The 261,809-nt window shown below is 48.3% G+C and overlaps 5 protein-coding genes across 9 annotated transcripts; 2 read left to right on the forward strand and 3 right to left on the reverse strand.

Moving 5' to 3' along the window:
• The first annotated feature begins 34,189 nt into the window (after nucleotides 1-34,189).
• On the forward strand, nucleotides 34,190-50,245 carry PLEKHG3 (pleckstrin homology and RhoGEF domain containing G3). 2 transcript variants are annotated; one of them, XM_052646512.1, is made up of 18 exons: nucleotides 34,190-34,278; nucleotides 35,060-35,449; nucleotides 36,584-36,681; nucleotides 37,854-37,923; nucleotides 38,190-38,236; nucleotides 38,344-38,494; nucleotides 38,577-38,708; nucleotides 38,944-39,126; nucleotides 39,348-39,440; nucleotides 39,713-39,799; nucleotides 40,028-40,061; nucleotides 40,404-40,496; nucleotides 43,352-43,390; nucleotides 43,805-43,824; nucleotides 44,256-44,597; nucleotides 45,060-45,173; nucleotides 47,092-48,475; nucleotides 48,891-50,245. In XM_052646512.1, exons 2-18 carry the CDS (start codon nucleotides 35,099-35,101, stop codon nucleotides 49,619-49,621), a joined length of 3,969 nt encoding a protein of 1,322 aa, XP_052502472.1. In that variant the 5' UTR covers nucleotides 34,190-34,278; nucleotides 35,060-35,098; the 3' UTR covers nucleotides 49,622-50,245. The 2 variants fall into 2 exon arrangements, with proteins under 2 accessions (XP_052502472.1, XP_052502473.1); XM_052646513.1 differs by lacking the exon at nucleotides 44,256-44,597.
• Nucleotides 50,246-51,724: 1,479 nt separating this feature from the next.
• Nucleotides 51,725-179,821, reverse strand: SPTB (spectrin beta, erythrocytic). 3 transcript variants are annotated; one of them, XM_052646288.1, is made up of 36 exons: nucleotides 179,707-179,821; nucleotides 123,834-124,032; nucleotides 104,882-105,033; nucleotides 103,246-103,419; nucleotides 102,280-102,371; nucleotides 101,846-101,926; nucleotides 101,412-101,527; nucleotides 100,920-101,032; nucleotides 99,740-99,927; nucleotides 97,944-98,061; nucleotides 96,727-96,885; nucleotides 95,415-95,717; nucleotides 94,248-94,398; nucleotides 92,849-93,719; nucleotides 91,714-91,851; nucleotides 85,630-86,386; nucleotides 84,807-85,009; nucleotides 84,620-84,710; nucleotides 83,243-83,389; nucleotides 82,180-82,443; nucleotides 81,594-81,800; nucleotides 81,089-81,178; nucleotides 77,596-77,874; nucleotides 76,499-76,629; nucleotides 75,371-75,575; nucleotides 74,726-75,100; nucleotides 72,935-73,179; nucleotides 71,606-71,744; nucleotides 71,053-71,137; nucleotides 70,241-70,437; nucleotides 69,891-69,940; nucleotides 69,334-69,412; nucleotides 58,145-58,410; nucleotides 55,405-55,578; nucleotides 55,101-55,143; nucleotides 51,725-54,955 (listed from the first exon to the last, which is right to left on the reverse strand). In XM_052646288.1, the coding sequence occupies exons 2-36, from the start codon at nucleotides 123,979-123,981 to the stop codon at nucleotides 54,788-54,790; spliced, it is 6,999 nt and encodes a 2,332-aa protein (XP_052502248.1). In that variant the 5' UTR covers nucleotides 123,982-124,032; nucleotides 179,707-179,821; the 3' UTR covers nucleotides 51,725-54,787. The 3 variants fall into 3 exon arrangements, with proteins under 3 accessions (XP_052502248.1, XP_052502250.1, XP_052502247.1); XM_052646290.1 differs by lacking the exon at nucleotides 179,707-179,821 and adding an exon at nucleotides 126,137-126,158 and having other exon boundaries at nucleotides 58,145-58,407; XM_052646287.1 differs by lacking the exon at nucleotides 179,707-179,821 and adding an exon at nucleotides 126,137-126,158.
• A 29,452-nt stretch (nucleotides 179,822-209,273) lies between these two features.
• CHURC1 (churchill domain containing 1) lies at nucleotides 209,274-226,985 on the forward strand. Of its 2 annotated transcripts, none has more exons than XM_052647020.1 (4): nucleotides 209,274-209,393; nucleotides 216,905-217,040; nucleotides 219,025-219,098; nucleotides 224,539-226,985. In XM_052647020.1, exons 1-4 carry the CDS (start codon nucleotides 209,274-209,276, stop codon nucleotides 224,629-224,631), a joined length of 423 nt encoding a protein of 140 aa, XP_052502980.1. In that variant the 3' UTR covers nucleotides 224,632-226,985. The 2 variants fall into 2 exon arrangements, with proteins under 2 accessions (XP_052502980.1, XP_052502981.1); XM_052647021.1 differs by having other exon boundaries at nucleotides 219,028-219,098.
• A 3,366-nt stretch (nucleotides 226,986-230,351) lies between these two features.
• On the reverse strand, nucleotides 230,352-233,373 carry GPX2 (glutathione peroxidase 2). The gene is made up of 2 exons (XM_052647019.1): nucleotides 233,152-233,373; nucleotides 230,352-230,702 (listed from the first exon to the last, which is right to left on the reverse strand). Exons 1-2 carry the CDS (start codon nucleotides 233,371-233,373, stop codon nucleotides 230,352-230,354), a joined length of 573 nt encoding a protein of 190 aa, XP_052502979.1.
• Nucleotides 233,374-238,851: 5,478 nt separating this feature from the next.
• On the reverse strand, nucleotides 238,852-260,028 carry RAB15 (RAB15, member RAS oncogene family). The gene is made up of 7 exons (XM_052647018.1): nucleotides 259,905-260,028; nucleotides 243,760-243,820; nucleotides 242,793-242,853; nucleotides 242,178-242,255; nucleotides 241,386-241,475; nucleotides 239,255-239,320; nucleotides 238,852-239,097 (listed from the first exon to the last, which is right to left on the reverse strand). Exons 1-7 carry the CDS (start codon nucleotides 260,026-260,028, stop codon nucleotides 238,939-238,941), a joined length of 639 nt encoding a protein of 212 aa, XP_052502978.1. The 3' UTR covers nucleotides 238,852-238,938.
• Nucleotides 260,029-261,809: the final 1,781 nt, after the last annotated feature.

The raw sequence follows: 261,809 nt of genomic DNA on the forward strand, positions 1-261,809 counted from the left end.
AAGTTCATCGAGTCAGTGATGCCATCCAGCCATCTCATCCTCTGTCTTCCCCTTCTCCTCCTGCCCCCAATCCCTCCCAGCATCAGAATCTTTTCCAATGAGTCAACTCTTTGCATGATGTGGCCAAAGTATTGGAGTTTCAGCTTCAGCATCAGTCCTTCCAATGATCACCCAGGACTGATCTCCTTTAGAATGGACTGGTTGGATCTCCTTGCAGTCCAAGGGACTCTCAAGAGTCTTCTCCAACACCACAGTTCAAAAGCATCAATTCTTCGGCATTCAGCTTTCTTCACAGTCCAATTCTCACATTCATACATGACCACTGGAAAAACCATAGCCTTGACTAGATGGACCTTTGTTGGCAAAGTAATGTCTCTGCTTTTGAATATGCTGTCTAGGCTGATCATAACTTTCCTTCCAAGGAGTGTCTTAATTTCATGGCTGCAATCACCATCTGCAATGATTTTGGAGCCCAGAAAAGTAAAGTCTGACACTATTTCCTCATCTATTTCTCATGAAGTGATGGGACCAGATGCCATGATCTTAGTTCTCTGAATGTTGAGCTTTAAGCCAATTTTTTCACTCTCCTCTTTTACTTTCATCAAGAGGCTTTTTAGTTCCTCTTCACTTTCTGCCATAAGGGTGGTGTCATCTGCATATCTGAGGTTATTGATATTTCTCCCGGCAATCTTGATTCCAGCTTGTGCTTCATCCAGTCCAACGTTTCTCATGATGTACTCTGCATAGAAGTTAAATAAGCAGGGTGGCAATATACAGCCTTGACGTACTCCTTTTCCTATTTGGAACCAGTCTGTTGTTCCATGTCCAGTTCGTGTTGCTTCCTGATCTGCATACAGGTTTCTCAAGAGGCAAGTCAGGTGGTCTGGTATTCCAATCTCTTTCAGAATTTTCCATAGCTTATTGTGATCCACACAGTCAATGGCTTTGGCGTAGTCAATAAAGCAGAAATAGATACTTTTCTGGAACTCTCTTGCTTTTTCCATGATCCAGCGGATCTTGGCAATTTGATCTCTGGTTCCTCTACCTTTTCTAAAACCAACTTGAACATCTGGAAGTTCATGGTTCACATATTGCTGAAGCCTGGCTTGGAGAATTTTGAGCATTACTTTACTAGCATGTGAGATGAGTGCAATTGTGTGGTAGTTTGAGCATTCGTTGGCATTGCCTTTCTTTGGGATTGTAATGAAAACTGACCTTTTCCAGCCCTGTGGTCACTGCTGAGTTTTCCAAATTTGCTGGCATATTGAGTGCAGCACTGTCACAGCATCATCTTTCAGGATTTGAAACAGCTCAACTGGAATTCCATCACCTCCACTAGCTTTGCTCGTAGTGATGCTTTCTAAGGCCCACTTGACTTCACATTCCAGGATATCTGGCTCTAGGTGAGTGATCACACCATCGTGATTATCTGGGTCGTGAAGATCTTTTTTGTACGGTTCTTCTGTGTATTCTTGCCACCTCTTCTTAATATCTTCTGCTTCTGTTAGGTCCATACCATTTCTGTCCTTTATCGAGCCCGTCTTTGCATGAAATGTTCCCTTGTTATGTCTAATTTTCTTGAAGAGATCTCTAGTCTTTCCCATTCTGTTGTTTTCCTCTATTTCTTTGCATTGATCGCTGAGGAAGGCTTTCTTATCTCTCCTTGCTATTCTTTGGAACTCTGCATTCAGATGCTTATATTTTTTCTTTTCTCCTTTGCTTTTCACTACACTTCTTTTCATAGCTATTTGTAAGGCCTCCTCAGAGAGCCATTTTGCTTTTTTGCATTTCTTTTTCATGGGGATGGTCTTGATCCCTGTCTCCTGTACAATGTCACGAACCTCCATCCATAGTTCATCAGGCATTCTATCAGATCTAGTCCCTTAAATCTATTTCTCACTTCCACTTTATAATCATAAGGGACAGAATGTGGTCCACTGGAGAAGGGAATGGCAAACCATTTCAGTATTCTTGCCTTGAGAACCCCATGAACAGTATGAAAAGGCAAAAAGATAGGACACTGAAAGAGGAATTCCCCAGGTTGGTAGGTGCCCAATATGCTACTGGAGATCAGTGGAGAAATAACTCCAGAAAGAATGACGGGATGGAGCCAAAGCAAAAACAATACCCAGTTGTGGATGTGACTGGTGATAGAAGCAAGGTCTGATGCTGTAAAGGGCAATATTGCATAGGAACCTGGAATGTTAGGTCCATAAATCAAGGCAAATTGGAAGTGGTCAAACAGGAGATGGCAAGAGTGAACGTCAACTAGGAATCAGTTTCTAGGAATCAGTGAACTAAAATGGACTGGAACTGGTGAATTTAACTCAGATGACCATTATATCTACTACTGTGGGCAGGAATCCCTTAGAAGAAATTGAGTAGCCATCATGGTCAACAAAAGAGTCCGAAATGCAGTACTTGGATGCAATCTCAAAAATGACCGAATGATCTCTGTTCGTTTCCAAGGCAAACCATTCAATATAACAGAATTCCAAGTCTATGCTCCAACCAGTAACGCTGAAGAAGCTGAAGTTAAATGGTTCTATGAAGACCTACAAGATCTTTTAGAACTAATACCCCAAAAAGATGTCCTTTTCATTATAGGGGACTGGAATGCAAAAGTAGGAAGTCAAGAAACACCTGGGGTAACAGGCAAATTTGGCCTTGGAATATGGAATGAAGCAAGGCAAAGACTAATAGAGTTTTGCCAAGAGAACACACTGGTCATAGCAAACATCCTCTTCCAACAACACAAGAGAAGACTCTACACATGGACATCACCAGATGGTCAACACCGAAATCAGATTGATTATATTCTTTGCAGCCAAAGATGGAAAAGCTCTATATAGTCAGCAAAAACAAGACCGGGAGCTGACCCTGGCTCAGATCATGAACTCCTTATTGCAAATTCAGACTTATATTGAAGAAAGTAGGGAAAACCACTAGACCAGTCAGGTATGACCTGTTACCTTACCACCAACCAATCAGGAGAATGTCTGCACACAGTGGAATGTAAGAAAGACTCTGACATGTTCCCCAAATGATTCTCCTTTTAAAAATTTTCCACGGGGAGTAGACTCCAGAGTTGGCTTTTGGCTAGGAGTAGGCTATCTCCCCAGGTGGCTGACCTCCCGAATAAAGCAAGGTTTCCTTCCCAATCAACACTTGTCGATGAACCTGATTTCCACACTAGCTCACAAGGTGGCTGTGAGGATGGAGGGAGACAGCGTTTGTGAACACTGCAGCATATCAGGAACCCTACAAATGGTAAACATTCACTAAATGAGTTACTATTACTATCAGTAACTGCCAGCTGCAGTCCATGGGGTGGCAAAGAGTCAGACTCAACGAACAACCACCACTACAACCTCGATTACCTGTCCTGGCTGGGGGTGAGGGGTACTGCTCACCAATGAGGTATCAGTAACTCAGTTAAGGGGGACTCTTTGCTACCCAGTGGACTCTAGCCCAACAGCCTCCTTTGTTCTTGGAATTCTCCAGGCACGAATACTGGAGTGGGTTTTCCTTCCTCCCCCAGGGGAACTTCCCTACCCAGGGATGGAACCCTCTTGTCTCTTGCACCTCCTGCAATGGCAGGCGGATTCTTTGCCACTGCACCACTTGTGGCTTTAAGCCAGAAGCCTTCTTTGGAAGCTGGAATCTGAGATGGGCAGGACTGATAGGATTTGGGTGATCAGAGAAGAAAGCAGGATCAAAGAAAAAGCAGAAGCCTGAGGCTGAACTACACTCTGGAACGCAGGAGAGGACTGGGGCTTCTCTTTTCCCGGAGCTCGGAGCCTGGAGACCGTTTCTGGCTGAGCCGCGGTGGCTGTTTACCTCCGATCCTGCCCCCGCCCCCACCTTCCGCAATCTCTTTCACCTTCCCCTTCGGGGCGGGCAGGGTTCTGCTAGGCTGGAGCAGGCTCTCCCTCCCGCAGGAATGTGCGACCCTCCCTCTCAGAGGAATGTGCGCCCGGCTTCCCGCGCGGATTAGGCCCAGCGCCTACCCTTTCTGCCCGCCGTGGGTAGCCGGGAGCGCCGCTGTCTTCGCCGTACCCTCGGCCTAGATCCAGTTTCAAAGTCACCTGAAAGCCATTTCCTTCCGCGCCCGCCCCTCCCCTCCCTGTAAATCACCTGGGGCTTGCATTTCCCAGAGTAGCTTACTTTTCTTTTTGGGGGGGCTTGTTTTTTTAAACAGGAATATTCGTCCTTTACTAGACACACTTAATGTTTACACACCAATGTCAAATATACCCAGAGGTTCTGATGCCCGTGTCCCATCCATTCCTCCCATCCCTCCTCCCATCCCGGGCTTCTCTTCCTGTCTTGTGCTGGGACAGCATCTTTTTTTTTTTTTTCTTTTTTAGCACCTTTATTGACGAATTATTTCCGGCTTATTTAAAGTTTATGCTCTTGCTCAAAAGCCAGCGGGTCCTTATTGAATGTCTCCGTCCCGCCCTCAGCCCCTCACTTCCAGGTGTGCACCTTCCCATGCCGAAATGATTACATACAGACATCAGAACAGGGGACAGTTTCTCTTCGTTGTACCAAAATGGGTCTTTTATTACACGGGGTTCTGCCTCTTGCTTTTCTCATCTAACAGTATCTTGGGGGACTCTCCAAGTTATCGGCTTCTTCATCTCTTTCTTGCTCGTTTCTCAGAGGTTTGGACTTACATCTGTAAAGGGTCACGGGAACCGAATTTCGGTGAGGAATTCAAGACGTGACTTTCTGACTCAGAAAAGCCGAGGTGCCCGGCTTTGGAAGGGTCAGGGCTCCCAAATTCGATCCCCACTAAAGGACCTTTCCTGTTCGTAAAATCGGGGCCGTTTAGGCCGTCCGGTGCCCTCTTGGGAGGCGGTGACACCAGGGTGACCCCCTCGGCCCCCACCCCACGTGCGTCTTTGTGTCTTAGCCCGTCTAGGTGACTCCGGGACGGGTAGCCTTCCTCCCGGCGCACACCGCCGGGGCCGCGCGCGAACCCCACCTGCGGCGTTAATCATTAGCAGCGCGCGAGCCCCGCCGCCGCCGTCGCAGCTTTTACCCCGGGTTCCAGCTCGCAGTGCCGCGAGGTTTCCCCCGGCCCCCGCCAAGCCGCCAATCGCGGGATTCCAGACGCCGGCCCGAGTCTCCACCCACTGGAAAAATTCCTGGTCCGCCCTCCCAGTCTCCCTGCCCCCTCCCGAGGCTGCTCCAGCTCGGCTCGGCCCCGACTTCCTGCTGGGCACTGGGAAGGCGCGCGCGGGCTGGGGTCCCCGGGGGCCGCGCTCGCAGCTGGCCGCGCCCCGGCAGCCAAGGGGTTGGCGGTGGGCGGGAGCGGCCGGCAGTCTCGGCCCCTTCCCGGAGCGACTTTCAAACTTGCGCCTGCGTTGCGGCGGCACCTGGGTGGCTTCGCGCGCTTTGCGTTCCGGACCCGGTGGGGCAGCCGGTGCTCGGTGAGTGTCCCTCGGTTCTCTCCGCGCCCTCCGCCAGCGCCGCCGGCCCAGCGGCAGTGCCCGGGGTGGTTTTGAAACCCGCACCCTCCCAGGCACCCGCCCCAGCGCCCTGCGGGGTGAGGACTCGGGGGAGGCAGAAGGGGGCCCGGGGCCGCGTGGGCTGCTTCCAGGGCGACCGTCCTAGCCAAGGGCTGGAGCGCGGGAGGATCGTGCCAGGAGACATTGTCTGTGCTTTAGCCCCCACCCCGGAAACGAGAGGAGCGAATGGGCCGGGTGGCTCCAAAAGGCTCAATTTGAAACTCGGGAAGCCCGCGAGGCTGCGCCCACCCGCGCCCACTGCGCGCTAGGTTGCAGGAGGGCTGGTCCTTGCCTCGGATTGCGGTCCGGGCGGGGTGGACCCTTTTGGGGAAGGATCCGCGCCTCTGACCCCGGGAGCCCGAAGGCGCCAGCAGCCTGTTCCGGGTTGGTGTCACACGGTACTCTCTCTGGGAATCTCAGCTCACGTCCTGGAGGGATTAGAATGGGTGCCAGAAGTGGGGTGTCGGGGAGCCGAAAGCACAGAAGCCACTGCCTGCCACTGTCTACCCTCGACCTCGCCCACTCCCGAAATCGGTTTGGTTTATTTTCTCCCTATTCTCAGTCGTTTGGTTTGGAAAGCTACGAGAAGGCGTGCCAATTTCAAGACGTTTCGGGTAGCTACTTTTACTCTTTGGAGCTACTTTTGAAAAACAAAAGGAAGAACGGAGTGGGAAGTGTAATAGTGAGAGGAGGGAGGGGTGTGGCCTGGGGTGGGCGGGTGGTGTTATTGTGGCCATTGTCAGAGTTCATCCTAGAAGTCGCTTGCCTGTCTACCGTCGTGGGCCCCCCAGGAGGCGATCCGGACCGCATCACCCTCCAGGGAGCCCTAACTGGGGTTCCCAGAGTCTCCTTAGCCCCACCTCTGCGCAGCTCAGTCACACCGACCTTGCTCAAGAAATAATAAGCAGGCGAATTTTGCAAGTTTGGGACTCTTCACTGAAGATTTAGCTTAGAAAAGGTACTCTAATTCTTGACCGAGAGATTTACTTGGAAAATGAGAAATTCCTGGACTACACTACTTGCCTAAAGCTTCTTCTGGTTGGAGTCAGTCCTTAAGGCTCTAAGGCCACACACACACACAAAAAAGAAATTAAAAAAAAAGAAATAATAAGCAGGGAGAGTAATGACAGCCCCCCGGGCTCCGCGCTGAGCACGCTGCTTGCCTCCCTTCAGGCAAGTGCCATTCCATCCTCTCCTTTGCTCGACTAGGGATGGAGTGCTGAGTGGCTTAACTGGGAGTGACTTCACCCTAACCATTTCCAGCAGAAAACCTAGGGAGTAAGAACCCAGAAAAGTTGTACCCCTTCTTTCTGTTATCCTCTTCCCTGTGGTCCTGGGAAGCCTCATCTTCCCACTGTTAATAGGCTTCTGTCTCTGCTGCCCCCACTCCCAGCCCCTTGGATATCTAAACCTGGGATACCTTGCTCTGGGGCTGGGTCAGGGAGTAGGCTTGGGGTAAGCCAAGTCCTAGAAGCAGAGAGTGATGTGCTGAAGAGCTGCCTTGAGCTTTGTTTTTGTTTTGTTTTTACTGATTTTAATTGGAAGTGGGACAGGGAGAGAGTGGGAAGAGCCCGGGCCTGGAAGCCCAGCACTGGCTCTACCGTGTAGCATCAAAGACTGAGTCATTTGGGCTGGAAGGCACCCTGGATGTGCCATTTACACATGGAGGCAGCAGAGCCCAGAGATGTGAGGTGATTGGAGCCGAGCTCCTACTGGGCAGACAGGGACTCATGGTCTAACCTGTGCTTTTCCCAACATGACCTAAGTCACAAAGTGTTTTTCTGACTCAGTTTCCTCTTGAGTAGAGTTGGAGACTTGCCTACTTTTCCTCCTAGAGGGGCCTGGTAAGGATCAGAGGAAGCCAGGTATGTGGAAAGTGCTGCATAAACTCCTATACAAAATGAAGGCTCAGTGTGGCTAGGAGCCCCTGAGAGTTTTACAGTTTAATGGAAATGTCCCATGTGTGCCACAAGGAGATGGTAGATACCAGGAGCCAATGGTGGACACTCCCCCGGCCTGTAATAGCTCAGCTCTAGGGTAAATATTTGCCCTACCAAATCGACAGCCATCCCAGTGTCACTGTGTTTACGCTGGAAGTGGCCAAAGGCCATGGCCTGAGGGCTGTCCAGGGCAGGAGGGGAAAAGGAACTGTGTTCCAGATGTACGGCTTGCCCCTTCACCTCTGCTGTCTTCTTGGAACCTTATGAAGGCTCTGGTTCCAAGCTTGGGGGTTGCCTCAAGCCCAGGCTGAGCACTGACTTTGAAGGGTTAATCAGGAAGCCATCTCGCTCTTCCTGGTTGTATTGAGAGGTTGAGGGGACTCTGGGCACTGGGAGGTGCTGCCTTTGCAGCTGCCCTGAGGGCTGTCTTCAGCTCATTTGTCCCCCCCTGCCTTCCCCAGGCTGCCCCTCTGGACCCAGCGGGTGCTCAGTCCTGGCCAGCTGCGTGTCCATAGGCCTTTGTTTCAAAGTTGCAAGCCGGCCCTCCCCAGCAGAAGCCCTCAGGCTGGGGCCCTGGCAGCTGGAAGTCACTTCTGCCAGCAGGAAGGCCTTACTGGAGTCCACCGGGGACCTGGCAGACCTTCATTTCCTCTTGTAGGTTCCATCTGAAGCCCCCAGCTCACTCTGGCCAGATTTCTCTCACCAGATCCACCCTGAATGGATGGATCATCCTCTTTTTCTTCTACACTCACACCCCTTCGTTCTATTTTAAAGGGTTCTTTCATTCATTCAAGAGTTTTTTGGCATCTGCTATATACAATGCTGGACGCAGGCGACACGGCAGTGAACAAAATATATTAGAGTCATTGACCTCATGGAGCTGTCTTCTAGTGGGGGAAGCCGACAACAAGCAAGATAAATAATGAAAAGCAAGTTAATGATGAGCAGAGTAATGTGATAGGAAAGGTGGATGTGAGCTGTCATGGAGTGGGTAGGGTCATGGAGTGGGAGGGATGGTGTTTGAGATGGGGTGTCCTGGGAGACATCCTGAGGAAGGGCTCTTCAATAATGCCTGAAGGAGGAATTTTCCTGGTCTCTGGTTTCCTTTTCTTGAAACCCAGTTCAAGGAACTCACTGTGGGGCTTGACAGCTTCCTAGCCCTGCGGTGCTAACCTCCTTTGAGCCTGTGTTTCTCACCTGTAAAGTGGAGTTAGTCATCATACCTACTGCGTACGGTTTTGTGAGACTGAACAATGAGCTAACGTCTGTTTGATGCTTAGCAGAGTCTATAGAGGTCTTCAGTAAGTGAGAGTCTTCTATTTTGTTATTTCTCCAACCAAATTCTGCAGGGGTAGCCCAAGCTCTTTATTGCCATTGCTAAATGAAAAGCTTGAAGCAAGTGGGGAATTGGAGGCAGGTGAAAATGGAAACCCTACTTAGTGCAGACTTTTGTAGTTGGTGAGACTCTTCAACCCTCTCCTAGAATCAAGGCTGGGGGATTGTTGAGGATGTGGGCTTCCCAGGTGTGTGTGCTGCTTCTAGGGTAAACTGGGGGCAGCCCTGATCCTCCCTTGCTCTGGAATTTCCCTTGCTTCCAACCAGCCCTGATGAATCACAACTTCATCCCTGGCCTCTCTACCCTGCCTCACAGCTGGAAAGGCTAGCTGTCTCTCCCCCAACGTCTGTAAGATGAATTCTGCTGGGAGAGGGAGAGAAAAGGCTGGTGAAAACGAGGGAGGGGCAGGGAAGGCTGGGCAGATGGTGGGTGGAGCTGTTTGAGGAGAGCCTGCAGAGGTGCAAATGGGTGCTCATGGAGGCTCAGGCAGCCCCAGAAAAAGTTTCAAGTAGGCTCCACCATGGACCAGAATTTCAAGTAACAGGAACAGACAGACACTGAGTGCTGAGTCTGGCTGGACTCCGCTCAGCTCTGCTTCCACTCAGCCAATCTGAAGAGTCTTTTCCCTTCTCAGCCGAATCAGGACCTCAAAGGGAGGTGCCTGAGCTCAAAGATAGCTGCTGTCAAAAGCGGCGGGGAGCGGTTTCCTGGGGGCCGAGCCGGGCTCAGGAAGCAGCGATGGGCGGTGGAGGGCGGGGGCTGGGGAAGTGGTCATCAGCCAGACCGCGCCCTCTGAGAGCCCAGTTTCAGCTACCAGACAGCCAGGGAGGCCCTTGAGGTGAAGGGGCTTTCTGAGCCTACCAGTGGGTGCCTGAAGACCGGGTAAAACTAGGTGTAATCGGGCTTCAGAGGAAGTTCCAGGGGGGGCCCTAACCAGCCTCAAGCAATTTTGTGATGTTGGGTGACCTCAAGTCAGAGGAGAATGAAAATGGGCAGGGTTAACTAGTTTGTGATCCGAAGGAGGTACATCCAGAGTCGATGGCCACCCCTCTGGGTGTTGGCTGTCTGGGATAAAGACTGGCCTTGTGAACAGGGTCTCTGCTCTGTTGTTATTTTGATTAGCAGTTCTCTGAAGGCAGGAGCTCTGCTGGAACCATCTTTGTTCCCATATAGCATGGAGAACAGTGTAATCTACAGGGTGTGATGAGCTTGTGCTGGGGTCCCATCATGAGAACAGTCTGGGCTCTGTGATCTCATCTGCTCCAGTTTTTATTCCATGCAGTTAGAGGAAGAAGGCAGTGGTGGGGGTCAAGCCTAGCCCTGGATGGACTGTTGCCATCTGGGAATGCCACCCAAGAGAGAATGGGACTTTTTACAGTTCTCTTGCTAGCCTCTGGCGGGGGGAAGCCTCCTGGCTTAAGCTCAAGGAATGGATTTTTAAGGACTCTTAGACTCTGTTTCATGCTGAGCAGACTCTGGGGCCGGCCGTAGGACTTGAATGAGGTTCCAGTGGGCACAGTGGCGACTGTGCATGTTGCCTTTTGGGAAACAGAATTTGAGGGTACTAAGCGTTGCTCTAGTTGTTGCTGGAATTTGGCTGAGAATGGAGGGAGGGATGCTAGAGGAGTGAAGTCTATTTCACTCTGGTAACGGGATCTCAGGAGGAAAGATGGGTTCTACAGGTACTGGAAGCTCTAAAAAACTTTGCTCCCCAGGCCACAAGACCATGTGTATGTATGTTTGTCTATAAGTGTGTGTGCATATGTGTATAAGTCAGAGATTCTTGAGCAATAGATGGCAAGTATTGATTGACAGGAAAAGGGAACCAGTATTCTTGCAGGCTCTGTCTGTCCTGTGCATCGCTGCGTCTCCAGTGCTTGCTGCGTAGTAGGATTCCAGTAAATATTTGGTGAATAAATAAAACCCTACTGTGTGAATGAAACTTTAGGAATTAGATACATTTTCACACTCTTCACAAATGTTCTACTCTGTCCTAGTAGAGTAGAAGATTCTAAGAAGTTGAAGCTGTGGTCAACACCTACGGCACAGGGGCAGGCAGCTCTGTATTCCTCCAGCCTGGACAAGTGAAAGGGTGCCTCGGGTCACTGGGACCAGTCCTCCCAGGCCTGCTGAGAGTTTGCCCCTTGCATGTTGTGTCCCAAGTGGAGTATGCTTTTAGTCTTGAAAATAGTTCATCCCATAATATGTCCTATAACCCCTCTTCTACCATATTTACAACATGGCCACCCAGTGGCCTTGCTTATTTGCAAGTAGCCAGGAAGGTCTCCAGGTCGACCAAGACTCAAGTTCCTGCATTTTCTTTCACACCAGCTCCCTCAGACCCTGTTTAACTTTTATGTAGGAGTTGTGTCATCCAGTTTCCAAGCCTACAACTGAAAGGCAGCAGCAAAGGAGAGTATAAAGAGACCAGTGTAGAGAAGAAAAATGACCACAGTGCAATGACAGTTGATGGAGTGGATGGAGAACGAGACACCGTGGAAAACAGGCATGAGTGTGAGAGCCAGGGGTCATTATTTATGTAGGGGGAGTGGCTTGGCACACCTTGGCCTTGGGGGGCATCATCATTTTGATAATTGATGCTTTGCTGGTAATTGTGACCCTGAGTCATCAAGCAGAGGTTAAATGATGTTTCCTTGACTGTTTGGGAAGGGAGGGAAGGAAGTGTGTAACGTGTTTTTGAAAGATGTCCCAGTCAGATTGACTACAGTTTTTTAAGTGTTGACTCTTAGGTAATATCACTAATCTTCTCAACAAGGCATAGGAGGTGGTGGTACCCTCAACTACAGATGAGGAAATTGAATCCACTCACACTAGGTAGGTCACTTTTCTGGGATCTCAGCTAAGACTTAGCAGAGATGAGGTCTGAACTTCTAGATGACTCTAGAGCACATGTGAGCTCTACCCCAGACTCTTTGGAAACTGGGCACACTCTTAAAAAAAGGTGCCTTTTGGATAGCTCTCTCTGCAGGGGTTCCAGCTGGTCAAGGTTTTACTGGGTTACTGTGGAGCCAGGATGGGCCCAAACTTAATTCAGCTCCACCCGTAGCAGACTGCCAGTTATCCCAGAGAGCGCTTTCCATTTTTTAAGCTTCTACCTGAGTGCCGCACAACATTTCCGAGGCCAGAAAATGTTAGGGAGGAGCTGCAATTTCAAAAATCCCAGGCCTCTTTCCATCAGGAGCTTTTGTTCCTTTGTTTGGGTTCTGGATGCTGCTGAAGGGTGCTGTGCTGTGCTGTTCAGCTTCCATGCTGGTCGTTCCAGTCATGTCCAGGGTGGTGGGGCCCGCCCCTGCGTAGGAGCTCCTGTCTTCTCACCATCCAGATCTGGCAAATGGTAATTTTCTCCAATTTATTTCTGTCATTTGAATGTTAAACAGATGCAGTCAGTGCTTTCTTTTTCCTCCTAATTGCTTTCTCTTTCCTCCCTCCCCAGAAGTAACATTCTCTTGAATATGGTGTTTATCACATCTATGCATGTCTTCATAGTTTTTACTGTTTGTAAGTAATTTATAGTTTCCTGTTGTTTTGATTTTGAGATGTATAGCATCATGTTGAATAAACATTGTTGTCTAGATTTATCCATGTTGAAATATTTAAATCTAGTTTATTCACTGAACTGTTACATGGTGTCTGTTGTGTAATTATAGCTTCCTTATGGACAGACTTTTAGATTGTTTCCATTTTTCTCACCAGTATCCTGTGTTTATCATCCATGTGTCAATCTTTTCTACCATGTATGTCAGTGGTAGGATTATGGGGTTATAAATTGTGCTTTTGAAGATACTGCCAAATAATGTCCCTGCATGATTTGTGAATCAGTATACGTTCTTACCAGAAACACAAGAGGCCCTATTTCACTAACATTTGGATTGTGTCTTGTAATCTAGTAGATGTAATTTTAAAATTATTTTATAAACTGCCCCTTAAAATTAGCACTTTTGATTGAAGATAGGGATGAGCATTTTTCACGTTTATTGCCTGTCCATGTTTATAATTCTGTGAGGTTTTGCCTTTTGCATTAAAAAAAAATTAAACCAAGTAATACATCCATGTGATTCAAGCCCCAGAATGTAAAGTCTACCCTTTGTTTCCTTGCTCCTAGTTCCCCATGCTTTGACAAGTTACAGGTTCTTGGTACTTTTTCAGAGTTCTAGTTGCCATTTTCTTGATGATTTTTAGGAATTAAAAAAAAATCTATGTATATGTGTTAAATGAAACAAAGTGAGTGTTAGTTGCTCAGTCTTGTCCTACTCTTCGTGACCCTATGAACCATAGCCCATCAGTCTCCTCTGTCCATGGGATCCTTCAGTCAAGAATACTGGAGTGGGTTTCCATTTCCTCCTCTAGGGGATCTTTCTGACCCAGGTATTGAACCTGGATTTCCTGCATTGCAGGCAGATTCATAGTCTTTTGTGGGTTTTATTCATTACATATAGTTCTGGATTGTTTTAAGTTGATTAAAGTCATTTTTCATAGGGAAATTTAAATTTTAATGTTGTCACATTTGCCAGTCTTTTGTTCATATCAAGAAATCTTTTCCTACCCTGATTTTTATTAAATGGGTTCTTAAAAATTTTTTTTTAATTTAAATTTTTTTTTTACTGCTCTGAGTCTCTGTTGTAGTATGTGTGCTCTTTGTTGTAACTCGAGGTCTTCTCGGTCTTTCAATATATAATTTTATTTATATATTTTTGGCCATGCTGTGTCTTCATGCTGCGCGGGCTTTTCTCTAGTTGTGGTGAGTAGGGGCTGCTCTGTAGCTGCGGTGTGCAGGCTTCTCACTGTGGTGTCTCTTGAGCACACAGCCTTCAGTAGTTGCAAGCATGTGGGCTTAGCAGTTGTGGCTCCTGGGCTCTAGAGCATAGGCTCAATAAAGTTGTCGCCCACGGGCTTTGTTGCTCCTCGGAATGTGGGATCTTCCTGGATCAGAGATTGAACCCTTGTCTCCTGCACTGGCAGGAGGATTCTTAACCACTTAGCTACCAGGAAAGCCCTTGAAGCCCTGCATTGGAAGGTGGGTTCTTAACCACTGGACCACCAGGGATATAAAATTTTTTTTTAAGTTTTGCTTCTACTCTTAACATTTTAAATTCATCTGGAGTGTATTTTCTGTATGTGACAATGGTTCTCTCTGGCTACATATTAGAGCCTTATGAGGAGCTTTTTAAAATAGTACTATTGTCTGAGCTTCATTTCAGATCAGCCCAATAAAATGAAAATATCTTGGGGTAGGGCCCGGGCATGGTTATGAAATGGCCCAGGTAACTTATGTTCAGCCAAGGTTGAGAACCACTCAGCCTTGTAAGATGGAACTGATTTTATTTTTTCCAGAGAAATAGCCAATTTTCCCAGTGCTAGTTATTAAGCAGTCTTTACTTTTCCTGCTGACTCTTTACTTTTTAAGAGTTGATTCGATAGCTTTATTGAGATATATTTCCCATATCTTAAAATTTACCCATTTTTTAGTATATATGCACAGAATTGTATAACTATCCCTGCTATCTAATCTTTTTTTTTTTTTCTCTTTCGGCCCTGCTGCTCAGCTTGTGGGATCCTAGTTCTCTGCTGCTGCTGCTGCTGCTGCTGCTGCTGCTGCTGCTGCTGCTGCTAAGTCGCTTCAGTCGTGTCCGACTCTGTGCGATCCCATAGACGGCAGCCCACCAGGCTCCCCCGTCCCTGGGATTCTCCAGGCAAGAATACTGGAGTGGGCTGCCATTTCCTTCTCCAATGAATGAAAGTGAAAAGTGAAAGTAAAATCTCTCAGTATCAAATACAGGCTCTCGGCAGTGAGAGTGCAGAGTCCTAACCACTGGACCACCAGGGAATTCCCTCTGCTGTCTAATCGTGTGTGCTTAGTGGCCTCAGTGATGTCCACCTCTTTTGAGACACTATGGACTATAGCCCACCAGGATCTTCTGTCCATGGGATTTTCCAGGCAAGAATTCTGCAGTGGGTTGCCATGCTCTTCTCCAGGGGATCTTCCTGACCCAAGGATCAAACTCAAGTCTCTTAAGTCTCTTGCATTGGCAGGCAGTTTCTTTAACTGGTGCCGACTGGAAAGCCTGCTATCTAAGCCATTTTTATTAGCACAGTTTATTAAGAGAAACTGTACTTTTTGCAGTCATTTCCCCTATCCACTAGCCCCAGGCAATCACTAGTCTACTTTTATCTTTCTAGATTTACCTATTCTGGACCTTTTACATAAATGAGTTCATACAATGTATCGTTCTGTTGACTAGCCTTTTCATTGAACATAGAGTTTTCATCCATGTTGTGGCAGGTTATCAGTTCTCCATTTTTCATTCCATTATATGGGTTTACTACATTTTGTTTATCCATTCTTCAGTTGACAGACATTTGAGCTGTTTCCACTTTTTTTTGTATTATAAATAATATTGCTATAAACAATTGTGTACAACTTTTTGTACGCAGCATATAGATCTCCTAGCTTCTATATGACCTACTGGGAGATGATTATTTATAAATTAACTTTTTGAGGAATTGTTAAATTGTTTTCTAAATAGGCTACACTATTTCTTACCAGCAATATATGAGTTCTAATTTCTCTTTATCCTCTCCAACACTTGTTATTGAACATGGTTTTAATTTTAGCCATCTTAGAGTGAGTATGAAATGGATTTAATTGTGATTTTGATTTGCATTTTCCTAATGACTAATGATGTTGAACATTTTTTCTTGTGCTTATTGGCCATTTGTATATATTTTTGGAGAAATATCTATTCAAATTGTTGTTATGTTAAAATTGGGTTATTTTATTGTTGTAAGGGTTCTTTATATAGTCTGGATACAAGTCTATTATCAGGTTTACAAATATTTTCTCCCATTCTGTGATTTATCTTTTCACTGTCTCTCTTTTAAAAATTTTTCAAAAATGATGTGTAATTGATATATTATTATTAGTTTCAGATATACAACTTAATGATTCAATATTTGTATACATTGTAACATGATCTAGTCTACTTTCTTTTCATTTTCTTTATAGTGCCTTCGAAACATAAGTTTTAAATCTTGATGAAGTCGAATTTATCTGTTTTTTTTGTTTTGTTGCTTGTGCTTTTCCTATTGTATCTAAGAAACCACTGCTTGCCCAAGTTCACAAAAACTTACCTCTATATTTCCTTTTAGGAGTTTTACATTTAGGTCTGTGATCCATTTTGACTTAATTTTTGTGCATGATATGAACTAGATATGCAGATTCATTCTTATGCATGTGAATATAGCTGTGAATATAACATTGTTGAAAAGACTATTCTTCCCCTATTGAATGGTTTTGATACCCTTATGAAAATCAGGTGACTATAAATGTGGAGTTTTATTTCTGTACTCTCAGTTCTGTTGCATTAATCTATATGTCTATCCTATATGTCAATATAGTCTTGATAACTATAGCTTTGTAATCAGTTTTGAAGTTGGGAACTGTGAGTCTTCCAACTTTGTTCTTTTTCAAGATTGTTTTAGCTATTCTGGCTCCCTTGCTTTTCCATACGAATTTTATGATCGTCTTGTCAATTTCTACAGAAATGCCAGCTAGAATTTTGAAATAGATCACATTGAGTCTGTAAATTAATTTACTGAGTATCGCTAACTTTAAGAGTGTTAAGTGTTATGGGATATCCTTCCATTTATTCAGGTCTTTAGTTTCTTTCAAGTGTTTTGTAGCTTCCCGTATACAATTCTTACATTCCTTTTGTTAAATATATTCCACAATTTTCAATGCTTTGTTATAAATGGGATTGTTTTGTTTCTTGAGGGGAGAAGGTAAGCCACTCAATTTGCAGGATCCTAGTTCTCCCATCAGGGGTTAAACCCATTCTCTTGGCAGTGAAAGTGTAGAGTACCAGTCACTGGACCACCAGGGCATTTCACTTTATTGCATTTTGGATTGTGTGCTACTAGTATATAGGAATACAATTGATTTTTGTGTATTGCTCTTGTATCCTTCCATCTTACTAGATTCTTTTCATTAGTGGAGTCCACTAATTGTTTCATTAGTGAATTTCTTAAGATTTCTATATACATAAGATATTGTCATCTATGGATTTAGTTCAGTTCAGTTGCTCAGTCGTCTCTGACTCTTTGTGACCCCATGGACTGCAGCACACCAGGCCTCCCTGTCCATCACCAACTCCTGGAGCTTACTCAAACTCATGTCCATAGAGTCGGTGATGCCATCCAACCATCTCATCCTCTGTCGTCCCCTTCTCCTCCTGCCCTCAATCTTTCCCAGCATCACGGTCTTTTCAAATGAGTCAGTTCTTCACATCAGGTGGCCAAAGTATTGGAGCTTTAGCTTCAGCATCAGTCCTTCCAAGGAACATTCAGTGTTGATTTCCTTTGGGATTGACTGGTTTGATCTCCTTGCAGTCCAAGGGACTCTCAAGAGTTTTCTCCAACACCACAGTTCAAAAGCATCAATTCTTCAGCACTCAGCTTTCTTTATAGTCCAACTCTCACCTCCATACATGATTACTGGAAAAACCATAGCTTTGACTAGACGGGTCTTTGTTGGCAAAGTAATGTCTCTGCTTTTTAACATGCTATCTAGGTAGGTCATAACTTTTCTTCCAAGGAGCTAGTGTCTTTTAATTTCATGGCTGCAGTCACCATCTGCAGTGATTTGGGAGCCCCCCAAAATAAAGTCTCTCACTGTGGCCATTGTTTCCCCATCTATTTGCCATAAAGTGATGGGCCCGGATGCCATGATCTTAATTTTCTGAATGTTGAGTTTTAAGCCAACTAGAAATACTTTTACTTCTTCCTTTTCAATCTGAATGTCTTTTATATCTTTTTCTTGCCTAATTTTCCTGGCTAGAACTCCAGTACAATGTTGAATAGAAGTGTCATGAGGGGAAATTCTTGTCTTATTCCTAATCTTAGGGGGGAAACATTTCTTCTTTCCCCATTGAGATGAAGTATCTGTGGGGTTTTTTGTATGTTCTTTATAAAACTGGGGATGTTCCCTTCTATTCCTAGCTTGTGTGGTGTTTTTATCATGGAAGGGTGTCAGATTTTGTCAAATGTTTTTTTCTGGGTCTATTTAAGGTGACCAGATGGTTTTTGTATTTTATTCTATTAATATCTAAAATTATATTAATTTATTTTTAGTTTTGGATGTTAACCCAATCCTGTATTTCTGGGATAAATTCACATGGTCATAGTGGATATTCCTTTTTATATCTTGCTGCATTCAGTTTGTTAGTGTTTTGTTGAGGATTTTTATAGCCACATTTATAAGGGATGCTGGCCTGTAGCTTTTTTTTTCCCTTGTGATATTTTGTTTGGTCTTTTATCAGGCCTCATAGAATGTGTAGGAAGTGTTCCTTCCTCTTCTGCTTTTTGGAAGAGTTTGTGAAGAATTGCTGTTAATTCTTTAAATGTTTGGTAAATTCACCAGTGAAGCCATTGCGTCCTGGGCTTTTCATTATTGGAAGTTTAAAAATTCTTAATTCAGGCTCTTTGCTTGTTAACAGATCTCTTCAGATCTTTTGTTCCTTCCCAAATCCTCATTGGTTTATGTCATTCTAGGAATTTGTCTAGGAATGGCATCAGTTCAGTTCAGTCGCTCAGTAGTGTCTGACTCTTTGCGACCCCACGAATCGCAGCACGCCAGGCCTCCCTGTCCATCACCATCTCCTGGAATTCACTCAGACTCGGGTCCATCGAGTCAGTGATGCCATCCAGCCATCTCCTCCTCTGTCGTCCCCTTCTCCTCCTGCCCCCAAATCCTCCCAGCATCAGAGTCTTTTCCAATGAGTCAGCTCTTTGCATGAGGTGGCCAAAGTACTGGAGTTTCAGCTTTAGCATCATTCCTTCCAAAGAACACCCAGGGCTGATCTCCTTCAGAATGGACTGGTTGGATCTCCTTGCAGTCCAAGGGACTCTCAAGAGTCTTCTCGAACACCACAGTTTAAAAGCATCAATTCTTCGGTGCTCAGCTTTCTTCACAGTCCAACTCTCACATCCATATGTGACTACTGGAAAAACCATAGCCTTGACTAGACGGACCTTTTGAATATGGTGTCTAGGTTGGTCATAACTTTCCTTCCAAGGAGTAAGTGTCTTTTACTTTCATGGCTGCAGTCACCATCTGCAGTGAAAATCCAAAATGGAGCCCAAAAAAATAGTCTGACACTGTTTCCACTGTTTCCTCATCTATTTCCCATGAAGTGATGGGACCAGATGCCGTGATCTTCATTTTCTGAATGTTGAGCTTTAAGCCAACTTTTTCATTCTCCATGGCATCAAAGTTATCTAATTCATTAGCATATGTTTGTTCATAGTATTTCCTTATAATCCTTTTAAGATGTTCTTTTTTGTCTTTGATAATCTGCATTTATACTATGTATGATAGGTCTAAATGTGGACTTTAAAAAAAAATTTAACTTAGTTGTGCTTTCAATATGAGGACAGATGTCGAGATGTTCAGTTCTGGAAAATTCATATATATTCTGTCTTTGAAAATTGCCTCTCCTTTAATTCTTTTCCTTTTCTTCCTCCGGAACTCTCTGGATCTTGTCTCTCTCTCTCTTTTAAAAGATTTATTTGTTTGCTTTTTTTAAATTTCTGGTTGTCCTGAGTCTTCATTGCTGCACACAGGCCTTCTCTAGTTGCGGAGAGCAGGGGCTTCTCTTGTTTCGAAGCACGGCCTCTAGGTGTGTGGGCTTCAGTAGCTGGGGCTCTTGGGCTCTACAGTGTGGGCTCAGTAGGCACATGGGCTTAGTTGCTCATGGCATGTGGGGTCCTCCCAGACCAGGGATCGAACCCATGTTCCCTGCATTGGCAGGCAGATTCTTAACCACTAGACCACTGGGGAAGCCCTGGATCTTGTCTCTTAATGTTCATATTTTCTATCTTTCTTTTTATATCTATTTCAGGATAATTTCCTCAGTTTTTTTTCCCCCCCATTTTACTAATTCTTTCTTTAGCTGTATTTAATTTTCTATTTAATTTACCTTTTGGGTTTAACATGTCAATATTATATACAATTAACCCTTGAAAAATCTGGATATGAAATGTGTGGGTTCTGTTATATGTGGATTTTTTTCAATAAATATGTACTATAGTATTACACAGGGCTCAGTAGTAAAGAATCTGCTTGCCAGTGCAGAAGATGCGTATTTGATTCCTGGTTTGGGAATATCCCCTGGACAAGAAAATGGCAATCTATACTAGTATTCTTGTCTGGGAAATCCCATGGACAGAGAAACCTGGCGGGCTCAGTTCAGTTCAGTTCAGTTGCTCAGTCGTGTCCGACTCTTTGCGACCCCATGAATCGCAGCACGCCAGGCCTCCCTGTCCATCACCAACTCCCGGAGTTCACTCAGACTCACGTCCATGGAGTCAGTGATGCCATCCAACCATTTCATCCTCTGTCGTCCCCTTCTCCTCCTGCCCCCAATCCCTCCCAGCATCAGAGTCTTTTCCAATGAGTCAGCTCTTTGCATGAGGTGGCCAAAGTACTGGAGTTTCAGCTTTAGCATCATTCCTTCCAAAGAACACCCAGGGCTGATCTCCTTCAGAATGGACTGGTTGGATCTCCTTGCAGTCCAAGGGACTCTCAAGAGTCTTCTCCAACACCACAGTTCAAAGGCATCAATTCTCTGGCGCTCAGCTTTCTTCACAGTCCAACTCTCACATCCATATGTGACTACTGGAAAAACCATAGCCTTGACTAGACGGACCTTTGTTGGCAAAGTAATTCTCTGCTTTTTAATATGCTGTCTAGGTTGGTCATAACTTTCCTTCCAAGGAGTAAGCGTCTTTTAATTTCATGGCTGCAGTCACCATCTGCAGTGATTTTGGAGCCCCCCAAAATAGTCTGACACTGTTTCCACTGTTTCCCCATGTATTTCCCATGAAGTAATGGGACCAGATGCCATGATCTTCGTTTTCTGAATGTTAAGCTTTAGGCCAACTTTTTCACTCTCTTTTACTTTCATCAAGAGGCTCCTTAGTTCTTCTTCACTTTCTGCCATAAGGGTGGTGTCATCTGCATATCTGAGGTGATTGATATTTCTCCCGGCAATCTTGATTCCAGCTTGTGCTTCTTCTAGCCCAGCGTTTCTCAGGATGTACTCTGCATAGAAGTTAAATAAGCAGGGTGACAATATACAGCCTTGATGTACTCCTTTTCCTATTTGGCACCAGTCTTTTCCATGTCCAGTTCTAACTGTTGCTTCCTGACCTGCATATAGGTATCTCAAGAGGCAGGTCAGGTGGTCTGGTATTCCCATCTCTTTCAGGAGGGCTCAAGGAGTCTCAAAAGAGTTGGATATAGAGACTAAACAGTAACAGCAGTACCACGCAATCTGCAGCTTGTTGAATCTGCAGATGAGAAATCATGGATACAGAGGGCTGGGTGTAAAGTCATACATGGATTTCTACTGCCCCAAAGCCCCATATTGTTCAAAGGTCAACTATTTTATTTCCATTTAGTACTTTTTCAAAGTCTTTTTCAGATTTTTCTTTTATTCCTAGTTTTTGGAGTATCAATTTCTTTCATCTTCTGACTTGCTTGTCATGGTTTGTTTTATTGTGTGCTTAGTAATTTTTATGCTGAGAAATAGTGGAATGCTTAAAAGCATCATAAGTCTGCACTTACTATGATGATGGGGTTCCCTTATGGCTTAGCTGGTAAAGAATCCGCCTGCAATCAGGGTGACCTGGGCTTGATCTCTGGGTTGGGAAGATCCCCTGGAAAAGGGAAAGGCTGCCCACTCCAGTATTCTGGCCTGGAGAATTCCATGGACTGTATAGTCCATGGGCTTGCAAAGAGTCGGACACAACTGAGCGACTTTCACTTTTACTTTACTATGATGATGAGGTCTAGGACATACCAAATGTGTGGGTGGTGGGCTGAGGTGGGGCAGAGGAAAAGATTGGCGGAGGAACTTTGTATGTCTGGCTGCTTCCTGTCATACAGGTCTTTGCCACGAGTCACCTTTACAGAGCCTTCCTAGGCCTCTCTAACTAACACTGTCCACCCCCATATTGCCTTTTCTCTTTTTCATCTTTTTCATAACACTTAACACTGTCCAGGAATATATTAGATATTTGTCTACCTTTTGTGATTGTCTTCCATATTGGAGTGTAAGCTCCATGATAATAAGGATTTATCTTATTCACTGCCGTGTCCCCAGCACCTGGCGTGTGGTTTATACTGTCAACAAATATTTGTGAGTAGTCCTGTATTTAAATGGAAGTTATCTGAGCCCTGATGATGCAATTTTCAGCTGGGCTGAGCCTGACCAGGCAGCAGAGAAGAGGTGAACAGTTTGCCTCTCCATCCCCAAACCTTTTTCTGTGTCTCCAATGGAGATATCTCTTCCTCTCATTATAAAAGCCCAGAAAATATCATCCTTCCTGTGTGCTTCAGCTTTCTTCTGGCATGAGTCCTACAGCTGCCAAATCAGTAGTAGGGACTGGAGCATCAGAAGCCCTGGGGGAAGAAAATGCACAAAACCCTGGGAAGATCTGGTCCTTAACCTTGAGGAGGCTGTGACTGAGAAGGCACATACAAAGAAAACAAGTTAGGACGCGTGCCCATTGCCTGAGTCAGCTGTGTGGATCAGAACTCCTGCTGTGAGCTTGCGGTAGAGAAGGCAACCTGTGTGCTGGCCCCTGGGTCACATGTTGACACAGAAGTGGTTTCTGGAGGGATCAATGGGCAGGTTATGAATTCCCAGCCAATTCCATGTTGGCCTCCTGAGGTTTGCTCCATGCTGTAGGAACTTGTTCTGAGCATAGTGTTACTTCTAAAAGGGCAGAAAGTGCCAGAAGGCGTCCCCACGAGGTGGGCAGGGTTGACACGTTTCCATCCGTCTTTGGCTGTATCTCTTGGACCCACTGATATTGGGGTTGAGGAATAGTGAGGAGCCCCGGAATTCCGGCCAAACCCTGGCTTTCCTGCTGCACGGCTTTTGGTGAGTGAGTAAATAGCTCCGCTTCACTGGCTTCCCCGGTGGCTTAGCGGTAAAGAAACCACCTGCAATGCAGGAGACTTAGGTTCGAGTCCCTGGATAAGGGAATGGCAACCCACTCCAATATTCTTGCCTGAAGAATCCCATGGACAGAGGAACCTGGCAGGCTACAATCCATAGGGTCGCAAAGAGTCAGACACAACTGAAGCAACTTAGCACACCAACGGTTGTGGTAGGCAGAGTTCATAGAGAATGTGTTTATTACCACATTGCCTGCTATTGAGGTTATTCCAGCTCAGCATCTTGGGAGCCATTTGTGCCTCAGTTTCCTGATCCGTAAAAGAGGGAAATAATTCCCAACCGCTGCAGCCATCCCTCCCCTCTGTCTCTGGCTGTTGTGAGGGTTAATATCCTCAGGCTTTGAGGGCCTGAGGTGGGGGAGGAGCTTTATAAATGGGTTATTGTTGTGCTGGTGAATGCTCCCGCTTTGTTCAAGTGTCTTCACTATTTGACTTCCTGCAGTTAGCGTCCCCAGACTTGAATTGCTGGAGACACTTGCGCATCCTCAGCGGTTGGTGGCGCTCACCTGGCCTGGCTGTGACCTGGGTCTTCACCAAGCGGGGACCTGCTGAGTTGGGGTGGGAAGCTCCATTTCCTCTGTTAGGGGCCCCCCGGGCATCAGGAATGAAAGAAATGCAGAAAGTATGACCCGCACGCGCAACTGATTCTGAATAGAACGTTTATTGAAGAGGTTTTGCAGGAGGCGGCGGGCGCTTTAATTCCTGAGGCTGTTGGTGGCAGCTCTCTGCTCGCCCCAAGCCTGTTAACTGCTCAGCTGCCAGGGCCAAATGCGGCTCCCGGGCCCCACGCGGCCCTCTTGGTGCTCAGATGGGAGCCCTTTTGAGGAAAGCGGTAGGTACCCGGCTGGCCAGGCCAGGGGGTGCGAATGGGGCAGGAGCAGCACTATCAAAGGCCTCCGAGTCTTGCCAGACTCTGCTGTGAAACCCGGCTGGCCACAGGCTTTGGGGTGAAAGGTAAATTTCTCCCCTGGGCCTTCAGAAACTGAGGACAGGTTGAGTTGGTCCCTTTTTAAAATCCTGCCCAGGCTTCTTCCGGGGGATGTGTCCATTGAGGCCGGGCAGGAGTGAGAATCCTGTGTTCCTTTTTGAGTTACTGCACGTGGTTCTGTGAGGGGCTTCGGAGGGTCTTCTGATCTCTGAACACTCGGAATTGGGCGATTAGGGAAGGGGCTGTTTGTAGCGGGACCCAGCACACCCTGGGAAAAGCAGAGTTAATCTCCCACGTTTTCCGGAAGTTTCCTTTTCCCAGAATCCACAGAGGGTGGTTATGTTAGATAAAATCTAGGGGTGCTGGCAGGATGGGCAGGTGGAAGGATGTTGTCCCTGACCCGGACTCTTCCCCTGGTGGACACCGCCAGACCAGGGCCTTGTCCACCCCTCCCAGAGCTCTGGGCTGCAGAAGCCGGGAGGTCAGGGGCAGGTTGCTGCCCTGCCCTGCCTTGAGTTTCAGCCCTGAATCAAGGACTGGCTTTTCCAGGAACAGGACTGCTACCTGGGCCATGCCCATGTGGACCCGCCTGCCCCAGAATCTAGGCTTTGGTGACAGCTGCCCCTTCTGCGTGTGTGTAACTGCTCAGCTGAGGGAGAAAGCTGCTCTCCTCCCACCTGGAAACTGGTTGGATGAGTTTCTCAGGCCTCCCTGGTGGAGGCCCCTTAGAAGGGAAGGCAGGGATCTGGGGTGGGGTGGGGGCGGGTACTGTGGGGTGCAGAGGGGCCCCCCTGGGGTCTGGGTTAGGGATCCCTGAGGGACAGGGTCACGCAGGAGGCCCTGCTCTCCGAAAGGCCATCTGCCTTTGAGAATTGACCTTGTTGTGTGAGTCTGTAAGTTATGCCTTGGAAAACCTACTTTCCTAAGTTGTCTGGGTCAGGTGCCAGGCTCAGGGTTGGCGTCCAGGGCAATGAGGGGGTGTTGGTTGGAGCTCTTGCTCTTGTTCCTGAGGGCCAGGAGAATCAGGGTGGCAGCAGTTCATGAAGGGGGGCTGCTGCTGTTGCTTGGAATTGAAGACCAGCTTGTGTTTGGGGGAGCCTCCTTAATTCTGGTTTGCTTGGGGAGGGAGTTTGGGGGAGGGTAAAACCCTCAGGTGGCAACACTGACTCCCCCGCCCCCACACAGTGCCCCCAGCTGGGAGCTGCTGTTCTGGAATCCCAGGGGAAGATTCCCTGCTAGTTAAGCCCTGGCATCTCAGTTTCTAGACTTGGCATTCACCCCCCTGCGTTTAGAAACATTTCGTATCTGAGTAGTTTCACGTCTCCACATTTACTGGGGGCCTTGTTTCTTCCCACTTCGTAGGGGTTGGGATAGGTGTCACCCTTCTTCCTAGCATGTTCTCCCCATCTCTTTCTCTCCCTGAAGCTCTGTAAACAGCCAGTATCTTCTTCAGCTTCTGGATGCTCCATGAACATTCTGGCTGTGTAGACCCCTGCGGCCATAGCACCACCTAGCAGTTTGTATATTTTAAGGGTAGTTTCTCACTTTGTCTCCCCGAGTCTCTGTGGTGGGTCTTCCAGGCCTGGCCCAGGTGTGCCCATCCCCTTGCTGCCAGACGCCCCAGGTCCTTGCGTGGTCCAGGGCCTTTGGGGACTCCACTGTCGCGTGCTGCCACCCTTGTACCAGGTGCCCTTAGGGCTCTTCCTCACCTGGCAGAAGCTTTGTCATCATTCAAGACGCAGCAAAAATGTCACTCCTTTAAAGCTGCCTGGGTCCCCCAGGTAGCACTTTCTACTTCTTCCGTCAGCAGAGTTTATGTGCATTTCTGTGCCAGCACTTGAGGCACTGGTTTGTGGATAATCTGTTTATATGTCTATTTTTTAAAAACTATTATTAGTATTATTATTATTTTTTGGCTGCACAGCGTGACTTGTGGGATTTTAGTTCCCCAACTAGGGATCGAACCTGTGCCTCCTGCAGTGGAAGCACCGAATTTTAACCACGGGACTGCCGGGGAAGTCCTTGCTTCCTTTGGTCATTGATGTGCTTGTCCAGTTTCTTCTGATACAGTATTTGTTCTCCAGAGCAGGTTCTGTGTGTGATTCATCTTTGTGTCAACCCACAAGGCTGCCACAGTGTCTTTGTGCAAAGTGGGTGCTTGAATATACTTGAGCAGTGAATTCTGAAGCTCATGACTTGGGAAGGGCTGTTAGTCTTATCTCTGAATGAGGGGGTAGACCTTGCGGTACAGATGGCTCACTGCCCCGCTCCCTGTCGTCCAGCAGGTTAGGAGTAGAACTAACGTTGGTTTTGAGCCGTGCTGGCTGGAGTACCAGGGCTCTTCAGGTCCATTCTGCTGCCTTCCCCTCTTGGATATTCCCTGTGATTTAGGAAATGGGCAAACACTGGGGCTTTCCCCTCTAAGTCCTGGCTCTCTCATTTGTCTACCCTGGAGTTGGATTACATTTTTTCTTTAAAATCCAAGGACGGGTGTCAAGGATGGTTTCCACCGATCGCTTCCCTACCTCATGGTACCTGAGTAAGTTCTGTTCCTGCTCAGGCCTGTTGTTCCGCATGGCCCTGTTCTCCCTGCGGAACCCAGAGGAATGCGCCCTGCCTGCTACAGCAGAGGACTGACTCATTCAAACTTCATCTCTGGTTTTACCTTCTGTGGGGCCTGGATATCAGACTTGTTTCCGTTTCCAGCTGAATTGCTTTGTATTTGCCCTTAAGAGATCATTGTCCAAATCTGTGTTGGGATCATAGATGATGGATGATCGGCAGGATTAGGGTGAAGTGGGGAGGGGAGGGTTAGGTCAGGGTGGTGCATGATTAAACTTGTATCTCTATTATTGACTTGAGATATGGGTCTACTTTTTTAGACATGCATCAGAAAAATCTCTTATCCTGATGCTTATGGACAAATAGTAACTCATCCATCCTTCTCATTGCTACCATTTATGGAAGGTATACTTCGCGACAGTTGTTCAAATTGCTCTACTTGTATCCTCTCGCTCTTGGAGACCAGTGAAGTTGGTAGTATTGCTGTGCTCATTTTATGGGTAAAGGATCTTGAAGTTTGGTTAGATTCAGTGACTTACCCAAGGCCACCCATAGCTAGTAAAACAGAGTAACTGGGTTACAAACCATGTCTGCCTGACTCCAGAGCCTGTGGATCCGTTTACTGCACTTAATCTCTGCTCTCTGGACCTCTCATGTACTGAGGTACTTGCTCATTCTCTCCTTCTCATCTGAGAACTCAGATCCAGTGGGCCCCTCTTTTCCCACTTGCTTCCCGCTGAAATTCTCCAATGCCTTTGAATCTGATGCAATAGTAAATGCTGCAACTCTTAAAGGTGTGGTTCAAGGTTGGCGGCCTCAAAATAAGCACCCTCTATAGTGGGTGTACGGGGAGCAACTAGATGGTTAATTTGTGGGGCTGGGTCTCTGAATTTTGCTGATAAGGAGGGGTGGTCCTGTCAGCCTCTAGAGATGGGAGAGGAAAGGCCTCTGAGAACACTGGAGGTGTCTGTGATTTCTAGCATGGTCTTTATCCCCTCCATCTTCTGGGGACATTGTGTCTGTGTCATTTTCCTGCTTAGTGACAAGCTGTGACCTACCCTGGCTATTAGCAATAGCAATTTCTCATCCACAGTAATTGCTCTCCTTTGCCTTCAGTTTCGATGAAACCTCCGGGTGGACTTTTCCTGGGATATCTGTAGGGCCCTTTTGCTATAGTCCCTTCTTCAAACTCCAAAGTGGTCTTTTCTTCCAGTTTTTGTGGCTGGTCACTTAATATTGGCATGGCTGGGCAGCTACGCCCCCGCTCCCGTCCCTCTTCTGAGGCCTAGAGTGTGGGGCTGCTGGGGTGAAGGGGCAGTCACTGCTCCTGCGTGCCTCCTGGTGAATTGGAAACTTGCTGGCAGTGACTAATTGGAAACTCATTAGACAAGGAGGAACTGTCTCAGGTCTTGACTGTGGCTACTGTTTGTCTTTCGTCTGACTACTGTGGGAGTGGAGAAGTGCAGAAATTTATTGAACACCTAGTGCGTGCATTGCCTTCTGGGGGTGAAAGAAGGCCCAGCCCCCTAGGTTTTTACTGTCTAGTCTGGGAGGAGAGCTTGCACATGAGAACCCCAAGGGCCTGTGCTGTATGCGACACTCAGGCTCAGCTGAGTTCAGAGAAGGGCCTGTGTGTTAGTGTCCCACGGCTCCTGTTAGCAAATGCTGCCATCTGAGTGCCTTAGAACAGCACCCATGCAGACTTCCCTGGTGGCTCAGTGGGAAGGAATCCACCTGCCAGTGCAGGAGACACGACATGACCCACATTCCACGGAGCAACTAAGACCCTGCGCCACCGCTACTGAGCCTGCGTGCTCTAGAGCCTGGAAGCCGTAGCTACTGAAGCCTGTGCGTGCTACGGCCCCTGCCCTGCAACAAGCGAGGCCTCTGTGATGAGAAGCCCGCTCCACAACTAGAAAGTAGCCCCTGCTTGCCGCAGCTAGAGAAAAGCTCACACAGCAACAGAGACCCAGCACAGTGAAAAAGAAATGAAATAGCAGACATTTATTATCTTACAATTCTGGAGGTCAGATGTCAGTCTGGGCCTATGGGGCTATTTTCCTTCTGGAGTCTCCAGGGAAGATTTTGTTTTCTTGTCCTTTCCAGCTTCCCGAAGCTGCTTAGATCCTTTGACTTGTGGTCTCTTTCCTCCGTCGACACAGCCAGCAGCCTGGCATTGACCGGTTTCTCGCTCTGCCCCTCTGCCTTTGCTGTCACGTCAGCTTCTGACTCCTTGTGAGGACCCTCGTGATTACTGTGAGCCTACCCACATAATCTAGAACAATCTTCCCCATCTCAAGATCCTTAACTTGATCATACCCGCAGAATTTCTTTTGCCATATAAGGTTACCCACATAGATAGGCTCCTTGTATCCAGGGATTAAGATGTAGACATTCCTGGGGGAGAAGCATTTTTGGCCTGCATCATTGTGTATGTTGGATGGGTTGGTGATGGTTAGGGAGGCCTTTCTGAGGATGATGACTGGACCACATATGTGGAGGGAGAGAATGTCTGGGACACCTTGCAGGTTTGAGAAGTAACATGAGCAGATGTTGGGCTTGTGCGTGGTGGAGACGGGGAGGTGTGGGTGAGCGGTATTCCCACTGATATGAGATGCCAGGGGCTTTCCTTCCCTTCCAAGGTCAGGCCGAGGGAGTTTTCTGGACTTCAGTCTATAGGCCCAGACTCTATCCCAGAATTCAGGTGGGAGGGCTCCGTGGGCAACCAGAGTCCTTTCTAGCAGCTGACTCAGGCACACTTGGTGGCCCCCTGCTATTCTTGGTTGGTGGGAAAAGGAATTCATGAGGGAAAATGAATTCATGAGGGAACAGGAATTTGAGCCAGCTGGCCTGGGTTTGGGTGGCCCAGAAACCCTGGTCACACAGTTCGCACAGCCTCTGTGATAGTCACGTTGCTCATGAGGAACACAGTCCCTGGAGAGCTTCCCTTGTCCTTAGGTGCTTGGGGCCCCTGAGTCCCCGGGGAGGGACAGGAGGGTCAGAGGGAGAGAGGAAAGAGCCAGCCCCTCTCAGGGATCCTCCTTGTCCTCAGGAAAGCCTCGAGGGTGTGGTGAGAGGTCACCCACCTCTGCCCACCCTCTGCTGGCCCAGAGAACCGTAGGAATAGACCCTCAGGAGCTGGGCCTCTGTGGGGACAGTGCTGGGCAGCAGCATGGCTGGGTGGTACTGAGCTGGGGGGTGTGTGTGTGTGTTTAGCATAGCTGGCTCCTCTGGAAGTTAAATTGTGTGTGTGTGTGTGTAGACCCTCGTGATACCGAGCTCTGTGTATGTGTGTGTAGCACATCTGGGCTCAGGATCTCGTTTGTGTGTGTGTGTGTCTTCTGTGGGAACAGTGCTAGGCAGCAGCATGGCTGGGTGATACTGAGCTGGGGTGTGTGTGTGTGTGTAGACCCTCGTGATACTGAGCTGTGTGTGTGTGTGTGTGTGTGTGTGTGTGTGTGTGTGTGTGTGTAGCACACCTGGGCTTAGGATCTCAAGGTGAGATCTCTGGAAGTTCACACTGTGTGTGTGTGTGTGTGTGTGTGTATAGACCCTTGTGATACTGAGCTGTATGTGTATGCGTGCGCACATGTAGCACACCTGGGCTCAGGATCTCAAGGTGAGATCTCTGGAGGTTCACCTTGCTCCCGCCCTGTCTGTCTGGCAGAGCTGTAGCACTTCTCTGTATCTCCCTTCTGGCACCTTATGGGTGAGCAGATCCTCACAGTGCAATGAGGGGAAGATCAAAGGTTGTGGCCCGGGTTGAAGAACCTTTGGAATACTTAGCAGGTGTTGGGAGATGAGAGAAGGTGGAGAAGGAGGGCTGTGCCGCCTGCGGTCCCCAGGGAGGGAGGGACTTGGCCCACATGCAGGTACCAGATGACCATTCCCCTTCCCTCCCGGGGCCACTGGACTTTGGAGCAGTTGCCTTTGGGCGAGCTCCTCTGTCGCTCCATCTGCCTCCAGAGCAGGAGTGGCATGTCGGCCTTCCGTCTCCCGGGTGTGGGGAGAAGGGTAGTAGGTGAAAGGATGACGTCAGCCGCCTCCACACCTGGACCCAGCCTCTCTGAAGCAAAATGTTTTCTGGAGTGTCTCCAAGTGCTGGCCTGCACAGCTCCTCTTGTACAGCCTCCTGCCTTCTCGGCCTGCCGGCCCCTGAAGGAGGGCTGGAAGGGAGTGTTAGCGAGTCCTGGGGACTCCCAGGACTAGAGAAGCAGAGGTTCTCCAGAAGGTTCAATCCAGGTGAGCGCCCCCATGGGACCTTCTTCCTGAAGCTGGGGTGGAGCTGGGGAGCAGGGTCCTACTGCCTTATTGACAAGAGGCCTGAGGACAGAACATGGGGGCTCTGGTGGGTTTGGCTGGTCTTTTTTTTCTGTTGGAGGCAGGAGCCTGGGTCAGATCGGGGGCACGGTGCTGAGGCCTCGCAGGGAGGAGAAGGATGTGGAACCTGGCTCCAGTCAGCCGTCCTGGGAAACTCAGAGGCCTGCTGCAGCCTGCCTGCCTCCCTGCCTGGGAGTGTTCAGGGAAGGTCCCCAGGAGGTGTGAGTGGAGGAAGGGTGTGGAATAGGTTTAAATTTAGAGAAAGTTAAAAAGAAAAGAAACTGATCTTCCTTTCTCTCCTGCACCCGAACTTTCAAAGGTGCATGTCTGAGCAGCTTATGGGGCCGATCAGAAAGGTCTCAGGGACCCTATCACAGAGGGCTTCTCAGCTGTGGGAGAAGTTTTCTAGAAGACTGACTCACTGGCTGATGATTGATTGGATTGATTCCTGTTAAAAGATGGAAGGGGTCAGTGAGGAGGGATATTTAGGGAGTTGGAGACCAGGGTGATACAGTGGGCTGTGGCTTGGGGTTTGGCTGCTGTCTGTCACCTCCTCTAGGCGCCCACTGTCCCAGCAGACAGTGTCTTCCAAGATGAGTTTAAAGACCCCTCAGTTCCAGTCGTGGCCTTGGGGTGAATCTTACCGTATGGGGTAATGTGCCAGTCCACGGAGAGGAAGGAAAGGTTGGCTGTACCCGGGAGCCCTTCCGTAGGCAGGTGCTTCCACTGTCTCTGTGGGGGCCTGAACGCCACTACAGAAAGGTGTGTGTGTGCTCACTTGCTCAGTCGTGCCCAACTCTGCGATCTCATGGACTATAGCCTGCCAGGCTCCTCTGTCCGTGGAATTTTCCAGGCAGGAACACTACAGAAGGGTGGAGATTGGGTTTTTAGAACCAGAGGGCACTCACACTGGGTATGATGTCTCTTTTCCCTCACTATCTGATGGTGTCTGCTAACAGTCCCACCTGGACTCTGCCTGACTGCTCCATTTGCTCTTTACCCTTCCTTTCTGGGTCTCTGTATTCTTTTCAAGCAAGTACTCTTGCCCAGGGGAGAGAACGAGAGCCTTGTGAACCTAGGTCTCCTGGTGACTGCAGGGCTTCTCTTATCATCCGAGGAGTTATAATCCGATCCTGGTGCCCTCCTGCTTCTTGCCTTCTCTAACACCTGCAGTCCTTTGACCAGGAGTATGTGTTTTTCTGTGTTGTTCCAAGGAAAAGGTAAATGGGCAAAGGTCACATAGTAGGAGGTCTAGAAATAGCCTTAAGGAATCTTAATTCTCAATTTTTTTTTTAACCTCTATTGGCCTTTGTGAGGGAAGTAAAATATTAAAAGCCATGACCTTTATGTCTTAATATGTTCCTCATGGTTTATGCTGAGGCAAAGCCATGGCATCTAGGGCTGTGACTAATCCTTTGCTGTGGTTCTAGCTGGTGTGAAATCCATTAGGGAGGCAGCCATCAGTGGGCAGGGGCAGAAGAGCACTCACACTGAAGCCTGAGTGCCTGAGTCCAGATCCAGGCTCTACCGCATGCTCTTTCTGTGGCCTCAGTTTCTGCATCTGTAAAATGGGGATAATAATAGTACTGACCTCATAAGAGTTGTTATGAGATAAAAACCTCGTTATGTTTACAGCACTTGGACCATTTTTAGCTGTTAGCCATTATGCTTTCTTTTAACCCCAGGAGGATTTGGGCATGGGTGCTATGAAAATATGAGCTTGGTTTGCAGGCAGGTGGCTGTGTGCAGTCAGAGAAAATTTCTCCAAGTAGGAAAGATGCGTTAGTTCCTGGGCTTTTGAAGTGTGCATGGGGACCCTATGGTGATGGAGTCCCTAATGAGGGACCTCGAAGATACCCTTTAGAGAGAAATCTCTTGAGAGACTGTGTGTGGGGTGGAGGTGGGGGGCTGTGACTAATCCTTCACTTTGAGGCCATGACCTGGCCAGCTGTGAAGTCCATTAGAGACTTGTGCCTTTTCCGCTTAGCATCCCCATAGGGGCTGACTGACCCCAGGTTTCATCTGAGAAAGGTCTTAGGCCACAAGTCCCTACCCCTTTGTTCCAGCTGGGATTGACAGGCCTTGGGGGCTGGAGGGGAGACGGGGTGGGGGGGTGGGGTGTGCCTGATGGTTCACTTGCTTTGAAGGACACATTTTCTGACACACAGAGTATATTCAGTACAGGTTTGCTGAATTAAATCAAACACAAAATGTGTTATATAAAATGGTACATGCACAGATGAATAATCACTGCTGAGATACACAGATTTTTAAGTCACAAGAAGGTCAATCACTTCACAGAGGCTATTCAGCAAGTCCCACCGGGCCTGGGGTTAAGGGCTGGGGCGGAGTTCGGGTCTCTTTCTTTGTCTGAAACGACAGGCCACCGGTGGGTAGAAATGACTAGCTGGCTCATCTTAAAGGCTCTTCTGAGGAGGCAGGAGAAAGCAGCAGTGCTGTGTTTCCCAGAGGCTCTCCTGAGATGCTCCGTTTCACCAAGGTGATCCTGTTAATTACTCCTTTGACTGCATCTGGAAGGAGGGAGCAGTCAGGACTGGCCCCAGCGCTGCCACGGTGTTCTCATCTGCAAGATGAGAGGCTTGCGTGGAGGGAATCCCCTCCCCTAGCTGAGACATGCAGTGGGAAACTGCTGTGCTTCGGAGGGTCCTCGCTGAGCTAGCGTGCATGGCCAACAAGTCTCCATGCTCCTGACTTTAGCTTGGTGGTCATACTGGTTCGTCTACCATCACTATCCGTGTGCCATTTGCAGATCACGTTTTAAGGCCCCTGCCCTTAGGTCACTGCCTACGGCTGGGAGTCTTACACAATGAGTGCTACAAAAGGGATAACCCTGGGATGCTACAAGAGTACACAGAAGGGGCCCCCAGTTTTGGTTTCTGGGTGTATGTGGCTTCTCACTGAGACCCAAGGTTTGGTATAAGTGACACAGGCTAGGGGTATGGCATGGGTGTTGGGGAGGAAGTAATGGCCAGGTAGTGAGAACACTTGCAAAAGCCAGAGCCCAGGCGGGGACACTGGTTCCAAGTTGGGGTAGAGGCACAGAAAACCAGGGGGGCAAATTCAAGATTGCCAGAGTGATAGCACCGTCTCGACCCTTCTCATAGCTCTAACTTGTGGTCTAGTCACTTCTGAGTCCTAGCGCTAGGGGTGGAAGGCATTGGGACAGTAGGGGTGGAAGAGATGCTTTAGAACATTTTTCCTCTGGAAACAGCAGTCAAATGAACATTCTGGAAAGTGATGTTGATGGGCTTTGGTGCTCTGGGGTGGGGGGTGGAGTGTCCTTGACTTTCCCAAAGGCCACAGCTACCACCCTGCCTTCCCAACTTGCTGCTTCAGGCTGGCCTACCTGTGAGCCTGTTTAGGGAGTAAAGTCCACCTGAGGCTATGTTTGCCTCACCTGGGAGCAGTTTCCTGCTTGCTGTGCTGCCCTGACCTGGCTGTGCTAAAGGGAGCTTCGGGAGACTTACCTGTGCCTCAGCCCTGGGGAATTTCCGGTGCCCCTGGAGCCTGGCTGAGTCAGAAGCAAGCACCAGGGACTGGGGCAAGGAGGTGACGTGGGCTCAGCCTTTGCATCATCTTCTCTGTCTTCCCCATCAGTATCCAGAAGGTTTCAGGTTCGTGGTTAAGCCACTGGTGCCCCAAAGATTTTGCAGTTCCACATACTCTCTGGCATATAGGTTGCTAAGAGCCAGATCCTTGACCAGTGGACACCTGGGGAGTGCTTTTTGACGACTGCCAGTACTATCACTGTTCTGATGGTTTATGGAGCCGTCGCTCTGTGCTGGGCACCAAGCTGTACACCCAGCAGCTCACTGCATACTGCAGGGGACAGCCTCAGGACAGCCTCACCTCCTCGCAGGTGGTGAGAAGCAGAGGCTCTGGGAGGCTGGGTGATTTGTAGGAGCAGAGGGGCTGGGCTGCAGATTCCATCAGAAGGCACCCCTGACCGCTGCCAGCTGTTCTGGGGCCTCAGCTTTCTGAGCCCTTGGTTGATCCAGGATGTGGTCCACCTTTCTTCCACTCTGGGAAGGATGGAGGTGGCGCTGTTAAGACAGGCAGGAATGTCACTTGGGCATCCTCGTAGATGCTCGTACAGTCGCAAGGAAGGGACCTCCTTGAGATTCAGAATTGTTGCTTTAAAAATTGCAGTAAAGTACATGTAACATAAAATCCACATTTTAAAATGCTCAGTGGCATTGAGTGAGTACATTCATATTGTTGTGTATCCATCACTATCTTCCATCCATAGAACCTCCCATTATCTTGCACAACTGAAACTGTATCCATTAAACAGTAACTCCCCATCCCCTCCTCCCCCAGCCCCTGGCAGCCACCCTTTTACTTTCTGTTCCTGAGAGGATTCCAGAGGTTTGACCCTTTGTCTGTCCTGCCCAGAACCTCCCCGGAACGCCCCCGCCAGGCAGCGATGCCAGGATGCCCGTCTCTGCCTCCCTCCACCAGAACGGCAGCCAGGAGCGGCCGGCGAGCCTGACCTCCACGACCTCCTCGTCCGGCTCCTCGCGCGACAGCCGCGGGGCCATGGAGGAGCCCAGTGGCTCCGAGGCTTTGGCCAAGAATGGGGAGGGCACCCCGTGTGGCCAGCATCTCCCCAACAGCAACAACAACTCCAGCGGCTGGCGGAACATGCGGGGGTCCCTGTCGCCCTTCAGCAAACGCACGCGGCCAGTGGCGCCTGCGGACAAGTTCGGCTATCTGGGCCGGGTGGTGCGGGAAATCGTGGAAACGGAGCGCACGTACGTCCGGGACCTGCGTAGCATCGTGGAGGTGAGGCTTCCGGGGGCTTAGGTCTGGAGGAACGGCGCTCTCCTCCGGGGCTGGGGCTGGCCTCTGGCTTCCGGTGGCCCAGCTCTTGAGCAAAGCCCTACTTCCATCCGTGGGAGGAGGAAAGTTCTCCCTCACATGTTGCTTCCGGGATCTGCCTCTCTCACGGCGCCCGCCCGGATGCTGCTGGCCGCTCATGCCGCCCTGTGACTTGGGGGTCCCGTCAGTAGTTGGGCCAGCAGAACTTCTGCGGATGGTTGGGGCGTAGGCACCCTTCGTGGAGAGTGGGGACTCCTGTGCTTAGCCAAGAGAGAGCCGCGATGAAGAAACTGGCTCTGGGCCCCTCCCTGCACAGCGCCCAGCTTCCTCTTGTTTCCTGCCTGTGGGGTGTTAGGCGCCTGTGTAACCCCTGCCTCAGACTCCTTCTCTGTAAACTGAAGAGGCAGGGCCTTGAAGGGCCAGTGCGAGTGTTTCACACTGGGAGGGGCAAGGGAGAAGGTGACTGTGTGGCCGCCACAGAGGAAGCTCTCTGCCCTTTGGAGGGACATGTGCTTGTTTCCTAGGCCTGCCTAACAGGCAGCCACACGCGGGGGAAGCTGAAGATGCATACGTTTATCTTGTCCTGGTTGAGGAGGCCAGAGGTCAAAACTCAAGACTGCTGGCCGGGTTGGTTTCTTCTGGAAACTCTGAGGGAGAGTGTGTTCCAGGGCTCTCCCCTAGCTCCTGGATGCTGCTGGCAACCCTCGCTGTTCCTTGCCCTGTAGCTGTCCGCCCCCCATTATCTGCCTCTGTCTTCACATGGCCTTGTCTGAGTCTGTCTGTGTCCCCTCTTCTTACAAGGACACCAGTCACTTGATTCAGAGCCCACCCTACATCCAGTGTGGTAGCATCTGATGATCCTTAATCGTTATATTTGCAAAGACCCTATTTCAAATAAGGTCACATTCTGCGATTCCAAGTGGGTATTATTATTTGTGAGGAGGAACCAGCCGTCCCAGGGCCGTAGGGGACGTCTGTGAAATGGGCACAGCAGGAAAATGCAGCCCAGGAATGAGGCGTGGCTGGTGAGCGGGGCGATGGGGCAGGACCGCATTGTGCCGGGGCTGCGGCTGAGCTCTGACGACTCTCTCCACGCAGGACTACCTCTTGAAGCTCATTGACACGCCAGGGCTGCTGAACCCAGAGCAAGTCAGCGCCCTCTTTGGGAACATAGAAAGCATCTATGCACTGAACAGGTATGGAGTGAGCTTGACACACCCCATGTTCTTACTGTGAGCCCCATCTCAGGGCCTGGAGAGGGGCCCCGACGTCCCTGGTCTTACTCGGCGCTGTGATGCGTGGCCCGGGGTCTGATCGCCCAAGTGGGGAAGGGTGGTCCCTCCCTGTACAGTTAGCTCCCTTCAGGAGAGAGGGCCTTTGGGCCTGTGTGCCCTGGGCCCAGTGTGCTACCTGATGGGCAGAGGGGCTCGTGTGAGGCGGTGTTCATGTTGGGTCCAGGCTGGGCCAGCGCCCCTTCAGGGACTGCTGCACCCTTGCACGTGAAGCTCTTTCCCCGTCCCTCTCATCTTGGTCCCCCATGTGCAGATCTCTTCATTCTTCTCCACCTTCCCCCTGATTCTGTGGGAAGCTGGGGCTCCCTGGAGGTGATCTGACCCATTAGGTAGGGGAACATACAAGCCTGGCAAGGAACAAAGAGGGAGGCTGAGCAAGGCCTGGCGAAGGGCTGCTTCAGGGACTAAAGGGCTCCACGAAGATCACACATGAGCGGCTGCCAGGGCCCCCAGACTCCCCAGGGAGTGAGCACTGGCCGGGAGGAGCAGAGCTTGTGGGGACAGCATTGACAGGATAGGAGGAACCTTGCCCCAGGCCCCTTAAGATGGGCAGAGGGACTTACTGCTGGGCAAGCTGGGAGGCCTGATGCAGGGGAGACTTGGACCGGAGGGTGTGGGCTTGGGCAAGAAGGAGCACAGGAAGGGAGGCCAGGTATTCCTCTCGTGCCCCCGTCTCAGAACAAGCAGTGGTGGGACTCACCCTGTCTCTCCCGTTTTCTGCATCCTTCTGAACTGGGGGCCTCGGTCCCTTTGCTGGTTCTCCCTATCTCCTTCCCCTTTTAATGTCTGCTTCTGTGTGTTTGACTCCTTCTGCCTGCAGAGGCGCTGTGTCCCCTTCTGAGGTGGGTACTGGTGTGCCTTCTCCCTCTCCTGCTGGTGGAGCGCATGGCTCTGTTTTGCCCCCATCTTTGCTGCGGTGCTGGTTCCCTCCCGTAGTTGCTGCCCCGGGTGGAGCTCACTGACACTAGGGCTGATGTGTGTCTGGGCACCAGGAGGTTGGAGCGGGGGGGTGTGTGTTGGTGACCATGGAGGCTGTGAGTGGTCCACGGTCTGAAGACCACCCTCCCTTCACCTAGCCAGCTACTCAGAGACCTGGACAGCTGTAACAGTGATCCCGTGGCTGTGGCCAGCTGCTTTGTAGAAAGGGTAAGAACGGCTGGGTCCATCCTGGCACCATCCTGCCTTGCTAGGGACCTCTCTCCGGGGGAAGTGCTGGGTGAATATCAAGGGCATTTGGGGTGGTGCTGGGGGGTGCTGGGTGGATGGCATGTCCGAGACGGATGGGTACAGAGATGAATCTGCAGATGCTTGGGGAGAGTGTGCTCCGGGGCCTAGGGTCATGCCTTTGATACACCCAGGCTTACAGGCAAATGCGAGTCTCCCTGAAATGACTGTTTTTGGTCTTTCTTTAGAGCCAAGAATTTGATATCTACACTCAATATTGCAACAACTACCCCAAGTGAGTAATTAGGATGGAGAGGGGAGGCAGAGCCATCTGGCGAGTCCAGAGTACCCCACCTCCCCCTCCAGACTCCCCTCTGGTGACTGCCCCTTTCCCACTGGCAGCTCGGTGGCCGCCCTGACCGAGTGCATGCAGGACAAGCAGCAGGCCAAGTTCTTCCGGGACCAGCAGGACTTGCTGCAGCATTCACTGCCCTTGGGCTCCTATCTCCTCAAGCCGGTCCAGCGCATCCTCAAGTACCACCTGCTGCTCCAGGTAACCTGGGGCTCCTCCCGAGGACATGGGGGCCTGAGGGAGGGGCAGGGCCCTTGAGCCTAAGCTCCTGTCCCCCGCACAGGAGATCGCCAAGCATTTTGATGAGGAAGAGGAAGGCTTTGAGGTGGTGGAGGACGCCATTGACACCATGACGTGCGTGGCCTGGTACATCAACGACATGAAGAGGAGGCACGAGCACGCGGTCCGGCTCCAGGTGCTCTGGAGCTGAGAGCTGGAGGGGCGGGCAGGCAGGGGTGCTCGGGCAGGAAGAAGCGTGGAAGAGGGAATGTGAGCTGAAGGGTGGTGTCCTTGAAGACGGGCTTCTCTGGGGGGAGCCCTTGGTGCAGCGTGTCTCTGTGAAACCTAGGCGGTGACTCCAGGGGGCCCTGCATGGTCCCAGCAGGGTCTCCAGCGGCCTGACCCTGGGGCTTGGGGCTTCTCTGCTGCAGGAGATTCAGTCTCTGCTCCTCAACTGGACGGGGCCAGACCTGACCACCTACGGGGAGCTCGTCCTGGAGGGTACGTTCCGCGTGCACCGTGTGCGCAGCGAGAAGACCTTCTTCCTCTTTGACAAAGCGCTGCTCGTCACCAAGAAGCGGGGCGGCCACTTTGTCTACAAGGGCCACATCCCGGTAACCAGGCCACACCTCCTCCTCCCCTGCTTCCCACCTTCCCAACGGGCCGGTTCCACTTCCCAGCTCTGCGCCAGACTTGACTGGGCCTCAGGTTGGGCTGGACGCAGCTCCGCCTTTAGAAGAATACTCTCCCTGCCTCCCCTGACGGCCTTGAGGGGTGGGGTCCCCAGTTGGCTCCCTGCCAGGGGCTTGACTGCCATCTCCCCCTGCCCTCCCAGTGTTCCTCCCTGATGCTGATTGAAAGTACCCGAGAGTCCCTGTGCTTCACCGTCACGCATTATAAGCACGGCAAGCAGCAGTACAACATCCAGGTGAGGGGCGGGCCAGGACAAGACCCCGACGGGCCTGCGGGGTGCAGGCTGGGAAAAGACCCGCCCCTTCCTCGGCGGCGGGCGCCTTGGAGTCTCCCCGTGGAAGGCAGAGGTCCTTGGGGACATCTCTCGGGCTTGTGCTGAGGATTTGAGCCTCATAGCACCCCCAGCCTTCTTTCTGCCTCTGGCCCCCGTCGGCGGAAGCCTAGCCCACGCCAGATGGCTTCAGGCCTGTCATGGTAACCTCCTCGTCCTTTCTTGGGCCTGCCCAGGCCAAAACGGTGGAGGAGAAACGGAGGTGGACTCACCACATCAAGAGGCTCATTCTGGACAACCACCACACCACCATCCCCCAGAAGGTGAGTTCCCGGGGTGCCTGATGGGGAGCCGGGAGTGACTGTCCCTCAGGGCCAGCTCCGGGGAACCCTGGGGCCTCATTTTCTGGACACTGGCCCCACTGGACAATGGGATCAGTTCAGCGGATGCTGCGGTCCTCTGTACCTCTGTGGGGGGCCCTGGTACCGCAAGGCCAAGGGAGAAATGGCTTATAGCAAGGTAGCCACGAGGTGGGTTTCCTTCCCTTCCAGGCCAAAGAAGCCATCTTGGAAATGGATTCCTATTGTAAGTTCACACTTCCTGCCTGCTTTGTCCCTAATGGTGCTTGTCTCTTGGTCGGACTGTATCCTGGGGGAGCTTTGCTGGATACTTAGAGTCTAGAGAGTAGGGAGGATGGGGGAGGCTCCTTCTGTAAGGCTGGGGGTCTACTGCGAGGCCAGGGCTTGGTGCTGATGACAGGCGGGATGCTATCTGCCTCGTGCTCCTGGTACGTGGGAGGTTGAAAGAGCTCTGCAGGCTTGTGGCCCTAGAGCTGGGCTGGGCAGCAGAGTTGTGCTCAGGGGTGGGCAGAGTTCAGCTGATGGGCTGATGGTATCCCAAAGGCCTGGTTGTCTCTCTCGGGTGCAGATCCCAATCGGTACCGCCACAGCCCAGAGCGCCTGAAGAAGGGCTCCCAGGACGACGTGTCCACCCACGTGCACCAGGGGCGCCGGCAGTCTGGTAAGGCAGGGACTTTGTGAGGCTTCTTTTCAGGACCTTTAACCAAGTGGGGAACAAACCTTCTACAGCAGCATTTGGGGCTGGCTCTCACCTCTCTGGAAATCCCAGGAAGGGCTGGTGGGGGGCGGGGGGTGGGGGTAAGTGCGGTGTGGATGGGTACGTCTGGAGCCTCCTGCCTTCCACCAGGCACCTCTGGCACCTTCCTGCTTACCCAGGGCTGGACAGCTCTCCTTTTACAAGGCCTGGGGAAGGTTTGTTCCAGGCACCCCTTCTTAGCGCCCCCACAGTTGACTCCTTCCTCCTTTGCCATTTGGAACACTGGGAGTCAGCCAGAGTAATGCTGGGACGTCATGGATGGTCCACAGCCCAGTTTTGGAACAGAGCAGAGGCAGGACGTGGGGAAAATGAGTTGGATTTCAAGTGCCACCAGATCCAGACAGGAAATATTTACTTTGGGTCTCAGGGAAGAGTTCTGTTCTCCTTTCTTGGGTTTTCTTCCATGACTGGGCTTGCTGCTGTGTACTTGGAAGTATTGAAATGAACCGTTTATTGAAGAGGAAACCTTGCTTTTATTCTCTGCCCTTGTAGTGATGAGTGTGTGTGTTTTCTGTGTCAATTTTCACCCTCTTCATTCAGTCTGAGGCCCAGGGATAGATCTAGTTTTGGCCAGGCACTTGTCAAACTACCACCTGGGGTGGGAATTGGGGTGAAAACCATCTCAGAGACCCCTAAAGAGAAAGACTAAGTAGTGATGGGAGCTGGGTCCTGGCTGGGATCCCCACAGTGTGTGGGGTTTGATTGGCAAGACCCACAGGTCCCCTGAACAACTGTGTGGATTGACGTAGAGCCTTCGGTTTTCTGGAGGATGAAGCCGAGCAGTGTCTGGAAAGCTCTTGTGTGTTTTGTTTGGTGGTGTTCCTGATGGATCTCAAACCTTAGGCAAACTTGCCATGGTTGCAAAAGGTCTTTGGTGCCATGTGTTAAAAGCCTCAAATTGGGAGTGTTACTTCCCAAGTCTCTGGCCCCTCTTGCTTCTCTGTCCTTTCTTCTGTAATTCTCTCATCCCTGTAACATTACCTCTTAACTTGCCATAGCTTTGACTTGGAAGCTTCTAATATGTGGAGGTGTTTAGTAAGTGGCGGCAGTGGTAATAATAGTACTGCCTGTCATAACATCAGCTGCAACAAGCGAGGCACTTGGGAAAGGAGCCGTTTCAGAGCTGAAGTTTCCCCAGGCTGAGGTTTTAGCCTGTAAACACTAAAACAGTTGGGTTTTGTTTTTGTGTTTTAGTTTTGTTGTTGTCGTTGAGTTGCAAAGTTATGTCTGACTCGTTTGTGAACCCCATAGGCTATCCATGGGATTTCCCAAGGAAGAATATTGCAGTGGGTTGCCATTTCTTCCTCCAGGGGATCTTCCCAACCTAGGGTTTGAGCCTGAGTCTCCTGAATTGCAGACAGATTCCTTTCCACTAAGCCATCAGGGAAAGAATTCGCTTGCCAATGCAGGAGACGCAGCAGGAGACACAAGTTCAATCCCTTGGTTGGGAAGATCCCTTGGAGGAAGAAATGGCAACCTGCTCCAGTATTCTTGCCTGAAAAAACTCATGGACAGAGGAGCCTGGTGGACTACAGCCCATGAGGCCACAAAGAGTCAGACACAACAGAGCAGTTAAGCACGTCCGTCTTCACACTGAATAGTGTTCCTGCTTATTAGTCTGCGTGCTTTTCTGTAGTAGCCCTTCCTTCTTCCCTCTTCTGTTACAAATTAATCGATTGAATGTGTGAGAAAGCAGTCAGGACATCAATGAGAGGGAGGATTCGGGCCCGTGGGAGAGCTTGTTCTCAGTCGTCTATTGTGATTGCCTCCAGGCCTATTTCTGCTTCATACTTGGCAGAGAGTTGGGATGGGCAGATAAGTGCACTCTCTGGATAAATCAGGTGTTGTTGTCATCTTAAATATTCTTGTTAAATATTCTTGATTACATGGTTTAAACTGAAAGAGTAGAGCCTTTTGTATTTCTCACTTTAAAAATGACTAGGTATCTGGTTACCTCGATGCAGGTGGAGGGTAGGTGTGTGTGCCTGTGTGCATTTAGAAAAAACCGTTCTTCAATATGCTCTCCTGTCCAGGAACAGCTGAGGCACCTCAGGAGAGCTCCCTTCTGACTCCCAGTTTATAGTGGGGCTGCCATTTGATGCCAGGTGGTCAAGGGCAGTAGGGCTAAGGGCACGGCTCTGTAGAGAGGTTCTAGACCTGTCCTCTCATCCTGGCCTCTCTATCTCAGGTCTGTCCCCAGAAAGGCTGGGTATAAGGTGCTGACACCATCGGCCTAATGGGTATATTCTGTCCTCAGGGCCTGGGCAGCCCTTGTCCAGCTGGGCAACACTCCCCAGTAGGCAGCAGGGCTTCGTGGTGCCAGGCCTTAAAGGCCATAGCAAGTTGGATGCAACCTCTGCTTTCCAGCGGGGGCTCTGTGAAGGGGCTTGGGTGTCATTAAGACCCTGATGTGCTCTGTGCAGGGAGGCGGGGCTTGAGGTGGAGGCCAGGGCCCCCAAGAGAGGCTTGTCATTCTCAAGAGGACAGTGTAGGGTTGTGGCCTCAGAACCAAGGGCCCCAGCAGGGCTAGTGGGCAGGCCTCGTTCTGGGGGCTGTCAGCCACAGCAGAGCCCCCCAAGCCGGGGTGGGCAGTGGCTCCCTGTGGACTGGGCATGAGGGCAGCCTTTGTCAGGCCACGGGGGCCCGGCTGGAGTGGACTTTGAGCTGGTGATGGGCCGGTGGCGCTGTGAGTGTGGGGCCAGGGCCAGGCCAGGCAGTTTGTGGGCTGCACTGACTCTGCCCGTTGCTCTCCTCCTCAGAGCCAACCAGACATCTCTTCAGGCAACTCAGTGAGAAAGGTGAGAGAGGGAGCGATGGTCGGCTATCCCCTTGAGCCCTAGGGCGAGGGTGAGCAGGAGGAGCGGGCGACCGGCAGGGTGGGGGCGACACGGGCGGTGCAGAGGGGCCTCTGTTTCTCCCTGGAAGGGGGCCTCTCACCCTTGCTGTCCGGGCTCTCCCCCTACACACCTCGCACCCTGTCTCCCTGTCCTTGGTTGATAGCAGGAGCTAGTGACTCCCACCCCGAGCTCCTGTGCTGTCAGTCATTCCTTTGAAAGTCCTGTGAAGATTCTGGGAGCAGGAGCCCCTGATGAGGCCTTTCCCGGGGGGTCCTGGGCCTCAGGCCTGTGTAAGGGGGTTCTTTCTCCTGCTCACTGATCTCCCCTCTCCCTCCCCCCTCGCCCATGTGCCGGGATCTGGCGGTGGTGGAGCAGCCAGAGCCGCAACAGTGAAGGTAAGGCCAGGGGCGAGGGGACTGTGGACAGGTTGGGGGGAACTACCCGGATCAGCCCTCATCATCGTCACTTACTCAGCAAACACCTGTCAAACACTTACTGGGTGCCAGGCTCTGTCTTGAGGGTCCTGGAGATGAATAAGCCCAGGGTACCCTTCTGCACCCTTTTCCTGGGGTGGCAGCCTGCCGGTGGCCGGCCCAAGCCTGGATCCTCTCATATTGCTCTCTCTCCCTGGGGCAGGCGGGCCAGTCTGGGTCCTGAGTTCCTGCCCAGGCCTCAGGCCCAGCTTCCCACTTCTAGAGTCCCCCGTGCCACTCGGGAGCCCAGAGGTTGGGTGTCTGTAGATGCAAAGTCTCCCCAGCCCCAGCAGCTGCAGGAGGAGGGGGGTTGCCCAGAGGCTGATCACGAGGGGGCCTTGTGCTCTGCACAGCACGCAGGCAGTGTTGGCACGCTCCTGGACTTTGGACAGCCCCACTGTGCTCGGGGCCTGCAGTCGGAGGCCGAAGGGGCTGCCCAGGAGGAGCAGGAGGAGGTGATGGAGGAGGAGGAGGAGGAGGAGGAGGAGCAGGCCTTTCAGGTCTCTCTGAAGGACCTGGCAGGGCACAAAGGCAGCGAGAAGGGGGCCAGGCCAGAGCCCTCAGGCTCGGAGGAGGAGGAGGAGGAGAGCCTGGCAGTGGCGGAGCAGGTAGCCGACTTTGCCAGCTCCCTGCTGGCCGCCCTCCACTGCTGGCACTATCGAGCCAACGCTTTACTTTTCTCCCGGGGCGCTATGGTGAGGTGTCTCTTTGATCTCCCCTCCTCCTTGCATGCTTCCTGGCACGTGCTTGCCCATCCATGAGTCCCCTTCCCTGCTCTCCTCACCCCTCCATCCTTGTTCCTTCATTCCTGCCAGTGGTGTTTCTTAACCCCCGGCTCGCTGTCATGCCCTGGTGAGCCCCTGGCATTCATTGTTCCAGTACTGGAGCTAACCAGCATGCTACTCAGCGGGCATGACTAATGGGGCAGGCTGGGGGGTGGCGGGGAGGTCAGCACACCGGGGGCGCATGCCTGGTGGGGATTTCTCAGTCTCCCAGACTTGGCAGTCCAGGCCGACTCTGGATGGCACAGGTCCAACGCTGGATCTCAGTGTAGCCCAACCCCCTTGGGGCTCAAGAGGTGCTGTCACGGTTGGGATGCAGAAGGGACCAGCTCTCTATTGTTCTGGAAGCTGATGACTGCCCTCTGCTTGCTGCAGGGGAAGGAACGCAGGGAGTCTGAAGAACCCAAGAGCTGCGGGAGGACCAGGAGCCGGTCTCCAACTCCTGAGGAAAAGTGCCTGAACTTTGAGTCTGTGACTTCCCTGCCAGAGGTGAGTGGCCAGCAGGTGGAATGGGGATTGTGCATACCCTCCAGCTTTTTAGGCGGGGCTTTCAGACATGGCTCTTGGCGGGGCTTTCAGACATGGCTCTCCTGTTAGGTCCATGGGGACAGGGAATCTTGCTCTCCAGGACTCTCATGCCTTCAGGAAACCTGTCTGGCCTATGGGCATGTGGGTTGGTGACAGACAGCTTCTTACTCTGAATTAGAAAACAGTACCCCTCCCTCTGGGGCTTCCCTAGTGGCTCCGTGGTAAAGAACCTGCCTGCAATTCAGGAGATTCAGGTTCAATTCTTGGATCAGGATCTTCCTGAGGAAAGGGCATGGCAACCTACTCTAGTATTCTTGCCTGGAGAATCCCATGGACAGAGGAGCCTGGGAGGCTGCGACCCTGCAGAGTCGGAAACAACTGAAGCTACTAAGTGGCAGATGCAGTCTCTTGCCAAGGGACACAGTTACTGGAAGTGACCAGAGTTTAGGTCCTCTTGGCCAGGCCTCCTTGCATAGAGCATAAGGCCCTGCCCTGCCAGCATACCAGACATTTAAATCATGCCTGTCCCACCTGGCAAAGGAATAAGGTGTTGATATCTACTGGACACCTTCTATATGCCTGGTGTTCTGTTTCTTTCTTCTGTTTTCTGAACCAGCTCTACCAGGGAGAACGAGACTCAGAGAGGTTAGGTGACGTGCCTGACATTGCACAGCTTCTAAGGGGCAGAGCTCAGGTTAGACTTGGGTCTGTGACCCAGAAGCCTGCACTCTTTCCTCCCCACCCCCACCATCAGCCCAACGCTATCTGTGGGTTATATGTAACAGAGTCCTTTGCTTTCCCAGAGATACAAGGAAAATTTCAAGAAATCTAGACCCCCAAGGTGATCCTCACAGCTAGGACAAGACTTATAGCCTGGGTGACACTGGAAAAGGGTTTAGAGTGGTGCTGGTCAATGATAATAGAATGTGAGCCTCATGTGTAATTTTGAATATTCTAGTAGTCTCAGTAAAAGATTATTTAACCCAGTATATCCAGACTATTATCATTTCAACACATAGTATCAAAGCTACTCATGAGGTATTTTGTACTTTTCGGTGTGAACTTTTTGCAGCATGGACTAGCTGCATTTCAGATGCTTGAGAGGCACGAGTGGCTGGCAGTCATTGTGTTGGACAGTGTCCAACCCAGGGCCTAGCTCCTGGGTCCCTCTGTGCAGATGCTAGACTAGAACGGTTGGAATCAGGTCTGGTTCCTCAGATTTTAGAGTACTGTCTTGTCTTCTCCCTAACGAGCCTTCTGGACAGCCGCCTATACTGGCTGATTTTACAATTCAAATGACCTTTGATGTGGTCAGAAGGGAGTTGTCGACTTCGCTTCCTCCTTTGTCATCCGCTGGGCAAAGGCAGAGTCGGGCAAAAAGGAACTGCATCTCCACCTTCGCCCTCTGAATGGACTTCAGCACATGGTCCTATTGTCCTCTGGATCTTGACCCACACAGGAGACCCTGGCCCTTCAGAGGGGTCATTTAGGCCCAAGTTTCAACCAAGAACGGCCTCCCCGTCGGGAGCTACTAGGGCTTGAGGAAGGGGAGTCCTGGGGCCGTGGATCTGACCCCGTATTGCATGTTCTCACCCTGTCCCTGTACCACTCAGGTAGGCTGCCACTGAGAGGTGCTACCACTCTGCATTCCTAGAATTTTCCTTGGCTTTGAGGACATGGGCCCAGCACCCCAGCTGCAGGGTGACTGAGGGCCAGCCTCTCCTTGCTGCCCCGCTTTCGAGTGCTGTTCCGTCTGATTGCCTGCCTCTTAAACTGCAGCCCCTTCTCACTAGGCAGTGAGCAAACCACGCTGTCCGTACATTCCACGGGTCCCCTGAGGGAGGTTTTTGTCTCATGCGAGCCCTTTGTGCTGCCCCAGGTTGAGCCAGACACCGAGTCTGTGACTGAGCAGGAGGTGTTTGCTTCCGTGGAAGGTCCCAGCGCTGAAGAGATGCCCTCAGACACAGAGGCCCCCGAGGTCCTCGAAATGCAACTTGATCCCCACCAGCTGCTGCTGGGGCTGGAACCCCCTGATGACATGGCAGAGTTCATGGTGGCCGAGAGCACCGAGGACCCTAAGGCCCTGAGCAGTGAGGACGACGAGGAGGAGGTGGGGGCCCTTCACGAGCCTGAGAGCCTCCTGCCTCCCTCCGTGCTGGACCAGGCCAGTGTCATTGCTGAGCTGTTCGTCAGCAGCGTCTCTCGGCGGAGCAGCCTGGCCCTGGAGGAGGGCAAGTCCAGTGGCTTCGGGACCCCAAGGCTGGCCAGCCGGAGCAGCAGTATGGTCAGCCTAGATGATGGTGAGAAGGGCCCAGGCCCGCATGGCGGCACCACAGACTCCCTGGGCTCTCAGCTCCTTCCAGAAGCAGACCTTAGTGTTGGGGTGGCCGCAGAGAGCGAACCTTCTGTCAATGGGACGGAGGCCCCGGGCCCAGGCTGCCCAGCGGAGCCAGACAGGTCTTCCTGCCCAAAGGAATCGAAGCTTTCCTCCCAAGACCGGCAGTTGCTGGACAGAATCAAGAGGTACTACGAAAATGCAGAGCACCAAGATGCAGGCTTTAGCGTCCGGCGCCGGGAGAGCCTCTCCTTCATCCCCAAAGGGCTCGTGAGAAACTCGGTCTCCAGAATCAACAGCCTTCGCAAGCCAGACCTGGAGCCGCAGGCTCCACTGGGGCACAAGAGACAGGTGGGCTTGCGGGCGGCCCTCTTTGACTGCCCAGGACCAGGCCAGGCTGGCGCTGGGGACACAGCTCCTATCACAGATGCTGAGTTCCGCCCATCCTCGGAAATGGTAAAGATCTGGGAGGGAATGGAGTCTCTCAAGGGGAGCTCTCCGAAGGGGCCGGGCCAAGGCCAGGCCAACGGCTTTGACCTGCACGAGCCCCTGTTTATCCTGGAGGAGCACGAGCTGGCGGCCATCACTGAGGAGTCGGCAGCTGCCTCCCCAGAGAGCGCCTCCCCCACCGAGCCCCGCAGCCCCACCCACCTGGCTCGGGAGCTGAAGGAGCTGGTGAGGGAACTGAGCAGTGACGCCCAGGGGAAGCTGGTGACCCCACTGCACCCCCACATTCTGCAGCTCTCCCACGTGATGGATAGCCACGTGAGCGAGCGAGTCAAGAACAAGGTCTACCAGCTGGCTCGTCAGTACAGCCTCCGGATCAAGAGCAGATCAGTGACAGCCAGGCCTCCGCTGCACTGGGAGAAGGTGGCTTCCACCACCCCCCTGGTGCAGGAGGAGGTTGGTGCACCATCCGGTGGCACAGGTACGACGGGGTGGAGCGAGGGCCCTTCCCACAAGCCTGAGCTGGGAGCACCTTTTAGGAGCCAGATGGCTTCTGGGGAAGTGACCCCCAAAGAACCTATACCAGAAAAAGGGCTGAGGTGAGCCCTGGAACTGCTCTAAACCCCAAGGGCACAGGGCCATGGGGCTCTCTTTTTGAGGAGAGCAGAAGCTCTTGTCTCCTCCTCTTGATTCCTGACTCCTCTTCCCTGCCTTTTCTTCTTTCTTCTCATTTTCCCTTTGATACGGGGGATGCAGATGGTAAAGGGGATTTCTCTCCCATCACACCCCAAACCCCAGCAACCACCCTTGCCCAGAAGGGGAGCTGCCATAGCCAGTTCAGAGAGCCCTCACGTCCTCTTGCTCTGGGATTCAGGTGGCTTGTGCTCTCCCCACAGGTGAGAGCAAGCTGGGGCCACCTCTCTCCAACCACGAGCAGTCTGCTGTCCAGAAGCACAGCTCGCCCAGGCCTGGCTCTTCCAGGGAGATGTCGCCACAGCGTATCTCCTTCAGCTCCTCGGCCACCAGCCCAAGGACCACCCCACCGGGGGCCTGGCACGGCCCTCGAAGCCCCTTTGACACTGAGACCTTCAACTGGCCCGACGTCCGAGAGCTCTGCTCCAAGTATGCCTCCCTGGACGAGGCGCTCCAGACCAAGGGTGGCTGGCCCAGCAAGGTTCCAGTCAACCGGAGCCGCTCGCTGCCGGAGAACATGAGGGAGCCACAGCTGGCTCCCTCCAGCAGATTGGGCCGCTGTGGCAGCCTCAAGGCCAGGTGGGCCCCTGTGAGCCCAGAGGCGGCCCAGCCCCAGCCTCTGGGGGAGTCACCCCCAAGCGAGCCCGACAGAGGGGAGGCCCTGCATGTCACCGCAGACCTCACATTGGAGGACAACCGGCGGATGATCGTCATGGAGAAGGGGCCCCTGCCTGGCCCTGCTGCAGGGCTGGAGGCGGCCAGCGGGCAGGGACTGAGCTCTGCAGCCGGCCAGACGGGGAAGGACCAGGAGTTGCAGGAGTCTGCAGAGTATCGGCCTAAGGAAGAGGGTCCCAGGGACCCAGGGGACCAAAGCCAACAGGGCAGAGTGCGGAACTTGAGGGAGAAATTCCAGGCCTTGAACTCCATAGGTTGACTCTGAGTCCTGGGGGAGGGTGCAGTCGGGCTGAGGGGTAGAGGGAGGAACCACGGCATCCTCGTGCTCGCAGCTGGGCTCACCTTGCTCACGTGACTCCCTTCCCCTGCCTTCAGAAAGGCTGCCCCTGGGAGAGCACCTGCCGTGGACCGGGACTTGCTGGCGACTTGGCACAGGCCCATGTGAGCCCCTTTCCCCTGTGAGGCCAGTGTGGCCACTTCCCTTGTATATAGTTCTGGTAAGAAGCCAGATATTTAAGCTCATCTCTTCCCAGAGAGAGCAAGCCCTGCTCAGGCCTCAGCGTTGCCTGGCCACTGCCAGACCAGGGCCCACCCAGGGGACACATAGGAAGCTGGCCTGGGGAGGCTTTGCTCTTTAACCGTGCCTTTTCTTAGGACCCAGGCAGGCATGAGGCCCATAATTTATTGCTTTCCATCCTGTGGTATGTTAGTGTTCTTGTGCGCACCTGCGTGTGTGCATATGTGTGTGTGTTGCTTCTCCCCTCCCAGGAAAAGTCTCGTCAACTCTATTCAGGTACTTTTGTGGGTTGTCTTGCTGGCCCTGTGGTTGTCGCTAATGTACACACATTTCATTATTTGCCAATGGTGTAATAACCACTGCTGACCAACCAACCTGTGTGTGGTCTCCTTCCTGGGATCTGGTTGGGTTGGGAAGGGTCAATTGTGCCCAGGGCTGTCTTAGGGGAAGGTGGGACTTGGGCTTTTTGCTTCCACATGTACTTAGTATGCAGCCATGCTCTCAAACCACAAGGCCCAGGTCCTGGTGGAGGAGGCTGGGGCAGCAGGATGTGCAGGAGGGGGGTTGTTCTCTGTTATTTCTACTCCCGTGGGCTTCTGTCTACCCATAGCCTGGCGTCCTGTCTAGGGTGAGGTCAGGGGGTACTGTGCCGGCCTTTAGCTCTTTTCCCCAAGAGCCAAAGTTGTATTGAAAGGGGTGAGGTGGAGGGTGGGATGTTTTTCTAACAGACAGATATTTCCATGACTGGTGCCTTTTATTCTCTCCCTCTCTGGTTCCCAAGAGGCATCCTAGGGGGTGAGGATTCTAAACTTAGAGCCTAGGAATATCTTAGGTGGCTTGCAGTGTCAGGTGAGGGGTACCAGTGCATGTTTTCTGAGGTGGCCTCATTCTTCATCTCATTCGCTAAAGTGTCTTTGATTCCCGAGGGGTAAGAATGCCTCCCTATTTCTAACTGGGTGTTTTGCCCCTTTCCTTTGGTGGACCAGTCTTGTTTCGCCTTGTCTGCCTGGGAGGACTGGGGCTGCAGGGCCAGGTGGGAGAGCTGTCTTGCAGGTCTTCTGACCTAGGAGGATAGACTCAGCCTAAAGATGAGTCTGCAGAGTCTAATGAGGTCAAGTATCAGAGGCAAGAGGAGGCCTTCCCTGGGCAGAAGCTGAGCTGGTCCGGCCCATGTTCTACCAGCTGCCTGGAATGGTCTGTGGCCACTTGAGCAGCTGCTGAGGAGCCTGCTGGTTCCTACCAGGCAAGTCAGATTATAATGAGAAATCACACACTGGAGTGAGAGTCAGGAGACCCAGCCCTGCACTTAACTGGCTGGGTCACCAGGTGGTGTAAGAGGTAAAGAACCTGCCTGCTAATACGGGAGACAGAAGAGATGCAAGTTTGATCCCTGGGTTGGGAACATTCCCTGGAGGAGGACATGGCAACAAACTTCAGTATTCTTGCCTGGAGAATCCCATGGACAGAGGAGCCTGGCAGGCTACAGTCCACAGGGTGGCAAAAAGTCAGACATGACTGAAGGGACTTAAAGCACACTTGCCCCGGAAATGAACCCCAGGCGTGTGGATTCTGATATTCAGATCTCTGCCCCGCGCTCCATGCAGAAAGGCCTGTAGCAGGCCCACAAGATGGCTGAATGCATGAATAAGTGAGTTTTCTCAGGGTCACAAGTGAAGCACAGGACCTGGGTCCTGGCATAGTTGTTTCTATGAGACTCCAGGGACAAGTCAACAGCCTGGCTGTACCTCTCTCTGTCTCCATGGTGGTCCTGGGTTCACAGATCCGGCCTTGCTTACTCAACCAGCCCTCTTTGGTCCAATTCAAAGGGAAACAGGCCAAATAGAATTATGGAGCATTATTGATTTATTAGAAAAACTAGTAAATGGGTTTCTTCTGGTTCGTGGAAGCACATTTGAGCAGGTGGAGGACAAGACCCGGCCGGCCCCAGGGCCAGCCCCAGATTGCAAGGTCTGTGCCCAACAGGGTTGCAGTCGTCTGCCGCCGCCTCCTCCGTTGCATCCTCCCTGAGCTTGCTTGTCCAAGGGACCGAGCCATGGGGTCTTCTGGATCTCTGCCCCCTCCCACTGGAGGGAGGAAGGAGATCCAGAGCCACCCTTGGGGACTTTACATTCCCTCCGATAGGCAGGAAGGAGGGGTGGGGTGGCATGGAAGCCAAGCCTCCCGAGGACCCTCCTGACCTCCCTCAGCCACAGTCCACTGAGGCCAGGGGGACAAAGGGGAAGAAGAGAGGGCGGGAGGAGGACCACCTGACCATGCCCAGAAGGAGCTTCCTCTAAACTGCTCTGGGGAGGAAGCCTGATATGCTGGTGTGGACTGGAGCTATTTGGGGATACTGTTAAAAGACTGCAAAATAGAAAATGTAAGGAGGGGGGAAAAAAAAAAAACTTGGCAGGGTGCCAGGAGCTTAACCTCCCCCTCTGGCCCCCATGTGGCTCAGAGTCCCAAAGCTGGGTGCCTGCAGTTTCATTCCAGTTGGTCAAGGGTCTTGGGGCCTGTGTGATGTAGGAGAGGGGTGCATGGGAAGTTGGTGGTAGGTGGTGGGTCAAATGCAGCTGGTTGCTGCCCTTGCCCAGTCTAGGGGCCCAGGGGTGGCAAAATCCTAGCTTATCCTCGAGGCCCTTTCATTCTTGGGACTGTGGAGTTGCTTGCTGAAATCCGTCACTTCAGAAGCACACGTGGAAGGCAAAAGGTGGCCCCGAGTGTCCTGGCTCCCACAAATTGGCCCATGGGGACAGCTGAGAGAGACTTGCCACCACCTGCTCTTCAGCAAGGAACATGCCATCTATCCTGGAGCAGGACATGCCTTCAGGTGTGCCTGAGGCCTTAGTTATTGCCAGGTGAGCGTCACTACCTAATTGCCTCCTGCCTTGGTTTCCCCTAGGTGTAGAGAGGTTGGTGAGTGGTACAGATTAGGTTCCCTGTGGATGCACAGAGGGCCACAGGGATAGGTAGATAGAGGACACATGAAGACCCTGGCTCCCAAGGTGGGACCACGTGTCAGGCCCCGTCAGAGAACTTCCCTCCTGTGGTTCTTGTCTGCTGAAGTTGCCTTCCCTTGACATAGTAGTAATTGATCTCGAGCACTAAGGGCTCCTGGGAAGGCCTAGTAACTCCAGATGCTTAGGCCTGTGGTTTCTGCCTTAGCCTCACCCAGTTATGGGGGATCGTCTCAGTGTGTCTAAGGCTCCTTCCCATGGGGAAGGTGATGGAAACAGCAACTGCAGGTCCCAGGGTCCTTTCTGCTCTGCCCAGGGGAGTGTCTGCTGCCTGTAACTCAAGCCCTCTTTTGGACGTAACCCAAGTTAAGATGTTGGGCTGGAGCTGTATTGCTTTCAGAGGGTGGTGGAAAGAATACTGTGGAACCAGATGTCTGACTTTGGCAGCATGGGGACGGTCATCCCTGGGGAGAGAGGTTGCAGGGCCCCTTTTGGCTGTACCTAGGATTGGGGGATAGATTCCCATGTAGCCCCCTGACTCAGGTCAGGCCCTTCAGGAGGACCTGTGCAAGGGTACTTGCCACATCTTAATGGCTCCAGCCCCAACATTTGTCCCAGTTCTCCTGGGATTGTTACCAGGGTTGTAATACCCAGGTGTGGCCGCATCTGCCACCTCAGGGTGACAGGTCGTGAACTTTGCTGTGAGTTCAGCCAGCACCCTCAGGTGGTGCCAGCTGCAGACAGGACGCATGGAGTATTTGGCTTTGGGATGCTCTAATGCAGGCGCTGCGGTGTCCATCTCGTATGGGGACCTGCACTGTCTCTCTGGGACCTGGGGTCTGAGTCGGGTACTGCTGGTCTAGCAGCTACTGGGAGTGCCGCAGACCCCAGAGTGGAGAGGTGGCGCCTCGGGCAGTGTGGAAGTCTTATCTGCTTCCTTCTGGCCTGAGCCCTAAACTAGCTGTAGTTTTTTAAAAAAGAGGGCTGCTTGAGAGCTTAGGGTCCAACCACCACCTGGCCCAGTGGCAGCAAGGGGGTGCTGAGGCGGAGGAAGGCCCCTCGCACTTAGGACCTATCAATTTTGGACAGTGCCCCCTCTTTTTGTGGGACGAGGGGCTGCGGTTGACCTCTGAGGTGGGGCTGCAGTGGCCCCTGGCCCAGAGCTACCTGAAGACTCCCTCCTCACGCCCCTAGGGGGCAGGCCGGGCCTTCCCAAGGACCTTTTCTCTTCCCCTGGCTGTGACCGAGTTGGACAGGACCCCAAGCAACACTTGCTTTGGGAGTGGGCAGCATCTCAGGAATCTTCCCTGCTGACTCAGAGGGTAAAGCGCCTGCCCGCAATGCGGGAGACCCAGGTTCGATCCCTGGACAGGAATCCACAGGAGAAGGAAATGGCAACCCGCTCCGTACCCTTGCCTGGAAAATCCCATGGACGGAGAAGGCTTCGGTCCATGGGGTCTCAGAGTCGGATACGACTGAGCGACTTCACTTTCACTTTTCAGCATCTGAGGAACCCCCATCAAGCCTTCTCCTCCAGCTTGTGTGGGAATAGGGTTGTGGGGACTGGCTCCCCTCGGCCTCGTAAGGAGGGTCGGGAGAAGAGCGTGTGGGCCTCAAAAATCGTTTCCTGCCCCCAGACTCGGAGGCCCCGAGGGCCCGCGGAGCTGGGAGCCGCGTCCCTGGAGCCCGCGCTCGCTGTGTGCGGGGCCCCGGGGCGGAGGGCGCGGAGGCAGGCGTGGGCCGGGCCGGGCTGGGCTGGGCGGGCGAAGGCAGCGATCGCAGTGCAGCGGAGCCCGCGCCCGGCCGGCCGGCCGGCAGCTCAGAGCAGGCAGGCGGCAGGCAGCGGCGGCGGCCGGGCAGTGGGCAGGAGGAAGGTCCGGCCGAGGAGGGAGGCGCTAGTCCCCGCATGTCCTAACGACGCACCGGCTTCACCCGCCGGGCGCCCGAGAGGCTACTTCTTTTTGGGGAAGAAGCTGAACCTCTTCTCCTTGTCCTTCTTGCCGAGGCTGGCATCGGGGCCGGTGATGGGGGGAAGGGGCAGGCTCTGTGCCTTGACGCGGATGCTCTGGGACTCGTTGATGGCCGTGCTCACGCCCTGCAGCCAGGATAGCATCTCCTCCTGTAGGGCGGGAGGGTCAGGATCCTCAAAGGACGGGCTGCCTCTAGGACAACCCCTTCTGATGGAGCCTTGAGGCCAAGGGCCACGAGTCCCTCCCAACTGCTCCTTGTTGGCAGAGATCAGGGCCAGGCGGCCCTGCACTTACCTCATCCTTGCCGTGGAAGAGCCACTCGCTGCCGTTGCTCAGCCTAGGAGGACAAAGGGTTTCCCCCGTGGCCACCTCTGGCTCTGACCCCCCAGCTCCCCGAGCTTTCCCATGACCAGGACCCTGTCAGGCAGCACAGAGCTTTCTGAGAGAGGCAGAAATCAGGATCACCAGCCTCTCTTATTTGAAAAATCTCTGAGGGGCACCTCAGGCCTGCAGCTGGTCACATACAGTGGGACCTTGACTGGCCACTTAGGCCAGATCGAGCCACCAGGGAAGGAGTGGTGAACAGGCAGGGCCTCACCTCAGCTTGAAGACATGCTTCTTCTTCTTGTAGTTGGCAGCAATCTCACAGATGGCATGTCTCAGGGTCAGGGGCTCCTCTCCATGGTAGGGCACCCCCAGGGCCAGATTCTTGGCATCCTTATAGAAGGCCAGCTCACTATTCCTGAGCACACAGTACAGGTTGTTCCAGGACCTGTGAAGGTACACACAGGCAGGTCACCTACAGTCCTCACTTGCATGCTCAGTTGCTCAGTCGTGTCTGATTCTTTGTGATCACATGAATGTTAGCCTGCCAGGCTCCTCTGCCCACAGGATTGTCCAGGCAAGAATACCAGAGGCTTTACCATTTTTCTTAACTACACCAATTTTACCGTGATCAAGAGTAATACATTTTACGGCTAAAAAAATTTCAATTAAGAATAATCTACATGTGGGATTTCCCTAGCAGCCCAGTGGTTAAAACTTAGCACTTTCAATGCAAGGGGTGCAGGTTCGATCCCTGGTGGGGGAACTAAGATCCCACATGCCACGTGGCATGGCCAAATAAAAAACAATCATCTGCATGTAATTCCACTACCAAAGTCTACTATTGTTAACATTTTATGTATTTCCTTCTGGTTTATTTTCTATTCACATATATAACTAAAATTGGATTATACTGTATATTCAATTTAATTTTGTACTTTTAAGTTTAACACTACGTCATGAGTATTTCCCCATCCTCAAATATTTGAATCCTCAAATATTTCTTGAAAATAATTTTAATAGCTATATTGTATCCTATCAAAAATAAAAATAATCCCTTTATTGGTAGACCTTTTAATACTGGAAAATGTATCCACAATTGAAATAGCAATATGATAAACATCCTTCTGGGGCTTCCCTGATGGCTCAGCAGTGAAGAATCTGCTTGCCAAAGAAGGAGATGCAGGTTCGATCCCTGGGTTGGGAAGATACTCTAGGGAAGGAAACGGCGACCCGCTCCAGTATTCTTGCCTGGGAAATACCAGTCTATTGGGGTCGCAAAAAGAGTCAGACACAACTCTAAGGAACAGCAGCAACAACACATCCTGATGCTTTAATCTTTGCCTATAACTCTGATCTTACCTTGAGATATATTTCTAGAATTGTTGAGTCTAAGACCAACTGTGTAAAGAACTTTTCAAAGCACTTTCATAGCCACCAGCATATCTGAGTCTCACTCGTGCTTGTGCTCATTCAGTCGTGTCACTCCTTGTGACCCCATGAACTATATAGCCCACCAGGCTCCTCTGTCCATGGGATTCTCCAGGCAAGAATACTGGAGTGGGTTTGAGTCTCACTACATCCCATGAGTCTCACTACAGAACTGTAACATGAACAGAGCAGAGTGTTGTTTTGGTGGTAGGAGTATTTTGTTTTATTGATGATAAATGCCTGGTATACTGTGCTAGCACTTTTTTAAAGGAACGTATTTGTGCAAATCAATGCTCAACTCAAATGGGAGGCTTGGTGAGGACAGCCAACACATGAGCTCATAAAGGAGTTCACCTGAGCTCCTTCTTTAACAAATACAGAGCACATTGCCCTTGGACAGTAAGGAGTGCTGAGAAACATGAAGCGTGTCTTCCTCCTCTTCCTCACCACCCCTCCCCCACTCCTGTTTGAGGGCAGAAAGGTGGGGAACTAGCAGGACACATAGGGAGGAAGGACTGGAAGGTCAAAGAGAGAACTTGACCTGTTCAAAGCTGGCTGCAGAGCCACTCCACAAAGCCCAGATTTCTGATAACAGCTCAGGGATCCTCTGCTCAGACTTGGCCCTCACCAACTTCTCTGAGCTGGTAGCCCAAGTAAGGCAGTTGCTAAGGAGGAGTAAAATCCTGCCTTGGACAAAGGACAACTTCTTTGAGATGGTTTCCCCCATCTGGAAAATGGAAACCTCAATATCACAGGGTGGTTGTGAAAACTTTGTCAGTCCTGACATAATGCCTGCCGCATAGTAGGTACTTTATAAATGCTAGTTTCCCCTCTCCAGCAGCCCCTCCATATAAAGCAATAAGCCTCTTCAGGGTGGTCGGGCCCCAAATTCATTTTTGGAATTTGAAATAGCTTTGGTGTGTCCTCCAGGCCAGGCTCTCTGTATGTTGCCAGCTGGCCCTGAGAATAGAGCTGGCTTCCACCTCTTGACGCTGCCCTGTTTCTCTGAGACCCTGGACTGCTGCCTGAAGGCAGCGGCTCCTAGAGACTCTGGGTCGTGGCATCCCCTGGGTAGACCACACTCAAGGGCACGACTGCCTCTGAATGAGTTCCTCAGGGTCATATCATTCCTAGGAGGGCCCTCCAGATGGCATTTAGGTCAGCTCTTTCTCCTTCCCTATTTTATGGCTGGGGAAACTGAGGCCCAGACTGGGTAAAAAGTGGGACTGGGTCAAGGACAGGCAGGTCTTGTTAGTGCCAAGACCTACCTGTTACCCTGCCCTGGCATAGTACCAGCTAGTGTTCTCCTGCTCTGCACCAGGCATGGCACCACATTTGAGAAGCAGGCTATCCCCACCATCCCCATGTTACAAGTGAGAGGCTGAGTAACTAGAATGAGGTCATAGGACTTGAACTCAGGCCCACAGCTGAAGACAGGCTTTCCCACCATGCCAAGTAGCCCCCCGGAGTTGGCCCAGAAGGCGCCCGGGAACTCTCAGACTAGAGGTGGAGGGCCGCCTCACCCACAGACTGCCCAGGTAGCTCTGCGCATCCTGTGGCCCCGCGGCCCCTCCCCGACACACCTGTTGGAGGCCTTCTTGTTGGGCCCCTCCAAGTCGTGCTTCCGGCCCAGGAAGCCCTCCATCTGCACGCTGTGCCCGCGGTCTCGCTGGGCCGGCAGCGTCGTAGGCTCGTCGCCCTCGCTCAGCGGTGTGTCCAGGACCTTGAAGAGGGGCTCTGTGGCGGGCCTCTCGTCTGTGCTGGATTTCTCCTCCTGCCCGTCCTCGTGGGGCCCTGGCGGGGGTGGCGGCTGCAGGTCCTGGGGCCACGGCCTCTCTTCTTCCCCCTGCTTCAGGGAATATGGGAGGAGCGCACCTTGCTGAGGGCCCAGACCCGGGCGGCCACTCACGGCAGAACAGGGGAGGTCAGCAGGCCTCACCCGAGTCTGGTTCCTCTCTCTTGTGCCCTCCCTGACCCACCCTGGCCCTTCCCCAACCCGCTGTGGGTGTCCACCTGGCCTGCTTCCCCAAACTCTTGCCCTCTCCAGCCTCAGTAGGAGCAGGTCATTAGAGTGAGCTGAAGGGGCTGGGCCAGGGGATTTCTGACCCTGCTTGTTGCCCGACTCCAGGTGCCCACCCTGGCTTCCTGTCAGAGGCTCCAACTCTGACTGAGTTAGACCTGGGCTCTGACAAGATTTCAAAGTCAGATTTCAAATGAAGAAAGGGCTCTGCTGCTGAGATAGAAGGAAAAAAAAACATTTGTACTAGGATGTTGAACGACTCCCAAGTATTTGTTGCTCAGTCGGGTCTGACTCTTTGCGACTGTAGCCTGCCAGGCTCCTCTGTCCGTGGAATTCTCTCAGGCAAGAATACTGAAGGAAAAGCCATTTCCTTCTCCAGGAGATCTTCCTAACCCATGGATCAAACCCGGGTCTCCCACATTGCAGGTAGATTCTTGCCATCTGAGCCACCAGGGAAATTGATGAGAACTTGTTACCTTCAACTTGTGTCTGGGCACCAGGCCCTAAGTCTCCAGGTTGCTGTTTTGTCACTAAGTCATGGCTGACTCTTGCGACCCCGTGGACTGCAGCCTGGACTGCAGCCCACCAGGCTCCTCTGTCCATGGGGTTTCCCAGGCAAGAATACTGGAGTGGGTTGCCATTTCTGTCTCCAGGGGATCTTCCCAACCCAGGGTTTGAACCCATGTCTCCTGCATTGGCAGGTGGGTTATTTTACACTGAGCCACCAGGGAAACCCAGAGCCTCTTAACTCATGGGGGGAATAACTGGTCCCACCCTCTTCTTTTGGTGGGGATTTGCTGGAGGAGGGCAGTGGTTCCTAACCCCGGCTGCCTTTTACAATCATCTCGAGAGCTTTAACAAAATATGCGCAGGACCCATCCTCAGGATGCTGGGTTAACTAGCTTGGAGTGGGGTCTCCGCATTGGTGTTTCTTAATAAGCTTTCCATGCACTCAAGTGTGCTGATGGAGAATCACCACCTAAGGAGTCAATGCCCCAGGGAAAGGCTGTGGCTTTTGCCTCGTTACACCTCCCCATGGAAGGCGTAAAACTAAGATTATGGCATCTGGCCCCATCACTTCATGGCAAACAGATGGGGAAACAGTGACAGACTTTATTTTTTTAGGCTCCAAAATCACTGCAGATGGTGACTGCAGCTATGAAATTAAAAGACGCTTGCTCCTTGGAAGAAAAGCTATGACCAACCTAGATAGCATATTAAAAAGCAGAGACATTACTTTGCCAACAAATTTCTGTCTAGTCAAAGCTGTGGTTTTTCCAGTAGTCATGTATGGATGTGAGAGTTGGACCATAAAGAAAGCTGAGCACTGAAGAATTGATGCTTTTGAACCGCGGTGTTGGAGAAGACTCTTGAGAGTCCCTTGGACAGCAAGGAGATTCAACCAGTCCATCCTAAAGGAAATCAGTCCTGAATATTCATTGGAAGGACTGATGCTGAAGCTGAAACTCCAATACTTTGGCCACCTGATGCAAAGAACTAACTCATTTGAAAAGACCCTGATGCTGGGAAAGATTGAAGGTAGGAGGAGAAGGGGACGACAGAGGATGAGATGGCTGGATGGCATCACCGACTCAACGGACATGAGTTTGAGTAAACTCTGGGAGTTGGTGATGGACAGGGAGACCTGGTGTACTGCAGTCCATGGTGTTGCAGAGTCAGACATGAGTGAGGAACTGAACTGAACTGAACTGAATGGAAAGCAGGATGCTCCCAGCCCCCACCCAAGCCAAGTGAGAGGCCTCTAGTGGAGCCATGGGCCCTGTGTCAGGTGCCTACGAGAAGGGGACGCAGACTCTTGTCCCCTGGCTGGGTGCCTCCTTATGCAGAACCTTGCTGACCCACTTTTGTGCCACTGCAGCAGGAGCGAGAGAAGGACAGACTGAGAGAACAAGGGGCAGCCTGCTTTCGAGTGCAGCGCAAGAATGTCAGCTGGGACAGGAATGGGTGGGTCTCCTATGTGCCAAATAAGCACCCAGGAAGGCAGCCTAGCTGGAGACATCTGGCCAGAACTCTGCCTCAAAGGTCTGATTGCTGAGGACCTTAGAGCACCAGGTGGGAAGGGTCTTATAGTCCCCAAGCAGGTGGGGACCAAGGCCACTGAAAGCCCAGGAGGACCAGAGCCGCCTCAGGTGGTAAGGAGACACTGCCCTCTTTTCTACTTTCTGTCCCAGCTGAAAAATGGAGGCCCGGAGAGCGCTGGGGAGGAGCCAGGAAAGAGCAGACCCGGTGTTTCCCACTGTGGGTCCTTCAGACCTTGGATCAAATCCAAAAGAGAGAAATGGAGAACGAGAGGAGCTGGGTACCATTCTGGGCATCAGATCAAAGCTTCAAACTGAAAGAGACTCATTGGACTTTTTAACAGTAAAAAAATGATCAATGTCTGCCAGAGCTGGCACTAAGGAATGGGAAGTGGAGGTTCGGTGGAGATGTTTGACGGCAGTGGTTGGAAGAAAGGTAAAGTTGGTCATGTTTGTATCCCCTAAATGAGGACTAAACGACTTCCCTGGTGGCTCAGATGGTAAAGCGTCTGCCTACACTGTGGGAGACCCGGGTTCGATCCCTGTGTCGGGGAAGATCCTCTGGCGAAGGAAATGGCAACCCACTCCAGTACTCTTGCCTGGAAAATCCCATGGACAGAGGAGCCTGGTAGGCTACAGTCCATGGGGTTGCAAAGAGTCGGACATGATTGAGCGACTAAACTTTTTCTTTTTCTAAATTAGGACTAGTCAGCAAACTGATCTGGGGTTCCCTAAGATCCCATTTGAAGAAAGGAATAATATGGCTGGAAAAGGTTGAAAATCACTAGTCTAACACCTTCAATCTATGAGACAATCTGAGCTCAGAGGTTAAGTGACTTACCCAGGGTCATATAGCTTTCATTTCCAGTTAAGAAATGCACTGAAGAATTGGGCAGGCCTGACTTTTTATCACGCCCTTAAGGTTCTCATCTTTTCCTTGTCTTAGAACCTCTGGAGAGTTGTGGCTGGGCCACACCCATCGTTATGCATCTTGCATGTATGTTTTATATGTTTGAGTGTTGGCAATGAGCCAGAATTGACCACAAGGATCTGGAGGCCCTAAGGCCTTGCCTGGATCATCCTCTAGCAGGGAGGAAGGGCGGGAGTGGCAGGTTGAGTCTGGGAGCCTGGGTTCTGTGCACCCAGTCAAGCCAACCCTGTGACTCAGGCATAGAGGTTGGGGAGGTAGTGAAGCCTTTCAGCCTCTCTCTCCAGCTGGCCCCTCTGCTCCTCCTGGCAATGGGCCAGGCTGTCCGGGACTCACTGGAGGCTCATGGAAGATGCCCTGGCAGATGCTGGGAGGGAAACCCAGCAGAACCTCTCGGCCTTGTTCACCCCCTCACTCAGCCTCTGCCCTCCTGGGACTGGTTTTACTACAGGCCCGTGTGTCTACAGTCTCTTCGCATACTTTCATTTCCATGCTCCTTTCCTTTTGGGAACTCTCCTTCGAAAACACACATTTTTCCAGGACTGCCTCCTGACTTAATTTCACCTTCCATTTCCTCCTGATGGGTGCCTGATCCACATTCCCTGGCAGGGACAGTCAGAGACCATGGCCAGTGTGATCAAAAGTTAAGCAGCCAGGTCATGGGTGGGCTTTGGAAAATAGGGGTTTTCCGATGTATGCAAAGATTTCTTCTGTTCCCTTGACTGTTCACATGGAGACAATTTAAAACACATCCTCATCCCTTTATCCTGAAGGCTAAGGCCTGAGGAGGAGAGAGCCAAGAATGAGGGCGGGAGGCAGAGGGGTCTGGTGGCAGCTGCTCCTTTCAGACCCAGGGCTTCTCTCCCTCCTGGGCTGGGGGAAGGGACACAGGAGAAAGACAGAGGCATGGCTTGGGCAAAAGGGTCCTCCTTTTATAGTCTCCAGGGGTAAATATGTTCTGTGCCAGCTTCTAAAAGAGCAGGGCAGGCACTTCTGTTGTTCCAGGAACCATGTTGCGCTCTGATACAGATTCTGCAGGCAGAGGGATCAGTGGACAGCAGACACCAGGAGGGGGTTGGCTATCTGTGTGCTGTAGGGACAGGCAGGCTCTATTCAAAGGCCCTGGATAGCTGAGATGATCTGACTCCCTTCTGTCCTCCGTGATACGTGGCAGAAGGCAGGTGTGCAGCTCTGGCCCTTCGGTCAGCAGGAGGATGCATAGATTCCACCTGAGGGGTAGCCCAGCCTAGAGCCCTTGCCCAGAGGAGCTGGGGGACATTCTGAAAAAAGGAGGATCCAGCCATTTGGGAGAAACTCTGGGTATCGGGTCGGGATGGATTGAGAGTTCAGACCATGAGTTGGAGTAAGAGCAGGAGAGAGAAGGGCCCGAGATGGTGCCTGGAATAAGCCTGGAGCTTCTGTTCTCTGGTTTGGGTGGGTGCGTGGGGCACATCTGAGTTGGGTGGGTAGGGCTCATCTGAGCTAGGTGTGTGTGCTGGCTGCTGGGATCAATGCATCAGAGGAGGGTAGGGGACAGGCAGCATTGGCTGCTGGGGGATCATCAGGGGAGGAAAGAGCACAACAGGAGAGCCTTTTAGGACCTCACAGGACTGTAATCAGACAAGGAGAGGCCTGAGCTCCTGACAGGCAGGGCGTGGCCACCTCAGAGTCTTTGCAGAGTCTTGTACGCTTGACTTTGTAGGGTCCTGCCTTGTTAGGAAGCTGACTTGGGCGGGGGAAAGCAGGCAGATGTCTCCTCCCGAGGACTTTCAAGAAGGTGAAAGGAAGGGGGACAGGATGGGTCCATTTCTTACCCAGAATAAAGGGGTTGCAGGTGTAGTTCCAGACCCAGCCAGCAGGTGGCATAAGGGGCCCGCACACAGACAACCAAGTCTCCAGCCAGGGAGAAAAACCACCTGGGGTGTGACCACAGGGTCTCTGAGACGTTCTAGAAGATGCTCAGTGATCCCAGATATATGGACAAGCAAGGAAACGCATGTGAACTTCTCTCTGAAGGAAACGGTGGTAAATGAGAAACGGGGTACAGGGATGCACCCCAAAGACTATTCAACCTTGGCTGTGAGAGGTCTTGCCCACCTACTTCACAGCAAGAACTGAGCCTCGAGCGTGTGTAGGGGGTCTCCAGGGAGGGGCGCTGCAGGAAGGCTGGTTTGGGAGGGTTTTGGCAACGAATGTTAGAACACTTATGGGGGACGTTTAGAAGCTGAAGGACTGTGGTGAGAGATGGAGGAAAGAATGGAGGGAGAATGAAGACCGTCGCCTGCTAGGCATTCTACCTGCATTCTCTATTCCTGTCCTCACACCCTTTCTGAGAGGTGGGCGCCACTATGCCTGTTTCATAGACGAGGGAAACTGAGGGTCAGGGAGAATGAGTAACGAGCCCAGAGTCACACAGCTACTGAGTGAAAGTTGAGGATGCAGTGGTCTGGTCCCAAACCCTGAGCTCTTCCCACTAAATCCTGCTGCAAGAGACGGGGTGGCACTACTGCTCAGGTAAAAGGGGCTATCCAGTGGGGCTCATGGTCTGAGCTTACAGAAGGAGGGGAGTCTGGCTTACAGAAGATGCGTGGCTGACAGGCTGAGGCAGCGGGACTGTGTCACAGCCATCAAAAAGGGCCAGAAGAGGGGCTGGGGGCCACACAAGACCTAGGGTTGAGTGCCTTAGGCAACCAAATAGCCCCGCGAGACGATAGAGAGGGGAAGTTGGCCACTTCTGCAGCCGAGAACTTCTTCCTTCCCTAAATGTCTGTGGTCTGGGCTTTCATTGTCTGGGTGAGAAGGCTCTCAGCAGGCGGGCTGGGAAGGCTGTTCAAAAGACACTTGTTTGCAAGAGAAGAGTTGAGAGATGGGAACAGAGGGTGAGCAGAGACAAATGCCGGAAGAGAGGACAGAGGGAAATGCGTGGGAAGAGCTGAGGCCGGCCAGGTGGGGAGTCCTCCAGGTTGGGGGCTGAGGGGAGAAGCTCTCATGAGGATTGGGAAAGGCAGCAGGGTGGCTCAGCCCTGTGCCCCGGGGGCCAACTGTTAGAATTCTTCTGGAGGATGTTTAAGAGATGAATGAGATGGTTGTATGGCATCACCGCCTCGATGGACATGGGTTTGAGTGAACTCCGGGAGTTGGTGATGGACAGGGAGGCCTGGTGTGCTGCAGTCCATGGGGTCACAAAGAGTCGGACACGACTGAGCGACTGAACTGAACTGAGAGATGAAGGACTGTGGTGAGAGTCCAGTCACTGGAAACCAGGGAAGACAAGGGAGGGATGCAGAGCAGAGGGCCACCCGGTGAAGTGAGGGGGAGGGAGGGGAGTGTGCAGGGTCCCCTTGGACAGGGAAGGTCTCCCCCATGACCATCCCGGGGGAGAGAATGAGGCTTCCTCAGGGGCTCTCTTCGCCATTTCTATGACCAGTGTGGGCTCTTCAGGTCCCTGCCGTGAGGAACTGGAAGCTGCTTGATGTCTCTGAGCTAGGCACTCAGACCAAAAGGAAGACACTGACTCCCCCATCTGGATCTGACACCCAGCAGTCAAGCTGGCAACTTCCAACCCCATTTCTGAGATGCCTTCAGTGTTGACTGAGTCCCATGCTGGGTCTATCGGGATCTGGGATGCTCAGAAACATGGACTGGCAGACAAACCTGGCAAACCAACCTAGGTTGGTTGCCTTTGAGCAACAGGATGGGAAGGTCACGCCCAACCTCAGCATAGAGTGGGGTACACCCAGCCTCGTACAGATGTCCAGAAAGAGCCTAGAGCCAGTTTCCCCAGAGTGCCAGGGCGTGGTGACAGGCTGTAGGCAGACACAGCCCTGCCACGCTGATTCAGGCATTCTGGGGAGACAGACACACCCCGGTTCGTGGGAAAACTGATGTTCTTTCCTGACCGGGTCTGCTCATTATGGACAAACACTCCATTTGCCTTCACTGTAAAAACACCTGAACCAGCAGCTCAGTTCAGCCTCAGAGTGGGAGGGAGAAACGATCTGGTAGAAAGGATGGAGAGAGCTTGCTCAGGCAAGAAGAAACACAGCTGCTGTGTCCACACCCACATCCCTTCCCTCTAAGGACGTCAGAGTCTGGCCTCTGGCAGCTGATTAAAGCTCTAGGCTGCCTGCTGCGGAGGCTGGTGCTGGGGGCTGGGGGTGGGGGGTGCGGTGGGTGGGTATTCCTAAGGAGCAGCTGGAGCCACCAGGCACTGGCTGAAAGGTGAGCTGCTGCAATCCAGTGCCCACTCAGTCCTGGGACACTATCCCTCATGTTCGAAAGTGCTGGTAAGTTGCCTGAAGCCACATCAACCTCCAAGGCTCTGGAAGGGAGAGACAAGGGACCTGGGGGTCTGGACTCTCCTATTCATCCCAGATGAGTTGGCGAGTCTTCCCTCAGGGAAGCCAGCTGCAGGCAGTCTTGGAAGGTCATGGGGAAGAGTGACGTCTGTGAGCTGCGCTTGGCTAAGAGAGTTTTTCCCTGACAACCTGATGAAGGCCTGATAATGAAACGCATCCAGGCAGCTGCTTTTTGGAGCAGCCTGGCCCCAGAGTCCCTGCACCACAGAGGAATCCATCCTTGAGGCTCAGAGCGAGACAGGGCACATTTGCCCCAAAACAGTGAACCCCGAAGGCAGATTCTTTCTTGCTGCGGCAGCCCACTAGAAGCACCAACGCTTTTCAGGGTTCTCGCTCATCATTACAGCAGCTCCACTGAGAGAGTTCCTAGAGCAGGCACAGGGCACAGAAAGCCCCCGGGGCTGTGGGCTGGGGGCCCCCAAGCCCGGGTTGTCTCGGATCCTCTACAATACCATTTCTTCTCCATAAATCAACCTCCGCATCTCACCACAAATGTTACACTGAGGATTCCAAGGCAGCCAGAGCCAAGGAGATGAGGATGCTTAGCAGGACCTCAAAGCCCTCCCCAGAGCTGCCCCAGGATGAAGGGGAGACACATAATGTGGAAGGTGTGGTGGGAGGAGGCTCAGCCTGCTGCCAGACCCCCTCTGCTACCCCAGGGCCACCTTCAGGGTAGGCCTTCAGGCCACCTCCTGGCCTTGGCAGGAGCAGAGGTTCAACCCTGCCTTCCTGTCTTCCCCAGGCAACCAAGGAAAACACCCTAGCCCTTTGCCATCTCTTCCCATCTCCAGCCTCACACCAGCTGGCACCTGACCACTGAACCAGGTTCCTCAGAGCTGAGAACACCACAAAAGTGGGGAAACCCTTCTCTCCCAACCCTCCCTTTATTTAGGTACATGGTTCACATACAGGAACGTTCTGGACTTTCTGTAATCCTGCAGAGAGAGCTCTATAAAGGACAAGGAGACCCAGGAGGATTAGGAGGTTTGTCTAAAATCTCTCAGGATATTTCTACAATGAAGGACAAGAACCCAACATCCAGACTTTCAAAATTTCACTCCAGGAATTTTGCCATTTGTGAAAACTTGTTTCTTCTTGATCTCACGCACTCCTGCATACTTACCTGTAGAATGGATTTTATTTTTTTTTAATCAGAACATGCTCTAACATGGAAAGCTAGGAGGTGATGGAGGCAATGGATTGTACAATAATGATATGCTTGAGGAAAAAACCGAATGCGTGGAACAGTGCTCCAGCCCCCGCCTGTGCGTATGTGTGTGTGCACACACCCAGGAAAGGAGGAGCAGGCAGGGCTGGTACGGTGGTCACCGTGGGCTGCGCAGTGGTCTGAACAGGGGTTCAGGTGCCTGGTCTGCTCCCCCAAGCAGGAAGCCAGCATGCACTAGTGATGGGTCTCACAGGGAGCCACAGTGCACACATCTATCGCACGGGACACCGACACCAGACCACACACAGCAGGGATCTGTCCCACGGGGCACCAACACCGGACCACAGACACAGAACAGCGTGAGAGCCAGGCCTAGCCCGAGAGAAGGCTCAGCAGAACTTCCTGCAGCCAGCCTTCCTGGGAGAGGCCTGTAGCTTCTGGAAAGGTTTTCCAACCTGCATGGGACTCTTTCTCCACTCTTCTCATATCGAAGAACAAGGGGGTATCCCACTTTCCCCCTTGGAGTTCCGTGGATCCTCATGGAAACTCAACAAAGGGCTCAGAAAGGAGAAGCAGCAGGAAATCTGTTTGCATGAGGCCTTGGGCCTGGTGTTCATTTGATTCGCCATCTGGTCTCTTCCTGGTACCGTGCACAGGCCACTTGCCCCATCTGGCAGGGTGGCTGGCTCTCTGGGAAGGGTCTCAAGTGTGGGCTCACTCCTCCTTCTAGAGAGACTCTCAGGTCCAAGCAGGTTTTATTCCCCCCAGATCCAGCAGCATTCAGGTGTTGGATGGAGGTGGCTCTGATGCACATGTAATTACATTTGCACAGACGTACACGACACAGACAATGGATGGATCGCTCAGGCGGTCACAAAGGAACCCACAGACCTGTGACACCACCACACGCAGACACACAGGGATACACAGCTGAAGCGCAGGTGGCAGGAACAGTCACAGCCCCAGTGTCCGCAGTCCGTGCCAGCCCCCACCAGAGTTCTCTCTCCTTCCAGGGGGGCTGTCTCTGGGAAAGGAGGGGCCAGGGCGAAGTTCACCGGAGACCCCCCCACTGCCACAATGGGATCTTCAGAGGGAACTCCTAGGAGAGACCCTCCAGTGGGAGCTCAGGAGTGCCCTCTGCTGGACATGACGTGCTGGCGCCCCTCAGAAAGGGAGGCCTCTGGTGGGGCTGGAGGCAGCTCAGAATGTGTGTCTGCGTCGTTGTGTGTGTCGTGTGTGTGTGTGTGTGTGTGTCTCAAAAGTGTGGGAAGGGCCGAAATCTAGATCTGACAGGGATTCTGCGCAGGAAATGCATTTTTCTGGGGTTGGTGTCGTACCAGAAATTTCCACCAAGAACTACTAAGGGTTCAGGCAAGCTCAACTGGGTACCTGCACAGGCGGTGGACATGCAGCAGCAAAGCCGTGCAAGGCACATGCTGGGTTCTTGCTTTCTTCTCAGTCAGCGGCTCCCAGGACATTTCCCCAAAACCGGGGTCAGAGCCTCCCAGACTTCCTGCATAGACTCCCCGAGTCCTTTCAGCTAAAGGTTCTATGCCAGGCAAGGCCCTGAAGACATCTGGGCCTTGGGTACCCCCTCCTCTCCATCCTCCCTTCTACAAGTTGGAGACCTCTGAGGCAGAATCTCTGGGGCTCTCTTTTCCTCCCAAAGGGCTTCCTCAAGTCTATTCTTGCCTCAGAATCATCTCTGTCTCCAGCTCACTGACCCACAGGCATCAGGCCAGGAAGGTGCAAAATGGGAAAGGGCCTCTGTTTCAGTGGAAGGAGTCTACTCGAGGGTGAACGTGTCCACTTCACTCCCCTAAATGCCACGGTTGGGGCAGAGAAACCACACGGCCTATTTGTGAGTATGTGTGGATGTGTGCGTGTGCAGGGGGTACTGAGTTAGGGACAATGTTGGAGGGAAAGGACAGTGTTTAAAAGGGGATCATTCCTGCTGTATAAACTGTTCCCCCTGATGGAGATGGGGATGTGTTTATATAACAAAATTTATTAGACCACATAAAACCAAACTAAGAGAGTCGTGTCAGTGGGCTGGCATGTCAGTTTCCTCTTGATTGAGGGGAGGAGGGGAATTATTCTAGAAAATAAGCTAAGTAAATAAGGAAGAGTGGTGGAAGGATTCTGGGGAGGTGGGGGTGTACCCATCCTGGCCTTCTGCCCCTGCAGAGCCTAGTCGGGACGATGGGTCTCTGGCAGCAATGAATCCCAGGAACTGGACAATTGGGACAGGGAACTGACCGGGGACGTTCTCTCAGTGGTGGCTCGGTGGGGACCTCGGGGAGCCTCCCCCGCTGTCTCGCCTTCCTCCTCTTGAAGCCTACGGAAAACAATGTCCCACTTCAGAAATGAGCACCTCTTGGAGGCCGTGGCCCATCTCCAAGGCCTGGCTTCCCACCTCCTCCCCCCAAAACACAAGTCAAGTCTGCAGCCCGGCAGACCCTCCACAGTCTGCAAAGTGAAGGCAGATGCTTCAGAAAAGGCTGGTTCCAGGCAGCCCGGCCTCCGAGACACGTGTTCAGCTGGTTCCCAGAATAGGGGGTGACGGCGCAGCAGCCATGGCCTGCCCCCCATCCTTCCCCCATGAGGACTCCAGGACACCCAGGACTGGGGGGAAATGAAGTCTCTTTTCTGCCTTTAAGCTCCAGACACTCTGGATTTCTCTGACTAGTGGCCCAGGTGTGAGAGGTCACATATGGTGTGTCAAAACATCAGGGGGCCTGTTTTGAGTATAAGCATCGTCCTCCCCCTCCCCCCCCCCTCAGCAGAGTGCTCCAGTCAGTCCTCCCCACACTCACCCAGGCTCCTCCTCAGTTCTCTCTGGGGTCTGGCGCTCTTTGAGCTCAAGCTAGGAAAGGGAAAGGCCAAGGAGTCAGAGCAGCCACGAGGGGAGCCTGCTCTGAGACAGCTTTCCCCAAAAGAGGCTGCCTGTACCCAACATATCTGATGCTCGTTCCTTCTGGAATCAGCCCCTCTTGTCTCTTGCCTTCAAAAGTCCATCCTTCCTCCCACTCCTGTTTCCTTCCTGCTCTCCCCACTTGCTCAGCCTTTTACACTGCCCACAGGTCCCCCAAAACTGCCTAAGAGCTCTTGACTGGAGGGACCCCCAAGGCTGTCCACTGCTCTGGGCCACCCTTCGCCAGCTCACCGTGGTGGGCTTTTCTAGGGCAGCAAAGCGCTCTTCCCAGCTGGCCGCAGATTTCTCAAAAGCCTCGTGCCTCTTGAGGAGCTTTTCTACACCGTCCACCGTGTGTCCATAGTCCCGGCTGGCCAGGTAGGGTTCCTGGGCGATCAGCCATGCTTCGGCCACGGAGGCATCCCGGAAGAACTGGCACACTTCCAGCACTGCCGAGACAACAAGGCTCGGGGTCTGTGAGCGCCCCCCTGGACCTAGGTGGTCTGGGGAGGTCCACTCACAGACAGACGTGCAGTCGGCGGGCGGGCGGACCGGGCTGTCTTCCCAGGCTGTCTTCCCAGTCTGTCTTGCTCACTCACAGACGTGCACAAGCAGCCATGGGAGAGTCCAGGTCTTTGTGCAGCCTCTACCCAAGTGGTGGGCTCTCCCCACCCCTCCAGTCTCCAGCCGCGGAGGACAGAGCCCCTTCTGGGCAGCACACACCACAGGTCAAACACCTGGGATGCACTAGAGCCTTACCCTGACCCCTGGAGAGGCCACAGCTCTACGGGAACGCCAGCCCGGCAGGAGGCGGGGGCGGGGGCAGAGGGTAGACAGGGAGTGGGTGTGCTGGCTGTCAGAGGTGGGTTTCCAGCAGCGTGTCTGCTGGGTCTTCTCCGTGAACCTCCTCCCCCCCAACCCCCGAGGCTCCTGGCCCTGAGTTCTGCTGATGAGTGGTGCTGTGTGTGTTGGGGGGCTCGTCTCCTCCACTGCCTTGTGACATCACCCCTCCCCGCACCCGCCCCTACCCCTCCCCGATTGCCTGGCTCCCAGGCTTCACTCACACATGCGGAGCCGCTCCCAGCGGGCCTCCCACTTCTCCTTCATCTCCTCCCTCCTGGACACCACCTGCTCCCGCTTCTCCCTGATCTGCGGGAAGAAAGCGAAGGCAGCTCAGGCTTTGGTAACTCTTCCCCCCGCTGTGGGAGGCAGTGTGTGGAAGGGCCCTGCAAAGCCGGCTGGCCTTGGTCACAGGGTAAGGCTTTAGTGCATCCCAGGGCATCAAGTCTTGGCCCTGCCAGCTGAGCAGTCTTGGCCAGGTTACTTAACCTCTCTGGGGTTAAATATGCCTCACCCAGGAAGCAGGGGTCGCCAAGCCCAAAGCACACACACGAGGGTTTAGGAGGGTTATGAGCCCATTCGCCCTTTGAAGTGGCCAGCTCCTTGAAGGGGTTTGGTGAAGCTGTAAATCCCTGGGCCAGCACAGAGCCCCAGTGCTCCTGGGATGAAAGAAAGATGAGCCTCCAGGGCCCGCAGGCTCCCTCCCAGGAAGCTGTCTGGCCCGGCAGGAGTGGAGGCGAGAACAGGATAGCACGCGTGTCCGTCCCGCCCGCCCACCTCGTCCAAGGCCTGGTGCTGCCTCTGCAGGAGGGACTCGCCGAGCTCCAGGCAGGTGCTGAAGTTCTTGCTGCGAGTCTCTATCTCTGCCCGGATGCCCTGGTGATACTTCATGAGGAGTTCCACCGAGGAGACGTCCCTGGGGGGCAGGGTTGGGAGTTTGGTGAAAAGGGAGACTCAGGGTGACTCTGGCCCACTTGACATCAAGTTCCAATCAGAGGGGGGCCCCCCATCTGCCTGGGAGTCTGACCCCACTCCATCCTCTCTCTCTGGACAGCCAGGAAGTCCTGCCAGCTGCCTGGTCCAGCAGGAACACTGATGCCCTAGTGGCCTCCCTCGGCCAGTGGTCAGGACACGGCAGGGGGGCAGCAGCCACACACACACACACACTCACACACACTCACACTCACACACTCACACTCACACACACACACACACACAAACACACACACTCACTCACACACACACAGAGGAATGTCACATTTGGCAATAAAGAGGAATGAAGTGCTGATTTATGCCAAGTAGATGAACCTTGGAAAGACTGTGGACAGTGAAAGAAGCCAGTCCCAGAGGACCACACATTCTGTGATCCCACCCATGTGAAAAGTCTACAATAGGTAAATTTAGATATACAAAACTGATTAGAGGTTGCCAAGGGCTGCAAAGAGATAGGAGTGGGGTGATGACTGCTAAGGGGTATTGGGCTTCTTTCTGAGGTGATGAAAATTGGGGTGATGGTTGTCCAACTGTGACTATGCAAAGCAAACACTGAATGGCACCCTCTAAACGGCTGAAGGGCGTGGTATGTGAATTATAAGCTCAGTCAAGACGTTAAAAATAAAAATTTGACCACCAGGACAGGCGCCCCAGAGGCAGAGGGCCAGAGATGGGCACAAAGTGTGTAGTGAGTTCTGATCCTGGCCAACTGCCCACATACCTGTCTCTATCTCTCATAGGCAATGAGCTCCTTTCCCAGGTTTTAGGGAAAAGGTCCCCAAAAGCCCGTGCTAGGGGGAGAGGGACCACTTCTGGACCTGCCCAGCTTTTGATGTATAAACTATTTATTTTCACTGACAACTGTGGCCACTTGTGTCCCACGACGGAATCTGAATGACAGATGTGTTTCTCAGCACTCAGGATTCTTTACTCCGCAATGGTCGTCATCCCAGTAGCAGCTGAGCCACTAAGATGCTGCCTGGACCCAGCCTCAGGTGCCCCTTGGGGATTCCTGTGTGCCCACAGTCCGGGAGACCCCTCCAGGACGGGCTGGCATCCCGGCCCGCCAGCCTCTGGGACAAAGTGGGCCGGGGGTGGGGATGCTGCTCTCACCTGGGCTTCTCCTGGGTCTCGATCTGCCGGACGATGCTCTCCATCCAGGAGAGGAGGTCTCGGGCCATGCTGAAGAAGCGGAATTTGTCTGCCGTGTCCACCAGCTGGGTGCGGCGCCCGGCACAGGCATCGAGCAGCGCCTGCCACGCGGCAGACACTTCCTGCTCGTTGTTCTGGATGATGTCTGCCTTCTCCCCAGCGTATGCCGTCTGCAGGCGGGCGGCCACATCCTGGAACTGCTGTACCTGTGATGGGGCAAAACTGACTGTTGTTCCCCGGGCTGACATGTCTTGGGCCTAGGATGGATGAGAGTGTCTGCTTCCTCTGGGTCTCCCTCTTGAGGATGGTGCTGGAGAGAAGGCTCCCTGCTTTGGCACCTCTGCTGACCCAAAGCGCCCCTTGAGTTCTGATGAGGATTTGGGAGTAAGAGGGGCTCTGTGCCCTTTGATGTGTGATTATGAGAGTAATTATATACCGGGCATCGCTCTAAGCACTTTTTATGACTCTCTCTGTTTTTATAACAATCTCATCAAAGAGGTACTATTGTTATCCCTGTTTCTGAAACAAGGAAACTGAGCCGCAGGGAGGCTCGTGACTGGCCCGAGGTCACTCATGCTCGGAGAGGGCACAGCTGGGACTGGAAGCATCTCTCGACTCCCTGTTCCAGATCCTTCTTGTGATGCCATCCCCTGTTTGAGGCCGGCCCCAGGGCAGTGAAGCCTCATTCCCGAGGCCCTGGTGGGGCTGTACCCGCCTCAAGGGCTCTGGCATCCCCAAGGCACCTCCAGCTGGAGGACAAATCCCTAGGCTGTCCCCTTCTTGGTGACCCAGGGGCCCCACCTATTAATACTTTGGTGTTTTTTCCTGAAATCCCACTGCGTCAGTGCAAGACTGCAAGTGAGCCCAGCTCTCCCTGTTCCTCTGGAAGCCCAGTGAGCACCCCCAAAGTGAGCGAGCCCCCCGCCCACCTCAACCTTTTCACCACTTTGGACTCTGCAGAACCTTATGGGCCTATAGAGTGCCTTAGGGGGCACCCCATGATGGGAGTGGGGAGTCTAGGCTGATCTTGGGCCCCCCTCCAGCTCCCACTTGGAAAGGCTGAACAGCCCCATGGCTAAGTGTTCAAAGTCTACAGCCAGACTGCCAGGATCTGAATCCTGGCTCCACTGCTTAGCTGCATGTTTCCAGGCAACTTAATTACCTTTCTATGCCTTGCTTTCCTCATCTGGAAAAGGCAGAAGCCATTACTCCCTTCCTCAGAGTGTGGCTGAGTGTATTGCTTAGAACAGTACCTGGTGCTAGGAAAGCGCTATGTGTAGACTCACTAATGATTCTGTAACACTCTGACAACCAGATAAACTGCATTTTAAGGTACTTTGCATTGGGTTTTGGGAAAGGCTCTGTTTAAAGTGAAAGTGTTAGCCGCTCAGTCATGTCCGACTCATTGTCGAGTCATGTCAGGCTCTCTGTCCATGGGATTCTCCAGGCAAGAATACTGGTGTGGGTAGCCATTCCCTTCTCTAGGAGATCTTCCTGACCCAGGGATCAAGCCCAGGTCTCCCACATTGCAGGCAGACTCTTCACCGTCTGAGCCACCGGGGAACTAGTTCTAAAGCTAAAGAACATTTGAAAGCCTCTGCTCCCTGCCTTCCTGCCTGGAGCTGTTGCCTCTCTAGGGAGTGCCTGTTCCAGAGATTTCCTCTCTAGAAGCCAGGAGAGGACCTGACACAACAGGGCCCCAGGGATGCTAGTCAGGGGCGAGGTGGAGGGACAGCTGGGGACCAGAGGCACCTGCTCCCCCAGCAGGTGGAGCTCCCGCTCAAAGGCAGTGTGCGTGCGGTGGAAGGACTCCGCGGTGCTGGCGTCCAGCCCCACATCCTCGGGCAGCTCGCGGTGCTTCTCGCCAATGAGGCCCAGGATCTCGGAACCGGTGTAGAAGTAGCGCTGCAGGTCATAGGAGGCGGCCAGCAACTGCATGCGCGTGTCGATGAGCTCTAGCAGGTCCGCCCACATCTCGTTCAGCCCGTCCTTCCACTCGGCGATGGTGGCTGCCTCGGAGTGGCCCGCGTCGATGAGCCTCTCAATGACGGCATTCACGTTGTCCACCCGCTCCTGCCCAATCGCCCCAGTCTCCCGGGCAAAGTCCCGGAACTTGTCCCGGAGCACCTGGACAAGGGTAGATGGAAACGCGGTTATCGGTTATCAGGGCTCGGGCTTCAGTGGTGTCATCACACAGACTCCCAGTGGTGCCTGCCACCACCTGGAGCTGGGCTCTGACACCTTCCCCAGGGTGCCTGAGCTCACACGGGGGAGCCCTCGTCACTGCGGCACATGGCACTGGGCAGGCGAGTGTGTGTGAGTGTGGAGGGGGAGAGACAGCTCCCAGGTCTGCTGCATTAGAGGGAGACAAAGCAAGCAGGGGCCGTGGATACTCACAGTCACGTGGTCAAAGTCTTGCCCCATTTCCGAGGAGGAGGCCACCGTGTCCTTCTCTGCGATCCACTGCTCCAGGTCATCCACCTCCCTCTTGAGCTGGAACAGGTGGTACATGTTCTCCAGCTTCCGCCTGCGCTCCTCCGCCATGTCCTTCAGCCCTGCATACTGCTTGTCCACCTGCCCCTGAAGTCTGATGATCTGTTCTCTGGGATTCAAAGCAAGAAAAGTCCTCAGAGGGGGCGGCCGAGAACCCAGGGCAGCCAGCTTCAAGGAGCTCACCTCCTCCTTCCCAGCCCTGAGGCCTGGATGCGTGGGGGAGCACAGCTTTGAAGATATGGCAGTGACTTTTCACAGGGAAGAGCTGGGAGAAAAGGAACCATCCCTTAGACCATGATGCTTCGGGGGATGATGAAATGTGTCCCCTGCCAGGAGCTGCCTCCTGTCCCTGCCCCTGACTCTGAGAAGCTCAGAGAGACTGGTCTGGATGGAGAATTCTTTCACTATTCTTCCAAGGGGGCTGGCAGGGCAGTGGGCAGTCTGAGCCTGGCTCCACCAGCAACAGGCCTGCTTGGATCCTCAGGGAGGGATGTGCAGTACCAGGGGCTCTTCAGTCTCTGGGGGTCCTGAAGTGGCTGCTGTGGGTGCCCTGAGGATAGGGCCATGCCTGGGGGCAGCCTGAGGTGCCTGACCCAGTGGGCTCCACTGATGCTGCACCCACACCACTCAACAGTTTAGACGGCATATGATGATTTTGCAGAGACACTGCGAGATCCTGACCTACCTTCTGGACCACACACAAAAAGCAAAGTTAGACTAGGCTAAAAGATGCTGAAGACTAACTCCCCCAAAGACGGGAGCTCTCAGTTCACCACGCAGGCAGTTTTGCTACTCTGTTCCCTAGTCTCTTTGCCAACCAGGCCTCCTTCCATCAGCCCTGTTTGAAGTCACACTAAACCAGGACACAACAGGGAACTGGGGCCAACCAGCAGTCCAGAAGGTAGCCTTCTCAAACCCATAGACTTGGGGAAAACCATTCCTGTTTTCCCCTTGGACCTGAAGGGATCCTGCTTGGCAGGGGCAGGGGGCGTGCCCAGGAGCTGGCCAGGTCGCCTCCGGAGGCACACGCACCCTTCGGGGTGGCCTGCGGATAGCAGGCCCTGGGCCCGGCCGGCCAGCTGCTTGATGTTCCTCCCATATTCCTCCACTGCCCGCTGCTGCCGCAAGTGCCGCTTCAGCATCACGATGGCACTCTCTTCATCCTGCAAGGAAGCGGATTGTCAGGGCACGAGCTCATCTCACCTGGGTGAGATGAGCCAGGATGGGCCAGGAGGTGCAGGAGGGCCAGGCTTGCGGGACACCCCAGGAGCACCACGCGTGGCCTCTTCCTGCTACTCCCGGTGCCTGGCAATGCCCGCATCCCACCTTCCTCTCGACGCCCTCAATTCTTACCTGACATCCACCCTCCCAGGCCCCGGTCCAACCTCTCTCCTCATGAAAACTTCCTGTATCACCCCAGCTTTTAGAGATCCCCTAACCTCACCTCTCACACCCTCCCACCACAGTACATCTGCACAGAACCCCTGACACACAAAAAAATGTGAAGAATTCTTGGGTTAGAGCAAATCTAACTAGAAAGCTGAGCACAGAAGAATTGATGCTTTTGAACTGTGGTGTTGGAGAAGACTCTTGAGAGTCCCTTGGACTACAAGGAGATCCAACCAGTCCATCCTAAAGGAGATCAGTCCTGGGTGTTCATTGGAGGGACTGATGTTGAAGCTGAAACTCCAATACTTTGGCCACCTGGTGCGGAGTGCTGACTCATTTGAAAAGACCCTGATGCTGGGAAGGATTGAGGGCAGGAGGAGAAGGGGATGACAGAGAATGAGATGGTTGGATGGCATCAACGACTCAATGGACATGAGTTTTGGTGGACTCTGGGAGTCGGTGATGGACAGGGAGACTCGGTATACTGAGGTTCATGGGGTCGCAGAGTTGGACACGACTGAGCGACTGAACTGAACTGAATTGGCAAACAGGGCACCCAGCTGGAGTACATGCATCATATGTTCTCAAGAGGGGCATCCTGAAGGCACCTGGACCCCTGCCTGCTGCCCTCAGTTCTCACACACCTGGCCTTCCAGGTGCCCCCCTGATAGCCCACCTCCCCCCTGGCTCTTCTTCTCAGCTGGTTTTGGCTCCCAACCCTGGACCCTGCCCGAGCTGACCTGGGGGTTCTCATCAGAGAAGACGTAGAACTCCTGCTCGCCGATCCAGGCCTCAGCCTCGCCCGCATCCAGGTAGTACTGCTGGGCCTCGCTGGCCTCTTGCAGGTGCTTCAGCCGGGTGGCCGCTGCCTCCCGCAGTGTGTCCCATGAGCCTTGCAGCTGCCCCAGGCGCTCCTCTACGTCCTGGCAGTCGATCTCAGCCGCTGCCACCAGCTGCTGCCCTCTGTGCAGCACGTCCTCCACCCGGGGCGTGTGGCCCAGGATCTCATTCTGCAGTGTCTGCGGCCAGAGGGGAAGAGCTCAGGGGCTGGCCTTCCCACCATGCAGGGCAGCCCAGGGCCCCTCCTGGGCACCTCTCGCCCCGAACCACTTAGGGAAGCTTGAGCAGAGTGGGTGGCCATTAAAACGGCCTGTGACCATGTGCCCAGTGCAGTACTGGGTCCACCCACTCTCCTCTCACCCTCCTGTGAGCTTCTGAGATAAACACTGGATGCCAACACAGAGTGGTTAAGTCCCTGTGGGCTTCGAGTGACAGGGTGGGATTTGAACACGGCTCTCTTGGATCCCAGAGCTGGAGCCCTTGACGGCTCCCTACTCCTGTTTCAGTAGAGCTCAATTTCTTTGCTGTGCATGGTGAAGGAGAGGAAAATGACTCTTAAATGGCCTTCTGAGGTCTGATTTTAGCAACTTTTACTCTGTATAAAACAGTAGTCAGCAGTTGTTCCTTATTCAGGGTAGGATTTTGTTTTCTCCTGCTTCTATTTCTCAAATCTTTTCTGAGCTTTGTATTATTTCCTGCTTGAGACTTCAGTTACCAAAATGGTATTTTCTTCCCACTTTGGTGATGGGCAAGAATAGGATACATGGCCAGTGTTGTGACCATCAGCATTCAAAATACATGGAACTATCAATGCCTGTAAGTCACCTAACTTGTTGAAAGGCACCTTTACACCTGATGCTTGGAATCTCGAGTCAGACAATTTCCTGTGGTCTCTGAAGTTGTATTAAAAAAACCCACTGCTCAGCTGAGACAATTTCCTGTGGTCTCTGCAATTGTATTCAAACAACCCAGGGAGGCGTCAGCTGCCACTTGCCTGCTTACTTTCCCTGAGATCTATGAACTCTTCAGGTATACTAGAAAGCTATTTCTGTCTCTCTCCTTTTAAGCAAATTCCTTCCTAGGCTTCTGCTCAGTGTGCTTACTTAGGCCATCTTGTCCCTTGACTCCATTCATTTAATACCTAGTTATTAAATTGTTTCCAAGATAACAGGCCCTGTTCTAGGTTCTAGGGACAATATGGGGACAAGATAAACAAACCCCTGCCCTCATAAAGCGTACACTCTAATAGAGGAAAGGGTAAGCAAGTAAATAAATAAATGAACATAGATAACAGCTGCTACGAGGAACAGACACCAATGAGATGAAGATTGTTCTCCGAGGCGTGGCAGTGGCCACTCTAGCTGGGGGTCCAGGAAGGGTCTTCTGTACAGATAACATCTGAGTGAGACGTGACAGGTGAGAGAAAGAAGCTCCAGAGAGATCTGGAGGGTGAGTGTTGCTGGCGGCAGGACAGAGCCAGTGTCAAGGAAGTCCCTGGAAGGAAACCTGGATGGTCCAAGGGGCCAGGCAAGCTAGAATACTGTGAGGGAGGGTGAAAGGGATAAGACAGAAAATTCAGGGGGAGGTGGGAGCCAGGCCAGGCTGGACAGTGGCTCTTAACCCTGGTTGAACATTGAATCACTGGGGGAAACTAGACGTAGATAGGGCCACCCCATCCCCAGAGATCCTAATGAATTGATCTGAGATGGGACCCAGGCATTCGTATGTCTAAAGGTTCCCTTGGGTGATTCTAATGTGCAGCTAGAGTTGAGAGCCCTTCATGAGGCACCTTGCAGGTTGGGTTCTAGTCACACCATTAGAGCAGTGGTTCTCAAAGTGGGGTTCCAGGCCAGCAGCATCAGCATCACCTAGGATCTTAATAGAAATGCAAGTTATCAGGCTCTGCTCCCAGAGTTTGCTGTAGAGGATCTAGGGTGGAGCCCGGTCAAGTGTGTTTTAACAGGCCCTCTGGGGAAGTCTGATGCACACGGACAACTGCAATAGAAGGAATGATAAAATGGGATTTCAGCTTTAGTGAGGCTAGCTTAAAATCATCTTTACTGGAGCAGCCACACTCACCCAAGAGATTGTCTTTCCCTTCATGTTAAGGGGAACCCCATCCATATTACTCTTGCCCTTCTCGTGAAATAGCTATCTTCAGCCCAGGGAGGTGAAAATCATTTGGCAATAATTCTGAGGCTAAAGTATTGAGTGTTGAAGTGGCCAGAGTTGGCTCATTTTATAGTAGAGGAAACTGGGGCCTCGAGGATACTGTCTTCTGCCAGCCTTCCCCCTTTAACTGGAGGCTGATGTGATAGTGGAACCCCCACCTCCACCACCTTCTAGTTTAGGTACCTACGTGCTGCCCCTGGAGCGTCAGTGCCATGATCATGCCAACTGGAAGCAAAGGACTAGAGGGAACTTTGAAGAAACCACTTTTAGTATAATTAATTCAGGCCCTTGCACAGTTGCTGGGTTCTGTGGGCAGATGTTGGCTGCTGACATTTTTGGAAGAAGTAAGTACTGTCTGCCATGACCTTCCTTTCCCAAGTTGCTGCAGTACCGACTGTCACTCTGGGACATTCTGCTCTTCTCTAAGTCCCCAGATTCTCCCTGATCGACACTGCAGCTGCCCGCCCCACCCCGCTTCCTGAGCCAGAGAGCAAACCAGGCAGGAGGGACTCCGACTAAGAGCAGGGGTACAGTCAGCCCCTGGCCAGACTGCATGGTCAGACCACGAACCCATGCCACTGGCCTTCCCAGAGGACGCAGGCTTCCCTGCAGCCCTGACAGAGGAAGAGCATCCGCTTGCTTCCAGGCTTCTGACCAAGGCCACAGAAGTTCCCAGTCAGGCCTAAAACAGCAGAACAGCCAACGGATGTTTGCTCCTATGGCTCAGGGTCCAAGTTTAGTGGCTTCCTCTAAAGGAAGCGGGGGTTAGAGCCCCACAGCATCCTCACATGTTTCAGAGAGTAGAAGCCTACTTGCCCGGAGGAGACCCAACGGGCCAAGCTTAGCCCTGAAAGAGGAACAAAGCAGCGACAGGAGAGATGCCAGGAGCTACAAGCCTCCTCTCAGGGAGGCCAGGAATACAGAAGCTACAAAGCACGTGAAACCCCAGGGCAGGGCCTCCAGATCCTGTGCCCTGAATGGCCTCAAATTCCAAAGCACCTGGACCTCTCACTCCCACTCACCAACCCCCACGGTTCCCCTAGAATTCTCTCTGCTATCACCAAAGCTGCATGAGAATACACACACAGACTGGGAACCCTGAAACTGTCAACAAGAAGAGTAGTCTGTAATCTGCTGCCGGGGCTTTGTGTCGTCAGAGCTGGGTCCTCTTCCCTGAGGAGTGGCCGGGGCAGGAGGGACTGACCAGGTAGCAGGACTCACCTGATTCTTCTTCATGAACAGCTGCACGGTTTGCAGGTTAGTGCCATAGTCGGTCGACTGGGCCAGAGGCAGCCTCTCTTCCACCCAGAGCTGTGGAGACCAGAGGGCAGGAGAGAGCTGATGACAACCACGGCCACCCTTTCATCACTCACCAAGGGTCAGACACAGCTCTGCCTACTGTTCCTCCCAACAGCCTATCAGTGTTTTGTAAAAGGGGGGCATTCGATGCTCTGAACTGAGGTTCCAAGTAAGTTGCTCCTGGTCACTTCAAGGTGGGTGGCAACATAGGGATCTCGAGCCCAAGTCTGTCTGGCCCCTAAAGTCCACGGGAGAGCCGCCCTTCAAAGGGCACTGGCTTACTTTTATGTTTAATGTAATCATTACAACCACCCTGTGAAATGAGGTGGTGAGATGACCAGACGTCTCCTGCCAAGAACTGCCCTGGGCAGCAGCCAGCCACCCCGATGACAGCTGGGGAAGCGGGGGGGCCGCTGTGCCTACTCACCGTCTCATCCTCTAAGTCCCGGCTGATCTGCAGCTTGGCTCTGGATGATTCCAGCTGCTTCTTCCTCCTCCCCAATGGCTCCAGAAGGTCCAGGAATCGCTTCTCGATGCTCAGGTCTTCATCCCCCGCCTCCTCTCCCAGTGAGGGCATCTGGGCGAACAGCTCCTCCAGCTCCTCCTTGCGCACGTTCACTTGGTCCTCCACGCGCTGGGACATGAGAGGATGGTGTCGGCACCAGCCCTGGCACCTGGCCAGCCCCTCCTCCTCCTCATCGTTCACGTCCCACCAATCCTCCAAGACCTGGCTTGCACTCAGCCTTCCCCAGGGAGTCTTCTTGGATTGCCCCCATCTTACCTATTGCTCCTCTGAGCACCTATGCTACACTTCTTATGCACACTTTTACTACCCTGTCTGGATCCATCCCTGTCTTATCCACTGCAGAGGGTAGGAGCTGGGTTGTAAACTGGGAGACGTGATAAAAGCCAGCCTAGCTAAGGGGACAGGCGGGTACTCCCTTTCAGGTTGCAGCTTTGCTGCCAAGACTTCCTCCATGCCAACGGCCCCAGTCTGCAACCCGTTCACTCGCCTTCAGCTTAGCCAGCATCCTGTTGACACTGGTCAGGTCCTTGCCCAGGTCGTCTGACTGCAGCTGGTCCTCCATGGCCCGGATCCACTTGTTGAGGTCGGCCTGGGTCTGCGAGCGCATGTCGGAGCTCCTGGCAGCTAATAGCTGCCGAGCCGTCTCTTGTGTGTTGGCCTGAAGCTCGTCCCAGAGCTGGTGCAGGGCTTCCAGCTTCTGCGACACCAGGGCCGCAAACTGGGGCTTCTCCTCCATCAGCTGCTTTCCTTCCTGTGTGGGGAAGGAGAAGTGTTCACCCTATGACCTGGGAGAGGACCCTTGGAGAGCTGCCTTGCTCCAAATGGTTGCCAAGGGCTAACTGAGGGGAGGTCGGTGAGGCGATGGATCTGTCTAGAACTTGGATGAGGCTTAGCTGAAAAACTCTGTACCTCAAGAGTTATTTGCAGCAGAAACTGAGGCACGTGGAGGTTAAGGCAGCCTGGCTTGGAGCCTGTATACTGCACTACGATGGACACAAACTCGTGTGGCTCCCAGGCCTGCTTTTTCCGGATAGCCACAGGAGCAAGAGGCTCCTCTTTCTCCTCTCTTTTTCTTCCCAAGCCTGACTCCAGCCATATTTTTGACTTGCGCCTCTGGACAAGCTTGTTACAGACAGGACCTCTGCTATGAATGACAATTCCCTAGTGGTTCTGCCCATCCAAACAATGAGGGTCAGTAGTCCCCGCCACTCTGCTCATCTCACAGATCTCCCTGCCTCTGGGCAGGACATCCTGGTGAGGACGATGGATGGCAGACAAGAGATTACTGCTGTCCTGGCACTGGACGCACAGGCTCATGTTCTTAGTGTCTGGACTGTCCCAAGACTCAAGTGACCCGCAGGAGGCACCCACTCTGTGCAGGCTTAACATTGGATTATCGGGAGTTCCAAGGTTTAACTACTACTTGGAGAAGTTTTTCACATCCAGGTTCTCTACCGCTCAGCAAGCTCTGGGCCAGTGTCTGTCCCCCATGTGCAGCCCCACTCAAGGAAGCATCCCCAAGCAGAGACCCCACCACTTGCTCTGCTCACCGCGTCAATGTTCTCCAGCCACCCCTGGTGGGAAGCCAGCTCTGCCATGAATGCCTGGTGCTTTAGCCATTTGTTATGAAGGTTTCGAGCTTCATCATAGGAGACATCCTGAGATGTTAGCAGCTTGTCATTGATCCAGAGAGTGAGCTGTGGGCAGAAAAAATGGGATCCATGGTCCCTGAGTGTCCCTCTTTGGCCAGGGGTTCATGGCTGAACCTGCTGCCCACCTCTGGCTGCAGAAGAAGGCCAAGGGGAGGAAGTATGAACACAACGAAGTACTCCCCTCTGACTCAGGATCCCTAACTCCCAGGACAGGAAACTTAACTTGCGTGGTCTCAGGGCTGAAACACAGGCTCCCCCGTGTCTTCCCCTCTAGAGCATGCATGTGCAGTACAACACCAGGAATATTCACACTTCTCTCCGCATTTCCAGGACTGAGGACAGGGCCTGGCCTATTGCAGTAGCTCAACATGTGTTTACTGAATGGATGGTTAAACCCACCCTTTGGCGGTAGGGTGAAAAAATGTTATCTGAGGACAAAGCCAAGGGCAGATCCTATAATAAAGGAAGTAAAGGAAGAACTTTCGAGTCTCTCTTGTTTCCGAGATGTCCTGGCATTACACCAGGCTTGGTTTGTACCAAGGGCAGAGGTGGGTGAGGACAAAGTCATTTGAGTTGAGAGGAAAGGGGTATGAGGATGGAAGCAACAAAAATGTCAGGGGAAGCCCCATTCCACATGGAAGCACTGTTCATGGAGAGACCTAGGAGTGCAGGGTAAAGATTTCCCTGGACAGCTCACCCCAGGCTGAGTGAGGAACTTCTGAGTCAGTGGTTCTCCAACCGAAAAGCTTGTTGAGAATGCTGCTCTCTATCTCACCCCCTAAGTTCTGATTCATCTAGGCCCAACGGGGGCCCAGAAGTCTGCGTTTAACTAGAGCCAGGACCAGCTCCATAACTTGCAGGGCCTGGTGTAAAATGGAAATATTCAAAGTCATTGGGAATTGCAAGCTGGCAACAGCAGAGTATTAAACCAAACATGAGGCCCTTGTACACAGCGGGCCCTGTGTGAATGCAAAGGTCACATGACTTTCAGGCCAACCTTGACCAGGACCCTAGGTGATTCTAATACAGATAGTCCTCGGGGCCCTTGTTGAGAAATCTTGCCCCAGACTTGAGAAATTAAAAGATATCTTTACATATGTTTAAAAAAAATTGAAACCAAAGATTCTAGAGGATGAAGGACTTAAGCCGTTATGAGCCCAGAGCTCTCTGCTTTTAGAATCCAGACTCCTGAGTTAGAAAGGACTTCCCACCTCCAGGGCACCATGCTTCTAGAGGTAATCTCCTGCAAAGTGGCCAGCCTGGCTGGAGCCTTACCTCCTGGCAGTTCTGCAGGAAGTTCTGGAGCTCCAGGTTGTCTTTCAGAAGCTCTGAGGCCTCCAGGGCCTTTTCGTTGTTCTTCCTGTGCCTGCAAGGAAAGCCGGAACACAAGTCACGAGGGTGCTGTGTACCGCACCACAACCCTACCTGGCTCCGGCCCCCCAACCCTTGGGGCAGAGAGTACCTGTCCTCAATCAGCTGCACCTTCTCCTTGATCTTGTCTGAGAAGAGGTTCCCCTCAGCTACCAGCTTGTTTCCAGAGTCCACAGGACTCAAAACCTTATCCCGGTTGTTCTCCATAGACACCAAGAAATCCTCAAACTTCCGGATCCCGGCCTCTGCAGCTTCTAAGGAGTCTGGGGGCTCCAAGTGAGCCAGGGTATATTCCTGTCGAAGCAAGTTTCCAGACAAGGCATGGAGGTGAGGAGGTGGAGGAGAGGGCCCTTGCCAGGCAGGAGCACCGTGTGCAGCCATGCAGGTTACAGCATGAATGGCGCCCCCTGCAGTTGCGCAAGGAGGAAGGTCCCTGAGTCCTGTTCCCTGCCCCTGCCCAGGGCACCTGATGAGGAGAGTACCCAAAGCCACATGGAAGGATAGCCATCCAGGGAATAATTCACTTCTCTGAAGGCAAGAAGAGAAGAGGATAACAGAAGACGAGACGGTTGGCTGGCATCGCTAACTCAACGCACATGAGTTTGAGTAAACTCCAGGAGATGGTGAAGGACAGGGAAGCCTCGTACGCTGCAGTCCATGGGGTCACAAAGAGTCAGACATGACTGAGCGACTGAACAACAACAAGCCTCTAACTGGCCCAAGAATAAGACACAGTTTGGGACATGGGACTGGAAAGGGCATTGATAAGGAACAAAGAGGACTGTCTCCTGAGCTAGAGAGAATCTAAGAAAAGCCCAATTTGATCCCTGAGCCCTGGAGCACTTCTGCAGGCTTATAACCTACAAATTCTCTTTCCCTGAGAGATGCCCCAAGCTCCTACTGCCTCTCCCTACCTGGTTGCTGAGGATGGCCTCAGCCTGCTTGGCATCTTTCTGGAACTCCTGGAAGCCGAGGCACTGGGTGAGGGCCTGGCTGCGGCTCTCCCACATCCGGCTTAGGGCGTCCCAGCCCTTTTCTAGGCCGTCTAGCCGCTGGGCCAGGAGCAGGTACTCTGGGTCTGTCTGGCCATGGGTCACCTTCTCCCCAGACACCCTAACTTTCTGGTAGCTCTCCTGGTGCCTGTCGATGTCATCCTTGATGGCTGCATGCTGCTGCAGGAGCTGCTCGGCCTCCGGGAGGGACTCGGGCATGTCCTTGGAGGCCACATCCTTCTGGGTCGTGGATAGCCACGCCTGGAAGGCATCCAGATCCTGCAGGAAGGCCTGCAGCTGGCTGGCTTCCCCCAGGGAGGCCTCCTGGCTCTTCAAGGCCTGTTTTAGGCCCTGCCACAGCTCCTCCACGTATGCCTGCCTCTGCTCAATGTCCTTCTTCTGCTCGGGGTGTAACGCCATCAACCGCTGTGACTCCCGCTCCAGCGTGCCCAGACGGGTCTGGATGGCAGCCACGTCACGCTCCAGCCCTGACAACTTGCGCTGGATGGCAATGACCCCTGCCAGGTCCTGGCCCAGGTCCTTTGTGGACTCCACCACCTTCGTCTTGTCCATGATCCACTTGCCAGTCTCCTCGCAGTCCACGCAGTAGTTGTGCACCCGGAGGGCCGAGTCTACTGCCTCCCGCCGTTCAGACACCATGGTCTGGAAGTCCTGCCACCTGCCGAGGGAGACGGGAGTCAGACAGCCTCTTCCTTCACCCTTCCCACAGGGGGTCCCTTCCAGATTTCCCACCAGAGTCTCCCCTGATAGAACCTGCACACTGAAAAAAGAGTCATCTCTCCAGCAAACTGTAATGAGTCAGTTTATCCAATTTTACCCAAGACAACAGAACTGCCAGAGCTTTCCATTAGCAGGAGGTGAGCTGTGATGTTATTACAATCATCAATAAAGCAACATGATGCTCTGTATATAAGCTCTATGTGTAGCTGAAATTCAGGAAAACTTGCAATTTCCCAGATTTTTTGAAATGCAAGCATATCTCGTTTTATTCAGCTTTGCTTTACTGTACTTCACAGATACTATGGGGCTTTTGTTTTTGTTTTCTTTTATGAATTGAGGATCTGTAGCAATCCTTTGTTGAAACATCTATTAGTGCCATTTTTGCAACATTTGCTCACTTCATTTCTATCATATTTTGGTAATTACTGCAACATTTCAAACTCTCTCATTATTATACTTGTATGGTGCTCTGTGGGCAGTGAACTTTGATGTTACTATTGCAAAAGGTTATGACTCACTGAAGGCTCAGAGGATGAGCATTTCTTAGTGATAAAGTATTTTTAAATTAATGTTTGTACATCGTTTTCCTAGGCATAATGATGTTGCACACTCAGTAGACTACAGTACTTTTTGTAAACAACTTTTATATGCACTGGGAACTCCCCAAATTTGTGTGTGACTCGTTTTATTTTGATATTGATATTTTGATATTTGATTATTGGGGTGGTCGGCAACTGAACCCACATTGTTTCTGAGGTATGCCTATACTGAAAATAATTAGAAACACCCCATTATCAACCATAAGAAAACTTTATGACACAGGATCTCAGCTGCCCCAGAGGAACCACACAAATGTCTAAGACCATGTTCCAAGTGCCCAGGGCCTAAGGAAAGCCAGCATGGTTGTCAAAGAAAACAGTCGTAGTGAAGAGAAGGAAGATGAAGAGGAAGGGGGAAGGAGAAGTTGGGATTGTAATGAAAACATTTTAACCTTCATGTGCAGTGTGGAATGAACCTGGGGAGTGTGCAAAAGATGGGCAGATGTCCTGCAACTTGTGTGCAGCCCACAGTAAGCCTCTTCTAAAGAGCCGCTCAGTAGCCTGGGTCCACACCACCAGGGACACCTCCCCTGGACCTGGGTTTACTCATCCTGCCTCACTGTGACCTGGAAGCACACGAGAGTATGCTGAACGTGCAGTCGCTAACTGAGCTCATCTCTCTTGATTACCCACAACGTATAAGCATTATGAAGAGCTTTGGGAACATACGGTCATAGCTAGACTTTACTCTGGCTTTGGCCCCTAGGGAATAATAGTCATAGCCAGACTTTGCTCCATGGAGTGTATGAGTTAGAAAGAAAGTATGATAAACTCATCAAGCAACAATAATATAAAGTACGACGTACATAGCACACACCAGGCAGAGAGGACTAAGGGAGCTATGAGGAGCAGGAGGGGTGGTAAGAGCAGGTCACACGGTGGTCCTCTGAGCTGTGCTTCAATGAACACTTCACCAGCAGTGAGCTATTTAAGGATGGGCCCTGAGTCACTCATCTTTGCAGCCCAGGCACCTGGGGATGGAGGTAGAGGGAGGAGGCAGATGGACTGGGTAGACTGCATTGTGGGCATTCCCAGGGTGACCGCAGTCTGGGTGTGGAAGATAGGTCTGCAAAGCAGTGGGAGGAGGGCTGGGAAGGATCGGGAATTCCAAGAGGGAGGAGGACGAGCCCAGAGAAAGGATGGGAAATTCCAGGAAAGAGGGGAGGAGTCCAGAGGTAAGGCCCCTGACCTCTGGGGAGTTTTATGCCTGTAACACGGATGCTGCTGAGGCTGGATGTTAAGGGAAAGGGGCTGGAGGTTCCCCCCAAGGTGCTCTGAAACTACTGTGAAAGGAAAGCGAGGTGCCCCAGGGCTGGGAGGCCTCCCAGCACCATCCAGAAGCCACAGGAGACAATCCGGCGGTGCCCCCAGGAAGGAGGTTCCATGGTGACTTTCCAGGCTTTTTTTGGTATGGCCTCACTGCAGCCACCAGGCAGGGGCCACACAGGGGACAGGGTGACGTTTGGGTCTCGTCTGCCCCCCAAACCCACCTTCCTCTCCCCCGCACCGTCTCCCAAAGCGGGGGACGTTGTTAGAGCTGCTCTAGGCAGCACTGGCCAGCCATGTCAGGAGTCCAGGTGTGGTCCTGGGCCCAAGATATTAGAAGATAATATTGGTCGACCAGAGTGTGTATGGTGGAAGGTAATCACATATTCGGTAAGTGCTGAGTGACTCATTTCCGTTCTGTCCTCAGTCACGCACGGTGTTACATCACACAAGCATCAGGTACGTGTCTTGGGCCACTGTTCTAGGCTCTGGGGGTAGAACCACAGATGAAGTAAAATGCTCCCATTCAAATGGGCAGAGGCAAGTAAGTGTATACTCCATCAAGTGGTGACAAGTACAACGGAGAAAAGTTAAGCACCAGTCCCTGGTGGTCCAGTGGTTAAACCTCTGCACTTGTAATGCAGGGGGTGCTGCTTCAATACCAGGTTGCTGCTGCTAAGTCGCTTCAGTCGTGTCCGACTCTGTGCGACACAGATACGGCAGCCCACCAGGCTCCTCCGTCCCTGGGATTCTCCAGGCAAGAACACTGGAGTCGGTTGCCATTTCCTTCTCTAAGGCATGAAAGTGAAAAGTGAAAGGGAAGGCACTCAGTCGTGTCCGACTCTTCACGACCCCATGGACTGCAGCCTACCAGGCTCCTCCGCTCATGGGATTTTCCAGGCAAGAGTATTGGAGTGGGGTGCCACTGCCTTCTCCCAATACCAGGTTGGGAGACTAATATCTCACATGCTATGTGCTGTGATCAAAAAACCCCCAAATAAACAGTTTTTAAAAATCCAATTTAAAGGGGGGAAAAAAGGGGGGCTTCCCTGGTGGTCTAGTGATTTAGACCCTGCCTGCCAATGCAGGAGACATGGGCTCACTTTCTGGTCCAGGAAGATCGCACGTGCTGCAGGGTATCTAAGCCCTTTTCTGTAACCTCTAAGGCCTGTGGGTGGCAACTATTGAAGCCCACATGCCTAAAGCCTGGGCTCCACAAGAGAAGCCACTGCAATGAGAAGCCCGCACACTGCAGTCAGAGAGTAACCCCTGCTCGCTGCAACTAGAGCGTAGATCCCACTCGTTGCAACTACAGAAAGCCTGCATGCAGCAATGAAGACCCAGCGCAGCCAAAAATAAATAATAAGCAATTTTTAAAAATCTTTAAAATTAAAAGGAAGCAAGAATATGGGATTGAGGCAGAGGAATTGGATGGGAAGGAGGAGGTGATACTGTGAATGGGGTGGTCAGTGTGAACTGCACCAAGAAGAGGACATGTGACCTGAGATCTGAGTAACGTGTGGGAGTGAGGATACCTGCGAAAAGAATATTCCTAACAGAAGGAGCCTCAGACAATAAAATCTTGGCGCTCAGAGGTGTGGACGCTATATACGATGCTGTGGACACTGTATAAGATACCATGGGCATTGTATAAAATACTGCGGACACTGTATGAGATACTGTGGACACTAGAAAATATCATGGACACTATAAGATACCATAGACACTGTAGAAAATACTGTGGACACTGGATAAGATACCGTGGACACTGGATAAGATACCGTGGACACTATAAGATACTGGTCTTCATTTACTTACAGTCTAGTAGAAAAGTTCTTAAAAGATGAAAGTAATTATAATAAAAGATAGAGTGTGAAACTCTAAATCAGTCGAGGAAAGATACTTTTTCATCCTGGAAACTGTGAAGGAGAGAAACCTGTACTGGCTTGAAAACAAGCATGGTTTAGACCATATTGTTGGAGGAGGATGGTCTCTGTAGACAGAATGGCACCCACATGGAGGCAGGACCGTGGGTACAGGTGAAGGAGGACAGTTGTCTTCAGAAACAGTCGAAGAGCTATCATGTGGAAGAAGAATTGGAGTAAGTTTCAATACCTCTAACAGGCAGAGCCAGAACCGACGTATACAAATTTCAAGGAGGCAGATTTCCACTCACGATGAGATCCAACTTTCTAACAAAAGGGACTGACCCCAATGGGGTGGGCTACATGGGGAGGAAGCGTTTGTGCAGGATGCAGGCTGTCTGGGATATGTGGCTCAGGAAGCTTTCAATTCCCAGACGTAATGGAAAGCCATCTTACCTTTCCAGGCCTCTAAGGATGGCAAGTACCTTGGCGTATTCCACTTAGAACAGTGCAAGGCTTAGGTGTCTGTAACAGCATTCTCTGACTATAGCTCCTCAAAGCAGCAGATTACTGGCTGACAAGTTCTTCCTGTCTGTCTGTCTGTCTGTCTCTCTCTCTCACACACACACACATGCACACACACGCATCACTGTTACCTCCAAGCCTAAAGAAGAACTGGAGGCATCCCCCTCCTTGGCATAAACCTCAGCTGGCAGGGGACCCTCTTGAATTACAGCCCTCTTCTTTGGATGCTGAGACAATCTGGTGGCTCCCAAGTATCAGGGGGTTGCCCTTTGCCTCCTCTTAAGCCCCCTGGGCTGCTCCTTTTCTTTACAGCCAGGTCTTCCCTAACCCCACCTCCTGGTTGCCTCAGGCAGCGCAGGGCTCAGGCACAAGTGTGGGGTAATGGATTGGGGCAGCGGCGAGGCAGTGAGCATGGCGCTGCGCATGTAAAGCCCAGGGCACTGAACGGAACACAGGTGCATGCGCTGTCCTGGTGTGGCAATTACATCCTAAGCAGTCCCTCTCCAAGGCTCCTTGAGGCCTGTTTTTCCTTCTGGCCATGACGTGTGCTCAAGGCTTCTTGCTAATTCTCCTCTTCGTTCAAGCCAGTCTCATTATCAATGCTGCATTTTGGCACAAGCAGGAGCTTTCTTTTATGGACAGTACTTAAGAGCTCTCAGAAAGCAATCTTTCCTGCCTAAGAACGTCCGGGGAAATGTGGCCTGAGAACCACATGGCCTGATTCTAACTGAGGATGCACTCAGGGCATTTCCTCCATTGCTCAGCACACACCCATTCCACGCACAGCACTGCAGCTCTTTGAACACACCTCTCTCCCTGGGCTGGTCACCACCCAGGTCCCTCCTCCCTGGGGCTATAGCTCCAGGGTCAGAAGGAGACCATGGCAGATGGAGGCAGGAACTCTGAGGGTACAAACCTGGCATGCATAGCAGGCCTCCTGACTTCTGGGCCACACCCCACAGATGTGCCAGAAAAGAAGCCCTTATCTCCGAGCCCTTTCCACATCCCACCTGGTATTCAGGTGGTCTTGGCACTTCTTCACTTCCGCACTGCGTGGGTGGTTACTCTCTACCAGGCTGTTGGCAGCAAGGTTCACGCCATCAATCTGAGTCATCAACGTCTTCATCTCCTGGTCCAGGATGTCAAACCTGATGTGGACAGAGAAAATGAGGATTGCTAAGGCTTTTGCTTTCTGCCCTGCTCTTGCTTTCTCCTTCCACCTCCTTCCACCAGGTAAGAGGGGAGATAGGAGAAAGGTGTGCTGACATTCCCTCTTTTCTGGCTCATGGGTCCAGTTTCATGGTTTAGCATTTCCTGGATGAGGCTAGGAGAGACCTGGTTACTTATACAGGCCAGTGCCTCAACAGAGATGGAGGAAAAATGAGGTGTGGGTGGTGTTGACGGCTACAGAGCACCTGCCACACCTCCACTGGCCCAGCTGCTGCTCATGAACACAGTTCCACTGCTTCCACCTGAAGGATACCTCTCCAGTCAGGTGCTCTGTCCCTGGGGAGGAGAAGGGAACGCTGCTGAGGCTGTGGGCATCCTGTGTTATGAAAGCTGACCCCTCTGAGATAAGAGCCCAGGTCCCTCCAGCATCAGCATGGGATCACTGGGGCAGGATCAAGGAGCGGCCTCTTTCTCTCAGCTCCTTGGATTCCGTATTCAGGATGCTGGGGGCAAGCCTTGCCATGCCGGAGTGCTGATGGAACTCAAATACTGCAAATGAGAGTGGCTTGGACTGACAGTTCACAGACTGGTCTCTGAGGCCCCTGAGGGTTCATGTGGTTTAGGGACTGCCACCAAAAGACAGAGCTTATGGGGTCTAGCCTCTCACCTCCCCCTTAATCATGTCCCCTCCGCTTTCCTCTGTGTTACATATCAGGGGTTCCATATACAATTCATTTGAACAAAGGCTGCTGTTACTGAAAAGCCATCAAACACTTGGACTAGAAAGAGCCCCTTTGGGAAAGGCCCCAGGGGGGTGCAGTGCCCAAAGCCACAGAGCCAGATGAGACCTCGTGACTCCCGGTGCCTGGCCTCTGGGACAAAGGACGTCCGACAGCCCCTCAGAGAGGGCCTTGCTGATCTGGAGGCTGTTTGGGGACTAGGAGCAGAGACTGTAGCGGGAGGGCCAGCTCTGACCTGTGCTGCACGACCTCCAGGTCCTCCAGTGTGTCCGGGATCTCCATCTGGGCCAGCCACTTCCCCTTCTCGCCCATCCACAGCTCACAGGCGTCTGTCTCCCCAAACACCGTGTACAGGTCCAGGGCATCCTGCAGCCTCTGCCGCCGCATGTCCGCCTGGGCCACCACCTGCTGGTAGAGATCCCGGAGGGCCTGCAGCCGGTTGGTCACGTCTGGGGAATCCTGGAACCCTTGGGGGAAGTCCTGCGCCTGCTGTTCCAGGTGCTCCATCACTCCGCGGCTCTCCTCCAGCTCCTCCAGGAAGTCCTTGTGCTTTTTCCCCAGGGCCCGTGTGGCCCCTTCATCCTGCCCCACGTCTTCCCCTGAGAGCAGCCGGTGGGCATCCTGTAGCCAGGCCTTCAGATCATCTGCATCGCCCTGGAACTGGAAGAAGTTCTCAGTGTCCTGGAGGTTTTTCTTGCAAAAGGCAGCGAGGTCCTTCAGCTCGTTCCACTGGTCAGACACCTTCTTGATCCGGACCTCAATCCGCTCATGCCCAAACTGCTTGCGTGCCACCATGCCCTCAGCCTCCCGGAAGATCTGGCCCAGGTGGGCATCCAGCCCGCGCAGCTCATCCTCAAAGGCTTTGTGCTTACGCTGCAGGATGAGCACGCTGGTCAGGTCCTTGCCATAGTCCAGGGAGGAGTAAATCTGCTCCTTCTCCTTGATCCAGCTCTCGGCCTCATCCATCTCCCAGAAGAACTTACAGAGACGCTTGGACTGCTCCAGCTGGGCCTTGCGCCCAGCTGCCGTGTTGCTCAGCTCCTCGAAGCACAGTTCCAGGTGGCTGACACGATCCCGGATGACCTGGGGGTCACAAGGCTGGTACCCTGGGTGGCATGGGAAGAGGAAGGACAAAGGGGACAAGGGCTTCATCATCTCTGGGCAAGCTTCAGATCTAGAACCACACCACCTAGAACCTGCCATCTCACTGGGGCTTTGGGATTGGATGCAGAGGGTCTCAGTTGCTCAGAGGATAGGCTTTTAATTGGTTCTTTATAATGAGTTTCCACTAAAACTCCAGGAATAAGAGGGGTTAAAAGTTGGATCAGCTCTCAGTAGAAATGCATAATGTGAAATTCTTTTTAAAAAGACCCAGGCATTAATTTCTAGATGATTCTTCCAAGAGGCAGCAGGGGTCACCTATTTAAGACTTGAACTAGCCAAGAGGATGAAAGAAGAAGGATACCTTCTTGGTGCTTACACACCTTTCTGATAATAGATGACTGAAGCAGTCGCCTGCTCTCTGGAGAATTTTGCTCCCCCTCAAACTTTCTTGCAGCTAGATTTATCCACCCTGGGGTGCTGGAGTGCTGGGCCAGAGACCTCAACAGAAAAACCTCAGCTCGCAGCCTTACCTGGCCCCTCAGCGAACTGCAGGGTGGCTGTGGTGATGGCCTTCACTTTGTCCCCTTGGATGGCAATGTCAGCCTCCATCAACTTGTGTTTCTGTAGCAAGTCCTCGACCTCCAACAAGTGCTTCCCAAACTCAGCAGACAAGAGGTGAGCCTGGCGAAGAGGACAGACAGGGTAGATGGAGTAAGGAGAGGCGAAGAGACCCACATGCTAGGAGAATAACCTTCCTAAGCGAGGGTCCGTGGCACTGGGGACCAGGATATCAGATGCAGCTGGAAAATGCAGCTGCTCAATGGAAGAGAGGCTACAGAGCAGGAGTTCCCACTGGGGGTGCCCATCAGAATCATCCCGGGAGCATCTTTCAAGAGTTCAAGTGCTATACTCAGTCTGCCCACGTGTGCCCCAGGGGTGGGACCTGGGTGTATGTATTTTAAGAAAGTTCCATGGGGTCTTTCCTTCATGGTCCAGAGGTTAAGACTTCACCTTCCAGTGCAGGGGATATGGGTTTGATCCTTGGTCGGGGAGCTAAGATCCTACATGCCTCAGGGCCAAAAAACCGGAACATAAAACATAAGCAACACTGCAACAAATTCAATAAAGACTTTAGAAATGGCCTGTATCTTCAGGATGGGGAACACATGTGCACCCAGGGCTGATTCATGTGAATGTATGGCAAAAACCACCACAATATTGTAAAGTAATTAGCCTCCAATTAAAATTTAAAAAAAAAGAAAAAAATGGCCTGTATCAGAAAATCTTAAAAAAAAAAAAGAAAGCCCCAGTCTGTCTGCTGTGCGTCCTCAGTTGAGAGACACTGTGATAGCAGGAGAGGAGACTCAGGCTTCTCAGTGGCCCTGGATGCCAAGGTCTGGATGCCAACTAGAGTCAGATCGTGATACTCAGAGCCCGATTCTCCAGGCTCCCGAGGGAGGCCTATCTTGTCCAGGCCCTACAGGCCGGCACCTGTGTAACTATGAACCCCAGATTTCTTGATCACCGGGGATACAGCAGACTGGAGCAGAGCGAGCTAAGCTGCTGAGAGGCAGATGCCATCAGACACTCTGCTGCCTTAGGTGCTCTCTCTGACTTGGCCGTGGGGCTGGGAGGCGCCTACGGAAGCACAGCTGGCTGAAGCCCCAGGTGGAGGGGGCAGGGGTGCCCAGGCCCACCTTGATGCTGTCCATCCAGTCAATGCTGTGCAGCATGTCCTGGAAGAGCTTCTGCAGGTCCAGCGTCTTCTCCAGCCTCTGGCGCCGGGCCCGCAGCAGCTCCTGCAGGTAGTCCCACAGGCGCAGGATGTTGTCCTTGCGGGCCGTGATGCGCTTCTGGTCATGGTAGTTCTCCTGCTCCAGCTCCTGGGCCAAGTCCTCCAGGGCCCGCACCCGCTCCTCGTAGGCGGCCGTGTCTGTCTCGATGGCCTCATGCTTCTTCTTGGCGGCCTCCACTGCTGCCAGGTCGTACCCGAAGTTATCCTGTCCCCCAGGGAGAAAAACAGGCGGTTTGGTTAGGGTCCCCTTGGTTGGTCCCCAAGCGCAGAGAAATGGCAGGTCTTTTAGGAGCAACTTCTGCAGGAGAAAGCCCTTCTGCCATCTTTTTCAGCCTGCCTTATCAGAGACAAGTTCCAAAGACTAAATGTCTCACAAGAACCTTGGCAAGAAGCTTGTAATTTTACTCACTGGGCCTTCCGTGTGGGTGTAACCCTGGGTGACTATCACTGACAGAGTTCCTTCCCACCTGCTGGCACTCACCACCCTGCCTGGAGAGGACCTGTTCTGGGCAGGAAGGGGCTTCTTACTGGAAACCCTGCAGCTGCACACAGAGGGCTTGCCCCGTGCTCTCTGGGGCGCCTGCACACTCTCCAGTTCTTTCAGAATGCTTGCTTCCCCCTTCTGGATGGAATTTAATTTGATGCCAAGATCCAAGTGGGAAGGGACAGATTCTCTCATGGAGAATCAGTCCTGGGGTCAGTTTTTAGCTAGTGAAATGTGACACAGTCCTGAAGGCCAGAGTCCAAGGGGCATGTCTGACACCCACAAGGTGCACGGCTTCCATCGCATCCCCAGAGGACCCCTGAAATGTCGACTTGAACTCTGGCTCTGGGTGACGCTCCTGGCTCATGGGGGATAACCTTTGGGGCCATTTTTGGATTGTGTGGCTCTTTCCTAAAATGAGACTTAATAGGGAATTCCCTGGAGGTCCAGTGGATAAGACTCCATGCTTCTAATGCAGGGGGCCCAGGTTCGATCCCTGGAGGGGAACTAAGATCCCACATGCTGCAACTAAGCCCATGCACTGCAATGAAGACCCAGTGCAGCCAAAAATAAATAATTTAAAAGTGAGACTTAGTCGATCTGGGAGAGTTCCTTTTCAGATGTCAATCCTGACCCACCCAATCACAGGGAGCAGGGCTGCAAGGCCTGTGGAGAGGCCTGTCCCACTCTGCCGGCCCCACCGCCTGCAGCCCCACATGCACCCCACTACCTGGGCCACGAGGCGCTGGTTTTCGTTGAGCCACGTCTCTCTCATGGCAGCTTTTCTGTCAAAGCGCCGGGCCAGCTGCTCCAGCTTCTCCTGCCGGATGAGCTCATCCCTCAGGGCCAGCTCCCGCCGGTACTCAGCTTCCTCCAGGCTTTCCCAGGCCTGCGCGGGGGTGCAGATGAGAGCTCTTGGGATTTGGGGGTCCCATCCCAACTCTTTCACCAGTACTGAGTAATTTGAGGAATCCAGACAGAACCTAGCCTTCTAGTTTTCCTGTTTAAGCCCACTGAAGATTCAGGGAACACTGATCACGACCTCCCAGTCCCCACTTCCCCTAAACTGGCCTTCCTGTAAGTCAGTCTTGGTTTCATATAGTGTTATTGCCTTTGTGGGTGCTCAATAAATTCGTATTGAGTAAATGGTCACCACCATTCCACTGGAATTTCCAGGCGGTGGTAGGCCTCCAAATCTCCAAAGTGTCACAAGGCATTCGCCTTCATTAAAAGTAGCCGATATTCCCTAAAAGCCCTCCAGGTTCTAAAGAGAATCGGCTATAAACTGGACTCTGGGCATCTGAAGAGGGGACTTCACAGGTGGACAGTGGGTAGAGTCTGACCTCTCGCTGCTAGGCTTGGATAGTACCCCCAACAGCCAGCTGGTCATTATTAACAGCACAGAGAGTGGCTTGGCTTAACCCTGCCAGGAACCATTCCCTATGCCCTCATTAGGAGAAGCTCAGTTAGCCCACTGGCAAGCCTACTGAATCCCCGTTCTCATGGCATTTGAGCTGGAACTGTGTAGCAACTGCCTCTTTTTTTTTAAACTGAAGTATAGTTGACTCACCGTATTGTATTAGTTTCAGGTGTATAGCATAGTGATTCAATACTTTTATAGATTATACTTCATATAAAGTTATCATAAAATACAGGCTATATTCCTTATACTGTACATTAAATCCTTGTATCTTATTTATTTGATAGGTTTGTACCTCTTCATCCCTGTCTCCTACTTGCCCCTCTCCCCACCCTTGAATGGAAGGATGGTGGGTAGAGTCTGACTTCTCAGGGCTAGGCTCAGACAGCACCCTCAATAGCCAGCTGTGTCATTAACAACACCACAGAGAGTGGCTTGACTTAACCCTTTCCAGGGACCATTCCCTGTGCTTCTATCAGGAGCTGAATTAAGCCAGTGGCATCATGAAATGGAAAACGCTGCTGTACCCGGTTGATGTCAGACACCAGTTTCCCATCGTGGGGCGTATACACTTTCTGATTGTTGGCTCTCATCCGGGACTGGATGGTAAAAAGTAGGACTTCCAGATTCCCCTTCTCCTGAAACCTGTTGAAAACACAGGTTGGGTGATGAGGGTTGAGATTCCCACAGCCATTTTTTCTTTCTTAAGTAAACATGGAACCCTGGCAGCTTGGAGCTTGGATAGCAAAGCATATTTCTCTTTAAAAAGTAAAAAGAAACACAACATTATAAATCAACTATACTTCAGTAAAATTTTTAAAAAGTAAAAAAGGATAGAGGATCTATATGTTTTACCTGTTACAACATTAGTCTATCATACTCACCGAGACCTAACAGGGGTTAAGTCTTTGCAACATAAATCAAAGAAAACACAACTACTGCCGTGTTTGCTCATCATTTGTTTCCATGGGGGAATGGCTAAGTGTTCTGGAAATTCCTGTAGGTATCAAGTTCTACCAATCGATACAAAGAAATTCTTCCCTGTTCTAAATGCTAAGGGCTCCCGACTAGCTCTTTACTTAGTTTTTTATGGAGTGAGTCAATAAGCCTTTGAAGCAGCATTATCCACCTAAGAATATACTGCACAGAAAGCAACTTTCACCTGAGTACTAATGAGTTGGCTGTCCTGACAACTGTCCACAAGTCCAGATGCTTCTGAGGGGCGAGGAAAGGCTGGGCTCCAGGAGGATGTCAGGGGGAGGGGATGATGGCAGCCGGATGGCCAGAACTGGGTTCGTCTAGAACCCAGTGTCCAGACGAGCTCCAGGTAACTGAGTATTTTCCCATTTCTGTACATGGTCAAGTATCTACCCACTTTTCCCTCCTCCTTGTGGCAGCCACAGATCAGCTGGTAAGCAAGGATCCCAGGCAGCCCGAGGCCAGCCCATATACCTGCTGCTCATAGGCACGTCAAGGAGATTGTGACCTCGAGCACTGTCTTACGCAGCCAAGGGCTACCACCCCTGTGTGCAGTGCCGGGTGGACTCACAGGAGGTATTACCTTGATAAACATGGTTAGTGTCAGGCCAGAAATCAGATACTCGTTTATAGTACATTCTAGAGTCTGCGTCTGGCCTTTCCCTGTTGGCGAGTCATGAGTGAATGAGCAGGGGAGGAAGGAAGCATAGGTACCACTGATGAGCTAGAAATCTGTTTCAGGGGAGCTGGACAAGCTGAGGGCAGGGGAGCTAGAATGCTGTGTATGTATGTGTGCGTGTGTGTGCACACGCGTGGCTGTATTTGCGTGTGCATATGTGCATGCAGGCCCTGCACACACTGCAGTGGAGCAGAGGTCCCGAGAGGCAGGCTAAGTGCTCTGCTGATGGATGAGCAGTGACAGACGAGAGAGAAGAAGGATGTGTTTGATGATGAAGGAGGCCGCACGTGGCGAGCTCTGGGGCTGCGGATGCAGAGGTCGTTACCAGAGAACAAACCCGCAGCTAGGTGTGCAGGAAAGAGGAAGTCTCCAGCACAGGTTCTTTGAAGAGATTCTGAAGCCTGAGATTTCACTCCTGCTCCCCACTCAGGGATCTGGATCTGAGAAAGTACTTCCTTGGCTATGAGTCAGGGGTTACTCAATGTCCATTTCCTGCAGGCTGACAGCTTGGGAGCAGGGAGACAAGACAGGATGAAGCAGGTGACAGACAGGCAGCTCTCTGACCTCCAGGATACGCCTCTCAGATCCCTTCTCCACACCCTCTCACCTTTGGGAGGTGGTTTCTCAGCAGTTGATGCCCACCCTCCCAGCTGCCCGGGCCCTTACTTGGGTGGCTTCTCGATGGTACGGTAGGTGCTGAAGGCCTGCAGCTGCTGCTGGACACCAGCCAGGGAGTTGGCGAACTGGCGGCTGTTCAGGACAGTGATGGTCTGCTCGATCCAGGTGAGCAGGTCCGAGGCCAGCCCACTGTACTTCTCAATCATCTTCTCGGTCTCAATGGCGTGGTCGATTACCTAGGGAATCACCTTATGACTCATCCTCATTAGAAGGGTGAGGACGTCAGTGCAGAGGCCAACAGGGACCACAGTCGAGGTGGTCCTCCTCCTCGCAAGCCCTAGAGCGTTTATGTTCACTTTGTCCCCAGAGCCCAAGACCACTGCTGAGCAGAGGGCTGGATAGGTGGTGCAGGAGGGACCCGGGTGTGTTTGGGATCAGAAACAGCTCCCTGCCCTCTCTCACCCTGTAAAAGACTGGAAAGCCCACTGTCCCAGGACATCAGTCACCAGAGGAGCCAAAGTCTTGTTTATTTAAAAATGAGTATTAAGGATCGAGGTCATTGGAAAAGACCCTGATGCTGGGAAAGATTGAGGGCATGAGGAGAAGGAAGCAACAGAGGATGAGATGGTTGGATGGCATCACTGACTCAGTGGACAGGAGTTTGAGCAAGCTCCAGGCGATGGTGAGGGACAGAGGCGGCCTGGCATGCTGCAGTCCATGGGGTCGCAGAGTTGGGTGTGACTGAGCGACTGAACAACAAGGATGGAAGGCTTCCAGGCACTGCCTTTACTCAACACCAGTGCATAAAGATGAATGAGAAATGGTCCCTACCCTGGAGGAGCTGAGGACCCAGTGTGAGGGTTTGTAGAATGGGGTGGCTCCTGGGTAGGCTATGGGAGCCTGAGAGATCTGACAGCACAATAGATTAATAAGGAAAAGCCTGTTTTGTTCCTGAGGGAATGTTCATGAGACATGGGTCTGCAGGAGGAAGGTGGATTCGGAGCTACGACCTTGTTGAGGACAGATCATCAACCTGGGCTGGAATTCAGCTTGTGAGCCATTAATGTGGCAATGCTTGGCTTCAGAGGAGGTTGGTGGGAGTGATGTGAGCCCTTTCCTATGGCTGGGGTCGAGACATGAAGCTCTTAGGAGAGAAAGGGACTGTCTGTCAAGGCCTGCACGCGGTGAACACGGACCCGGGGGCCCTGGTTTCACAACAGCTCCGTACCTTACCGACTCGCTTGCCCTCTACCGCCAGCACCTTCATCTTGGAAAAGTAGTGGTAAAACGCCACCACGTAGGTAATGATGGATTTCTCGTCAGGGTTTTCTGTGAAGACATCTGCAAGGGGAAAGTGTGGGCTCTCAGGACCAGTTAGAAGCTGGAAATGTCAGGCTCAAGGGGTTCATCTCCCTGTGTCTCCAGCACGAAGTTTAACTACATGTACCGAGTGACAGGCAAGAATGGAAGAGGAATGAGGCTGTGGTTTAAGCCAGAGGATGAAATCTATACTATGACCACAAAGCAAGGAAAAAGGGAAAAGGAGGGGGAGATTACAATGGCTCCCAAGCAGGCAAGAGAGGCATCGGAGCCAGTCTGGAGCTGAAGAGCAGACGGAACAGAGCCCTGGTCCGGCCCCAGGCCCACATTGCACCCCCGGCTTGCCCAACACTGCCACGTGTCACCAGGTGCCCTGCCCGTCTGGTGGGCGCCAGCTCACCTTCAGGGTCGAGGAGCGGGATGATGCCCAGCTGACGCTCCGCCACTTCGAAGGCGTGTTCCAGGTTGTGCCGGGCGTTGGAGTCCTTCAACTTATCAAAGTCAATCAGGTCAGGCCTGGGGATGAAGCCAGACTGTTAGAGGGCAGGGGGCATGGTGTCCCCCACCAACAGGGCAAAGACCCTGAGCGGATGCAAGGAAGTGGGTGAGCCGGAGGAGTGAGAAGAGGACATGGGATGGAGGAGGGAGCTGTGAGCACCAGCGTGTGGGAAAGGAGGATTTAAGGGAGGTAGGATGCTGAGGGTGAGAGGAGCAGGCACAGTGGGTTTAACCTTCCTGTGGAGCTTGGATAGTAACCTACATGCTAAGTGCAAAGTATCAAAACCCCCTCCCCGCAAGGGTTCCCCGGCTCCACAGCCTGCTCGCCCCTCTTACCGGTGCTTGTGGATCAGGGCATTAAAGGCCAGGCCATCCTTCCAGCTGGAGGTGAAGTTGGTGACATTGACGTGGGGGTAGCTGCATCCAAGAGAAACATTAAGACCTAAGAAACAGATTCTTTTGTGGTTCCTACAAGTGTGTGAAGGAGAGGGGTGGACCTGACCCTTCTCGAACAGCTTCAACAAGACAGCAGCTGTTAAGTCCCACAGAGAGGCTCCCCCATCAGATGGGCCCAAGAGACACTCACCCCCACAGACCCCACGGTCTGACCCAGGCAACTTTGGGATAGAATCCTACATTCCGGGCCTCTAAGAATCAGGTTGGGATAGACTTTGCATTGAATATGCCCAAGCTGCTATAGTTCTGGGTAATATGTGGGTGGGGGTGAAGAGGGTGGTGGGGCATGGCAGGGGCTGGTCCCCAGGGCATACCCTGCCGTCTTCATCTGACACCACAGGAGCAACGCGTCCTTGGCCGAGCGCGTCTCACGACCTTCCTGAGTTTGGACAACGATGTCCTGAATCTGGGGGCAAGGGAACAAGAGAGAGGAGACTGAGATTTGCATCTGGCCCAGAGTTCTCCCTGGAAGACCCCCCTCTCCCTCTTTCCTCCTCTGGTTACCAGCCTTGCAGCCACTCCACAGGCTGAGGCCTCGGGTCCCAGAGGCCTGCTACCCTGCCGTACTCCCCAGGTCAGAGGAGACGGCTCCAATCAGAAACTCGAAGGGGAGGCCAAGAATAAATGCACGTCGGCCCCATTCCTCCTCGGGAGGCACGACGCTGTGAGGGCTGTGGGACGGCATGACTGTTGGAAGGGGTCGCATTTGGATTAGCGGCTCCTCTTGCCTTTCCATCCTCCCTGGTCCTGCCGTTATTACCATTTCATCGTATACACCTGCAGCGAGCAGGACCAGACACCCGAGACCGCTTGCAGGACATCCTCAGGGTGGGAGTTGAGTGTTACTTTTCTTCTCCCGGCCCTTCCCTCCTCCAACTAGGTTCTTTCTACCCCAAACCAGCAGGTGGAAGACCCTGCTTTCCTCCCCTTGGGCTTCCTAAATTTCCTTACATAACAGACCTGGACTTTCAGGGTGGGAAGAGAAAAGCTTCTGACTGGAAAACACAGCAGCAGATTTTCTGCACTGTCTTTGCAAATTTTGAATCAAACTATTTAGAAAACCAAAGAGTTACCCATGCGAAAGCAGCCAGATCTCAGTCCAGCTCCCAGTTTCTAGCTTCCCTCTCAAAAGACCACGACATTGACTGGGCTGCTCACGCTCAGCCTCAGCAAGTTGGTGATGCTCAGGATGGTCTCTCCTTCCTACAAGCACTGTCGCTGGGGACACGCACGTGAACGCTCACACTCATTCACTATCTTCTTAGGCCCTGGGGACCCACCTGGAAGCGCAGGATGATGGTCCAGATTAGGCCGAGGACCAGGCGGTGGTTGCCGTCCACGATGTCGTGGGAGCCCATGTTCTCCAGGTGCACGCGCTGCTCCCTCAGGAACTGCAGGGCCTTGTCCACATTCTCCAGGCAGTGGATGCGCATCTTCCCCTTCGTGGGCTTTGGCTGAGGGACGGCATTGGCCCCGTGGGCAAGGAAGAACCTCACGGTCACGCCTGAACCAGCTCCTATCATCAGCATCCACCCTCCATGCCAAACTCCACCTCCCAGCTCACTCCTCAACAACGCTTCAACCCCCCACTTTCAGCAAAGTTCAGGGGGTTCCCTCCCTTGAGCACCCAGAACTCTGCAAGTGCACTGTACCAGTACTGTTCCTCGGTCTAAACAGAACTTTCTGAGTGGTAACAGATGACATTCAGATAAGTAACACAACAGGGAGTTAACTGAGCACCTACTATGCGCCAGGCACACTTCTAGAACTATTTACTGCTGATTGGCAATAAGAGTGGCTTTCAGTTTGGCAATTGATAATGGGTCCATCCTGCCATCCAACCTCCTCCCTTCTCACCCTTGAATGGCCCCAACCGAAGCTCAAGGGACCACCATTGCTGAGTAATTGCATCATCTGAAGGGTTCTTAGTGGTAACTCTCTCTAGTGGGCCTTCAGTGAAGGGTAAGAGGCATTCTTTAACTTCAGCCTGGAGTTGAAAAGGCAACAGAAGAATGTGGAATCTTTCATTCAAACCCCAAGGATCTTAGCCTACGTCATCAAGTACAGGTACCATTTTACACGTGGGAGAAATGAGACAAAGAAGGTCCTGCCTTGTAGGTCCAAAGTCACAGTGGAAGTGACTGAACAAAACATGAGCCTTGACCTGGTTCTCCTGCAGTGGCAACACTGCTGCTGGGTGAGTTACAACTGAGAGGGCCTGAAATAAATCTCCACTTGTAAGAGTGATGGACACGCAGGAAAATATCTTCCACTCTTTCCTCCTGGTTCCACAAAGGATGCAAATTCTCCAGCTGGGTAATAGGATCTGTCTTAGCCTTTGCAAGGAGGCTGAGGGTAAGCTCACTGCAGGCCTGACAAAGATAACCAGATCCCAAGAGAAGAAAGTCAAGGGCTCTTCTTATGAAGGAATATGAAGGAGGTGGGAGTGGCCAGAAAAAAGCAAGAAATTCTGAGACAATTCAGCAAAATTAACTAAAGTTTTGGCTGATATATTGGATGGAAAGTCATTGCATTTATGCTGGGACATACAGGTGGGGATAGTGGTAAAGAATCTGCCTGCCAATCCAAGGGACACAAGAGATGTGGGTTTGATGCCTGGGTTGGGAAGATCCCCCGGAGTAGGAAATGGCAACCCACTCCAGTATTCTTGCCTGGGAAATTCCATGGACAGAGGAGCCTGGCGGCCTACAGTCTTTAGGGCTGCAAAGAGGTGGACATGACTAAGTGACTAAGCACAGCACATGTTTAGATGAATAAGTTCAGAGAACCAATCAGTCACATGGATACATGGCATCATTACTATTGCAGGTTGCGAGAAGTGGAGAGGTCCCAGGCCGTGTCTTTCCTGCAGAAGGGACCCAGGACCAGCCACAGGGCCCAGGGGAGGGGCTTTACCAGCATCTCTCCGGAGAGCACCTCCAGCAGCTTGATGAGCATCCGCCCATCCCGCAGGTCCTTGTAGAGGTCGGTGATGCGGCAGGACACACGCGCCAGGTGCGAGTTTGCCCATTTCGTGAAGGTCTTCTTCTGAACAACTTCCCGCTCATCTGGGTGGGGAGAAGAGCCTTGGGTGAGGTGCCTGAGACTGGTAGAGTCCATGTGCCATGTGATACGGGGCCAGAGGGTTTTTCACCTTAACCCAGAATTGCCCCATCCCTGGCAGAGGAGGTGGGTATATTTATTCTGTCCCATCTATCCTATTCCCCTCTGGGGAGCATTGGTGACCAGAGCGCAGCCTTTTGGTAACTTCCAGCACCATGGTATCAAGGTGCCCCGAACCTAGTCACCTGCTTGCCTGTGCCCATCAAATGCTCTGTACCCCTGGGTCAGCGAGCTCAGATTTCAATGACAGGTTCACCTGTCCACTCACCCAACAAATACTCCCTCTGTCTAGAAGGCTTTCTCTCTGCCCCTCTACCTCATCCCATCCCTTTCACCTAACTCCTAGTCATACTTTAAGAGTTAGCGGAAACAGTGCTTCACTGGGAAGCTTTTGTGACCCCTAGGTTGGGTCTCCCCTGGTGTGCCCTCACCCCTACATCTGCATTGCTCATCTCTCCTCGTACTTGGATTCGTTGAAAGTCTTTCCTGCAAGATTGCAGGCTCCTTGAGTCCAGCAAAGTTGTCTGTCTTGTGCATCTCTATATCCCCAAAGCCTGGAGCACAGTAGGTCTCCAGAGCTGTACTGTAGCTGGCTGTGTGGAGGTTTATCCAGCTCCTATTCCAGGTCTCCTGATACATAAAAGCAAAACACACTGCCTGCCCTCAAGGAACTGCTGGTATGTAGGGAGAAGAACATGGAGACAATGAGATTACGTGGAAAATGCGATCCACGCTGGGTGAAGGGTAGCTGGGGCTTGGGCTGGAGGCTGTGCACTAAGTTCTCTTTCTTGCCTCCAGAATGGCAGGCATGATTTTCCATCTTCAGACCTGGGAAGCTGACACCCCCGGCCTGAATAAGCCTCAGTCCAAACCAAGATGCTGGCCCAGGCTTTGCCAGTTGAGGTGGGCTACCTCTTAGTACTTCCGTTAAAACAGTTACTGTAAAACAAATGCTGCTATCTGTTTGGTTAGGGCTGGGAAGCTTGACTGAGATGCTGGAGAGAAGACAGGGACGGGGACGTCAAAAAGAATGGAGGACAGGGTAAAAGAGAGAGAAGAGGAGCAGAAAAGATAGAAACAAGGAGAGCAGCTTAGTGAACAGCCTGCGGCAAACTGCTTCTGGGCATCGTGGCTGAGGGTTCCAGGTGGGAGCTGACCTGGCAGTATGGCTGGGCCATGGAGGGTCCCTGGGGAGAGTGTGCTCAGGTTGGTCACAGTCAGGGCAGACTCCCAGCAGTCCAGCCAGGAGGGAATGTCAGTGCCGTGAAAGCAGAATAAATGCTGGCTCAACTGAGCCCAAACCGTGGAAGGGCTGGCTTCTTCAATTATTAAATATCTGACTTAACAACAAGAGGAGCCCGGCCAGCATGGCCTCGAGGGGATACTCCTGGCGGTTCCTGAGGCTCACAGCATCCAGTTCCTTCTCACTTCGTGGCTATTTTGGTGTTAGCAACTCAGACCCTTTATTCGCTTATTCATTCATTCAGCAATTGCTCACTGTACAGACATTAGGTGCCAGGCTCTGAGTGGAGGTGGGGCATTCAAGAACAGGAATGAGTCCCCTCCTTGATGCAGACAAACTTGATTATAAATATGATGAGTTCTGGAGTCACGTGTAAAGAATTCTCTGGAAGCCATCTAAATAAGACTTCTAAGAAGAGGAAAAATACTACAACTGACTGTACAAATCCACCATAACAAATATAAAATTAAAATGTGGCTTACTCATTCTGGGCCTCTGGGCAAAGTTTCAAGGGGGAAAAAACCCTTATTCTACTGAACCCTTCCCTGATTTCAAGGTCTGCTTCAGCAAAACGTAACTAAACTTTTGATGATATTTTGGAAGGAAAGCAATTGAATTTAAGCTGGAACATGTTTAGATTCAACAGAGCCAGCCTCAGCCCTATGCCACAATGCATTCCCTAGAGATCAGACCGGCTCCGTAAAAAGCTAACCTTTCTAGTCTGTTGTAGAGGGTTTGTCCAAGGGGCTGGAATTTTTGTCCTTTAGGACGTAACTGTCTCAAAAAATCAAAGTCCTTTCTTTCCTTTACCTTTTCTTGTCTTTAAGAATCTAAAGAGTTCATTATGCGGGTGCTGAGACCTGTTTACTTGTGCTCAGCAAAGTGTAAGGAAGAGCTTCTAACTGGGACATGGAATTTGATTCTAGGCTGCCTGCCTGGCACGTGGATCGGTACAGATGTAAATCACCCTTACAGCTCTCCAGTTCTCAACAAATGATGTGTATGAGGCCTCTAAATGCTGGAGCTGCAGGTTTAGAGCTCAGGCAGGTAGCCTCCTGGCTACCTTTTACTTGAAGGCTGAGGTGCAATTGCCTAGGACACCAGGCACCCTGAAACAGTTTATAGTGTTGAGACAGGGGAAATATTCCAAGAGGCTCACGACTGTTAAGGAGAGGCAGGCCCCAAGGTGGGGATGATTTCCATCAGCTCGTAGCCCTGGCCGCTTCTCATCAACACGCTCCACGCTCACTCCCATCAGGTGTTCAGCAAAGCTGTCCGAGTGCAGGAGAGGGAGGGGAGTGGTGCAGAGCAAGCTGGGCTGGGAACCCTGGGGTGTGGACAGACCAGGGAGACAGCCAAGCATTGGGACTGCTGTCCCCTGGGGACCTGGGCCATTCTGTAGGGAACAATTGTGGAAAAGAGGCCTCAGCAAGGCCCTGCCATGGGCTAGGCCTTATTTCTGGAGCCCTAACTCTGCCAGTGAAGGACAAGGGGCAAGTCTACCAGCACGGCCTGACTTGAAACCACCAGAACCTCAGAAAATACTCGTCTCCACAACCATCAAGCTCAGGGCCTCTCCATTCCTGCCTGTTCCTCTCCCCTCTCTTCCTTGACTCTGGCCATCCTCCTCCTTCTCTAGAAAATTCCCCTTCCTCTCTGATCAGCGAGTTAGAATCACTGTCTGGGTATTGTGACCAGCTGATCTTTTTTTTACATTTCCCTTCAAAGGTTTAGTTTGAGGTCAAATAAATCCAACACAATTCAAGTATTTACCCACTAATCAGTTCATACACGGAAAGAGCTTAAAATGTACCTGGCACACAGAAAGTTTGCGTAAATGTGAACTATCATTGTTATCGCTGATGTTACTATCATCTCTGGCTGCAGGGCCCAGACGCCGCAAGAAGCATGAGAGGCTCACTCTCCCCAAAGGCCTCGCAATCTAGGTGAGGAAACCAGACAAAGACCCTCTAATAGTTTTATAGCCACTGAAGAGATAAAAGACCCTGATGCTGGGAGGGATTGAGGGCAGGAGGAGAAGGGGACGACAGAGGATGAGATGGCTGGATGGCATCACCAACTCGATCCACATGGGTTTGGGTGAACTCTGGGAGTTGGTGATGGACAGGGAGGCCTGGTGTGCTGCAGTCCATGGGGTTGCAAAGAGTCAGACACGACTGAGCGACTGAACTGAACTGAACTGAACTGAAAAGATAAAGGGCAGTTCATTTTAATAATACAAAAGCTGTCACAAGGTAATACTGGATTATTATCAGATAAAAAGCACACAGAATAAATAGTTAAGGATCAAAGAGGAGAGAGATCATTTCTAACTGGATCATTTAAGAAGGGGCTTGTGAAGAAAACCATTTTGCACAGGCAGAGGAGGAAGGAGGGGACCCGCGACACGGGATACATAAAAGGGTGGTGCTTGTTCAAGAGTTGCTGACTAGCTACAGGTAACAAGAAAATATGTGGGAAACAGGTTTTAAATGAGATGTGGAAAGCCTTGAAGGAAAAGCTAAGAAGTTTAGATTTAATCCTAGAGGCTAAAGGACCCACTGAAGTGATAGCAAGATCATTTCCTGAAAAAGGAATTTGGAAAACTCCCAATGATAGAAAAATGACAAAACGTTTCAGCTTAAATTTTTAAAAAATTGTGCAAATTCTATATAAATCTAAAAGTCTCCAAAGGCTCACCAAAGACTTGAACAAATGGAAAAAAAATCACACAAAATTCTTGAATAGGAAAACTCAATATCATAAAGATGTCAATTTATCCTAAATTTATATATTTAATATTATTTAAATATATACATGATATACGTTTGAGGGGAAACTAGAAAAACAACTAGAAAACTCATTATAAAAATAGCTAAGAAAATTTCAGAAAAGAAGAGTAATAAAGGGTAACCAATCTTCCCAGGTATTTTTCCTAACAAATATTATAGTATAAAGTTATAATAATGAAACTGTGTGATACTATCATATGGATAGACACATTAATGGAACAGAAATAGTCCCAAGTATATATAGGCATTTAACATCTGATAAAGGTGGCACTTCAAATATGAAGAGGAAAAATGGATTATTGGGTATAGGGTGTTGATAATAAGATCTCTTCAAGAAAATTAGAGATACCAAGGGAACATTTCATGCAAAGATGGCTCAATAAAGGACAGAAATGTTATGGACCTAACAGAAGGAGAAGATATTAAGAAGAGGTGGCAAGAACACACAGAAGAACTATACAAAAAAGATCTTCATGACCCAGATAATCATGATGGTGTGATCACTCACCTGGAGCCAGACATCCTGGAATGTGAAGTCAAGTGGGCCTTAGAAAGCATCACTACGAACAAAGCTAGTGGAGGTGACGGAATTCCAGGTGACCTATTTCAAATCCTGAAAGATGATGCTGTGAAAGTGCTGCACTCAATATGCCAGCAAATTTGGAAAACTTAGCAGTGGCCACAGGACTGGAAAAGGTCAGTTTTCATTCCAATCCCAAAGAAAGGCAATGCCAAAGAATGCACAAACTACCACACAATTGCACTCATCTCACACGCTGGCAAAGTAATGCTCAAAATTCTCCAAGCCAGGCTTCAGCAATATGTGAACCATGAACTTCCAGATGTTCAAGCTGGTTTTAGAAAAGGCAGAGGAACCAGATATCAAATTGCCAACATCCGCTGGATCATTGGAAAAGGAAGAGAGTTCCAGAAAAACATGTATTTCTGCTTTATTGACTATGCCAAAGCCTTTGACTGTGTGGATCACAATAAACTGTAGAAAATTCTGAAAGGGATGGGAATACCAGACCACCTGACCTGCCTCTTGAGAAACCTGTATGCAGGTCAGGAAGCAACAGTTAGAACTGGACATGGAACAACAGACTGGTTCCAAATAGGAAAAGGAGTACGTCAAGGCTGTATATTGTCACCCTGTTTATTTAACTTCTATGCAGAGTACATCATGAGAAACGCTGGGCCGGAGGAAGCACAAGCTGGAATCAAGGTTGCCGGGAGAAATATCAATAACCTCAGATATGCAGATGACACCACCCTTATGGCAGAAAGTGAAGAACTCAAGAGCCTCTTGATGCAAGTGAAAGAAGAGATTGAAAAAGTTGGCTTAAAACTCAACATTCAGAAAACTAAGATCATGGCATCTGGTCCCATCATTTCATGGGAAATAGATGGGGAAACAATGGAAACAGTGACAGATGTTTTTTTTTGGGGGGGGGGGGGCTCCAAAATCACTTCAGATGGTGACTGCAGCCATGAAATTAAAAGACGCTTACTCCTTGGAAGAAAAGCTATGACCAGCCTAGACAGCATATTAAAAAGCAGAGACATTACTTTGCCAACAAAAATCAGTCTAGTCAAAGCTATGGTTTTTCCAGTGGTCATGTATGGATGTGAGAGTTGGACTATAAAGAAAGCTGAGTGCCGAAGAATTGATGCTTTTGAACTGTGGTGATGGAGAAGACTCTTGAGAGTCCCTTGAACTGCAAGGAGATCCAACCAGTCCATTCTAAAGGAGATCAGTCCTGAGTGTTCATTGGAAGGACTGATGTTGAAGCTGAAACTCCAATCTTTTGGTCAGGGAAGAGCTGACTCATTTGAAAAGATCATGATGCTGGGAAAGATTGAAGGTAGTAGGAGAAAGGGGTGATAGAGGGTGAGATGGTTGGATGGCATCGCTGACTCAATGGACACGAGTTTGGGTAAACTCCAGGAGTTAGTGATGGACAGGAAGGCCTGGTGAGCTGCAGTCCATGGGGTCACAAAAAGCTGGACATGACTGAAACTGAACTGATAAGATGGCCATCCAGGAAAAATTAAGTTAAATTCACATCTCATACTCTAAGACAAATTTCATTTGGGTCAAAAATTGAAATATAAAAAAGAAAACCATAAAAATACCAAAATCAATTATAGTAGAATGTTTTTTATGTTAGTGTAGGGAAGGGTTTTCTAATTCCAACACAAAATCCAAAGCTGTAAAATGAAAGACTAAAAGTTCAACTGCATTAAAAAATGTTTGTGCGGGATAAAATACCATAAGCAAAGTCAAACAAATGAGGCAAAGTCTTTGTAACTCACATCACAAAGGGCTAACTTACCTTGCAGGTAAAGAAAATCTAAAAAAGAATGAGAAAAAAGACCAATAATCCAATAGCATAAAGAAGTAAGAATGTGAACAAAGAGTTAACAGAAAAAAATTGTATAAGTCTCTTAGAAGTGTAAAAAATTATCCCAGCTATTTATTCATTATAGAAATACAAACTAAAACACACACAAACCTAACACACAGTCCTTAATTAGGTTAAACAAATTAATGATAAAAGACATCTTTGAGACAACAGGAAAATTTGAATATTAAGTGGGTATTAGATTGTATAAGGGAATTATTAATTTTATTGGGTGGCTGCAGTCCATGGGATTGCGAAGTCGGACATGACTGAGCAACCTCACTTTCACATTTCACTCTCATGCACTGGAGAAGGAAATGGCAACCCACTCCAGTGTTCTTGCCTGGAGAATCCCAAGGACAGAAGAGCCTGGTGGGCTGCCGTCTCTGGGGTCGCACAGAGTCGGACACGACTGAAGCGACTTAGCAGCAGCAGCAGTGACAGTATTATAGCTAAGTGGGAAATGCTCTTGTTATTCAGATATTCATGCTAACCTATTATGATAAAATAAGAGGAGAATGTCATAATAATCTTCACTTTACTTTAAAAATATTTCAGCCCCAACATGAACAAGCAAATATGGCCAAATATTAACAGTTCTTAAATTTAGGTGATAATTCATTTTACCTTTATCTCTACTTTCTCACATGTTTGAAAATTTTCATACTGAGAGTACAAAAGTAAAATGAAAGTACATCAAGACACTATGTTTTACTTATCAGATTCACAAAGATCCAAAAGTGTGATAAAATACCATGTTGGCAAGGAAGTGGGGGAGAAAACATTCATATGTTTTTGGAGAGGGTGTAAAAGACAATTTGGCAAGATGGATCAGAATTATAACTGTACTTACTTTGGGACCCAGTAATTCCATTTCTAGGGATTTATCCTTCAGATAGACATACATTTGCAAAATGACACTGATCAGCTTATTCACTGCATTTTTGGAAATGGCAGATGATTGGAAATACTCTAAATGTCTACCAATAGAGGGCTGGTTAAATTAAAATTATGTCTAGACCATGGAATACTATATCTGCAAAAAGAATGAGAAGGCCATTTGTGTACTAATATAAAATGATCTTCAAGATACACTGGGTGGGGAAAAAAGGACAATATGCGACAATATATGGTGGGGAAAATCTGAGAAAAACAATATAGACTATTTGCTAATATATGCAAAAAACATTCCTGGAAAGATACATGAAAAGCTGGTAACACTACTTATGGGAAAAGAACTGAGTCTGGAGAACTGAGATGGGAATTGTTCTTGTTCAGTTGTGTCTGACTTTTTGTGACCCCATGGACTGCAGCACACCAGGCTTCCCTGTCCTTCACTATCTACCAGAGTTTGCTCAAATTCACATCCAGTGTGTCAACGATACCATCCAACCATTTCATCCTCTGTTGCCTTCTCTTCCTGCCTTCAATCTTTCCCAGCATCAGGGTCTTTTCAAATGAGTCTACTCTTTGCATCCAAAGGATTGGAGTTTCAGCTTCAGCATCAGTCCTTCCAATGAATATTCAGGACTGACTTCCTTTAGGATGGACTGCTTGGATCTCCTTGCAGTCCAAGGGACTCTCAAGAGTCTACTCCAATACCACGGTTCAAAAGCATCAATTCTTCAGTGCTCAGCTTTCTTTATAGTCCAACTCTCACATCCATACATGACCACTGGAAAAACCATAGCTTTGACTAGACTGATTTTTGTTGGCAAAGTAATGTCTCTGCTTTTTAATATGCTGTCTAGGCTGGTCATAGCTTTTCTTCCAAGGAGTAAGCGTCTTTTAATTTCATGGCTGCAGTCACCATCTGCAGTGATTTTGGAGGTCCCCGCCCCCAAAAAAACCATCTGTCACTGTTTCCATTGTTTCCCCATCTATTTCCCATGAACTGATGGGACCGGATGCCATGATCTTAGTTTTCTGAATGTTGAGTTTTAAGCCAACTTTTTCAATCTCTTCTTTCACTTGCATCAAGAGGCTCTTGAGTTCTTCACTTTCTGCCACAAGGGTGGTGTCATCTGCATATCTGAGGTTATTGATATTTCTCCCGGCAATCTTGATTCCAGCTTGTGCTTCATCCAGCTTGGCCTTTCACATGATGTACTCTGCATAGAAGTTAAATAAGCAGGGTGATAATATACAGCCTTGACGTACTCCTTTCCCAGTTTGGAATGAGTCTGTTGTTCCATGTCCAGTTCTAACTGTTGCTTTCTGACCTGCATACAGATTTCTTAGGAGGCAGGTAAGGTGGTCCATCTATTTATTCCTGCTATGGCTTCCTATAAAATTCCTTGACTGTTTCTTGTCTCTCTCTCTCTTATCTCTGTTAGAAATCTGCTCTCAAAAGTAGAAAATAAAAAAAAAATTAAAGTAGAGAATAGCAGCCCAAATATTCAACAGGGGATTATTTCATGGTTTTGGCACATTTATATATATGAATAAGGTGGAAGAACTTCCAATAGCAAGAAAAGATATTATATTTTAAGGGAAAATTCAGATTATAAAACTACCTGTATAATATAAAACTACAATATAATATTGTAGACCTATATACATAGACTCATAGAAAAAAGCTAATGATATACTATATTATAGTGGTGTGTTAAGACTGTGGGTGACACTTTGTTTTGCTTATCTATGTTTACTAAAATATCTGCAATGTACATACATAACTTTTATAAGAAACAACAGATGTCATAAAGAAAAATGGGACATAGAACTCAAATCCCAAAGGACAAATGACTGATTAAAAGTCAAAATGTATCCTTCTTAAGGAAGTCTGAATTTTCACCAGAGCATGGCTTTAAGCTATGGGTAAAGCTAGGTGGTCAGAAAGGCAAGTGGGAGAAAAGGTACCAAGGGAGACCTTGGATCAATAGCCTGGCCTGGAAAGAAGCATTTACTTTTTTTGCAGGTTTACAAAGGGATTTCCCTCCATTTCATGCCAGGAAGACAAGAGCTTAGATAACCTGAGAGAGGGATATCCGAACTTGTGACAAACCCCAACGGTATAGATACCAACCCATCATAAAGCCTAGCGTGGGGCAGACTCTCAGGGACACGGCATAAATGATCCTGCTGGCACAAATTCTACTCCTCCTGTTTAGTCTGGGGAGGAAGTGTTCTTTCCACCAAACAACTTTCATCATACTGGCATTGTGAACAGCCTGGGCACAGTTCTTCTGCCCATAAGGATTTCAAAGCCAACTGGGGTTGATCCTAAGAGAAAACTTAAAGATGCTTACTACATATGCCAATGCATGTTTGAATATATACAGATTCCTTTAAATGCAAGAATAAAGCACACAAGACTGACTCTAAAAGTGAGCAAAGTTAAACACTAAGATGCTGGTTAACTAGATCTGGGTAGATTAACACAAAGGAAGACTATAAAGCCATGAAAATTATAATCTGCATATTTACAGGCATGAGAAGATATTAATAATATATTTCTCAGTGAAAAACAGTCTAAGATTATAGATGCTGTTTATATTTATACATATACATAGTCTATGTATATGTATAAATACAAAAATGTATCCATAGACATTATAATATCTATATGGGGTATTCACAAATGTCTATACTTTCTTTTAATCAGTTTTTCTAATCTTTTCTACACTAAATATATATTCTTATGTAATAAAAATGTTTAAAGCTATAAATCACTCTATTTTTAAACTATAAAAGAGGATTTTTATGTATTTTTTAATAAAATAGGGTTTTTATATACTATAGGAAAAGTTTAAATTTAAAATATTTCATGTGAACAAATGAAGAAATGAAGCCACCAGTCTTCCCTGGTGGCTCAGATGGTAAAGAATCTGCCTGCAACGTGGGAGACCTGGGTTCTATCCCTGGGTTGGGAAGATCCCCTGGAGGAGGGTATGGCAACCCACTCCAGTATTTTTGCCTGGAGAATCCCCATGAACAGAGGAGCCTGGCAGGCTACAGCCCACGGGGTCGCAAAGAATTGGACATGACTGAGCAGCTAAGCACAGCACAGCATGTGAAGAAGGCTAGTTTTGATCCAGGGCTTGAAGATGATAATACTTCCTGAATGGCAGGGAAAGAAGGAGGGGTCTCTGGTGAAAACTTGCAAACCCATATGTGTGTGTACATATGTGCGTGAAGGTGTATGCGTGCATGCTTTGGGGGTGAGGGTGAGAAGAGTTTACCAGAGCAAAGAAGTCAAAGGACAGTCTATGGAAACTGAACTTTATCCTCCAGGAAAAGAAGAGCCAGATAAAGTGATACCTCACTAGAAATTTGCTGGAGGAGAAAGATTCTAACCACCCTGCATAAATGGGATTGGACAAGGGAGAGGCTGGAGGCCAGGTAACTCGCTCAGAGGCAGCAGCAAAAGTCTGTCTGATGTGCCAAGGCCTCATTGACATGTGAACTCTGGGAATGAAATGACAGGAGATGATCTGGACAACATCCCAGGACAAGGGGCAGCTGGCCCTGGCAGGTGACAGCATTGGGAAGCTGTAAGACAGAAGTAAAAACGAGTTCAGGGTTTTGATTAAAGAGGCTCAAGAGGCTGGTGGTGAAAGGAACATGGGAAGAGATGTCTCAGATGGAGTGCCGAGGAGGAGATAATGCAGACCTGAAGGACATTCAAGTGCTGTCGCCTCAACAGCAGAGGGCTGATCTTAATAGCCTGGGATTCTAGGCTTGTCCTGGCCCTTCCTGCTGTGGGACTTCCCTTGTCTAGAAAGGGGAGGGCAATAGTTACACCTTGCCAACTTCAGAGTGGTTGAAGGGCCAGTGAGATCTGGATAAAAAGCACCTAGAACACGAAGCAGCTGTACAAACACCAAGCACCGCTGTCATGCATGCAGGTGGTGGCTGCATGGAGACAGGACACTTGCTGAGAACACGAGGCCGCAGAAGTCAAAGACAGTCCAGGATTCAGCCTCAGCCTAGCTGTTAATGAACAGAGAGAATTTCTGGAGAACCCACTGATTTACTGAAAAGGGTCAATTCCCTTCCCCCAAGCCAGGAGTCAAAGCTCCGAGGTTCAGGGTAAAGACACGTGGTCAGCCCTGCCCCAGGGAGCTTCTCCCCAGGTTCTGAGCTGGAAAGTCCTCCTGCAACATCTGATTCAAGCCCCTTATGTTACAGGTGAGGAACCCAAGGCCCAGAGAAGGAAAGTAAGTTGGCCAAGGTCACCACACTGGGGAAAATGTGATGGCAACAGGAGGACAGAAGAATTATATGGTGGGGACGAACCACTTTTCTGCTCCTGGTGGCCACCAAGCTGACTCTCCCTGCCACCTTCTCTTTCCTGGACATTTGTGGAGCCTCTCCACAACCTGTTCTCCCCATTGAGGTTAGAATGATCTTTCAAAGCTAAACGTAACCACATCACTTCTTTGTGGTGGGTTGGGATGCATGCTAACTTCCTTCATAGCTCAGCTGGTAAAGAATCCACCTGTGATGCAGGAGACTCCGGTTCAATTTCTGGGTTGGGAAGATCTGCTTGAGAAGGGATAGGCTACCCACTCCAGTATTCTTGGGCTTCCCTTGTGGCTCAGCAGGTAAAGAATAGGCCTGCCATGTGGGAGACCTGGGTTAGATCCCTGGGTTGGGATGCATGCTGATGGGTCGGGAGCAGCACCGTCTGTCTGTCAGGCCCTTTCCTGAAGGCCACAGTCTCTGTCCTGAAAGCCCACAGCTCTTCTGTTGAAAATTCTCACCCTTTGATGCTTCAACTCTGCCGGTCCTTTGCAAGCAATCCCCTCATCAAACATCACCACTATGCGTTACCTGCTGCTTCTTGCCAGGACCCTGAGGATACTCAAGGCCTTTGAAGGCCCCTGGTGACTTGGTTCTTACCTGCCCCTCTTATCTCCACTCACTCATCCCACACTCTTACTCAAACAAGCCCCCAGTCCTCCTTGGACAAACTATAAGCTGTGGATTATGTTATAAATGCACAATTCCTAGTCAGTCTTCATAGCATTTATCCTAATTTGTCATGACATACATGTCTGCATGTACAAAGACACATGTGTGGCTATTTTTTTTCAATTTTTAATTGGGAGATAATTGCTTTACAATGTTGTGTTGGTCTCTGCCATACACGAACATGAATCAGCCATAATACATGTGTCCCCTCCCTCCTGAGCCTCCCTCCCACCTCCCACTCCCATCCCACCCCTCCAGGCTGTCACAGAGCACTGGGTTGAGCTCCCTGTGACATACAGAAAATTCCCACTGAGATCTATTTTACATACGGTAATGTGTATGTTTCAAGGCTACTCTCTCATGTGTGACTATTTGATTGATTTCTTTCTCACTAGACTGTAGAATGAGACTCCCTGGTTGATCCAGTTTTCAGAGTGTGAAGGCCAAAGGGTTTGGAGTCAAAATGCTGCCTGAGACGCAGCTACCGGCCTCCCTGTCATTCTGTCTCTGTGACAAGATATAAAGGGATAATGAACAATTGCTTCAGTTGCTCTGAAAATGACACTCTTGGCACCTCTTCAGCCAAGCAGCAGGCAGGGGGGGTGCCCTGTGGGGGTAGAGGGGCGGGGGTGTTGGCTGCTCCCAGGAGCCAGAAGCACAGGCAAGGCCTGGTGTCAGGACCTGCCTTTGGGAATGAAGCTGACAGTCCACAGGAATGGCCTGCCGATGGAGGAAGCTATTAACATGGCTCACTCAGACTGCAGTCCACGGGGAGGGAACAGCATCTCATGATTCACCTCGGTCTATTAATATTTGATAAAGCATCTTCATGATGATAGATAGCAGTCACCCAGAGAAGGGGAAGAGCCGCAGTTCTGCAAAGCATTCTCAGAGAAGAACATCCCCTTTTATTGAGAGGGGATGATGGGAGAAAGTGTATGCCCTGGGCAGGAGAAAACTGCCCTGACCACACAGCACAGTCGGCACGATGGCCTCTCGCGTAGGTTGGGCTGCACAGGTAACCAGCAGGCTTCTCTGCACAGTGGTTTGTCTCAGGGGAAGGAGGGGGACTCACAATGGCTGACCTCCAAGAGAAAGCTGCTGAGCCAATTATTTTTTTTCTTCTGACAGTACATTAAAATGATGGCTGATGATTAAAGATATTTCCATGAATAGTACATTTTCCCAATATGTGGTCTCTAAATAGAACTCCATTCCACGTTTTTAAATCACAGAAGAAAACATCTTAAAAAGCTCTCACTAATGACACCATCTTTGTTCTCACAGGTAGCTTAAGAGAGACATTTGGGCTGTGCACATCTGATGGATGGCTTTTGGTCTCCAGCAGCTGCTTTTGGAAATTGTCATCTTACCAGGCTGCCAAGAAGTTGCTGAACCCTCCTGGCACAACCGTGGTGAAGCCCTGCTTTCTGAAAGAAATCATTCACCCTCTGGACACAAAGCTCTTCTCCGGCGACTGGGGCACCTGGGCTCAGCATCATCCTGGGGCAGGTGGGGAAAGGGGAGAGTGGGGGGAGGCCAAGCATCATTTTTTACCACCAAGACCAGGCAGGAATCCACAGGAGTGACTGGGGTGTCAAGGCCAGCAGGGCGGGGGGAGCACCACTGACCGCTGTGTCCGAGGACCACTCTCCCGAGGCTCTGATGGAAAGCCTACTGGCCACAGACCTTAACCTGGGGACCTGGGTTCAGTGGGTCTGAAAGACGTTCCCGGTTCCCAGCAGAGCAACTGCATGCTTCAGAGCACAGGGACACAGCCTGCAGTGCCCTGTTGCGTTCTCTGAATCATCCCTGACCAACCTCGCCATCGGCCTCACCTCATTTCCAGCAAGAAGGCAACAGAGAGAACGCGGGAAGGAGGCACGTCTCTAGTTCGAAACATCGCTTGCATTCCAAATTAGAGGCAAAATCAGAGTGGGCTACACAGTTTCGTGCACTTGGTCTTAAAAGGGAGGCTCTGAGTAGTCTGTCCCTTAGTAAATGTTCAATGGGCCAAAGAAGGGGAGGAAGGACATGTCGGTCCTCCCCTCCCCACAGCCTCCTCAGGAGGCCCCAGTCTGCTCTCTGCATCACCGCCGTCCAGATGTCTCTGCACTGAGGAGCTGGAAGTTACACAGCGGGCGGCACTTGAGAGGCGGGGAAGCTGAGCTGTGTGTGTGCGCAAGACAAGCAGGGGACGTGGCGAGGATAAGGCACAGGGTTTCTCTTCTCAGGGCACCTTTCTGTTGCTTTCCTCCACTCCTACCCCCCTAGCTGGGTCACATCTGCCCTGAGCCAGCGCCCTCACCCAAATCTTGGGGGTACACAATTGAGAGCAAGGCTGTGTGCAGGGAAGAGGCCTCCTCTGGGCGTTCGGGCCAGAAAATCCCCACAGCCTGCAGTCCCTCATCCAGACTGGCAAGTGCTTACCCGGTGGCGCCCAGGATGAAGGACAGCAGATGGGGTGAGACACAAAGGGGGAGATGCAAAGGCTGGAAGTCTTGGAGGGATGGGAAGGTGGGCCCTCCAGCTGCCTTCCTTCCTCCAGTCTTTCAAGGCAAGTCCCACAAGCAGGCAGGTGCCAGAGGCAGGCATCAAAGCAGAGGACGGCCTCCTGTTCGGGAAGAAGCCTCAGGACTCACCCGCCACTGAACCTCAAGAAGCGCTGCCAGCTTTAGAGGCCAACACTGAGAGCAGCATTTGCCCGGGGACCTACCAGGCTTCCAATCCTCCCCTTGCATCGCCAAGGTCAAATCCATCCCCATCCAGGAGACTCCCCCTTTGCTTTAGTCAGGCTGATCCAGTTTCAAATGCAGCGTAATTCATTCTGGAGAGAAGTCAGGTATCTGTATACCAAGGTGGAGGTTTCCAGGCAGAGTAACCAGATGGCTTGTTTATTTTGACTCCAGGAGGAAGAGCTGGGAATGATTTGAAAGGCAGGAGAGAGACTGTCTCCTCTGGAGCTCAGAGGTAGGTGACTTAGGAGGCAGAATAGACAGAGTCCACTTAACCAGATGCAAGTCTTCTAACCACGGGTCACTAAGTAGAGAGGGACCAGGAGGCACTGCCACACTAAGAAGGGCATCTAAGAAGGCCCTGTCATCCTTGGTTTACCGGGTCTTCCCATCACCCAGCTAATGGCAGAGATACACCTGGGATCCAGACTGGATGCCTAGGAAGAAAGTGCTACACAGCAGGGGGCTTTGTCCCCATGGCCCCTGGGTCCCTGGGGACAAAGCCAAGAGCTCCAGGCACAAGCATTAGCCTAATTTTACTGGTTCCTGGCTCCTTTTCAGACACAGCCCTTCTAAGACAAAGCAGGGTGGTGGTTAAGAGGGAAGAAAATGACCCCAGAATGGCCAAGGTAACTGGGACATTGTCTGGACTGATGATCGCAAATATTTGAAGTTGGGAGAAGACAAGGGACAGAAAGGTACTATTAATATTCCTGGGAGTTCCCTGGCAGCCCAGTGGTTAGGACTCTGCATGTTCACTGTCGAGGGCCTGGGTTCAATCCTTGGTCGGGGAAATAAGATCCCACAAGCCGCTGGGCTGGAAAAAAAAATACTGTTCCCAAATAGATTTCCTGTAAATACTAACATTCATCAAGGGATTTAATTAATAAAAAACTTTCATAAGCCTTATCTTACTTGATCTTCACAACAACCTTGGCAAAATACTACGGTCTTCATTTTGTAAAACAGGAGACTGAACTGTCCTCCAAGGTGGTAGCCTCAACGGTGGAACCAGGACCAGAATCTGGGTCTTGTGACATTTTCCTCCTCACTCCAGGACCTTCAATTTCAGATGGAAAAGGCCAGGCCAACCTCCCCAGCCCTGCCACGTGTACCTATGAAGCAGATCACCACCATCTTAAAAGAAAAACAGGGCTGCATGCCTTCCTTCCAATAATACACCTAGGAGTGAGGAGCGGCCATGGAGAATGCAGAAATGGTGCAGACCAAAGGTAGCTTCAGCTCCCTCAGCCTCTTTGGAGAGGCTGACGGCTGCCTGGACTGCCAGGGGAGCCCCAAAGATGGCACTGAAGAGAAAAACATCAAGAAGTTAAAAGCAGTAGAGATCTGGGTGCAGGAGGCTATTGCTCCCTGCTTCTGCTCCGCCCACCCACCAGAATAGTCAGTTTGGCCACTCTGCCTCGGACCTTCTCAAAGCTTTAGCTTCTCCCACAGATCACTCAGAGTGGACTCTCAGGAGAGGAAAGTCAGTAAACTGGTTAGGGTTTTATTTGTTTTAAAAAAAACCCTGAATAGACTCCAAACTTGGGTGTGTACTTGCTAGCCAGATGTTCTAAACGGCTAAGATCCAGGCATGTAACTCTATGCTCTGTGGTTCTGCTCCTCCTGGGGGGCTTTCAGATGCTATGATAGAGGAGATGTACACTTGCAGTGAGGGATACAAGGCTGAAGGACGCTCTTTCCCAATCAACCAGCTCAACTTACTTCCACCAGTTTCCCAGGCTGCGCATCAATCAGACCAGGCTGCCACACATATCAGCCAACTGGACCAGCTCTAAACCCATTGTCCTGTGAGCCACACACACCCTCCAGTCCCCAGCCCAAGGACCACCTCTTCCACAAACAAGTCCCTGATTCTCCCTGTGTCTCCCGCTTTGTTCTCTCATTGCTATTTAATTATGTGTCTTTCCCATAGTTCTTCTCTAATTTTATTCTTGCTAAATAATTATGAACATCATTTATTTCCCTAATAGATCATAAACTCCTCAGAGACAGATACTATGTTGAATCCAATTCTGTGCTCCCCCTTATCCACGTTCATGTCTGGGTAGAGGTTCAGCTTTGCACACAGTAGGAATATGACTGATAATTGTTAAAATGGAATTTACCCTGGTTTCTTCAAAAACAGGCTATCTGTGAAACACAAAAGACAGCCCCACCCCTCAGGCTGCCCTTTGACAAACTTTTACGGAGTATGGTACCCTCTCCCCGCAGGTGTATCTCAGGGTCACGGCAGCCAGACCTAGCCAGCACAAGACACAGAGAAAGTCAAACCAGACTGGCAAAGGCAAGGGCTTCAAGCCTGGTTATTTAAAGAGGTTAAAATTACATAAGCAAAAGCAAGGGACTGGTGCTGTTATACATCCCCAAGGAAAACCAAGGAAGGATTTTGTGGGGTCAGGGGTGGCGAGGAGGAAATGAGGGAAGAAGAAAGGGAGTTTCCTGCAAAGAGCAAGGACCAAACGGGTGATGGCTGAGACCTGAAAGGATTCCCCACCACCACAAGGAGCGAGACACAGCATCCCTTTTGCAGGGATGGGAGGCCTGGACACTCCTGAGATGAGGGGTCATCATGATCTCAGAGAGGCCCTGCTCACGCCTCCAGGTGCTGGAGAACTGGGCACCAGGGAGCAGAATGCGGGGAGGGGAGGTGGAAGAGAACCACCAGCAACCTCAGAGAGGGCCTTGAGCACTGGCGGAGGGAGAACCACCCCAGAGAGTGCTTATGGGAAAGGCTGTGCCCTTCATACCAGGCGGAAGATGGAACCACCACCGACAGGGAAACAAGTCTGATCTGGGCCAGTCACTGATGGAGCAGGTGAAGGAATCCACCCCTTTCCTGGGATAAAGCCACACACACGCCCCCACCACAGGACCTAAGCTTTCTTTATTGGTTGAGGACTTAGGGTCAGAACACAGCTACCCTGGGACAGGTTCCAGGGAGGCAATGGTCATAGTGATTGGTGAGGGGAAAAATTCTCAAGAATCAGATCTCAGTCAGCAGGGGAAAGAGAAGCCATTTCTACTAGAGATTTGAAGATCTCTCTCTCCCTCTCCCCACCCCCCCCTTACACACAAACACATCTATTATGAACCTGCTAAGTAAAAATCTAATTCCAGTTTAAGTATAAGAGGTTTAGTCCAGAAAATCCTCCTCTCTGAGGCAGTGTGGGGAAGATCTTATCTGTTCTCCATTTCCTATCAAATCGCCCTTTTTCCTTTTGGGGCCACAGAGATGATGAGAATTCCCCTATCCAGGACCAGGCAGGAGATCGAGGTACAGAATGAGGCCCACGCCCCTCTGCCCGGCTGACCCACCCCTCACAGGCTCTTTCGCCCAGACCTCCTCTTTACTTCTGACTGCAGCCACAGGTCATTCAGGGCAGAGGACAGGGCCCACCTGGCACCACTTTCCGCCTGGAAGAAAGCTGAGGACACGTGGGAGGAGAGACTGCCTACCCTGTGCTCACTCCCAAGGGGCCCTGGCCTCTGAGCCACGTGGCCACATCTCCATCGCCTCCCTGCCAGGGCTCACACCAACACACCCAGGGGATTCATCACAGGCGGGAGGGCAGTGAACCTTGGGATTAGGAGAGTGGCTGTCCTAACCCCCACGGCCCCAAAGAGTACCTGCCAAGGCCTTGATCCGGGACCTCTCAAAGAGCCTGGCTGAGCTGTTGTCATTATCCAGCTCATCATCCGGGCCGTCCCAGCGGGCATTGATCCGGCTGTACGGTGGCTGGTTGCCCACGTTTTCAAACTCCGTGGCTGATGTCATGTCAGCAGGCTGTCCGCAGCTACGCCTGCCTCAGTCTTCATGGAAGGGTCCCTGGTGGGGGACAGTAACACAGTCAGAGGGTTAGCGCCCAGCCCCTTGGACTTTGTCTCAGGGAAACTTATTTGGAGCGGCTGGTAGGAGCAGATCCTTATGGGAGCGGCACATGGTGCCCTGTGCCTGGCCACAGCTGACCAGGGGTCACTGGGTCACCCGGCAGAAAATACAGCAGCAGCAGCAGCAGCCCCAACAACAGTAACGGGGACAGTGCCAGCGGGGACAGAGGGCTGCAGGCGGCAAGGGTCAGGACAGCCAGCAGGTGGGGATGTTGGGCGCAGCAAGCCTGCTTCCTCCAAACCCGCTGCTACGGCCACAGAGGTGGGTGGCTCTTCTGGGAGCCAGAGGCTGGCAGGGACGAACTGGGCAGAGCAGCGCTACCCTATGACCTGGGGACCCAACCTGGAGGGGAGGTGGGGACAGGGCAGGAGAGGGAGAAGCTGGGAGCTGGTGGAGTCTGACTCAAACGTGAACCAGTAGGGAGAGAGGCAAGCATGAGCTTTGAGATGCCACTGGTGCCGCCAACCTGGAAGCTGCACTGGGGAATGTTAACTCCTCCCAGAGGCTCCCAAGAACCCTCTGAGTTCTTGGCCTGCAGCCAACAGTCAGAAAGCTGGCTCTTGCTTTTGCCTTCTCTGAAGTGTGCCCAGGTGCTTGGACAAGCTCTCTGGTTGCATCTCAGGACAGACCACGGAGCCAGATCAGCCTGCTGTCCCTTCGAGGCCGTCAGCATGATGGTGGGGTGTGGTGGCGAGGGGATCCCACAGACGACAGAGCTGTGTGTGCTCATCCGTGCTGTGCACACGGGCGGCAGGAGCACTGGGTCCCTACTCACCTGTCATGTGTCACGCTTATGCTTTCATTCATAATTAATTCACATATGCGCCAAGTCCCTACGAGGCGGCGGATGCTATGCCAGGCATAGCACCTTATGAGTGAGACAGAAGGGCCCTGTCCTCATGCAGCTTATAACCTGGCAGCAAGCGGGATGATTAAAGAAGCAAGTACAGTAAGGTGTGATGCTTTGGCACAATTGGGAAAGAAGGGTAGTGTGAGGGACGCATGCTGGATGCTGGGTGTCAGGGGAAAGAGAGTTTAAGCGGGTTCCTAGAGGGAGCTTGGAGGCATCCTGTAAAGGGGAGATGAAAAGGAAGGAGTCCAGAAAAAAGGAATGAAGAGCAGGTGCAAAGTTCTGATGGTGAGAAAGGGTGTGGCAACATTTAGCAATCTTATGATGTAGCTGGAGGATGAGGGTAAGGTCAGGGAGAAAAGGTCAGGGAGAAGGAGGCTAGAGCAGCCAGGCTGGGACCTGATGTCCTGGGCTTTTGAAGCAAGACGGGCTTCCATTCAGTCTTAACGGCCTAACCTGTACCTGTCCTTCAGTCATCCCCCCAGGGAGCTTAAGAGACTCCAAGATCAAGTCTGTAAAAGAGAACAGGGAGCCCAGAGCCTTCCTATCCAAGAGGACAAAAGGGGGGAGGGGGTGGGGAGGCTGTGAGGCAGACAAATGACAAGTGTTGACAACTAGTGAGCTGTGAGGTAAGCCACTCCCTCCAGGAGTGTGTGTGCACACACACAGTCATCCAACACACACAGCCACCCAAGCAGACGCGTGCCTGAGGAAGAAATGAAGCAAGCTAACGAGCCTAAGCATCACTGCAGCACCAGGGCCCTTGTTTTTCAGACAGAATCCCTTCAAGCTCTCTTTCCCTCACCTGACTAATCAATCCCACCACATCCCTTCGAGGTAAGACTGGAGCCGGAGTTATCCACCGTAATTGCGCAAGGGAGGAAACCAGGGCCTGCTAAATGAGGCTTCCCCAAGGTCATCTAAGGAATGACGGCTGTTGGCTGGGAAGGAGGCCAGGCTGGGAAGGGGCTGCTGTACCCCCTTCGAGTGGGCAGGTGGATTTTAAAGAAGCAGGTGAGGAAAGAACATGGCCCAGGGGGCCAGAGGGCACTCCTCAGCTTCCAGAGCTTGCCAAGGTGTTTGCTACTGGGGGAGGGAAGGGTAAAGATGGGGAAGTCAGCCATCACCCCACCAGGTCCGCCCTGTGATTCCAGACCTGGGACCCAGAACACCCTCATCCCCTCTGACAACCTGTTATCTCCCACAGTCAGGTGTGCTGCTTCCGAGGCTGAGATGTCCCACTCAGCTGGCAGGCAGAGGTTGGTGGGAGGGACCCCCCCTTAAGGGACCTCACCAGCGGCTCAGAGCTGTGAGCGGGGCGGGACCAACAGGCTGATCGGCTGAGCTGAGCTGAGCTGCCAGATGCACGCGGGGAGATGAGATCAGATCCTGCATGCAGGAGGTAACCGGACCCTGGCTCTCCTTCTCATCTAGGGCTATTTTTAAGAGTGGATGAGCTGAGCAAGGCCCAGGCCAGCCGCAGAGCCTGGGGAGTGAGATTACCTTTGCAGCGGCTCCGTAAATAAGTCTGCCCCAGAAAGATGAGCCTGAGCGGGCAGACCAGCAGGCCAGGCGTTCAAGACAAGATTGATGGCCCTGGGTGCAGAGGAGCAGCCACTCGACAGCCATTCATCCTGCTTAAACCCGCCCTGCCTCCTGCGACTGGAGCTCAGAGGAGGTAGCAGCCAGGCAGTGGCTCTGCCGGGAACGTGAAAAAACACATGTGCGTGTCTAAACACACAACTCAAGGTGTTTTTTCTTTTTTCTTTAGAAGGGTCAGGTCCCCAAAGGCAAACACCAAGGAAAGAGACTCAGAAACTAAAGAAAGGCCCTCTTCCTCTGGCTCCCCAGCCTTTCCCACCCCAGTGGCCTGCCCAGATGGCATCCCACCAGGGCCAAGGGAGTAGGGGTGGGCTGCTGTGCTCAGTGGCAAGGGGAGAATCGGGTGTGAGAGGCAGGAGAAGAAAATAAGAAAAAAGGAAAGCTACGGATGGTGATGCCAGGAAAACAAAGCAAAACTTGCCTAAAAACAAATTCAACCCTTGCAAGGCCTAGCAATAAAGAAACCACTGTGATTGAAAATAATAGCATATGCTGGGGACACATGGTGGGAACACCTAACCAAATGTGGGGCCATGAAAATGACATTTAAATTGGTATTGGAGGGGAAGCTGGAGCTGAGGCGATTCAGTCATGTTTTTAGGGATATAAGTAATCTCTGCAGTCAGACTGGCCCTCCATGAGTATGTTAGTTACTCAGTTGTGTCCAACTCTTTGTGACCCCATGGACTGTGGCTCACCAGGCTCCTCTGTCCATGGAATTCTCCAGACAAGAATAGTGGAGTAGATAGCCATTGCCTTCTCCAGAGGATCTTCCTGACCCAGGGACTGAACCTGGGTCTTTCACACTTCAGGCAGATTCTTAACCATCTGAGCCCTAAGTATGGCGGACAGCAATTAAATGGCTAAAAACAGGCCCCAAACTGCACCTCACTTCCCTGCCAGCAAATCCAGGAAAAAAAATATAAGAAGTAGTTCCATGTCCATTTACTCCCTAGTTTACTCTGAAGCCCCCTAGAAGTCCTTCTCATGACCCACCACCAGGGCCTCGTCAGAGTGTAGGTGGGTCTTCTCTGGTCTGTGTCCAGGAGAACCTGCCTTCCCTGTCCATCTACCGGCCTGACAAGCAGCTGAGCAAGTCTGTCTCCAAAACCACAATCTGAGGCTCAGCCTCACCTGGTAGGCTTCTGTCACCCCATGACTCCAGGATACACTTTGAGTGGGATGGGTTGGGTTGCTAGAAAACTTGCCCACAGCTCTGTACTGAAAAGCTCATGCGCTTACACAGCACACTCACTTGCATAACGAGCGCCTGCCTGGGAAATGGATTTCACAATATCACTGATGCAACCCACAGCTCCACCCTTTTCTGGTGTGCCTAGGGACCATCTGCTTTTGAGATCAGGTGTTAGGCCTCGGAATTTCAACCGCGTGTGCTACGTCCTGTTAATCCCCGGGGGTGGGTAGGAACCCAGGAAGTGGCTGTCAAGGTATCTGAGCAGAAGAGGATAGATGCTTTTTCCTTCCTCTCTGCACCCCATCTCCTCTTCCCTGGACCACACAAATGTGAGCAGTAACAAAGCCCAGGAGTGAGAAATGGAAGAAATACAGGCTGGCGCTATTTCCTTAGCAGGGTCACGGGTACAGGCTATTACAATAGCTTAAATACAGTCTTCCATAAGCAGAGATCTTAGAGTCTCTCTTTGTCTTTAGCTATAAGATTTGACCCCTTACTTGCTTCCTATTTTGTCCTGCCCCTTTATGCTACCTCTAGTCTGCTTTTAATGTGTTTTGGTACCATGCCAACCCAGGTCAGAAGATTAAATCCTAAAATTTCCCTGGAACCTTCCTGCCAATGCTTTTTACCAAAACAGAACATTCCTCTACTCCCTTTGATCGTAATCTCACTGCATATTCACAGACACCTTGAAGAATAAATACATAAAAACTCACTAAAACAGCATGAGAACCAGTGAGACACCCAGTGCAGAGTACTCGAAATCTATCTCCACCCCCACCCGCCTCCCCATCCCCCAGCTCCAGTCTGGCACCTTCGTGTGTCTAGCAGACGTCTCCACCTAGAAATTACGGCTCAGTCTCAGTATGGCTGGGGCTGAGCCCAAGGCTCCCAGCACAGCAGAGCAGGGGAGTTTTGGGACCATGGGGTGACAGTGAGGCCCAGACAAGCGTACCACCTGTGGATAACCATTCCTGCATCTGGACATCACCAGCTGTGCCTGGGCCAAGCCACTGCCTCTCCTTAAAGCATGCTCTGCTTTCCCACATTCCACAGCTCCCATCCCAACCCAGCCTGGCTGCCAGTTCATCATTAGCAGGGTATGGTTTGGGGGTTCTTAAAGTCTCAAGATTTCTCTCCATGGTGGCCACCATCGAGGATATCCATCCATCTGCAACATCCTGGCCATTCTGGTTTACTACTGTTTGGTAACGCTTTGCCCAGACCCTTCTGCTCCCGTTTCTATCAACAGGCAGGGACTTCAGGCCCACATGTCACAACTTGCCCGTCTTCATCATGGAAAAATCTCCTACTAAGAACTGGCTTCAGTCATGCTGCAGCTGCTTGGATGGGGGAGGAGGGGTGGGATCCTGGCCCCAACAGTTCTTACAGGGATTTGATTGGGGAACAGGTGCTGCCCAGCTCTGATACAGGGATTGGGCCATCAACCCTGTATCTTACCACCACCTATCAGCACCTCACATCCAACACAGAGGCAAATGTCTACTGGGAATGATTAAAGGCAAGGGGAGAGGTGATCTTAATATACATTAAAAAAAAACAACAAACAACTTTTAGTTGTGGCATGTGGGATCTAGTTCCACCACCAGAGATTGAACTAGGGTCCTCTGCATTGGGAATGCAGGGTCTTTACCACTGGGCCACCAGGGAAGTCCCTACGTGGTTTGTAAAGATTATCTTCTATTCTGATTCTTGGGCTTAATATCTACATTTACAGAAAGCTATTATAACCCTGTCCTACTTCTTCTCTCTCCCAACTCACTTCTTTCAAGATAGCCACTGGCCTCCTTCCTGCAAATAAGCAAATTCTATAGTCATCAAATTAAAAACCTGAATGCCCAATTTCTGTTCTTCCATGAAGACTTTTCTAGTTACCTCTCTCTTCTCTGATGAAAACTGCACAGGGAGGTACTATGGTCTCAATATTTGAAGTAGTAAAGAATAGATTAAAATACCTACAGACTGGGAGAAAATATTTGCAAATGATGCAACCAACAAGGCCTTAATGTTCAAAATGCATAAAAAGCTCATACAATTCAACAATAAAAACAAACACCCAATCAAAAAATGGGCAAAAGACCTAAACAGACATTTCTCCCAAGAAGACATTCAGATGGTAAACAGGCACATGAAAAGATGCTCAACATTACTAATTATTAGAGAAATGCAAATCAAAACTACAGTGAGGTACCACCTCACACCAGTCAGAATGGCCATCATTAAACAGTCTGCAAATTGTTAATGTTAGAGAGGCTGTGGAGAAAAGGGAGGCCTCTTACCCTGCTGTTGGGAATGTAAAAACTTAGAAAACTAAAAATAGAGTTGCTATATGATCCAGCAATCCCACTCCTGGGCATATATCCTGACAAAACTATTCAAAAAGACACAGGCACTCCTATGTTCATAGCAGCACTATTCACAACAGCTAAGACATGGAAATAACCTAAATGTCCATTGATAGGCAATGGATAAAGATGAGGTGGTATATATATACAATGGAATACTGCTGAGCTACCAAACAGAATGAAATAATGCCACTTGTATTAACAGCAACATGGATAAACCTAGAGATTATCATACTATAAGTCAGAAAGAGAAAGACAAAAACAATATGATAACACTTATACATGGAATCTGAAATATGACATAAATGAACTTATCTGCAAAAAAGACACAGACTCACAGACATGAAGAACAGATTGTGGTTTCTAAGGGAGAGGGGAGTAAGGGAGGGATGGACTGTGAGTTTGGGATTATCAATGGAAACTATTATATATAAAATGGATAAACAACAAGGTCCTACTGATTTAGCACAGGGAACTATATTCAATATCCTGTGATAAACTACAATGGAAAAGAATATGAAAAAGAATGTATACTTGTGTAAAACAGGATCACTTTACTGTATAGCAGAAATTAACATATTGTAAATCAACTATACTTCAATAATATAAATTTTAAAAGAATAGGTTGAAATAATTGCGAAGAGCTGACTCATTGGAAAAGACCCTGATGCTGGCAAAGATTGAGGCCAAGAGGAGAAGAGGGCAGCAGAGGATGAGATGATTGGATGGCATCACTAACTCAATGGACATGAGTTTGAGCAAACTCAGGGAGTCAGTGAAGGACAGGGAAGCCTGGTGTGTTGCAGTCCATGGGGTCACAAAGAGTTGGACATGTCTTAGTGACTGAACAACAATAGTTGAGATATTTCTCATAAAACAATTGATTTGGAAAAGATAAGGAAAAATGAAACTATTAAATAACAGGTTGATGGAGAATTATACAAGATCACATTTCTAACACCTGAATTCAGTGATGAGTTTTAGTGTCATTAAGAATAAGACAATAAGATACTGTGCCTCCAGATATGAGGCATTATGAAGAGTATCATGGCCTATGACATTCTTACCAAAAAAGTTAAATCTCAATCTGATCAAGTCTGTAGAACTAGTTTTCCATTTACAGGAATTATACGTTGAAGAGACAAGTTAAATGACAACATGAGGAAACAAAGAGACAGATCCAGGAGGTGGGTCATTTTGCAGACAACTGGCTCCACTTCTTCAACAAGTCAATGGCGTTAAAACAGACTGTAAAAGAGGCAGAGGGTGGGGACTGCTGTATATCAAAAGGGGCTCAGGAGATGCAACAGTGAATGGATCGCATACTTTGGGACTTGAATCAACACCAAAACACACCCAAACACGTTTTTAGACAACCAGGGGTATCTGAATTGTGGACTGAATAGTGGATGATAACCAGGAATTATATAGTCAATTGTGTTAGGTGTGATCATGACAGTAAGGTTATGTTACTAGAGCCCTAGTGCCCAGCCCAGTCTGGCTTCTTCCTCCTGCTCCAAGCTCATTCCCCAACCCAGCCCCCCACCACTTCCTGCATCCTGCAAGACTCCTTTCAGCTCTTCTCAACTGTCACTCCCCCAGCTCTGGCTCTTGTGGACACCATGTCCTCAGCTTGGGACATTTTCTGGAGCATTTTGCATGTCTGGCTCTTCCTCTTTTCTCAGGCCTCCTCTTAGGGAATATTCCCATGTTGAAGTCCTCCCCCAGCACGCCATAGAGACTAAGTCCTTTGTCATCCCCAGTCTGGGCCCTTCGCTTGACCCCTTCGCAGCCCTTACCATAACTGCGATCACTCATGCATTTGTCAGTCTACCTTCGTTTTTTTTGCCTCTCCCTGCCTAGACTATCGGAGGAGGCAACGGCAGCCCACTCCAGCACTCTTGCCTGGAGAAACCCATGGACGGAGGAGCCTGGGGGGCTGCAGTCCATGGGGACGCGAAGAGTCGGACACGACTGAGCGACTTCACTTTCACTTTTCACTTTCATGCATTGGAGAAGGAAATGGCAACCCACTCCAGTGTTCTTGCCTGGAGAATCCTGTGGACAGAGGAGCCTGGTGGGCTGCTGTCCATAGGGTCGCACAGAGTCAGACATGACTGAAGTGACTTAGCATGCCTAGACTATAGGTTCCTTGCAGGCAGCAGCCAAGCCTGTCTCATCCATTATGCTATTGCAGTGCCCAGCACTGTGCTCGGCACATAGAGGTGCTCAGTGAATATTCTGCTCCTCCTCAAGATGTAAGCTCAAACTCTAGATCCACTATCCCACCTTATTCCCGATCCATTCACTGCGCATTCACACAGCCCACTTACGTGCATTGAGCACTTACTCAATATTGATTCATCATCATAGCCAGTCATTAAGCCTCTGTAAAGTGTCTTTTATCCCTCATACCTTTATGTTCTAAAGCTTCCATTTCACTCCAGGCCCTTACCATTACCCACCAGGACATGGGTAATGGTCCAAATTTGTCTGCACTCAACCTCTTCGATCCATCCTGCACAGCCCTCCTCACAATGACTCGCCTCTGTTCCATAGTTTTCAGCAACTCTCTGACGCACATGCTAACCCGGAGTTCTATGCCTTTTGGTGTTGAGCGCATACGCTCTCTTATGCTAACTCTGCTCCAACGAAGAGGGTCCACGTGTCCTGCACTCCCACCTTTGTGTCATGTGTTTCTACAACTTTATTTGTGGAGCAACCCATATGCTGAAATTCAGGCATCTTTCCTCTCTCCTGGCAATTTAAAACAAATACTATTTTTACACATTTAGAAACACAATGTAGCATTTTCCTAGAAGCTGAGGGAGGTCACCTTTCCCCTTCTATTCAGCTCCATGGATCCCACACTGCTTCTATGACCACCAGGTGCAGGGGGCAGCCGGGTGGGCTCAGGGAAAGCTGCTGCTGGTCTGTGTGCTGACTCCTCCTCAGTTCCACTCCCTCCCCCAGTCTCATGTTTAATCCCTGGTGAGGCCAGATCCTCATCATCTTTTCTTCTAGCCATCCTTCCCATCCTGGGAGTAAGATGAGTCTTTAGTTTTTTCTTCCTTCCATCTTCATTTTAACACGTTTAAGTCTTTCTCATCTTAAATAAAACTCCTCCTTGTCATCCTTTCATTTCTCCCTTTCAAAGTCAAATTTCTTGACAAAGTTGCCAAGAATAAGAACAGGTGATTTACAAAAGAGGAAATCCAGGAGGCTAAGACCCTAAAAAGAGATACTCAAGTTCATTAGCTAGCAAGAAATGCTGATTAAAATAAGGAGACACCAGAAGCAAACATTATCAAACTGGATAACATGAGGTGGTGATGTGCAGAGCAGGCACCTTGTATATTGATTGCTGGTGGGAGTATGGACTGGTCCAGCCATTCTAGAAGCTAGTGTGTAGTTCTCAGTCAGGTTACATATCTACAACCCTGTTCCTGGGCATACAGACTGAAGAAATTCTCACACAGGTCAAGAAAGAGTACATATGAAGAGAAGTTCACCACAGCATTGACTGTGTGGCGGGGAGGCGAAGACAAATGGTGTGTCCATCACTTGGGGATGGACAGTAAAATGGAATGAATGTACACATGGAGGATCTTAAAAAATAGTGGATAAAATAAACAGAATGAGATTTATAGCACACCACTGACATAACTTCAAAGTGTTAGTCGCTCAGTCGTGTCCGACTCTTTGCAAGCCCATGGACTGTAGCCCACCAGTCCATGGAATTCTCCAGGCAAGAATACTGGAGTGGGTAGCCATTCCCTTCTGCAGGGGATCTTCCCCACCCAAGGATCAAACCCAGGTCTCCTGTATTGCAGGAGGATTCTTTACCAGCTGAGCCACCAGGGAAGCCATTCAAACAAAAGGAAAACTTAAATACATGAAAATGGTTGCCTCTAGATGGAGTTAGGGAAATGGGGACGAAAGAAACCAACCAACCAACCAGGAGAGGTACCTTGACTAGAAAATGAGGACGATGAACTGAGAAGTATGATGAAGTCTCTGCTTCTAAAGTTAAAATAGATACAGTGTATTTATCTATAATATATTCATGAGAACCTCCTCATGCCATACCTAACTCACTCCTTATTGCACTGAAAGCTGGTTTCCCCCATCAGTTCTTGAAGCTATTCCTGAAGCTATTCATGGACACCTCCCTTCCTAGTTCCTTAAAACAACAGATGCTTTTCAGGCCTTTATCTTGACTTCTCAGGAGGCTTAGGCTCTTTTGGTGGTCCCCAAGTTTCCTGAGATCACCTCCTTTGTCTTCCAGGACTTGTTCCTCCTTCTCTCTTAACTGTCTGAACCTTTGTCCTTGGCTTGCTCTGTGGGCTTCTTTTCCCCTACTGTCCCTTGAATGGCGATGTTCCCCAGAGCTCTATCCTGGGGCCACTCCACTCTTGGTCTGTCTACACACTCTTCTTAGACTATCTCCTGCACCTCTATGACCTAAATGATCTCATGCAAATGGCTTCCAAGTCTGTCTCAACTCCCATCTATCACCTTCAACTGACTTCTGAACATCCACCTGAAGGACCACAGGCCACTCATACTCAACATTATCCCCAGTTGAATCTATCACCATTGGTCCTTATAGCCATGGTCCCAGTCCATCAATATCCCAATGGCCCAAACTCAAACCTGGGGTGATAAGACCCAGCATCTTATCAACTAAGGCCCTCAGTGTCTCTCAAATCTCCATTCTTCTCTGTCTCTACTGTGCCCCTCACTTCTCACCACCGCCATCTCAAGTCTCGTGGCTTCCTGATGAGTTCTTTGTACCCACGTTTGCTCTTTTGCCTACCATCCCGACCCATCTTCTACCTTGTGGTCAGAAAGATCTTCTCGGAATATAAATATGATGTCACTTCCATACTTTAATAGTTTCTCTCTAAGAAGGAAGTTTAAAACCCATAGTTTAAGTTATAGTCAAAGCCCTTTGTGATTTATCCCCTGCCTGAACACTATTCTATCCAACCCTCCCTACTTCCGCAATCCTACTTTCCAGTCACAACAAACTCGATTCAGGTCCCCAGCTCTCTATCTCTCTCTATATCTATCTATCTATCTATCTTGTTGCATATACTTTTCCCTAAGCCTGAAACAGTGGCTCACTGGTAAAGGATCTGCCTGCCATTGCAGGAGACTCAGGAGACAGAGGTTCAATCCCTAGGTTGCGAAGGGCCCCTAGAGAAGGGAACAGCAACCCACTCCAGTATTCTTGCCTGGGAAATCCCATGGAGGGAGGAGCCTGGAGGGCTACTGTCCATAGGGTCACAAATAGTTGGACATGACTGACCACGCACCCATGTATACACATAAGCCTGAAACACATTCCTCTTTTTCATAGTAATTTCTTATCTGTTTGAACTCATCTCAGCCTCACTTCTGTTGAGAAAGCTCCCCATCTCCACGCATGTCCCCTGCAGTGGCAGTAGGTGGGGGCACGTCTTCCAGGCTCCCCTCACTGTCATCAGAGCACTTTCCATGGCCTAGGAGAATAATCTATTTTTCTGTCTTTCCCAATAGATAATAAGTGGCTTGAAGCCAGGGACAGTCTTATTCATTCGTTTCATCCCAACTACCCAGGATAACTCCAGGAACATAAAATGAGGCTAGAAGACGCTGAACAAATGGGTGAGAAGGGAGAAATGCCAAGAAGGGCTCCTGAAGAGCTAAGAACAGCTACTGCAGAGGACACGCTATCGGACGGCCAGTCTGGAGGTCAAGGTGGTGGAGAGGCTGGGGACACGGCACAGACAGGAGTGCTGTGGATGCGGGCTGGTCCTGACGTTCTCGCTCTTGTCCCTGCTGCTTCAACATCACAATCCTCCCATCACCTCCTCTTTTGCTGGACTGTGCTGGCAGAAGAGCGGGCAGTGGCAACAGGATCCAGCTCCTATGATCCCATCTTGAAACCTTTCAGAGCAGCTCTGACTCAACCCACACCTCAATCTCCTCACCCAGCACTGAAACACTGATGAACGCAGCCTCCTCTCGCCCAGAACTCATCTAGACAGGGATGCCACGCCCACTCAGCCAAGAAGTCTTTTAGATATTCTTTCATGTGTCACAGAAATGTCAGTCACAGAATGGTTTCTATCTCTACAGCTCTGCTACCCAAACAAAGAGAGCGACTTTAAGAGTTGAACCTATAAATAATATATAAGTTATGGGTGCCAACTTGGTATTCATTCACATTAGAGCTTTTCAAATAATTCAATTAAAATGAATCTTTTAGATGTTGCTCAGGCCCACAAGGACTCCCGAGGGAACGGGAGCTAGCTGGAAGAACTCCCCATCCTGGCCCAGGGCACAAGCCTGACGCAGTTGGGCCGTCCCCTGGAGACACACAGCAAGTTGCTGGCAAGGCTCCTGTCTCCCAGCAAAGCCACAGGCAGCCTCTTCCGGCCCTGTAGGGCCTGCCCCTCCTGTGCATGATCCCCCACCCTGCAGGGAGAGCACCTCTTGGCTCCTGGAATCCACTCAGCCTTCTTCTCTGGGTGCTGCTGATGGGGAAGCCCCCACTGCTGGCTCATGCAGTCACTCTGCTGCCCACGGTCCTCAGGAAAAGGACTTGGCTCTCTGTAGGACTATGCAGCAAAGCCCAAGGCGAGGAAGGGAACATGGAATTTACTGAGACCATTATATTGGGTTGGCTGAAAAGTTCCTTCGGGTTTTCCATGAACTAGCATAGAGAAACCTAAATGAACTTTTTGTCCAACCCAATATATACTGCCTCATTTTATATGTGCCCACATTCACAAACTATTAGATATTATTACTGTTATCGCTGCTGTTAGTATTACTGTGCCTGCTCTATCAAAACAGCAGACCCGGGTTGAGATCCTAACTCCCATACTTAACTTAGTAGTCATGTGCTCTTCTATCTATACGTCACTCACCCATGTTGTACCTTGCTTTCCCCATCTGTAAAATGGGAATACCTTGTGCTTCCATGCACAGGATCAGGCCTAACAATGCCTGACTGGCTCTTTCTACAAACAGCTTGGAGGCCTCTTCCAGTCATCCCTGTGGTTAGGTGTGGCTGTGTGATTGAATGAGCACAAGTGACACCACTTCAAGGTCTAGACTAAAGGGCCAAGATGAGAAGAACCTGCTTTCCTGGATGACTATGGGGAACAAAGTCTCCCCCACAATTTATACTCATTTACTCATCTATGATGTGAGCCAGAAGTAACATTCTATTTTACAGTTCTTTATTAGAGCAGTTACAATGCCCTAATCAATATATTCATCATTTACCATATAAAGCTATTGTATAGATACTATAAAGTTATATGAAAATGATGTATAAATTACAAAGTACCCTAAACCCCAAGGTATTCTTATTTACAAAAAAAAATGCAGTATCTCTCAGTATCAAGTTTTGAGTCTGCTCAATACAGACACTCTCACAGCAAAAAGAAAAGTTCATAGTTGATGGAGTCTATAGTCATTACCCCTCTGCCCCTTCTGCAACTGTCTTTCCCTTTCAACTCTGCTTCAAGCTTTCCCAACCTCCCTTAATACCAGGTTCCTCTACTGAGTCTAATGACTCAAGTCTAATTCGTCCTTTAGACCTACTTCCATCCCTACTTCAAAACGAAATTGACTCTGACAGCCTAATTTCTTATCTCAGTAAACTCCGCAAACAGAAGGATGCCATTTCCACCCTGAAAGTCTTTGCCTATGGTTATTGCTGTTGTTCAGTCACTAAGTCGTGTCCGACTCTTTGCAACTGCATGGACTGCAGCGTGCCAGGTTTCCCCGTCCTCCACTATTTCCCGGAGTTTGCTCAAGTTATGTTCATTGAGTTGGTGATGCTGTCTAACCATCCTACCCTCCGCTCCCCTCTTTTCCTTTTGCCTTTAATATGGTAGGGACTTTTGCCTGGCATATCATAGGGACTGGATGGAACACGTTAATTGAATGAAACTGATGTATCTACCTTCCCAAGGGGCAGAGTATCTCTCCCAGGAAACTCATCTTAATAAGTACCTTATGAAAATAGATTACCTTATTCAAAGGATGGATATAAAAGATACAACGTTAGAGCCAAACCAGACAAATGGGTGATAAGCAGTTGGTTGGACAGGCCACTCAGCACATTCAAATTGTGTGAGGGAGGCAGCTGTGTATTGTACCTACAGGGAAAGTCAGTTTTGCTTAGAGAGCCCCTGAAAGGTGTAGCCTTAACTCAATGTATGACCTGTGCTAGGAGGCAGACTCTGGGTGGGAGAAGGAACCATCCAGAGTTAAAGAACTTAGCAAGAGAAATGCAGAATGAGGCCCTTATTTCCTACCTTCTAGAGTTATACTCAGACCTTTCAGCCTTACTGCTGGCCTGACCATAACCAAGGACTTTGATGAATTTTCCAACGCTATTCTAGCATCGTGTATATGACTACAGAATCAAGATAAGTATTCACAGGTAGGTTGATACTGTTTATTAATTTAACATTTTTTAATTGAATAAAGCACGCCCCAAAAGCCATGAAATACTTAAGTATAAACAGAACAAAACATGTCCAGGATCAATAAGCAAATGATTACTGGCAAAGGTGTCAAAACAATGTAACAGAGAAAGGGTAGTCTTTTCCAACAAATGGTGTTGAACAACTGGACATCAAATGAAAAATAAAATGAAACTCTACCTCACAACACAAATTGAGGGTAACTCAATATAGATTATAGACCTAAATGTAAAACCTGAAACCTCTAGGAAAAAAACCAGGAGAAAAATCTTTGTAATGCTGGGTTAAACAAAATATTTTAGGTACAACACCAAAAGTATGATCCATAGAAGATTGAGTATTATAAAAGAAAAGAACTCATTAATTTGACATCAGAAATAAAAACGTCTACTCTTTGAAAGATATTGTTAAGAAAATGAAAATATAAGCCACAGACTGGGAGAAAATACTTGTTAAAACTCATGTGATATCATACAATACATTTCTTTCTCTGTCAGACTTATTTCATTTAGCATAATACCCTCCCTGTCCATCTATATTGTTGCAGATGGCAAATCATTCTTTTTTATGGCTGAAGAGCCTTCTGTTGTGTGTATATATCTACCACACCTTCTTTAGCCACTCATCTGATGGACACTGGGGTTGCCTCCATACTTTGGCAATTGTAAATAATGTTTCTACAAACATCGGGGAACATGTATCTTTTCAAATTAGTATTTTTGTTCCTTTTGGCTATATACCCAGGAGTGGAATTGCTGGGTCATATGAGAGTTTGATAGTTCTATCTTTAGTTTTTTGAGAAACCTCCATACTGTTTTCCACAATTGCTGCAACAATTTACATTCCCACCAACAGTGTAAGAGGGTTACCTTTTCTCCACATTCTTGTCAACATGTTATCTTTGTTTTTTTGATGACAGCCATTCTGACAGATACGAGGTGATATCTCACTGTGCCTTTGATTTGCATTTCCTGATGACTAGTGATGTTGAGAATCTTTTCATGTGCCTGTTGGCCATCGGTCTGTGCTCTTTGGTAAAATGTCTATTCAAGTCTTTTGCATATTTCTAATCAAGCCGTTTGGGTTTTTCTTTTCATGTTGAACTGTATGAGCTGTTTATATATTTGGATATTAATCCCTTACCAGTCACACCATTTGCAAATATTTTCTCCCATTCAGTAGGTTGCCTTTTCATTGTGTCAAAAAATTTTAAGTTAATTTAGGTCTCATTTGCTTATAACCCTTATTATCCCCATTTTATGGGTGAGGAAACTGAGGCTTAGAGAGTTTGGCGATTTGCCCCTGTCCATTAGCCAGCAAGCGATGGAGCCAGGATTCAAACTCAGGCAATCGGGCTCAGAGCCCCTGCCCTTAACCACTGTGATCACAGCCCTGCCTGACCTGAGCCCTCTGCAGGAAGGAATGAGACATCAAAGGATCAGGGTGCCTGTAAACAGTTTTTAAATCATCTGGGACAGATTCTTCCACACCCAGCTCAACACCAGGCAACAAGAACATCAAGGAAGGCAACAGGAAAGAAAGATGATCTATGTTGGGAGGCCACGAGGCCTTTTAGGGTCACAGTTAATCCAACCCTGAGATTTCAGAACACAAATATACCAGGCCTGTAGTGGGCATCAGATTCACATTTCCTCTGAGGATCTCCAAGCACCTTTCTCCCCCAAATCCTCACAGATGGAGAGACGACAGGAAAGCAAGGTGGGGTAACTTTCCTAGGACAAACCAGTGGCAGCATCGGAAGGGAAATGTCTGTGTTTAATCCCCCAGCTCTTTTTTGAAGCTGCAGTCTAATTTTAAGGTCCCTCCTTAACACCACACACATCCATCTATTTTCAGAAGAAGGGAAACCCAATGTGTGGAGCCAGAAGAGGGTTTCTGCAGGTTTTCCAAGGTGCTGCAGCTTGATAACACTCTCCGCCCATCTGTTAAAGTGCGCGGCAAATATTATCACCTGAATGCAGCTGAGGTCAGGGTACCCCTGGTTCTGAGCACTGGAAGTGGGCTACCCAGAACTGGACAGCAACTGGACAGTACGTCAGTGCCTCACCCCATAATCAGGCTGAGCTGCTTGCAAAGGAACCGCTACCACATTCCTCTCTTAAAGAGGCCTGACTCCAAATAGCTTGGCTGGGGCCAGGGCAGCGAGAGGTGCCAAGTGCCTGCCGTTCCCAGGGAGCCGTGTGTGTGTGGCCAGGGTGGTGGACACATAAGCCAGGGGCGGTCATCTGAACAGTGTGGAGAAATGAGCGGTCATTGCTAAAATAGTCAGCAAGTAGCTCCCCAAAGCTCGCTATGCCTCAACATTCTCTAGTATGTGGTAGCAATACTTGACCATTCCAAGGGTTTGAGCTAGCTTCCAGAAAGAACCACAGGGTAGCACATGGGAGATTTAGTCCAGAAATAGTAGACTAAGGTGACTTTGACTTGGGAAAGTGAACCAGGCAGTGCCGCGCCAGTGGCTGGCGACATCTGGAGTTAGGCAGCCATGGGATGACCCCGGATTTAGCCACTCATTAGCTGTGTGGCCTAATTAGGCCATTTCTTTAAACTCTAAGCTTCTGTTTCTTCTTCTATATAGAAAGTGGAGTTAAAGACACGTGTACCCCAACGTTCAGTGCAGCACTACTTACAATAGCCAGGACATGGAAGCAACCTAAATGTCTGTCGACAGATGAATGGATAAAGATTGGTACCTATTTAAAATGTAATATTACTCAGCCATAGAAAGGAATAAAACTGGGTCATCTGCATGGACCTGTAGATATGGACGGACCTGGAGTCTGTCACACAGAGTGAAGTAAGTCAGAAAGAGAAAAACAAGTATTGTCTATTCACGCATATGGATGGAGTCTAGGAAGATGGGACTAATGGGCCTGTTGGCAGGGCAGGAATAGACACACTGATGCAGTGGACAGACAGGTGGACATAGGGAGAAAAGAGGAGGGTGGAACAATTGAGAAAGTGACCCTGACATATATACACTACCGTGTGTGAAACAGACAGCTAGTGGGAAGCTGCTGTGCAGGGAGCTCAGCTCAGGGTTCTGTGACAACCTAGATTGGTGGGATCTGGGGGGTGGCAAGGAGGTTCAAGGGGGAGGAGATATATGTATACACATAGATGATTCACTTCATTGTACAGCGGAAACTAACACAACATTGTCATGCAATTATATACCAATAAAAACAGAGTGGAGTTAGCAATCCTCACCTCACAGCACTGCTGTTTGGATCAAATGAGACGATGTATTTAAGAGTCTTTCACAGAAAACCTGGCTCGGGGTGCAGCCCTGAATACGTATGTGCTATACCAGGTCTGTGGCTGGCCTCACAACTGAGAAGAATGAATTGTTGCCCCTCTTTGTACCTCAGTTTCTCCAGCAAGAAAACAGCAACTGCTCTTCCCCCACCTCTACTGATGGCACTTCAAAGCCGGGGATATGCAGAAGTAGAGGGTTTCTTTAATCATCAGAAATGGTATCCAGTGTTTACGTGGCATCTACTCAGGGACTGGCCATCTCGCCCTTTTGGGTATCTGTGCAGATCCTCCAAATGCTGGATGACAGACTTCTGATGAAAACAAGCAGGCTACACTTCTGCACTTCTCAAGTTTTGATGGTGCCGGGAGCAGACACGAGGAAGCAACCATCTCCCGTGTGTCAAAGACTCGGGGAGGGACGCGGAGCAGTCATGCTGATCCCACTCCAGATTTGTCATCTGACGCCCCCTCTTTCCTTCCAAAGAAGGGAAAGATGTCTTTATTCCATGGGGTGGGGGTGGGGATAAAGTCAGCGTTTGAATATTCATCACAATTCTTCACAACAAACACAACAGTAACTTCCTGACTTTCTCATTTTCCCTTGGTCACAGCCCATCACAATGCCCTTATTCCATCACAATCCTTACTTCTCAGGCCAGAAGAAAGGGACAGGAGTGACATTTTGTTGAGAGTTAGGACAGGTTTCTGGCTTGCTCAAGCTGCCTTTTCTGGATAAAGGCCATCAGCTGTCAAACTAACCTGAGGAGCTGGGCTATGAGACGAGAGTGGCTTTGCATAGAGGGGGATGCTGCCTGTCCCACCTGGGCAGCTTCCCCACCCTGTGTCACTTGGCAGGCATGGAGAACACTGACACTAACCATCTTCTCCTAGCATTAGCTCCCATGCCTTGACCTGAACCATTCCACCTCCTCCACCACCACCACCACCATCCAACCTCCCGTCCCAGAACTGCCTAGGACAGGACCATTATTAATTTTGTGTATTTCCTTTAAGCCAACCTAATATGTTTTATTAGATTTTTTAGAAGATTTTTTGATGTGGACCATTTTGAAAGTCTTTACTGAATTTGTCACAGTATTGCTTCTGTTTTTACGTCTTAGGATTTTTGGCCCTGAGGCATGTGGGATCTTAGTTCCCCGACCAGGGATCGAAGACCACCTACATTGGAAGGCAAAGTCTTAGCCACTGGACTGCCAGCAAGTCCCTAGATCATTTTTTAAGTATAGAAGTGTTATATGCCAGGCCTTTAGAAAATCCAACAAAACAGGCTGCAGTGGAGATTCGACAATAGCAGTCTACCCATCCTCAAAATGGTGCCCCCAAGCTGAGTAGACTGTCCTCACATGAATAAGTGACAGTGGTGCCCGCCAAGAGCTGCTTAGCAGGAGTTCCTATGTAAAAATGAGGGCTAGAAAACCCAGCCTGCCTTTATTTTTACAGTTACCCTTGATTACCAGTGAATGAATGCCCTCAGTTGTGAGCTATCCACAGCTCTCCCCATCTAAACCCTCTCCCTGCATTTTATGCAGTCAGACCTCTGGCTATTCATGGGATAAGATCAGATCCCAACGCACGATAGGAATTTGTATCTCCAACAACAAATGTTTGTAGAACACCATCACAGAACAACAATGATAATAACAATAACAAATACAGTAACACACGTATTCAGCGATGACTCAGTACATGAGATGCATTATGCTAAGTGCCAGGCCTACATGGGAGTGTATTGATAATGAAACCAGCTGTGAGTAATTTCCACTTTCTCCATTTTATAAAGGAAGAAAGTGAAGCTTACTGGCATTCAGGAACTTCCCCAGGTCACACAACTGTAGAAGCAAGGGGTGAGGTGCAACCCACAACTGGTCTGACTTCAGGATGAATTGCCACTCATGGTAAGTTTTAACTTTGTTAACAGTCCAGTAATCCATGTTGACACCTAGCAGGGCCTCAGTCAAAAAGAAACGTGAAGATGATGCCAGAGGTCCCATTATAGAAACACCTCCTATGTATAAAACTCAGGTTTACTATTCTCCCCGACACCGCATCCCATCTCTACCCAAAATACATTTAAAACACATTCAGGGGATCCTACCTGCTCTAAGGTTTCTGCTTGGTGTTTAGAAGTCTGTCTGCATCCTGTTCCCTTTGTGACCACAGCAAGCCACTTTAGAAGAGGCAAGCACATGGCTCCTCCTGAAGGCCTGACCATTTCAGGTCACTAACCCACCAGATATAAGACCTGGACATCCAGAGACCTCGAGCTATTGTTCTGTCTACATATAACACTCCCTTGTAAAAGAAAGAGACAGAGGGACACACAGACACACAAAAACACTGGAAAATGAAAGATCCAAAGTAACCCATAACCAAACCAGGCCGGGGCTCGCATTTGAAGTGAACTCCTCTAAGCCCCGGCCCATTATCTGGGCTTGGCAGAATTAGCCCACTCCCCAACTTATCTCTCTTTGTACCTACACAGCTTGCTACACCCACTGCATGTGGACATTCTTATCAGAAAATACCCACACACAACAAGCGTTTGCCTTTGAACAGAAGTAGCTGTTTAGCCCGCCAAACATCAATAACTTTGCATAACTATTGATACATATATTGTGAACACGTACAGAAAGCTCATGACCACAGAACAGACACTGACTGCAGGGCACAAGTGGTCTGTGTGTCTTTGGAAACTGTCAACCTATTACAAAATACCTGTCACTCTCCTCTTTCCCAGCAACCAGAAGAACAAAACTTGCCATCTCTGAATTATTCATTCACTCCACAAATATTTTCTGAGCACTGTGTGCTCTTAAAGTTTTACCAAACTGTAGGATTCTAGAGATGAGAAGAAAGTTGTCCCCTAGTTCTTTTTATGACACTGGTATCAGGAGGCAACGGGATCATCCAGCATCAGACTTGCCACAAGGTAAGAGCCTTTGACAGGATTCCTAGGTGGTGCCAGTGGTAAAGAACATTCCTGCCAATGCAGGAGACGTAAGAGATGTGAATCTGATCCATGGTTGCCCCTAGAGGAGGGCATGGCAACCCACTCCAGTATTCTTGCCTGGAGAATCCCCAAGGACAGAGGAGCCTGGCGGGCTACAGTCCATAGGGTCAAAGGGATGCACAGACACGCAAAAACACTGGAAAATGAAAGATCCAAAGTAATCCGTAACTAGGTCTCAAAGAGTTGGGACATGACTGGAGCGACTTAGCACAATAGCGGTTGACAATGTGAAGTTATTGCTTTTGGGGTCAAGTGGTATCATGTGCGTCTCCGACACTGGGAAACAAAGACTCAGCAACAGCCTCATCGACTCCCTTCATTTCTGAGTCAAATTATTTTTGACTCTTTAAAGTTTAGCATTTTGGTTTTTAATATGTGCTTGTCATTTGTTAAATATATTTCATGGTCAGACATTTGGGGCCAATGTTTGTTGGTTTTTAAAAACACAGAACTACGTTTTATGCATAAAGTCGGTAGATCATGGAGTCAAGATAAAATGTTTACTGGCTGAATAGTTCTTAAAAGATGGAAACCACCACCATAAAGCACTGTTGCAGCCATGGCTTAAAGCACCTAGTGAAATTCGAGCTGCACCTTCCCTGTATCACCTGCTGTGATCAGAATGAAAGCAGAGAACTGTTACTCCTGACTTGTGGTAAGTAACTTGATTATAATGCGTCAGGATGACTGGAATTCCCTTCTCCCTGCACTGAGAAGCCTGATCTTAACAAAACAAAAGCCCACACGGTAATTAAAAACCCTGCCCCAGAAGTGGAGTGGGAGGTGGACCTCATTCTCCTTAAAAGTCTTCGAGGGGTCAGGAAACACTGAGGGAGGGCGAGAGAGCAGGGGTTGTAGAGACCCTCAAAGTTGGTGTATGTATCACATGAGCTGTGTGTAAGAGGACTGATGGGGCCTCAGAACATGTGTAGCTACAGGGGTCTAGATGACAGGCAGCTGCAGAAAGCCCTGCAGATATGGGGGGTGGGGGTGGGGAAGCCATGCTCCTGGGGCAGCTGAATGCACAAGTTGTATCTATCACTGGATGAAAGCACAAGGCAGATAAATGTGTGCACCTGTGTTGTGGCAGTTGATTAATTCAATTAATAGTTACTGAGCACCTGCAGGGCTTATGGCTGCTTACTGTGGGGAAAGACAGTATCTCCCGCCTTCAAGGAACTCATGATTGCCTTACAATAAGACGATGACAAGGAAATGTAACTGAGTGTAGTCAGGGACTGCATGAACCATATATACACACGGCTTGTTTAAATCGGGCCTTTGTCTCACTGATCCTTCAAATTCTTGAAGGCTGACAGCAAGAAAGAAGTCAACTCAACAATCAAATCCCAATCTGCTCTAGTTCTGCTTGATAAGGTGAAAGAGGACATCAGGAGCTCTAAACACAACCTCAGGGCAGAGGAGCTGTGTGTATGTGTGTGCATCTGTGTGTATGTGTGTAGAAGCATTTGTTGAAAGCATGGATATCAAGATCTAGGGTGGTCTGCAGCCAGCCCATTAAGCTATCAGGAACTCACCATCCACCAGTAGCTCCACATCCCCATATGTCTTTTTTTTTCTTTTTTAGATTTTTTAATGTGGACCATTTTTAAGTCTTTATTGAATTTGTTATAATATAGCTTCTGTTTTATACTTTGGTTTTTTGGCTCTGAGGAATGTGGGATCTTAGATCCCCGACCAGGAATTGAACTTGTATCCGCTACACCGGAAAGAGAAGCCTTAACCACTGGACTGCTGGAGAAGTGCCCCCATATGTCTTAACAGCCATAAAAGCCACTTGTCTATATGTCGAATCATCTCCAGGTGTGATTTCCCCAGTTTTCCACAAGCTTTGCAGCATCAAGCCTAACCACTTTTTAGCACATTTAGTTCAAAAAGCCTCAGGTAATTGAAATAGAGTGTCAATAGAAAACAATGATTCAACAGGCCAGTTTAAACCAACTTGGCTGCTGGTCTTCTCCCAAAGAAACATCAAATACCAAAATCCTGGCCCCATTTGAAGGTGTGGTCTAGCCATATAAAGGAGAATGGGCAGAACATATCTGCAGATAGCACTCTTCAACTATAGACCAGAGCTCAGGCTAAGAGGACCCTCATGTGGGCTTCTAGGAAGACTTTTCCAAGATGGATCCAGTGGGCACTGGGGAATAAGTGGATGAGTAGAGAAAAGCCTGTTCATCTAGCCTTCAGGTACCTTGGCAGATCGACTGTGGCTCCTTCAAGACACACTGGCCTTGAATCAGAACATCAATTCAGAAATGTAAATCCCAGACTGGGAGGAACCACCAAACTCCTAAGTTAAAACAGCAAGCAGGACTCAGAGCCTGAAGTGAGAGCATTTACTACCATGAGACACAGTGCCAGCTGTTGGGAAATGCTGACCTGTTATAGTCCCTTCCTTTTTCAGCTATAGTCTAAATAAACTACTTGAAATTCACTGTGGAATCCATGGCTAATAGGGAAGCCACCCTTTGCCGTTATGTTGGACAGAGCAGGCCAGCTCTTGGAAAGAAGCTGCCTTCTACTATTCACAATAGCCAAGACATGGTAATAACCTTAATGTCCATCTACAGATGAATGAATAAAGACGATGTGATACACACACACACACACACACACACACACACACACACACGCACGCGTGCGTGCAATGGAATACTATTTAGCCATAAAAGAGTGAAGTAATGTCATATGGAGCAACATGGATGGACCTGGAGATTATTATACCAAGTAAAGTCAGCCAGACAGGGAATGACAAGTACCATATGATCTCACTTACATGTGGAGTCTAAAATATGATACAAACGAACTTACCTGTGAAACAGGAACAGAATCACTGACATAGAAAACACACTTATGGTTATCAAAGCAGAAAGGGGGTGGGGGACGGATAAACTAGGAGTTCTGCATTAGCAAATACAAACTACAATATTCAAAATAAACCACAAGGGTCTTACTGTATAGCACAGGGAACTATATTCAATAATCTATAATAAACCATAATGGAAAAGAATATGAAAGAGAATATATATGTATATGTGTAATTGACTCACTTTGTTGTACACCAGAAACACAACATTGTAAATCAACTATACTTCAATTTGAAATAAAAGCAAATATGAATAAATATGAATTAAAAATAGGGGAAAAAAGAGAAAACAAGCTTCCTGTTTTCTTCAATGCCACCCTATGGATGAGTAGGCAAAGGGAGGCATTCCACATCAGCACACACTTCCACTTCCATTACAGCTTCTGACCAGGTGACCATTTTACCTTCCCTGTAAAATGCTCTCAGCCCTCTCATCTGTGCCCTCACTTTGACACCCTTCAAGACAGAGAATGGCACCCTTAAACACCCTCTGAGAATACGCGCGTCTGTGACACTTTTTCATGACCCCTCTGATGACTCACAACTGTCACATTTATAAGTTTTATGTTTTAATTCTTTTATTGCCATTTAAATCTACCTGAAAAAAATAACAACCAAATAATGGTTCCTAGTTTACCTTCAATATAAAGATAGAGGTCTGATTACAGACACATACTTAAAGAAAATCATTCTTACTCTACTTGTTTTCTAATATCATGATCCAAATCCTTTTGGCTTTTATTGAGGATCCTTAAAAATCACATTCCTTTTTTTTTTTTTTTCTGGTCTCATTAATACCCACTCCAATTTCCCTCATTTCTCTCTAACTGGGACCTCCTCAGAGAGACTTATCCCTGTGAAGGACCAGTCAGATGTTTTGGAAGTATGACCTCGTGGTTCCTCTCCTGTTGGCAACTTTGCAACATTGTCAGTACATCACATAGTCATTTTCCATTCATGGTTTAGATGAGTAGTTAAGGCTCTAGCCCAACAAGCCTCCTCTGACATTGTTTTCATCAATCGACTGCTAATAAATACACTTTGAAATTTTTAAAAAATGGAAAAATAAATAAGAGCTGGTTGTTTAACAGAAGCATAACACTCTTGACTTACATCACGTTTATGTTAATAAAAAAAAAATCAACTGACTTTTAATGAGCACCTACTATGTACACGTACCATACCTGGACACATCTATACTCGCAGAGTTTTCAGACCCAGTTAGACGTCATACAGATCATAGTCCCTTATCTGTAACAATGCTGAAATTCAAAAAGCTTTGAAAGCACAGAAAAATTTGTAATTCATTTGGTGGTAGAGTCTGCCCTGAACGAAGTTAGGCTAATTTATATTCTTCATTTATCCACCTTCATAGGAGAAGGCAATGGCACCCCACTCCAGTACTCTTGCCTGGAGAATCCCATGGGTGGAGGAGCCTGGTAGGCTGCTGTCTATGGAGTGGCGAAGAGTCGGACGTGACTGAGCGACTTCACTTTGACTTTTCACTTTCATGCATTGGAGAAGGAAATGGCAATCCATTCCAGTGTTCTTGCCTGGAGAATCTCAGGGACGGGGGAGCCTGGTGGGCTGCCGTCTACGGGGTCGCACAGAGTCAGACACGACTGAAGTGACTTAGCAGCAGCAGCAGCATCCACCTTCATGTGAATGTTTTGCTGCCAAAATATCACGCCCAATTATAGGATGCCACCCCAAACACAGTATAATTTTTCTAAATCTAAGAAATTCTGAATTCCAGGCTAATTCTAAACCCATCCCCTTAAAGGCTGTAGCATGTTTTTTGCAATATAGTCAGTATATCACTTAGTCATTGACTCCTTGGTCATAGTTTACTAAAGAAGAAGAAGAGAAAAGAAAGAAATTCTGAATTACAAACACATACCTCCTACTGGCTTCAAAATAAGTTGACCATGAACCTGAACGTTAGGTTGCCTGTTATATTATTTTATGAGGACCTCAGTTTCCCTATTCTCCACAGCCTCTTCTCCCAATGATGCTACCATTCTTTCTCTCTCTTCCCCTTCCCTTTCTTCCCATCAAACTCTGCTCTGAGGGACCAAAGATGCCAGAGTTTAAATGTGTTCCCACCTCTGTCCAATAGAGTGATAGTCAAAGGACCAGACGGTTGAAGGTGGTCTTTGAGGCATTAGACACAGAAGTGCTAAATGTGGGACAAGCTGGCCGGATATGGTCTGCTTTCCATCTATCTAGTGGTCATATTCCTCATAAACCTAACACTACTTCCCTAGCAATAACTCACTTCTCACAGAAATGCCTAGAGAGTCTATGGCCATACCACCCTGAACATGCCCCATCTCGTCTGATCTCGGAAGTTAAGCAGAGTCAGGCCTGGTTAGTACTTGGATGGAAGAAATGTCTAGAGAGACCCATTCCCTGCTCACTTAGCCCTTTTTGGATTCTTTTAACCCTCCAAGGAAAGAGACCCATATCAGACTCTCTGAACAGCACAACAAGTTAGAGGCACGGTTTTTTAAAAGTCCATGGATGTTATCTCTGCTAATGGAAAGGCAGTACAATGACAGGATTCAGAGCCAGGGCTCTGGAGCAGACCACCAGAATTCAAATTCCAGCTCTGCCTTCTATTTGCTGTGCCATCTAGGTCAAAATAACTTAACCTCTTTGTGCCTTGGTTCCTTCATCTATAACTGAAGGAACCAACATTACCTACTACATGAGATGGTTATAAAAAAATAAGGACTTCAAATATGTAAAATACCCAGAAAAATTCTTGGTACCTAGAAAGAATGTAAAAAATACCTATTAATATCAATAGTAGTAGTTTGTTCCTCAGTCCCATTGTTCTGAGCTCATCTGTTCTTTTCTTTAAAAGGCATGCTATGTGTCAGACACTCTGCTAGGCACGGGAGTTTCTAAGATGATTAAAACCTGGTCTTTGTTCTTAGGCGCTGGTGGATGAGTATGTGAGATAGTTATAAAAACCCTGTTTGGGGGTTACATTGGCAGTAACCCCAAGGTGGAGAGAGAGAAAAACCCAGTGCTTTATGCGAGCACAGCAGAAGCATATAGGAGGCCTCTGCAAGTGTGGGTGGGTAGGAAATCAGTGAAGTGAAAGTCACTTAGGCGTGTCCAACTCTTTGAGACCCTATGACTGTAGCCTGCCAGGCTCCTCTGTCCATGGAATTCTCCAGGCCAGAATACTGGAGTGGGTAGCCGTTCCCTTCTCCAGGGGATCTTCCCAAACCAGGGATCAAACCCAGGTCTCCTGCATTGCAGGCCGATTCTTTACCATCTGAGCCACCAGGGAAGCCAGGAGTAGGGATCAGAGTCAGGAGTTATCTAGGTACAGTTGTGGGAGATGGAGAAGAGGAGGCAGGCCTGGCACGCAAAGGCATTCCCAGTAAGAGGAAAGCATATCCCAGGCACGAAGGAAGGGAGAAACAGCCTGGAGTCAATGGGAAACTGCCAGGAGCCTGATGAAGGATGTGAAATGGACAAGCGCCCTATCACAGTTGGCCTTTCTATTCCATGCTAAGGAAATTGAATAACAGGGAGTCAGAGAAGGGTTCTAAATGGATGAAGTGGCTAGATTTGCCTTCTAGAAAGATCCCTCTGGTAGGTGTGTGGAGGGATTGATTTAAAGGGGGAGGGACAAGATAACAGGCAGAGAAGATGGATAGGATGTTATAGTAGGAGTAGCCTCAGAGACAAGAGATGCTGTGGGCCACAAACCAGGGTAGGTAGTCAAGATGGCGAAGAGAGATCAGGTCACAAAACTATTCAGGATACTGATGGTTTTAGTGGAAATGGCAAGTTAGAAGAGGGGAGAAGTCAAGAATGACTTCACCTTGAGTGACTAAGTGGATGGTGGGTCTATTAACCCAGAGGGTGATTACAAGAGAAGGAAGAACTTGGGCAAAGGAATGAAGATTTCAATGCATTAGAAACACGTATCAAGCCTAAAGCTGTGTTAGCCATGGTGTTAGGTGCTGGAGATGTGATAATGAGGCAAAAGAGAGAGGCTTTTTGCTCTCATGGTGCTTTAGCGCAGTGGAGGAGGCAAATAGCCAATGAATATTTACAAATAATTAATTTTTAATTTACAAATTGTATAATGCTGCAGAGGAAAGTGTAGAGAACTAGGCTAAAGGTTAACAAGGAAGCTTCACCTAGTCCGGGGGACATGGGACAGCTTCCCTGAGCAAGTGGCCCTTACATTGATACCTATGGAAGAATAATCAGTAGGGCAACAAATGGGGCAAGAGCTTGTACGAGGCCAACATTAGAGTTTCTAGACACCCGTGAGACCTCCAAGGGAAATGTTTAGCTGGAGGCTGAGTGTTCAAGTCCTAAGGAAATCATCTGGGTTGGAGGTATTTTAGAATCAGAGATAAATAGGTGGCATCAGAACCACTGAAAGTGGGCAAGATTATCCCAAAAGAGGCTATAAGTGTTCAGAATGGAAGCTGAGGAGGAACCCTGGGGAACTCCTTCCTGGCGGTACACTGAGGAGGAGAAGCCAGCAAAGAACAAGGGAAGGCAGGAGATGACCATACCTAGAAGTCTTGGGGGAAAGGATTTCTGGAAGCAGGGAGCAAATAGCAGCATCAGGTACCCAGGGAGCTTTAGTAACTGGTGACCACAGTGAGAAGAGTTTCTATAAAGTTGTGGGGATGGAAGCCCAGGGACGTGGCAAGTGGAATAAATGACAGTAAAATCATAAGTATAGCCCATTCCTTCACAGTGTCTGCTGAGGGAGGGTATGAAGCTTCGAGGGTGGGCAGACAGAGATGTGGGGCTTCCCAAGTGGCTCAGTGGGAAAGAATGTGTCTGCCAGTGCAGGAGACAGGGGTTCAATCCCTGGGTTGGGAAGATCCCCTAGAGACAGAAATGGCAACCCACGCCAGTATTCTTGCCTGGGCAATCCCATGGACAGAGGGGTCTGGGGGTTGCAAAAGAGTTGGACACAACTTAGTGACTAAAGCAACAACAATAACAAGATAGAGATGAAGGGCCAGAGGACAGTTAACCAATGAGAGAAACCTGGGTATGTCTAGAGGCTCTAGGAAAACAGCAAGAGAGAGGGAAGGATGATGAATTCAGAATAGCTTGGGGTCTCCCATGGTGCACACATCAGCACTTATCATTGGGCCAAAACCTTCCATACCCGTGACTGGATACTATTCTTTCTCCCTCCATGACAGGGTCCGGTTCCCGACTCGCTCTATCGCTTAGGTCTCAGCTGATTTTGTAGAATCCCCACTCACTAGGCCAGGCCCGGAAAGCCACGTGGGTAAGAGGGACGCTCTTCAAGTCACCCGCTGCCCACCCGACTCTCTGGGAATCTGGGAGACAATCGCCGCTCCAGGCCAAGGCTCTGCCCTTCGCTAAGTGGAACACGGAGAAACCTGGTATTATTTCCTGGTGAGCAAAACAAAAGCGCTACCACACCCCAGAAACTTGCCTACAAATGAGTTCTCTGTGCACAGAGAGGCTGGCTGAGAAGGGTGGCTGACGTCCTTAGATGGGCCTGGCTCCGCGCTCACCACTTTCAGGAAGTGGCGCCCCATGAAATCACCCTGGGGACGCTGGCCCTTCACTGACTGACGGCAACTCGTCAGAAAGTAGGCACCTCTCACCACCACGCTGGCCGAGTGACAGCAGGGCCTCCTGCAAGTAGCAGGCTCCGTGGAAGAGAAGGGTGACCCCCATGGTGACTAACCAAGCAAAGGGCTTCCCAACCAACAGAAAGCTGGGACGAATGATAAACAGAACAAACAAGCAGCAGCTTGGAAAAAGTAACAAGAGAAGGTGAAAACGTGTGAGACGGACAGACCAACCTTCAAGGAGATGCCCGGGAGAAGAAGAAAAGTCTAGGTGATTCAATGAGTACACCGACATGGGGACCCTGACACACCCCCTAAACACTATTCTTTTTGAAATATGAAAACAACCCCTTAAACAATTATTCTTTATAGTTCGAGTTGATAGAGAGATTGTGTTAGATAAAGTATTTCTATCACAAGACATCATCGCCCCTTGTATCCTAAGACAGTGTACCTGGCTGAAGAGAAAGGTAAGCTCTTAAGTAAGTGGCCTCCAAACTTGGATCTTCGATACAATTCATCTTGCAGCCACTGGGACCACAAAAGTCGAAACACACACACAAAACAGAGCAAGCAACTGAGGGACTGTGGTGAGTGTCTGAACATCAGCAGGGCAGGAAGTTCCGAACCCCTCCCACCTTCTCTCAGCCACAGCGCCGCACAGGACTGGAGCAGGACCCCAGTGGGACCCCGGCCGGTGTCACCAAGCGGCCTGCAGGGCTGGACGCTGGGCAGAGCCGTGGACGCCCTGGCGGAAGCCCAGGCTCTGGCCCGAGGAGTGAGGCCTGGCAGATGGCAAGGACACACAGCGCCCAGCGGGCCTCGCAGCCTCCTTGCCTGGTTCGGGGGAGGGAAGAGAAAGCCACGGGCTAATGCTGGGTCTATAGCTTCTACTGGCTCAGCAGGCAAAAAAGCAGTGAAGCCAGAGTGGCCGTCTCTCCAGGCACCGGGCTTCGGGAGCAGACAGGCCAGCTGTTGTTCTACAAGGCAGCTCATCTCCACAGACACAAGCTTCTGGAAGCACAGGTTACAAGGTCAGGCCAAGATCCCTCCCTGAGGCCTCCTCCCCAAGACTCTGCACAACAACCATCTGAGAAGGAAGATCCGGAGGCGGGGGTGGGAGGAGCCCACCGCCAAGTTCTTTCCCTCTGCATCAGACCAACCAACTTCGTCAGCTCCACAGACCTGCCTCGGAGCCATCTGCTTAGTGAGCTCAGCACGACGCCCCTCAAGGCTCAGCCAAGTTCAGCCAGGGAGTAAGAGTCGCCAGGCTTTGATGGGAAAATTCAGTCCTGCTGATGGTAACTTTGGGATGCTCTTGGTGAGTCATTTCTCTTACTCACAAAGCCTTCTTCCACTTGAAAAGGAAGAGACTGTACTATCCAACCTGCCCCCAAAGGATTAGCAGGAGCAAACTTTGCAAACAGAATGGCTTGAGTTTTCTAACCCCTCCATCCAAGGCAATGAAAGATTCCCAGGCTTCATGGAATGCCTGTCTATACGAGAATTCAAAACACCTCAGAAGAGATGGGCTCTGCCTAAAGAACAGAAGTCCTCAAAATCTGTTCCTCAGCGGGCACGAGAAGGAGGACAACTCACCCCAAGTGTGGAAGAGGCCATAGCCTCGCCGGCCAAGACAAAGCAAGTTCTACCTGCTGTTGGTCTGCTGGAGGCCTTGGACCAGATCACGACCTCTGTGTGCAAGGAACAAAGAGCTTGGTTTTCCTTTGGGACGTGAAGGATTTGCCTGTGTTTTCATCTCATCATTTGCCCATTCTGTCCAGCACATCACTTTGGGGGATTAGCACTAGAAATCAGTAGATGAAGAATGGACTCCAAACCAAGTGACTCCAGAATGCTGTGCGTGAAACCGCAAAATCCAGCAGGCCTTCTGCAAGGAACCAAAGCATGCTGGTTTTTGAAGTCCCTTGTGCTAGAAAGCATTTGTATTTTCCAGAGAATGGCGGTTTCCATTTATCTCAAATGGTTTCTAGAATCTGGATTTTTTTCTCCCTCTGAGGTCCGGCAACTGAGTTGAAGAATGCTCTTTGTGGTTTAATCCTTGCTACAAATGTGCATAAAGAGTTTCTCAGCAAAGACTTTCCCAGTTCATTTGGGAGTTTATCATAGATTAAAATGGCACTGGTTTTCTTAAAAAAGACATCTAAATTCTTGCGCAAAATTTTCATTTTATTAATTATTAATATGTTGCTTACTATTGCCAAAAATATTGGCCAAATATTTATGTTCAAATTTTTACACATCATTATAGGATCCATTTCTAGTAGAACCTTGGATACATTTTCTTTGACCCCTTATACCATGTAATGAGATTAACTAAAAATTCACAAGTTTGCTAAAGAGAAACCAAGTTATATGACAATAGCAACTATCATTTTTGCTCACCTCCCATTTGCCATCTGACATACATTTTTATCCAGTCCATACAGCAATCCTATCTGCAAGGTAGGTATCCTTATTCTCCATTTTACCAAAGAGGAAAATGAAGATCAAAAAGATTAAATTACCTGCTGAGGCCACAGAGTTAGTAAGTGTTGAAACCTAGATTCGAAGCCAGGTCGGGCCATAGCCAAAGCATGTACTCTCTTTGCCACAACACAGAGCAGGAGTTTCCACTAGAAATGAAGTTGCCTCATGAGGAATGGAAATTTACTATTCAGAGTACAGTGAACAGAGAGTGAGGATAAGTACCAGGCACGTGGGGCAAAGGGGCAGCTGTGTTAAGCTTGGTTTGTATTGATATTAAATCCTTTAAAGGGTAGGGCAAGTGACTTGGGAGAGCAGTAGATTTAAAATATTTTGCAGATGAGACCACAGGGGAAGCCAGAGGATACTAACAAGGGCACCGCCCAGAGAAACTGGAAAGATGAGCAGGGGATAAAATGAGATCAAAGTCAGGAGTGGTGGGAGGCCGGCTCTGGGAGAGGAAGGCGGCAGAGCCTGGACACTCATGGGGGACCGAAGAGAGGAGAATGGGAAGGAAGCTGCAACTGGACACCGAGTGAAAAAGAGGAAGGAAGATGGGAGGAAGACAGGAAGGAAGGAAGGAAGCAGGAGAGGCAAAACGAAATGGCAGTATAGTCTGGTCCAAGCCGCTCCATAACAAAGCGTCTGTGCCAGGGTCCTGCTGGGGAGAAGGGGCAGAGGACTGCCCTGGGCTGCAGGAGAGGTCTTTCCCTATCCTGTCTGTCAGGAGAGAATGGAGAGAATCACAGAGACAGCCTTCCACTTTCCCAACAAACTTGGCCTCATTTTCTAGCCCCTTTAGCTTACATGGGGCTTCCCAGGTGGCTCATTGGTAAAGAATCTGCCTGCTCAATACAGGAGACACAAGAGACGTGGCTTCAATCCCTGGGTCAGAAAGAGTCCCTGGAGGAAGAAACGGCAACCCACTCCCATATTCTTGCCTGGAAAATCCCATGGGTAGAGGAGCCTGGTGGGCTAGTTTATGGGGTTGCAAAGAGTCAGACATGACTAAGCATGCATGCACACTTTAGCTTAAACAGCTTATCTGCTTCCAGGAGTTTAAAACTAGCTCCATATTATTGATTAAAGCCAAAAAAAAAAAAAAAAACCCACAAAAGTAAAAATAATCTAATTTGACATCATTAAAAATTGGTTTAAGAAAAAAGTTGGTTAGGGACTTTCCTAGTGGTCCAGTGGCTAATATGTCGTGCTCCCAAGGCAGGAGACCCGGGTTTGATCCCTGGTCAGGGAACTAGATCCCATGTACCACAACTAAGAGTTCTCATGCTGCAACTAAAAAGAGATATTACATGCTGGATGCTAACATATCACTTAATGTAAATAAATAATTAAAAAAACCTGATTAAGTGAGTTCCCTGGTGGCCTGTGGTTAAGGATTTCAGGGTTTCACTGTCGTGGCCTGTGTTCAGTCCCTGGTTGGGGAGCTGAGATCCTGTCAAGCTGCGCTGCATGGACAACAAGAAATGGTTAAGTAGTGTGGTTTCTTCATACACTGAAACCATGTTGAATGAGGAAAATATACAAGTATACATATGGGAAAGATGACCTTGTGTACGATGAGCAAAATAATGTAAACTGCCAAACAATATAGTATGCATAATAGAAATCCTTTTCTGTAAAAATAAATAGCAACCATATATTTTATTAGCATATATGTAAAAAATATTGGCAGAATATACATCAAATTTTAGTGAATGATTATCTAGCAGATAAGGAAGGTAGATAATGAGGAACTTTTATTTTCTATGGTCTGTATGTCTGCAATATTTAACATTAGTAAAACTTTCTATGGTGTTTGTAAATAGAAAGAAAAATAAGTATTCCTGAAAAGGCCATAAATAAAAAGTCTCTCACCTCATCACAATCAGGAAAGGTAAAACTGCCAAGCCATAAGTCAGATTCTTCCCATTGAATGAAAGGCTTCATACTCTTAGAATCTAAGAGAATCACACCAAATACAGCCTGATCCTTGGCTTTCTGCCTTTCCCCAAAATACAGCTTGAGGTGGTAGGAGCTGGACTTCCTAGCAAAGATCCCTCTTGTTCATTGGGCATCAAGGAAATCCCCTAGTGACATGAACCAAGCAAAGAAAGTGCATTCACACCCAGAGAGCTTTCAGGAAACCAGATCCTCTCTTATCTCCATCAACAAAGGAGACTCATTTTTCACCAACTCATTGAATGAGCCCCTTTGTTTTTCCTTAAGGATCATCATATATTCTTTCCCTGCTTCTACAGCAAGTCCAGAGATGCCCCAGAATTCAGCATGGAGAGGCAGAGAAGCAGTCCCAGGGCAAATTTACTTGTCCACATTTTTAAGAGAGCCAGGACCTGAGATGGTTGGCCACTGAGAAAAGGGGAGGGAACTGCAGGTAGGTGCAAGCTGTGCCTGCAGGAATGTTTGCATTATAACTAAGCTTCCCAACTTCCATGAGTGGCACCTACATCATATGTCCCACAGTAGAACATGAAAAAAGAAAAGGGATGGAGCCTGCCTCGGTATGTTGTGGGATAGGCGGCCTGAGTCCACCAGTCCTCTGACAAATACACAGTGATGCATCCATCATCCCATGCTAGGCACTACTCAAGGCACAGAGAACAAGGAGCAGAGTCACCTCACAGCCTCACAGCACTGTGGGATGCACTGGGATCCCATCACGGGGCCTTGTATGTGGAAATACTTGATAACCTTCACAAGATCAGTTTAGTTCAGTTCTGTTCAGTTGCTCGGTCGTGTCCAACTCTCCGCAACCCCATGGACTGTGGCATGCCAGGCTTCCCTGTCCATCACCAACTCCCGGAGCCTACTCAAACTCAAGTCCATTGAGTAGGTGATGCCATCCAACAATCTCATCCTCTATCATCCCCTTCTCCTCCTGCCCTCAATCTTTCCCAGCATCAGAGTCTTTTCCAAGGAGTCAGTTCTCATCAGGTGGCCAAAGTATTGGAATTTCAACTTCAGCATCAGTCCTTCCAATGAATATTCAGGACTGATTTCCTTTAGGATTAACTATTTTGATCTCCTTGCAATCCATGGGACTCTCAAGAGTCTTCTCCAATGCCACAGTTCAAAAGCATCAATTCTTTGGCGCTCAGCTTTCTTTATAGTCCAACTCTCACATCCATATATGACTATTGGAAAAACCATAGCTTTGACTAGATGGACTTTTGTCGGCAAAATAATATCTCTGTTTTTTAATATGCTGTCTAGAATGGTCACAGCTTTTCTTCCAAGGAGCAAGTACCTTTTAATTTCATGGCTGCAGTCACCATCTGTAGTGATTTTGGAGCCGAAAAAATAAAGATCACACTTCATCAAATGTCAGGGCACAGGTGAGACCAGGCTAGGCTGGTCGGCCTTACCACTCAGTGCTTTCTCAGCCCCCCAGACTTCCACCAGCCACCAATCCTTTCTCAGTCCAACTTCCTTTCCAAAGATTCCTCAACCTCTCAGTGCAAAACATATCACTCCAAACTTTCTTTGTGGTCTGCATTCACCGCCTTCTGCTCCTCACCATGGCTTCACTCTTATTTCTGATAATTGCATGAGACCTTCCACTAAAACTTTGAGGGTCACTTGAGCCTCTCATGGATGTGAGAGTTGGACTGTGAAGAAGGCTGAGCACTGAAGAATTGATGCTTTTGAACTGTGGTGTTGGAGAAGACTCTTGAGAGTCCCTTGGACTGCAAGGAGATCCAACCAGTCCATTCTGAAGGAGACCAGCCCTGGGATTTCTTTGGAAGGAATGATGCTAAAGCTGCAACTCCAGTACTTCAGCCACCTCATGAGAAGAGTTGACTCATTGGAAAAGACTCTGATGCTGGGAGGGATTGGGGGCAGGAGGAGAAGGGGACGACAGAGGATGAGATGGCTGGATGGCATCACGGACTCGATGGACTTGAGTCTGAGTGAACTCTGGGAGTTGGTGATGGACAGGGAGGCCTGGCGTGCTGCGATTCATGGGGTTGCAAAGAGTCGGACACGACTGAGTGACTGAACTGAACTGAGCCTCTCATAAGGCTAACAGCATCCTCCTCGCCTTTCCTCTCAGCCTCCTCCTGCATCAGACACTATTAACCATCCTTTTCTTGAAGCTGGATGTGCATGGCTTTAGATTCCCTTGGTTCCTTCATCCTCAGTGTTGCTACATCACAATCATGTTCTCTAGATCCTCCACCTATCCCTTAAATGTGGGTATCGCCCAAAGTTAAAGTCTATTCTTTTCCCTCATGTGACCGTCTCTTCTTTCTGGGCTGACCAAGGGCTGTCAAATCAACACCCCCAGCCCCAGCGGCTTCTGGCCTCCAGAATCACTGCAGCAGCTCCACTGAAACAGGCCACTGATGCTCCCCACTCCACCGTGTCACCTGAACTCTTTCTTTGTGCCTCCTCCCCACTCTCAGAGCCTCTCCTTCTTCTAAGATGTAAATCTCAGTAAATCAGCAATGTCAATATGCCAGACACGTGAGCTAGAGAACGCTGTCACATTCATTAGCTCCCCTTCCCCTCTACTTCAGTGCCACTGAGTTTTAAGGACCGGCAAAAATACTCTAAGACTTGAAAAAAAAACTGACTTGTACCAGAGTATAAAATTAAGACTGTAAAATCAAAATTAAGAATAATACCAATGGAGGGAGGGGTGAACTAGGAGTTCGGGACTGACATATTGCTGTTCTCAGTTGCTCAGTTGTGTCTGACTCTTTGCGACCCCATGGATTGCAGCATGCCAGGCTGCCCTGTCCTTCACATATTTACACTCTCTATATAAAACAGATAGCCAGTAAGGACCTACTGTATAGTACAGGGAACTATACTCAATATTTTGTAATAACCTTAAGGGAAAAGAATTTGAAAAAGAATATATATACATATATATGGGCTTCCCTGGTGGCTCAGTAAAGAATCTGCCTGTCAGTGCAGGAGATACAGATTCAATCTCTAGGTTGGGAAGATCTCCTGGAGGAGGAAAAGACAACTCATTCCAGGATTCTTGCCTGGGAAATCCCATGGACAGAAGAGCCTGGCAGGCTACATACAGTCCATGGGGTTGCAAAGAGTTGGAAGTGACTTAGTGACTAAATAACAACAGCAGTATATATATATATGAGAAGGAAATGGCACCCCACTCCAGTGTTCTTGCCTGGAGAATCCCAGGGACAGCGGAGCCTGGTGGGCTGCCGTCTATGGGGTCGCACAGAGTTGGACACGACTGAAGCGACTTAGCAGCAGCAGCAGCATATGTATATATATGTGTGTGTTGTTTATATATACATATACAGGAATCACTGTGCTATAAACCTGAAACTAACCCATTGTAAATCAACTATATTTCAATTAAAAAAAACTAATATACTTGCTAAAAAATAATTCCAAAATCTCTTCAAATATTTTTGGCAGCAAAAACATTGTATTTACTGTAGGATACTGGCAAATTTTAACATGTTTGACCCTTTATGTGTCAGGGCTCACAAAGAGAAACAAGGGGTCTGATCTCGCACAGGAAGATCAGACTTCTCATTTTGACTTCTCAGAATCTCTTGAATTCATCCCCTCCCTTCCACTTCCATTGCCCTGGCTTGGACCCACTTGAGCCTTCTGTTATATTTCTGTGCCACAAGGGAAGCTCTATATTTCTTTAGGAGGTCTTAAAACACAAAGGACAGCATATCACTCCCATGTTCAAATATCTGGATAGTGCTCCAGGACCTGGCATCTAAACTACAAGCTCTTTCCACAGCATTCAAGGCTGCTACAGTCCAACCCCACCCTACCTCTTAGACCCCTCGTCACTACCTCATCCTCTGCTGCAGCCATACCAGACTCCTATGTCCCATGTACCCTCATCTGCCCTGTGGAATGCCCTCTCCCCTCTGTGGCCAGAGGGCAACTGGCACTTGTCTCCAGGATCAGTTCAGATGGCTGCTCCTCAGTGAGGGCTGCCTTCCCAGGGTCCCTGGTCCAGACCAATCTTAGCTTCCTAGAGACCCTGGAGCAGTTTGTGATACACTCAGTTCCACATGAGTCCCCCACTGCCAAACCAGAAACTTCCCAAGGCAGAGCAGAGAGCTGTGTGTCAATCACCTCTGTGTTTCCCTCACAGTCTAGCTCATAACAGACAGTACTGTGCCCTGAAATGCAGCCACCTCTTGTCCTTCCTCCCGACATCATTCTCTCTCTGCTCCACTGCTACTTGGTCCTCCGCATCATTGCTGGAGTGTGCAGTAGATCCCTGTGCTGTGCTAAGTCACCTGACTCACGTCCGACTCTTTGTGACCCTATGGACTGTAGTTCCCCAGGCTCCTCTGTTCATGGGATTCTCTAGGCAAGAATACTGAAATGGGTTTCCATGCCCTCCTCCAGGGGATCTTCCCGACCCAGGATCAAACCCTCGTCTCTTATGTCTCCTGCACTGGCAGGTGGGTTCTTTACCACTAGTGCCTCCTAAGTAGACCCTTAGCTAGGTCTATACCAGCGAAACTTGGAAGCTATGAAAACTGAACTTCAAACCCACTATAACCATTCTTCCTAATGCCCCAGATTTCAGACAATGAAAAAGGCTCTGGAGTCAAGCAGATCTGGGTTTAAACCTGGACTCTGGCACTTGATTGTGTGACCCTTAAGTGACGTTGGCTTGAGCAGCCTCAACCTCCTCACCAGTAAAAGAGGAATTATATCTAACTCAATGGACCGTTGTGAGAAATTAAATGAGTTAAGGCACTTGAAGTCCCAAGCATGATACCTGACATATGACATTGGCTCACAAGTTAACTAGCAACAGGAAACAGAAGCACGGTCTCAGATTTCTCAAACCACCTGACCTTGACAGAGGTTCTTCCCCTCTCTGGATGCTAATATAAAATATTATTACATCAGTAACATGATAAACTCCATGGTGCTGCTTGTATGTATTAAAGTCATCATGAAGAGATAGGAGTATATGATACCATACTGCTTTTAGGAATGCGAGAAGGTGGGACTTCCCTGGTGATCCAGTGGCTGGGATTCTGCACCCCCAATGTGGGGGGCCTGGGTTTGATCCCTGGTCAGGGAACTGGATCCTGCATGCCATAACTAAGACCCGGTGCAGCCAAACAAATAATTTTTTTAAAAAAAAGAATGAAAGCAGGCAATCTAATAATCTGATACAGAAGACATCCAAAGCATCTCATCATTAAATGAAAAGACCAAGGTGCAGAATAGTACAAAAAATAACCACAACACACATATACACAGATGTGCATGTATATATGTTACACACACAACATATGTAAATATATAAACCTATATATGTTATATACACTTACATATGCATACATATATCTGTGTTACATACACATACATATGCACATACATACACGAACACAACCACATACCTATATCTATATGTATATGTCTATACATGCCTAGAAAATCTCTAGAGGGATATATGAGAAATAGTTAATGGTGGCTGCCTCCAGTAATAGGCCTAGGAGTGCCATTTACACTCTTCTGTACTGTTTGAATTATTTTTATCATGGATGTGTGTTCATGTTGCAATTTTTTAAAGCCAGTTTTTAAGAGCTGTAGGGAGAGGAGGAAGAAAGGGAGGAGGAGAAACAGGGAGAGAGGAAGAACTATGCCATGGATTAAGAGAGCTGGGTTCCACTTGTAGCCCTGCAACCAGCTAACTTTGCAACCTCAGGCAAACCACCTTCCCTCTGCAGATCTCCCTTACTGGTATTATAAAAAAGGGAGCTGAGGAGCTTAACCAGATGATCTTTGGAGAAAATTCCTAGGTTATTAGGGGATGTCTGCAAGGTGCACAGAGAGCACATTTTATCTGTAGAACATCTCTCTTTGAGCTGTTTTGATGCTTTAAGCATCAGGTTTTTAAAAAGGAAAATACACTATTTCATTGTGACCTCTTTCACATTTCAATGAGAAAGCTTTCCCACCATTTCACAGGCAGAGAAACCAAGTATAGACTGTGATGATTACTTGCCAACCAAATACACTGCTCACTAGACTGCTGTTTGCAAAGATTTATGACGCCAGGAGTTTTATAGCTCCCAGTTCATTCCCTGCCTCTTCCGCAGAGGAGGCACAAGGCTTATGCAAAACAAGCAGAAGGCGCTGTTCGTTGGTGGAAACAGGGCGAGATGTAAAGTGACTTCCCCTGGGTCGGAGTATAAACCAAGCTCACTCCCAGCACATTTAGGAAGTAAGTATTGAACCCTGGGGATCAGCTCCGCATCCCTCCCCCCACCTGGACTGAAAGCTTCACCTTGCAGATGTGTCTCACTGCAGTCATTTTCTGAGTGTTTTCTGGGTCAGAAGCAGTGAGAGCAGCTAAACCGAGGCTGCTGATGGAGTCGCTACATTGAGGGCACAGTACTGAGTTACCTGCTCTTCTACGCACCTACCAGCTCACCCAACGACCTGCTGCTGGTCTGAGTATTTTTCCAGTCTCCTGGACAAAGTGACTGCACACGGCTTTGAATGCAAGTGACCTCGTTTGTCTTCACAGGTGCAGGTCCCTGCCTTGCAGAGGGTATCTACTTCCTGCCCCAGAACAGTCTGCTTCGGTTCTAACACAGCACCTCACTCTCTGTGCCTGTAAACACCTCTGTTCTTCTGATAACTTTCTACCATGAGGGACCCTCTTGCTTCAGACTTGAAGTGTCTGGGCATTGATATTTCCCAGCAGTTGCAGAAAGCACGTACAGAATGCACACATCCACCTTGCAGAGAAAGGAAGAGCCTGAGCCGTCAGCAATAGCCTAGATTTTAAATGGGAAAACCAAGACGAGAGCACAGCTAATGTACTACAAAGTAAAGCATCCCTGAAAATAAAAGAAAAAGGCTTGTCCACTCAAAAAGCACGCAGCCAGGCCACTAACCAGTAGTCAGCCTGCTGGTAGCCTTTACGATGGCACCTTGAGATGGATAGTGAGCACTGACCTCCATGCCATTCTATCTAGACCTTCTAGAGGTAGCTATGAGTTGATCCTATGCTCACTGTCACCTCTGCATCAGATTTGTTGGCTGTTGTCTGTTCACCAGAGACCTAATTATGCCCCTCAGCGCTCCCTGGGGCCTTTGGTTATCTTGGTCAAGTCCCTTTTTCCTTTGTTTCTTTACTTCCAGGTCCCTCTATGGCCCTCTTTATCCCAGACACATCTTTCCAAGGCATTTTAATAAAATCTTTTTGGCTATTCCACGCAGGATCTCGGTTTCCCTACCAGGGGTCGAAGCCATTGCCCTGCAGTGGAAGCAGGGAGTTTTAACCACTGGACCACCAGGGAGGTCCCTCTCCAAGGCATTAAGAGGACCTTTTGTTTATTGGTTCCCCTCAGAACCTCTGCACATGTTTATAAAGGTCTAGCAGCCCCACTCATAGTCTTTGGAAGCTAAAAACCAACTCCTATCAATTGGGCACAGAACAGAGCAAAAGAAGAGAGTGGCTGGATTGCAGTGGGAGTGTGTCCATGACAAAGAATTTTGTTGAAAGAAACAAAACACTCTCAAAGGCCTGAGCAAGCAGTATGCTGGGAGTCCAGCCCCTGGTGAAACTCACTTTTTGTCTGGGTAAGGCAAAAAGGAGGGCAGAACATACCAAGAAATACGCTGTAATACTTTACAAGATTGTTTCTGCTTTGACATGCCTTAAGGACAAACAAAGGTTAAATGCACCCAGAAAAAAACACAAAACCTCTATACAGGAATTTGGGGTCTTTTTATTTCTGAAATGCCTTTCTTAACTCTTCACCATGATAAAGCAAATCTTGTGTATATTGGCCTAAAACACCCACTGAAAGATCTTTACATAGCTACATTCTGAGGGTCAGCCTCAAACATTCACTGAAAAATGAGGTAGGAGTGACTGTATTCTTGATGAGTAACTAAATTTTTCTAGCAATACACATATTCCGATGACATAACTTAAAAGTCAGAGGTCACTTTTCCCTCCACTAAGCGAAAAGCAATCAGGGCATACAGAGGTGGGAAGACAGCCTCCTGAGGTCTAAAGCACGCACTCTACTTCTTACCCACCCCTGTCAACAGCCGGTGCCTCCCATTAACCCTTCTTCACAATCTTCTATAGGTCAAAATGTGGGGGATTATTTTCTGGGTTAGATATTCTTAAAACTTCCTCTATCACCCAACTCAACTATGTGGGATCTTAGTTCCCCAACAAGGGATCAAACCTGCGCCCCCTGCATTGAAAGGCAAAATCATAACCACTGGACCACCAGGGAAGTCCCCTCAACCAGCATTTTTTGAGCATCATACATGAGCCAGACCCTGAGTTAAGCACCCATGGGCACCAGACAAATATCTCTTCGTCAAGGAACTCATAATCTAGAGGAAAGCCACACCTGTGTACAAGCAGCCAGGATACCATGTGAAAAGTGACAGCGTAAGAACTCAGAGGGGAGTAAGGTGTCTTCCTGGGTTAGAGAAGAGGGAAAGAATCAAAGTGGTTATGTTTGATCAGGGCCTTTAGCGGTATTTGTGTGAAAGTTCAAGGTCGAGAAAAGGGAAAACGATATTCCAGGCCTAGAAAACAATAGAAGAAAAGTCATGGAGGCATGAAAATGCACCCCAAATTTAAACAGTCACAAGTATCCAACGTGGGATAAATGGGAACTTCCCTGGTGGTTCAGTGGTTAAGACTCTGAGCTCCCAACACAGGGCACATGGTTCAATCCCTGGTCAGGGAACTAAGATTCCCCATGCCACTCAGTGTGGCCAGAAAAAAAAAAAAACATTGCATCCCAATGTGGGGTTAATGGAGAGGGAATGAAGCTTGGAAAGAAGGTTAGAACAAGTTGCAAAGGTCCCTGTCTGCCTGTTTAAACTTTATTTCGGGGCAACAGGGAACCCTTAAGGATTTTCAAGCAGTTGAAGGACTCGGTCAGTCTCATGTTTTTAAAAATAATTCTGAGATCAGGTTAGGAAGACAGAGACTGGAGGCCAATTATTCAAACACGAGATAAGAATAGGGACAGTGGAAATTGAAAGAAAGAAACTAACTTGAAATTGTTAGAGGAAAAATGAATAGGAGCTGGCAGCCAACAGGATGTAGAAGTATGAAAAGAAGAAAAACTACAAAGTTGCTGAGGTTCTTACTTGGAAGGATGGTGACAGCATGAACCTAGCTATGAAAAAGGGCAGAAGAGCAGGCCTGGAGGCAAAGAAGGGGACTGAGAAGTCCCATTGCTACATGGGGAGTTTGGACCTCGTGTTACAGCCAAATGGAGACAGCTGGTAGACAGCTTGAAGGCAGATATGGAACTGAGAGAGGAGACTGGGGCTAGAGATACAGATCTGGATGCACTGGCCACCCCAATAGTTGCAAACTGGTAGAGAGGAAGGAGATGCGGGTTTGATCCCTGGGTTGGGAAGATACCCTGGAGGGACGGCAACCCACTCCAGTATTCTTGCCTGGAGAATCCCACGGACAGAGGAGTCTGATGGGCTAAGTCCGTAGGGTTGCCAAGAGTCAGACGTGACTGAGGCGACTTGGCACAGCACAGAGAGGAAGGAACAGGAAAACCAGAAAGACGCAATGGTAAGCAAGCTGGGAGGAGAGGAAAGGTGCCAAGAGAGGGCACAGTTTCAAAACAAGAGTGGTTACCGGTCAAATATTGCAGAGAACCTGGGACTTGGGTCTGGAAGGAGGCCACTGTGTCTGACATATCAGACCCCTTCGAACAGCAATAGGGAGAGCTGCCTTATGACAGAGGGTATATTGTATAATACTAATTAGCATCTTCATCCTCAGATGTCAAAGAACTATTTCAGAAACAGGATTCAGAACATTATTTATTAACAGCTAATCAGGGTATTCAAGCCTATAAGGTAAATCATTGAAAATATACAGAAACACATAAACGTATACAACTAATTATCTTTCCAAATTCAGATCATTAAAGATGCAGGATAAAAGAAAAAAAGTCTTAGAATTAAGACCTGTGGAATATTGATGTATATCCAAATATGATGGGTGTGGTGACTCCAGGTGAGCACTCTAGAAAAATATACCAGGGTTCAGCTTTGATCCTCTAGGTATATAATTTAGGGTAATTAAACTTCCCTAAGACTGATTTTTTTTCATCTAATTAGGATGATAATAGAAATAACAAATACATATAAAAACTCTCAGCACAGTGCCAGCACATAATAAATGTTGAATTAGAAAAACTCATTATTCTAATTATGCAATTACAGTAATGTTTCATCATTACATTATAATTATAATAATATTTCATTAGTCTTTACTTTTTTAATCAATAACTATTTTTGAGTCACTCCCCTCCATGTACCAAGCAAGTCTCCAGGTGCTGGGAATATTAACTTAAAAAAAAGAGTGCAATCCTGTTCCCCATCACAAGAAGCATGGCCTAAATGTGTAGAAGGCAAGTGGTCAATTAAAAAACAAGATGATCCTTCCTGTAATAAAAGAATGAGGAAGGTACTCAAAAATATGCAGGAGGAAGCACTCGGTGCTACCCCAGGTCCTGGGGAAGGACAGTGGCTGTCAGATGAGGTAACATTCAATCATTACAAGAAAATCTGAAGCAATTTAAAGGATAATAATAAATATTAAGGTGCCATCACACACATACACACACACACACACACACACACACACACACATCACTGAAAAAATATGTCAGAAAAGAAGGTTCTTTGCCCAAGGGCAAACAGCAAGAGAAAAGGAGCTGGAAGCAACCCAAACTCTTGTCATTCAGCCCAAGGATATATTTTGGCTGAAACAATCATCATGTAATATTTACACACTTACCCCTTGAGCTTGGGCTCCACGTTCTACAAAGCAAATTAAACATCTCTTGCCTGTCCTCTAAAAGTCTACAGTTTAAAAATAGGTAACTAATTAATGGACAAATTGAAGAACTTTGATGACAAACTACCTGCTTCAGGTAGAGTTCTCAAAGGAACAATTTTCAAGATCAGTTCAGTCCCAAAGGTGAGGATGTTAACAGATTTTGTCCTTCCCTTTGAAAACAACAAATATCAGGGAGAAACATTAAAACTGCATAGTTTGGTTTCTTAAAAAGCTAAAAATAGACTATCCAGCAATATATTGGGGTAACTTCTGAGTATATACCCAAAAGAAGGGAAAGCAGACTCTGGAAGAGATGCTCGTATATCCATGTTCATAGCAGCATTAATCACAACAGACAAGAATGGAAGCAACTCAGGTGCCCATCAATGGATGAACAGATAAAGATGTGAAAAAATACATACAATGGAATACTATTCAGGAAGGGAATTCTGACCCATATGATAACAAGAGTGAACTTTGAAAACAAACTAAGTGAAATAAGCCAGTCACAAAAGAACAAATATAGTATTATTTGATCTGTTGATATTTACATGCGGCATATACAGTGCTCAAATACATAGAGACAGAAAGTAAAGTGGTGGTTGCTAGGTGATTCATGGGAGTTAGTGTCGAGTGGGTACAGTTTGAGTTCTGGAAAATGAGAAACATCTGGACATGGATGGTGATGATGGCTACACAACAATGAGCGTGTGCTTATGTCACTGAAAGCAAAAGTCGTGTCCGACTCTTTGCAACCCCATGGACTGTACAGTCCATGGGATTCTCCAGGCCAGAATACTGAAATGGGTAGCCTTTGTCTTCTCCAGGGGATCTTCCCAACCCAAGGATCAAACCCAGGTCTCCCACATTGCAGAAGCCCTATGTCACTGAACTGAGCACTTAAAATAGTTAAAGCGGTAACTTTCATGTTATATATGCTTTTTGTAATTTAAAAAACTGAATGGCTGCCATGCTTATTAAGGGCTTTCCTGGTGGCTCAGAGGTAAAGAATCTGCCTGCAATGCAGGAGATGCAGGTTCGATCCCTGGGTCAGGAAGATTCCCTGGAGGAGGGCATGGCAACCTACTCCAGTATTCTTGCCTGGAGAATCCCACAGACAGAATCGCACAGATCCCACAGTAATCCCCTGGCGGGTTACTGTCTATAGGGTTGCAAAGAGTCAGACATGCCTGAAGCGACCGAGCACGCACACATGCATGCTCATTAAATACCTGTTCATTTCAGGGCAAATAAAAATATCTCGTTTCTGACATTTAGATGCAATGCCATCTGAAGAGGGGATGAGAAACTGAGCCCGAGCATATTAGAAAGCTCTTCATCCAAAGGAGCAGTATCCAGTTACCATTCCCTGGGAATGGACACCTTTGTGACCCACTAAGAAGGTGGCTTTGTTGGCAGCTATCATCTGACAAGTTTTAATTAAAATAATCCCAGTGTACCAGCATCGCCCCACTAGGGATCGACTGTCAAAGTGCACATTCCAAAAATTACCAACTGAATTTCTATGTGTAGAATCATTAGGCAGAGCTTTATGTAAGACCTGTGACTATAATTCATATCAAATTATAATCTGATAAAATATAATTCAAATCAGTTCTTACTCTTAAGATATGTCTTGTTGAATAATAGATGGACACAAGGAAATGGCAACCCACTCCAGTATTCTTGCCTGGCGAATCCCATGGACAATCCATGGGGTTGCAAAGAGTTGGACACAACTGAGCAACTAACACTTTTCCAGAACAGCTAAATAGAAATAGAAGTATATAATTATGTTCAAATTAAGTAGTATATGTAACTAGACCTGTAACAAACTTGGATAAGGGAGAGATTACTTGGGCCAGGACTGTTCCAGGAAGACTGATGGAAAGGACTCTGGGAGAAATGTTCAGGACTCAGGAAGTATGTCTCAGGTCATATGCTTATAGATGCACTGAATTTTTCTTAAAGGATACACAGGATATGGTTGACATTGGTAACTTTTTAGGAGTAGGACTGAAGGGAGGGGAAGAAAGACTTTTACTTTTCACTGCGTTCCCTTGAACAGAGTGGATACACTTTTCAAGCATTCACTTCATAATTTTAAAAGTTCTTTTTAAAAATGATAACCAAAAAGTGTTAAAAAAGTGGGCTCTAATCAGCAAATTGAAAACAGTTCTAATTACAGAAAGTGAAATATATCTCAACCTTGTCTGTATTGCATCTTAATTTCTATCACATAATGGAGACGTTGTGAGAACGACCTAAAAGTAAAGGTACAAAGCACAAAAAACTAACTGCACATTTGAGGCTTTACCTCAAAACAAACAGATGAGTCACTCATAATAAAACACCTTTCTGGTATTACCTGCCTGAGTCTATTCCAAATCAATTCCTCAATGAAAACAAAAATTAAAAATAGTAGCCCACAGTACGTTTGATAAGACATATCCCCATCTCACTATATGGCTTTTTCATTGCTAGTAGCTCAGATCAAAACCAGTTGAATCATCCTTGATTTATTATTTTTCTCCCATCTTCTGTATCCAAGTTCCATCAACTCTACCTAACTGATTCATCCGGAAGCCAGCTGCATCTCTCCACACCCACCACCATCACACTGGGTCTACAACTCTACCCTGGACCACTTGCAGTAGCTTTCATTTCACTCTCCTACAATCAATCTTCCACAGGACAGCCAGAAAAAATTCTCCTAGAACACCAATATGAACTAGTCACTCCCCACCCACAACTTCCTGTAGTCACAGGAAGGGCTAATTGTAGGGCTAAAACCCAAAGTTGTCACCTGGCTACAAAGCCTGCATGATCCAGATCCAGTTTCCTCCCCAACATCACGTCCTGTGCTCCCCTCTGGATCCCTCCACTCCAGACATACTGGCTTCCTGCCACTCCATGGACATAGCAGTGACACCCGTCTCTGGACCTTCCCACTCGACCTGAATCTCTTCCCCCCAAACATCCTCATCCCTGTTCTTTGTTCCATTTGGGTCTCAACTCAATGGAAAATTCAGAGAGGCCCTTACCAGCGATCCTACATCAACTAGTAGAATCACCTCCCTCTCTTTCTCTTTGCACTATTTTTCCTTTTCTATCACCTAAAATTATGATAGATGTTCATCTGTGGTTTGTTGTTGTTTAGTACCTGTCTCACCCAACTAGAGGGTGCTCCATGATGTCAGACTATTTTTACCATCTTCACTGCTGTATCCCCTGGGCCTAAAATATTACTGGCAAGTAAATGAGATCTCATTAAGTATTTGTTGAAGACGGAAGTAAGCACAAATCAAGGCACATAGGATCACTGGACAAAAAGAGGTTCTTGAAGCCCAAAATGAGACATATGCATAATAACATCCAGTAAATTTGGGGTAAGAGACTTAAAAAGCCAAAACATCAATTAATAGACATATAAATCCATCACTTATCTATAGCATGCTGGGAATCCACATGTATGCTTGACACTACTTTGTAACATCATCCATGTAGAAGCTGAAGGGCCACTCTTAAGGTTTTGTGGCTAAAGAGTAAATACTGTAACAACTTTTCTTCTCCTCTCCAGGAACAAAGAACTTAGACTAAAAGTTCTGCAGGAGAAAGAAAGCAATTACTATCTCAACATGAAGACCCAGAATATTCAACTATTCCACTGAGAAGATCTGGACAAAGTCCCAGCCTTGAAATAAGGGAACTGACTGAAGTCAAGTTCTACCACAAATTCAGGGATTTTGGACAAACCCTTGTATGTTTCTGATCCTGTTTCCTTGACTGTTCCGTTTTGTCACATGGTCATTGCAGAATAAAATGAAGTGACACACTTAAGAAAGGCCTCCTGAAAACTAACTGAACCATATATCATGTGTGGTCATCATCTTGTTCTGGCTGATCTTAGTTCACATTCCCTTTGCTGCCGCCAGTGAGCTTTGTCTAAACAAGGATCTGATCAGGTCTCTCCTCTGCTCAAAACGTTTATTGATTTCAACTTGAACCTTCAATGGTTCAACTTCCTCACACACTAAACTCATGCCATCTTTAGGGCCAGATATCTAGCCCATTCATGGACTGTGGTCTACACTCCAGGCACAGAGAACTACTGCTCTTCTGCTAATCTGACCACACTCGATTGCACGCCTCTGACAGGCTGTGAGCTAGAGTCCCACCCGAGCCTATTCTCCCTTCTTCCATCAGGAAAACCACAGACACCCTCCAGCCTGAATCAGACTCTTCCCCAGTGGGGCAATTTCTCAGGCGTCCTGTAGAATCACTGTTTGCAAGTCCTTTCCCCACCAGACCAGTGAGTCTCCACTGGACACCTTTTTATGTCCTCAGGATATGACAGGGAAATGCATACAGTAGGTATCCAACATCTGCTCTTTCTAAATATTTCTCAGGTGGCTCTCTCAGGCCTTTCAAGCTCTAAGGCTCTATGACTTACGGCTTGGAGTCAGTATTATGAAAGGCCTTTTCTAACTCTTTCACCCTGAAGGAAATATTCATGAAGGTGAAACTGACTGAACACTCCTAAGAGGCTTCAACAGACCTGAGAACTCCCAAATGTTCAATCTGGATTTAGACAGGCAAAGGAACTAGAGATCAAATTGCCAACACCTGTTGGATCATAGAAAAGGCAAAAGAATTCCAGAAAAGCATCTACTTCTGCTTCATTGACTACACTAAAGCCTTTGACTGTGTGGATCACAACAAAGTGTGGAAAATTCTTCAAGAGATGGGAATACCAGACCACCTTACTGCCTCCTGAGAAATCTGTATGCATGTCAAGAAGCAACAGTTAGAATCGGACATGGAACAATGAACTGGTTCCAAATTGGGAAAGGAGTAGGTCAAGGCTGTATATTGTCACCCTGCTTATTTAACTTATATGCAGAGTACATCATGCAAAATGCTGGACTGGATGAAGCACAAGCTGGAATCAAAACTGCTGTGAGAAATATCAATAACCTCAGATATACAGATGATATCACCCTTATGGCAGAAAGCAAAGAGGAACTAAAGTGCCTCTTGATGAAGGTGAAATAGGAGAGTGAAAAAGCTGGCTTAACATTCAAAAAATGAAGATCATGGCATCCAGTTCCATCAATTCATGGCAAATAGATGGGGAAACAATGGAAACAGTGAGAGACTTTATTTTCTTGGGCTCCAAAATCCCTGCAGATGGTGACTGCAGCCATGGAATTAAAAGACACTTGCTCCTTGGAAGAAAAGCTATGATCAACCTAGACAGCATATTAAAAAGCAGAGACGTTACTTTGTCAACAAAGGTCCATCTAGTCAAAGCTATGGTTATTCCAGTAGTCATGTATGGATATGAGAGTTGGACCATAAGGAACCCTGAGCACAGAATTGATGCTTTTGCACTATGGTGTTGGAGAAGATTCTTGAGAGTCCTATGGACAGCAAGGAGATCAAATCAGTCAATCCTAAAGGAAATTAGTCCTGAATATTCATTGGAAGGACTGATGCTGAAACTGAAGCTCCAAAACTTTGGCCACCTGATGCGAAGCACCAATTCATTAAAAAAAGACCCCGATGACGGGGAGGGAGGTTGGGGAGGGAGGAGACATGGGTGTACCTATGGCTGACTCTTGTTGATGTCTGACCGAAAACCACAAAATTCTGTAAAGCAATTATCCTTCAATCAAAAAAAAAAAAAAAAAAAAAAAGACCCTGATGCTGGGAAAGATTGATGGCTGGAGGAGAAGAGGACAGAGGATGAGACAGTCAGATGGCATCACCAAATCAATGGACATGAGCTTGAGCAAGCTCCAGGAGATGGTAAAGGACAGGGAAGCCTGGTGTGCTGCAGTCCATGGGGTCGAAAAAGAGTCGGACACGACTGAGCAACTTAACAACAACAAAGGGGCTGCTGGAAACAGGCCGGAAGTGAGCAGAGGGACAGAATGAGGCTAGAAATTTCTTTCTGGTCCTCGTAAGTTATGTCTTCAAGGCATGCTTCATTTTGAGGTGCTTTGAATTCTCAAATGAGCTACACCCATATTTACATCTGATATAAATGGAAATGATTTTCAACCTATTTTCAGGATTATCCAAGTTTCTCCTTTTCAAGATGGAGGAAACTCTTGAGCTGAACATAATTCAAAGCAATTATTGTTCTTTAGCTGTCAAGGTGCCCTGTTATTCTTTTCATAAATATCCTGGATGATCTGAGCCCAGTTCATCACAAAGTCTTTTTTTTTTTTTTCTTTAGCCCTGTACCTTTTCAGTTGCTAAATTTACAGCATTCAAATGAAAGGAAGAAAGGAAGCCCCACTTTTGCCCCCACTGCTAACATGATATGTGTCTGGGTTTTAATTGCCCTTGTAATTATACCCTTGGCCAGGTCTGCACAGGTATAATGCAGAAATTAAACATTATGGCAAAGCCTGAAAAGGCCTCACTGAGGTAGGAGGACCCGACAGCTTTGTAATATCTCTAGTTACCAGGAAAAGGCAAAAGAAAAATGAAAAGGAGGCCTGGGAATGTCATAAGCTAGCTAGATAACAATCTACTGAGGAGGCATTTCTGTCTATGACCCCCTCTAAGACTGTGAGCTGGAAGGCTCGGAATCCCTTGGTGGTTTGATAGTCTGCTAAGGCTGGATGAAAATGGAAGAAGGTGGAGTGCCTGGCTTGTGAGTTAAGAAATAAGCACAGCAACAAAGGGAAACGCGCTATGACATTTTCTAAATATTTACCAAGGGGAGTTGACAATTCAGTGAGTGCAGCCAGACCTGAGAGTGAATTCTCCTGACTGCCTCCTACACCTTCCCTCAATCACCATCTCCATCTCTGAAACCAGGTAACCTTCCCCTCTTGGGGTGTTAGAGGGAAAGCTGCCTCTCTGTGATAAACCCAGCAAATGCTACACGATGATTCTGGCACACAGACCACCGCATTTACTCTTTCTCCCCAGGTGTCTTATCTAAAGCAGAGGAGTAACTGAACAGCTGTTTAAAAAAAAACAAAACTAAGTCGATACAAACTACTTTCAAGATAAAATATTTCTTTCCATGGTAATTTGCAACTAGTCATATCCATATGATTTCAGCACCCAGCATCCATGAATTCCCTGCCAGTCCTCATTCCAAAACTAAATTTCTCATCAGCCCACACAGCAGAGTTACTTTCATTCTTGATCCTCCCAAGTCAATTGATAAATGTTAATCTGCAGGTCAAGGTTATTTTAAAAATTATGAAGAAATGTACTTTATATTACTCTAAACTTCCCGCTGGTCACGTTTTCTACCATTTCAGGTCTTGAACAGAGAGCATAATTTTGTGTTTGATTTTGAAATCTGGAAAAACATACTTCAAGAGCAATTTAGTGACTGGGTTTAGATTAAAACAGGTATTTGACACTCTCAATAACTCTCTAAAGTCTTTTCCTTCTCCACTGCTCCAGAAATGCTACATAATTATTTGTCTTAAAATCTGTATCAACTCAAGATATTAATACCTATTGTGCAAAAACGCATATATCTGTACACCTAACAGGCAATGGGGAGGTTATAGAGCAGTTTGGAGTTGAATGCCCCTTCATATCTTCTATCCTATCTCTAATACCTTTTAAAGATTTTACTAGAATGGAAGTATTGGACATGAAAATATACCCTCTCACAATCTCTCTCAAAGGAAAGAAAATGGCAGTGGTTTAATATTAGGCAGAACTTCAGGAAATAAACCCAATACTGGCCTTGAGAGGGAGAAAGGAAAGAAGCAGGCTAAAATGATAAGAAGCAGGCAAGGTCCGTACCACCACTGCACAGGAATCATCAGGTGCATTACCGGTGGGCCTCACCTGTAAGCAAACAGCTACACAAATGGAAGGTGAGACTCAGTGACCTCCAAGGTCCCTTCCCAGTCCAACAGCGTTGCCTCATGAATTTTTTATAATTATCTTCTGTCCTATCACCCTGTCCCCATGCATCATCAAGCCCTCCTGGCCACGTCCACGACTGAAAGGAAAATCTGTTTTCAAAAAAAACCCATGCTTCGACTACTGCCAAAATTACAGTTCTGTCCTTGAAACAATGACAGGCACATAATGGGCATGGCTAAATACCTCTGAGCAAGTGAGTCTCCAATACCTTCAGCAATATATATATTTTTACAACAGGATGTAAATAGCTTATTTTAACATTGATACCTGCTCTTCCTCAAAGTGTTGACTGATATTCATGATTATTTTCTTCCTGCAAAACAGATCTTCTGGAAAGCAGCCACCGTGTGAGAGAAATAACCCATGTGATTTGAAAGTGAACCTTGGGGGCTTTGCAGGTTTGGTTCAGAATAGCAGGCTTCATCCTGCTAGGGTTGGAGGATCTCCCATGGAGGACAAGTCAGTGGTGGCTTGCCACAGGGAAGGGGGCACTGGTGGGAACAGGCCAGGAGGTGGCCCGTCCCTTCAGCAATATTTTTTAAGCTTCTCTGATAGATGCAGAATTATCACCCAAGGTCTGGGGAGTGAAAGACTGTGAAGCTAAGAGACAACCCTATACCAGCTCTTTCCACCTTGTACTTCTATATCCACTGCTGACTGCCAAACCTCAAAAAGAAGGTTGACCAGCTGAGTCTGAATCCTAGCCCCACCACTCATCAGCTGTGTGATGTGAGGCAAACTATTTAATCTCCTTGAACCTGTTTCCTCACTTGTAAAATGCTGATAATATGAGCTGCCTCACAGAATGACAACTGAGTAGGATAATATAAAGAAAAGTCTAAGCGTTCATTTACTCATTCTCTCATTTATTCAGCAAAGATTAACTGAGTGTCCACCACAGCCAGGTCCTGGGTTAGGCACTGGTTTGGTATGTAAAAAACAGAAAAAAAAAAAAAAAGAAAGAAAAAGTCCATTACTTTTATTTACTAAAAACAGCCTGTGTCCAGAACGGTGGCAGATTCGTCAGATTTTTAATTTAGTTCAACACTTTCATTCACAGCTAGTTTGCCTAAAACAGTCATTTTTAATTAGTCATATAGGATCCCAGGTGTGAGTCTGCCTCCGGCCAACCTTTACCTACCCTAACCCTAACCATCTAGCAGGTGTTCTGCTAAAAGACGCCTTCAGAACATTTGGAAGAAGCAATGACCAGAGCAAAAGGTGGTATTCCAGCTCTCAGCAGAGCAAGCCACTCAGGAAAACTTGATACGCCTGTGCACCCAGGCCCGTCCTGGATGCCTGAAAGGTTTGGGGTGCTTTCAATTCCACAAGCGGACTGAGTCTTCCGAGAATTGGGATTAACAGGACTGGCTCATCCCCAGTCATTGTGACTGGACCACCTATAAAGCTAAGGGCAAGAGCTAAGGGGCGGGGGTGTCTAAAGGCCACCTTTTTTTAGTGTAGGGCTGATGTCTTTCAGCTATACTTAACGTCAGGGTTTGATAAAGTTCTGTGTAAATAACCCACCGCTGAGAAGTCAGGTGGTCTCAAGGCTGGTGGGCTTTTCTTCAATGTGAGCTTAATATTTCTTTTTCTAATTAGCCCCACAGCCTTTGGGCAAGTACAAGCCTAGCTGTGCTGGGTACTGAGCATTCAGGACTCTTAAATATTTTGCATTTACAGAAAAAAAAAAAAAAAGAGTTGCCCAAGACATTCTGGAACCCCAGGTCTCCTAGCAAAAGAGTTAAAGTCTGAAACTGGAATAGGAAATGACCTGCTCTAGGTCATATGGGATCAGAGGGTGATCAAAGAAGGGATTCTAGAATAAAATTTGGTACCATCTGTGAAACTAAGAATTGGGTAGCAAATAGTATATAGGTGCCTAAAATTTTTGATTTGCAGACTCCTCTCATTCAAGAGCCACCTGAATCATTTCCCTTAGGAACTGAAGTATATAGATCGTGACTAACTCACTGCTGTGGGTCTTGCACGGCTGCCTCCTACCTAGAAGTGACAGCCTAGACTCAAGGCACAGGAGCTCTGGGTGCAAAAATACTGTCACTAGATACCCACCACTACCACCCCCATCTGAAGCATCTAAGAAGCTAAACTATGGCTTCTTTTCATTTTCCTTCAGCGTGTTATTATTAACTCCTGGCGCCTCTAATTGCTCACTGAAAACAGTGGTTTGGATATTAATAGGCTGAAAATCAAGAACCCTACCTGGGGCTCGTTGTCACGGAAACGATACTCAAGCCCGCCACTACTTCCCCACCCTTGGAAGTCTGGGCGAGTTGGTGGAAGTTGGGGATTGTCTTAACGCTATTAATTTCTCCCTCTTTCTGCTGTTTCTCAGGGCCAAGTTGTTGGAGAAAAACTGGTGAGGCGGGTGACTGTAGTATGTAGCAGCTTGGAGGAGTGGAACTCTTTAGGAGTGGAAGGGTAAGGGTCCTTGGAGGATAGTTTGGGGCACGCTGAGCTCCTCTCCTTGGGGCTGCACCCGGCCACTCCGCTTCGTTCCCCGGGCCCTTCCGCTGCCCTTCTCTCCCAGCCTAAGCGCGGAGCTGCCAGCAGCGCGCAGACAAGTTCCCCAGAAGGGAATCTGAGCAGCCCCAGGGCTGAGAAACCCAGCAGAGAGGGGAATGGGGAGGTCGGACAGACTAAAGGCAGAACCCTCTTCGTCCCCATGCCAAGGTTCTGGGGGAGGCAGCCCCGGGACCAGAACACGCATCCCGCTCACTGCCCTCCCAGCGCCCCCGGGCGATGCTCCAGGATCCGGCTCTCCAAAGCAAGCGCCCAGCTCGCTAAGCGCCTCCGAAACCCACGCGGATTCCCGCGCCCCGGGGCGATCTCTGCCGCAGCCGCCAGGGCCTCCCGCGGGCTCTACGCCCGGCACCCAGGGCTGGGCCCCCACCCGGTCCCCTGGGCGCCGTGCGTCACGCGCCCCCTGGGCCCAGCGCCTCCTCTGCGCTCGCGCCGCGCGCCCCAGCCTCGCGCATCCTCACCCGCACCCAGCTCCCTCCGGCCGCGGGGCCCTCCCGGGACTCACCTGCGCTGGGGCTGTAGCGGCGGCCACCCCGAGCCCGGGGGCGGCAGCGGCGGCGGCGCAGGGGGAGGAGGGCAGCGCGGGGCTCCTGGCACAGCGGCCGCCGGGCGCCTGGTGCTGCCGAGCCGCGGACCCGCCCAGAGATATAAATAACATTATCTGAGGAGGGACATTCCTGCCGGGGGACATCGCTGCTGCCGGGACCAGATAGTCCCGCGGCGGGGGCGGAGAGGCGGGGCCGCAGCCTCCCGCAGCGCCAGGCCCAGCCCCCGCCTTCCCCACCCACTCCCGCACCTGCCAATCAGCCTCCGAGCCCCGGGCCACCTGCCCGGCCTCCGCCCGGCCTCCGCCCGGCTCCCCCGGCCAGCCTCCGCCTCCCGGAGGACGGCCCGAGTCCGGGCCACCCGAAGCCGGAGCGGTCCGCAGCGCCCCCATCGCCGCTCACCTCCCCTCACCGCGCGCTACCCCGAGCCCCGTGCAGCGGGGAAAAGATTTGGCTGCAGCTCCGGCCTAATTCGTGCACCCAGAGCGGCAAGCCTGGCCAGGAAAATGAGCCCTCCAACCTTTCCCACCCCACGTCCCCACTGTATACAGTCAGGCTTTTCAAATATGTTAAAAGACCCGCTGAGGCCGTAGGTTAGGAGAGGCGGGCGCCCGGGCAGCGCGCCCTCGCTGCGGCGGGTTGGGGAGAGACAGATTGTTCCCGGGGGCTGGTGTGTTAGAAAGCGCACTGTGGGGCAGGCTTCTCGGGGCTGGCGGTAAGAGCAGACGCTGGGAGGGCTGGCGTGGGCACTGGGCGGGAGACCCTCGCCCCCAGCCAGAGAGCTCGGTGTCTCTGTTTGCAAACCTGGTGTCGTCTGGGCAGACCCCGCAAAGCCAGAGGGGCACAGCGCGCAGTCCCACGGCTTGCATGTTACAGGGACTGTAATCAACAGGCAAGCTGCCACCCCAGCCCACCGACATCTCCTGGCCGGCCCTGGTTTCCAGGGAGCCGAGGTTTTCTCGCCGCAAGCCTGGGTGGGGTGGGATGCTGTAGGCCTGAGAAAACACTAGAAACGCTGGTGCCAAAGAGGAAAGACAACAGCACCTCCGCTCACCTCGGGAGAGACACAGAAGTGGCAGCTTGCAAGGCTGTCCACTTTCTTGACTTTCTTACTATACAAGGTCATTGTTCAGCAAGCCTTCGTGATACTCCTTTCCGCAGTTTTCATCTCTTTTCTCCATCAGCCTTGCTGGAACGGTTTCTACCCAGACAACAACCCAGGGAATCTCAGGTGTTTTGGAGATGGCAGTGGCAATGTGAAGTGCAAAGATGTAGAAAAGAGTTTTAACTTTGATGATGCCTGGTGTTCTTCACAACGGGACAGTCTTGCTACTGAGTTATTTGCTTGGGAGTATAATTATGCTGTTTTCCAGGATTCACCAGGAAAAGGGTGTTTAAGTACCAGATGTGAGTTCTTAGTCTATATACTGAACATATGCAAAGATACTTCACTTCCTGCTGCAGTCACACGTCTTGAGAGTGAGTATTTAGACCCTGATTTGTGCTAAGTGGGGCAAACCCCACAGATGTCACAAAGCCGCACAACTCTCCACACCCCCATCTTGTTTTCTGGGCCCTTATTAAGCTCAATTTCCCAAGACCCTCTAGTAATATAGGGAAGATAATAGAAGAATATTTGTGGTCATGCATTAGATTAGTAATGATCCACTCTTTTCCCTTTCTGATAACATTTAAGAGTTCCTTTTTTTTTTTTTTAACTGAGTTAGATGCAGAGGTTAAAGCGTCTGCCTGCAACGTGGGAGACCTGGGTTCGATCCCTGGGTCGGGAAGATCCCCTGGAGAAGGAAATGGCAACCCACTCCAGTATTCTTGCCTGGAGAATCCCATGGACGGAGGAGCTTGGTGGGCTACAGTCCACGGTCGCCAACAGTTGGACACGACTGAGCGACTTCACTTTCACTTTCAGAAACAAAAAGGTCTCTTTCATTTAAAAATTAAGAACCAAATTCTGGCAAGGAACACTCAAGAAAAACAGGCCAGCTTCAAAGGCTGAGACTATCATATATCTCAAGTAGCAATCCTTGATCTATTTTTGAAAGAAAAAAAAAATGGAGTAAATTATGTATTTATGTTTTTAAAAAGCCTTGTGTGAATAAACTTATTAAATAAATTCATGATTCCCTAGAATTGCAGCTCTGCAGCTACATAATTATATACTACTAAAACAGATAATTCCTTAGCTTTAGGTTTGTGGTTCTAAACTGAAGTTGCCCACATATATTTCTTTATAGCCCTAAAATTTATAATTTTCAACCATGAAGGAAAAATTAATATGATAAAAGCACCAAATCAGTGGACAGATTACCCTAGGATTTTACAAACCAGCCCAGCTGCTTTAGTTATCTCCACTTCAGCTGAAAGCTAAATAATTCAATACAACCTCATTTGCTCCAGAGCCTGTTATCCTGACAGCATCTCCAAATGCTTTACAGCTAATAGAGTTACAGTGAAATGATAAATTAGGACTGAGGGAGAGAGGAAGTTTAGAAGTATAGAGGAAAAGGGTATTGTCAAATGAGGGAGGGAAATGGCAGATCCCAGGGAGTGGGAATGAGAAATTAGGCAAAGTGAAATAGGTAAGAAGGAAAATCTCATATAAGGGTTCATAACTGAAGTCATTGTTGTGGGCAGCAGGGATGAATTCTGTAGGGACTTTCTGAGAAGAGTACCTAAAGCCTCCCGGAATTGTCCATTGGGGAGATGAGGGGCGTCCCTGGTGGCTCAGAAGTAGAGTCTGCCGGTCAGTGCCAGAGACATGGGTTCAATCCCTAATCTGGGAAGATCCAACTTGCCACAGAGCAACTAAACCCATGCACTTGTGCTCAGTTGCTAAGTCGTGTCTGACTCTTTGTGACCCCATGGAGCCCTGCAGGCTCCTCTGTCCATACTGGAGTGTGTTGCCATTTCCTCCTCCGGGGGATCTTCCCGATGCAGGGATCGAACTCAAGTCTCCAGCATTGGCAGGTGAATTCTTTACCACTGAACCACCTGGGAAGCCCCAAGTAAGCCCCCGAGTCACAACTATTGAGCCTGTGCTCTAGAGCCCTCGAGCTGCAATTCTGAACCCTGGTGCTGCAACTGCTGAAGTTCTCATGCGCTTAGAGCTCATGCTCCGCAACAAGAGATGCCACTGCAATGAGAAGGCCACACGCTGCAGCTGGACAATAATAGCCCCTGCTCACCACAACTGGAAAAATGCCTGGTGCAGCAGTGAAAACACAGCAGAGCCAAAAATAGATGAATTAATTAATTTTTTTAAAGAAAAGGAAAGTTGGGAGATTGGCCCTCATCCTGGTTGGTCAAGGGGCTGCCACCCTAACCCCCTATTCCATATTGACACCCCACACTTCTGAGCTACCAAGCAAACTCCTAACAGGCAATCTACAGTTCCAGGGCCAGAGAGAAGGTGTGCATTTGAGACAGAAGTTGTCAACCAAGAATTGGGACTTTTACTTATACAGGAAGAGAGGGTAAGCTCTTACAGAAATGTCGACCCAGCTCCAGCTAAAATCAGTAGGAGAAAAGAGGCTATAAGTTGGGACATTAGAGGAATCTGACACAAGAAGGAATTTTCCATTTCTGTATTCTCTGAATGTTTTACATTGAGCTTGTATTATTTGATAAACAGTTGGAGATAATAAAGAAAATAATACGTAGAGATTGGATCAAGATGGTGGATTGAGCCCACACATCTACCTTCTCTTCCATCCCAAATCTCATTTAAATATATATATATATATATATATATGTCTTAAAGAGAATAGAAATCTAACAGCACAAGAAAATAAGAAAAAATGTGATCAATTTTCCAGAAATTCTTAGGAAATACTGAAATATAAAAGAAAGACAGGATCTGATCATTTAAAGGGATTCCAAGTAGAAGTCAAAGGATACAAGACATGGAGGGGAACCTAGGATAGAATAATTCACCGAAGAGCCTCCTCCCCTGCTGGCATTAGATATCAAATGTTTGCCTGTGGGATGAAGTTAGTGGGGCTATTGGGACCAGAGGGGCAGAGTCCAGGTATCCACTGACCCCTGGAAGTGAGAGGGAACTTTTACTCTCTCTGGATAGCATATTGTACCCTTCCTTCACAGTTCCTGAAGAGAGGCTATGATTAATAGAACAGGCAAGCAAACTGATTCTCAAATGAAAGATGATCGAACAATCAAAATCACCAAAGATTCTGTCAGAGGAAAAGCACCAAACTCAACCAACAAAGAAGTATTATCAGAGGAAACTACGAAAAGGAAACAGAAGATAAATTTTAAATGATTTTAAATTTTATTCAACAAGATTTGAAAGGATATTGTATCCATGAAAAAGAATCAGTGAGAAAACATAGAAATTTAAAAAGTAGTTCCTGAAATTTAAAATCCATTAGCTGATCAGAAGAACTGATCAAGTCAAAGAGCAGATTAGTGGAAACAAATTCTCCTCAAACACAGGGCGAAAAACAGGGTGATGGGAAGTTTGGGAGAATGGTTGAAAGCCATGGAGGTGAGAGCCTCAACTCCAGTATCTGTTCAATAGAAGTTACAAAAGAAGAGAAAAGAGAGCATAGATGAGATGATTATAAGGAGAAAGTAGAATAAAATTTCTCAGTGTTGAAGAAAACTATGAATTTTCAGATTCCCAGTAAAAGCAGCTTAAAGCAAGATGGAGATTTTTAAACATAGTTTACAAATTTTATGTATAGTTTAAAATTAGATTTAATTTGATTTCATTAAGACCCAAGAACTTGAAAAAAAATTAAACTGTAAACCAAGAATATAGGCTAGACTAACTTCCTATGCCTTGAATGAAATTAATCCTGAAGTTATTTTTTACTGAATCACAAAACCAAAGTTATTTGTTTGAAATTTAAAACTGCTGTGACTTAGAAATAAACATGTATCAGAAAGCTACTTAAAAACAGACCTACCAAACCAAATAAACCCAACCCTATCCAATATTCCCTTCATTCAAATTCTTGCTAACAGTGGAAAAATCAAGAACTCATGATAATGAAGAGAAAACTTCAAAATAGTGCTTAGGGCTTAAAAAACTAATGTTCCCTCCTTATTTACCTTGTCACCAAGAGATGCATTTCATAAAATTTGGCTGAAATTTCCATTCCATTTCTGGAAACATCTAGGGGAACCACACTCTCCACAAATTCCGAAAACAAAGCAGCAGGAGGACCGGTTGGGAACCATTTACAATGTAGGGGCCCTGAGGACAAAGGGCCAAACTTCCGCTTCCAGTGCCTCCAACAGATGGGTCCCTGGAAGGAACCTGAAGCTAAACACCCAGCTGACCACTCTTTAAAGCAGCAAGTGAAACTGATTTCACATTTCCCTCCAATAATGGAAAGAAGTGAAAGAGCAAGGCTTGCATCCTGTTATGTACCAGTGCATGGAAGAACTAACCAGGCTTTGAGCATCTTTCCCTCCATAGCTGAGCCTGAGCTTTCCTTCCTTTTCGGGATTAGATTTTCTGTTACTTAAAGGATGTGAGTTTGTGCACATGTAATACCAGGCTTATACTGGGGTGTGCTGATAAACTGATGCCTGAAGGCACTTCTATTCTGCAATTGCCTTGTTCAGGCTGTGCTATTAATACTTTGCTCAGGCTTCCATGATGCATACCACAGACTGGGTGGCTTAAACAGCAAAATTTGTTTTCTCACTATGCTGGAGATTAGAGGTCTGAGATCAAGATACTGGCAGGGTTGTTTCTTCTGACTATGCTGGAGATTAGAGGTCTGAGATCAAGATACTGGCGGGGTTGTTTCTTCTGACCCTCTTTGGTTTACAAGTCAAAGATGGCGGCCCTCTTTTCCCTCTGTCTTCACGTGCTCTTTCCTTTGTGTGTCTGTGTCCCAATCTCCTCTTGTGAGGAGACTAGCCATACAGGATTAGGGCTAGCCGTATGACCTTATTTTACCTTAACTACCTCTTTAAAGGCTCTGTCCCCAAATCTGGTCACTTTCTGAGGTACTGGGGGGCTAGCATTTTAACATATGAATTTGGGGGGTGGGCCATAATTTTAGTCCATAACCCAGACCTCATCTTTTCTCACATGAATTGCTTCTTATAAGCCTCCTGATTGTTGTACCATTCTCCAGTTTCACTTTCTTTCAATTCTTCCCCCACAGAGTAGCCAAAATACACTTTCAGAAAAGGAAATCTGATCATGTCACTCCACTACTTTAAATCACCCAGTGGCTCCCTGTTGCTTTTGGAATACCGTTTTGAGTTTCCCAGGACATAGCACAGTTCCTGACACACAAGATATACTTAATAAAGGCCTGATGAGTGAATAAGGGAATGAATAAATTAATGAATAAACAAACTGTGGGAACTGAAAGAGAGTTGCAAATTCTGGAGGTCAACCAAAGAAGTAGGTAATTCAAGGTTATTTCTATTTGATGTAAAAATATAAATTTGTGATTTATATTCCTCTAAGGAGGATCATTTTCCTATTTATGTTTAGGTAGTTATCTAAATAAATTCACATCCCTAAAACATAATTGGTAGTATCTATGTCTGAACTTCACCAACTCCTCGGTCCCCTTGACACGTTCACAGCTGGACTTACTGCCTGTGAATGAGAAATGGAATCAATAAAGCAGGCTTTCCGTTCACACGCTCTACCAAGTTCACCTGCCATCTTCCATTCATAACGTGTTAGTTGTGTCCAACTCTGTGACCCCATGGACTGTAGCCTGCCTGGCTCCTCTGCCCATGGAATTCTCCAGGCAAGAATACTGGTGTGCGTTGCCATTTGCTTCTCCAATAATGAGATACAGCAAATACAATAGTAATGGTTCAGATATGTGAACTTTGTCTCTGTTTATTCCACCATCTCAGTGCTGTTTTCAGACTTCCTCCTTGGGCAGTGGCCCCTCTTCAATCCCCATGGTCCAATATGCCAAAAGATTAAAAATATAGGAAGATGGATCAGAAAGCATCATAAGCAGTGAGTTGATCTTGTTTTGACATTAATGCTCTATCTTGGGTACTCCACAAAGTGAATAATCTGTATGTGGATAATCAGAAGTACCTAAACCAGAAACCTTTGTTCTCTCCTTTTATAAATATTTATCAGGCCAGGAACTCAAATCAAGGGGAGAAAATATAATTTAAAACTTGAGTTTGTTAACAAAGAATGACAGCTAGAGTGCTAACAATTCAACCATTAAACCATTTTGTGCTTATGTGATAATTATTGCCAGCATAAATGATCTTGTTAATTGCTTTAATTTGTAAGTGAGCAGTTTCCAAGTTTACACATTTTTTTTTTTCATAATATTAACCAAAACCTTTGGGAAATTTTCAATAAAATTTGGGAAGATATTGCAATGAAAGATTTCATTACCTCTGCAAATTCATCTCATTTTCTATTCAGTGGGATATGTCTGCAGCTGCTCAACTTCTGCTTGAATATTTCTTGAATGCTTTAAAGTCTACAAGAAACTCAAACATAATATATTTTGTAACATAACTAGTTCTTATCAAAAACATAATTTTTCTTCATTTTCCTTTGTGTATGGCAAATTATATTTTTAAAAGACTTATCATTTTCTTTTTGCCAAATGCCACACAATCATTTTTATTCAATTTCATGAAGTAAATTGCTATCATTATTCTTATTGCCAGACAAAGAAACCAAGAAACTCAGAGTTCAAGTGATTCTCCAAAAATCACACAGAGCTCCAAATCCCTTTCTAACGAAACAGTTATTTATCTAGAAAGCAGTATCTCATGGGTTTTTTAATTAACAGATCCCATGATAGTTAATGTAAATGATCTATATTATAGAATAATTTTTTAAGTCAATAATTAGATTAAAAATTTAGCCCCCAATTATGCTGAGTATGTGCAAGTAACAACTCAGTGCTGCTTTTCTATTCCATCATCATCTTAAACATCAGAATACACTTAATTAAGCATCTAGCTCGGGACCTTCCATAGCAGAAACCAAAATAAGTGAAAGTTTTTGACCCTTCTTTTGGAAGTGTTTCAAAGCTGTGAGTGAACATCAATGTTCCATTACTGACCTCAACTACTGCTTAAACCTATTTCTCAACTCCCACTCCTCCCCTCTACCAAATATGGCCAGAAATTGGAGTCAGAGTTTTCCCCATACTATTTCAAGCACTTAAGGCATTCCCTACCCTCATTCCAAAGATCTAATATTACCTATATATGAATCTTTTAACTTATTCCATAACTAAAAACCAATATTAAAATGCAAATGACCTTGGGAAGAGTCAGTTTTTAAGGTACAGGCTTTCAGCTACTGGAGTAAGGAAAAGTTAATGCCATTTAGTGGCATTTTAATAGCCAAGCAATTTTTTAAAAGATGGTAATAGGCTTGTCTGAAAAGATCAGTAGATAGAGTCAAAAGACCTGGCTTCTACTCCCTGTTAGCCTTTCTCTGTCTTCGTTTTTCTTCCACAAAATGATGGCATTGAACTAGCTAGTCTCCAAGGACTCTTTCAGCTCTAGCTTTCTATATTTTACACTTGTGGTAGCTCAGAGTTTAAAGCGTCTGCCTGCAATGCGGGAGACCTGGGTTCGATCCCTGGGTTGGGAAGATTCCAGTGGAGAAGGAAATGGCAACCCACTCCAGTATTCTTGCCTAGAGAATCCCATGGACAGAGGAGCCTGGTGGGCTACAGTCCACGGAGTCGCAAAGAGTCAGACATGACCGAGCGACTTCACTCACTCACTCACTCACACTTGTAGTAAAGACATACTAGCTGTTCATTATAATAATGTTTTTAAAAGGAAAAATTGGGAATTCAATGTTCATCACAATATAATTAATTAAACCAAGTATAGCGGGTATACACACACACACACATTCTATGTAACCAGTTAAGTGATAATGTGGTTTTATATTTATTGATAGGGAAAGACATCATGAAATACTGTTTAAGTAGCCATCAAATAATCCTAAATTGACTAAGGAAGGATACTCTAAAAAATCTTAAATTATTTTTAGTTAATAGAATTAACACTAATTCTTACTTCCTTCTCTATTCTTCTATAATATTTGGTTATTTGTGCATATAGAACATTTTCATAACAAATGATAAAATTATTTTTAATTTGGGGAAAATATCATTAAATATAAGTAGCAAATATTAGATCCTTTCCTGTGAGCAAGTTTTGATAGAGAAGAGGGTTAGGGTAAGGACAAAACAGCAGTGAACTAAAGGAAAACAATGAGTCAATAGTTTCATCTGTAATTCAGATAATGAAATAAATACGTGCCTTGAAGGTAAAAAACTGTTGTTACACAAATTGGGCACAGCTTTTCACCATCCTCTCAGTCATCACATGCTGGATTTGCTTGATACACGCTCACTCCCTGATACATCTTATGCACAGTGGGAAGAGTTGTCAAGCCTTCAGATCAGCCATTGGATTCAATCCAAGGCTAATCATCTCTGTAACTTTGTATTCTTTACCACTTCTGCCTTAACTGTTTGATTTTCCTAAGGTTGCCTAATCAATCTTGATAATTGATAATCTTATCAATTATCACTCAACTTTGAAAAACATGCAGCTTCATGTATTAATTTTCCTTTCTCAAGCAGACTGTATAATGCTTGATACTTAAAAGCACGTCTTTACTTTCTTTTCAATTGCCCGAGATGCTTAAACAGTAATAGATGACCATACATAAATGTAACACTGAAGACTGTAATAATCAGCATAAGTACATAGTTACCACTGGTTACTTTACTTCCTAAGCCATGTTACAAATTCTGGCTCTTTACTAGATCCCACAGAAGACATAGTGACCGTAAGGTAACATGTCCCTTACCTAAGACAATCGTGGCTTACACTTATTGTCCCAGCAGAATCAAGTGTCCCTTTGCTCTCTCAAAAATACACAAATTATGTAATAATACTATTGATCAGGCATCACTAAGGGGCTTCCCAGTAAATTCCAACATACAAAAAGTAATTTGTCTTTAGCAGTAAATGAAAGCTTTGTGACAAAAGATGACTACAGAGTACAATGTTCACATTAGATTATGTTAGATTACCTGAAGATTACATTACTAATTGCTATTTCGTAAAACAGTTTATATAAATTTGTCGACTCTGCCCTCTACTGTCTTACAACAGTATTATGACATCATATGGATAGCATTATTTTGGCTTCATTGCTTGAAGCTGATTGTATTAGTCCTGTTTTACTTTAGAGGGCTGGCCCTCATCTTTGCCTGTCACTGTATTAGCTTTTGGGGACTTTTGGAGACCAGGTGGTGCAGTGGTAAAGAATCTGCCTGCCAATGCAGGAAACACAGGTTCAATCCTTGGGTGGGGAAGGTGCCCAGGAGCAGGAAATGGCAACCAGCTCCAGTATTCTTGCCTGGAAAATCCCATGGACAGAGGAGCCTGGCAGGCTACAGTCCATGGGGTTGAAAAGAGTTGGATGTGACTGAGCACAGACATACATTATTAGCTGTTAAAGATCCCCGCTCCTACACCCCATCCTCATCAATTAAATCAAAACTTTTAGGGATGAGACCCAAGTATCAATTTTAAGACTCTCCAGTCACTAGCAACATACGGTGAAAGTAAAGTGAAAATGGTAGTCACTCAGTCATGTCTGGGAGAAGGCAATGGCACCCCACTCCAGTACTCTTGCTTGGAAAATCCCATGGACAGAGGAGCCTAGTGGACTGCAGTCCACGGGGTCACTGAGAGTTGGACATGACTCAGTGACTTCACTTTCAGTTTTCACTTTCATGCATTGAAGAAGGAAATGGCAACCCACTCCAGTGTTCTTGGCTGGAGAATCCCAGGGACGGCAGAGCCTGGTGGGCTGCCGTCTATGGAGTCGCACAGAGTCGGACACGACTGAAGCGACTCAGCATCAGCAGCAGCAGCAGCAGTCATGTCTGACTCTTTCAGACTCCATGGATTGTAGCCCACCAGGCTTCTCTGTCCATGGAATTCTCCAGGCCTGAATACAAGAGTAGGTAGCCATTCCCTTCCCCAGAGGATCTTCCAAACCCTGGGATCTAACCCAAGTCTCCCTCATTGCAGGCAGATTCTTTACCATCTGACAGTATAGGTTGAGAAGCATCACTTAGAACGTCAGATCAAGAGACAGAGATGCTGAAGGCCAAGATCCTCTTTGTGGGGCCCTGTGAGGTGAGGCCAGGGTCGGCGGGGTGGCAAGCAGGGCCTGGGGGGGCGCAGGATTGCCCCCGGGGTTGTGCCTGACACCTGGAGCCCCCTAGGAGCTGGGAGCCCATTCCCACCGTGCCCACCCTGTTGTGTGACGCTGGCATCTCCAGGAACTCGGCATTCTCAGACCTTGACCCTGTTGGACTGAGGCTCAAAGGCCCATGGTAGTGAGTGGCGTTTGTGATCAGAGCTTAGATCTCACGACTTTCCTTTGCACCTGTGGCTTTCCCTAATGAAATACATCAACAGAGCAAGAAAACCAGGAGGAAGGATTGAACTATTACATTACTAATGTAATGTTTACCTGGTCTTGGAACAATTAGCCTTTAACGTGGGTGGTGATGGCGGGGGATTAAATCTATTTGTGTAGGTCACATCGTACACAAGAATAAAATTAAGATGGGCTGAAAAAAAAAAAAAGGAATGTCAGATCAAATAGTCTGTTGTGGTTCATTTAGGTTTTTGATTCCATAACCCAGATGATACAATTCTCCTAACCATGTCTGGAGAAGCTTGGAGGTTGGAAGAAAAAGATGAGTGTATGAGGACAAACCTACCTCACTATTTGAAAAAATGGCTTAAAAAACATTCTGAGGGATTGTGTCTTTCTTGAATGTAAAAATATACATATATTTTTCACTGATGGTGATGACATATATGAACAGTACCCATTAGGAAATAAGTCTGTTCAGCCATCAGCTTCGATGCCACAGCTCAGTGCTTATTTTCTTCGGATGGAGTTATCTGCTGAAGAAGCTCCAAAATAGCAAGGAAAGTTGGATCAGAAGATGAGAGCAAAGGAAGTAGAGCCCATTGCTTTGAATGACTGCTTTCTTTTCCCTGAATGTTCAGACTTGTTAATGGAGTTTATCATATGGAAATACACTGATGTGAAAGCCCAGGAAATCTGCTGGAGTAAAAGTTGCACTAATGAGAACATTAACTAAATTAAGCCACTGGAGGGAAGTGAATCACAAAGGGAATGAGGGAGAAAGAAAGATACAGAAAAAAATTATTAATAGTCAGAGGAAAGAGATTACTTTTGTAAAAAAGAAAATTGAACAAGATGCAAGTTTTTAATAATAAGATCAATGCTTACTTTCCACTTCTTTTTTCTAAAGTTTATCAGGAAAAGTTAGTGATCTATTGTTGAGACTGGCCGTGTTAGAAGAGTTTTTTTCTCTTAAACTTTTAACCAAAACTGTGGGACCAGTCAAAGCGTTGGCATGAAAAAGATGGGATTACTTAGGGATTTTGATAGTGAGCATAGAGTAAAAATTTCTTGTGAAAATAGCAAAACCCTCTTAACATTAAAAGGAGAGAAAAGGAAGATGCATGTAAAAATGGTGAGATCCTTATACGACATGTCTGGGACTGCATTATTCAGTACTTCAGTCTAGTCAAAGCAAGATACTTAGCAAAAGTGAGAAGAGCATAGAGGTTTGGAAGAAGCATCAGGAATTAATTCTAAATGATTCTATCAGTGCTAGTTCTATTGTCTGTGGGACAAATGCTGATACTTTAAAAAATTATTTTGCAAGAAATGAATAGGGACAAAGTAAAAACATTTCCACAGATATAGTAATTCATAAAAATGGCTCTCACTCTTTTCTCTTTGATAGACACCTGTGACTATCTGATGGAAGCTATGGACCTCTCCCCAGAGAAAATCAAACATTTTTGTACATTATTTTACATACTCTTCCATCCTAGTTTAAGACCCTAGACTTACAGATGGCTAACAGGTACATGAAAAGATGCTCAACATAATTAAATATTAGCAAAATGCAAATCAAAACAACGAGATATCAATCACATCCATTAAAATGGTTATTAGCAAAAAGACAAGAAAAAAGAGCTGTGAGGATATAGAGAAAAGGGAACACCTGTGCTCTGTTGGTGGGAATGTAAATTGGTGTAGTCACTACGAAAAACAGTAAGAAGTTTCCTCAAAAAGTTACAAATAGAACTACCATATGATCCAGCAACTTTGCTTTTTAGTACCAATGGATGTTTATCCAAAAAATGAAAACACTAACTCAAAAAGGTATTTGCACTCCCATGCACAATAGCCAAGATACGGAACCAATGTAAGAATGTCTTTCAGCGGATGAATGAATAAAGAAATGTGTGTACTTATATACACACATGGAATATTTTTCAGCCATAAAAAATAATGAAATCTTGCCACTGGTGACAATATGGATGGACCTTTGAAGAAGGAAACAGACAGAACTGGCTCCGTCTTGAAAGCAGGACTCTATCTTGGGCTGGACTATGGACTTTGATCTATATGCCCAGTCTCTATGGAAATTACAAAGCAACTGGAAAACCAGACCCCCTGGATAGAAGAGCCCCAGGGCTCATAACTAGACTCTCCGTCACCTAAAAGAATACCCTAATTATCTGAGTAACTGAATAGAATCATAAATTCTATTATGCTTATTGGGGTATGACCACAGGCCTATTGATAATTGTCCACTCTTAACTACCTAGGTCTAAGGCATATGAATCACGGGTTATCTTTGACTATATCTTTCTTTTCCTTTGTTCAGGGAATTTGGGGAGGTGGGTTTGGGCACATACACTTAGGGTATATAAGGTTTTCACAAAAACTGGTCGGGGTCCTTGGCGAAGAGGAGACTCTGCGTTGGGCCCTCCGGTGTAATAAGCTGCACTCCACTATCTGCATTGTCCTTCTGAGTGAGTTTGTTTCCCGGAACACGTGGCTACAACACCTTGAGGATATTGTGCTTAGTTGCTCAATTGTGTCTGACTCTTTGTGATGCCATGGACTATAGCCTACCAGGCTCCTCTGTCCATGGAGATTCTCCAGGCAAGAATACTGAAGTGGGTTGCCATGCTTTCCTCCAGGGGATCTCTATGCTAAGTGAAATGAGTCAGACAAAAAAGGTAAATACTATATGATCTCATTTGTGGAATCTTAAAACAAAAAAAGAAAGAGAAAACAAACTCTTAGATACAGAGAACAGATTGGTTGCCAGAGGTGGAGGTGGGGGGTGGACCAGATGGGCAAAGAAGATCAAAAGGTACAAACTTACAGTTATAAAATAAGTAAGTCATAGGTAAGATTTCAATGTACAGCATAGTGACTATAGTTAATAATACTGTATTGCATTTTTGAAAGTTGCCAAGAGAGTACATGTAAAAGTTCTCAACATTAGAAAAAAATTTTATAACTATTAATATATGTGGTGATAGATGTTAACTAGGCTTATTGCGGAGATCGTTTCGCAGCAATACAAATACTGTTATACAAATATATATCAGTATATATGGTATTTGTATATATGTGTATGTGATTGCAAATACCAAATCATTACATTACACAACTGAAATAGATAAGTCAATTATACCTCAATTTTTTTTTGCTTTTATTTTTGGCCATGCAGCATACTGGATCTTAATTCTCTGACCAGGGATCGAACGTATGCCCCCTGCAGTGGAAGCATGGAATTTTAGCCACTAGATTGCCAGGGAAGTCTCATATACCTCATTTTTTTAAAAAAACACTTGATTTATTAAATAACCCACTGTGAATGGATTTATCATTAAAAATTATTATTATAAAACATTTATTGAGAGCTATGTACATAAATCCTTAAGTTTGACATGATATGCACATAGGGTTAAACAATAAAAAGTTCCTGTCTTCTAGCTATTTATAATTTACTTCCCAGGTGGCTCAGTGGTAAAGAATCCGCCTGCCAAGGCAGGAAATGCAAAAGACACGGGTTCGATCCCTGGGTCAGGAAGATCCCCTGGAGAAGGAAATGGCAACCCACTCCAGTATTCTTGCCTAGAAAATTCCATGGACAGAGGAGCCTGGCGGGCAACAGTCCATGGGGTCGCAAAGAGTTGGACACGACTGAGCATCTAAGCACAGCACACATATAGCTTCATGATATCCGTGTAAAGGACATACAGTTGCTACATGAAAAATAAAAACATTTGCATCTTCATAGGATCGAATAAGGACATATTGAGAGGCAGTGGGCCAAGACAAGGTTTTTTAAGGCTCCACAACCTCTTTTCAACATAGTCAGGGAATTTTTTTTTTTTTAATGTATTGAACACCCCTAGTGTAAGGCCTGGAAAATCCCATGGATGGAGGAGCCTGGTAGGCTGCAGTCCATGAGGTCGCTAAGAGTCGGACATGACTGAGCAGCTTCACTTTCACTTTTCACTTTCATGCATTGGAGAAGGAAATGGCAACCCACTCCAGTGTTCTTGCCTGGAGAATCCCAGGGACAGGGGAGCCTGGTGGACTACCATCTCTGGGGTCGCACAGAGTCGGACATGACTGAAGTGACTTAGCAGTGGAGGGGATAAAAGAGGAGGACATGAGTTTTGTCCTCAGACTGCAGTCACTCCTATAAGATGGAGAGAGAAGCACACAAATGACTCTACTACAATGCAGACTCTGGTAAATGCCCTATACAACTTGCAAACAAAAAATTTTGGAGAAGAGTTCAGATAGTAAGATCACATTCAACAAGACATGGAAAATGACCCCATACCTCCTACCTTCCTTTCTGTGAGAAGCCCTTATTACTTTTCATGGAGAAATTTCACATGACCAATCCTGGTAGAAAGACCAACTGACTCTCTCTTTTTCATGGCTATAAATCAGTTTGAATATAAGAAAATTGTGGAGATTAAGACAGAAAGGCTAAGTCGAAGCCCTACTGTAGCTAGCTTTAAAAGCCAGGGTGAGGGGCCTGTACCTATTTCATTTGACAATAGGAATTTGCTGAAGGCTTTTAAGTAAGGCACAGATAGGATCAGAGCTGTGCTTTAGGAAGTTAATCTGCCAGCAGTGCTCAGGAGAACTGGAGTGGGAGACAGGAGATAGGCTATTATAGCAGTCAAAGTGAAAAACACTGGGGGCCTGAACTAAGGTGGTGGCCGAGGAAGTGGCAAGCAGGACGGATGTCAGGCTGTGAAATTGATAGGCCACTGTGATCGTTGGATGGCATCACCGACTCAATGGACATGGGTTTGGGTGGACTCTGGGAGTTGGTGATGGACAGGGAGGCCTGGCGTGCTGCAGTTCATGGGGTCGCAAAGAGTCAGACACGACTGAGCGACTGAACTGAACTGAAGGTTCTTAACTGAAGGTTGTTTACGGGGTTTAGAGAACCCTCAAAAAAACAAAAACAAAACCCATGTCTTCTCGGTATTTTAGAGTGATCCTCTCCTAACTCAAATGTCTGCCCCAGCTACAGATACATACACTTTCCACTTGAACAGAAAGGGGCCCTAATTACGTGGAAGAGATTGGGTCTATTTTCATCACCTGTTGATGACTAACTGTTGAATTCTAATCAGTTCTTTTCCTATCTGTATTTTTTTCCTTCCTTGCTCTAGTAAGCTTCTTGCTTGGAATTCAAAAGAAGAAAGGTACTATGAGCAATTTTAAAAATCAGAATTTATTCCAAGCAAATAAAGTGCTATCTATAGTCTAATATAGAACATAAATTCCTTATCATATTCTTTAAAAAAGTCCTTCCTTAATCCTGGCTAATCCCTGAACTTTCATCATATTTTTTTCTTCCCTTTACTGCCAAGTTTTTCATAAGATCAGCCTTCATTTATTATGTCCCTAAAATCCTCATCTCTCATTCTTTAACCCTTATAACATGGAGCCCACTTCCACAATTACAATAAAGAATCATGTCATCCTCACCACTCAAAACTATGAATTTTCAGCTTAGTCCTCTTTGACCAGCGTTTGGTTCTGTCAATCAACCTCTCAAGCTTGAAACTTTCTTTTCCTTTGTTCCTCTTGACTACATTCTGTTTCCTTCCACCTGAGGGATCTCTCTTCTGCAATCCTGGCGAGTTGTATTCCTTCCTACTCTACAAAATATGATTGTAATTCAGATGATAATTTGGGCTGCCTACTACTTCTGATATTGAAGGAGAAAACTTTTTCTTTTTTTAAAATATATTTATCTATTTGGTTGCACTGAGTCTTAATTGAGGAATGTGGGATCTAGTTCCCTGACCAGGGATCGAACCTGGGCCCCCTGCATTGGGAGCCCAGAGTTTCAGCCACTGGATTACCAGGGAAGTCCAGGAGAAAACTTTTTCATTCAATTATTCAATGATCTACAGAATTCCTAAATCCACATCTCTAGCTGTCACTGCCTTTCTCAGCTCCAGTACTTCCTGTTGGACACTTCCAAATGGGCATCTCAAACTCCTCGTGTCTGGAGGAGAACTCCTCTACGTCCCCTAAAAGCTAACTTCTCTCAACTCTGCCACATTTATCACAGATCCTATCATTTTCTCAGTTCTCAGGATCTAAATTTTGAGCAATTCTCGATTGTCTCCTGTCCTCACATCGCTGGCCTAGTTACCAACATACTATCAATCCCGTCTTTGCAAGTTCTCTCAAGTCTGTCTCCTCATGCTTCTCTCTACTGCCACTACTGTAGACACTTAACACTTTTCTCGTAGGGATTTTCAACACTGTTTTTGTGCCGTGTGGGCTCTTTATTGCAGCGTCGTGGGCTTTCTTTAGTTCCAGTGTGAGGGCTTCTCTCGGGCTTAGTTGCCCTGAGCCAAGTGGGATCCTCCTGGACCAGCGATCAAACCCCCATCCTCTGCCTAGGAAGGCTGATTCTTAACCACTGGATCACCAGGGAAGTCCCTCCAACACTTCTGAAGCAAGTTCTTCTTCTTTCAGTACACTAAACACTTTAGTTGGGGATACTAATCTTCTAAAACCTTTCTGTTGAAAGTATCATTTCTTGCTCAAAACTCTTCAGCTAAATTCCAGCCCACCACAGGACAAAAATTTTAATTTCTTAATCTGGCATTTAATATCCACCACTCTCTTTTCTTTGCTTGCTTCTGTTCTTACCTCACACACATCCTCTACACAAATTCTCTTCTCCAGCTACAGGGATCTTCTAATTGTTCCCCAAATAAGACACACCCTTAGAGCCCCAACACTTGCACAATCCAGAGGGCTTCAGGCACAGAGACATAATGTGAACAGTGTCCCCTGGAACTGGGCCATGGCTATCTTTCTTTCCACATCCATGGCGGTACCTTTGCTCTAGATTCTCTCTTATAGAATGCTCTCCTTTTGCCTCTGTCAAGACCCAACTCAAGTTTTGCCAGCTCCATGAACTCCCCACCAACTGTCTTACCCACCGATAAGGACTCCCTCCCCTTAATTCCTAGACCACTGGTCTATACACAGGGTGACCATATAATTTGCTATCTAAACTGTGATGTTTGAGAGTTACAGAGGGTACAATTACTCTGCAACAACAGGCATAAGCTGGGGCAAACTGAGGCGTATGATCACCTATTTACATATTACTCATTTAGCCCTCAGTCTGTGTTTGGCAGGTTTTGTTTGTTTGTTAAAATGAATGGATGTATTTAAGCGTATGTGCTTTATTTAAAAACAGACAATCCTATGAGTACAAATCACGTATTCTCCCTCTTTGTTCACCTGCTGCCTGGCCAGTGTCTTACACACAATATACAAAGAATTGTCTTTCATCATGATGATGTTTTCACTGTTATTTAGCAGTGAAACTTGGGGTACGAGTGAATTTACAAAAGCTGTAAATTCACTCAATTATCATTCTGGCAGGGAGACAAAATTCTCTTTGTCCCTAGAAAGAGATAGTAACATCAAAATATGTCTTCAAGATTATGGTGAGGCCTGGGTCGTGGCCTCTGGCACATGATTCTGCCTTGTGCCCTTGTTACTTAGCAATGTCCTTGCTCTCTATCTTGAGAGAATCTCCTTTCCATTGCTTTGTCATGATGCCACACGGAAGAAACTGACAGTCTCAACCAGAGACCTTATGTAACTCACATCAAAATAAAACCACATCTAAGAAAATGCTGCTGTCTCTAACTAACCTGAAACCAAATATTTGGAAGTTTTGACTTGCTTGACTTGTTTTGCTTAATTAACATCTGCCCCCTTTTTTTAGCATCATCCCTGCTAAACTAGCAATAATCAAAAGAGGAAAAGACTAAGGCCTAAGAACAGAAAAAGGCAGCAGGCAGTCATGATAGCTTAGGTTCCAAAAATAAACCAGAATAAAAACTGAAAAATGAAAGACAAGTGGAAAAGAAATAATTAGGACAGAATCATCTCTCAGGAGTAAACACACGACAGAGAGTCATGTTACAAAAGAGCATCAAGTCAAAATTCACATGGAGGCACTTCCCTGGTGCTCCAGAGACTAAGACTCCATGTCCCCCATGCAGGGGGCCCAGATTCAATCCCTGGTCAGGGAACTAGATCCCGCATGCTGCAACTAAGACCCAGTGCAGCCAAATAAATAAATACATATATATCTTTAAAAATCACATGAAGCTGCACATGATAGTGTTAGGGGCTATTGGAAAGCTCCTGAAAGGAAAACCAATTCATTTGAACTACTGATGGCTTGGATCTTACTAAAATGCCTCCTGCCAACTAGGTGACTATCATCAGGCAGCATTCATCCATTTTTAAATGGAATAATGCAAGGGACTTTACTCTGGATTGCTTTTCTAAAATTTGGTTCTCAGAGAGATTTCATCTGTAAATCTTTGTCCTACCATTTTCCTTTCTACTGACTAGCAATCTCTCAGCCCTTCCTGACATCAGTGGTCTTAAAAACATAATAATCTAGCTAGCGAGTCTCTAAGTGTTCTCTAAAGTTTGAGGAAGAGCTCCTTGGAAAAGAAGACTCTCAAATATTCCCAGAGATGCCCCTCTTCCTTCTACTTAGAATATTTTTATATCTAGCCCTCTCTGGTACTAACTGAATATATAACCTCTTATTGTTCCCAAAACTTTCATTTCATTATCTCAAAGCCACCATCTCTTTCAGAAAGTTTAAGCCAGAAATAGGCAACTTAATGGCAGATGTGCCTCTGAAATGTGTCTCCTATCCCCTTTGTCCAATCATTCTGCTTCCTTTTCCCTTTCTCTCTCATTTCCTTTTTTTCTGCTTGAGATTTTATTTTGTTCTATTCCCTACCTCATCTTTTCCTCAGATATACTTAGGGCCTTTGATAGCAGGCAGGGTCAAATACTGTTGATTTAAGCATTAATCTTCCTAGAGGCAGAGTTCTATGTTAGATAGCTTCTTGACAGTTCTTTTTCCTCTGGCGTACACTGGGCTGCTGTTAACTACAATACCTTGATTATTGCCCACTTGTTCTTATATCCTTATTAGGTTCTCTGGATTCATTTTCATCAATATAGCTAACTTAGTATGTGTATCAGATCTTATGCTAAGTAGGTTATCTCTTTTAATTCTTTCAACAACTTGATGAGGTAGATGTATTCTCAGTTTGCAAATGAGGGAAAAGGCACAGAGGAGTTAAATACCTTAAATATATGTCACAGCTAATAAGGGCCACAGCCAGGATGTGAATCCATATCTGTATGTCTCCACACAACAAGGTGGGTGAAAAATGTGATGCTGGTATATATAAATGTGATGCTGGAAGAAAAGTGAACAATTAAAAAATTTATTACATGTTAACTTCTACCAGGGCTAGATTATGAGTAATTATGAAGTTAGTCTTCCCTGACATTGTGGCCAAAACGTTATCCTTCACTTGATTGCTACCTACTTTATACACCAGCCTTACACACTTGTTTCCACATGCCTCTGCATCTTTGCACATGTTGTTCCCCCCTCTAGAGAACATCCTGTCCAATAACCCCTAATGTCCACCAATTCTTTCTTTCTTTTTTTGAAATTTTTATTCTGCCTGCCAGTGCAGGAGACACAAGAGACACAGTTTGATCCCCCGGTCGGGAAGATCCCTTGGAGGAGGAAATGGTACCCCTCTCCAGTATCTTGCCTGGAGAATTCCATAGCAGAGGAGCCTGGTGGGCTACAGTCCATGGGGCTGCAAAGATTCACACATGACTGAGCACAACAACTACAAATTCTCTCCCAATAATGAAATATCAACCCTTCTGGATAATATTTGCTGACACTGTGTCCCTTCTCTCTCCAGCCTCTCCCAGGCTGAGATGCTTGCCCTTTCTCTGGGCCCCAGTAACATTCCTAAGAGCAATTATTACATTATATTGTGATAATTGGGTTTTATTTTCCCCCAGATCGCAAGCTGTTGGTGGCTCAGACGGTAAAGAATCTGCCTGCAATGGGGGAGACCCAGGTTCAATCCCTGGGCCGGGGAGATCCCCTGAAGAAGAAAATGGCAATCCACTCCAGTATTCTTGCCTGGAGAACTCCATGGACAGAGGAGCCTGGTGGGCTACAGTTCATGGGATTGCCAAGAGTCAGACACAACTGAGTGACTAACACACAATGAAGGCAGGCATGGGATAGGTACTCCAAACATTATATGAATGGAACCAAATTGAATCCCTGAGCTTTAATGTTATAACATTACTTCTTCCAGATATATTTTCATTTTGAACACCATTTAAAATTTTTTGATGGAAGGTTCTCTGATGTCAACATCTTAAGTATTAACTGAATTGGTAAAAGAGGACTAATGAATCATGCTGGTAGAAGTCACCTACTCCCTTCAACCCAAAACAACAAACCATTGTGGATCTAATTACCCATAAAAGGAAAAGCAGTGTATAGAATCAATTTAAGTCAGAAAGACATTGTTAAACTTCCAGGAATGAGGTGACAAACTGAACTCTAAGTTTACAGATCATTTCCTAGAGAGCAGCAATGAGGTGTTAAATTGAATGATATTGGGGCACTTTTCTTTTCCTTGTTGAGTCATCTGTTCTTTAGGCAGAATCTTCCTTTTGGTGGGTACAGCATGACGATATGACTTAGCAATAAAAGATATTGGACTTAAAAAATTTTTTTAAAACCAAAACTCCTTCTCCTAAAAAATGTTTTCCTTCTCACTTTTTAAAATCACTTAAAGCAAATAACCTGGAGTGAACACAGTGAAGTCTAAATGAGACAGGTGGAATGGTGACTGCTTTTGGGCGTGAAATTAGGTATAATGTGGTAGGTGAGACGAACCAATCAAAAAGCATTGCTGAGCACCCACTATGTGTCAGGCATAATGCTAAAAGCTGGGAAACAGGCGTCGTTCTCAAGAAGTTCAGAATCTAGTGATGACTATGGCTTCCATATTGAAGAATGAATTAAGTGTGATTGTAAGAAACTAATATTCAGTCTTCTTGGAAGAGGTTATGTTCGAACTGCATCTAAGACACTGAATATAATTCCAACAGGCAGAGAAAGGGCCATTCTAGGCAGAGGGTGCAAAACCCAAAAAGCTTGAGAGAAGACCTGGAGGAAGTTAGTGTGGTAGGGCCATGAGAAGTCTGGGGAGGCTACAAATAGGAAGTGTGCATGACGAGGGAAGGACAGCAGAAGGAGAGGAGGTAGGACAGGCAGTGAGAAAAGAGAAAAGTAGGCTCGGACCAAATTGTTTAAAAGGCTTTGAATATTGAAGTAAGCAAGTTGGTCTTTATCCTGAAGGCAATCATGGAGCTTTTTAAGTGACATAATGAGGCTGATTCTGTTACAGTCTCAGCACTGACATGCATGAAAGTGAAAGTCACTCAGTCATGTCCGACTCTTTGCAACTCCATGACTGTACAGTCCATGGAATTCTCCAGGCCCAGAATACTGGAGTGGGTAGCCTTTCCCTTCTCCAGGGGAACCTCCCAATCCAGTGATCGAACCCAGGTCTCCCACGTTGCAGGTGGATTTTTTACCAGCTGAGCCACAGGTGAAACCCACTGACTTGCATAGTTGTTTAATAACATGCCTCAGTTCTCTCAGACCTTGGTATACACTTTCTCATTAATTCTCAGAGATGATTTTTTCAAGAGGAAAAAGTACAAGGAACCAGCAATAGGGCTGGGAATTGTTGATTAGGTATGAACCCAGAGTAGCACTTACACAGAAAGCTCCTGCCTCTTTGTGTGTGTGGGTCAGTCACTCAGTCATGTCCGACTCTTTGCGACCCCACCAGGCTCCTCTGTTCACAATATTCTTCAGGCAAGAATACTAGCTGTTCTTTTCTCCAGGGGAGTCTTCCTGAACCAGGGATTGAACCTGGGTCTTCTGCATTGCAGGCAGATTCCTTAACATCTGAGTCACCAGGGAAGTGCCTGTCTCTTTGGACCTTTAGGTAACTTTCTAAGACCGCTTTCTGGAGTAGCATTTTTGCTCTCTATTTCCTGTGGTTTCCCTCCCAAGCACAATTCTTCCCCCACAGCGTCCTCTTCAAAGCAACATGCTCACTCAGTCTTTCCAAGTGCACACAAACCACCTTGCACAAATTAAAATACAGAGTCTCATAAAATTCAGCTAGCCATAGATTCACACATGGGGCAGGCTGTTGAAAGTGAAAGTCGCTCCGCCATGTCTGACTCTTTGTGACCCCATGGGTATAGTCCATGGAATTCTCCAGGCCAGAACACTGGAGTGGGTAGCCTTTCCCTTCTCCAGGGGATCTTCCCAATCCAGGGATTGAACCCAGGTCTCCTGCATTGCAGGCGGATTCTTTACCAGCTGAGCCACAAGGGAAGCTGAGCAGGTTATTACTCATTACCCATCCCCCCCTTTTCCTAATTTAATATCCTCTCTTCTACTCCCTTGTGCTTATGGCCAGAGTTCTTTTTCTTAGGATGCTTGAATCATGTGTATTTACTCATATATCTAAAACATTTGTGTACCATTTTATAAAGCAATCCTGCACAGTAGTTATATTCATTGTTGTCATTATTTTACAGATAAAAACACTGAAGCCCAGCTAATAAGAGACTTGCTTATGGCCCTAATTTTATTAAGATAAGATTAGGACTGGAATCTAAACTTATAACTTTATATCACTATGTTATTTCCCAAGTATATTATGCAGCGTTTATGTACTCCTTCTCCATTCCAAGTCAAAACTACCCTTTTCATGGAATTCTCTGGTGGTCTAGTGGTTAAGACTCAGGCTTTCACTGCTGTGGACCTGAATTTAATCCCTGATAGAGGAACTAAGATCCCACAAGCCTTGTGAAGTGAAGTGAAAGTTGCTCAGGAGGGTGGCCAAAAAACAACCTACCCAAGCTTCTTGATGCCTATGGCTTTTGTGTCTGCATTTCCTTGATGCAAACCCTCCCTCTGCTGGCCATTGTCCAGGGCAAAACAGGAGCCTCTTGGCTTCCCTTTCCTTACTCCCTTGACTTTGCTGAAAATTCCAAACTCATTGGCATCTCAGAGCTGGTATAGGTAGTAATGAATAAAAGTCTGCTCTGAGACTTACTATATCCTTGGGGCATACATTAGACATAGATTAAAATTAAAAGCATACCTAAAACCCAGTTACATACATTTTGATTATTAAATCCTTGTAAGATTTGAGTGATATTTTCCCGAAGGCTACTACATCTTAGATTCTGACATAAATCATGAAAATTGCATATGGAAATGATTATCTGTGCGTGAAGAGAGAGGAGAGCTGAGGAAAACAGAATAAAAAGAAACAGTAGCTAGTCCCATGCTTTTTAATGCCATGTATTTAAAAGCTTGGGTTTATAGCCTGAATAGCTATGAGAACCATAAAAGGAAGAAAGTCCAACTTGGCTACTGAGATTAAAAAAACAGAGGCCAGCCCTGAACTTTCAGAAGCTCTGTTGTACCTGCCTTCAGCCAGGCTCACCTGGACTTACAGGGTTAACCCAGGATTGCTGCTAATTCATTTATCCCAGGGAGGTGAAGTCAGGTAAAGACACCACTCCTATTTCATGACTTCCCTCAGAGACAATGGAAAGAATGACACATAACTTCACCCAGCAAATGAGCTTCTCCTTGGAGATGAGCTTCCCTCCACCTGTGAAATTAAGGCTCTGGGGTGCTTCCTTATCCCTTTGAACAAAGGACAAAGAGGGCAGGCATGCTCAGCACTGCATCCTTGCAGCCTCTGGGCTTCAAGCATCATAAAAGGCAAAAGAAAAAAGGTACTAGAAAAGAAGGGTGTTAAAAAGAGATTCAGTTTGCAGTCTTAAGGGAAAACTTAAATCTTGCCCCAGAAATGTAGTTTAGCATATGAAATTGAACCATTTTAAACATTTAGTTTCCTATGGATTCCTTTTACCAAGAGATAATATCATGCGTAAACTGCAACACATGGGCATGTATGATATACATTATTGACATTACGCATATATTAAAGATTCCTGTGGGTATTATCTCAGTGAAAATGCTATTAGAAGGTAACCCTTAAAATTGTTATTGCAAACTTTATTTTATATAGTTATTGTAAAAGAAAAGAAAATACATTTTTTTGCAACTTTTTGTTGTTGTTGCAAATTTTATACCACTACTTGGTCCATTCCTTTCAGGTGCCAATCTGCTTCTGTTTTGCGGTCTCTATTTTCTTTTCTTCCACCTGTCAATCTCAGAGACTTTCAAGTTTCTATTACCATAATCACACTTCAGTTTCTGGTCCTGCTCACCTCCTCCCACCAGTCTCATTTGCTGCCTCTCTCCCCTGGACATAGACAGATTTGGATGGAAAATGTCACTGGGTGTGAAGCAGGAGATAGATGGGCTTCAGGCTGAGCAGCAGGAGTCTGCCCCTGTGGACAGATGCTCCAGGATGAAGCAAAGGAGGAGCTGCTGTTGCTGCTGCTGCTGCTGCTGCTGCTGCTGCTAAGTCACTTCAGTCGTGTCTGACTCTGTGCGACCCCATAGACGGCAGCCCACCAGGCTCCCCCGTCCCTGGGATTCTCCAGGCAAGAACACTGGAGTGGGTTGCCATTTCCCTCTCCAATGCATAAAAGTGAAGAGTGAAAGTGAAGTCGCTCAGTCATGTCTGACTCTTTGAGACCCCATGGACTGCAGCCTAACAGGCTCCTCTGTCCATGGGATTTTCCAAGCAAGGGTACTGGAGTGGGGTGCCATTGCCTTCTCCAAAGGAGGAGCTAAGCCCTGCCCAAATAGAGACAACATATTTCTCATTCTTGAAGTCAAGAAGAACTTTCTAACTATGCATGTGTAGACAGGCTCCTGGGAGATCAAAAAGGGAGTGATGTCAACCTATCCACAGCCCTCTTAGTTAGAATCCATCTTGGTTAAGAGATGCGTGCACACACAGGCAAGCCCTGAGATAAATCACATGTGGATGCAGAACTGGGCTTCCCTGGTGGCTCAGATAGTAAAGAATCCACCTGCAATGTGGGAAACCTGGTTTCGATCCCTGGGTTGGGAAGATGCCCTGGAAGAGGGCATGGCAACCCATTCCAGTATTCTTGCCTGAAGAACCCCCATGGACAGAGGAGCCTGGTGGGCTACAGTCCACGGGGTCGGAAAAAGTCAGATACGACTGAGCAACTAAGCACAGCATGTGAGGGCGTGACTTTCTCTCTGAGCTTGCCTGTGTGTCTATTCACATTTACTCTTCTTTCTCCTGATAAACACTTTACCTGTTTCACTACTTTCCATTTCTTTGTGGAAGTTCATTTTCTGCAAAGCTGTTCAGACTTGGGTCTTGTTATACTCTCACTGCCACAGTCTGACTTCAGTCTCTGGCTGGGGAACTGAAAGCCTGCTTCAAGCGCTGCAGGCTGAGGCCACGCAAGATCAGGTGGATAGCCATCAGCTCTCGAACTTTTATGCCTGTGAATAAGATGGCCTTTTACTCACTTGCTCATTTTAGTAACAAGATACTATCTCACTCTGGGAAGGTAAAAAAGATGCTGGTAAATATGAAGATTGTCTTTCATGCCTCAGAAAAATTAAATCTGTTCACGCTAAAAACTGAATCTTTGAGATCTTTGACTGCAGCATAATTTTCTATTTGTTAAGGTTTTTTTAAAATCATGCATGTTTTCTATTATTGATGAGACAGAAAGCTATATATCTCCCCCTTGTGGTTCTTGTTAGTGTCTGCCTTTCCATGTACAATTTCTTCCAGTTCTAATCAACCCTAATAAAATGCTGCTAAAATAATCTTTCTAAATCACATTCTGTTATCCCTCTCCTGCTCAAACTTTCAGTGGCTCCTTATTTCCTGCAGGATAAAATCCAAACGCCTTGGCATGGTCCATCTGAAATTAATGTACTAAAACTCTCTGCATTTTGAAATCTTACACATTCTTCACGATTTAAATTCCTCTTTCCCAATCCACCTGGAAGTAGTCTCTCCATTTTATGCGCCCACACCACAATCTCTTGAGAAACCTATATGCAGGTCAGGAAGCAACAGTTAGAACTGGACATGGAACAACAGACTGGTTCCAAATAGGAAAAGGAGTATGTCAAGACTGTATATTGTCACCCTGCTTATTTAACTTATATGCAGAGTACATCATGAGAAACGCTGGGCTGGAAGAAGCACAAGCTGGAATCAAGATTGCCGGGAGAAATATCAATAACCTCAGATATGCAGATGACACCACCCTTATGGCAGAAAGTGAAGAGGAACTAAAAAGCTTCTTGATGAAAGAGAAAGAGGAGAATGAAAAAGTTGGCTTAAAGCTCAACATTCAGAAAACGAAGATCATGGCATCTGGTCCCATCACTTCATGGGAAATAGATGGGGAAACAGTGGAAACAGTGTCAGACTTTATTTTTCTGGGCTCCAAAATCACTGCAGATGGTGATTGCAGCCATGAAATAAAAAGACGCTTACTCCTTGGAAGGAAAGTTATGACCAACCTAGATAGCATATTCGAAAGCAGAGATATTACTTTGCCAACAAATGTCCGTCTAGTCAAGGCTATGGTTTTTCCAGTGGTCATGTATGAATGTGAGAGTTGGACTGTGAAGAAAGCTGAGCAGCGAAGAATTGATGCTTTTGAACTATGGTGTTGGAGAAGACTCTTGAGAGTCCCTTGAACTGCAAGGAGATCCAACCAGTCCATCATAAAGGAGACCAGTTCTGGGTGTTCATTGGAAGGACTAATGCTAAAGCTGAAACTCCAATACTTTGGCTACCTCATGCGAAGAGTTGACTCGCTGGAAAAGACCATGATGCTGGGAGGGACTGGGGGCAGGAGGAGAAGGGGACGACAGAGGATGAGATGGCTGGATGGCATCACTGACTCAATGGACGTGAGTCTGAGTGAACTCCGGGAGTTGGTGGTGGACAGGGAGGCCTGGCGTACTATAATTCATGGGGTAGCAAAGAGTTGGACACGACTGAGCGACTGAACTAAACTGAACTGACACCACAATCTGCCAGTTAATTATATGTATTTGTGCTCATTTTATCTCTCAGACTTTCTTGTGAATATCTGGATAGTACGAAAGAACAATGTATTTTTCAACTTTCTGTTGTCCCCACAATTCTTTGCATAGTGAGGCATTCAACAAATGTCTATAGAACTGAATAAAAGATACAGTAGTTAGTAAAATTGTTGGCATTAAGCTTTAAAAACAGACAACACATTTAAAAATTGATCAAGAGAGAACTGTATAGGCCAGCCCCAAGTAGTAGAAATATGATGCAAGTTACATGTGTAATTTTCAATTTTATAGTAGCCAAATTTAAAAAATAGGTAAAATTCATTTTAATAATTTTTATTTAGCCCCATTATTTCAACAGGTAATCAATATAAAAATTACTCATGAAATATTTCACATTTTTTCCATACTAAGTCTTCCAAAGCTAGTGTGCAGGATGTACTTACAACACATTTCAGTTCAAATTTGCCACATTAAAAGTGCTTTTATAGCCACATGTGGCTACTGGCTACTGTATTAAAAAGGTGAAGAGCCCAGGGTAGGAACCAAGTCCTATCTTGGTTGGCTGAGTAGCTTTGTTATCCTAGATAAGACCTTTAACCACTTATTTCCTTGGTTTCCTCCAGAGGGCTCTAGGATGGTCATTTCTTATTAACACTTTTAAGAGATTCTCTGCAGAGCTATATATAAGTGGCTCTTCCCAAACACTTCATTTATTGCTTATTCACCTGCCAAGATCTGAACTATCACTCTCACTGCCCTAAGAAATGGTATAAGAATGTATCCAAATTATAATTTCAGCTTTATGTATATGGAGTAAGTCGAGGAAGTGAGAAAGAATTCCCTCTCGTGAGTTTTGTGACTTGCCTTTCTGTCAGCCTAGCCTCAGGAAGGCACCTATTAGAATTTTGCGAGGTCCAAGATCCCTTTCCCCTTCCCGCCACAAGGTCCCTGGTCTCTTCCGCTCTATAAGGAAGGTTTCCTAAGTCCTCTTGGCTCTCAGTTCTTGTTGTCTGAGAGACCAGATCCTGCCCTAACAACCGTTGCTAAGGGGCGGAGACTTGGAACTGGTTCCTGGGACCAAATACTCCAGGATCTAGTATTTTGGGCGCATGCGGCGACCTTCTTTGAACTCTCGCGAGGTTTCGTCTTCCCGGAAGCACCAAAGGATCTTCGCTGCTAACTGTGTCGCGATGTGTGTGGACTGTGTGGAGAAGGAATATCCCAACCGGGTGAGCGAGTGGGCGCCGAAAACTGCCCGCTCCCTTGGCCCATGCCCGCCCTTGAGGCTTCTCGTACCCCTGGGAGGTCTGGCGTGGGGCGGACTCAGCCGCTCCACCCCATCCAGTGACCCGGTAGCTGTTTTTAGGCGCCTGACAGTGGGGACGGCTTCAGCCGTCGTTTCCTGCAGATCCCTACCCTGGAGACTGGGAGCAGCCGTCGCTTAATTTCTCTTGACCTCCAGGGGAGGGAAAAAAACCCCTGCCACCGCCGCCAACCCAGCCGAGAACAGAGGAAGCCCCCACCCCTACCCTGGTCTTATCCTCAAGCTTGATTTGATGGCATTCAGTGCTCCTCCCGAATTCGAGCGCTAGAAGGGACCTCTGAAGTCATCTGTTCTAACCCAGTTTTGCTGATGAAATTAATGCCTGGAGGCGGGAAATCTCTTGCCAAAAGTTCACATTCTAGTTAGTACGAAAGGCAAGACTGGAATTCTGGTTTCCTTGCTGTTAACTTTCTTTTAAATCTCTGTTCCTTTCAAGCTCAGGAAATTGCGAAGCTTGTTTACTCTCATTTCGTTCAACGTATATTGACTGAATATTTGTCTGCGTGTTTAGTTGCGAGCCGTCGAAGAGCGTACGTTTACAGGGTCACTTCGCTAGCAAAAAATGACTAGTACCTAAATGCTATTCAGGTGTAGAGAAAGGGGAGAGCAATAGGAAATAGTGGTGGTCTCCCCAAAGAAAGGTGGAGTTCATTTGAGACTTAAAGGATAGTTGTGACTAGGGTGGAAAAGGAAAGGAAGAACTGAAGGCTGGGGGAAATAACAAGGATTCTCATATAGGCTGCTTCTGTCTCTTTAATAATTTGAGTAATACTTAGTCTTTTGGGAGGGTTTTATAACACATCATGAACGCTCATATCGTATAACCTCTGAAAGTAAAGGTTTAGCATTATAAAAAAAAAGTTAAACGATGTATCCTGAATGACCTGGCAGTTCTGTTTCTAGAGAAATAAATGCATGTTCCTGGAGACTGGTATAAGAATGTTCATAACAGCATTGTTTGTGGTGGTGGTGGTTTAGCCGCTAAGTCGTGTCCGACTCTTGCGACCCCATGGACTGCTCTTCCCAGAGGAGCCTGCCAGGCTCCTCTGTCCATGGGATTCTCCAGGCAAGAATACTGGAGTGGGTTGCCAGGCTGGAAAAATGTGTGGTCATAGAATGGAACGCCATGAGTGAATGAAGCAGTGGCTCTCAACTGGAAGCAGTTTTGCCTTCTGTGGGACATTGGACAATAGCGGGAGATATTTTTGGTTATCACAACTGCGGTCCTACAGACACTTAATAGGTAGAGGCCTTATGCCTTTACATTTCACATACTTTTCTGTATTATGGTCTATTTCATACTTTTCTTTTTAAGTTTAAAGAGAGATTGTTGTGAATCCAGTACTGAAAACTGCACATTATAAGCACCGTGAGGAAGATGTTTGTTGTGGATAATATAAGATGTTAAATTGGGGAATTCCCTGCCTCCACTTCCACTGCAGGGGAAACAGGTTCAATCCCTGGTTCGGGAACTAAAATCTCATATGCCAAGGTGAGGCCAGGGGGGAAAAAAAAACATATATATATATATATGGTTGGATTTTTAAGAGTTGAGCTCATCAGAAGACAAAAATTATATTGAAGTTTAGACTACACACTTTAGGCTTTGGGCAGCCATCCAAAAAAAAAAAAAAGAACAAGGAAATGACTCTGAAACCTGCTATATAGGAAAGTGGATCGTATGGTTGTATGTTGAGATGATGGGATGGGGGGAAATGTAAAAGGACAGCCCTACAGAGCATTTGGGGAAACCACATGGCAGCTGTAGTATAGGCATGGGATGATGAAGACGTCATATCGAAGAAAGAATTAACAGGACTAAACCAGTTTAATGTAGGAGGGAAGAGCATTCATAATCTCAAGAGTTTTCTAGGCAGCTGGGAAGTTTGGAAGTATTACAGAAGTTTGAGCCATATGGGAAGGAGAAACAAAATTGGGGGAACAAATGATCAGATTGCTTTTTTTTTTAAATCATGTTTCATCTGAGGTTGAAACTGTAACACTCCAGAAATAGGCTAAAAATATAGGAAGACAGTTTGGGTAAGAGATTCAAACAGATGAGTCAACCAAATAAAGGAGTCAGGAAGAATTTGTTCACTTAGGAAAAGAATGTAGAGAATCAACCACTATCAAGAACTGAGCTTCAAGGATTAAATGAATTTAGAAAGTGAAAATAAAAGCATAGGAAGAAGAAAATAAAAGTAAAGCTTTGAGGTGATTGGAAAACCAGGAAAGTGCCTGAAGCAGTTTTCTCTGATTTTTATTCTGTTCTAAAGTGATTAAAAACTGTCAGGAGGAAGAATTGGACTTTTATTTGAAATTCCAGAAGGCAGATTCAGAAATAATTCGTGGATGGTTGTTAGGGGGCTATAGGCTTTAAATCAGAATAAAGAACTTTCTAACAGATTTTTTTATTTTAATGGAATGGATAACCTTAGAGAAATTGAACTCTTCCTTTCATTCAGTAGAGACTAAATGATATCTTGAAGTCTCAGGGATCCCTCCAACTCTGGGATTTTTTGAACTCATGAGATATTTTTAAGGACAGTAACAGCAGAAGCTACTCTGCTTGAACCTAGCAAAGGAAAAGGTACTAAGGTGGTGGTAGCAAGTATAGTCCACTTATTCCAAAAATTTGGCAGAGAAAAATAATGGGTTAACATGTTGGGTAGGTCTAAATGCAGAATGAGTAGGTAATAAATATTTAATTGTTTATCTTTGGGCTTTCCTTGTGGCTCAACTGGTAAAGAATCTGCTTGCAATGCAGGAGACCTGGGTTCGATTCCTGGTTTGGGAAGATCCCCTCCGGTATTCTGGCCTGGAGAATTCCATGGACTGTATAGTCCATGGGGTCGCAAAGAATCGGACACAACTGAGGGACTTTCATTTCACTTGGTTTCCTTAAATGTCTGGACTTTGGTGGTGAATGTTTTTCACAGCCTAGATTTCTTACAGAGCTCTGGCCCTCTTGTTTGTAATATTACACCAAGAACTTGAAGTCAGACTTGAATTGAATTGGAAATGAACCATACTAATTTTTTGAACAACTTTTTTTACTCATCTATGAACCAGATTACTTTTTTCATTTAGAAAAGCATTTAGCAAACCAGTTAGAACTAGAACTCTACTGCATTTTCCAAAATAACTGATTAGGCACAAAATTGTAATAAAACATTTCTATATCAAACTAGAAATGAAACCTATACTTCATATAGTTCAAGTTTCAGCTTTAACATTCTTAGTAAATGTAGCAGCCATACAGAAGTGAAGTCGCTCAGTTGTGCCCGACTCTTTGCGACCCCATGGACTGTAGCCTACCAGGCTCCTCTGTCCATGGGATTTTCCAGGCAATAGTTGTGGAGTGGATTGCCATTTCCTTCTCCGGGGGATCTTCCTGACCCAGGGATCGAACCCGGGTCTCCCACATTGTAGACAGACGCTTTACTGTCTGAGCCACCAGGGAAGTCCAAGCCATACAGAAATGGAGCATAAATTTAGACTAATCAGAGGGAAGTAATCAGTGTAAATTGGTTACATGTTTAAATTAGAAATTGTTTTATATACTTTACTGTAAAATTAAGCTGTGAAAGTTCATGTACTCATTGCTATGTGCGTGTGCATTTTGCTCAGTCATGCCTGCCTCCTTGTGACTCTATGGCGTATAGCCTGCTAGGCGCCTCTGCCCATGGGTTTCTCCAGGCGAGAATACTGGCGTGGGTTGCCATAGCTTACTCCAGGGAATTTTCCACGACTCCTGTGTTGGCAGGCAGATTCTTTACCACTGTACCACCTGGGAAGCCCAAATTGTTGTTCAGCATCAAACCATATTTGATTAAATGCTGAGTCTGATATATAATTTGTAAAACAGTTGTATGGAAATGGATGCTTTAAAATGATGGTCTGCATTTTTAAATGTCTATAATAAAAAAAAAAAAAAACACAGGGGACTGTCCTGGTGGTCCAGCGGCTAAGACTTATCATTCCCAGTGCAGGGGTGTCGGGTTTGAACCATGGTCAGGGGACTAGATTCTATATGCCACAACTAAGACTTGGAGCAACCAAATAAATAAATATTTTAAAAACAATCTGTAATCAGTAACTTAACTTTCCACTTTAAGACAGTGAAAAAGTGAGAGCAGACTGAACCCAAAGCAAGCATTAGAAATGATACAGATTAGAGTGGCAATGAATGAAATAGAAAATAGAGGAAATCAGCAAAATTAAAATTTGGTTCTTTAAAAACTGTATTTTCCATTTTTAAGTACTCCCTGTCAAAACGTATACACTGATAAGTTATACTATCTGAAATAATAGTTTTTTGAAAGAAACAAACTGGCCCAATCCTTGTCAATATTTTTGCAGATTTCTCCAATTTGTAAGATTTTATCATAATATACTTTCATACTAATCATCATAGTATTTAACCATTTTTTCCTATGTATTTGTATACCTTTACAGATCTTCAGTCAGGATTTGGCTGAATCACACTTTCTAAAGATTGTTAACTTTTGACTTTTTTCCTATCTTCTTGAAACTGTTATAGCTTACTATTATTACTGCGGAGTTGATTTAGATTTTATTCTTCTCTTTCCTCCTGCTGTGAAAACCTCAAACGCTTCTCTGAATACTGTATTCTTTAATTTTCTTTCCCAAATTTGGACATTAGTAATCTTGCTTCATCTAATAAAATAATCATGCCTTACTGATGAAGGTTACCCTCACTTTCAAATGACCAGGGCCCTTAGAGAAAGCCCCATCAGTTTCTTAGGTACTTTACTTGCATTTTCCCACTTCAAGAATTTATTTCCTTACCTCACAACATGTACATAGGTATCTTTTCTCTTCCTTCAGTATTTAGAGTTTACATTTGCCCTGCTTATATGGTCAGATTACAGAGGTTAGACCATATTGTATTAAGTGCCTGTGTTTATGTATGCCCTTCTGCTCAGAGTTCTGTTAATAATTTATTTGAACATGGTATTTAGATGTTTATTCTTTTAAGAGTTTTTTTTAAAATTCCTTAATTTCTTGGAGTCTTTGACAGTCAACTTTTCTGGATTCAAGGCAGTAACAGTTCAGACCTCAACAGGCTTTTTGTCAAAGTTTATTAAATTCTAGCTGAGCTATTTAAAATCCTAAAAGATAATGCTGTTAAAGTGCTGCACTCAATATGCCAGAAAATTTGGAAAACTCAACAATGGCCACAAGACTGGAAAAGGTCAGTTTTTATTCCAGCCTCAGAAAGGCAATGCCAAAGAATGTTTAAACTACCATAGAGTTGCCCTCATTTCACATGCTAGCAAGGTAATGCCCAAAATCCTTCAAGCTAGACTTCAACAGTACATAAACCAAGAACTTCCAGATATATAAGCTGGGTTTAGAAAAGGCAGAGGAACCAGAGATCAAATTGCCTACTTTTGTTGGATTGTAGAAAAAGCAAAGGAATTTCTATTTCATTGACTACACTAAACATCTGTTTCATTGAAAAACATCTATTTCAAAACATCTATTTCATTGACTACACTAAAGCCTTTGACTGTAGATCACAACAGACTGTGGAAAATTCATAAAGAGATGGGAATACCAGACCACTTTACCTGCCTCCTGAGAAACCTGTATGGTCAAGAAGCAATACTTAGAACCGGACATGGAGCAGTGGACTAGTTCATAATTGGGAAACTAGTGCATCAAGGCTGTATATTGTCACCCTGCTTATTTAATTTTTATGCAGAGTACATCATGTGAAATGCCAGGCTGGGTGAATCACAAGCTGGAATCAAGGTCACCAGGAGAAATATCAACAACCTCATGTATGCACATGATACCACTCTGCTGGTGGAAGGCGAAGAGGAACTAAAGAGCCTCTTGATGGAGGTGAAAGAAGAGAGTGAAAAAACTGGCTTAAAACTCAACCTTAAAAAACCTAAGATCATGGCATCTGGTCCTGTTACTTCATGGCAAATAGTTGGGGAAAAAGTGGAAACAGAGGTAGATTTTATTTTCTTGGACTCCAAAATTACTGTGGACAGTGACTGCAGCCACGAAATTAAAAGATGCTTGCTTCTTGGAAGAAAAGCTATGACAAACCCAGACAGCATATTAAAAAGCAGACACCTTATGTTGCCAACAAAGGTCCGTATAGTTAAAACTGGGTTTTTCCAGTAGTCATGTGTGGATGTGAGAGTTGGACTGTAAAAGAAGGCTGAGCACTGAAGAATTGATGCTTTTGTACTGTGCTGGAAAAAACTCTTGAGAGTCCCTTGGACAGCAAGGAGATCAAACCAGTCCATCCTAAAGGAAATCAACCCTGTATATTCATTGGAAGGACTGATACTGAAGCTAAAGGTCCAATACTTTGGCCACCTGATAGAGCCAACTCATCGGAAAAGACCCTGATGCTGGGAAAGATTCAGGGCAGGAGGAGAAGTGGGCAACAGAGGATGAGATGGTTGAACAGCATCACTGACTTAATGGTCATGAGTTTGAGCAAACTCCGGGAGATTGTGAAGAAAGGGGAAGCCTGGCGTGCTGTTGTCATGTTGACATGACTTAGCAACTGAACAGCAACAACAATCATGTAACTAGGAAAAGAACTTGAAAAAGAATAGATACATGTGTATGTATAACTGAATCACTTTGCTGTACACCTGGAGCTAACACAACATTGTTAAATCAACTATACTTCAATATAAATAAATAAGGTTAATTAGGTTGCTTATGAATTAATTAAGTTCTGAACAATTACTAGTAAGGCCTTAACAAAGGCCTCACTTGAGCCAGGAACATATGTTATTTAGTTTCTTAGTTACAGTTTCTTTCTCTTTTAAATGTCATGGTGTCAATCTGATGAATTGCAGAAATTCCCTTCTTTGCTTGAATCACACATATCCTAAGGACTGGTATCTATAAGAGCTGAAAGTTTATCTGTATTTATTTTCTGATATTTTTAAGGCTTGAGAAAATGCTTTTTCAACAGTCAACTGAGTATCACATTGCATAAGATCATTTTTATTATTAGCTCAGAGTTTCCATTTTGATTAAATTTTCATTCTAGTTTTATGATACCTCATTTAGTGGTGTTGGCTATTAGATTTTCTAACTTTTCCTTTTCATGTGTTATATTAAAACTTCATTAAGTTGTTTCCTAATTGCATTTAGTCTTCTCTCTCAAACACAGTTGCAGACTTGCAGCCTTAACACTGCCTCAGGTTTATTTACTATGAATAATACTTCTAGAGGAAAGCAAGTAATTTCAAAAATTACTTGGCATAAACTTCAAGCAAGTAAATTGTGGTCATGTTTTTTGCCTTTAGAGACTTTAAGTCTATTAATCATTTTCTCCAAGGATTTTGAAATATAAGAAAATTAAATCTCCCCCCTCAAAAGAAAATTAAATCCCTATTTTTCTTATTTTAGGGTAACATCTGCCTGGAAAATGGATCTTTCTTGCTGAACTTTACAGGCTGTGCAGTGTGCAGTAAGCGAGATTTTATGCTGATCACAAACAAATCTTTGAAAGAGGAAGACGGAGAAGAAATAGTTACCTATGATCGTAAGTAGACTTTTTTTTAACATCTAAGTCTGTTAGCAGATGTCATCTTTTGGGAACTAGGTTGTGCAAAGTATTATGAGGTCTATATTACTATCATATTGCAACACGTAATCACTAGTTTTTTAAGAGGAGAATATAGGTAACATCTCATGTATCTAGCAACATCATATATTCCACATAAATGACTTGCAGATAGCTGAAGCTTATGATTTAGGCACCAGTTTTCTTTTGTTTATCTTTAAAGACTATGTCTTCTGAAATAAGATATAGGGACTTTTTTTTAAACTTAGGGTCATCCATGTGAATTTTCACCTTCTATTATAGTATAATGCAATGATGTGCTTCAGCAGCTCTTAAGTATTTAGGGCTGTTTGTCCTTATACCAAATGGCTCTGAGAAACTGTTTTTTTAAGTCTTATTTCTGCTTTTATAGCTTTTGTCTCTTTTGTTACTGTCAGCCTATTGTTTCTTTTGCTGCTGTAAGGATGGTGCCATCTTCATGCGCTGTTCCTCATCCTTGATACTGGGAAATGAAATAAATAACTATGTATAATAAAAAATCAGTTCTGAGGTTGGCACTAAGAGTCTCTGAGTAAATTTACGAACATGTAGACTTTAGTGCAGAGAAGGCAATGGCTCCCCACTCCAGTACTCTTGTCTGGAATATCCCATAGATGGAGGAGCCTGGTGGGCTGCAGTCTATGGGGTCTCGAAGAGTCGGACATAACTGAGCGATTTCACTTTCACTTTTCACTTTCATGCAGTGGAGAAGGAGATGGCAACCCACTCTAGTGTTCTTGCCTGGAGACTCCCAGGGACTGGGGAGCCTGGTGAACTGCCGTCTATGGGGTCGCACAGAGTCAGACACGACTGAAGCGACTTAGCAGCAGCAGCAGACTTTAGTGCTGAGATAATGTGGCACCTGTTTTAACTAGTCACATTTCCTTTTTGATTGTCTCTTGATTTTTTGGTATGTTCTGACTATATGAAATAAATGTGTAAATAATGATATTTTTAAAGACGGGTATAAAAAGACACTAAGCCTTTAGAATAGAGTCAGAAAATAGAAAAATGTGCTATATTAGAAGACTCTTCTTTCTTTTAGCATATTTAATTTTTATTTTTCTAAAATAAAACACTTAGAGGATAGTGGTCAAAAGCAAAGGCTCTGGAGTGAGAAAGCTTGGGTTTGAATTCTGGTTCCAACACTTCCTAACTTGGCGTGGTCTTCCTAGTTACTGACACACAGTGTGCGTTTTTTTACTTATCCTTACAAAGGGCTTCCCTGGTGGCTCAGCTGGTAGGGAATCTGCCTGCAATGTGGGAGACCTGATCCCTGGGTTGGGAAGATCCCCTGGAAAAGGGAATGGCCACCCACTTCAGTATTCTAGCCTGGAGAATTCCGAGTATAGTCCATGGGGTTGCAAAGAGTCGGACATGAGTGAGCGACTTCACTTCACTTCACAAAGGTGATAAGAACAGTATCTACCTTGTTGGGTTTTTGAGAAGATTAAAAGTGTTTAAAACAGTATCTGGCACATAATAAGCACTCAGTATATCATAGTTATTACAGTATTGTTTTTACTAGAGTCTTGTTACTGCTAAATTCACTTTAATGTCTTGTGTTAACTTTTTGTTTATGTTTGGGTAGTAGCACAGTTTCTATCCTTCCTGAGAATAAAAGCTCCTATATAATTAGGTAGGTCCAGCTAGTTTAAAAAATACACATATCTGTTAATTGTTTACCTTAGCTTCCAGTGGGAATTGCACATTAAGTCTCTGAGTTCAGGTCCTTAATTATATAGTGTTGCTGTGTAATAGGGTCTGTATTTTTTTTATCAAGAGGGACATTACAATGGGTTTCCTTTGTGTTAAATTTGACAGAGTTAAGATTCTTTTAAAGCAATACCATGCTAAGAATAGAAATTTTACTGTCTTCAGACACCACCTAAGATTTAATTATTTAAGTCTCTCTCTGTTTCAGCAGATCTTTGTAAGAATTGTCATCACGTAATAGCCAGGCATGAGTATACATTCAGTATCATGGATGAATTTCAGGTAAATGTATATATGTGGGTGTGTTATTGAGGGGAAGGGGGATAAGAGTACACTTGACAAATTTAGGTATAATCTTCATAAATGAAGTGCTTGCAGATGTTAGAGGAGACCGTCCCTCTCTTCCACTTGTGTAAGTTGAGACAGATACTTTAGATGTGGGTGGATCTGTTCAAACCTGTCTTCACAAGAGTCACAAAGCAAAATGCATGCCTTACAGATGATATCACTGTCCTGTCATTTTTGCTTATAAAGAATAGCACCTTATGGCTTCTTATAAGGTTATCATTGTGCCTCTTTTTTCTCTACCCAGTTATTTGATTGCACAATTGTTGGCTTTAAGTGTTGATCTGCCCACTGCCACCATTCTGTAGAGCATGGTAATCGTAATAGTGAGATTATCTCTGTTTCTGTTGTAGGACTGTAGTCAGCAACTCTGTGGTTTCAATTTTGATAGGATATTTGAATATTATTTGCTAAGTTAAATAACACGATAGGTGTATCATGGTTGAAGGAGAGAAGCTGAACCACTGTAAGGGTACAGAATAGGGACCTATTAAAAGATTAGTCCTTATACAACTGTGAGAGCATGTGAAGAATTCTACAGAATCCTACAGGCTGGTATAGGCCTGCATTTGCTGAAGATTCACAGATCTAACAGTGAGGAAGAAAAGCTGGACAGTAGGGGAGAGCCAAGGACAAACTGGAAAGCCCAAGGACACACTCATCCATGTCCATCCCTCACTGCTTCCGCTTTCAAGGCTTCAGATTAAGTTACTTATTTCCTGTGAACTACATGTTCATAGGATATAAACGTCAGGTAAGAGCTTTTTACTGTCAAGGGAATTTTTTTTTTTGGTAGTACTATGATTAGGGAAAAAAATCTTCTACAGTAGAATCTTATAAAATAGTACAAGAGAACCACTTTCATTTTTACTTCAGTGTGGAAGAAGGCACTTAGTCACCCGTCAGAATCTGGTCTAATATCTTGTGGTCTATCTAAATAACATCCTGACCACATCTCCCCAGCATCCAAAAATTATGCCTCAAAGATTCTTGTATGATAGGTGTCTCTTTGGGCAAAATCAAGATCTCAGTGAATGAGTAGTGGCCAAATAGGGGAGTGAACATGTCAAGGACTTAAAGGAGCATCTCTGTCCATTCATGGGAGGACGGGTGTGCTTATAGCTATTTTTCAGCGGTTCCTGAAGCTCCTGTGAGGTTTTTAGAGTCCCTAAGTGAATCGTGAGATTGCCTGTTTATGCCCTCATTGAGCCATAGTGTGTCACCACCACGAGACCAGAGCCTAGCAGATTTTCCTTTATGACTGAGTACAGCCATTTTCAAAGCTGTCCCAGAAGTTCTCTGGGGTAGGAAGAAGGGAAAGGAAGATGGCTATAGTCACAATGCCTAGATAGTGTGGAATTCTCTTGGGAATAAACTCTTAGACTGGACTCTACCTCCAGTCCTCTCTTTCCCAACATCCACTCCCTGCCACCCCCGTGTTCTTTATTTTGCTATCAGCATATTTGTCTTAAAATGATGCTTTCAGACTACCTCTTTGGCTTTTCTAGGATAACTGTCTTTGGCTCCAGTATACTGTCCAAGCTTCCCATCCCAAGGTTCTCCCTGGGTTGGCAGCCTCCCTTTCTCTCATTTCTCACTGCTCTCCTTTTGCACACCATTCATAGCATTGTCCCAGCTTTAGTCTCTCCTCCTTCCCCCCTGTTGTAGAAATTTTTTATTTCCTCCTCTCTGTTATCCCCACAATGCATTTCCTCAGGAACTTCATGTTACCTTCTCTCCTAGCTTTTTCTCAGTGAGATTTAAAGCATTTTTACATTAAATATATCTAGTTCTTCTCTGTTTGTTAAAAGTAAATTAGAATCCTTTTGTTTCACTCAGCTGCTTCTTTGATTCATCTTCTGATCTCTCTCCTTCCTTTTGCTTCTTTACTTGAATAGCTCTTTACCTTATTTTCCTTATTTCCCTTTGCTCCTCCTAACAATCTAAAAATTGGTTTTCACTTTACTTCCGAATTTCAAATTTCACTTTACTTTCAAATTTCATTTTCACTTTACTGAAATTATTCTCTCATAGATTCCCTATAATGTAGCCATATCCTATGACCTTACCTTCTCATCTCTCTTAACATCTTTCTGGATCTGGTTTTTTTAACCATTGTCTTTTTGGAGCATTTTATCTTCTGGGGTCCATAGTGCTAGACTTTTTTTCTTTCTTTTTAAATCATTTTGACCGTTCCCTTGCTTTTTCTGTGGTTTCCTTTCCTATTTCTCCCTAACATCTTTTCTCCTGAGCTTTGGTCTCTGGTCTAGGAACCTTCTCTTTACTCTCTCAGATGCTGAGCACACATATACTCAGTCTCTGATGAAACCTATAGGGCATGTCCCGGATCTCCTCTAACCCTAACGTTCCCTCTGCCCTCCTTTCGCCCTTTGTTTCTTTCTTTTGTTTGGCTCCACTGTCACACTTCATGTGAGGGACCTTACCGCTCAAACCTAAAATACTGCAGCAGTCTCCACACTGTAGTCATGCACACTGCCCTCATTAATCTTCTGGAAACACCATCCTGCCACTCCTCTGCTACTCCTTACGCGATGTACTGGCCCTGTTCCGTAGCACTGTATTTATTCGTGCAGTTTCCTTTACTTAACTTGTCCCTTTCACTATGTGCATGCTAACTAAATCTTACCTCTTTTAAGCTGTACTTAAATTGTGTCTCCTCCTGCTTCTTAGTAATCCAGCCCTTTTTTGAACTCTTCTTGTATCTATTGCAGCCCCCAACTCGTGACTAGCCAATTGGTTAGTTCCATCTCAGCCTGATGGTCCCAAGGAGTCCTCATTCTCAGCTGCTGTGACTTACTTTCCTCAGCCTCACCCCACTCCAGCCCCCATCTTATTCCAATATTAGTTCAGGTTCAGGGTGGGATTCCCACCGTTGGTAATATTTTGCTTTGTTTGAAATGTCTTATGAGAAATTTAAATCAGAAGTAGGCAGACGAGGACTCACAGAGGTCCCGTGGTTAAGACTCCATGCTTCCACTACAGGGGCCTCAGGGACACTCCCTGGTCAGGGAAGTTCTACATGCCACGGGGTGTGCAGAAGAGAAGAAGGCAGAATAGCATAGTCATCTTCAGTTCTCAGCTTCAGTTTGCTTTATTTGTACCTCTCAGGATTATTTTGAAGCAAATCCCAACATTTACTTCTTCTGTAAATAATTCAGTATGAAGCTCTAAAAGATAAAGATTCTGTTTTTAAACAGATTCATTTTTAACAAGCAATGTTGTTAAAATAAGATTTTCTGATGGCAAGTGTCGAGGGGAAAGTAGAGACATATGTACAGTTTAAATGTAAAATAAGTTGTAAGTGATTACAGGCATCCTGTATTTTTTATATTACCCTAAAATCCATTAAAAGGTCTATATATTTACCTTAGTAAAGAAGAAGGAAACTGAGACTGCTTTTTCTTTGTCTGTGGACCAGGGAAGGAGAGGACTGAGGGTCAGAATTAGCAGGTAGTAATAGAGGGAAGAGGCCTATGGGACCCTCAGTGTAAAACACAGGATCTGATCTTGCCCAGAGGGGATTCCACCCATCCCAGCATTTCTTCTAGATCACTCCCCACAGGCTTTGCCCAGGTGGAACCTTTGAAGATCTCTGTGAATGACTAGGGGGAATTCTGATTCTCCTAACTTGGCCAGTTTGGGTGAAAAGTGTCCTGATCCCATATTCTTGGCAGCATGAGAAGATATGTTCCTGGCATCCCAAGTGAGAATTCTAGGCATATTTTCCCACAGAAACACTTCTCTGTGTGGTTAGATTCTATAGGACTTGTACAGTATAAATTTAAAAGACTCCCTGGATTTCCCTGGGAACCTAACTGCTACGTGTAATGTTACTTCTGTGGGAAACTGCTTCTGCATTCCAAATAATTGACCTGCAGTGAAATTTGGATTCCAGACTGCCTATAAATTAAAGATTATAGGTATAATCAGTCTTCCTGATTTAACAGTTTTTCCAGATTATACCATATGTTAGGTTTTCTCTTTCTGTCAAGTTGCACTGTAAATTTTGCAAGGTCAGACCTTGTTCTTGCCTTTTCCCATGTCTGCCAGTGTACCTGGCATATTACAGAGCCTTTAGGCACTTAATGAAAACTTGTCATTGGGTAGGTTGGTTGAAAATTCAAATAGTTGTCTAGCTTCACATATTTTCCCATATTGGCTTTATTATTATTTTCTTCTTTCCCAGTGAGAGGTTGACATTCTACTAATAATGTCTAGTGAGTGAAAGCAGAATTTGAAAAACCTTGGAGAGAGTGGATTTTAACTATTTTTGATTCATGAGACTCTTATTTGTTTGCTGAGCTCTAGCCTCTATTTCTACTGTGTGAGTGGAATAGACTTTAAACTTAAATGTGGTCTTTTAAGAAACAGTCTTTCTACGACTGTAACTAAGTCCTCCTGCTGAACTCTCTAGCAAGAAATGGTGGCAGTTGCTGGTTCTGAGTCTTCGTACTGTAGTCACTGTTTACCTCTGTGACCCTCTCTAGTGACTGTTCAGACCCATGAAACTCAAACTGCCTTGACTGATCAATTTCCAGGCAGCCAGCAATCTCAATGTCAGGTGTGGAAATACTAATAGATTTAGTGTAGATGCTTGTTTTCCTAAAGAAGATAAAAGGTTTTTGAGTAAAAGATTTGAAAGAAATATGTTTCTATAGTTTATGACCATATTACAAATTCTAGAAAGGAACAGCTATAAAAACAGAACTTTGCCCTAAGGATTTTTGCTTTAAACAAAATACTTTCTGTCACCAGTCTGGACATTTGTTAAGTCTAGGAAACATAAAACTCCTTAGAAAGATCAAATTCTAGAAAACTAGCTATCTAAATATGAGACATGAGATACTAGTGGATTTAACATAATTGTTTATTTTTTCTGGAGTTATAAAAGCCTTTTGGGTTTGGAAATGTTTTCCCTTTTTTTGTTGTTTTAAAAATCGTTTCTGTTGCATATTAGTGTTGAATAATTTAGAAAGGAACGGCTCTAAGAACAGAAATTTGTCCTCAGGGGCGCACTCTCACATTGTTTCATTACTTTAAATGGCAGCACTAAGTAAGCCCAGTATATGTGTTTTCTAAATCCAGGAAATAGCCATGCCTTTCCAAGATGACATTCTTGTATACATAGTACATACAGCATAGAGTATCAGCATGTATTCAATTTATATAAAGAAAATGTTGTGGGATACACAGACTAAACCTAAGACTTCACTTATAGGAAGAAAGTTGAAGAAATTGATGTACTGTACAGATAGTATATCCATGACAATTTACAGAGAACAGGTTTACTAGAGAAAGTTATGAAGCCTGTTTCTGCTGGTTCCTCAAGGTAATTGTGCGCTTTCTCTTGTTCCAGGAATATACCATGCTGTGTCTGTTATGTGGTAAAGCCGAAGATACTATCAGCATTCTCCCAGATGACCCCCGACAAATGACTCTGTTATTCTAAGGATCCTTCTGCAGTTCTGTAATAACACTGTTGTGTTGGTTTACAATACAGCAAGCCCGATGATTTGCTTAGCTTATAATGGAAATTATTTGCATATTATTTTTTGCTGCTTAGACTCACCTGTTCTTTGAAAGAAAAAGAGTTCCCTGGCAGTCCAGTTTTTAGGACTTGGCACTTCCACTGCTGTGGCCAAGGTTCAGTCCCTGGCTGGGAAACTAAGACCCTACAAGCTGTATAGTGCAGGCCCCTCTGCCCCCACAAAAAAAGTAATTTAGGAAATTGCTGAGCTCTTCTGCTAAAGTTCCCAGTGCATATCAGTGCAGCCAGAATGAGGCATCTTTGTTAGCTGTTATGTGGCTGAAAAATAACTAGGATGGAATGCACATCTAGTGCCCAGATCTTGGTTCCAACAAAAGGAATCTAGGACTCCTTGGAGAAGTGACTGAGTCTAGGACTGGGGCAGTAAATATACAAGATGAGCTTGGAGTATCTTGAGCCACAAAAAAAGGAAGAGCTTGAAGGGAAATCACAGTGATTGGGAGTATGTCAAAGGGACAGAAGAACCCCCCAAAGAACCTCCCAGTGACCAAGGCTGGAACAATCTGAGCAGCAAAATAAAGTAGTATCGGATTATAACCCAAACTATAAAATAAATATTCATGAGTCCCTACGTGAATGACTGAATAAATACATATATTGGAGAGAATAGTTAAGTCCCCCACATAGGAAAATTTCAAATAATGTATGTAGATACTCCTAACTCCTTAACTATGGGTTTGCATGACTTCCTTCCAAAGAGTAGAGTATGGAAAGGGGGAAAAGTAATTTTAACTTTTATTTAAATGAGAGATCTGACAGACATTAGCCTGGTGATCAAGATTAACATCACTGATGATAAGCCATGTTGATAGCACTACCCTTGATATGTGATAAGAATGACATGTTACCTTTGAGGTCTTCCTCCCCCAAACCCAAAACTTCAGTCTAATCATGAGAAAAACTTCAGACAGATCCCAGTTGAGACAGAAATCCCAATTGAGGAAAATACCTGACCAGTACTCCTCAAAACTGTCAAGGTCATCAAAGAAAGGAAATCTGAAGAGCTCTCACAGCCAAAAAGAGCCTAAAGACACCTGACTATTAAATGTAATCTGGTATCCTGAATGAGATCCTGCACCAGAAAAAGGACATTTGGTTAAACTAGGGAAATCTGAATAAAGAATAGACTTTAGTTAATAAAGTAGAATGGTTCAGTTGCTCCAAAGAGATCTTACCTTGCATAGTTGAAAGAACACTGGCTTGGGTGTCATAAAACCTGGCATTTAGGCCTCTGCCATTTGGTAGCAGTATAACCATTAAAGCGTCATACTAGACTTTATTGTCCCCTTTCTATAGAATTGGTGTAGTATAAATTGATATTATACTTCCTTCATGGTATTGTTAGAAGATCCAAAAATCATGTAAATGTAAAATTCTTTGGAAGGCATATAAAGTACTAGATAGGATGAGATTGTTTTAGTTAGTTCTCATTCTGAAATCAAAACTTAAGGGTCAGGCATTAAAGCAGAATTGTTTCTTGTCCATATCTCAGACCCTCTGAACGGAGTGAGCCAAGTTGTTTCCAACTTTCAGAGGAAAGCTTTGTTATGTAACAGGAATAATGATGATAGCCGAGGTTTACTGAATACTTACTATGTGCCAAGGCCATTTTAAGCACTTGTTTCATCCTCATTAACCATTCCATGAGGGTAGGTACTATTGTTATCCCAGTTTTAGAGCCAGATAAACTAAGGCAAAAAGAAGTTAAGCAGCTGAGTCCAGGTCACGTAGTACAGTGGTGCTCTCACAGTCATAGTGTTCAGTACACATGAAGTGTGAGAGTCTGGCAAGGTTAGGAAGAGGTCGAGAATATCAGTGATAGCACTGAGGAATTTAGGCATGTCAGGCTAAGATTTATTATTCAGAAAACGCAGCTGTTCTTAGGGATCAGTTGTTTTATTCCTGGAAAATGTTTTCCACTTTCTGCAAATCTATATCTGACCTGCTGAGGAAATCATTTGGTGAATTGAATCCAGAAAGCAGAGAAAATGTTTCATTACTTTAAATAGCAGCACTAAGCCCATTACAGTCTCTGAATTGCCCCTTTTTGGAGTTTGCTATTACTTCCAACTTAAGTCTTTGGAGTTCAAGAGTATGAATTTATATGCCCTTCCTGATATCCTCATCTCTATAATTATCTGTTTGGGGACAATATATTACAAAAAATTTAAACGTAAGATCCTACTTATATATTTCGTTATTATTAAACCGGCATTGTACTGTGTTTGGCGATCTTCCTTATATATCTTATAGCATTTTTTTGTGGATCTAATAGAATAAAGACCTCTTAAATGCAGTTCTACTTCTTCTATATTTCTCTGTTTAAGTAAAGGGGAACCAGGCAAAAGCATTTGTCTTATTTCCTTCTCTTGAGATGTAAGAAGGGGAAGAAAGGACCGTAGTGGGAGTGTAGTGGGAAGCATGAACTGGTGCTGGCATTTCATTCTTTCTCTCCCTGCTTCATGATGTACAGGTTGGGGTCGACCTAGTGAGGCTCTTGAAACTCAAAGCTCAGCATGTTTGCTGTAGTTTTAATTTGCTGTATCTTACTCAAATAGTCTTGAGTTCTCCAAATACTAATTAATTGACATGTGATATAGTCTAGACAGAGCCAGATATGGCTTATTAGCTTGTAAGTCATCACTGAGAAGTATACATTCACTGTTCTTTATTTCAATGTAACAATCCTTTTCAGTTTCATTCTTCTGTTTTGCAAGCAAAGCTAAGTTAAACTTGACTGAATTTGAGGCTGTCAGTTTTAAAATGTATGTTTCTTGACTATAGTACAAGTCTCCATTGTGAGATATGCTGTGGTTGGATAGAGGGGAAATCAAGAGACCTGGGTTTGAAATTCGCTCTGCCACCTGCTCATTGTGGGACATTGGGCAAGTCATTCTCTCTGTACCTTGATATCTTCAGGGGAAAAGTAGACACAATCATGCCTCCTTCACAGAGTTTTAAAATCATGATATAATGTTAAGTGAGAGCATCATTAGGTCATACAGTGCTGTGTACAGGCAGCTGTCAGGGGTCTTAATGCAGGAACTCTGAGATAGAAGAAAGCACTGTTGTGTCATGGTTAATTGTAGAAGCTTTGTAGACTGACCTGGGTTTACCTTTCAACCCTGCCCCTCACTAGACCTTTGTCCATGAAGTTTCTTTCTCAATTACCTAGTCTTTAAATAGAGATAAATATTCCTCAGGATCAGTATGAGGATTAAATAACCTAGGGTATAGAAAGTACTTAGCGCAGTGTGGGGGTATGGTATGTGGTAATTTGGATGACGGTTGTGATGGTGATTATTTGAAATCACCTGTAAACGTTTGGCTTGGACTTTCTTCATCTTAAACTGAGGAGATTTAGTTACGGGAACACAGTCATGGAAATAACCATCAGTTTCAGTGTATGTATCTGGGCCCCTAAAATCACTTACTCTAAACTGTATTTTTTTTAAGAGCCCTGGGGGAATGATTCTCTCTGTCCCTCCTCTAAAGTAGCATTATCTCAGCACTTCTGGAAAAGCCTGTTTATGACTTCTTGCTTCCTGAGTGCCCGTGGGGAAATTTGATTAAAACATCATGTTGATCTAGGAAAGTGGGTGATTATATTAAGGTTTGCCATGGCTGTTTATGACCATAAACTGATACTTCTGAGGATGTAAAGGGGACAAACAAGATGAGGAATAAAGGAAAGGAAATAATTCCTCATTTCTGAAGCAAACAACATTTCCCTGCCCAAATGAGGAGGGCTCTTCTAGCATCATGGCCCATTCTGACTCTCTCTGCAAAGTCACTTAGAGTGTAATTCACATTCCTTTGGGACTCTCTAAATAATTCTCTCAACTTGAGCCTCCTGGGGAAGACCCAAGACATTGTTCTGGCATATGAGGTCCCCAGTTACCTATGGCGTAGTGTCTGAGCCCAGGAGAGCTGGCTCTGCTGTTGGACATCACAGCAGGCAGTGGCACTGTGAAGATGATGAACAAATCATGCCGGCATTCCACAGGAAGTCCCATTTTACTTCTGCAGGGAAGCAGTTTTTACTCTAGAATCAGTGCTTAATCTTGCCCCCTACGAAAAAAATAGAACCCATACCCTAGCTGTTGGCTCTGACAGTAGAAATCTTAAAAGGCTTGAGTTCTCAAGAGTCAAGTTAAGGGCGACCTTAATTTAGCAGGAGGCCTTCAGAAACATGCCAGGGGATTCCTACTGTACCACTCAGGTTACCGTTTTGAAATAAAGCACCGTGGATGACAGCTTTAGTAGAAGGTCAGACAGTGGGGATCCTTAACCTCTATCCCACATTTACTTTTCAGATGATGTGAGTGCTTGGAAAACAGTTACGGGGAACATCCTAGAAAAAGCATTTTCCCCTCCGTGTGGGGTTCTCAAACTGATGTGTCCAGCTGGGAGAACTGTCCCTGAGAAGTAAAATATTCCATATAGTGATCGAAGAAGGAAAGGCAAATTGAGGTTTCCAGGAAGAGGTTTGTGGGACAAAGTGGGGGGCGGTGACTCGTCTTTTCTGGAGTATGACAGAGCCTGGCCTCGGTGGTGCTTCTGAGAATGCCTGCACTAGCTGAGGAGTCTAGGGCACCATCCTTCCAAGCCGTTCGGCAGAACTCAGTCCTCACAGAGAGCAGCTATCATGTCAGCGGGTTATAAACAGGCTGACTGAAGGGAGGCTCTCTCCCTTCCCTACCCTCGCAGGAAAGGACGTGAAACCATCCGTTCACACCTAAACCTGTCCCTTTTGTGAACGTGGGGGCGTGTGAGAACGACAAGGGTGGAACGCAAACTTTAAAAAGGAGGACGAGTCCATATAACAATGGATCCAAAACAAACATTGCTCCACAAGGTGATCAGGAGATGGGCAAAGAGCTCTTTGTGTTCCTGGTAACTGTACCCTCCACACCCTTGCTGTCAGTAAGTGGACCAAATTCACCTTCTCAAGATGCAGATAACATTTAGCCCAGTACCCACAGAGAAACTGACATCTTCCTGACTGGAATCCTCTGACCACCTTCCCAGTGCTTCTGCCACTTCCCCTTTCTTCTCATTATCACTTTCTTTCCCCAGTCCGGAAGAAGAGTCGTAAAGGAATAAGACAATTCACATTTCCCGAAACTCCACCTGCCGCTGTAGACCTTGACCAGAGCTTGCTTTCCGGACAGGAATTGGGATGTCCCCTTGATCAGAGGCTCCCTCTCCTCAGCTTTTGTGTGCTGCCCACCCTCAGTTCTGCCTGCAGCCCCACCACCCCTCCCCACTTGGTCAGGGAAGAAGACACGCAGAGCCTGGCCGTTTCCACACCCACCCTTTATTGGACTCAGCCCACAGGCTGGCTCCGGGCCTTCACTCTTCTCAGACACTGCCCATACAGATTTAGGACGGTGCCATCATTCTGTGAAGACACAGAGCCCACCCATGCCTTGGAGCCTCAGGCTGAATCACCAACCAGAAGGTTGCAGGGAGGGGAAGGAAACAGGCAGACCAGAAAGGCAAGGCTCTTCAGTGAAGGGGACTATCTGAAGGGAAAGCCTGGGCCCAGCAGTCTTCTGAGGGCACAGTGGATGCTCAAGAAAGACACTCAGGGCAGGAGGAAATAGACCTGCTAGTGTCTATATGGCAACTTTGAGGAGGCGCTTGATGTCAGGCTCGATGTTAATGGTTTGGAAGGTGCGGCTGTAGCGGCGGAAGGGCTCCCCTTCCGGCCCAATGAGGAACTTCTCAAAGTTCCAGGACACATCTGAGCGGCGCACGGGGCTCCAAATGATGAACTTGGGATCGGTCATGAGGGAAAACGGGTCGTCATAAGGGTAGGGGAGCTTATCCTTCAGGTAGGCGAAGACAGGATGCTCATTCTGACCATTCACATCACACTTCTGGACAAGGGTGAAGGTGGGCTGGAATCCACCCCCAGGGCGGACATACTTGAGGCTGTTCAAGATCTCTTCATTCTGACAGTTCTCCTGGGGGAGCAAAGAGACAAAGAGCTTGGAAAAGGCAAGGGGAAGATGGAGGATCTACAAAGCCTTTCACTCTTCTGTACTCCCTAGGGTCATTCTTTCTAGGTATCTTCCCCCTTCCTATTCTGTCTCTTCTTCATTCGTTTTGCCCTACTCTTGAATCAGAGTTTTCCCTCTCAGAGCTATCATCCTGAAGCTTTGCTGTCGTTTCTGAAAGTTCTCAAAGATCCTAGTTTGGCTGTTCTTGTACTGAAGATTTAGCGCTTTTGAGCTGTTGGTTCTCTCTCCGATCCACCCTGAGCAGTTCTTAGGGTATGTCTTCAAGGAACCCTTCAGCTCAGGGAAGTAGAAAGAAAGGGAAAGGAGGCTCAGATCACACTGCCTAGAACCCTTCTTCCACTTATGTAGCTACACGCACACACTCACATCTGCATGCACACACACTCACATGCGTGCCGCCACCTTCCCTTTCCTTCTGCCCTGATTGTGCCTCTCTTCTAATTACCTGTGATGTTGAATATAGCCTTGGCCTCTGCCCTACTCAGCTCCTCAAACTAAAGGTGAAATTGAGGTCTAGAAGAATGGGATTTAAAGCTTCTTCCTTTCATCTTGCCTCATCCTAGATCTGAAGTACAAGTAGGCAGAAACTTTGATGAAGGAAAACCCCATCCAAGGAAGACTAGCTTTCAGGTGCCATATAAAGACAAAATAGGTTAGCACCAACAATGAATATACTGTATATGAAATTACTTCATGGCCACTAGGCATGAATCAAATAGGATAAAGGGTTTAGGCTTCTGGAATAGGCCAGGGGAAGGGGAAGTTGAGGAAAGAAGTGCAAGAGGGCCAAAAGGTGTGCATGTGTAATTATGGTCCCTTCCTCTTAGACCTTGCCCTCAGCTAGAATGCTTTAGCCCTATTACCTGTCTTCTCTCCCTGCTGCCAGCCCTGTCTTATCCCTGCTTAGGATTCTCCTCCCCTGACAACCCTCAAAGCCCCATGGAAACCCTTATTTTCCACCCCCACCCCCAAGTCTAAGAGTCAGATATCTCCCTCTGGGAAAAAGTTCCTGCCTCTGACCTACTAGAACCAATTAGTACAGTCAGTTCCAGGCCATCATGACATCTTGAGCCCGGAGTTGATGGCTATTAAAAGTCTTATCTCCTAATGCACATGGCTGGCTGGCTACTGTTATGTTATGAATTCCCTCCAGCAACTGGCTGGCCTGAAGTGATGGCTGGAGGCACCTCTGAAGAGGTTTTGCCTTTTCTATGTCTCTTGTCCTGGCCAAGCCTAGAAGAGGAATTGAGACAGGGAAGGTACAGTGAGAGCACTCATGGTTTGGGCTCCGGTTTGTTACACCAATGACATTTCAGCCTTCCTGCCTGTATCTCTGCCAATCTCTTTCTTGCCTTCAGGCCTCTGTGAATTGAACCAAAGGCTTTATACTTGGAGGGTTCACTTAGGGATATTCTGCCTGCTTGTGCTATTAAAATCCTAAGTGAAAATAGAAGAATCCCTAAAAGATAACTTGAGGTGTGGGGGCTAAAGATGTGTAACAACTTGACCCATTAATCAGGGACATTGAGGAGCATATGATACCCAGAGGAGACATGCACTTTACAAACCCTTTGCCTTCCCCCAAATTCACTCTCCACTTGGCTGGTTTCAAACAAACAAACAAAACCTTTCAATCTAAATAATAAAGTTGCTTGCTTTTTCATATTACTTTGTATTTTCCAAGTTACTTTTGTAGCTCTTACACTATCAACCTCACAATAATCCTTAGTTCCCAGCTCTTCTGACCCCATGGACTGTAGCCCACCAGGCTCCTCTATCCATGGGATTTCCCAGGCAAGAATACTGGAACGAGTTGCCATTTCCTTTTCCAGGGGGTCTTCCCGACCCAGGGATCGATTCCTTGTCTCCTACACTGCAGGCAGATTCTTTACTGCTGAGCCACCAGGGAAGCCCTCCTATATGAGACAAGTGGTATTATCCCTAGTTTATGGACGAGGAAACCAAAACAGAAAAATTGAGTGGGCACTGACCCATTAAATAGCAGAACCAAGTCTAGTGAGAACAATGGTCTCCTGAGTCAGTTCAATCCTAATTTGATTCTTTATCTTCTGTTTCCTCCATCATTCATTCAACAAATATTTAATGAGTGTCTTCTATACCCTAGGCGCTGAGGACACAATGGAGAGAAAACCAGACCTGGTACCAGCCCTCATGGAGTAAGTGTAGTAGGAAGACAAGAAACCATGAAAATCCACATCTTTGGTGTGCTATCACAGACAGACTCAACTGACTTCCCCCTGGTACTCACCTGTACCTACAGACCTAGCTTAACAAAACATACCCCATAATTCCAGACACTCCAGCATACAGCCATTCTCCCCCCTCCATAGTACCCTAGAGCTTCAGCAGTCCAACTCCAGGGGCCTCTCACCTGATGTCCAAATTGATTGCAAGGGAAGCCAAGAACCACCAGGCGCCTGGGGAAGCGGCACTGCAGCTCGTTGAGTTGGGTGAAGTCCCGGGTGGTTGTGCCTCAAAGCGAGGCCACATTCTCAATCAGCACTGCCCTGCCTCGGAATGTATTGAAATCTACCTTCTCCCCATCCAGGCTGATAGCACTGAGGTCGTAGAAGGACTTGGCAATGTAAGCCATGATGGATGTGCAGAGTGAGCGGCAGAGCCTTGTGAGCCCACTTAAGGGTCGATTAAAGGGGTGGGGAGGAAGGAGGAGCCAGGAAGGATCTCACAATGGGGCTTTGAACATCCCCAGGATGACTTAGCAAAAATAGTCACCTACCTGTAAGTGCTGTTTGAACAAGAAACTTGCTCCTCCTATTTACAGACTCTGAACAAAGCCACCTCCCTGCCCTACCCCTCTAGCAACCTGGGAAGGGCCAATGTGTTATCTCTCAGTAGACATCAATAATTCACTGCTTGCAGGAAACCAGAGCCCCAGAGGTCGGAGAGGAGGAAAAAAGGGAGGGAGGGAAGCAAGACTGACTCCTGTTTGCCCCAGCAAGTGGTTTTCACTTGGCACAGACATTTAGTGCGTGCCTGCTGAGTGCTGAGCTGTGAACTGTGCAATCGAGAGGCCAGGGTCTGCTGACATGACAAGGAAGGGAATTGGGTGCATGTCCCCTTGACTCAGACTACCATCGAAATATACATGTTACTGTTCACATTTGGCCATTACCTTCCACAAGGATAAAATCAAAGGGACCCTTGGGAGGATGGTGTGTGATTTTCTAAAAGAATGACTTTTGGTGCTTCAGCTAGCACCCAGTCTGAAGAGGTGAGGCTAGGTTTGTCTTGAAAAGTCTTTCAGTGAATGATGGTACTTGTCCCAGAGGGTACATCTGCCCTTGCACCTACTCTGGGCCATCTCCTCTAATACCCCTCACCCCGCTCCCAAAGGGTGAGGAGGATGCAGTCGATTGTGGCTGGGATAGCAGAGAAGAGTCATAGAGCAGGTGGGCAAACTCAGGGCGGGGTTTACCTTTTTTCAGACAAAAGCTCAGGTCCTGCAGACTTTCCAGAGGCGGTTGTGCTGGTCATTCTCCACAGAAGAAAGTGTGCATGGAGTCGAAGCTGCTGTGGTTCTAGACCTAGCTAAGCCACTCAGTTTTTCAACACATCTGGGGACCTGCTAAGGGCTCTCAGGGGAGCGGAGCCCCGGATGCCCACAGAAACTATAAAGGCCTAATACTTCACTTTATCCTTCCAAACGCCCACGGATACAACAAATCAGGGGTTTGTTTTGTTCTTATTTATTTTTTAATGCCTGGATTTTTCCATCAGTAAAGCTGGCAATTAGGCTTAACCTGGTTTGGGGATTTTAGAGTGAAAATTCAAAAACAGTGCAGTTGTTTACTAGAGAGTGTGTTCACAGGTATGTGTCCCTTGGGAACCGTCTCTAAGACCAAGAAGAAACCAGGCTGGGGAGCAGCTGGTCTTGAGAATCTGATTTGCTGGGAGGATGGAGCAACTCTCCAGGCAGCACCTGGCTTTTCTGTGTTTTGTAGCCTATTTGTGGCTGTTCTTGGCAACAGGGAAGCCCACGTATCTCCACGGGCTGCTCCCCACAAACAAGCCTCCATTACCTAAGTGGGGAGGGAAACTTTTGCCACTAGAAGAGGCGGCAGGAAACACAGAGAGAAGTATGTTCCCTGCTGAGGCTGGGTGGAATTCCTGGGAAAAACCAATAAACGTCCCCCTGAAGCCGCTGAGTCAGAACTTGGCCCTGACAGTGGGCTGAACTTTAACATGAACTTGCCAGATTCACCTGCGTGCCTGGCACTCCCCAAGTACTCTCAGGCTTCCAGAAGCCTCTTACTGACTGCCCTTCTGGGACCCTCTCCAGGAAGACCACGCACATCCTGAGATGAGAGATAGGGGTTCTCTCTTCCTTAGGTACACGCCATCTCTTTCCTTCAGGACACTTTGAGTCACCCGGGCTCTCACCTTACATGATTGAATAAAATTGATGAAGCTCTGCTAAGGTAGCTCTTTGTTTCCAACTTTCCCTCAAACTGGCCCACTTTTCGGAAGCTTGTAATTTTGGACATGCACTAACACAGCTTTCTGCAAGGACAGTTGTTGTTCTGGAAACTGCACTGGCTTAGTAGGCAGAAAGCCTTGGTCAGCAGCTCCCAACTCTGGCTGCAATTGAGAATTGCAGTTAGAGCTTTTCCTAACTAGAAATGCCAAGCTTTCCCCTCCAGAGATCTCCGTTCAGGTTGGTCCTTTTCAGCTTGACTCTGCCGCTGTACCTTGGGTCCCCTAGGCACCTGTTCCCTTTTCCATTGAACCTGGATAATCACCTTCCTTATCTCACAGAGAAGTGATTGTTCCAATGGAGGAGATAAAGGTTTATGAGTTCTCTGTAAATTGGAAAATACAGATTTAAAATTTTAGGCTACCATTGCCCTGCCTTGTTTTACTCCTTCCTTCTTGTTTTAGCTTTATCTTCATTCTCTGCTTCTTCCATCAACTCCAGCCCCCAGACCCCTAGACTCCAGACTGTCTCGTTCTCTGGGGGTATCCAAGCATAGTGAAGTGAAGTGAAAGTCGCTCAGTCGTGCCTGACTCTTTGTGACCCCATGGACTATAGAGTCCGTGGAATTCTCCAGGCCAGAATACTGGAGTGGGTAGCCTTTCCCTTCTCCAGGGGATTTTCCCAACCCAGGGATTGGACCCAGGTCTCCCACATTGCAGGCGGATTCTTTACCAGCTGAGCCACAAGGGAAGCCCAAGAATACTGGGGTGGGTAGCCTATTGCTTCTCCCAGGGGATCTTCCCGACCTAGGAACTGAACCAGGGTCTCCTGCATTGCAAGCAGATTCTTTACCAACTGAGCTATCAGGGAAGCCCATCCAAGCATAAGGCTAAGATGAACTTCTGAAAGATTACTTAATACTGCCTCATGCCTTTAGGAAGACCTGTTCCATTCCAAGAGATGAGAACCTTCTTGGCTGTTAGATATTCAGCATTCCCCCCACTCCCAGCCCACCTATGACAACTCAATCTTATTTCTGCAGTGTGTGTCCACAGCAGAGCAATGGCTGCTCTGCTTGGGCTCCCTGCAGGTGGCATTAGGAGAGGCACCAAGTGGATGACGTTTGCTGCCCGCAATGTCCTTCTACTGCTGTTGTTTAAGGGTTCTGGAGCCTCTTCTACCGGCACTGCCCCTTCCCCTGAACCACCAGGGTCCCATGGAGACCCACGCCTGGGGATTCACACAGGCAGTCACAACTGTGATTGGAAATATTCTTTATTTTGTAAACATCTGTGTTTAAAATAGATGAACCCTGCTCACAATTCCTCTACTGGACCCGAGACACAGCACACAAAATTTCACCTGTCACAGGGAGAAGGTGGGGCTCACGAGCAGGTGCCAGGGGTGGCGCTGAGTCTCAAGACAGCAAATGCAGATGTGGTCAGGAGTCCACAGGCAGGTGCGCCTGCTCAACAGTCTAAGGCCGGGGCCCAGGCCGCCTCCGGGATCAGAGTTCAGGGCTGAGAGGCTGACTCTGGTACCTGGTGAGCCTAGCTGCACCCTAAAATCCCAGCGCCCCTCCTGCCCCATACCTCTCCCCAGCAGTGGCCCCGTGGATGCAGCTTCTCAGGCCATAGAGTCTCAACCCCAAGGTTTCCCTTCCAGAACCCCTAGGGCACAGTAATAATACAGTCCCTTTCCTGAGGGGGTAGGAGAGGAAGGCAATGGTGCTCGGCCAGACCTTCAGGGAAGTGGCGACGCTGATCCACAGACTGGAGCCAATGGCCAGCATAAACTCCCCCTCCCTCAGGTCCCTGGTGGAGGGCACACCAAGGGCTGGCACTGTCAACCCCCAACCCCAGAGATGGTGCTGCCTATGTCTAGACGTTTGAGGAGTCAAGTCCTCAAGGAAGCATTCTCAGCTGTGGTCGCGACTTCATCCTAGAGAGTCAGCTCTTTACATTTCTCATCAGCCGATAATTATAATTACTCTGGCTTTCTTTTTCCTCCCATATAACCTGTTCCACATCCCTACATCCTGAGCTGCCCTCTCCTGATGTGGTATCTTAAGAGTCAGGAGGGAAGGTTTGGCAATTTCATCCCTCACTATTTTTTCCAGAGGAGTCAGTGGGGCTCTTAATCCTTCACACATGTGTCCTGGACTTTATTAACAACTGGTGAATGTGCAAGGCCTAGTTCTTTGTTTTTGCTCCAGCACCAGCCATGCCTCACAGCTTACGACTGATCCTCCTCCCGAGGCTTCTCCCATCTTGGGAAGGTGGGGAAGAACCCTCCTAGGGCTGCTAACTGACATGCTTTCCCTCTCAAAGGGCCTCCTGCAAACTACTCTGGACTGTATGGAGTTAAAGAAACTTCTTCCTGAAACAAAGGGCCCCGGAGGAGGGAATCGGCTTCCCCCTACCTGTCGCCACAGGGCAGTTGGCAAACCCATGAGCCTCTGATTCAGGAGCTCGAGGAACAAGATGAGCACTTGGTCCTGAAGGCTGAAGGGACAGCACCATGCATTCCCACCCAGGGCTCGCCTGCCTCCTGCCCACGCGCTCCCGCCCTTCTCCCACAGACTCTGGGTCTTGGGAGAACCTTAAGAGCCGAAGGCTGGGCTCAATGAAAGACCACCAGCCTGGTTCTGTCCCCTGTCACCTGCCAGGGGGTGTTGGGGAAATGCCCTTCTTACATAAGAAATGGAAGATGGGGACCCGGAATTCCTGCTGCTGCCCAATTCCCCTCTGGTTTGCAAACTGCTGTCCCAGCTCTTAACTTGCAGGAGCTGGCCCTTCTCTTCCAAACACTCCCCTTCCTGCAGTGTGTGGCTGACTCCGGGGTAGGGTAGGGGGGCTCTCCTCACCCCTGCAGTGCCCACAGGCCTTGATCCACATCTTGAAATTCAGGAGCCCAGGGGGTACGGGAGGTAGAGAATGGAGGTGACTTTTTATCCCTGCCACCCCGCATCATTTTTTTTCTTCTCTGAAGCACCTGTCTCCAAGCTCAGGTCCCCCAAGAGGCAGGTGGGCAGGCAGCCAAGCATGGGGTAAACTGGGGTGGGAGGAAGGAGAGCCCCAGATGTGGGGACCACCAGTTAGGGCTTTCCTTCCTCCCCTGCATTCCTCTCTGCCTGGGCACCCGGGAGGCAGGCCGGGTGGCACAAGAAGGGGCGGGTGGTGGCCGGGGGAGATGGGGGGCTGCAGGTGGGGCTTCTCCTGGGAGCAGAGAAGGGGGAGTGCGGCCCTGGGCCTGAGTGAGGAGGAAGGGGAAGGCGCTGCCCCAGCAGTGACACATGGGCGTGGGGAGGTGAGGGCTTCCATTCGAGTACAGCCGAGCAGAAGGGACAGACAGAGAAGTGGGAAGAAGCGAGAAACAGCGGAGAGGAGACCAGACGCACCGAGAGACAAGGAGCCTACAGTGGCCTTGATTCCAGACTCGGGCATCGCCTGGGAGCTCCGGGCAGTGAAGACGTGCTCGTCACACATCGGGGGGCTCACAGCAGGCCTGTGGCTGGGGACACAGGCTGGTAGGGCCCCCCCCGGGTGGAGGGCTGGGGGCGAGGCTGCTCCCCGGGGCCAGGCAGGGGAGGAGGAGCAGTGGCCAACATGCCGCAGGGTCACCCGAAGGAGAGGGGCAGCGGGGCAAGGCCCAGGCTCCCTTGTGCCCACAGGCCTCCTGCAGGGAGAGGGGGGTTGTGCGGGGGTGCTCCACGCAGGATGCTCAGCACCAGCAGGTTTTTGAAGAGTTTGCCGGGCCCTCGGGTTTGCCTTCATCCTCCTCCAGCTCCGCCAAGGCCAACTCGTGGTTAGCACATGTCCGCAGACCTTCCAGCTCCTTCCTGTGGGCTTGCAGCACCAGCTCCGTCAGGCGCGTGAAGGACTGGGAAAGCAAGGAGCACAGCTGGCCAGGCATCTCCCTCTCTTCCCCAGTGCCCCTGTGGCTGACCCCTGCCCCGCCCCCTGCCCAAGCAGGGCTCATCTGCTCTTGGCCCCTCGGCTGCTTACCACTCCATTGGACTCAGCCCAGGGATGCTCACCTCTTTAATGTTGAGGTTGGTGCAGGCACTTGTTTCGTAGAAGTCCATGCCATACTCTCTAGCCAGCTGCAAGAGAAGAACATTCCTGAAAGGGAGTCAGCAAGGGAAGGGAGGTGCCCCGCAGCGCCTGGCACATCCTCCTGCCAACGCACTCAGGGTCCTTGCTATGTCGTGACCATTTCTCAGGAGATAAGTAGATCACTTCTCGGATGAGACTGGGAGCTCCAAAGACACAGGCCAGCAGAGGTCAGGAGAAGGTGCTCCACCCATGCACCCCCACCCCACCCAGCTACACACAGGCACACATACACACCCAGCATGCACACATCATGTATCAGGAGACAGAGAGGCCCAAAATGTTGTGGCGAATCAATGAAAAACACGGGCTTGGTGGTCAAACAAACCCAGACTTGAAAACCAGTGCTGTCACTTAAGAGCTGGATGACAACTTACTGATTCCCTTTAAGCCTCCCAGCTTCATCATCTGCTCAAAGGGGATGAGTGTGTCTATCAGCCAAGGTTGTGGAAGGATTAAATGCATCTATCTCTAAGCACTTGCTTAGCACAGGGCCACACATACAGTACTCAACAAATACAATATTCTAGTAGGAGCTAGCTTCTACTTTCAAACTTTTCAATGACCATGTATTCTTTTTTATTAAATCCTAAACAACAATTTATATGCAGAGTACATCATGAGAAACGCTGGACTGGAAGAAGCACAAGCTGGAGAAATATCAATAACCTCAGATATGCAGATGATACCACCCTTATGGCAGAAAGTGAAGAGGAGCTAAAAAGCCTCTTGATGAAAGTGAAAGAGGAGAGTGAAAAAGTTGGCCTAAAGCTTAACATTCAGAAAACGAAGATCATGGCATCTGGTCCCATCACTTCATGGGAAATAGATGGGGAAACAGTGGAAACAGTGTCAGACTTTATTTTTCTGGGCTCCAAAATCACTGCAGATGGTGACTGCAGCCATGAAATTAAAAGACGCTTACTCCTTGGAAGAAAAGTTATGACCAACCTAGATAGTATATTCAAAAGCAGAGATTACTTTGCCGACTAAGGTCTGTCTAGTCAAGGCTATGGTTTTTCCTGTAGTCATGTATGGAGGTGAGAGTTGGACTGCGAAGAAGGCTGAGCGCCGAAGAATTGATGCTTTTGAACTGTGGTGTTGGAGAAGACTCTTGAGAGTCCCTTGGACTGCAAGAAGATCCAACCAGTCCATTCTGAAGGAGATCAAACTTGGGATTTCTTTGGAAGGAATGATGCTAAAGCTGAAGCTCCAGTACTTTGGCCACCTCATGCAAAGAGTTGACTCATTGGAAAAGACTCTGATGCTGGGAGGGATTGGGGGCAGGAGGAGAAGGGGACAACAGAGGATGAGATGGTTGGATGGCATCACTGACTCAATGGACGTGAGTCTGAGTGAACTCCGGGAATTGGTGATGGACAGGGAGGCCTGGCGTGCTGCGATTCATGGGGTCGCAAAGAGTCGGATACGACTGAGCGACTGAACTGAAACAATTTTATTTCAAGGGCTAATGGGTGCTATTGACTGAAGAGGGACAGAAAAACTCTTGAGACCCCTTAGAGTAATTGGGTGACTCTGGCCTCAGTGGCATCCATCATTCCTCCTGTTCTCCGGGAGCAGGGTCCCCCTGTTTACGCAGACGTTCTCTCAGCACCATCTGCCCGACCTCTCTGCCACTGTGGCTTCTCTGACTGTGGGCCTGTCATTCCTGCATTTTCCTTCCAACCTCTGTCCAGGTGTCAGGAGGACAGGGAGTGGGGATGGTGGTGAGATGAGATGACGGTGGGACAAAGCTGCTCCTGGAGCTGCTAGAGAAGCAGCAACCTAAAGCCCTTCTTCCTCGTTAACAGGATGGGCTCTCAGGCAGAGGTAATCCCACTCTGGGGGCCTTGGAGCTGAGACAGGGCTTTGTTTCAGGATAGACCCCAAGTCACTGTCCTCAAGGATGGCAACTCACCAAATGCCTTAGGCTGCTGTGGGAGGTGGGAGGGAGGGGTCCCTGACAGTGACAGAATCCTGGGCCGTCCTTCTTAGAATTGGCCCTGGAGGCCAGTGGAAAACCCAGGGATGGATTCGGCCAGCTCTCCCACTTACCTGCTGCCCTTGTTCTCTTCCCACCTGCCGTTTCTGCTCTTCATCGGCCTTGTTCCCTATAAGTATCTTCTGGACACCTTCTGGTGCGTACTAGGGCCAGAGGAAGGCAGAACCGCCAGTGAGTGCGGCCTTCCCCATCCCACCCCATCTCCCCACCATACAGCCTCCACAGGCGTGCATGCCAGCACCAAGGTTCAGAACCCCAGGGACAGAGTGGGCCAATGGGGTGCAGGCGCCAGGCTCCCCCAAGTACCGCGGCTGACCGCAGGGGTCCTAGAGAGATGTCGTGGGGACCGTTGAGGATAGAAGACGCTGGTGTTCCCTTGGGTTGGACAGCTGGAAACGATCCTGGACTTAAGTCCAACTTCTCACTCTACAGATGAGGAACTGGGGACTCAGAGCTCCAGGGGCATGCCCAAGGCTCCAGAGCTGTGGTGGCAGAGCCAAGACCAGAACCCCAATCTCCCAATTCCACCTGGTCCTGAGATTTCGGGTAGGAAGCTATGCACAGAGGAGGCTCTGTACTAGCTTGTTTCTGGGGAAGACACAGCCATGGAGGCCTGGCAGGGTACAGAGCATGAGGGCATGGCTGCTGGGGACTCACCCTGTGCCTTACCCACGGGGGCCACAGCCAGGGCTGCAGAGGAAGGGGAGAGTTCCTGGTAGTGTCTGCTCGCCAACTCTGACCACCTTAGCCCTTCCCGTGTGGGCCTCGCCATGCTCTCCCCTCCCAGTACCCTTCCCCACCCTTGCCACCCGCCCCCCCAACCACAGTGAGGCCGCGTGACCTACCTCGTCCACATCACTGACCCACTTCATGATGTGCTGGTAAGAGCGCTCGCTGCTAATGTCATAGACTAAAAATATTCCCTGAGAGAGAGGAGAGAGAGATGGGGGAGGCAGACACACACGGAGACAGTGCAGTCAAGGGGCCAGAAGCTGGTGGGGGGGGCACATTACATGCTGGGTCCCCGTGGCGGGGGGCACTTACATGCTGGGTCCCCGCGGGGAGGGGGGCACCTCACATGCTGGGTCCCCCTTCCCTGCTCAGCATAATGAAGATTCATAAGCACCCAGAAAAATTGCCTTCTCTCTCAGTGCCCCCAAGCCACTGCTTCCTAGATCACAGAGCTCTCTCAGGCAGGAAGGCACATGGGTCTTTGGCGGGGAGAGGAGGGTGGAAGTTGAGGGTAAGGACCTGCCTGTAGTTGAGTGCCCACAGAGGAGCTGATGAGTGAATAAATGATCAATAAGTGATGGAAAGACTGCCCTGAGCCCATCCTGCCCCACTCCCCAGGAGGCAATCCGAGGCCCACTTGGGGATCAGTGGCACAAACATCTCAAATGCCCAGAGCCAGGCGGTGGGTGGCAGCACTCCACCTCTAAACGCTGAGAACAGTGTCTCACCTGGGCCCGTCTATAGTACTGCTTTGTGATGGTCTGATACCTCTCCTGCCCTGCCGTGTCCCTGCAACAGAAAGGCAGCCGGTCAGAAAGGCAGGGACCGTGGGAGCTGGTGGGGAGGGGAGGAACAGGAGCTGGGAGACCCTGTGCCTTCGCAGGAGAAACTGGAGAGCTACGAGTGAAAAATCAGTGGCGTTTTGGTCCCCAGGTAGAGCCAAACGTGTCTGACTCTACATGAGAGAGGACTGGTCATAGGTGCTGACGGGGCTTGTGGGGCCTTGTCAACTATACCTGCACCGGCAGCCGCAACCATATGCGGGCCTTGGAGGACTGTCTCTAGGATCGGGCCACTGTGGCCAGACTGGTGGGACGGCTCCACCTCCAGTCCCTCCGGGACCTCTGAAGGCAACGCCCATACCGCTCTGAAATTGGAAGGGGGCTCCCAACGCTGGAAAGGCAGTGCTTCCAAGAGCACCAGGCTAGAGTCACAGCGGCCCCCTGTGGCTACTTGTGGGAACTGCACTGTGCTGTGGCAAGGAACTCTCACGCCAGGATGGGGAGTAAGCCCTCCCTCTTTCTAACCCTACCGCAGTGCAGTGCAGTGGGGGGCTTGGCCTCAACGGAGAAGCTTTATTCGAAGACAAACCCACAGTGCTTAGTTTGCCAATTCCTTCTAATTCTTGCTTTTTGGTGACTTGCAGTCAATCCCATAAATTTCTTAAGAAAGAGATGAGATGGACTTCCCCGGTGGTTCAGTGGTTAAGATTCTGTGCTTTCACTGCCAAGCGCCTGAGTTCAATCCCTCGAGGAACTAAGATGAGCGATTAAGGCTCATGGGAGCAGGAGATGGGCTCTGAGACTTCTGCATCTTTCCATCAAAGAGGTGGCCAGTTTCTCCAGATGAAGCCTTGGGGTTGTGCGCATGGCAGCTCAGGTGCAGCCCCGGGGCCTCTCCTCCCACCTAACTCACCAAATCTGTATCCGTACTTTGATGCCATCTACCTCTATGGTCTTCATCTTAAAGTCGACACCTGGGGAAAGGAAGCAAGCAAGGAAGTTAGCAAGGGTGCCTGCTGAGACCTGAAGTAAGGTCCAGGGTACTCATACCTGAAGGTTCTCCTTTGGGTTTAATTTGGCAGAAAGATGGCATGAGGGAAAGGCCTTCTTGAACCAAAAACAGAGCCTGGGCAGTGTCCAGGGCTTTGAATGGGGCTTCCCTTCCTATCTGAGCTTAGAGTTGCCAGGAGTAAAGGGGCTGGGACACACAGCAAGTCAGAATCCACTCCATCGCTGTCTTACGTCGCCCCAAAGCGTGTCTAACTCTAATCCCATGAGAGGTCTTCCTGTCTCTACTTCTGCACAGAACCACCTGTATTCATCCCTCCTGGAACTTTGCTCCCTAGGAACAAGTCTACCTCCTTTGCCTGGGTTGTTTCTCTCTCTGCCTTATGAGCAACTAGGAGGGGTTAACGGCACCGTCATGAATGTGGAAAAGGCAGAGATTGTGGCAAAAGAGGACTTTCGCCCCATGGTGGGTATCAAGCCTCCGGCACCTAGCAAAGGCCCACCAAGGAGATGGCCCAGTGCATGCGTTGTTGATTAGGCCTGGCCACAAGAGGCACTGCTGTTTACCAGAAGGAGCATGGGCTTGAACGTCAGGGCTGCACTTGAATCCTGACTCTGACCACATAATTCATAGCTAGGGCCCTGGGCATCTTGCTTCTCTGAGCCTCCATTTCCTCATCAGTAAAATGGGGACATTACCAGTCATTTCAGAGGGTCACTAAGGAGACCAAATGACATCCTGTGCCTGGCACCTGGTGGCCATTCACTCGGTCACAGCTATCACTGTACCAAGTACAGCCCTGGTGCACACCGGTGCTCCTGGGTGACTGCCAGTGACCATGTGAAGGGGTCGTGGCACAGCACGTCATCGGGGAGGGAGGTATAGACAGACAGGGTTCTCCCCTGCCTAGGGGCGTGAGGAGCTAAACTACCACGAGACATAGGGAATGTAAGGGGTCTGGCAAACCAGCCCCCGGAAGTATATCCGGGGATTTTTGCGACAGAAGTCAGCGCCACCAGCAGCACGCAAGCATCAATCTGGTGACAGCAGAGATGGGGTGCCTCTCCCCAGCCCTAATTGTGCGAGGTGCTGTGCCAGTGACTCAAGGGCTATGTCTAGTAAGGTGGCTAAGCTGCGGTCTTTGTGCACTCCCTGGAGACAAGTCGGGAAGGGGCACCATCAACCGGTGTTCAGGTGGGGAACAGGCTGAAGGCAGACTTCTGGACCACAGTCCCTGAGCTGCACAGCAGAGCCCCAAAGTGCTGAAATCCCCAGCGCCACCCCACCTCGGTATGAGTACTTCTCCGCTTATCCATCATGCCCCCAGCTTTCTACAAACACAGAGAGATTAAATTCAGCATCAAGAGCAAGCATCATTTAATTAAAAAGGAGGAGAAGACTCAGACCAGACAACCTGAACTAAATCAAGTTGGTCGGACATGAATCATTTTTCACCTGCCCAAGCTGATTCATATCTATTGAGCTGTACTTTTCCGAATGTGCGACATCTGGCAGCCATTCTTCCAAGGGTGCCCAGAAAGTAGAAAAGCAGAGAGAGAAGGAAGGAGAGGGGACCCCTGGCCTTGGTGGTGGGGGTGGGGGGGGGGGGCAGAAGCATGCTCACCCGCTCCCTAAACAAACATTTGTCAAGAATTTGTTTCTCCGCAACACGTGGTATGGAAAGGAATCAAGAAACCTTTCCTGTTACAGTGCCTTCTTCCTAGAAGAACAGGTAATGCTGTTCATTTTATAAAAAACCTGGCTCATCGTCATACCAGCTCAGTCCAAGGATGCCTTTCGCAAGTGGTCACATAGGTGGGGCTGGTGAGAGAGAGGGCTATTTCCTTTATTCCAGAAACTTCCACAGGAACTGTTTGCCCTGTGCAGTGCTAGGTAGACAGAGTGCCCAAGCAGACAGATGGCCCCTGCCTCTGCAGAGTTTATTGGCCAGGAGACAAAGGCCCAGGGAGGTGAGATAAGGCGTCCAGGTCGGCACAGCAAGTAGCCAGGGCCTGTCAGAGGGCAGGGCCCTTGCACTATCTCTCGGGCGGGGGGGTGGGGGGGGGGAAGGGGGGAACGAGAGGAGAGCTGTGTGTTACCCAGGCGGAGGGGTCTTACCTACGCTTTTCTGTTTCTCTCTGGAAAAAAATGGAAAAGTACTTGGCGAGGGGAGGAGCCCCCAGAGCCGGGAAGCTTCCCCCTGAGACTGAAGGCAGGTCTGAGGAGAAGCAGGGCTGACAAGACAGGGAGCTGCCCTGGGCTTGGCCGCCTCCTCTCTTCCCTCGCTTCTCAGCTGTGTGGCCAGGGAGCAAAACCGCGGAATTCTGGGGGCTCACTGCACCTCCACACACCCCACCATCTTGCAACCGAGGCCCTCCTGACCACCCATCAAACCTGTAACACCTCTGAGAAGTGGAAAAAAAAATCAGCTCTTCCCCTGCATGAGGGAAGAAAGTCTAAGCCTTCTGAGGGGTTTCCTCTCCCACCCACTCACCTTTTTAAACGGAAAGAGTAACAGCCCAGAGATCTTGCACTGGAAGCTGCTCCTCTACTCGGTTCCCCCACTCCCTGGGCCTTCCACCATGTCTACCTACAGTCAGCCCTGGGCCCTGGGCCCGTCCATGGCCCCTTTCTTGTCCCCGTGTGGCTGCTGGCTTTTTCCACCGCTGAGCTCTGCCGGGCAGAGTCAAAATGCTGGCCTTGTTCAGTCACCCAGGAAATCATGCCTTGCCACCCCAGCCAGCCCTCGCTGCTGCTCAGAAGCTGCTTATTTGAGGCGGCTCACCCACCACATTCCTCACGGCCACTGTCCTTCACGCAGAAGGGCTCAGCCCTGGCCCACCCTCTCCCCTCCCCTAGCGCTGAAAGCATCCAAGAGAACACCTTGGCCACTGTCTTACGGGCAAAGTGACTGCTACGCGATGCAGCTTTCTTCTGAGGCCCACGTCACTTTCTCAGGCCGTCCTGCCATCTCCACCTTCCCTGGGGGGACAGTCCTCCATTCCTTTCGAGTCTCACCTCTCAGCTGTCCTCAGCCCCCTCTGGCTGCACATCCCAAGTTTCACCTGTGTTGCATCTGCAGCCTTTCCTGGGAGAAGACAGATTCTTCATCCGCCTCCACCCCCGGAGTGTTCTCACTCTGGCTCCTCTAAGGCAGCGCTTCTCAGGCTTTAAAGTTCATGCAGATCACGTGGGGACCGTGTTGAAATGCAGATTCTGATTCAGTCGGGGCGTGAGATGCTTCACAAGCCTCGGGGTGAGGAAGATATCACTGGCCCATGGATCACACTCTCGACAGCAGGCGTCTCAGGACAGAGGTTCTCCAAGTGTGGTCCCCAAGCCCTCAGCCTCAGCCAGGGCTTGTTAGAAATGCCAGCTCCTCAGATCTCTAGCATCCAAAACTCTGGGTGGGGGTGGATAGGAATCTGTGGTTTAACAAGCTCTCCAGGTGATTCTAGTACACGCTGAATGAAGACTGAGGATTCCATCTGAAATAAGCTTTGCCTGTGAAGCATTTCCTTTGCCGCAAGGGAGGCAAAGGAATTCTCTGATTCTCAAGATCAGCTACTCTGCAGTTCAGCTTTAGAATCGCCCAAAGTGATTTTTTTTTTTTTAAACAAAATGACACTAGTGGGTAGCTTAAGATGTTATGGAAAAATCTGAATGAACTTTGTGGCCAACCCAATACTTTGGCTTTCCTAGACCTGATGAGTCAGAATTTGAAAGCAAGGGGCTGAAGTCTGTATTTTTAACAGGACTATGAGTGATTTTACTTTTTAAATTATGTATTTATTGGCTGTGTCGGGTCTTAGTTACAGCGTGTGGGCTCTTTCATCGGGGAATGCAGGCTTCTCTCTAGTTGAGGCATGCCAACTTAGTTGTTCTGTGGCGTGTGAGATCTTAGTTTCCCGAGCAGGGATCTAACCCGTGTCCCCTGCACTGGAAGGCAGATTCTTAAACATGGGCCACCAGGGAAGGCCCATGGGTGATTTTTAGATAGAGGAAAGTCTGAGGGTTCTAATTTAGTGGAAAAGCTATCCTTGGCACTGGAGTCAGAAAGACCTGGGTCTGAGTCCTGATTCTGGCTGTGTGACTTTGAGGAACTTTCAACTTCTTGGAGCCTCAGTTTGCTTGTCTGTAGCAGAGACATCACCTTGCCAACAAAGGTCCATATAGTCAAAGCTATGGTTTTTCCAGTAGTCATGTATGGATGTGAGAGTTGGACTGTAAAGAAGGCTGAGTGCTGAAGAATTGATGCTTTTGAACTGTGGTGCTGGAGAAGACTCTTGAGAATCCGTTGGACAGCAAGGAGATCAAACCAGTCAATCCTAAAGAAAACCAACACTGAATATTCACTGGAAGGACTGATGCTGAAGCTGAAACTCCAATACTTTTTGGCCACCTGATGCAAAGAGCCTACTCACTGGAAAGATCGAAGGCAGGAGGAGAAGGGGACGACAGAGGATGAGATGGTTGGATGGCATCACCGACTCAATGGACCTGAGTTTGAGCAAACTCCAGGAGATAGAGAAGGACAGGGAAGCCTGGCGCCCTGCAGTCCATGGGGTTGCAAAGAGTCAGACACAACTGAGCGACTGAACAACACCAACAAGAATGAGAATATCACTGGGCTCCTGAGGGTCGGTGTAGGATATAAATTAGATAATATATGTACACCTCCTAGTAGATAGAAGATAGTTCCCTTTGCTAAATAAAGGTTCCTGGGGAGGAGCCAGAAAAACAAACCCAGAACACCCTTGTCAGGAGAGACAGCGCAGTCTAGTCTTTCGCCACGCCTCTACCTTTGCTTGTCTGGCAGCATCAACATCACTGGGGAGCCTGTTAGAAACGCCAGTCTTCTGGGCCCCCCAGACCTACTACTCCTAAGGCACACTAATGCTTGAGAACCAGTTTCTAACCTATTTCCAGGCAGAACCACACGCATGGCTCAAGATACTGCTAAGCAGTACCTCCTGGCTGGAGGACCCAGAGCCCTTGGTTCTCATACCAGTCCGACAAAGGAGGCAGGGTGGGGATTATCACCACGGGGCACAGAGAACCCAAATGACCTGCTCCCCACATCCTACGGCCGAGCCAGAACTGCGAATCGGTCTCTTAAGACCTGCCCGGGGCACCTCTCCTGCCCAGCGGCTTCCCAACCCTCCGAGGCTGTGGAATCCCACTGCCTTTCTGTCTCGTCCCCGCCTTCCCCATACCTCTTCTGTATCACGAGGCGTCTAGCGGTGAGGCAGTGGGCACGCGTGGAGCACGCCCACCGTAACTATTTCCAAGGAACCTCTTGCTCCTCGAGAGTTCGTGATTCCATTTGAAGCCCAGAGGCACCACCCTGGACAGCGCCACCTCAGAGTTTCCTCAAGTGGGCTGACATCCCTTCCCGGGCACAGGGGACACTCGGGTGTGAAGGAACTAGCAGCTCCCTCCACACGGCGCAGGCAGAGGTTCTTGGAGACCGTGGGGTCCAGGGAGAAGAAAGTTAAGATGTGGTTGTCTCCCACCCACAGGTCCAAAGCATGACAAGCAGCTCATTGTCTCCTCCCGGGACCTCAGATCCATCAGTTGTGGTGTCTGCCACACCCAGCAATCCGTTCTGGGTGAAACTGCATAGCCTGAAGCCTCTGCTGGGGAAAGCAGGGCTGGCCGCAGCATGTTCTTTGTGGAGAAGCAGCTCCTGCCTGGGCCAGCATGGACGTCTAACTCCAAAGAGGGACATCAATGGGCTTGCCGGTGACCCACAGCATGACCTGGCCAACAGGGGCAGGGGAGCTGGCTTAGCCTACCAAAGCAGCGCCCTCCAGGTGGTGCAAAGGGGACCGGCCAGCTGGCAGCAAGAGGAGCAGGAGGCAGACAGATGTGCGGCGTGGGTCCCAGCACAGCCACCCATCCGTGCCAGGCTCCGGGTCTCAGCTGGTGAGTGTGCTTATAGCATAGACCCCTTTCCTTAGAGCACGTCTCAGAATGCCAGAAGAGCCTCAGCCTGTGCTTGCCCACGGCTCCCCTAGGCTGGTGGTCTCAGCTACAGGCCCGGGAACAGACGAGGTACCCTGCTCCTCACCTCCCCCCTTCTTCTCTTCCAGCCCCCACTAGATGCACAGTACCTATGAGGCAGGGGAGAAATTTTGTATTTGACAAAATTCTGTGTCTGTTTTCAAAATCTCCGCCTCCATCCCTGCTCGCTGCCAGGCATAAGAGTAGCAATTTCATTAGCGGCACCCCCCTGCCCCAGAGAGGAGGAGGAGGGATGGGTGCCCATGGCTCAAGAGCAGGGCGTGTGTCCTGCTGTCTGAACACCTCGCATCAACGACAAGAAAACGCCTCAGTGAAGCCACAGTGCCAGCTCCTGATGCACCTGTGATGGTGGTGCCCTCACCACCCTGGTGGCCTCTGGCTCCTCCCAGGTCCCTGGCTGTGGGGCTCTCTCCTTCAGCAGCAACCTGCAGTGCCTGCCAAGCCCCACCTGCGCCCTGGAGCGCAATCACAGCACTGCCGTCAGAGGACTGGAGGCTTGGAGCAGAGGGACCAGGTGGGGAACACGGCGCTGCCACTGGCCCCGCTCCTAAGACAAGCTTAGGAGCTTACTGCCAGCCCAGTCTAGCGGCGGAGGGCCTATGAAGACCAGGGAAATGAGGGGATAGGTACATCCAGGGGACCAGCACTCCTCGTCTCTGTCTGCCTCCAGAGAAAGCCCTGGAAAGCACAGGAGTGTGCAGCTCAAGAAACAGACGGGCAAGGTCATTAACAACACAACCGTGGGGCCAGAGTTTTGTTCCAATCCTGCCTTTACCACTAATTACCTCTGTGGTCTTGGGAAAGCTACTCAACTTCTCTTTGCCTCAGTTTCCCCACCTGTAAAATGGGGATGACATTCCCTATTGTCAGAGAATTTCTGTGAGGATCATGAGATAAACCCACAACAGAGCCTGGCACATTGAGTTTTATTAAATGTTAGTTGAGGAAACTATCAGTGTCCTATGAAGGGGATGCGATTAGGGTCCTGGCTTGGGGGATGGAAAGAGCCCTAGAAAGCTGGAAGGGGCTCGTGTTAGGACAAGGAAGGAGAGAGGTGCAAAGAGGGGAGTCAGCCACACTAAGCCACAGCATTTCAACAAAAACTGAAAATGCTGCCCGCCGTGGGAACCAGATGGCCCCCGGAGTCCGGCTACAACCTGAAATCTGGCAAAGTTAGCTGTGCCTGTTGGCGGGCCAGCACCTCATGGGTTAACATCAGGTGTCAGGTTGCCTGCCTGCCCGGTGCCACGGGCCTCAGGTGGAAACAGGGTTTTTCTGTGCCAAATGCTATCATTGTGATCAACCACAGCCCAGAGGCCCGGCAGCCTGGGGACCTGAGCCTTCTCCTTAGCAATGCAACGCCACCACAGGAACCACTTAATACACCTGAAACCCAAGGCAGACACCCAATCCCTGGAGCCATGGTGGCTCCAGTTACGAAGCTCAAGTCCTAGGAAGGCCCCCAGCCCCATTCCCTGCAGGAAACCAGTATGTGCTGGGTGCAAGGCACTCCTGGGGGACACGGCGGGAGGTCACCCTGAGAAACCCCAACGCTGTCTGGAGGAAAGGGCAGACCCTGTGGGGCTGTGGCTTTCTGACTTTGCCACCCAAACGAGGCACCAGAGTGATGCCCTTCCCTCAGCAAGAGAGCAAAGTGTAACACCATGTCCCCGCCAGCTGAGGGACAAGTAAGGGGAAGAACAAGGAGAGGGGAAAGATGAGGGACAGCTGAGAGACAAAGCTCGAGAGAAGATTCCAGACAGAGGCTCAGGCCACACAACTGGCCTCACACCGGTCAGGTGCAAGGCAGGGGAGAGTGTTCTCTGCTCCAAACCTGCCACTTGCTGCATCCTTCTTCCTCCCTCCCTTCTGTCTGGGGACTTCCAGCCTCCCTGTCCATGGGGCTGCATGCCACTGACTTCCCCTTATCCAGATCTGGGTTGACTGTCCCTCATGCTGGGGAAAAGGTGTCCACAGGCTCTCTGAGAAAGGGCATCAGGCAGCATTTGAACCATCACACTCTGGAGGGATGGGAAGCAGGGCCTCTGGCAGAGTCCTGATCCTCTAACTCCAAGGCCGTGATTCAACCTGAGGTCAAAGGCCCTGGTTCAGCTGTCCACGCACAAGGCAGACTGGTGATGTGAGAACAACATTCTCTCTCTCTTTTCTAAGACACAATCAGATGCAGTGCACGTGATGATAGGGGCAACAACTCTGAAGGCAACTATTTTCACAACAGATCTTGAGATTCTCTGGAGATGCAGGAACCCAAGGGCTGTTATCACGCAGAAGGGTTTCCCAGTCAAACATGAACTCCCATGATGCTGGGAGGAATGCATGCCCCAGTGCCTGAGCCCTGGGGGCTCCTACTCCAGAGTCCTGGAGGGTCACTTCAGCAGCCTGGCTAAGCTGCTGGGCGTCGTCTGACACCAGCAGTGACCCTGAGCAACAGGCAATATTGACCTTGGTCTAAGACACTGACCTCTCATGTGTGCATTCACCAGGGAGGACCCCACTCACACAGGGATCACAGGAGCTGCCTTCTTGCTCCCTGCTACGTCTGAGCTTATCCTGTGGCATGTATCTGAGCAGAGAACTTACTGGAAACTGTTCACCGCTTACAGAACTCTCCCCACCTTCTCACAATCTCAAACACATGAGTACAGAGTGAGTTTCTTATTGTCTGTGAGTCCCCGCAGATTCCCTCTAGGGAAGTTCTCTAGGAAATGTGTACATTCATTCATTCATTCAAAACAAACTGTTATTGTTAGTTCATGTGCCAGGAACTAATAAGCCAGGGGACACAGCCTTGAATAACACAGAAATAACCTTGTCTTCAGTGGACTTCTATTACAGTGGGGAAGACAGATAATAAATAGGGAAACCAGTCATTCCAGAGTGTAAGAAGTGTTGATGCAAAAGCAGAATCATGGAGTAGAGGGTGAGGACACCCAGGTATGGCCTGCTTTAGACTGGCTGATCAGAGAAGACCTTTTAGAGCAGGTGACACCTGAGCTGAGGTCGGAATGACAGGAAGGCACCTGCCGGGAGAGGGTCTGAAGGGTCGGGGCCCCAGGCAGGGAAGGCGGCAAATATCCCTCAGGCTGGAACACATTTCACTGAAACTCACAGTTCCTCAGAAGAGGAAAAACACAGGAGCCACATCATTCTGTTCTGTGATAAAGAGGGAAAGCTCAGCAAGGGGGCTTCTGGGGACCCACCCTCATTACGCACATGTGTGCACACACCTTCATGTACACAGGAACTCATCTGGAGGCTCTAACTGAAGGACGCACTGAGAAACCCCTCAAATGCTGGCAAGGCCCACTTGGAGACTCCGCATGCCCACTTTATGATGAGATTTCTACCTCATGTGTGTAAGTGCCCCGTTCCTGTGCAGAGTGGGTGTTCAGGAAACATCGGCCCCCTTGCCCTCCCTACTGTTGCATGCATAGACCCCCCCCCGGGCCTCCGGGCCATGTGCTATGCACTCCAGCCAACCCCATCCTGACCCACTCTCACATGACCTGGGCTTGGCTCTGGCAGCTGACTGCCGAGTGGTCGGTGGGTACTGCTGAGGCAGCCAAGGTCTGCCAGGCTTCTGACCACCCACTCCTCCACCCTCTGCCAAGCCTTTTCCCGGGTGGGCCTGTCAATGTGGCCCAGAGGCAGAAGGCAAAGCGGGGGAAGAAACAAGGGCCTGGAGCCTCAGGAGCAAACATCTCAGAGGGGACAGGGCCTCTAGACATGTCTGCCCACACACACAGCCCACAAAGCAAACTCCAGCAAGGGTCTAGTTGACAAAACTATGACCAGCCACTGCCAGCTGGGCCAGCTGGACAGAAGAGTAGCAGCCCCAAGTTGTGAGGTGTTTTCTACACACCCTTCCTCCACCACTATCCTTTTGGAAACCCTGCTCAGTTCAGAGGCCTCACTCAAATGTCACTTCTTCTGTGAAGCCATCACCAACCAACAAAGGGGGAATATATCACTCCTCTGTGATTCCAAAGCATTCTGATATTGCTTTTGCATGATATTCTGGTTGTCTGTTTGGATGTCTGACTCCTCAACAGCACTGTGAGTCCCAGAGGGCAGCACAGCATCTTTTTCACTCTATATTCTCACGGCCTGGCAGAAGGCAGATACTCAGTATACATGTGTGTGTGTGCTAGTTGTGACCCCATAGACCATAGCCCTCCAGGCTCCTCTGTCCTTGGAATTCTTCAGACAAGACTCCTGGAGTGGGTTGCCATTCCCTGCCCCAGGAGATCTTCCTGACCTGGGTCTCCTGTGTTGCAGGCAGATTCTTTACCATCTGAGCCACCAGGGATGTCCACTCAGTATATATTATTCAACAAAATTGAATAAATGAAAGAAAAAAAAAGAATGCATAGGTGAGTGAGGGAATAAATGAGTGATGAATGAAGTCATTACGTTCTAGGAGAAAAGATGAGTAGAGAGAAAATTTTAATCAGAGAAGAGGGATCAGGGAATGACCCCTATTTTATAGCCAACTGTTGGCCCTCTCTATGGAACGGGGGCTCCAGTCACCGAGTTCTCCATAAATATGTTCTCAGAAAAGTAACATGAGGGCAATACTCAGATCTCAACTTCAGAGGTGCCCCCAGCCAGACTCCTCAATCATGGCCCCTGACAGTCCCCAGACTCAGCCAACAGCGGAGGCACAACTGGCCCTCCAGCCCGGAGCACTCAGAGCAGGTGAGGGAGGCACTGTCTCCCCCTTGGCTCACAGGCGACAGGGTCTGCTTGGCGCCTTTGGAGGGCCTTCTGGGGTGAGCAAGGACACGCCCAGTGCAGTTTGGAGCAAGTGGAGGAGAGGCGATGGTTCACGTTGGGTTCACCTGCATGTAAGACATGAGTCATCACTTCTCTAGGGCCTCAGTTTTCCTAGTAATAAAATAGGGCCGATGATTCATTCTTTCCTCCTCAGTGGGAGGAATTGAGTGTCCAGGAAGCTCTGTGATCCGCTTGACAAAGCACATTGCCCAGGGCACAACAGCCAAGGAGAGGTCAGGGGCCTATGCAGAAAACTGGCAGTTTTACAGGGAAACAGGCACAAATATTAGATTACAGCAGAAGGCACGCTGAGAAGAGCTGGCAATCAGGGTGGAAGGGTAATGGCCAAATATTGATTTGGACGTTATGAAGCTCATCACCCAGCTGTCTGGGAAGCAGGCAGGAGGAGAGGGGAGGAAGAAGGCGGCACCAGGGTGCTCGAAGCCGTGGGTGAATCTGCAGAGCTGTGCAGGTGGTACAGGAGCATAGAGCAGCCGAAAGCAGGGTTTCGAGCTGTGCTTGGGGATCACGTCCTCGGGGGAGGGGGTGTGTGCAGCAGGGCCAGGGAGCCGTGCAACACGTGGCTGAGGTCGGAGCCTTAAGGCAGGGCCACCCTGTCCCCTCAGGTCACCTCTTGCCCCACTCCTCCACCTCTGCATGTCCTCGCAAACTCACTCTTCCTTCTCAGCCCCTGGCTCTGCCAGGGCAAGGGGGAAACCAGCACCAAAACTGCACTAAAACCCAGAGCCTACTCATGTGCCCCCCAGTTCCTGTGTTGCTCACTGGTGTCTCCCCAGCTCCTCGCCTGGCTCCTGGCTTGGAGTGGCGGGTGCTCCACCGATAGTGCCTGAATGACTGAATGCATGAGTGATGGACAGAAGGGCCTCAGAGCACGTATTGTTCATCTCCAACGTTCTTGTGAACTAGGAATAACCACAATAACACAATGAGGACAGCTGCCATTTTTTCTGAGAGCTCTGCCAAGTGCTTTGTATCTGTTGGCCCCTGTAATCTTCACAACGAGCATTAAGGCAGATTCTGTTACTATCTTCAATATACAGATGTGGAAATTAACGACAGAGACGTTAACTGTCTGTAAGGCCATGGCAAACCTCAGGCATGTGCTCTTTTTGTTCAACTCAGCTTCTTACCTCCCCTTCTTCAGGGTCTGGGGGAGCTGGGGGGCACAGAGACCCTCCTGATCCTCCCACAGTTCACAAAGCATGTATACACAGCGCCTTGTGGTCTGGGGGCCCAGAGACCTCGGGACTGTGGTGCCCAAGCATCAGCCCCCGTGTTTGTTAGGCCACTCGACAGCAGGCTCAGATCTCTCCCCGCTGGTCCTTCCCCAGCCCACTTTCCCTTCTTCAGTTAGCCACAAGCCCTTGCCCCAGGCAGGGAGAGAATAGAACTTCCTGAGAAAGATGATATGGCATCAGCAAACCCAGCTGAGGAACCAGGCCCGAAGCCACAGCCATTCAACCAGTCAAACCGGAAAATCATAGGCCAAAGCCTCCTATGAGCCCAGAAGGTGGCCTTTAAGACAAAACAGTCTCAAGACCAGGTGACAGGTCTTCCAAGGAAGAAGGGAAAACCAAGGACTGGAGGGAGAATGCCAACTCATGGGCCATCCCGACAGCTTCCATGCCTGGCTGACATGTGACCGCTGTGCAGAAACGAAGTCAAAGGTCACTGCACGGAGATGTCCATTGGGACGGGACATTGTCTCCCTGCTGGGCAGGCAGTGCCAGCTACATGAGGCCTCTCGGAAGGGGCTAGGTCAATGGATTTGAACTACTCTCCACTTCTGGAGGGACACAAGAACAGGTGACTGTGAGGGGCTCCAGAACAGGTGTTGGGGCCACAGGATGGGGAGGGGGGGAAGAGAGAGAAGGGATGAGCTGAGAGGGTCTGACATGCCCAGATACTACCACTGGTCTCCCTTGACTGGTCTCCCAGCCAACATTCTAAATGCCATTTTCTCCCTTCTTCCTGTCATCCCCCTGCTCAGAAACCCTTGACACCATCACGAAGGGGCTCAGCCAGCTCCTCAGCCAGGCCCACGGTACCCCCTACCCTCCTTCCCTCACCAGTGGGATGTTTATGGAGAGCGTGCCTGGCCCTGTAGTAGGACGATGCAAACAACGAGGAATGAGGTTTGGTCTGACCCTCAAGGCACCTGAACTACAGTTTGGCAGACAGAGAGATAAACAGAGGAATGTTCTCACTCCTTCCCTCTCTTCGGTTCCAGCCAGACTGCCCAGAGTTCCGCAAACACCCACTGAGCTCCCACCTCTGTCATCTCCGCTCCTGCCACTCCGTCTGCTCCTTCCCTTGCAGGAGGAACTGAGAGGCAGCCCACACTGCAAGGCCTCGCTCCAGCCTCCCCTCCTCCCTGAGCCTTCCTGCCACTTCGCATCCACCGGGCCGCCTCTCCTTCTGTGGTCTCCTCCATCGAACACTTCGGGGAGCATCAGCACTTGTGCACGGGCCCCTCACCATTCACGGGCTGCCTCAGGCAGGTCTTCCAGGGTTATTCAGCTGCTGGTACTGAGCGTGATACCTTCATTACTAGTAATGATAAGGATCATCATCCCTCCCTTACACTTGAAGAATGCTTCACCACGTGCTCTCAGACAGACTCTCTCCCTGTGACCAAGGCTCTTTCTTGGCCTGTGTTGCTTTCCCAGCTGGATCACAGGCTTCTGTGGGCAGGCAAATGTGGATTGCAATCTAACACACCTGGCACTGTACTTCATGGTGAATGCTTAATGAATTAGTTTAACAGGTGAAGAAATAGTAGGGAACATCATGGCACTGACTGCCCTCCTCTGCGTGGGCCCCCTTCCAGGTCAGCAGAGCTGCGTGGGAAAGAAATGCCAGCTCAGGGCCACCTACCCACCTACGAAAGAGGAGTGGCGGTAGGCCTCCTCATCACCCCCTGCAGGTTCTTCTCTGGAATGTCACATGCTCTTACAGTAAGTGACCTCAACAGTGAATCACAAATCGACATGGTCCAAGAATCTGAACTCCGTCTTGGCAGTAACTGGAAAATTGCCCCATTTTCCCTATTCACAGAAGCAGCCCTGGGAAAGGTGCCGAGATCAATGTCCAAGATGGTAAGAGAATGTGTCTTAGACAAGGAGCAGCTCGGGAGAGGTGACTCCAGGTTTTATTCATCTGAGAATCTTCAGGTCGCAGTGCTGAGCCTAGTTACAGAACACAGTTTTTTGTGGGGGGTGGGGTGGGGGGAATGGATAAACTAATGAATAGGGCTTGGTAGTACCCATCCTTGTGGCTCCTTGATTTGTCTCTTGGCTGCCCCTCCCATCTCCCTGAGGACCTTTCTGCATCACAAAAGCGAATGCTTTTCTTGACCATCCAACTTCTCCCCTAGGTTCTTAGTTACAGCTGAAAAATATGACCAAGACAACGCAAATCACAAATGTTACAGAAAGCTTTAAACAGGAAAGCATTCAAGAAACCCAGTGGGGCAGATTTTAAAAGGCTGGTGTGAAGAAAGGCAGGTTTCTTCCTCTTCCATAGAATCCAAACTCCTATACAGTCCTCTGCATCCTAGGGAAAGGCAGGCCCAGCTGTGAGTACAGAGAGAGTCCTCACCTGCTGCAACCTGTCCTCACTTCCCATCTGGTTCCTCAGCCATTCCCAGGCATTTCCCCAACATCTCCTCTTCCCTGAGCCTGCCCCAGAGGCCTGTAGCCCTCCCTTGGCCTCCAGACCCTCCCCATTCCTAAGATGTCTCTCATTCAAACAGCAGCCCAGCCCAAGCTCCTGGACATCCAAGGAGCTAGGCTAACAGCTCCCCTGAGGAAGATGAATGCGCCTGTCCCCTGACCCTGAGTCCCTTGAAGACAGTGAAGCAAAGAGAGAATGAGGTCCTAGGAGCTCCATGATGATGACGACAGGAGTAATGACCAGCCTTTTCCAGGTTCTGTGTCTGACTCTAAGTGCTTTTACAGACATCACCTCATCTAATCTTTACAACACCTGGACAGGCAGGAGTGTGTTATCCTCCCCATTCTACAGGTGAGACGCTTAGGTGATATTCAGGGACGCCCTGCCCCAAAGTGAGGTTCCCAGGTTTGTCTGACAACAAAGACTGCCTCTAAACCACGGGGCTCTGCTCCTCCTGGCTCTACCTGCCTCCTCTCCTCTCTTGGCAAGAAGTGGGTGTGGGAAGGGAGGGTGGAAGTCTCAAGTGGAAGCCGAGTGTGGGGCCCTTCCTGACGGGAGAAGGGCCTGGTCAGTGCTGAGGCCACTCGAGGGCGTCATCAGAGAACCTGCTAGACATGGGTGAAACGCCCTCAACTCAGGCGTCTCAGAGGAGGCGCCCACTCAAGGCGAAAGACGGCTCAGAGGGGCGGCCACCCATTCCCTCCCAGAATGAGTGATTCCATAACAGTCCTGTCCAGCAAATGCCACAGGCCTTGTCCCCTCTAAGCACCGGCTCGGGCACTGCCGGAGCAGAGATGTATTCTGAGTCCCGCCTGCCTTCTGAGCCCCTTGCCTCGCAAGTAACCCTCCTGGCCCTCATCCCCCTCAGCCTCCTTCAAAACAAACGCCTCCGCTGACGTTTTTCTGGAGCTGGCTAGCCATGCCCCATTCCGCGCACTGGCTCGCCCTTACCTATGCCCTCCTCCAGGTGTGTCCCACCTTGTGGCTTACCTTCACAGCTGCGCCCTGTCAATTCAATCCCTTTGGCCCCTCCCTTCCTCCTCTCTTCTCCGCTTTGGCTCCACACTGGGTCGCCCCTGAACTGAGGGGTACCCAGTGGCTCGGCTCCCCCTACTCTGAACCCCCTCACCCTGAGCACAAGCTTTCCTTCCCCTCCCCCTCTGCACCTGGGGGTGAGGGGTGTCATATCGGTGGCTATGATTCTCCACTGCCCCAGCTTGGAGTACCCAGGCCTAGGCCACCCCGTTTTCTCGGCTTCTGCGGGGAGGCGCCCCAGCCTGAGGCCCGAGCGCCTACCCTAGTCACCGACAGCAGTAGGCGGCCTGTTATCTCCAGGAACCCAGGCTTAAATCCCCAGCCGGCGGTCCCGCACCCTGGGGTTCATCCCCGCGCCCTTGCCTCTGGAGCCTCCGCCTCTAGCCGGAGCGGCGGACCCTTGCTCCCGGGATGGAGAAGCGGCACGGCCGCCCGGACAGGTGGAGGCGGCGGCGGCGGGGAGGGTGGGGCGCCCCCCGGCCATCGCCCCTTACCGATGGTGGAGATGTGCGAGGAGTGGAACTCGTTGTCGGTGAAGCGGCACAGCAGGCAGGTCTTGCCCACCCCAGAGTCCCCGATCAGGAGCAGCCGGAACAGCACATCGTACTGTTTCGCCATGGCTGGGCCGGAGAGGGCCGGGGGCTGCGGGCGGCGGGCTCAGCCCTGCTCCGCCGGGGCCATCGCGGCGCGCGCTCGCCCGGCCGAGAAGGGCGCCGGCGGCGAGACGGGAGCTGGGCTGGCACCGCCGCCTGGCCGCCGCTAGCTCGGTGCTGGGAAGCGTGTGCGGCGGGAGCGCGGTGGGAGGAGAGAGCCGGCCCCCGCCCGCCCCTTCCCCCGCGCCGCCGCCGCCGCCCGGGGAAGAGGCGGGGAGCGCGCGCCGGGGAGCCGACCCCTCGGCGGGGGCGAGGGCGAGGCCGGTGCGCGCTCCCCGTCCCCAGGGTGTGCTGCCCCGGCCGGGGCCCGACCCCCTCCCGCCTGCTTTGGGCGGGGATCCGAGACGCAGGGGTCAGGGGGTTGGGGAACGGTTTTGTTTTCCTGTAGACCTTCCGAGGGCCCTGGGATGCTGGGATGAGCTATCCAGCCCACCTCCACCAAACTCCTCGCTTGTCCCCCAATCCCATCCCGAACCTGGCCCTGATAGCTCCGCCCTAGCCGAGCGCCCGCCCCCCGCCCGGGGAGAGGGCCCGAGAGGGACAGTGGTTGGTCCTCACCTGGGCTCACCCCGGGTCGGAAGGCCTCGGTCTGGGTCTGGATTAAAGCGCGCGTTTTCGCTTAGAAGTCGCGGCCTCCAGAAACCCTGGAGAGTATTGCTAGAATTCTCCCTCTCTGCCATCTGGCTTCTCCATAACCTTGCATGACTGTGTCCTCCCTTCAACCTCCCCCTCCCCCACTAACCCCAGGGGAAATGTCTGCTGACCTTCACCAGGCTGAAAAGACAGCGGATCGTAAAAACACTTCCAAATGCACAATCCTTCGGAAGTGTTGTGCGGGCAAGTCTGTTTTGAGTCTAAGCTGCTTAGGGTCGGTGCTCAGGATGCCAATGTATTATTTCAACCCACTAAGTATTTCTGCTGGTGCACACCAATGGCTCCAAAGAATGAATGGACCTCTGTTCAAGACCCAATTTACTACCACTGAATGTGTTAGCACCAGAGAGAGGCAAATAAATGCTCTCTGGAGTCTAGAAAATGGCCTATTCCTGAGAATAAGTACAAAGGGAGAACACGTCTAGCCCATTAGATCTTTAAAAAGTGATGACAAATTGGGTGTGTTTGACTGTTTTCAGGCCGAGTATTGGATGTGAAAATGTTTTTCAGTAGTAGGTCAAGAAAAGCAGTAAGTCCGTTTACTTGGCTTGAAGAGCTATACTGCAGGCAAAGGGTATACATTTATAATAAAGAGGGAAAAAATCCTGAACTGACAGTTACTTAGATGGCATTAAAAGCCAAGGAAACCTATTTTGCGGAATCCTCTAAGATGTCCAGGTGTGATTCTCTTCACTGGCGTTACATTGGGTTTCAAATACATGCTGTGGGCTCTGGAGTTGGGCTCACTTGGGTTCCAGTCCTAGCTCTTCCCCTCACCAGCTCTGCAGTCTTGAGCATGTTATTGAACCCCAGTACTCAGTAAATGCTGAGGGATGGAAATCACCCTTCTTTGATTTCCCTGTGCATATGTGTGTGTTTTTGTTAGTCACTCAATCTTATGTGACTCTTTGCGATCCCATGGACTGTATCCCGCCAGGCTCCTCTGTCCAGGGGATTCTCCAGGCAAGAATACTGGAGTGGGTTGTCATTCCCTTTTCCAGGGGATCTTCCTGACCCAGGGATCAAACCCGCGTCTACCCCATTGCAGTCAGATTCTTGACCGTCTGAGCCACCACGTAGGTGGTAAGCATA

The sequence above is a fragment of the Budorcas taxicolor genome, chromosome 10 (genome assembly GCF_023091745.1).
Source record: "Budorcas taxicolor isolate Tak-1 chromosome 10, Takin1.1, whole genome shotgun sequence".
NCBI lineage: Eukaryota > Metazoa > Chordata > Mammalia > Artiodactyla > Bovidae > Budorcas > Budorcas taxicolor.

Excerpts from the sequence above, each read along its gene's own strand:
- PLEKHG3 (XM_052646512.1), top strand. The coding sequence starts at position 35,099 with ATGCCCGTCTCTGCCTCCCTCCACCAGAACGGCAGCCAGGAGCGGCCG. Across the intron at positions 39,127-39,347 it reads TCTACAAGGGCCACATCCCG|TGTTCCTCCCTGATGCTGAT; the intron begins GTAACCAGGCCA and ends CTGCCCTCCCAG. Across the intron at positions 40,062-40,403 it reads CTTGGAAATGGATTCCTATT|ATCCCAATCGGTACCGCCAC; the intron begins GTAAGTTCACAC and ends TCTCGGGTGCAG.
- SPTB (XM_052646288.1), bottom strand. The coding sequence starts at position 123,981 with ATGACATCAGCCACGGAGTTTGAAAACGTGGGCAACCAGCCACCGTAC. Across the intron at positions 102,372-103,245 it reads CCATCATCCTGCGCTTCCAG|ATTCAGGACATCGTTGTCCA; the intron begins GTGGGTCCCCAG and ends CCTTGCCCCCAG. Across the intron at positions 84,711-84,806 it reads GTGCAGCTGATTGAGGACAG|GCACAGGAAGAACAACGAAA; the intron begins GTACTCTCTGCC and ends CTTTCCTTGCAG.
- CHURC1 (XM_052647020.1), top strand. The coding sequence starts at position 209,274 with ATGCGGCGACCTTCTTTGAACTCTCGCGAGGTTTCGTCTTCCCGGAAG. Across the intron at positions 209,394-216,904 it reads AGAAGGAATATCCCAACCGG|GGTAACATCTGCCTGGAAAA; the intron begins GTGAGCGAGTGG and ends TTCTTATTTTAG. Across the intron at positions 219,099-224,538 it reads GTATCATGGATGAATTTCAG|GAATATACCATGCTGTGTCT; the intron begins GTAAATGTATAT and ends CTCTTGTTCCAG.
- RAB15 (XM_052647018.1), bottom strand. The coding sequence starts at position 260,028 with ATGGCGAAACAGTACGATGTGCTGTTCCGGCTGCTCCTGATCGGGGAC. Across the intron at positions 243,821-259,904 it reads CTCGCACATCTCCACCATCG|GTGTCGACTTTAAGATGAAG; the intron begins GTAAGGGGCGAT and ends TCCTTTCCCCAG. Across the intron at positions 242,256-242,792 it reads AGTACTATAGACGGGCCCAG|GGAATATTTTTAGTCTATGA; the intron begins GTGAGACACTGT and ends CCTCTCTCTCAG.